Source organism: Pungitius pungitius, chromosome 8, assembly GCF_949316345.1.
Source record: "Pungitius pungitius chromosome 8, fPunPun2.1, whole genome shotgun sequence".
NCBI lineage: Eukaryota > Metazoa > Chordata > Actinopteri > Perciformes > Gasterosteidae > Pungitius > Pungitius pungitius.
In genome coordinates this window covers 18406930-18681280 of record NC_084907.1, presented here as the reverse complement: position 1 = coordinate 18681280, position 274351 = coordinate 18406930, and the positions used below count along the sequence as shown (strand labels likewise).

General features: G+C 44.1%; 16 protein-coding genes across 21 annotated transcripts in view; 9 read left to right on the top strand and 7 right to left on the bottom strand.

Moving 5' to 3' along the window:
- Positions 1–18621, top strand: part of magi1b (membrane associated guanylate kinase, WW and PDZ domain containing 1b) — a 91662-nt gene extending 73041 nt beyond the window's left edge. The window contains exons 13-22 of the mRNA XM_062564148.1: positions 1965–2214; positions 4713–4804; positions 5271–5463; positions 6387–6770; positions 8467–8670; positions 10767–10860; positions 10976–11063; positions 11835–11978; positions 13970–14108; positions 16717–18621. Coding sequence (XP_062420132.1) covers positions 1965–2214; positions 4713–4804; positions 5271–5463; positions 6387–6770; positions 8467–8670; positions 10767–10860; positions 10976–11063; positions 11835–11978; positions 13970–14108; positions 16717–17894 — 2766 coding nt within the window. The 3' untranslated portion in view covers positions 17895–18621. The remainder of the gene's footprint in view (positions 1–1964; positions 2215–4712; positions 4805–5270; positions 5464–6386; positions 6771–8466; positions 8671–10766; positions 10861–10975; positions 11064–11834; positions 11979–13969; positions 14109–16716) is intronic.
- Positions 18622–42503: 23882 nt separating this feature from the next.
- Positions 42504–80736, top strand: LOC119230201 (A disintegrin and metalloproteinase with thrombospondin motifs 9-like). The gene is made up of 40 exons (XM_037491270.2): positions 42504–42840; positions 43120–43541; positions 45034–45196; positions 47008–47291; positions 47892–47975; positions 48102–48226; positions 48454–48494; positions 48605–48710; positions 49794–49940; positions 50548–50689; positions 51185–51289; positions 52017–52162; positions 52500–52681; positions 52821–52957; positions 53887–54004; positions 54206–54301; positions 54895–55061; positions 55237–55366; positions 56732–56858; positions 56967–57177; positions 57296–57460; positions 60586–60747; positions 61902–62018; positions 63478–63567; positions 63648–63815; positions 64707–64955; positions 66732–66893; positions 67214–67390; positions 72767–72937; positions 74704–74880; positions 76446–76616; positions 76809–77003; positions 77274–77403; positions 77640–77734; positions 77935–78029; positions 78192–78325; positions 78678–78769; positions 78975–79079; positions 79754–79862; positions 80133–80736. Exons 1-39 carry the CDS (start codon positions 42744–42746, stop codon positions 79841–79843), a joined length of 5775 nt encoding a protein of 1924 aa, XP_037347167.2. The 5' UTR covers positions 42504–42743; the 3' UTR covers positions 79844–79862; positions 80133–80736.
- A 5451-nt stretch (positions 80737–86187) lies between these two features.
- prickle2b (prickle homolog 2b) lies at positions 86188–154932 on the top strand. 2 transcript variants are annotated; one of them, XM_037491236.2, is made up of 9 exons: positions 86188–86378; positions 86867–86952; positions 143816–143999; positions 146715–146828; positions 147264–147401; positions 148710–148913; positions 149498–149684; positions 150668–151564; positions 151782–154932. In XM_037491236.2, the coding sequence occupies exons 1-9, from the start codon at positions 86337–86339 to the stop codon at positions 152741–152743; spliced, it is 2814 nt and encodes a 937-aa protein (XP_037347133.2). In that variant the 5' UTR covers positions 86188–86336; the 3' UTR covers positions 152744–154932. The 2 variants fall into 2 exon arrangements, with proteins under 2 accessions (XP_037347133.2, XP_037347134.2); XM_037491237.2 differs by lacking the exons at positions 86188–86378; positions 86867–86952 and adding an exon at positions 138184–138726 and having other exon boundaries at positions 151782–154931.
- A 4811-nt stretch (positions 154933–159743) lies between these two features.
- On the bottom strand, positions 159744–165335 carry slc2a9l1 (solute carrier family 2 member 9, like 1). The gene is made up of 12 exons (XM_062564075.1): positions 165312–165335; positions 164587–164682; positions 164293–164453; positions 164091–164215; positions 163886–164015; positions 163453–163601; positions 161808–161995; positions 161607–161717; positions 161122–161223; positions 160455–160530; positions 160231–160358; positions 159744–160116 (listed from the first exon to the last, which is right to left on the bottom strand). The coding sequence occupies exons 1-12, from the start codon at positions 165333–165335 to the stop codon at positions 159931–159933; spliced, it is 1476 nt and encodes a 491-aa protein (XP_062420059.1). The 3' UTR covers positions 159744–159930.
- Positions 165336–166307: 972 nt separating this feature from the next.
- psmd6 (proteasome 26S subunit, non-ATPase 6) lies at positions 166308–170072 on the top strand. The gene is made up of 8 exons (XM_037491260.2): positions 166308–166585; positions 167106–167311; positions 167675–167820; positions 168521–168740; positions 168833–168941; positions 169163–169331; positions 169677–169754; positions 169846–170072. The coding sequence occupies exons 1-8, from the start codon at positions 166441–166443 to the stop codon at positions 169940–169942; spliced, it is 1170 nt and encodes a 389-aa protein (XP_037347157.1). The 5' UTR covers positions 166308–166440; the 3' UTR covers positions 169943–170072.
- A 4858-nt stretch (positions 170073–174930) lies between these two features.
- LOC119230180 (ataxin-7) lies at positions 174931–193900 on the bottom strand. 2 transcript variants are annotated; one of them, XM_037491238.2, is made up of 13 exons: positions 193755–193900; positions 192499–192600; positions 189210–189425; positions 188943–189011; positions 184517–184621; positions 179928–180192; positions 179076–179389; positions 178575–178657; positions 177816–178096; positions 177545–177737; positions 177245–177366; positions 175702–176842; positions 174931–175253 (listed from the first exon to the last, which is right to left on the bottom strand). In XM_037491238.2, the coding sequence occupies exons 3-13, from the start codon at positions 189415–189417 to the stop codon at positions 175236–175238; spliced, it is 2799 nt and encodes a 932-aa protein (XP_037347135.2). In that variant the 5' UTR covers positions 189418–189425; positions 192499–192600; positions 193755–193900; the 3' UTR covers positions 174931–175235. The 2 variants fall into 2 exon arrangements, with proteins under 2 accessions (XP_037347135.2, XP_037347136.2); XM_037491239.2 differs by having other exon boundaries at positions 177545–177734.
- Positions 193901–194991: 1091 nt separating this feature from the next.
- On the top strand, positions 194992–197335 carry thoc7 (THO complex 7). Its single transcript, XM_037491268.2, has 8 exons — positions 194992–195113; positions 195387–195507; positions 195591–195718; positions 195858–195944; positions 196256–196313; positions 196430–196496; positions 196911–196980; positions 197151–197335. Exons 1-8 carry the CDS (start codon positions 195095–195097, stop codon positions 197210–197212), a joined length of 612 nt encoding a protein of 203 aa, XP_037347165.1. The 5' UTR covers positions 194992–195094; the 3' UTR covers positions 197213–197335.
- A 400-nt stretch (positions 197336–197735) lies between these two features.
- On the bottom strand, positions 197736–210675 carry LOC119230184 (interferon-induced GTP-binding protein Mx-like). 3 transcript variants are annotated; one of them, XM_062563806.1, is made up of 12 exons: positions 210401–210670; positions 208975–209112; positions 208716–208870; positions 208431–208569; positions 200043–200241; positions 199857–199935; positions 199651–199773; positions 199416–199557; positions 199186–199344; positions 198957–199033; positions 198635–198880; positions 197736–198532 (listed from the first exon to the last, which is right to left on the bottom strand). In XM_062563806.1, the coding sequence occupies exons 1-12, from the start codon at positions 210588–210590 to the stop codon at positions 198308–198310; spliced, it is 1872 nt and encodes a 623-aa protein (XP_062419790.1). In that variant the 5' UTR covers positions 210591–210670; the 3' UTR covers positions 197736–198307. The 3 variants fall into 3 exon arrangements, with proteins under 3 accessions (XP_062419790.1, XP_062419792.1, XP_062419791.1); XM_062563808.1 differs by lacking the exons at positions 199857–199935; positions 200043–200241 and adding exons at positions 207966–208044; positions 208141–208339 and having other exon boundaries at positions 210401–210669; XM_062563807.1 differs by lacking the exons at positions 197736–198532; positions 198635–198880; positions 198957–199033; ... (3 more) ...; positions 199857–199935; positions 200043–200241 and adding exons at positions 203006–204546; positions 206259–206477; positions 206549–206625; ... (3 more) ...; positions 207966–208044; positions 208141–208339 and having other exon boundaries at positions 210401–210675.
- Positions 210676–211210: 535 nt separating this feature from the next.
- Positions 211211–218046, bottom strand: LOC119230185 (interferon-induced GTP-binding protein Mx-like). The gene is made up of 12 exons (XM_037491247.2): positions 217752–218046; positions 216200–216337; positions 215941–216095; positions 215656–215794; positions 215366–215564; positions 215191–215269; positions 214977–215099; positions 214745–214886; positions 214372–214530; positions 214190–214266; positions 213900–214118; positions 211211–211946 (listed from the first exon to the last, which is right to left on the bottom strand). Exons 1-12 carry the CDS (start codon positions 217936–217938, stop codon positions 211596–211598), a joined length of 1968 nt encoding a protein of 655 aa, XP_037347144.2. The 5' UTR covers positions 217939–218046; the 3' UTR covers positions 211211–211595.
- Positions 218047–219353: 1307 nt separating this feature from the next.
- Positions 219354–237127, bottom strand: synpra (synaptoporin a). Its single transcript, XM_037491265.2, has 6 exons — positions 236908–237127; positions 236732–236797; positions 222147–222271; positions 221615–221813; positions 221184–221375; positions 219354–220783 (listed from the first exon to the last, which is right to left on the bottom strand). Exons 1-6 carry the CDS (start codon positions 236923–236925, stop codon positions 220532–220534), a joined length of 852 nt encoding a protein of 283 aa, XP_037347162.1. The 5' UTR covers positions 236926–237127; the 3' UTR covers positions 219354–220531.
- A 419-nt stretch (positions 237128–237546) lies between these two features.
- On the bottom strand, positions 237547–242470 carry LOC119230196 (oocyte zinc finger protein XlCOF19-like). Of its 2 annotated transcripts, XM_037491264.2 has the most exons (3): positions 242007–242110; positions 241558–241626; positions 237547–239997 (listed from the first exon to the last, which is right to left on the bottom strand). In XM_037491264.2, exons 2-3 carry the CDS (start codon positions 241565–241567, stop codon positions 239222–239224), a joined length of 786 nt encoding a protein of 261 aa, XP_037347161.1. In that variant the 5' UTR covers positions 241568–241626; positions 242007–242110; the 3' UTR covers positions 237547–239221. The 2 variants fall into 2 exon arrangements, with proteins under 2 accessions (XP_037347161.1, XP_037347160.1); XM_037491263.2 differs by lacking the exon at positions 241558–241626 and having other exon boundaries at positions 242007–242470.
- Positions 242471–243132: 662 nt separating this feature from the next.
- Positions 243133–247722, bottom strand: zbtb49 (zinc finger and BTB domain containing 49). Its single transcript, XM_037491242.2, has 8 exons — positions 247637–247722; positions 247064–247263; positions 245808–246937; positions 245625–245671; positions 245465–245538; positions 245073–245155; positions 244772–244933; positions 243133–244372 (listed from the first exon to the last, which is right to left on the bottom strand). Exons 2-8 carry the CDS (start codon positions 247213–247215, stop codon positions 243639–243641), a joined length of 2382 nt encoding a protein of 793 aa, XP_037347139.2. The 5' UTR covers positions 247216–247263; positions 247637–247722; the 3' UTR covers positions 243133–243638.
- A 178-nt stretch (positions 247723–247900) lies between these two features.
- lyar (Ly1 antibody reactive homolog (mouse)) lies at positions 247901–251108 on the top strand. Its single transcript, XM_037491262.2, has 8 exons — positions 247901–248339; positions 248453–248567; positions 248656–248763; positions 249118–249198; positions 249411–249717; positions 249917–249970; positions 250102–250187; positions 250828–251108. Exons 1-8 carry the CDS (start codon positions 248218–248220, stop codon positions 250963–250965), a joined length of 1011 nt encoding a protein of 336 aa, XP_037347159.2. The 5' UTR covers positions 247901–248217; the 3' UTR covers positions 250966–251108.
- A 3006-nt stretch (positions 251109–254114) lies between these two features.
- Positions 254115–256462, top strand: tmem128 (transmembrane protein 128). The gene is made up of 4 exons (XM_037491269.2): positions 254115–254315; positions 255417–255549; positions 255782–255943; positions 256112–256462. The coding sequence occupies exons 1-4, from the start codon at positions 254216–254218 to the stop codon at positions 256209–256211; spliced, it is 495 nt and encodes a 164-aa protein (XP_037347166.2). The 5' UTR covers positions 254115–254215; the 3' UTR covers positions 256212–256462.
- Positions 256463–256485: 23 nt separating this feature from the next.
- On the top strand, positions 256486–265214 carry otop1 (otopetrin 1). Its single transcript, XM_037491250.2, has 6 exons — positions 256486–260140; positions 260291–260427; positions 260708–260766; positions 260911–261041; positions 262334–263241; positions 263683–265214. The coding sequence occupies exons 1-6, from the start codon at positions 259756–259758 to the stop codon at positions 263851–263853; spliced, it is 1791 nt and encodes a 596-aa protein (XP_037347147.1). The 5' UTR covers positions 256486–259755; the 3' UTR covers positions 263854–265214.
- A 1377-nt stretch (positions 265215–266591) lies between these two features.
- On the top strand, positions 266592–268621 carry drd5a (dopamine receptor D5a). Its single transcript, XM_037491258.2, has one exon. The coding sequence runs from the start codon at positions 267221–267223 to the stop codon at positions 268601–268603; it is 1383 nt and encodes a 460-aa protein (XP_037347155.1). The 5' UTR covers positions 266592–267220; the 3' UTR covers positions 268604–268621.
- Positions 268622–274351: the final 5730 nt, after the last annotated feature.

Below are 274351 nucleotides of genomic sequence, written 5' to 3'. Positions count from 1 at the left end.
AGGTTGAGAGCCTGGGTCTTGGTGAGGACCATGTGGAGCTGTCTCCTGTGCGACACCACATGTCTCAGCAGAGGAGACCTACACCCTGAGGACACCTTCCTCATTTGGGACACCACCGTCCCGTGCTTCACCAACTCGGCGAGCAGCGCATCGTCCGGTACGAACGGCGGAACGTTCGACACCGTGACTCTGACCGCCGGCTCGGCGAGAGGCAGCACGGGAACGAGGGTGCCGCGCACCACCACGCCGCTCGCCACCACCTTGCGCGCCTTCTCCACGCTCTCCACGAAGATGACCACCGCGTGGTTCATCCGTGCAGCGGACTTCACGCTACCGTGACCCACCAACCCCCCCCACGGCCAAGCCACAGTCCTCCACGGAACACGCGAAGCACGGCGCGAGCTTCAAGCCGTGCTTCCGCGTTAGCCCCGTGAGGTTCATCTGTGCGTGCAGCACGCCGATCGGCCACAAACACGCACAAATTAAGACAGACAGAAACCAAAATCACACACACACACAACCACACATTTACACTAAAAGATCCGAAATTAAACGAAACAATCAAACAATTCACCTCACGCCACGCTCCGTTCACTCCGCACTCCTTCCACTCAGAGAGAGAGAGAGAGAGAGAGAGAGAGAGAGAGAGAGAGAGAGAGAGAGAGAGAAATACAGTACCAGTCAAAAGTTTGGACACACTTTTTTCATTCAATTGACTTTTGAATGGTATTGTACGTCGATGCGGCTGCATTGGCTGATGGAGGCACTGTTTGTTTGATGAAATGAATGCGACCTCTCGGGAGGAAGGTCTAACTTCAGCACTAAATTTGCCTTCACAACACGACCCGGTTGGGGTTGCACTCGTAATACTAGCGCGGTAAGCATTCCAGCTGGATTCATGGCTCTGACTTAATATTTGCCAAAGCATCAAGCTTCTTTTATGACTAACAGGCGTGATGAATATAAACATGAATTGCAGAGGTGTAGGCAGCTGATTCAGGGAGTAATGAGTCTGAATTTATTGAAAACATGGCTGCACTTTGAAGGCCAAACGCTTTGATATTTTCCAGCAGATGAGGCATTTGCCCCCGCCTTTTCCTGGTGTATTTTCGTCGACCACATCCAAAGAACCGGGAGGTCACATGATGTGAAGAGACTGAACTGCTGTCCTTTTCTCTCATTGTCTTAAAATATCTTCCATTCCCGTCCCCTGCTGTTGTATGTAAGCCTTTTCCTCCGCTGGTTTCCTTCTTCCCTGAATATCGGCTCAGTGTTGAGGACGGGACCCTAAAGAAAGACACTGTGACAAAGGTTTTTTCTCGTACTCGCATCGTAGTTGTGCTCGAGCTCAGGATTGTATGCACTTTACCGAGCTCAAGCACCGCGCTCTTCAAATCCTCAAGCAGGTGCTTAAGTGGCCATGTTATTGAGGGGGCCACTGGCAATTTATGAGGGGTTTTACATTTCTGGCTTAACTAGTAAAATCCTCCCTCCGTTTCAAACCCCAGCAGTGCTTTATTCACTATGAATATCCCTCCCTACGCAGCAGGGAATGCAGCTCCGTTAATACATTGCACTCTGTTAAACAAAAGGAATGGGCGATGCACCCCTTGTAAGTTGAGCTACATTTGTTTCTTTGTTTCAGCAGAATGACTTCATCGTGAGAGACCGTTCAGGTTATGCAAAAGTGACTTGACGCAATACGTTTATTATTTGTCGCGTTGGATATCCCAGCAACACAATGCTCGATGACCCCCCCCCCCCCCTCAGTATTCTCATCTGTTTCCCATTCATCCTTCTTCCGCCAACCATAACATTCCTGCCCTTCCACTGCTGCAACAACTGTATTATTCATGTTCGTCTCCACCAGTCGGTCGCAGCAGCTCAGCCCCTATGCTCACAGGTGTTCTCACACGGCCGAGTTTCCAACTTTCAAATGACTTCTGCTTCTGCTTCTCCAACAGCAATTGTCACGAAAGGACAGTCAGAACAGCTCTCAGCACAGCGTGTCCAGTCACCGGAGCATCCACGCCGACTCGCCCTTGCACTCGTCCCTGGCACCGCCGTCCAGCGAGAGCGTCGCTCCCCCGCCGCCGTCTCAGCCCCTGCCAGGCCTCCCTCCCCAGGACCCCCCGGGGGCTGACGGCACCATCCAAAGAAAACCGGACCCCTTTAAGATCTGGGCCCAGTCTAGGAGCATGTATGAAAGTAGGCGTAAGTATATATTTTTGGTGGCGGATGGATAAGGGCTGCATGGGGCTGTCGACTCAGTGGAGAACCCTGGTGTCTTTAAATGGTACTGGTCTTTTTGGAGCAGGATTTGGGATGGGAGATCATTCTTGTGCATGTAAGTAAGTAACACATATCCACCCTAAAATCACATATAAATGTGGATGAAAATAGCAAGGTAGAATATACAATTCATATTTAAAATATAAAATATAATAAATTGTTGTAATAAAAACAGTAGTGTAAATGTGCTCATGGATTTCATGTCATTTAGCTGCCGCTTTTATTCAAAGCGTCTTACAATAAGTGCATTTCAACCATTAGGGTGCAAACTCAAAAGAACAAGAAACAAATCTGTTCACAGAGAAAGACAGAGTTTGGCTCCTGTCTTATATCCTGTTGCTAATGCAGCCTTTCAGAATCAGCCAAAACACTCATGTCAAATAACAGTGCTGGGTGCAGGAAGTGCAACCTGCAGATGTGGACTCAGTAGAGAAATGTGATGCTTCAGCCTACTGCATTTATCATGAACACTGACGAGACGTCTGTGTGAGATGTGTCCCATATTTTGCTTTAAAACGTAACATGTAGGCATGAGAGTGATATCAATCGTTTCATCTAACTCGCAGCATGAAGAAAGTAAAATATTGCCCCAAAATATTGACTTGATCCTCTTCAAAGCCAAAAAAGTTAGTATTGATTTTGGAGCTGCATCAGAAGGTGTTGTCATTTGTGCAACCGTTTTAAGGTCACTACTGTAGGTGCCACTGTGTTCTAACAGTGGACGCTATTGATCTACTTTCACCCTAGACTTCCCCGATCATTAGCAGCAATAGTGGAGTGAATGCCGTCGGATTGCATACCCTCCTCCTCCTCTTTGTCTAGCCCCGCCAAAGCAAAGGGAGAGTTCCAATTAAAACAACCCTGTGTAATCCATTGTAAATGGATAAACTAAATAAAATAGGAGAGGAAGAGACAAGAATGGGAGTCTGTAGGGCTGCGAACATTTCATCCTGTTCTCAGCCACCACTGGGGAAAAAAAGAGGTGATTTTCATTATTTAAATGCCTGTGATGGAGAATAATGTGGAGTGAAGGGCCCAGCGTGGGTCGCTGGTGCTGACGCTTGTTGGCAAGATGAGAGGACAACTGTGCTAGAATTTAAAATGAAATTTTCTGGCTTGAACACGTTCCCCGTTTAATTTGCTCCCTGTTTGATTTGGCCGCGCGCGTCATTTGCAGTCGTCGCATGTAACTTCCCTCGTTTCATCACAAATTGATGGGTTCCCACCCAGTCGCCTCCCTTATTGAACCATCAATTGACAGGATCACGGTGCAGGTATGCCGTTGGCTCCGCCGCGTGCAGGTGCCGACAGCGGCGGTTGTCCCTCCACTTCCCGGGTCCTCTGCCCCCCCCCCACATCGTGATATAGATTTGAAGAAATGACAGGCGTTCCTGCAAGGACTGTTGACTGAAGGAACAGATTGGGAGCAGCCTGTCGGTGCCTCCTCCTGCGGCCACCCAGCCATCTCTGGCTTCGGGGCCGTGTGTTGGAGCGAAAGGGAAATCTCCCGGGGAGTTTACTTAGAGGTGGCGTGTTTGTCAGCCAGTGCGGCACAGCTGCCACCGCCCAAAATGCACATCCATGAATACGTATGCGGGCCGCCTGCGGCAAAGAAGCTCGTGTGTGCACCAAGTTGAGGCTTGGTGCACACCCACTCCGCTGCTACGTGAGCTGTCAGCCGCGGCCCGTGAAATGGCTCTTTTATAGCACGGCACCTTTCTAGTGGCGGCACTAACCAACGCGCACAGAATCCTTCTCTTGCTGCTGGGAGTGGACTGTGAACAAGCCCTTCCCTGTAATATAGACCATATTCCAGCACGTGTTAGGACCTCCCCTACACTTTCAGGAGTAGAAATGGACTTGCGTGTCACACATCACCTCGTGAAAGAAACGCTTTAGTCCGGTGGAATAGCAATGTCCAGTCTGTGGGAACGTCACTGAAACTGCTGTAACAAGCTCCATCGAAATGAAACTATTTCCGACTTCAGAGTGAAATTCCAGCCTTATCATTTCTAATTATGGGACCAGTGAATGAAGGTGATCTGAATTGTTCTGGCAGTCTGTCTGGCTTCTGATTTTATTTAAGCCTGATACCTATGGTCTTTACCCAAAATAGATCCTCTTTCATCTTTTGATGGATTAGTTGTTTGTTCTTTTCCCAAAGCCTCCAGACAAAGCACTTTCTTGGTGACAAAGCTGGGAAACCGTTGGGAGGCTGAATACTTGCATGTTGACATAAGCAGAGGGGGGGGGGGGGGGGGGTTAGATTCCCTAAACAGCATTGGGTGCACCCGTTGTGGCCATACCGTTGGCTGCAGGTCTACTAAATGACTAAGTGCATGCTCGGACTAAACTCACCTCGTACGGCACTAGAGTTTGATGCAGATATTTTAACGCAATTTCTTCATTTTTTTTTACAGTTCCAGACTTCCAAGAGCAGGACATTTTCCTTTGGAGGAAGGACACCGGATTCGGCTTCAGGATCCTCGGAGGCAACGAGGCAGGAGAGCCGGTGAGTTTCTACAGCTGCCAAGATTCAGCAACGTGCTTGATGGTATGGACATTCACAGCACTTCAGCCTGAACGGAATCTATAGGATTTCCCCCACTTCAGTGTGGGTTTTTTCAATCTATCAGCCTCCAATATCATATCTGTGAGAGCACAGCTTCTGTGAAAAGAAAGCCACCCGTGTTGCACACACACACACACACACACACGCACATTCACACCAAAGCAAGGGGTTATTTTCTTGTTTGCTATCCTGCATCGTGAAAAATAAGTGGTTTACCTTTGCTTATCTATAGTGTGGTTTATATAATAAATATACTGCATGCTGACGTAATACCTGCAGAAAAAGTTTGGACATTGAATGTATGTTAGTCGAGTTTATCTTCATTTAAGCCTCTATTAAAGCATTGTTTGAACTTCTTTGATGTATATCTCACACGTCTCATCCGTGCGCTTTGTTTGCCCTTCAGATCTACATTGGCCACATAGTGAAGTACGGCGCGGCGGACGAGGACGGACGCCTGCGTTCCGGCGATGAGCTGATATGCGTGGACGGCACGCCGGTGGTGGGCAAGTCGCACCAACTGGTGGTGCAGCTGATGCAGCAGGCGGCCAAGCAGGGCCACGTCAACCTCACCGTGAGACGCAAAACCATCTACGCCGGTAAGAGATCCCATGGTTCTCGTGTATATATATATATATATATATATGATATAGGTCAGTAGATTTGACAGATACACAGTGGGTTTCCTCGTAGTCCCTGCAAACATATTTGATCTTTCATCACCAAGGGCCCAATTTAATTTCATCCCAAATCCATCAGTGGCCCCTGGCTATGTGCAGGTTTTGCATCCCCCTGGGAGAGCCTGGGTGCAAAAAGGCTTGGAAGCCCTCGGCCATTACCTTGAGCAAATGCTACAGCGCACCACCCCCCCCCCACACTCCGTCCCTCAGCCCATTACTGTCATTCTACTGCTCTGCCCGGCTCCACCCAGCTCCTGAGCGGGGCGATAAAGAAGGGCCCATAAATATGATGGAGAGGGTGGTCAACCTTCGGCCCGATGACAGGGGACAGACATTAGTGCCTGGCTGCTCCCCGTCTGCCTCGGAGCACGGAGAATATGAGGCGCCTTCGGCGAGCAGCTGTACAGGAAATGAAATGTCCAGATACTACAGTCGGGCCGCGTCTTTACTTAATCTTTTGTTCAAAACAGATCAGAGGAGTGATTGTGGGCAAGCTTCTTTCCCCCAAGATGTCCCTTTATCATATGAGCACAAACTAGCGGTCCGTGTTTATTTACAGTCTTTCGGTTTGTACAGCCGGTGATACACTTTGTAATGTTTTACTAATCTAGTATTATTATGCAGAGGTGTCTTTCTCTGCTTTTATTCGTCCTATTTTTTCCCCTTGAGCTCCTTATGTAACACTGTCAGGCCGTCTTTCGTGTCTCACCTCCCCCTTTGCACAATTTGTTCTTCTTAATTCTTCTCATTATTTTTTTCTATCTCTTGTTCTTCACACCATTTCCTCTCTTGACCTTTACTGCATGATCCTCATCTCTCTCTCCCGTGTCCTCCTCGTCTAGTCAAAGGCGAGGGCGACGTGCCTCCATCGCCGGCGTCCTCCCACCACAGCAGCAACCAGGCGCCCAGCCTGACGGAGGAGATGGGGAAGCGCACCCCACAGGGCAGCCAGAACTCCCTCAATACCGTGAGCTCCGGCAGCGGCTCCACCTCAGGCATCGGCAGCGGGGGAGGGGGAGGGGGCGGCGGCGGCGGGGCGGGCGGCAGCGGGAACGCCGTGGTCGCCTCGGCAGTCGCCACCACCTCCTCTCAGCCCCCCAGCGCCGTCTCCAACGCCCCCTCCGCCCTGCAGCCCTACGACGTGGAGATCCGCCGCGGCGAAAACGAGGGGTTCGGTTTCGTCATCGTCTCCTCGGTGTCGCGCCCCGAAACGGGCACCACCTTCGGTAAGAGACGCCGCGCCTTTCGCTGATTGGACATCGCACATGCAAATACTGCCGAAATCGCTTCCACTCGGTGAAACATGAAACACACATCTCATCACTGGGACCTTTTATCTTCCTGTCTTCTTCGCGGGCTGCCGTTGTATCTTCCATAAAAACCACTCGACACTAAAAAGCCCGACAACCAGCACAGATTTCGGCTATTTACAGTCCCTCCAGATCAATACCAACCCTCTTCAAAGAAGTTATTCCTTCTTCTCATTTTTATCTGAGCTTGTCAAGCAAAGACATTGAAACCCTTTCCCCGCTGCTGCTACACATGCACACACACACACACACACACACACATAAGGCTTTTATAATTGATCACAAGCAAAGTGGGCCTTACATAAGGCATTTGTATTATTCAGCTGAACTTAAATGGCTTCCGCCGAGCAGAAACGCTCTCAAAGCCTAATGACAACGTAAGGAGGATGAGTAGTGTAAGCAGCATATGAAAGGGAAATGGTTGGTCAGGGATTCGAAGCCACATTACATTTTTGAGGTTGTTTTGCAGCATTTTAGCTGTTGGAGGTCTCATTGTATTGTTGACAAACTCCTCCGTTACTGTGTGATCTCACACATCAACAGAAAGCTCTTCAAATTGACTCTACTTTGCTATTCACGAACTAGCAGTCTCCTCTCCGTGCAGTGCACGCTTTCCACTGCCGCCGTGGCTTCCTTCCTACACGACTACGGCATCCCACTTCTCTCAGTGCTCTTATCTCTGTCAGCGTGGGATGACTGAAAAAAGCATGGAAATGGTCAGCTTTCCAGGTTGGCTTTACAAAATGGCAAAGCTTCATTTTCGCAGGCCAGAATGGAGAGCATGAGCTCCATTTAACTTGACCTGACATGTTAAATCGAAAGGAAACCAATTGGCCACATGAAACTAGTTCGTGCATACGGTTGCTATTTTGTTGAGAATTGCTTCAGTACAATTTTTTTCTCCATCTCTCCATCATGTACTTTCCTTTCAATATTTTGCAGCCAGATAAAATGAAAAAGACAGGAGAGTGGTCAGGGTTGGACAGGTTTACAGACGAATAAAAGAGAGGAAAGCGGTTCGAAAGGGAGGGATGAAACACAATGAAAAGCAGATTGGTTTGAGGCAGGAGTGTTTGCACACTCCTCTTCTCTGCAGCGACTGTCGGACTGCAGACACACGGAGGAAGGGTGAGGAGGAGAATCAGAGAGACCTCCGGGTAGTCGGCGAGGTGTCAGCTCTGATGTATGTTTGTCGTCTCCCACTTTCATGCGGGTGCCGGTGTTTTGGGATGCAGACGGCGGAACGCGGCTCTTTCATTATTATCTTTCTGCTGCCTGAGAGACTCGTTCAAACGTAATGGCACCCATTTTAGAAATTCGGTGGCGTAGCGGCCCTACGTGTTATGAGACGCAGAGGTTGCCGCACGACACGTGCTCGGTGTCTTTGCAGAGCACACATTTGTCCCTATTCGGCGACGTTGTTGTTTCTCTGATCAGCTTTTCTGGTACTGGGGCTTGGCTGGCTGTCGGGTGTCTATGAATTAACCCTTAACCTTCTGGTCCTCTTTTTCTACTCCCTTTCCCATTCCTTTCCCTTCTCTCTCCAAACACACACACACACACACACACACGCGCTAAATCGCACTTCACAACGTGTCAATGGTGACCATAGCTGGCAATGCATGTGTGGCCATGCCCCACAAAATAGGGCGCATCATCGAGGGCAGCCCGGCTGACCGCTGCGGGAAGCTGAAGGTCGGCGACCGCATCCTGGCGGTGAACGGCTGCTCCATCACCAACAAGTCCCACTCTGACATCGTCAACCTCATCAAGGAGGCCGGCAACACCGTCACACTGCGCATCATTCCCGGAGACGGTGAGTAAGACCGTTACAGTGTTTCCCCTAGGTTTACAACCGGTCTTACCGGGGGGGGGGGGGTAGTAGTCACTCACTGGTGCTCTCTGCTCCGCTCACACACACACATTTGCGACGTGTGTGTGTCCTCATGGCCAAACGACTGCTGCAGCGGAGTTACTTCAAGAAGTCTCCGGTGTTATTAAGAGCTTGTTCTTTAAGCTTGTCCAAGTAGAAGTGCAGTTTTGTGCAGGTTGCTTTGGTGATGGCCACATTCATAGCAGTCAAATCATACATCAACAATTATTAGCCTATTGCTTAGTCTGAGTGGGTCTGATGAGCCGGACTTCACTTTTCTGAGTGGCTGTGGTCTATACCTGAAGTGTTAAATATAAAGCTTGCACTTCAACTTCACTTCAACAGAAATTGCTACTTTAAATGAAAGATGGGGTGTCTGTGCGTTTGCGTGACGGCTACACAATTTCCCCCGGTGTGCGATTGTGTGTCTCTGAGTGATTTTAAGGAAAAGTTTGGGCCTATTTCATGTTGTACTGCGCAGCGGAGAGCTCACTCTACTTTGGGCCCCCCCCCCCCCGGTATAAATGAATACCACTGTGATACGTTGTTTCCGAGCTTAAGTCGGGCTCAGCTCCCTTTTCCTCTGCGCTCTCCTCTTCCCCCCCTTCTTTTTGTGGCTGATGCTCAATACTGCAATGACAAGGAAAACAGGAACTCTTCCTGCTGCTGCGTGCACACACGCTGCTGATGCTTTCATCAAAGCCGGAGTCTGCGCAGCGCAGAGCACCGAGGCGGCGAGCCAGCACACCTCGATGCTCTGCATTGTGTGCGACGAGGGAGACAGGCAGCCCGAGGTGGTGTGATGTGCCACTTTTAGTTTTCTTCCCCCTTCTGTTCCTGAATCTGTCGTTGCGAAGGAATCTTCTCCTCTTTCTGACTCTGTCCGGTCATGGCCTGTAGACACGGTTGCTGTCGTTTCTGATCGAGGGGCAGCGGGCCGCTTGTGGAACGGTCAGACGGGGAGAATCTGGAGTTTATTTGATTAATTTCCAGATAGACGACAGTTTGGAGGACAGATGAATGGAGACGCAGTAGAATGGAAGAAGTGCAAGTGAGCAGATGGAGGGAGGGGGGGGGGGTGTTTACAGGGACATATTTCAGGCGGTGAAAGTGAAAAATGAGCAGCAGAAAATGCGTGAGATTGCAACACAGTATCCTGTCAATGGCAGAAATCACATCGGATGTATTACCCGCAAGGAAACCACAGCCTGGTACAAAGAATAGTCCGGATCTCTGCAGCTAATGACAAATGTATCGGTGGTGGATTTTTTTTTTTTTTTTTGAATGTCACCTGTTCTGAATTATGCCAAGGCTTAAAGTCATGCATAATTAACTAGGTGGCTGCTTTGAGTGACAGGCGGGTGCCTTACAAGGTCGCTGGTAGTCCGCCTCAACTCCACCGGAGATCCCCCTCATCTCCTACGACTTGGAGGTCCCCCCCCCCCCCCCCAATCGCGTCCAAACAGACGCAGCCTCACCCACGCTGCGGCTTTAATGGTTGACTTTGAACCTTTTGGGTAACAGGCAATCGAACAGTTTAGCCATGAGGCTCTAAGGGGACTGGTTGAGGTGGAGGAGATGAATAGATTAGAGGGGAGATGACCGTGAGAATAATAAGAATTAGGGGATTTGGAAGCGAGTGGAGAGCTGTAATCAAATAAAAGGCACCTGCAGACACAGAAAGATGCAGTTGTTGTGAGAGGACGGTTTCTTCATGGAGCAAGAAGGTTGGTCATTAGGGTTCAGCGTTATTCGGTGATGCCACAAAATGATGTTAAGATAAAAGGCCGAATAACAGGCAGACAGAGGAGGAGTCTAACAAGGCTGGTGCAGTTGGTGCTGGTCCCTGTTGGGCAGCAAACATTTGACTCAATGATTCATTTCAAATTGAAAGGATGATGCATCAAGTAAGACGCTGTATGGGGGGGCAAGCAGATGTCAGTAAACTGTCCTCAGTGGAGCAGGAAGCCTTTTGTACATATGCATGAGGAAGAAGTATGAAATAGAAGCAATAACTGGCCTTTTCCCACCCTCCCCAGAGTCATCAAATGCATCTTTGTTGACCAACGCGGAGAAGATCGCCACTATAACCACCACCCACACATCTCAGCAACAGGCTGCACCTGAGGCCAGGTAAGGGGCATGCTGGGAAATTGAGTGTTAAGAGCAAATGACAGTCCCCCGGTGACAGGAACACATTTGATCCGTGATTGTATTCGACACTGACTGCTTCATCTTTGTGCCTCAGGAACAACACCAAACCAAAGCAGGAATCGTTTGAATTTAAAGCGCCCCAAGCCCCTCCTCCTCAACCCCCGCAACAAGTCTCAGCTCAGGTAAGGAAGGACACTCTGGTCATCCTTCTTTCACTCATGCATTCATTCCCTCCCCCCCACATCAAACAGCCGGCAATCTGCGCTCCATTCCGGCAACTCCCCACCCACATGTGTCTTTTCACGCATCCATCCAGCTGTTCTAGCACCCACTTTCCCCTTCACACATCACCCGATGTATTGTAGCCACCCACCTTCCCACGGCAAAGTGCACTCTTATTTATTTATTATTCCTTTTTCGCCTACCTGCCGGCGTTATCGGACTTTCTGCATTAAGGAGAGCTTGTTTGCTTTCAAAGTAGCCCCTCAGCCCGCTGTGTTCACCGCTGAATTAATCTGGCGGTGTGGAGATGGCTCGCTCCGATAGCATTGATCCCCAGGCAGAAGAGATTAGGAGAGCGTGAAGACGGGAGATGCTGCGTGTCCTTGTGGTGCCCCGGTCCTCCTCTCTACCTCTACCTCTCTCTCTCTCTCTATCACTTGGTCCAGCCAGAGCCCAAAGCATCAATAATTGAGCATCCCTACACCGCCAGAGCATATGCATTCACACACACACAGAAACACAGCCTAGCACAGCTTTTAGATGGTGTGACTTTCCTGAAGGTGGCATTTGTCCCATGCTCTTGAAATAGGCCCACACTGTGCAGGACACTCACACAGATACAATCTGAATCACAAAAACATCTCCCTCTCTTTCCGTGTGTGTGTGTGTGTGTGTGTGTGTGTGTGTGTGTGTGTGTGTGTGTGTGTGTGTGTGTGTGTGGTCTCCATCAGGATGCCGAGTTCTACTCAGTGGACTTGGAGCGAGACAACAAAGGCTTTGGCTTCAGCCTGCGGGGAGGCAGAGAATACAACATGGACCTGTACGTGCTGAGGCTGGCTGAGGAAGGAGCGGCCGTCCGCAACGGAAAGATGAGGGTACGGACAATGTGTCCTCACAGCAGTCGCACACAGAAAACATCCGCCACGCTCTCCCGGATACGAGGCCCCCCGTTCGGTCGTAGAGAAGATGCCGCAGACAGTTTTCTAATGTTTGAGAAAAAGAACACTTGGCCGTGTCGCCAGGGATATGTTCCAGAAGTGTTTAGCGTTTAGGGAAGTCTGATCTCGCTTTTTGGTCAAGTTGGGGGGAGTTGTACAGGCTTGAAATCCAGCAAATCTCGCCCATAGTAGAGTTAAAGCGAGGATATCTCGGCCTCTGCCGCATTGCATTTCTTTTTGTGTGTCTCTGTCGGGGGTGCAACACAAATTGGCTGCTCACATATTGAATTCTGAAACATTTCAAATTGTTTGCCCTTTTCTTGTGTTCCTTGAATATGAGACCTTTAAGTAAAGGTTCGAATGTAATCGAATTAGTCATACTTAAAGTTGTAAGCAATAAAACAAACGTGATTTTTTTTGGATCTACCCAAAAAGGTCGACTGGGTTCCATTGGGATTTGTTGGCTTATGGCAACGGTTTTTGTTGTTTTTACTCTAGAATTTGGAAATAGAATATGCATAGAGAAAGTGTCCCCCAAAAAGCCCTGGTTTCCATCTTTCTAACAATCTAATCTAATCCAGTGGATTTTTAAAAGGTTTATTTAACTTGAGAAGTGGGAGAATTTTTCCCAGCATGTGAAGGAACACTTAATCCTTCGGCTTGTCAGAAAAAACACCAAAGCTGGAGTTATGGGACTTGGACAGCGCTGCGAATTATTAGTTACACAAGAGCACAAGAATTATTACAGTTATCGCATCAGAAAGTGTCTCCAAAGGGATAATTCTTTACTCTCAGGTGCCGTCTCAGCCAGTTGACGGTGTCGATTAGCAAGGGGGGGGGGGGGGGGGGGGGCTGATGACACCACCTCGTAGTCTTTGCAGCCATCACAACGTTATCTATCAATTTATATGTTTTCCATTTTGCATAATGTACCCCCCAATTACCGCAAGCGATGCTTCGCTGAATACAAACCAGGCCGCCGCGGCGGCACACAATTTTGCTATTTCAAAAGACACAAGGCGAGCGTTGCAGAGCTGGGGAGCAGGGGCCCGCACAAACAAACACGCACGTTAGGAGTGATTCATGTTTCCCCATTAGCTCGCGGAGGGCCATTCACGCATGCTGCAGGAGCCGCCATGAAAATGTTCTAGTTAACCTTCACTTTGATTAACTTCGCTCGATTGAATATACAACGGAGGGGTTAATTAAAGAAAAGTGTCGGCAGTTACTGTCGGCGTGTCAGCTGCAGAGGGATTTTTTTTTGGTTTGTGTTCATATGCAGCACTGAGGAAGCGTGTGGATGTTAGCACAGTATTGTGTGCTTTCTATTAGCGGAGATAGAAATAGTTAGCAGCGCTGTAAAAGGGGGCGAGCGGTGTCATCGAGGGATTCATATTAATGCTCTTGAGGGGTGGCGACAAAGAACCTTGGAAGGAGAAAGTCTTTTTTTCCGGCTCCTGCCGCCCCCTCAGACCCCCCCCCCCCCCAATCTGCTCTCTCTCTCGTTTTCCTCACTCAGTGTCGTAGCTGTGGTTTTTCAACGCAATTTGCCCTCTCTGGAAACTGTTGATTTGGAGAGAAAAAAATGTGTAGTTGCTTTTCTTCGATGTGTAACTTCTCCTCATTCTGTCCTCCCTTCCCTTCTCCCCTCTGCCTCCATCGTGTCCCTTTGAACCTTCTTGCCTGTCATCTTTCCTCCTGTGTACGTTCTCCCCCACTGTCGCCTGTTTTCTGCATTCTGCCTTGTCTCCTCTCCTTTTCTCTACATTTGCCTCTCCGCCCCCCCCCCCCCCCCCCCTTCCCCATCTCCTCTGAATTACTTCCTCTCCCCTCCGTCTTCACCTGTCATTTTGTCACTCGGCCTCCCACCTTCCTCTTCCTCCCTCTCCTCCCGCTCCCCCGTTCCTGGTCCTCTTGCTTTTCCGCAGGTTGGCGACGAAATCCTGGAGATCAACGGCGAGAGCACCAAGGGCATGAAGCACGCGCGGGCTATCGAGCTCATCAAGAGCGGAGGCCGCCGCGCCCACCTGGTGCTCAAGAGGGGTGATGGCTCTGTGCCGGAATATGGTGGGTCAATCTACGAAAACATTCCCTTCTCGCCCATCTTCACGCCCTGAGCCCGGGGGACACCCCGTCGAAAGGGGAAAAGAACTCTATTGCTCTCCTAGGACCCTTCACCCGTCCCTGGGACAAACCCACCGGGGAGGGGTAAGCGGTCGGTGTGTCCCGGGTCTCTTTCTGGTGGAGGTCACGACTGGGCTTTTTTCCTTTTTTTTTTGTGGTGGGGGCAGCTGTCGCCCGTCCTGCTGTCTCCTGCTCTCAGTTTCCATGTCATCCCGCTGTCACTTTTCACCTTCTGGCCACTGAGCAACAGCACTCTATGCGGGACTTTACTGAGAGGTGGTGGGTCTGATTTCAGAGCTACACGAAAGGCAGACACTGCTTGCTGGGTTTGAATGACCGGAGAAGTGAAACATCTGTGTTTGTTGTGAATAAGAGGTTAAATGGAGTCCTCATCAAACGCGTATTTAGTGTGGCAACGGAGAACTTGTGTTCCGTTGCACCCATGATGAAATGGGACATCTCACAGCTTTGGTTATGATGTGACACAGACGTATTTATGATATTTATTTAAGGTGAATGTAAGCTACTGAACTCTCAAAGGTTTTAAGGGAGAACTGTATTGAAATGAAAAGGCGTTCGGATGCTTTTTCTTCTTGCTAAGAGGAAAATGTCACAATACTGTGGTTGACAATACTCACTAATCCATGGATTTTATTTGCACCCACCCGGTTGATGTCATTAAAAAGCTGTGATGATAGGAACGCCACCCGTCTCCATTCGAAAACAAAAAGAGTTGCTCCAGTTGTAGAGACTTTTTGTACAGTGATGAAGAGAATAGAGGCATTTTTACAAGTATTTTTGTTCCGTGTACAGAGCCATGATCAAAGCCACGTATTAATGGATCAAAGTTTATTGCTGCATGAACTTGTCAAAAATGTAAATTGGATTCTTTTCTTTTTCCTTCTATTGTCTATTTTCCATAATATTTATGGAGCCATTCTTTTTTTTTTAATCGTATTGACCCGTTCTGATTGATAGTCACGAGTCATCTTAAATGTTTTTTTTTTTTTCTCCTTTTTGTTACTTTTGATTTTCAGTGGAGTCTCGAAAAATTCCTCAATGTCATTTTATTTGCGCCAAGAACGTGCTGTGTTAACCTGCACTAATATGACATCATGTGAACCTGTATATTTTGGATCATTGTTTGTACTTTTCAGTTGGCACAGTCTTGCCAGTATTCCTCTTTAATTTCTGCCGGCAATGTGAAGCTGCTTCATACGCTGTTGTTGTGGGTGTGAGTCTCACTGTCTTTATTGTTTGGGGTTTCTGGTGCTTCTTTGTCCACATGTCCCGGTGTGTGTGTGTGTGTGTGTGTGTCAGAGAGTGTGTGCACGCTCGGTTCCAGGACTTTACTCTGTAACTGATGGGTTCCACTGAAGGGTTTGGGCAATTTCCTGGACTGTCTCTTTATGTCTGAATGACTCAATGATCAAATAAACACTTTTTTTTCATTGAAAATCAACACAATAATTCTCCTTTTCTTCCTTCAAGTTGGTTCAAAGCAATCTAAACCCTGTGCTCTTCTCTTTTCTTCCTCCCGTTTTGCACTGGGCTCTTGTCTTCCTTCAGGGATGGTCGTTCCCCATCTCACTGCATGTATGAGAAATGACAAGATGGGGGAGGCCTCTGTCCTCCAAAATCAGACCACGGTTTGTAACTGTCCTCCCATGTTGTCCGGCTCTCCCTCCCCACCCCCGGCCTTTCTATTTCTCTCTCTCGCTGATCTCTGTGTGGTGTGGCCTCAAACTCACATACACCCATGTGCTACTCCATTCAAACCCATCCGCACTAAATGCATTGTCAGTACCGCCGCTCCTGCAGCTGCTGTTATGGATATTTTATGCAAATGTCAGCACTAGTAGAATTCAACCTCTGGCCGACACGTCCAAGGGTGAAATGCAGCATGTTCATTTTACTCTTCTTTAGAGCATCAAAGCCCAGCTTTTTGTTACTGCTATTGATTTAGCTTTATTCTTGCAGTCCTATGTAGAACCGAGGGCATTACTCACATGTAAAAATGGGTCGAATAACTCTAAATTTCCATTCTTCCCGTCTTGCACACGCTGTTACCGTAACACGGCTGTTATCGTTGGCGGACCTGATCTTGAGCGTTTTTATTTGCTCTAAACATTTGCAAAGTGTCTAAGGCATCGTGGCAGCGCATGAAAGAGCATGGCTAACCAGTACAATCAAGCAGCAACATCAACATACAGCACATTGTGGCTGTAACCGGCCTCCGCTCCAGCCGCCCGACCCGTAGAGGTGACCCCGGTTTGACTGGGGAACAGGTTTGTTGTGGGTAACGAGTTCAAGCACTGGCTGCCCCTCTGTCACTGCCTTGTTATCCTCATGTGTAAAGCATTGTTTTGTTTTTTTTTACCATTGGCTGCCATCTAACAACTGGCCATCGTTGCTGGCATTAACATCCGAGTGGCTCCCATTGGAAATGCTCCAAGCTTCATATCCGAGTGATTCGGCATGGTTGGTTCTAAGGTGTCTGGATGCACGTTTGATCCCCGTGCCCTGGTCTGTATGTCACACTGTGTTACAGACGGCAGCCCCATCGACGCCAGCGCAGCAGACCCAACCGCAGGGCTACAAAACGCTGCGGAAGTGAGCGCACGGCCCCCAACCAACGCGCCGTCGGAGTCGAGCTACCCACCAGAACCCCAAATATCATCCCGGAGCAGGAAGGAGCCGACCGGCTCCGGCGCAGGCAAGCACCACCATTCCAACCACCGGCCCCCCAACAAGAAAACCAGCAAGGGGAGGACGTCCACGGAGAAGGTCTTGAACAAGTTGTCGAGGAAGAAGGACGACAAGGGAGGTGAAGGCCACCGGCAACATTCCAGCGGGAACCACCGCCGCCGCCGCTCGCCCGCCAAGGGGCAGAGCCGCTCGCGCAGCGCCGAGAACACGCTGGACAGCCGCGACGGCGGGCGGCGGCAGGGCCGCTCCCCCGACAGGCGCCGCGGCCAGCCCCCTTCTCCTCAGCGCCGCCACAGGTCGCCCCGCCGCCACAGGTCGCCCCGCCGCTCGCCCCGCCGCCACAGGTCGCCCCACCGCTCGCGGCAACACTCCCCCACCAGACGCCACGCCCACTCCTCGGACCCCTACCGCCGCCACGCCTCCCCGGAGAGACGGGGCCGCAGCAACGAGAAGCCCGCCGCGTCGAAGGAGCTGCCCAGGGATCGCGACGCGAGCTTCAGTCTGGAGGACGGCGTCCTCCGCGAGCCGCCGGCCTCGGAGCGCCCGGACAGGGAGGCCGCGCGGCTGCCGCTGCGCCGGGACGCGCAGCTGTACGGGGAGGACAGTCTGCTGACCACGGCGTCCTCCATGGACAGAGCCTACGGGGGGGACAGCCTGCTGAGGAGCTTGGCGTCCCGCGGCCAGAGAGAGCCCGTCTTGCCCAGGGTGCGCACCCCCGACTCCGACTCGGCCTTCCAGAAGTACAGCTCGCTGCTGAGGGGGCGCTCGCCCGAGAGGCGCTACGCGAGCCGGGACAGCTCTCCCGCGCCGCTGTACCGAGCCCGCAGCCTGGGGCGAGACATCTCCCCGGTCAGGAGCTCCAGGCGGGACGACTCTGAGGACGAAGAGGACGATGACAATTTCGTAGCGGCCAAGGTGAGGGAGTACTACAGCGCGGCGAAGACCAACAGCAGCCGTTACTCCGCCCCGCCGGAGCCCAAGAAGACCTACAAGGACAACCCCAAAGACCTGAGCATCTGAATGGACGGCTGTCAGCCAATCACAGCCACCGCCCACACACACACACCCAGTACTCATTCACGTCACCACTCGGTTCCACGGAGAGATTCACACAATGCGCACACACTACTACACACTATGTACAAATGTTGAGTTACTAACAAGACACTGAATCCCAAATAACTTTTGAATTTTTTTTTTTTTAACTATGTTTTACCCCTTTTTTTTCTTGTTTTTGGTCAAGCATTCTACATTTACAGTAAATCAGACTTTTTCAGAAAATGTAAAACCATAAAAAAACAATGATGTGCCTAACAGTTCCATTAACGAGCAACCTTTTTGTTTTTGGATTTGATAAGTGACGGGCGTTTTGTGCCGCACTGTCAGATGATAAAATGTGTGTACTCTTCCCTGGAGGATGCCATGGAAGTACCACTCACCTGGATCATGTTACCGGTGCTCACTATGATGCTGTGCATGTCTTTACCGGTTTCAATGTCACTCTCTCGCCTTCATTCTCTCTCTCTCTCTCTCTCTCTTTATCTATCGCTCTCTATCTCTCTCACTATCCCCACTGTTTTTTAGACATTTGACCAGACTATAGCACAAGCCTGCATTTGTTTGTATATTTTTGACAGTTTGCAGTAGGTGTACATTCAGAGGTGATCATTTTAAATGAAAGAAGGGAAAATCAAAAGTTAAACTACGATGATGATGTTAAAATAAAATAATATATTCAACAAATGAACATGTTTGGTTTTTTGTCTCCCCACCGCCACGTAAACCATTTCCACATAAGAGAACTGGGCTCTCATTTGGTCAAATAAAAGAGACTGACGTTGTTATCTCAGGCCTCCCAAAAGAGTCTTTGAAAGCAAGGCGCCGGCCTCCTTTCAGCACATCAAAGCCCGGATGGACCGGTCTTGAAAGATGTGCCTCCTCTGCTCGCTTATTTGATCCGTGCCTTTTCTGTGCCCTCTATCTGCCGTTGTCCTCCTCACCTCTTCCTCCTCCTCCTCCTCCTCTGTATCCGCTCTCTTTGCTCAATGATTTTTCATTTAAGAACAGCCAGCGTTGTCCGTCAAAGGGCGCTCTTGATTATTTTGGGGGGGGGGCGGGATTCTATTTTTTCCTTCTGGATGCAACAATGGAGGGGGGGGGGGGGTGAGAGGAGCGGCAGAGAGAACAGAGTGGTCACTCGTGGTGACCTGTGACTGTCAGCTTGGCGTCCCTGCTGCAGAGAAATGGAATGTGTCGTCTGGACGCATTTGATGCTGCGACGGAGAGACGGGGGGGGGGGGGGGGCTGCATTCAATGCACATTTCGGCCTTAACGTGCAGAGAACTGTCACTGAGCTTTCATATCAAGTTGCTACGAGACAGGCTAAGGTATTTAATAGCATGTGTTCAAAAGAATGCATTGGAGATTACCCCACGGACGCAATCTGTGCGGCTCGTGAGAGGAAGCAGAGCTGAAGCCTCACGATCAAACAGTAACACAGCGGCACTTCTTTTTCTTTTTTGGCCCAGTTACTCTGCGATTGAACGGGGCCTCGATGCATTTCACTCACTTTTGATGCGACGATCTCAAAGCGTCGTTACACAACTGTAGTGATGGTTCAGGCGCACTGCATCCAAGCAGCAAACAAAATGCAGGTTGCGCTGAAGTTATTTCATTTGAAATAAAGTCCTACACATCTCTGCTACAAATAGGTCAATGAATAACTTGTGTAACAATGGGGGGGGCTAAAAGGAGATGTCAGTACCCTGCAAACACGTTTCCTTTCCCCCCCCTCACAGCGGAGAGGACGCAGCTCTTAAATAATGGATGTAATCCACTTCCCAGCAGCACCACTCTCTCCTCGCCTCTCTTTAAATCTCTCAGTTCATCTTTATCAGGAGAGACCCCTCTCCTTCTCATCATCAAATGCACGAACAGAGCGCGGCGTTTTTTTTACTGCTTGCACCTCCCTAGATATGATTAACAGCACGTATCTGGTGACAATTCATCATGTCGGTGGCAGCAGGAGGAGGAGGAGGAGGAGGAGGAGGAGACCCTAATGAAAAGTCCAATAACAACATGCCTGCAGCGGCGACGAGCCCCCCCCCCCCGCTCTCCCATCAGCTCGGCTCCAGGTGCTCCCGCTCCGACCTTGGAGACCCTCTGCTCCCGCCGTTGCCATGGAAACAGCGATGCGGGCTCTCCTCCAGCTGGCTGAAGCAGACAAGAGTTGTGCGTAAACAGGGCAGAGGGAGAAAAGTAAATGAAAAGAAAACGCAGGGGTTATTATTGGCTTGTGCGCTCAGGATTTTGAGATTCTGCGTTTTGACATTACTTCTCTCTCCCCCATGAAGCTCCAGCATCCTGTGTGGAAAAAAAAAAAAGCACGTTGTAGTTGCCACTCCTCAATGTGTGAACATCCACGCCGCTGAGGTGAAGCAGCTGCTCTTTGTCCTGATGGTGTATCTGACTCATGCCTACCCGCTAACAGAAATCTGCGTGGTGGATGAAGCGGTTTGTGTATGTATCATGGATCATGGTTGGAGCACTAGCACACAATGGGATACGAAGAGTGTGCGCGTAACGCATCAAACCAGCCCGGTGGGTGGTTTTATTACGCAGAAAGATGGCTGCAGTGCATTGCACTTGTCACACTAATCAATCAGCAGCTGGTACCTACAGACACTGCGGCTCGTAAGGTCAGAGTTGGTCCTTTTTTATTAAACCGTGTCTATATTTTCATGCGTTGGAGGCACACAGGATCCATATGTTGTCCCTGTATAAATACGACAGAAATGTATTTGGACAAATCGAAGATACCAACCAAGACTTTATTGTTGATTGAATCCATTCCACCAGCTTTTAAAACATCAAACGACCTTTTATTAAATAATCATAGCTACATCAGAATACTTTGTAACAAGAAACTCTCTTTGAGAAGACGCTGTGTGGTTCTGTGGATGAGCCCATCGCCTTTGTTCAGACTGAAATACTATGGATAAACTATACTAAACTACGGATGGCTAATGAATGCTGTGTAAATATGTTTCAGGATCCAGAGGATAATTAAAATAACTGTCATGATCCTCATGACAGTTCCAACGCCTTTATATTGATCAGTTCAGAGGCAAGCCGTTACTCCAGAGAAGTCCTTCAGTGGCCGTTTGGGTCACCGCTGGGGGGACTTTTGGCTTGATCCAGAAGGTCCTGAGGGGGCTCCTTACGCATGCATGCGTGTCTGACGAGTAATTAAACAGATCCACACCTGTGCTTTGTGTGGCGAGAAGATTCACGTCTTCTCACCCGGCCTCATGACTAAATCCCTTAAAGCGTTTGACGCACACCGCGCTCCTGATCAAAGGCAAATAACAGCACACCTCTAAGTAAGACCACGTTTTATGTGTCATCCGCTCTTTAAAAATGAGTGGCTCTCTGAAAGCTGCCTCAGACGGAGCCAATAAAATAATGATTCTGACATAACAAATGTTTGCCTAAAATTTCAAACTTGTGTGTGTGGTAATTCAAATAAACGCCTTCGAATCAGTGTTTTAATTCAAACCTTTTCACAAGGAAATCAATAACCTTCATCTTTTAACAATGTTGAGCCTATTCATAAATTAAATGAAATTAAAGGAAGATTTATAGATGTATATGTATAGAGATTTTTTCCATTTGGGTGATGGAATTTGGAACAGAAGATAATTGATCTATTCTTGCTTTAGTTAAATAGTTCTAATAATTATACACTTACATATTTCCAAATATATAGACAACATTCACCCATATATACACTTCTGAATGCACCACCTGCATCACGAAACGTGTGCAGTAGATCGGACGGTGGGCGTGAACATGCTGCTGCTCACACATGTGACCTGCCGGCTGTGGCACCTGGTTGGCTAGTGAGTGATGTGATGTTGGGCTTTTAAAGAAGGCCCCTCCTTGACGTTCAGGTCTTACTGAGTGGGCCGATGCCTCGGTAATTGGTCCTCCGACTGAACAAGCAACTCCGATCGGCCGAAGAAGTAAAGGGAGGCAGAGCTCTCCACTTTGACCCGGCTGCTGCTCGGGACTCCGCTGAAAGAGGGGCCCTCATCCTCCACCTCCCCCCTCTCCCGAATGCACAGTGAATAGGTTGTGAAAGAAGGAAATACCTAAATACAGTCTCATTATTGGTAATTATTGTCACTTTGATGCAGTAAAGAATAGGATCTTCAGAGCCTAACACAGGAATGACTGGGAATAATTAAGTAAAAATAAAATAAAATAAACGTATTTAAAATAAATAGCATTGAAATTTCTCTGAAACCAAACACCTTCAGTGGGTATGTATTTTAATGAGTCATTAGGTGACTTATTACATCTTACAGGCAATTTTACAGGCACTTTAATCCGTCCATCAGAACTTGACTGATTAGCTATTTTAAAATATTTGTCACTTTTATCAGTAGTTGCACTTTAATGACTTGGAGTTGGGTAAGTCATAGGTTTTCATCGCAATTACCTACACCCCATGGCAAGGGGAAATGTTGTCATGGAGTCTATTATAATATTGCCTGACTCATGTAATAAATTGTAATATCCTCCACACGTAATCATTCCCGTTGTTGCATAATTTATTGGGCTGCAATTACATCAAATTCATTTAACGTGCCACACACAAGAAATGAGGCTGTGTGAACAGGCACCTTCCTAAACGTATGTTGTATTTATGTCTGTCTGTGTATATATGTGTGCGTATATATACTGTATATACAGTATAATGTCTAATTAAAGGAAATGTGTTTGTGTCCCACACTGTCATCTTGTGGCCAGTTCGAGACCTCTCATCCCTCACCAGCACCACGATACTGTTTAGCGAAGCTCTGAGAGTCAACAGATCACTTCCTGTCTCGGAACACGCCGTCGCCTCCCGAGCCACATGACTCAAAGCCTCGAGAGGGACCGATCCTCTAAAATTAGAGCAATCTGCAGTTTTTTTTTTTGCCACCACGCTCCATCACAACGCCGCAGCTCTGCTGCCAGTGTGTCACCCGCTCAGTGTGTGAGGCCAAGGACTCGATACGTCACTGTGGGAATCTGTGTTCCCGTTGGAGTGTTTGTCACAGCCAGGGTCAGGAGGAGATGACGCTTAAGTCTAACCAAAGGTTAAGAGCTCCACTCGTTGAGGTTGACTTCAAGCTACTTCAAAAAATGAAAGATGTGCGAGCTTTTTTTTATATACACTTCGGAATATATCGACCAAGCTCTAAACCTCCGAGTGATTTGTCTCGTTGCTCTGAAGACGAGTGGATAACGCTGAACGCTTGAGCTGAGCACGAGTTTTTCCTTTTTTTTCCGCGAAGCTCATTGCTCCTCCAACACGCAAACACAATCCCCTGCTACCCAAGGCCTTAAAGGTGATTTAATGTGTGATGTCAAAAGTCTTCCAGCAAGGACACGGAGAAAAGACGGGAGGCCCTGTGTGGGCCGAGTCGCTGTTTACCGTGACTCACACGTCTCCATGTTCACTGCAAAACGGGCTCACACCTCTATATGCACAATTCATCCATAGAACACGATGGAGTCAAAGGCGGGACAAAAAAAATAGCACGGCAATATTTTCTCCCCCGTTTCACTATTTTCTTTCCTCTTTTTAAACTGGCTTCTCCGTAAAAACCAAACTGAAGGAATGTCGTAAATCACAGTTGATGGCCAAGAGTTGTGTTGAGCCACAGCTTCCCTCAGAGAGCACTTTACAACACAATGACTCCAGAAATAGTCAACAAGGCCATTGTTGAAATAAACAGTCAGTCAAGCGTGTCTTTGGCATGTACAAATGAGCATTATGTCCGCAAACGGAATCGCTTTAGCAAGGCGAGGCGCACACACGCAGTGGATCTCCACCCCGGGGGGGGGGGGGGGGGGGGGGGAATGCACGGCGCTCTACGCAGCATTGCTAATAAGCCTGGAGTCAGCCAGGAAATACACACATTAGATATACATCTGGGTTTTTGACCTCCCCACTAGCCCGTGGCACAAAACGAAGCGGAGACAAAGAAAAGTACATTTGGATCTCCACAAACAGCTGCTTTGCATCGTCAGGGGGGGGGGGGGGGGCCCGAGCTGTGGAGAGCTGGCCTGTGAGCCCGATTGCCCCTTTCTGACGTCCAGTGGCACCAGTTGTAGGGGCCTTCTTCTGCTGTTGCAGCGGGAACAAAAGGCCCGGTCGGGCCCGCTTTGGGTGGAGCGCGCTGGCTGTGAACTCAGCTGCTGGTTTGCAGCGGGAGCGGCTGACTACTGACGCAAAGGTAGTTATCAGAGAAAACCTGGGCTCCACCCCCCCCCCCCCCCCGCTTGGACCGCCGCAGCCGGAAAGGTCGCGTGATGCTCGAGTCATTTGGTATTTTGAGACGGAAACGGTCTCGCCGCCACCACCACCATCTGCAACTCCACCCCAACCAATGAGCGCGCTCTAGTGAACTCGCTCCCCACCGCCGACCCAGCACCAAGTAGCAGAGTCAGCAAGTAGCTGGTGAACATTTTAGCAGCTCAACCTGAGACCAGAAACTAGTGCTGATGATAATAGATAAAAGATAAATAATAAGCAGATAACTGTTTGCTACTTGCATAGCGCGTTCAATGAGTGTGTGATTGTGTGTGTGGGGTTTGGATTGTTGTGGAGTTCTGTCCCCTAGTGGTCCGAAATGATCAATGCAGCGATAACTTGATTTGTTTTATGCTATGGACCAAATGAATGACTTCTGTTTTCCTCTCCACAAAAGAAGCCGATTTGTTTCCCCGGGGGGCGGGGGCAATAGTCTAGAAGGGTTAGAGGTACAACATGAGAACCTCTTCAATCACCGTGATTTTTGGGACAATCCATGAGGATCGATCTCAATGACGAATGTCCACGAATACTTGATGTGGGCTATTTCATTCTGTGTGTTTCCTGCCTCTGTTTACTAATGTTCATCTTGGGCCAAAAGGATTTGAATCGTTGGGTCTGAAGTGTTGAGCCCAGTCGATGGACCTGTGTGTGTGTGTGTGTGTGTGAGTGTGTGTTCCTTCCACAAATTCTTCTCTGCTGCATGTTGCATCCTCTGGGGCTGAGTGTGAGTAAGCACCTTTGTGTCCAGGATCGGATGTCCCACAGAGAAGGGATGAATGAAGATCTTGACAGGGTGTAGGTGACCTCCCACACCCGTACACCCCACACCAGCCTTTTGGGACAATGCAGGGGGGCGGGGGGGGGCGTTGGCCTGGTAATCAACACGACAGAACACGGTGTCATATCCAGTAGCCGGATGGGTTGTGTGGACGTGGACTTCCCCATGAGGTCTGACTGGGCAGAGCATCCTGGAAAGACCTGTGAAACCGTAAGACCGGCAGTGGGAGGGTCTCAGTGGGAGTAATGGGGTAGTTTATATGTCATGGGTCCAAAAATAGAGAGCTTTTAACTTCTGCGTCTCACCATTCTTTCGGAGGCCGACTACACTTTTCTTCTTGTGACGGTGATGCAGGCGGGACGGAGCAGGGCCGCTCCCCGGGTACCGTGACACAGTGTGTAGCAAAAGAAGGTCACAAGGCCGGGCCAAGGGCCCAAACCACACCAGTTCTGTGGGAAAACGACACTGAGCATGCTCCGTGACCCCCCCCCCCACCGCTGACCAGCCTCTCCACGGTCTGCTGGGGATTTCTCCTGGGAGGGAAACTACAAGAAGCTCCACTGCTTCGTGAAAAGTTGCAGGCAAACCACGCTCTTTCATTTGCCTTTTTTTTCTCACACACTATTTCCATGACGACGAATCATACTTTGAGCACCTTTTTGTCCGTTCGTCGAACCCTTCGGGTCTGAATGTACGGACCGTACCGAGAGGAGAAAAACCCAACTGAGAGTCAACCTTGTGTTCTTTTTGCTGCGAATGCTCTGCGGCTATTTGGCTCTCGAGTGCCGTGACGTCTGCTGAATTCAGGAGTTTACAACTGGGCTCAGGTTGTTGTGACTAGAGCAGAGGGGTTTTACATATGAACAGCGGTATTCACGCTTTTTTTCGGGTGATGTTAAACTACGTGATGATGCTACTGTTCATTTCAAGAACCAGGTCGAGTAAGACACTGAGTTTGAAGTATTTCTTTAGTTATTGTGAGGAATTGTGAGCAGACTAAAGTTTTGTATTGAAATTTAAGTAACTTTTTGACATTTTTAACCTGAAGATTACACTTTATATTTAAAAGAAAATCCACTCTTAAGAAATACAAATAAAGGAGGCAGTTAAGGAAACATATATCTATAGAGCAACCCATGCTTGATGGTTTCCTGCAAACACACATTCATCTGTTCTTTGTGTATTCCGGTAAATTACTCTTGAGCCCTTCCCTGGTTGACCCTCCGACCTCTGTCTGGCGGTGATGATGTCAGACGCAGAGGTCACCAGAGGTTATCACAACCAGCACTCAGAGTAGTTTGGGCCTTGAGTGTTTGGACGCTCCCACCAGACTGACAGTGGTCCAATAAGCCACTCCATGCTAAGTCAGCATCCCCCTTCTCTCTCACAATCACACACACACAAACACACACGCACACACACACACACACACACACACAGACCCACGGGATGAAGTCGCTCGTGAGCACTAACAGAGCTCCAGATTTTGGAAAGAACCCCACATCTACATGGCTTTTTCTCATTTGACCTTTGACCTTAATGAGCAACTTTTACATGTAAGTGAGTTAACGGCGTCAACCCGGGGGCCCTGTGATGTTGTGGTAAACCTGTAACAGCGCTTGCCAGGATGAGTGTCGGGTGGTTTCGGATGGTTCAAGCTTCTCAGGGTCATCGGGGTCGTTCACTTTGAAGACCCCTCCCTTTGTGACATTAGTTCCTTTTTTTTCATTAGCTGAAACAATTCTTGTTGTTGAATGCATTTAGTAATCAATGAAACAATACGTTTTTGTGTCCTGAAAAGAGAAGCCACAATCCAATTAAACTTGGCTCATCTGAGCCTTTTAGCCATTCAGGAGAGACACCTCTTAATTAAAAGTGTATTATCTATTTTCCAACTCTACTGAATGTCCAGCAGCAGCTTTTGTGTGTCTGTGTCATGTCATGGGCCGAAGCAGGGCAATAGACGGAATCCCTGAAATGCTGCGCTCATGAGTCCAAATTCCTTCAGGTACATTCTGTCCCATGTCACTAATAAAACCGGAGAGACGACATTCAGCGTTGCAAGACAATATTTCCACTTTCACCATATTTCTATCTCAAACACGTCGGACCGCTCAAACCAAGTCCAAGTCCAGGGTTCTTTCACAAACCTGGCAGGAGAGGAAGGGCAGAGAGAGGAGAGGAAACAGAGAGCATCTCCTCTTCTCCCTTTTATCCGGCTGCCGGCCTGTTAATTAGACGGACGGGTGTTTTGATGAAGGCACATTCCCTGGATGTTCAAGCTATCAGCCTGGTGCAACGGGGCCAGGAGCTCAAGCCGCAGGGGGTGAGTGGGAGGGGTGTGAGTGTGTGTCTGTGATGGTGTGTGTGTGTGTGTGTGCATGCAGGGGGATCTAAAGCCTTGTCAGATGGAATACAGAGACACGGTGAGAAGGGGGGGGGGGGGGGGGGGGGGAGGTGACGTGAGCAGAGTGAGAATTCAGTTTTCAGCAAAGATGCTTCAACATTATCGTTTAGTTGCATGCGCTTTCAAGTGGCTGAAGGAAAAGCGTTGACCTTCTTGCCAAGAGATGGACACCCCTCTCTTTAGAGATGAAGCTTCACACGTTGGCTTAGCTGTTCATCATTGTTTGTTTGATTCATACACGGAGGGTTTACAGAGGGGGGGGGGTAAGTATTGATTCTTTTTTCGGGGTCTGGTCCGGTGACCTTTGAGGAGACACACATTTAAGAAGCTTCCTGTGAACAGCGTCTCCCTGTTGCTCTGTCAGACACCAACTTATCTGTAGACAGCCCTTCCCTCTCTCTCTCCCTCTCTCTCTCTCCCTCTCTCTCTCTCCCTCTCTCTCTCTCTCTCTTTGGGTGGTCTGGTCTTGTCAGTGAAGCCAACCACAGCCAGTAGCAGGCTGACCCAGTAAATCACCAATGGCCCATTACAGGCCATGCTTCTGGTTTCTCATCCTCCGGGTCTGCCCGGCTTCCTTATCAGCCTACGGAGCTTCTCGTCTGCACCTCTGGTCCTCTGCCACGCCACCAGGTCCTCGTTTGGCCTCCCGCCCCCTCGGAGCGGGCGGTTTTCGAGGAATTATGTTTCATCCTTGTGGGTGGACATTTTAATCTGGGAGGAAACAATGTCTCAGAGTGGAGGTTAGATGTTCACATGAGTTTATCTTGGAGTACACAAACTAGGGAAGTTTGAAAACTTGTTTTCTATTAGTCATTTTATAGGATTAGCAGATTTCAAATAATTTGACCGAAGTGGGCCAGCTCGGTGTGTTTGTGCAAAGGGCTGAGGTTTTGCTTTTTTCCTCCCACTCCAAACTGGGTTTAACAGGGGAAGTGTTTAGTGATCCACTTGTCGAGGCTCAGCTCTGAAACTAGGTTTAGAGATGAGAACATGAAAAAAATCCGTATTTTCCCGGCACTCTCTCTCTCTCTGTAGACTGGGACCTGCTGGGGGGCGAAACAAAGGCTTGACTTAGGCCCTCATCTACCCCCTCAGCGGGGGGGGGGGGGGGGGGGCACTGCGGACACTAATTCTCCTCTGTCAACCCCTGTCAACCCCTGCTCATTATACCACTTACTGGGGTAACCTGTGGTGTCCACCTTGGCACAAAAACAATACCTTTGTGGAATGTGAAATCACAACGATGCACTGTGGGAACATCGTTCAGGGGCGAAGAAAAGAGGGAGACTGCATCAGTAATAAGAGCTTGGCGGTGTTTCCCACTTTTTTTGTTGTTGTCGAGGTCCGTATAGAAAAGACGTCGGCGTCTCGGTCTCTCGGTTGAGTTTGGGGGGCCATGTTTTGTGGCTTTTACCTCCCTGCTGCGTTTGCCACACTTTGAAGCTGAGTCTGCGGAATGAGAGATGATCTCTGATCTTTCTCCTCTCTGTTTCTCCTCCTTCCTCCCTGTTCCTCCTGTTCTAACACTCCCCACGAGATGCAGCTGTCCCTGTGAGCACATCCCTCCTCCAGCAGAGCTCTTTGCTCTCCCTCACACTTCCAAGATCTATCCCTCTTCCTTTCCTCCCTTTATCTTCCTGAAAGAACACGTCTCTCCCCCCCCCCCCCTTATTGCTGATTTCTCCGACAAGTTGTCAACGGACGTGGTGAATAAAGTTTCACACACTTTGACATCACAAGACGAACCCCAGGTAGTTACACAGATTTGCCTTCAGATCGTTGATGCACCAAGCTACATGCTTGTTGTGAGAGGTTGAAACTAGGAGTTACGTCATTATCCATGTAACTTATAACAATAAAACAACTCACAAGCAGAGTTTTTAAAGACGGGGGGAGTTAAACTGTTGTCTTTACCAACAGAATTTGAGGATTCAACCAGTTATGAAACTGGAAGCTCGTCACGTTCAAGCAAACTCCAGACTTTTTTTCTGTGGCCACATCCGTATTCATGATGTTCTTAAAAGAGGAGTACATCTACTTTATTGGCTTTCTGTTGCAGTTACACAGACAAGGAGGCCTGAGCTGGCTTTGGTTATTCTTTATTTTTTATAAGGACGTGTGGTGCATGGTCCCCATAATCAGGGATCTCAAATCCTTATCATCTCGCTGTGCAACCTGAGGGAAGGAAACCGTAAATCTCTGTCTGACAATACACACTGAGCCCGGGTTGTGTTAACGTGTGCGTCAGACTGAGTCTTTGTCTAATGAGGATTACCTGCAGGATGCACCCTTATACGCTTGTGAAAAGACACATTCTGCCGGTAAAAAAGGCCTCGAACATAATGCAGCAGTGGCGGGCAAGGCCAGGAAGGAAGAATTAGTAACACATCCTGCAAACCAAAAGCGCCGGGCCCAGGTCGTCACTTCGTGGCACACAACACATCTGTTTGTTCAATCAAGCCTGGGGGAATTTAGCACCGGCACTCACACAGCTTCTTGTGCTTTTCCACACTCTCTGGTCGAGTAATATTTAGGCGTAACAAACGATGATGTAAAATAAAAAAACCTGATTCCCGAGAAGAACAGCAAAGGTGCGTTGACATGAACGCATGGAAGCAGTCGGGATGGGTCGGCGCTTCAGGGCAGTGATCTTTTGGCCTCGTCTTGGATGTTCTCGCTGAGTGCTGCAGACAGATGAGATGAATTGCTGGTTTGCGGTCTCCGGACCGCAGCTCGTCTGGCACAGCTTAAATCCCAGCGTCCCCTCTTCGCTCTCACAGAGAGAGAGAGAGCCACAAACCGTTTGGCTTCCTCCAAACATGAAAGGATCCGCCCGATTAAAACATATTGATTATGAAACTGGATCGCCTCGCGCTGTTGTGTGGGGGGAGTTCGGCATAAACTGTTTCACCCGTCCCCTGAGGACAGCTGTTGGCATCAATAATCATCCTCTGGATAGAACAGGTTGGATTTCTAAGGAAACATTTCTCTGCTTCCAGTTATTTGTAAAACAGTCAAACCTTGAATGGTAAAATCTCTTTTGACGGTTTGTGGTGAAATGTGGTGAAACGCCGACGGCGCGCAGGCTGCTTGGTCCCTGAACTGCGTACGTGTTGGAATTTCTGTTCCAACGTGAAATAAATGCAAAAGTGATTTGCAGCGGGTTTTATAACGACAGAATGGTTGCTCGTACTCATTTCAAGGTCCCAAAGCCATGGAGCTCCACGGAATGTCATGCGTATCACAAACAAACCATCTTGGGTTTCGCTTAAAAAACGGAGCTTGGGATTGAGCCTGAATCACGGGCAGTTTGATTGGTACCAGGCGATAACAAACGGGACTGTCAGAACTCCTTCAACACTTCAGCCTTTCATCTTCCTGTCACTGTGATTGGTGGAGTTTCAACCAGGCCCCTTGTTTTGTAATTCCTGGTCTTCTATTCCTGTGTTCAATGTCAGAATGTAAACTTAAAAAAAAAAAAAGAGTCTAGTAGTGGATTGTAAACGTGTGTAAGAACCCTTGAAGTTTGGGGTAGTTAAGAGCTGATAAATTGGTGAAGATTGATAGTTGATATTTTTATCAATTTATCAGATCACAAGTCCATTGACTGAACATATCAAATGGAGTATTTAGGAAAAGGAGTATTTAGTTTATTACATAACGGTGCAAGGATGCAGTGAAAACACTTATTTCTGGTGCAGAAACAGCAGTATTCTTAGCAACAAAGCCAGAAGTCGTGGGTTTTTTTTTCTGTGAATGCAGGTTTGTTTTCATGTATTCTTTCACTGACCTTTTTATCTTGACCTTAATGTTAAAAATATACAGAGTTGACTTCTGGGAAGCGGCTTGGTTCGAAGCAGATTACACGTCCAACTCTGGGACGTTGCGTGTTGTTTCTCTAACTTGGAGCGTTTTTTTTCCTAAACTATATTTTCTGTGCCATCCGCGCTCTCTCGTGGGCGTTAAAGTGATGACGTACGTGAAAACAAATCTTTGTTTTTTTTCCGCTTTCTCTGACACGAGGCGTATTTCGGCTCGACGTGGAGCCGCAGACTGCCTCATAATAACGTTAACAACCATGGGAACACTCCAACACAGGCTGTTAACATGGGCAGCATGTGTCTCGGTGCTGTCTTAAAATGACTGATCTTTAAACTCCTTGAGGTTTTCGTGATTTCCCCTTTTCCTCCTACCTGCTCACCATTCTTACTTCCCTCCTTCCTGGTAAAACTGATTTATTTTATTTACGTGTGAACAGCAAACCCAAAACGTATGTCACATTAACTATACAGAGCGCCCAAACAGAGGAACACAAGAAGGCAGTTTGCAAAATAAACAGTTTTGGACAAACAAGCAGTGGCGTCATAAATCTTCAATCTTAAAACACATGTAAGAATCTGCAGTAAATACGTAACGTGCAGTCTATTTGGACAGTGAATTCATGTGGTGTGTGTGTGTGTCGGCCAAACGCACGGCTTAATTGCAGATTCTGTTTCCTGCCGGGGCCTCCCCCTGCATGTCAGAGGAGTCACAGCAGAGGAAATGGGAGGAAAACGTGTTTGGGAGAGATTTACACGGAGGCAACGTGTGCAGCTACAGGGCTTTGAAAAAGATCTCAAACATGTAGAGTAGTGACACCGTGAAGACATGGGCCACCAATGTTAACCAAAGTCTCTCCTCGTTAAGCCACGTTTCCTCCCCTGGCTGCTGGGGGGGGGGGGGTTCCATAGTGTCTTGTTTAACTGTGACCCACCATATGGATTTGATTTTTTACACTTGATGAGCTCATTCGCAGCTTTCTACACGCCTCTCCCTGGCAGACCATCTCCCTGATTTGCAAACCTGCCAAATGATATTGTGATTTATGTGTTTATGCTCATTGATGATTCAAAACTCAAATCACACCCAAAGTATTATCTACTGGTACAAAGTGGTTTAGATGGTCACCAGTAACTATTTTATGCCATGTTTTTTTAACACTTCCTATGGTAGTATCTTATCATGTGCCATTTGAAACAGACATTTAACACATTTAATTTGAGGGGTTAGGGTATTGTTGGTTAACTCCTTGTTGCAACACCTTGTCGCTTGCACAGTTTTGTGTGTTTATGGAGATTATTATAAAAAATAAGATAGATTTCATTTTGTGTCTAGAGTTTGCAAACCCTTGAATCTCTGAGAAACTCCTGACACTCAAGAGTAATTTGAAGCACATCTGGACTTCCCTTTGATTAAACTTCCCAAAATGTGACCTGAGCTGGAAACGATTTGCTCACCGGCTGTGTCGTCAGTCCTGCCGAGAGGCGAGAGGGCGGGGGATCATGGTGGGGGGGGGTTTCAGTGGCTGACGATAGAGGACACGGCCACAGTAGTTCCTCCGGTCTCATGATTTTAGTCGAGTAGTAGTATGGTGCACGGTCCTGTTTGAAGATGTAATCTCCAGTTTGGTTCTCATTCAGTGGGCAGGATGGGAGGGTGCCGGGTCCCTGCTCCCCTGGGCTACCACATCCAGCCCATATCAGGGTCAGGCAGCCTCTCTTATAAACACTGATTTAAAAAAAACTAGAAATGGTTGCCCCGGCTTAAAGCTCAAGTGGACAAGAACCTGCAGCATGGCTCTCAGGAAGACGAGTCCAACAACACGCATCTGTCTATCTGAGATAAAATAGTGATTCCCTTCTTCTGTGCCTCTGTCATCTGATATCTAATGGTCTTAAAAACTGCAAAAGGGATTGACGTGTCATGCATTGTTAACATCATCACAGCATGTGGTGCAGCAGTGTGCTTATCTAAGCATTTGAAACAGATGCCACGGGGTCAGAGGCCGCTGCTGAGCAGATTTCAGCATTTTATAATAACCAGATAAAAGGAGGCTGATGTTTTGGTATCTGCAGCCTGCGTGGAAAATACTCGCTGACCGAAACACACAATGACACACATTCATTTATATGTAATTATTGACTTTCAAATTTGCAATGTTAGATCTCGTTACAAAACAAAACCCAAAACCCAATTACAACAACATGATCACAGGATGCTGAATGATCAGAGAAAAACGTTTATTTTTCAATAAATCGGACATTTCTTCTGTAACCACAGTCTAATTAGAGGCAGACTTTGACCATGTGGCTGATCGATGAATCCCTGGTTGGGTTTAAAGCACTCAAAGAGCTTTTCCAGTTGTCAAGCTTTTCGGGAGGAAAAGATTTATTTGAAAGAGCCCTTCGATGAACATTTGTGAAATGTAATTAAAAGCATCATCTGCGTCAATGCCGGCGTCACGACACACAAATGTTGCTCCGTCCTCTCGAGCAAAAAAGGAATCTAAAGGAATGACAACAAGAACTGAAAACCTGTGGATGCGTCCATTGAATCTGATTCACTGACTATGTTTTTATGTCTGAGGGAAGCCCAGCAAGCTGTGTCATCTCAGTGAGGAGGCTAAACTGGCTTTTACCTGCCAGTTTAAATGAAACTGAAGGAATCGTTGGGTTAAAAGCTTTAAGCTACAAAGATGGAAATAATACTAATCAGATTCATCTGCTGCTCGTTTGATGGCCAGGTCCGCTTGTAGGGACCCACGTGGGATGAAGTATGTCTCTCCGAAGCTGCAGTATAGGGAGCGCACTGCTTTGTAAAAATCCATCTTTGTCTATTTAGCTTTGAATGCGAACATCGCAGGCAGCATTATCCATCAGGGATAAATCTACAATGTAATTTATAAGGTCTTTATTGACATTGTTCAGTCAATTGGAGTCTATTCGGACACTAATGCAGAACAGCAGTGTGTCCTCTAGCAGCACCAGCCTCCTTCAGACCGCCTCACAAGCAAGGAATAATTCCTAGAGCTCTCATGATTGTAGATTTTATTAAATCTTTTTTTTTACAAAAGAGGCTTTAAGTTGAGCCAAAACAAGACTAAGTGATGACATGTTTATTTTTTCTGTCATTTTAATATGACAATTGTAGTTATGCTTTATGGAAATACTTCCTGATTTCTACAACGCTGAAGGAAGTTCACTACGGCGTCATTTAAATTGATTGCATTCCCATCATTTGGTGAAGCATGAATAAATTATAATGTTACTGAGAGTGCTGTAAAATACCCTTTGATGCTAATGGTTGACATTATCTATAATTCTTTTGGTCAAAGCAACCCTTTGACATGAACATGCTGTATTTTTACGTTCTCTTTTGATTCAACGCGATTCATCTCGAGCTCAAATGGTTTCAAGTCTACAGTCTTAAAAAGCAATGGCCGTAAGAGGACTGGTGAAGCTGTTGCCTTTCTTCCGAGGCTTTTGCCCAAACCAGCCGCACAGCTGGATGAAACCTATGTACCGCGTGCACTAGTACACGTGCAGGGTAAAGCTGTGCAGTTTGTGGGAGCAGTGTCTGCGTTTCACCATCACAGGTAAAGGATTCCCGCTGGCAGCTCGTGGAGAGAAATGGTGCCGCAAAGGAAATATTTCTGTGTTTTCCGTCTTTCCTCTTCCCCTTTCATCTGCAATCTGAAACTTCCCAGAGCACGCTCGCTATCTCAAGTGAAGATTAGGAGCTCCGATGTGTGCTGCTGTCCTGCAGCTCGCTAGAACCCAGGCAGAGAGAAATCTTGGAGAGAAGGGTCTGCTGTTGAAGTTAAAAAGTCACCGCGTTCCTGCGAAAAACCGCCGCCTCGTCATCCTTATCGATTAAGCGTCGGCGCCATGTCGATACAAAGGACGCGTCTTTCGGTACCGTAGACGGAAAGTTAGAATCAAATAAGCCCAGACGAGTGTTGACCTTCAACGTGCCTTATAGCTTTTGAAAAAATATATATATAAATATATATATGTTTTTCTCAGACATCCAAGAAATGCTAATTGCCATGAGTGGAACCCACAAAAAAGGGATTTTTTTGTGGGTCAGAGTAACTCTGTCCACAACATGAGGACAAAATGAACTCTTTGTTGAGGTCCACACACTATGTGAATGCACTTTATTTGTGTCCTCTTTCCTCGGGGCCATACAGAGAGCCGAGCAGATGGCAGATGGCTTGTTTTAAGGAAACCACGGGCCCAAAAGGGATCCCTCTCTGCTGTGCATTTAGTACACAAACTACAAAGGCAGGCTGCGGTCAGCACACCCTTGTGAAAGGGGGCTAAAATAGTGTCAGCAGGATGTCCATCAGGTCCGCTTCTCTGCTCACTTAAGGGTGTTTGAAGGGTATGCAACATCAAAATGCCTCTCACAGGGTTTCACATGAATATGTGTGTAAATTGGTTTCGTGGCAGAAACGTCGCTCGTGAGATTTCTTTTCCTCTGCGTCATTCCCGGTGTTTTGCCAACAAGTCGCTCCAGCTGTTGCCGTCGAAGCAAAAGTCCAGCTGTGCAGAAATGTATCTTGCCGTTCCTCACAGATTAGAAGCCGGCCCCGTGCTTGGCTGTCTCTCTTGGAGGGGTCCAAACTTTGACTATGCGATGTTACTGTAGTGATATTTTCAGACGAGGTGTGTACGTTTGTTAAAAACTCTTTCACTGACTCATGTCAAAAACAGGATCCGGCTCCGACTACCCAAGCAACCTCACTCACATGCTGTTCACATTTACATTTACACAATAGACATTTTTTTCCACCATTTTGTTTTCACTTAACACTAATTCTCTCACCACTTAATGGAACCTTTTTTGATTTATTTTGTTAAGCCTGTGTCTTTTCATTCTTTCCCACCTAGACAAGCCCAAAAAGGGGACCCAACCGTCTGGATTGGTATCTACTCGAGTAAAAATTGGGGCTCTGACTATAGTTAAGTTACCCTCCAAACATTTGACCAGAGGTGTGGCAGAGAATTGAGTTCCCATGGGAATCTCAAATGAGGTGAGAACAAACTCCAAACCAGGGCGTGATGGCGTGACCTCAGTCGTGGGACGCCAGGGGTTGAACTTGATTGAAACACAACCTCAGGGTGACCCGAGTGGGAGTTAATGTGAAAAACAGGACAGCCGTAGCAGAGTGGTGTGTGTACGTGTGTGTGTGTGTGTGTGTGTGTGTGTGTGTGTGTGTGTGTGTCTCCTCGCAAGAAAAAAGTTTATGCAGAGTAACGTTCCAATGTTATAAAACATCTTATAGTACATATAAATCATAGCTCTGTGTCAATAACTAAAATTTCTCAACCGAACAACCCTTTCTACGGTAACCAATTTCCTTCATAGTGCCCTCATGTTCTGAGCATCTGACTGAGGAATGGAGATGTTATCTAAAGGAATCCTAGCCACCTGACAGGGATATTTCCTGTAGCTCTGAAGCCGTCCGTTAAACACAAACGTACCCAGAAGAGGAGGCACAGAAAGGCCAAATGCCCATTAGTGCGTTGCGCATTCAGTGTTTTCTTTTCATTTTAAAATCGCCAAGAAAACAGGAACGAACAATGGAGAGCCAGGAGTCCAAGTTATGCTACATCAGAATAATCTGGGGGTCAAACGTAACCCAATCAAACCTGTTGCTTTCTCATATGCCGTTGAGAAACAAACATAACTCTGAAAGAGTAAGCTGCTTCCAATATTTTTGGACATGACCTGGATGACCACCCCTAAAGAGTTAAAAATCTATAATGGAAATTAATTTAATACAAAATTTTCTTTTCAAATGCACTAGATTTTATAGACATTCAAATCCTTAAAAACATTCAAATGCATATTTTACCACATTTGTCTTGTTTTCTCAAAAACCAAAAACATCTTCCATAAAGTTTTCTTTTCTGTCAAAAACAAAGAAAATCGACGCGATGGATTTAAAAGGAATCTTTTTAAGCGTATGTGAGCGTGAGTTAGTCTTCAATTTAGATTTGGTTTCTGTTGCATTATACCTCTTCATGGTGTATTGTAGACTTAAGGGGAGACTAATTCCTATGTGTGGACATGTTTCTGCTGGCTGTCAAAGCCCTCACTGTCATTAACTGGTGCCATTGACCCTGTTTGGTTAAAACGAATGATACGATTATTAATTAATTAAACCAGATTCTGGGGAAAATTCCAAATGACACTTTTGTTTTGTGACATACATGTTTTCAATTATTAGGATTGCAAAGCAGTGTAATCACAACATTAGTTTGAATGTTTCAAATCTCAATTATATCAATGCCCCATTTGATGATTAAAGATTTCTGACTGCAGCCAAAGACGCAGGTATAGTCTAATTGTACTTTAAAAACATCTTTATTTTTAATTGCTGGGCTCCTGGTGCAAACTGCTGTGCGCCTGTCAGCTACAGTGAGTTTGCTGGCTCTTCTCGGCCTCAGGCGACCCATTTAAAGAGTGGCCCTGCCAGCGGGACCCGGGCCAGCCTATTCTACAAGCCTTGACAGCCATTAAATAGAGTCCTTGACCGAGAACACTAGACTATATCTAATAGGACAAAGGGGTGGATGGAGCACAGGAGAAACCGTGAGTATATAAGGATGCCAGCTCTATGACTAGAACTGTGGTACAGTGAACACAGTTGTCAGATCGAGTTTCAATCAATAGATCACAACAGGGAAAACAGGCTAAATGGTTTCCCAAAATACTTACAGTATACAGTAAATTGAAGGTATATATTATTTGCCATTTCTATTGACCTACAAAGAGCCAGTGTCCCTTTCAATTGCATGGGAAATGCAATACAATACAAAGTTGTGGGGAGGAAGCCCATTTGCATAACATGTGGATTTTCATATGTGAATAAGCCTACATTATTAACCTAGCCCTCATTGAACAAAGATACTGCGTGTTGTGTTCAAGGCGGAGTCTTTGGATGAACGCATGTTTTGAAGTGGACGTGCTGGGCCCACGGTGCAGAGCGGTGGCATCGAGAGGCCCAGAAAGGAGATCGCCACTATCGTTGAGGTGAGTCAGACTGGGAGGAGAAGGATTGACCCCCTCACACGACAGCCATACCCCAGCACTGCCCTCTGCACTTGAAGCCCATCCATTGCGGCCCCTCCCCTTTTCCAAGTGCACTTAACATCCCCATGTTATGAAAGAATACATGCCTTTACTCAAAGCTTTATTGGAGAGGGTTGGAATCACTTAGCAGACTCTTCTGTAAACAAAGCAGTTTGTGGAATCACTCACAGCTTTTTGGAACTAGTCTTGAGTTTTGGGTGTGCGTGTGTGTATTTAGCATTTATCATGTCACGCTGGTATCCAGGCTACGCTACACTAATGGCTTCTTCCATCTCCGCTCTCTTTAACCTGGTCTCTGATTAATTTGGTCTCTGGCATGAAGTCTATTGTTGCCATTCCACAGAGAGCCAAAGAATCTGGGATGCATTCTGATTTTGGAGGGCCCCGCTGACAGCTGCTGTTCGACTTGGGCAGAGTCCAGGCCCCTATCTCATGGTCCGTGAGAGCTCCTCCGATGGCCCAGTTGCGCTTCAGATGTTGAGCGTTGTTTTCGCTCAGCTCTGACCTCAGCGTTAACTTGACCCTGACCATCCTAAGAGCCCATTCACAGCATGACTGCCCACCCCGTCCAAGCTCTCATCGCCTGCTGTCCGTAACACGTGACCTAGCATGGGGTCTGAACATGTGTGCACATCTGCATGTGTGTCTGTCTGAGCGGCTTTGTCAGCTGCTTGACAACTTCCTAATGGATTCTAATGCCTTTTTCAGCAGACGTCGATGGTCGCCACAGGCTCCATAGGAATGGTGATGCTTTAGTTCTTTACATTTATTGTCATATTTGGTTGTCTCTAGTGTTAGCTAAATATTAGCATTCTAACATTTTGAACCAAGATGTTGAACACCTGCTAAACTCCTGCATGGTAGCACTATCATCATGAGAATGGCAGTAGGCTGATTTATATGGTTAGAAAAATGCCCTTACTTGTCATTGGTCTGTGATTAAAATGCCACTTCTTGTTTCAGCTACGTATCACTTCAACATATAAAATCTGCCTCGGGTAGTGTGCACTGTATAGTCTCCATTCTTTGTTGTACAGCAACACATCTGGCTTCAAGTAGGCTCCTTTTATAAACTTGCTTGTGCACTTTCCAAATCTCCACACATGGATATTACTGCCTCATCACGGAGACAAGTTCACCGGACCGAGACAGGTTGCCAGTTTGAGTGGGGATCGAGGGAGGTACGCAAAGTAAAATGAGATTTTTAAAGCTGCATCTCTTTGAAACCCCAGGCGAGGCTTCTGCTACTCCATTCAAGCTTTCCGCTCCCTGACGGCCCATTATCTGATTCAGAAGGGAAGTGAAGTTTACTCTGCTGCTCTCAATGATGGTGCCTGCGCACAACTCAGGAAGGGTGTCTCTGATGACCTCAGCGACTGCTCCATTGAGAAACATGGGCAAAGGGTCAGTTGACGGAAGATGGTGGCCACATGGTTAGAGGCGGCGTGGAGCGGTCCCCCTGATTAACACGCACTCATGCCACGTGTCGGCGCTGGCCTCGTGGAGTCAGAGTGCGATTGAGATTGAGACTTTAAATAGTAATTCTTATCAAATAAAGGGTCTCAGTAGAACCTACACAGCGACTTGAACATCCCGTTGAAGGATGACCGTCCATCTTGTGGTCGCTGCACATCAAAACACGGCCAAAGGGCAATTTCTCCCGACTGTTTTTACTTATCTATGACCTCTCTGCTGTAAAAATGGTTTTATGGAGAGTTCTGGGAAATGGGACTAATTCTGATTGAAAGGTTGTGTTTAAAGGGATTTGTGACCTACAGCCGCCCATGTTGACTTTTTTTTTTGCTGAACCCCGAGAAAGAATTTCCAAAACGAGGGGAAAACCAGTTCCTGTGCAAAGGTAAGTAGGTGTGGGAGTTACAAGTGATGAAATCATTCTGACGAGGGTGTCGTTGATTGCAACAGCTGACCTCAAATGCGGGCATTTTGTATAACCTTAAGGTAATACCTAATTAGTTCAATCATACTGGGAAATACGTGTAACGGTGCAAATTGCAGGCTGGGCTGGCCTGGGTGGTGGGTTTTGTGACCAGCGGAAGTCATGATTATTGGTGTGAAATTTATAGAAATAATGGTCTCTCTGAAAAGTTATTACGACTCTTTACAACACCACAGCCCTGCCCATTTAATGACTATAATGACAGAGGCAACAAAGCTTTTTGGACGTTTTTTTTTGTTGCAAAGTATCGAGAGGCCACAAGAAATCCTCCCTTTTATATATTTAGATCGAAGGCAATTCAAATGATGTTTTTGTTTGCTGTAAGCGCCTACAAATCCAACTCAGCCTCTCGAAGGTGGTGTTTGTTGATCGTACGCAACAGGTGAGCCATAAAGTGGCATCTGTCAGCATTTATCACCACAGAAGGTCTTGTGAGGAAACATCCTCTGAAGTCATGTGGCTCTGAAGTAGTGGTGGCTTGGAGGCCAACACAGGGCAGGTCAGGACAGAGATGACTAATGCTAATGGCTTCCACGCACTACAAAGTTTGAGTCTTTCCTTTAGCAAGGATTGCGACGTATTTTGAGGCAAATCTTAAAATAATAGTTTTTAAACCCTGTTTTTCTGTAAAATTATGATCTTGATAATAAACAGAACGGTATCGAGCCCTCTTAATGCTGTGTGGTTACCATTAGCAACCTTCTGCCTTCTGGCATTCGTCCAGGTAGAAGCCTACAAAACCCAGCTAAAATGATTTAATCAACTCACCACTCTTCTTTTGTCTTGGTGGTGAGTAGTCAATTGTTTGAAATGCTGCAGGCTGAACTCCATGACTGCAAAGCCTTAAATTAAAAAAAACGTTTAATTATGTCGCATTGAAGAAGGACCTTAAAACTATTGCGATATGGCTTCCGGCCACTAGTGGCGCTACTGGCTGTAATGCTGCTGAACAGCAGTCAATGAGTGACAAAGCCCCAAAAGATGTTTACTGTCAGATAAAGTCATTCTTTTTAAATCTAAACTGAGAGGTATTGACTTTAAACTGTTTCAACTTTTATACTTGAAAACGCTTCATGGATGAAAACTATCCAGTGTATTTTTGTTTAACTTTAAATATAGGACTTATTGTCACAGTAAGTTACCTGTGTGTGTATACAGTATGTGCGATTGTGTGAATATATTAACAATATATAAAATATGATATAAAGCCCTACATTTTTTAATATAATCTCATTTTGATTTCCATAGAGTCTACATTAGACAATTGTTGTTCCAGAGGAAGGGCTCAATAAGGGTAGTTTTATTTAACATTTAAGATCCAATTAAATAAATGTTGGGGGCCACATTTTATTTAGGCTTTCCAATTACAGTGTTTATGAATAGTTTATACTTCATAGTCCGATTTTCAGGGAGAAAACTTAATTGGAATACAGCAATCCTAAACAGTTCAAGTTGTAATTCTAAACGCTGCTGTGAAAAATGCCTATTACTCATGGACAAAACCCCTTTAGGCAAGATATTATTGTTATCCTTGTGCCAAAAATGTCTTTCTGGATGCCGTGGTCCTTGATCCTCCACATAATAAGGGCACCTACAAAGACTTCCATACAGGCTTTAGCAGTGTTCAGGAGACCATAGCTCATAAAACCATTAACATTATCCCTACACAATACCCTTTCCAGCTCCTACTTACGCCCTCTAATCACTACTGTATACGGCTACGCTGCTTGCCAGTTTGCGTTTCGTCCCTCTGTGATCCCATGAACTTCTAAGCATACAACCATTCAGATCATCTCACTTGTTGCCTTAAGGCAGCCATTCCCTATATGGGGCCCACCCCACTGTCACGGTTTAAAACCAGATTAACCAAAAGCCACTGCAAATAGGGGAGTATTTGTATGAAGGTGCACATTCGCAAATACCCCCTCCCTCAAAAAAAAGTTATGTACTTCATCAAGTCAGTTAATTTGGGGCTCTTTTGGTCACTGTGGGCCCCCGAGTAGGGCCCCTCTATAAACGACTCGTGAATAAGCCAAGTCGCCGGTCACATCACAGCATCTGCATGACCCCTTTGGTCAGCACAGCATACAGCATACAACGAGGGGGGAGGGTGGGGGGTGGAGGGGTGGGGGCTTCACTACAGCACCAGTGTACCTTTGCCCGGCTGATCCCGCCCCTAGCTGGAGAGAGAGCTGCTGCACGCAGGCTTGCAGCGGAGCCCATCGCAGCCCACCACCCTTCAGTATGCACGCTCGCCAGGGACCCGCGACCCAGCAGCAGAGTGCTTCCCCGGCCACGGGCCACCTACTGAAGAGTCGGCGGTAATCCAGTTGGATGTGGCAGGCAGACCGGAGGCGGAGAGCCCGGAGTGACTGGAGGAATACAGCGTTACTACAGGAGCACAGGCTGCCGCTCTCCTCTGACCGTGGACAATCATGCGTGTGCTCTTCTGGGGCTGGGGGTTCCTGCTGTTCCCTGATTTGTTGAATGTGGTCGCGTCTACGGGGACGTTGCGCGTGAACGCGAGCGCAGGTAGAGTATACGCCGCCCCGACGAGCCCCGCGTCGCTGCTCCACCGTGGAGTTTATTTTCTAACACCGAGTGCAGAGAATGAATGAGTTTTCTAACTCCACAGGCGGCCACATGACTCGCAGCGCTTTCTGCATAACTGAAGTTCACCGAATGCCTGTCATTTGAATGCAATGATGTCAAAACAGCCTTTTTTTGTAATATAATAACACATCTGGGCTGTCTAATTTATCCTGATGCTTATCCTTACCCCCCCCCCCCTCTTCACCCCCCCCCCCCTAGTAAAACAAGAGATCGGCGCTTACGAGATTGTAACACCGGTGCGAGTGAATGAAGCCGGGGAGAAGTTTCCAACCAGCGCGCACTTTATGAGGAAAAGACGGAGTTTGGACGAGAGCACCGTGAATACTGCGGACCACTGGGCCTCTCCGGCTGTCCACTACAGGATATCTGCTTTCGGAGAGCATTATCACCTCAACCTCACGCTGGATTCGGGATTTATCGCACCTCTCTACACTGTGACAGTACTTGGAGTGGCCCGAGGAGATAACATAACGGATTTTGCGACAGATGGGGAAGAGGAGAACGAGGAGGAGGAGGGGGAGAAAGAGGAGGAGGACACGGAGTTAAGGCACTGCTTCTATAGAGGACTTGTAAATGCACAAGCAGAACACGCAGCAGTCATCAGTTTGTGCTCCGGACTGGTGAGTTTTTACGCACGGTTAGACACGTACGTGCATGGCACGACTTTACGGCCGGGTGCTCTACTTTTCCACCATGGCTGCTCACAGGCAGTTATTGTTATTGCCCACACAAGACTTGCAAAGAAAGTAAACGCAACGTTAGTGCAAACTGTGATCGTGCAAATACAAAACCTAAGGAGCCATGTTGCGATTATCAACAGGTCTGTTTTTAAGAGATAATTCAAAATTGTTCATATCCCAGGAGCAACTAATTATTTTTGTCCGAATTAAATGAAGTCGAAGCAGATTCAACTTCATTTCAAATAAATTGCCTTCAGTCAAGTTTCACGAACACCGTCCTCTGGATCCTCCTCGCCTGGTTTCTGGTCTCCCGGTTGTCGGTGACGTCTTTACGCACGCTAGTAGAGCGGGAGTACGGGTGGTACCGACGTCATCACACATTGGTTCCGCTCCCAGGCATGCGTTTTGGACTGGAGCAAAGGTGCCCTCTGAATTTAAGCATGAAAGCCACAGTGAAGTAAGAGATCTGGCGGAGGTTGCGGTCTATTCCCTCCCGAATGATACATGAAATATTAAAAAAGCTATGAATGCTCAGAGCTTTGGGGACTTGAAGTATTTCGAAGTTTATTTAAGATCCCGGAGGAGACATTTCTAATAATAATACTGATTGTCGACATTTCAGCACATCATAAACTATTGTTTTAGCTGTTTTCTTTGTGGGAACTAGTAGGGAGATTCTCCCTTCCTTTGCCAACTGCCCGGGTCACTCAAAGGGCAGGTCCTACTATAGTAATGGGAATAGTGTCTTGCACAACGGGACATAAGGAAGCGTCTCCTTTGTGCCCTATTGCTCGAGAACAATCCAACTTGATGCATGTTTTTGGACACACCGGAGAAATGTTTTGTCATACATTTCTCAGATTACAAATATGGAATTGTGCAAAGCTTGCATCTTGTGATTCTCCTCGGCTAATGAACAAAATGTGTTTGGGTTGGTGTGTACCTTATGTGGAGCATCACAGACCTCCAAGTTAGGCAGTCACACTAATTGGAAATGAGAAATACATATAACAAAGCTTTCAGCTTGCTTGCCAAGTACATACAATCTCATTACCTGATAGGCATCACATGTCTCACTATTACGCACTCTCTCTTGTTTTGAGACCATTATTACATGCATGCAAATACACTTATTTCACCTTTTTATGAAAGCCCTTGGGTCTCTACATGGCTTACTTTCTCTAATGAATAGTAAATGAGCCCCATTCGGCTGTTGCCTGTCATAAACATTTTGATCAAGTGTAACATTCATTGCATTAAAGTTGTGTGGCAGCTCACTTACAAAAATAACTTTGAACTATATATTCCCCATGGTCCTCTTGGTAGATTCAGCAAGTTCTCCCATGTTTGCATACGTTGTAGCTGTGAAGGAATTAGCAATTTACAGAAAATGGATTGAGCCTAACGGGATGCATTCTTTTCTGCCATGCAGCTTGGCACTTTCAGGTCTCCAGAAGGGGAGTATTTTGTGGAGCCCCTGCACAGCTTTCAAGGAGAACACTATGAAGAGGAACACACGAAGCCTCATATTGTATACAGGAAGCGTGCATCCACGAAACAGACGACTGAGGAGAACTCGGCTTGCGACACTTCAGGTATGGTGTTTCACACGATGCGTAGTGATGCATGCAAGTCACACCGAAAAGAACCTCACAAATTTGCACATTCTAGACCACACAAACAAGTCAACTGCAATGCCTCTAAGCATTGACTTAAAAACACCAATAAAGGGTAATGCACAGCTGCTGAATGTGCCACTTCTTTGGATTCAGACCTCACCACTGAGGTGGCACCAGGCACCAGTGTGCCCTCTTTAGTTTAACACCATAGAACCTGCTTCTTGGCATGGACCTTCCAAGGGCTGTATGCAAAACAGTGTGTGTGGGGTCGGTTCCTGTGCTCCCGAGTGTTTTCACAGGATGCATTTTGATTGCATTGATTTTCATTATGTTTGCACATTATGTGACCTTCTAAAGTGGTTCCCACAAACGTAAACAGACATAATCATTACGTTGCTGATACAGAAACTGACTATGTAACATTACCAGAGATTATTGAGCCATTACAGTTGTAGCATGGTACATGGTACATTGGTATATTAAATAATGGGAAAACTGAATGTGGTTATTGAGGTTGATTTTGAGAGATTAAAAGGAAGAATTTGTCTCTGTTAAGATGTATACTTAATTCTGAAATGCCACAAAATCATAATGCTAATAACAAAAATAATAATGCTATCTATTGTAATATGACAAAGACATATCAATGTGTCATTTGTCATTGGTAGGCTACCAATAGAAGCGTATGATGCGATTGAAGTGAAAGTATGGTGTGAATCTGAGTTGGTGTCGTGTCTTAGCCTGCACAGTGTAGCGCCTACAGCTGCAGCACAGTTGTGAGGAAAAATCCTTTGGAAGTTCACTCTTGTATCATTCTATCTCGGTTTACAGGCTGCACTTCCTGTTGACTCTTGTACTTCCTCTTCCTCTTTGATAAGAAAGTTGGATCGACCCACTGCCTTGAAAATGGCAGTGTAAAGTCATGCCCTTGAAACTGACATAAAATCGAATAAATCCAAAGAGATTTACTCTTTGTGCTCGACATCTTTGTGCAGATGTTTGGTTTTACTATTTATATCAAGGTTTTTGTGTGTGTGTTTTGTGCTTTGTGTTTTTTTTTCCGTTTTTGTCCATTCTGCAATACAATATTGAAGTGACATCACATCCTGGGGGAAGGTTCATTCTTTACAAAGTATCATTATTACCTTTGAAGTTAGGAAAAAGATAACACTCATAACAATCATAAATCATGCATACTGACAGCAAATCCACCAATGATGTGGTCAAGCTGTCCGTTATTTAGGTGTCGGGGAGTTGCTTGTGGTCTAGAAAGGATAATCTGCATGTGAAAACAAAACAACAAAAGGCTGACATTTGTTCGTATACTTGCCGTGACATCATTAAAATGAGTGCTGAGTTATTCAGAGACTTTCCTGCCTGTTGTAGAACTGCCTACTTTTGGTGTTTGCACTCACTACAGTGCTCCATTTCTTAATGACTGGGTGCCAGGTTTACCTAGTCTGAACTCTTTGCCCTCCTCTCTCCCCTCTTCCTCAAAGTGGAGGAAGAGAGGAATAAAAGGCATTCCAGGCGGTGTTCATTTGTCAACCCACTCTTTGAGCAACAATAAACAAAAGAGGCAGCAACAAATTTGAACAATACCCACTTCCAGACAGCCGACCCACCTCATTCATCTCCACCTTTAAAGACATACAGCAATGCGTTATCTTGACCATAAACACGTGGATTCATGCTTTGTTTGTTTTTTTTTCTGGCTGAATGTATTTCCTATTATCATCTTTGTATATTTACACACGTCTCCATCCCTCCCTCCCTTGTCTCCGTAGGACACAAACACAGATATAAGAGACAGAAGCTTAAGAAAAGAGCCGCGGTCGGCGCTGGTATGTTCAGTGACGTGGAGTCACTGAGAGCCCTGCTCGGCCCGGAGAGCGGCGCGGCCAGCGCCGGGCCGTCGAATGACAGCAGCGGGGACTCGGGACCTCACAGGAGATCAAAGCGCTTCCTCTCCTACCCGCGCTTCGTTGAAGTCATGCTGGTGGCCGACAGCAAAATGGTGGAGCATCACGGCGGCAACCTGCAGCACTACATACTCACGTTAATGTCCATAGTAAGTTTTGCCCGTCTCTCCGTGGCTCCATGTGGAGAATGCTTGCATGCTGGAGGTGCGTGGCCCGGGATACGGAAGTTGTTCATGAGGCCAAAAAGTAGCTACATGTGTGCATGAAATGTACGCAGCTGTCAGTCGGCCTTTGGAAGGATAGCCAAAGGATGGCAAAGGGCAGCCTAGGGCAGGGGTAAACACCACTTTCAAACGGTCAAGGGGGAGGAGGGCAGCTTGAGGTAGAGCCTACCTGGCAGCTTCGATGAATGTTAAAAATAAGTTCTAGTATGTCACATAGGCCGCGTACTCTCGGCCCCTTCAAATACTAGTTTCCGCAGGCGTCCGGGGGTCGACGGTCCTCGGGGGGGGGGAGGCTGATTTGACCTCCAGTCTTTATCGTAGGACATTATCAACTTGATTTTCCAATCAACCAAAGGAGGGCAGCCCATGAAAGAGTCAACAGTAAATGAACCGTGTCACATTTCACCTGCGTTGAGTTGATGAAGACATTGGCACAGTGTTAATGCTAATATTCAAAACAGATTGTTTCTTGAAGGATGTTTTAATTTGCCACGATTGAGCTCATGTATTGTTTTCTTTATTCAGGTATCTTCCATCTACAAGGATCCCAGCGTTGGCAATCTGATTAACATTGTGATTGTAAAGTTAGTCATAATAAACCACGAGCCGGTGAGACCGCTAAATTAGTCAACTACTCAATTCTTGAACACTTATGTATAAGTGCACTTATATGTATATGGTGTACTACTTCTCAATGAAATTATACCTCCGATTATTTGTCTTGTATGTTCTCAGGATGGCCCAGTCATTTCATTTAATGCACAGAACACTTTAAAGAACTTCTGCATTTGGCAGCAGAGCCAGAACATCCTGGATGATAACCACCAATCCCATCACGACACCGCTATCCTGATCACCAGGTGCAAGAACGACATCAACGAAATATCCCATGAATGAATGAATATCCCATGAATCCAAAAAAGCAGTGTAACCAGTACGAACCAGCTGCATCAAAACCATAGATCAAATCGGTCCCAGATGGCCGACAAATAGAACTGCTGTTTAAAACCCAACTTAGATCAGGAGGACCGGATCAAGAGTTCTTCTTTTGTGCTGTGTCTTGACCTTGACCCCATTGTCTCGGCAGGGAGGACATCTGCAGAGCCAGGGATAAGTGTGACACCTTAGGTATGTGAATGACATTTCTCTGGGTTTATTTAAACTTGCTCAATCGCAAACCAGCTGACGGTGTTGATAGTGACATGCTCATGATAGAAGAACGCTGTGTTGTTCCTAAGGACTCGCCGAGTTGGGGACGGTGTGTGATCCGTACAGGAGTTGCAGTATCAGCGAGGACAACGGACTCAGCACTGCATTCACCATCGCCCACGAACTTGGCCATGTGTAAGCACAGCGTGTTTTCCCTCATCGTTTACCTCAGCCACTGTCATCCCTCCTAGTTTAGCTTTCAGTGAGACATTGGGAATACTTCAAAAGTATTTCGAGGAATTCACATGCATACCGTACCAGCAGATGGGGATCAAGGAATCTTGCGTGCAGTAAATGCACAACACACCATGTGCACATTCTCTTGAGTTTCTCCACTGTTTTCTGGGGCTTTGGTGTGTTTCTGATTATATATATCCTCGTTTCAGCCGTCCTTTAAAGTCACGAAGCAAATAGGAAAGTGTCAGCAAATTTGATTGTTCCGATTTTAAATCAAAACCTCCCTTCGGCAAACACTTGTGTCCCACGTCGGCCGGATCTGTGGGTCGGGTGTGTGGGGGGGGGGGTGTTAGCCCTTCTACAGCGGAGACTGTTACGGACCTCAACAACCCTCACCGTCTCTAACAAACGCTCCTTCTGGCCACTAAAACAAAAGGCGGGATTGTTCAATCGCGCGTTTATCCGCATCAAGTGGTGACAACATGCTTGTCGACTGCTTAGCCCCGGAGCTCAGTGTTGTTTGGTACCTGTCAGGTGGGGAGCTGAGCAGCTCGGGGGGGGGGGGGGGGGGAGGGGGGGGCTGTGGGCCGTGCGGTGCGGTACCTGTCCGTCACCGACGGGGATCCTATTTGTTCTCCCTGCAGGAGCCTGATTGCCTCTCCTATGCTCACTGTGCTTCTGCCTTTTGTCTATTGCCCAGTGTTCGTATAATTCAGAATTGGGCTTGGTTTGATTCCAAATTCCCCCACAAGCACAAAAAAAAAAAAAATGAAACGGCTTTTCAGCTGCAGCCGTGAAAAGGTTTCCCAAAGTCAATATCAGAAGTGGCAGCGCTACTATATAATCAATGGTGAGATTTAAAAAATGTGTGAGAATAAATGGAGAAAAAAAAAGAAATAGCATTTTGGGCTTTGAATCTCCCTGATTGTAACATGTTATAAGTCCGAGACGGTAGCAATATACAGAGCATCTTCACCATCAAGCTGCATTACATGACACATCATGACACCTGAACATGTGTTTCTGTCCTCTCGCTGCTAGGTTCAACATGCCTCATGACGACAGTAACAAGTGTAAGGAAGACGGTGTCAAGATTCAGCAGCATGTGATGGCTCCCACTCTGAACTACAACACAAACCCCTGGATGTGGTCCAAGTGCAGCAGGAAGTACATCACAGAGTTCCTTGAGTATGTCACACCCGTTTCTTCACGCCGATTACGTCATGTGGACGTTGTTTTAGTCACAACACTCGAAGAGCATGACGTCAAATAATGAAAATAAAGAAATGATCTTTTGCACATTATTCATTTGGAAGAAACAAATAACCAAATACCCTTATGAAGACACTGTATTCATCAAAGGAATCACATAGATTTCAAAATATAAAAACACCCACAACCATGCACAAACAGAGCACAGTGTGTGCACACTGTATGAAGTTATTTCCACTACTGCAAATAAACTGTCATAATATTTCAGTGCAGCCTCTTCTCTCCTAAAGGCTGAGAAACACCAGGGAACTCCTCCTGGATGAACGAGTCACTGGGATTGAATCTGGCAACAATCTGACATCCCTTTTTACCCATAAACCCCTAACAATTCAAAGTTATCTTTGCACCCCCGAATCTTTGGACATATAGCTGACTGAATGTGAACAGAAGCTGGTCGAGACGGCGAGCAGCGTGCAGCGCGGGTTTTCTAAAGGTCCAAATCGACTGGCTGTACTCAGTTTGTTTTCTGTCTGTGTCTCTTTTTTTTCTTCTTTTAAGTCATTTTATTTTTATTTCTTAATAGCACAGGATATGGTGAGTGTCTACTCGACGAGCCCGTTTCTCGGCCGCACAGCCTCTCGCAGCCGCTGCCTGGACAGATTTACGACGTCAATAAACAGTGTGAATTGATATTTGGGCAAGGAACGCAGGTGTGCCCTTATATGGTGAGTGGAGTCGGCTTGCAAATATAAACTGTCATGTTGCGCATGTGGTGTCTCAGAGGGAAGCCTCGGTGTTATGCTCATGTGCTGCTGAACTTAGATCATTTACAGTTGTATTTAACAGCAAAGCGATTCCTTCTTCTTTCCGAGATACAAGCAAACGAAAACCAAATTGTATTTACGTATTCAAAGTGATGTCTCATCACCTACAAATTCTGTTAATGACTCCTTGAAGAAAACGTTTTTTTGAGGAAAGCTGGAATCGGGGCTTGAATTGAATGTGCAACCATCCAAATATTTCCCTCGTTAAGTGCCGCAGAAATGTCTTCGGAACATCTATTCTAGGCTCATGGATTCTGCTCCTCCAAACGGTCGATTGTATCAGCCAACCGGAGTCCATGCATTATTAGAGTTGTGTGCAGCAGGGTTGTTAACAATTAATTCATTCTTAGTGTCTTTTCTTTTACGGTGTGCATGCTGCGTGTGCGTGTTTCTCAGACCCAGTGTCGCAGGTTGTGGTGCACCAGTCCAGAGGGCGCCCAGCGGGGCTGCAGAACCCAGCACATGCCCTGGGCAGACGGCACCGACTGCTCTCCTGGAAAGGTACGTTTTTTACATTATGGTTTAATACACGTGTGGTGTAAAATCTTTCAATGACACGTGTATATTAAAAAAAAAAGGCGTTTTTAACAACATTTAGAAAAGAAAACCAAACATTTAAACACATATGGCAACGCAAGTAATTGAAAATGGCTTCATGTAAGTAGGTGGCATGAAGTAGTAAATGATGGAGCACCGTCTTAGTGGAGCTTTTAATTAGGACATTCTCAGTAACCCCTTGCTTCCTGCCACTAAGCCTGAGGAAAACATGAAAGCACCATGTCCAAAGATGCTCAGATGCACACACACACACACACACACACACACACACACACACACACGTTCTAACCTTATCGGGTTTACAGCAGCCTCTGATCCCATGATATGCTGTAAAACAGACTAAACGCTTTAGCTGGAGTCTGCTTGTTGAACACTGGAAGATTATCGTCCTCTTATAAGATGTAAGATGTATCCTATGTGTGTGACATATTCTTGTCTTCTGTCCAGCCGGATCCGGTTGTAAAATGCCTTTTCCAGTTCTCATTCTTTCCATTGGCTTTACTGTGCAGTTTCTCCCAGATTAGCATCAAAGCACGAGAGAGAAGATAGATGTGTTGCCAGTTCCACGGATGAGATTTCATGTGCTCCCTCTGTCCGACCCTCTTCTATCCTCCGCTCGCCTCATTGATCCGAAAACCTCTTTCTTTTCCCCTTCTTTCTGTCATCGCAGCATTGCAAACACGGCCTGTGTATCGCGAAAGAGCACGACGCCACACCCGTGGAGGGGGCCTGGGGAGTTTGGAGCCCCTTCGGTACCTGTTCTCGGACATGCGGCGGGGGCATCAAGATGGCCGTGCGCGAGTGCAACCGACCCGTGTGAGCAGTCCTTCTCTTTGTAGTCACGCATTGCCTAGTGGACCTTGTCTCCATCTTAGCTGCCAAACCCAGTGTTGCACGGATCAAATCTCCTCAAGGGAATTCTTCCCATAGCTTGTGTTCATCAAGAACACTTCGATCTTATGGCGATTAGAATAAGTTTGAACCTGAAAACAATGCAAAAGGCACGCTGTTAAGTATGTGATGGTGAGCGACGTGTTGAAAAGGAAAAACATTCATGACTCTGTGGGGGAAAAAAAACGCTTTCTACAGCATGAATTTGAAAAACATAAATATTCATAAATAATTAATGCCCCTTCTTTAATTGTCCTTACAGGCCCAGAAATGGAGGGATGTATTGTGTGGGTCGGCGGATGAAGTTTCGTTCGTGTAATTCTGAGCCCTGTTCCAAGCAGAAGAAAGACTTCAGGGAGGAGCAATGTGCGGCTTTCGATGGCAGGCACTTCAACATCAATGGTCTACCTCCTAATGTCCGCTGGGTGCCCAAGTACAGCGGAAGTGAGAACGCACACTTTCTCGGCTGCTTATACCCTCTCTGCTCCTTTTGTCAACACTGTTTCACTTTTGCACTGTAAACCAATAAGGTTTGACATTGAAGTGAATCAAATGGGATCTCTGTCTTGCTCCCTTTTGTCAGTTCTGATGAAGGACCGGTGCAAGTTGTTCTGCAGGGTGGCAGGCAGCACGGCCTACTATCAGCTCAGGGACCGGGTCACTGATGGCACGCCGTGCGGCCCCGATACCAACGACATCTGTGTCCAGGGCCTGTGCAGGGTGAGCTCGCTTATTCACAGTAATATAACACTCGGCCGTGTGGTTCAAATACATGTGAACATCTTAGCGGGGATCATTCTTGTTTACTGTATGGAGTTGGGGGTGTAACCCTTTCCATATTTTTGCAGTAAATATTTTCAAAAAAACGTGTCAGTCCTTTGCCAAACCGCTGTGTTTAATGCCAGCCCCAGACGGATAGAGTTGTCTCTGAAGCTTGATTACTAACAAACAACACACATCAACATGCTTTAGGAACGAAGCACTGGGAGACACTCTGAACCACACACGGTGTTTAGTCAGTTCGGGGTTCAGTAAGTTGGCTTCCTGGCCTTTGCAAGTGGATTTATACGCTTTGGAACTTATGCTAAGCTCTTTATCCTTTTGTACAGAATCCAAAATTGATTTAGCAGAAACCAATGACAGGCAGAGCTCATGCTATTTATAGTGTGGTGTTTGAAAGAAAATGTATTGCAGACAATGTGGCCTCACGAGGGTGAACAGTGAGTGTCCAAACTGGAAAAAGAGCAGTCGAGACCCAGAGTTACGGTGCATGCAACAGAAGGTTTTTGGTTATAAACCGAAGGGGAGAGGGGATGGGGCCACAACCAGCGACACCTGGGGAGGGGGGGGGGGGTGGGAGGAGGGAGTTCCCTATGTGAATCCCATCCAGCCTGCCTGGCTGCACCTAGCCACAGCTCGCCGGCTCTCAAAGTAGAAGAATATTCCTCTGTTGAAGTTTTGCCAACTAATTCCTTAAAGACAAATGTGTCATGATGTGCTGCTTTATCGACCTTCTGATCTTCTCTCCTGCTTCATGACCTTCTTTTCTACCTCTTTTTCCGCTTCCAATGCGTAACATTTACAGTACTCCAGGCGTTATCTCATTTCTTGTATGAAATATCTCTCCTTTCTTCCTTTTCACTGAGCAGCAGGCTGGCTGTGACCACGTACTGAACTCTAAAGCCAGGAGGGACAAATGTGGCGTGTGCGGAGGGGACAACTCCTCCTGCAGACCTGTGGCAGACACCTTCAACATCGTCCACTATGGTGAGCTATAGCCTCTTGTATTACGCTAACCTTTCATCTTCAGCAAGTATAAAAGAACAAGTTTAAAACCCTTGTTATGTTGCTTTAACACATTTGTACGTATGCTTGGATGTCAGTATGAATAGCCACGAGAGTAGGTGTCACTAGACACAGACCTGGAGTGCTGTAATGATCTAAACATAATACTTGTGCTATTTGCAGGCTATAATGAAGTGGTTAGAATACCCAGTGGTGCCACAAATATTGATGTGCGTCAACACAGCTACTCGGGGAAGCCAGAGGACGACAACTACCTCGGTAAGACATCCAGCATTTGATTAAAGAAACTACTTTCTTTGTACTTCCTCCTTTTGCTTAACTATTGTCTCAAGCCCTTTCTCAAGCTATTTTATTTATTTAAGAATTTCGTTGTAAATGTCATGCCTGCTCAGTCACATATGAGCGTATGTCTTGTTGGCAAGAACATGCTAATACTTGAGCTCCGATTGCCCGCTGGTTAGCATTCCATCAAGGTCAATTAAGGTGTGTCCATGTGTATTTATATCCACTTGTGTATGGCACGGTCCTTTTTGCTCGAATGAGCGCAGCTACTCAACTACTCAGTCATATTAGTGCTACGTGTGAAATGATGAGCAAAGGCAGGAAATCAGCTCCATGATTGCATTAGTGTGATGGAGTGCAGCAGAGTGTCTTTTGAACAGAACAGGATGCCCCCTGCATTGGATTATATTATATATATAATTATATTACCTCAATGAGCCACGTGGTTGCTAAGCTGCTGCGTACATTTTTTTTTCTAAAGACATTTTGATTTAGCATAAAATACTGCTCAATCTGGCTTTCAGTCACAGTGGCACCAAGCACTTAAACTGTTTTCTCTCTCTCTGCAGCCATATCAAATAGCCGTGAAGAGTTCCTGCTTAATGGAGATTTTGTGGTCAGTATGTTCAAAAGGGAAATCAAAGTAGGAAGTGTCGTCATTGAATACAGTGGCTCTGACCACATCGTTGAGAGGATCAACTGCACTGACCGCATCGAAGAGGAGATTATTATCCAGGTATATTGTCCTTATTCTTTTAGCTTTGCACACCAGGCAGGCAATGCAGAGCGAAAATGATTTGAAGCAACTTTAATGCTTCTACAGACTTGACCTCCGAATGTATTTCTTGTACTTTGGAAGCTGTGGAAAACTGGCCATGATATACATAATCACGATCCTGCATTTCCCTCAGGTGCTGTCTGTGGGGAACCTTTACAACTCAGATGTCAGGTTCTCCTTTAACGTCCCAATAGAAGACAAACCTCAGCAGTTCTTCTGGGATGTCTATGGGCCCTGGCAGGAGTGCAGCCGCCTGTGCCAAGGTGAGGGGGAGGCAAAAGGCTTTGGCACAGTCAGATGATGGGAGTGGTCAAGGATAAATGGTGTGTTGAGTGTGAAGATGAGATGCAACAAATAGGGGGGGGGGGGGGGGGGCGTGGGAACCACTGAGCCAGAGGCATAGGAGAGATTGTCTGGCTAAACTTGACAGCTTCATGCTAAACATATATAGGTTTGGAGCTATTAATGTTTGACCTCATAGTATACTGTGTCAGATTGCCTTTTTTTGGACATGATGGATATGTCGGAGTGTGTAGGCGTGCAGAAGCGGATAGCAGGTAAACTCGAAAACCTGTTATGTCTTATGACTCAAACACTTTGTCTGAGAATTTTGTCCACTTTTTGACACTGCCTTGCTTGAACGACCAACGGTAAATTCCAAAGAGAAACCCCATCAGGTGGGTCACAGTGGTGGATGAACGGCTGACATGTAATGCCCTCAGCATCTTTCTGATTTATATAGCTTTCCTGGCATCCTGCGGCACACAAAGCTTTCATAGCAAAACGTGGTAACATGAGGTACTGATAGAGAATCTCCTGCAGCATATGAGGTTGAAGTCTCTCGCCCCTGCAGACTGGCTCCTTTTTGATTCAGTGCAGCGATGTCGGCACAAGAGGCGAAGGCGAAGCACGTTGCTGCTTGTAGCCATTGAGACCCTACGATGATCTATATTGCACATTACCTGGTGCGTAGACTCAAACAACTGCAAACATGCAGGATCCTACAGAAGCAGGAAGTAAGGCAGTGGAAGGAAGAGCAGTTTCATGTTGAGGAAGTTATGTTATGAGACCCCAGATTGCATCATCCAGTCCTTCATTTCTGCACAGTCCTCCGTGGCTTTCTGATGAAAGAAGAACACACCAAGGAGGCATAATAAGTTGATTTAAATGCATTATTTACAAACCAAAACATAGTGTTGCCGTGTTGCACATATAGTTAGGTAAAACAATAAAAACACATACTTAATACTTGAATACGTAGTTAGCAACGCACAGAACAAGACAGAATCCAACAAAACGCCCTCTCCACTAGCTTTCATTGCAGCAGAATGGTTCTCCTTCTGTTGGAATTGGAGTACAATTTGAGCCTCCGGAGGGTCCCTGCCTGCCTCCTTCCTGCAGCTGCAGCGGCTCAGGTTTGTTCTCTGTTGCATTTCTCTGGCGATATACCCTCGCTCGAATAAACACAGCTGAACATCGGCGTCAGCTGTAAAAATCAATCCTTCATTCAAAACATCCCATTTAGATTCAAGCTGCCTTGGCTCCAGCTGCATGCCTGGATAGAGGAAGTACTCAAGAACTCTATACATTTTGAATCCACCCAAACGTGCATGATTATTTCTTCATAGGAGAGCGCAAACGGAAGATTCTCTGTAGCAGAGAGTCCGACCGGGTGGTGGTGTCAGACCAGAGATGTCACGGAACAGCTAGGCCTGCTGTCATCACCGAGCCCTGTAACACTGAATGTGAACTAAGGTTTGTATTACCATCCAGCATTCATTTGAACCATTCGATACCTTTCTTGTTCCTTGGTCATTTACAAGTACTGACAAAGATTTTCTCCATCACCCGGCGCCGATGAAGGTGGGACGTGGCTCGTAAGAGTGAGTGCACAGCTCAGTGTGGCCTGGGATACCGTACCCTGGAAATATACTGTGCCAAAATCAGCCGTGCAGATGGCAAAACCCAGAAGGTGGATGACCGCTACTGTAGCAATCAGCACAAACCTGATGACAAGGAAGGTTGCCATGGAGACTGTAACACAGGCGGCTGGGAGTACTCACCTTGGTCAGAGGTAAGACTGCCTTAGGAAGCGAGGGGTTTGTGTGTGTGACCATATTCCAGATGTTTGTCCATTCTTTTTCCTGGGTTGTGTGTTTGCGCAAGCTGAGGTTCAAACGTTTGTGCCGCAGTGTTCCAAGAGCTGCGGCGGGGGCACTCGCCGCCGAGGGGCAGGGTGTCGGAAGGCAGCTGATGCCGGCGGAGATGAGAGCAAATGCAGTCAGAGGGACAAGACAACCATCCAACCCTGCAATGAATTCCTCTGTCCACAATGGAAGACTGGCGACTGGTCTGAGGTCAGTTCCACTCCCATTGTATTCTCTTTGCCCCTAGAGGAAGACCAGTCCAATATGTAATTTAGTAACTGACATACATTGGAAAGAAAAAAACACAATATATGTATCGTGTAAGGGGTCTATGGAGTAGGGTAAAGTCAACGTAAGAGAAACAGAGTAAATACTGGAGTTCTCAGCCAGCAGTGAGCTGGGTCAACTGTAAATTCCCAGTGTTGGTTGTGCCTGTCTCAGCTTTGGGGAGGTACTTCCACCATAGTGAGTGTTGGGAAATAACTGATTGCAGGGTAAGATTGTATTTAACTGCTGTACAGTTGACACATTGTAGAGAAAGGAGCTTGAAATGCTTTGGGTTGCATTCCAGGAGTATTTTAGATCTCCTCCGCGGTGCCAGTAAACACAAAAACCTACATGCAATGTTTACATATGCACTGTACTGAGACATAAATAGACACTCCGGCAGTGTCTTCTGGTCCCTTCCAACTGCGAACAGCTTTGTAATCCGCATATCCTGCATTCGACACCGCCAGCAACTGTGAACTGCTCTCTATGTTATGAAGTGCTTAAATATATGAGGGGCCGTTTAGGACTTAACTACTGAGACACTCTCACACACACTACTGAGACACTCTCACACACACTACTGAGACACTCTCACACACACTATTGAGACACTCTCATACACACTACTGAGACACTCTCATACACACTACTGAGACACTCTCATACACACTATTGAGACACTCTCACACACACTACTGAGACACTCTCATACACACTATTGAGACACTCAGACAGCATCTCACTATACAACATGAGAGCATCTCACTATACAATGTGAGAGAATCTCAGTATACAGTGTGAGAGAATCTCAGTATACAGTGTGAGAGCAACTCAGTATACAGTGTGAGAGAATCTCAGTATACAGTGTGAGAGAATCTCAGTTACACCGGAAGGCATCTCAGTTACACCGGAAGGCATCTCAGTTACACCGGAAGGCGGAAGCAAAGAGCGCTGATTTTGAACAGCGCAATGCGCCAATCATACGCGCCCTTCCTTCATATGCCTTGAAGTCTGCGGTCGCCCGTCCAAGTTTATAAATACTACCATATTTAAGGGACGGAATGTCATTTTAGGACGTTTTCAGGCGAGAAATTAGGTGTTTAAGCAACATTTCTGCGGTCGGTTTGTTAACATTCAGCCATCGTAAAAATATCCATGGAGGACGTCGGAGACGTGAGGCGTAGTTAACGGGACCATCTGATGCCCCCAGCACGGGGCGATCAGCCTCATCTCACGCCGCAGACAGCAGCCTGTTCTCGGCCAGACATCCGTGAAATGCTCCGCTTCGATCCACTTTTCCGTAGCGGTTATATATACGATAGTATAACTAGGATGAGTGTTCATAACCTCTAATCTGAGACTGGTGTTTGTTTAATGGCTATTTTGCGAGCAGAGTTTAAATTCATAACCTTAATAAACTATACGTAAACTAGACTGTATCCATAGTGTGCGCGCTTATTGTACTGTCTATCATTGTGGAATAAAACTAATCGTGTCTTTATTAAAGGTCTTGTGGGGAGACCGTCATGGAAACCGGCAGCAGGGCATCAGCTTCAAAGCGAAGGATAATAATCGATTAAATAATACATTAAAATCCAAATATTAATTAATGAATATTTCTATTGTAAGATCCACTCGTGTCTCCGCTACGGAAAAGTAGATACAATGTAGGGTGACCATATCCATAACACCATAAAAAAGGACAATATTTCGTGAGGCTCTAAATCAGGGGTGTCAAAGTCGTTTCAGGTTAGCGGGGGTGGCGCGGACGTTACGGCCAGAGAGGGGGGGGGGGGGGGGGCGACAGTTTTCACAGCGCAACTCCAGAAAAAAGGAGGACAAATACGCGTCAGGGCATTGCAAATCAGGACGGTCCAACATCCCCCTAGTAGTAGGTGTCAATTTAAGTAGTCAATTTCACAGAAGTCTGGCCGAGAACAGGCTGCTGTCTGCGGCGTGAGATGAGGCTGACCGCCCGGTGCTGGGGGCATCAGGTGGTCCCGTTAACTACGCCTCACGTCTCCGACATCCTCCATGGAATTTTTTACGATGGCTGAATGTTAACAAACCGACCGCCGAAATGTTGCTTAAACACCTAATTTCTCGCCTGAAAACGTCCTAAAATGACATTCCGTCCCTTGATTATGGTAGTATTTATAAATTTGGACGGGCAAGCTCGGACTTCAAGGCATATGAAGGAAGGGCGCGTATGATTGGCGCATTGCGCTGTTCAAAATCAGCGCTCTTTGCTTCCGCCTTCCGGTGTAACTGAGATGCCTTCCGGTGTAACTGAGATTCTCTCACACTGTATACTGAGATGCTCTCACACTGTATACTGAGATGCTCTCACACTGTATACTGAGATGCTCTCACACTGTATACTGAGATTCTCTCACATTGTATAGTGAGATTCTCTCACACTGTATACTGAGATGCTCTCACACTGTATACTGAGATGCTCTCACACTGTATACTGAGATGCTCTCACACTGTATACTGAGATTCTCTCACATTGTATAGTGAGATGCTCTCACACTGTATACTGAGATTCTCTCACATTGTATAGTGAGATGCTCTCATGTTGTATAGTGAGATGCTGTCTGAGTGTCTCAATAGTGTGTATGAGAGTGTCTCAATAGTGTGTATGAGAGTGTCTCAATAGTGTGTGTGAGAGTGTCTCAGTAGTGTGTGTGAGAGTGTCTCAGTAGTGTGTGTGAGAGTGTCTCAGTAGTGTGTGTGAGAGTGTCTCAGTAGTGTGTGTGAGAGTGTCTCAGTAGTGTGTGTGAGTGTGTCTCAGTAGTGTGTGTGAGTGTTGAGTGTCTCAGTAGAGTGTGTGAGAGTGTCTCAGTAGTGTGTGTGAGAGTGTCTCAGTAGTGTGTGTGAGTGTGTCTCAGTAGTGTGTGTGAGTGTTGAGTGTCTCAGTAGAGTGTGTGAGAGTGTCTCAGTAGTGTGTGTGAGAGTGTTCAGTGTCTCAGTAGTGTGTGTGAGAGTGTCTCAGTAGTTAAGTCCTAAACGGCCCCTCATATAAATAGCTGCCTTTACAACCTGAAATATTTTACTTTCAGTGCCTGGTGACATGCGGGAAGGGCTATAAGCACCGTCAGACGTGGTGTCAGTTTGGCGAGGACCGTTTAGACGACCGCTTTTGCGGCTCATCGAAGCCGGGGGCGGCGCAGGCGTGCCAGCAGCAGGAGTGTGCCTCCTGGCAGGTCGGTCCGTGGAGACAGGTGAGTGTTCACAGTGGTGTTACTGTAGTTTCTTCGAGGTCGTCAAAAAATAGTTGTGACCCAAACATGTGTTTTGAGGACAGTTGGTATATGCGGAAGTAAGGGTATAGCTGATGCAGATATCCAAGGATACAAGTACTTAATGTGTGGGATTAGATTATCAATTTATATTCTAGAACAAGCTAAACAGAAGATCGCTCTGTATGGTCCACACGATTGGAGCTTCAACCGGAAGTCTTTAAGTGAAATCAGGTTTTCTTCTCAGAGATTGGCCCACTGCCCTCATCAAAAAGAATAATCGGAATGCGGTACATCTGTGCTCAATGTGTTTTTTACCAAGGCATCGAAGGGACGATCCCAGATATCCTGATCCACAGTTGATATATAGGGAACATTCAAGTTCGAATTAGTTGATTGGCAGCAGCACAGAGTCTCAGTTGACTGTTACTTGACTGGTGAATACATTAAGCTCACCATATAGCACCGTCCCCTCTCTCTCGCCTGCTTAGACACCGAGCAAATCCTGCCAATGTAAATACATAAAAGCTACGGTTGATGTGGGCAGGCGCGTACCTCTACAAAGCATTACATAGTGTTATGCATACAGTATATAATGTCTGTGTTCGCAGGCTCGCTCTCATTTGTGTGTGTGCACATTGAGCTGAACACCCAAAAATGTGAGATATTTCTGTGCCCCCCATCAGAGGATGTGCGCACGTTAAGGTATACTTGAAGTTGTTTAATGGAGCGTTGTCCAATAGTAGTTGAAGGTGCCGCCACACAAGTTTGACCTTGTTTCATTGGAGGCAGTGAGGCAGAAGAGAGAGTGGGGTGGTTCCCTATCGGTCTGCTTACAGTAGGGAAAAGACAAGTGCAATGGATATTAGCAAAGGTTACTTTTGTATTTGATCATTGAAACTTGTATCTGGTTGAAATGTGGATCCAAGGATGTTTGTCTGGGAAGTGGAGGGGTAAAACATTTTTATTTGCTTAGCCTGGTTTGACAGTTTTTATTTGTTAGCGTGTGGGAGTGTTTGGCCCCAGTTGAACTGTCAGATCTTTGTTTGCTTTCCTCGCCTATTTCTCCGTTTTCTCTTTGGCTCGCTGTTGCTAATTTTCCCCGACCACTTATTTTTTTCCCTCTTTGAACCCAGTGCACTACCTCATGTGGGCCAGGCTACCAGATGCGAGCGGTGAAGTGTGTAGTTGCCTCTCATGGTGCCGTCACTGACACTGAATGTAATGCCGCCACCCGACCCACTGACACCCAGGTAAAGAGGCCGTTACCTGCCTTCCTTCTCTTACATCTTTCTTTTACTTCTCTTAAAATGCACACAATCTCTTCATCCGGTCCTCGCGCGGAATTTATTCATACTGTGAGGAGAAAAGGGGATACCCTCGTTCCTGCCCCCTTAAAATACACGCAGACATTTCATTTCCACCTGGTCTCAATAAAGCCGTGTTTTCTGATCTAGTCTAAAGGCATCTAGTCTAATGACGCCTGGTAGAGTACATGTTTGTCTATTTAATTGATTTGAACAAGAACGCGAATCTTGCCAAAGCCTTCACTTGACTTTTTAACTACAGATCTAAATAGTTTGTAATTCATTTAATGGATGTTCTTCAAATAACTAAAATTCAAGCAGACTATGACAAAAATGATGCCCCAGTTTTAAATTTCTCTAATTTTCACTGCCGGTGAAGGTGCTCAGGGTCATTGTTAGAAGACACAGCAAACACCAAAGATACCTCCTTTGAGCTGAATTAGAGTTCTGTTTGGTGCGCCTGGGGCATAAACCAATTTCAGTGGGCTGAGCATGCAGAGCGCACCCCCCCCCGACCACCCCCCCCCCTCCTCATAGTCGACTCTTAATTCCGGTGCCTGGGCCGACAGAGGCAGTGACCCTGAAGCAGTCGCCCAAACTCGTTGTGATTCTAACCATCCAGCCATGAAGTGGGCCACCAGCCGCCAGTCCCACCAGCCACCAAGCAGCGCTTTGAAAACCAAGTGTAGATGGGTGGAGGTCGGTCTGAGCACAAGGAGCTCAGAGTTCGAGGCGGGTGATGCTGTACTCGATGCTTCCGCACAGGTTGGATAAAGGCTGATGTGTGATAGGAAATCATTTATAAAATCCCTAAATATCACACAATGTCCGTTGATCTCTCCAAATCATTGACATGAACGCCGTCATGAGGACTGTTTGCCTACGTCAGGAGGTGCCTTGTGGAATGTGGGGCCTGCTCAGAGCTTATGCGACCTGACTAAGGCTGTCATTCCTAGAGATTTGGGGTCAGAGGGCACCGGAGGGCATGGGGGAAAAAGAGGAAAGGGCCGGAGGTGAGGGACAAGGGGGTGGATTAGGGGTGGAGTTTACAACCACGCCAGCATGGGCATTGGAGCCCTGAATACCACTCCACTATGACCTGTTATGACAGGGATCAGGGCTTTATGCTGAGTGGCTTACTGCCACAATCCATAGTTTTAACTGACGGTGCGGACCCTGATAATCTTGTTTTGGTAAGGTGGGAGGAAAGGGTTGATGGGAAACACAGCTACTCTTAAACGTAGGGGCGAAGGAAGACTTTTCTCTATTGGTGACTGTTTTATCGCATGCCAGACGAGATTTCTCTGATATTCATGGTATTTTGTGGCCGGGGACAGATGTTGTTACAGTATATCCATTTTGTTAATCACCGCATGAATGGGTGTATGTGTTCCTCCTTCCACAGGACTGTGAACTGGCCCAGTGTCCCATAGACCACGCTGCCCCTCCCCACCAGGGCCTCAAAACCCAGTGGAGGTTTGGCTCTTGGACCCAGGTGGGTGGTTTTGTCACATTCTCAACAATGTCAATCGTTGGTTTCCAACTCTTTAAACCTTTCTTTTCCGTCCCCAACAGTGTAGCGCCAGCTGTGGCAAAGGGACGCGAATGCGCTACGTGAGTTGTCGTGACAACCAGGGTGGTGTGGCCGAGGAGTCGGCGTGCGCCCACCTAACGAAACCCCCTGCCAGAGAGGTGTGCTCAGTAGTGGCCTGTGGACAGTGGAAAGTGCTGGAATGGACAGCGGTGAGAAAACCACCTGTGATCACGTATTACGTTGTAACTCTCACAGTATCTCAAAATTACAGTTTAATGTTGCTGCAGCTGAATTAATAAGCTCACCAAATGGACCCGGACACGTAGGCATCTGGAAGGATGTTTTTCTGTTTTGAATATTGTTGTGCTGATAGACGGCGCGTGTGTGCATGCGTGCATGCGTGCAAGAGAGTGAGATCATTTCATTGATGCAAAGGTTTCTGGAGCTGGGGGAACCGAGGGGCTGCAATGAGGGGATCATATCTTGTTTACAGATGTTTTTCATCAGTCAGAGAGAGATGCAGTGGAGCCAGACTGCACGTCTGGTCACCATACACACAGACCCTCATATTTACCACCAGGCCAAAGAGACTCATTGACCCCCCCGAAAAGGAAACAGCTCATCCCCTTGCAAAATAAAGTTTTCTTTCATAGGCCTATCCCAGCCACAATTGTGCTAGATGTAATAACCCATAGTAAAATACCCTCCTTTGTCCTGCAGTGACACTCCAATATAAAATGTTGTTATTGTTCTTTGGGCGTGTAAGAAATACAGCATGTTACCCAACATCTTATATTAGTAGCGCATCGAATGCATCAGCCTCCTGAATGTAAAACCTGATATGGTATCTAAAATTGAGTGAAAACCATAGCATTGTGACGGAGCAGTGTAAACCTCTGAGCAGCGTACGACCAGGCGAGGATTTAAAGCAGACTGCATAAGTATTATAGTCTGTAATCTGTCTGTAATGCTTTTGGGGTTAGGTTCACACCATTTAATAATGTCCATTACCACTACTGCATTTCAATGAGACGCAGATGCATTTAAGTTCTCGACTGATCTCTTTATTTTCCTGTGTGTGTGTGTGTGTGTGTTTTTAGTGCTCAGTTACCTGTGGTCAGGGAAAGACCACACGGCAGGTAGTGTGTATCAACTTCAGTGACCAAGAAGTGAACGCGAGCGAGTGCGACCCAGACGATTGTCCTTCCATAGAGCAGGACTGCGCTATGTCTCAATGCCTGTCCCGCTCCAGTGAATCTCGACCTTACCCGTCCTCACCAAATGGCGGCACCAGGAGCAACCTGCCCCGCAGCCAATCCCACCAATGGCGGACTGGGCCCTGGGGCGCGGTAAGGCATCTCACACACAGCGACGTCGCATCAAAGAGGTCAACAAACCAATCATTTGGAAGGCTGACATCTAAAATTCTGTACTTAAAGTTGTTCAAGCAACCCTGAACCGTGACAATTGAAGTCCAGAGAAGGTTGTATCATGTGAGAAAACGAGACAAAAGACACAATAGTTTGATATTTTGGAAAATGTGCTAATTCCCTTTTTTCTGTTGCCAAGAGTTGGATGAGAAGGTAGATACCGATGTCATGTCTGTACAGTTGATATGATGCTACAGGTAGAACATTAAATAAATGAGATATTGACAATACGATTAATTTGAGCTTTGCAGGTCCATGTCAGTAGATTTTGTCACTTTGGACGTGCTACTGTTGTAATAAGCTAAAAGTTCCTGCTTCCATACAGACCCGAGAGAGGGATAGCTCTTGAACTAGATCACAGAAAGAAGGTTAAGTGTAATAATATTGTCCTTATAATACCATGTACTGTTCTCTTGTGTGAGAATGGATGAATGACCAATGTTTTTTGTTAAGTACATCAATCATCATCATGCAAAGTGGTCTAGTCGTCAGAGGTGTCATCCTCTAGTCACAGTTTCATGATTATACTTCCTGTATGAATCACTGATACCAAACAGTAACAAAAACGTACATATTTAAAATACATGCAACCTTCTTTTCTGAATCTCAACATAATACTAAAAAAATAAAAACATAAAACTCTTTCCAATCCCGGATGAACCCCAAATTACTCCGGAAGCTGTTCTTCTGATGCATGACGGAGTGCCAATGCTTATTGATGATGGGCACCTTGAGGAGTAGCCTCTGCCACGTGTGTGTCCGTTTACCATTGCCAATTTCTAATAAAAGATTATGAACTAATGAATTACTCCCTGCCACGCATTTTGTAACAAAACAAACAAAAGATCATGACATGGGAGTCAGGTCGTCGGGCCCTGCTCTCTCTTTGAGACAAGGCTCGGCCATTGTGATAAAACGCCAGAGGATATGGCGACCTGAGAGCCACAGGCGGCCCACAATGGAAATACTTTGTTGTATTGTTTTTATCACTTTTAGTGATAATCTCTATCCAAAAATACCTTTGACCTTTCGATAATTCTGGGACATTGAAGCTATTTCTGGTGCGTCTTCCTGTCTCCTGAGGATAAAGCCGGTGATGCGTTGATTCATTTTACATTAAATGTTGCTAAAGCCTTTTTCTTTGTGTACCCACAATATAGGCCTCATAGTGCATGAGGATTTATTTCATGTACTTTTGTGTGTGTTTGTACGTCATCAAGTATTGTAGTAATAGGCATGATTTCACCCATTGGACTTATTTACACCTATGTGTGACAACCATCTACAGCGGGTGAAATAAGTTTTAAACACGTCAGCATTTTTCTTAGTAAATATATTTCCAAAGGACCTATTGACATGAAATCTTCACCAGATGTTGGTAACAACCCCAAGTATTGAACACATGAAAAAGGTATGGAAAGCAAGACAACAGCTGAAAACTATCAGTAATTAAAAAGCAATCCAGACCCTTGTCAGTGCAAATTAATATCAGCTGGTTCAGTCCCAACTGATGGCCTGAAAAAAGGTCTCGTTGTACGTTTGTATTACTTTGGTTGTTACCAACATCTGGTGAAAATGTCATGTCAATAGCTCCTTTGAAAATATATTTACTGAGAAAAAGGGTGTTAACGTGTTCAATACTTTTTTCGACCGCTGTATGTGACGGGGTTGCTCTCTCCGCTCTCTGTCCAACAGTGCTCCAGCACGTGTGCAGGAGGTTTCCAGCGGCGCGTAGTAGTGTGCCAGGATGAGAACGGCTACCCTGCCAACAGCTGTGAGGATCGCAGCCGGCCCAATGAGCAGCGCTCCTGTGAGTCAGGGCCGTGTCCGCAATGGATCTACGGCAACTGGGGAGAGGTAAGAGAGACGCTACTTTACTGTTTTTTTGTTTGTTTGTTTTTTTACATCAGGTGAAAGTTTGCCAAGTTTCCTTTACAGATAGTGGTCTAGCCCCCGAGATAAAACCGCAAACTGAGTGTTGTCGATGAACCGGGATGGGGCCCCAGATGTTCATCTGTGTTTGATTCCTTTCATCGCATTGCATTGCAAGACGTTTTTTTAGATGGCTTTTTTTCTTCTTCTTCTTCTTCTTCTTCTTCTTCTTCATCTTCATATTCAAAAACCTTTTCCCCATACCTAGCTGTAACACACAACCTCTCCTCCCGCCTTCCAATCAGTGCACCAAGCCATGTGGAGGCGGGATTAAGACGAGGCTGGTGGTGTGCCAGCGACCAAACGGCGAGCGCTTCAACGATCTGAGCTGCGAGATTCACGACAAGCCACCGGATCGCGAGCAGTGCAACACGCAGCCGTGCCCGTCTAGCCCCGACTGGAGCACAGACCCATGGAGCTCGGTACGCTCGTAAAAAAAAATACTTTTTTACCTTGTTTTTCATCCTCTCGTTGTTGTTTTTTGCCTGTATTCTTACTCTTTAAAAAAAAAAAAAAAAGTCTTGAACAGACTTTGGTGCTTCTGCCCTGGAAGAATTCCACCCCTGCTTCTTCACTTTTGCTTTTAACCTCCTCCACTCACCGCTCCCTCTCTGGTGCCTACAAATTGGTCAACGTTTCCTCAAGACAGTCGGAAAATGAATTTCTGTTGCGCTCAAAGATTCGCTCACTTGCAATATGCCAAAAAGTACTGTCAAAATACTTCGATGACAGCTGTGACCACAAGGATATTTTCATCAGTCCTAGTTACCATCATTTGTTGCTGAGCCTTGTATTACTATATAGAACATTTCAGGTCCACTTTGTTTCACAATCGGAGTAGTTTTGTAAAATATTGTTTTTATAGATAATTTATTAAGATATTTTTTTCCTTTTTTAACTTTTGTATATAACATTAACTTTTAAAGGTGATTTATTTTGTGTCTAAGCTCGTTGTATTCACACATTTAGCCAATCTTTGTTCATATGCAAATACTGATGAATGTTTTTGTATATCAGGAATATACAGTACGTTGCCTTGTTCTTTTATTATCCAAAGAACAGCCCATAATATCCAAATATGTGGTGCTACTCAATGTAGTCTGTGTTCTGGTATGAACTGTAAAAGCACCACCTTACATAGGACTGTATTTGGGCTGTGTACTATATATACATCTTTTGTACTATACATCTTTGAAATGGCTGTTGTATCAAGAATTCAATTTGTCTCAAGGCACATGTGTATTTTTTTTAATTATTTTTTTTAGAGAAGTTACTAATCTTATATAGACACTTTATTTTACAGTTCATGTATTTACCCTACGCTATGAAACAGTGATGTTGCCCCAAAACAACATAAATGCATAAAAATGGTTACTCAAAACTTCCTGAAACGTCCAGTATCAACAGCAGCAGCTGCACACGCACTGTAAAATAAAATGTCTCACTGAGTTTGTGGTAATTAGTACTAATAGCCACTGTATTCCAGTTTGGCAGAGGGTTTTGACCCAGATTTCCTTAGTGTGGCCAAAACAATAGGTTTAAAGCTCTCTGCTTCCAAGGTGCTTGATATGAGTGTATTTATATTATGTTAGTTAATGTTTTCTTTGTACAATAAGTACTTAGAGTTGCTAAAAAAATGCTATGCTCGACAATACCTCATTTGGAACAGAACAGAACTCCACTAGCCATTAAACTAACCTACACTACAGCGGTCCTTTGGCCAAACAAGGGAGATTTAGGATCATCAGAAATGAAGCGTCATATTTTTGGTCGGTTAGGTGTTTATCTCGGCACATTACCTTTTGATGCTGCCGCCTTTTGTCTGTACTTTTTATTTCTTTCCATGAGCAGTTAATGGATTAATTAAAGTGTATCACAGACTTGATGAATTAATGTTGAACTGTTCGAAACGTCAACCCAGCTCAACCTTTTTAAGGGAATGAGTTTTAAAAAATGTTGTACTTTGAACACGTCGTATCTGTGACCACAGGGGAAGTTAATAGTGTGTTGTATCCAGCGCTCTTACTTGGAGCCAACCTAATGTGTCTACCTCAGTCTTTGTTACGATTGCCCCCCTGCCGTATCTTTCTCTCTTTCTTGCACTGGAGGGATTGTGGCTGGCTAAGGTTGTTTGCGACTAGCCAGCGCAGTTGACGTACCCAAACACAGATCCAGGGTGTCTGTCACCTCCCACAGTGTAACACTTAAATACCCAGTTGAGGACAGTGAAGACTGATCCAGAATCTGTGGACAGGGGTACGTTTTTTTTGCCTGCAGCCCACCCAGTTGACTCCTACTGGTCGTAAATGTCTGTACTGACATTACACCTTATTTTAAGGGCCTGTTAACACAGCAGTGAGTACCTTTTTATTTCCTTTACTACACCTATTCCTCTAATGAGAACTATCGCTTATAATTACTCCCATGTGTGTGATTGTAAGGCAGCATCGGTGAAAGTAGAACACAGTGCGAACACAGCACACCCTGTTACTGCTCTCTAGTTTCATTTATTTTCTGCCTTGGTTTGACTCCACGTGCAGACAGCAGTACAGATCACACACCAAACAGGCTCTTGAAATAAGCATATTGTATGTCTCTTATTCACAAATGGCAGTATTAGTTTGTTTCAAGATTTATGTATATTTATGTAATTACATGTATTTATTGTTTACTTCATATAATGTTATGTCAATATTTAATTTTTTTTATGGATTTGTTGAATTTCTGTTCATTTCCAGAAAAGGTTACGATTAAAGTGAAATAGAGGTACTATCCAAGGCTTTTTTCGTTCTTATTATAGGTATTTATTTTGGTCACGCTTTGAAGGGTTTCTAAAAACCCTGTACCGTTACCATGGGTTCAAGGGAGCAAGATGTGACAATAAGAAACAAGTTATGTAGCAGTCTGTCAATCTGCTGGCATTTCTTTTAAAATGACCTTGTAGCAAACTACAAATGTGGGTCAACGGGTCTTCTAACAATAAACTAACTTAAAACTATTTACTCTTCCAACGTCTAAAACTGACCTGCCATAATTCTAATACCACAAGCAAATACGTTTTCTACTTCTATAAGTTCTCAGATTGTGATCTCTTGATTTGCCCTAACATTCTCGTTCACTTGTATCAACATCTTTGTAACAATATATAATACACAATTTATACACAATTTATGCTTTGAACGTGGAACAATTATGTTTTGGGCTCTAACCAAAACCCTTATCAACATTTTTTGTTCCATGCAGTGAGCTCATTGCAAACAATGAAAAGGGAAGTGCATAACGCAGTTGCAATCTACACGGACTGGTTGTCCAAAAACAGAAGAAAAAAAAAACTGAAGCAAGTACCAACCTCGAACAGCATTCATAACGGCAATAGCATTACTGCTTGCATCATCGTAATCCTGCTGGCAAGGCCTACACTCAAGTATTTACCTCAAGATTAACACAAAGACTAACATAATTACAGTGTTTGTGGATACGAAGGTGTCCTATGTTATTCAGTGTTTTATCTTTGACTTCATATAAAACATAAAAAAAGACAGGTTGAGCAGCACCCCCCCCCCCCCCCCCCCCCACCCCCCGTCCATTCAACTGGGTGTTTTTCCTGAATGAAAACGCACAAATCACTGAGCAATATCCATGTTATCCCTAGCGGCCGGGGCCTCTGCTGACCTCCTTTATTGTCCGTGTCAGAAGTTCAAAGCCCTGCCCATCAATGTAAATCGTCTTCCAATGTGTGACAGTGCCGTAGTTTACCTCCCACTGCATTTACCGTGTTCATTCACTCTTAATGCCTAACCCCCGGCCCTTTTTTCCGGGACGCATGGTGACACGTGCTCCGCTGTGAAGTCGCGGCGCCCTTCACCCCTTTAGTCAGGCCCCTCTACTCTGGCCCAAATGCAAGTTGATGACAGAGTACCAACATGGGGGGGGGTGGGAGGGGGGGGAGGGGAGCGACGACAGTGACTCGAATGAGGGGACCCGTCAGCGAGACAATGCAGCGGCGAACTGTTGAGTCATGGGTCGTGTTTGATCTCGGGAGGGGCCCCATCGCGGTTCGTCCCATCAGCACGGACTTCTCGGAAACTGCTTTGATCCCAGGGGGGCGGAAAAATGAAAAGTTGAATAGGATTCCCAAACACTGTGCTAACATTGATAAGTGGTGTATTCAGGGGGCGTTTCATTCCACGTTGTGCTTACCCAAGCTTTGCTTATCTGGATATGCATCTCAGTAGACGGGATTCCAAACATGCATTTCATATCTGTTTCGGAAATCCACCTTCGAACTTTGAAAGGCAGTTGGAACTGGTGGTTGAAACTGCAAATTCCATGCATGGTTTATACGGGTGATGCGGTTATATATCACAGACAGAGATCTCGATTTAACTTGGTTTATTTGATTCATTCCTTTGGCACAAGGACTGGAGGAGGATCAGGGATCAAACTAGAAACCCTGTGATTAATGGAATACCTGCTCTACCTCCTGCAACAAAAAAAAAACTGATGCTAATAAAAATTGTCTTGTTTGATGATGAAGTGGGAAATGCTCATGTATGTGTGAGAGGTGACATTTGCATTGAATTGCTCCCGATAGTTACAGGAACCCAGAGTACGTTTGAGGGCAATGTTGCGTAGGGGAATCATGTACTGAAACACATGGGATTTTAATTGGAACTTTGTTCTGATTCTAAATGAATTCTGAGTGTACGTCCGCAGAATTTCAACATTAAACCTTTGTGAGGCATGATGTTTGAACATTGCAGTCTGGAAGACTGACTTAAATTGCAAATGTCTTCCTTTGATGACTTGAACCTTCACTGGAGACTGGCTTCTCCTCTGACGCTCCCACTTACTGATCCCAGTTCATTTTACGCATTCATTTCAGGCGATACCATCAAAAATATGATCTCTGTCAGGTATAGGAGAGCTGTCAGTAACTTGTTACATCAATCATGAAGTCTTCTGGTGCGCTGTGATTCAACATGGAAAGTGTCCCTCCAAAGATGTAACACAGACGGTCATCATCCAAATACAACAGACACATTGGACTCTTTATTTTTTCACATTCTTTTAATTTCACATTTAATTTGGATGTTAGGGTCGCCCATGTTTAACAATGGGGAATGAGAACGTTAATAACCCCTCCTCTCATGAGCCTTCCTCCTGCCCGAATGAGGTGAGAGGTCGCAGCATGTTCCTGGCTCCTACGGTCCCTCGCTGGTTCAGGACAGCAGCACACGCTGCGCCGCTTACTCATTCAACTCTGAGCCTGTCGCTTCCCATCCATCCTCACATGCAACACCCTCTGGGATCATCCAAGCACGGCCCAGCCCTTCTCGTAACGTGACAGCCTGTGTGTGTGTGTGTGTGTGTGTGTGTGTGTGCGCGCAGGGCTGCTTGTCACACCAGGTTAAACTCCCAGTAATTCTGTAAACCCGGAAGTGAAAGAGACTTCTGCCGGGGTGATGGGCACGCTTTGCCATTGGAGTAGTTAACCACCATATGAACTTGAGTTTAAATACATTTTTATTTTACTTTTTTTTTTTAAAAACAAGTGTTTACTAAATGGGAAAATCACTTTTTGGAAGTTTTTTGATTTACAGGTGTGCCGTCTTGTTTTTACCGTGCAGATTATGATTGATTTATTCAGTCATTTGTCTTATGCATTGAAACTTCACAAAAACATCTGAATTTCCCTGCTTTGACGCGTGCACCTTTTATTTGCAGTTTCTCTTTTAACACAAAATATACCTTTTGATTTCATTTTCACTCGTTTTTTTCCTTTTTCCATCTTGCAGTGCTCTGCCTCCTGTGGAAGAGGGTTCAAGTCGCGCAACGTGGCCTGTGCGACCGGGTCAGGCCGCCTTGTCCCAGAGGAAAACTGCCAGCATCTGTCTCCCAAACCCCACAAGCAGCGGCGCTGCCAAGGGGGGCGATGTCCCAAGTGGAAAACCGGCAACTGGGGAGAGGTTAGGACTCTTTGACGTTTTGCAATACAAAACACTCCTCCACCACTCTGGTTCCCACGCCACCACACATGTAAGCTCTCTCTTTCCACTTTAACGCTTACCAGCTTGCTGCAGATGTGTGAAACATCTGCAGCTAGCCCGACTGTTTTTATGCAGCATGCCAGGCCACTAACTAAGGCAGGGTGCTTTTACACACACCACATAGTGGTTTTTGGCACAGACTTGGGGCAGCTGTTTTGAGGTAGCACATGCTGGGGGACTTCACAGTTTTGAAATTTGAAAGCGGGATGGATGTGCACCCCTCTCCTCCACCTAAGTTGAACTAATGTTAAGTCAAGCAACTCACCCATCTCATTTCTACATTTTCACTTCTTGCCAACCCGTTATCCTCCCTCTACCTGTTATATTTCCCCCTGCTGATCACCTTTCAGATTGCTTCTTTTTCTCTTTTACTTTACGCTCTATCTTGTGCCTCCGCAATGGGGACCACATGTTATTATTTTCCTTGAAAGCCCCACTGAACATGCCAGACACACTCACAATGTGCACCTGGAGTGCTGGACAGACCGTCTGGGGCCTGTCCGCTTTTTCTTCCCCTCTCTAAACAGTATTGCTCCACACAGGCGGCCAGTAAAGCGTGGATAGCTAGGCTGAAGCAGGCAGCGTAGCGGTTCAACTACTGAAACTGCGTGGCAGATAGTACACGAGGAAATGTTTTTTATTGTGTCACATATGAATTGACACGTTGACATGTCTGTATTTCTAGATACTGTAGGTGTATAAACTAAGGAACCTCAGCTTGATCTTTGAGCATACGTTTGTCACTTGTTCCCATGACCTGCAAAAATTGGACCACATTTGATGCTGTTCTCTGTACAAGAAACTCAAACGTTGTGTCAGTCATGCTCTTTGTGATATTGCACCCCCTCAAAAAATACAAGGTATCAGTTTATATCAGCATGCCATTCATTAGCCCCAAAAAAAAAACAACATCACAGTTGAAAGAAGACACAAAATAGTTTGATAAATGCATGAAAACAAAGTATTATGCTGAAAAGGGAAAATGTTGAACTATTCCTGCGACCCGACCCTGGATATGTGGTTGAAGATAATAAAACGTGATTTTATTCTTGTTAATTGGGTCAATGGAATAGAAAACCAAACAGATTTTCCTTCTTGTGTTTTTCTGTAGAAATGCATTATAGCTGAAAACAGAAAACAATCCGCTTTCCAGGTCTGCTCTTGAATACATCTGTAAAAGAAAAGAGGAAGAACATCGGTTACAAACACCTTAAGCAGGAACATGCAGGCGTTGCTGCAGCTATTTAGTCATACTATTATTTCCCTGATAGCTCTGTGCAATGAATTATGTCACTCAAATATGAGATGGAATACCAACGTCGAATTAGAAAAGTAAAGACACATTTACATCTTTAAAACATCCAATTCCATATTTGTCACATTTAGATCGAAGCAAACACAATAATAATACGTTATAATTTATTTCCTTACAAATACCATTGTCAATCTTATCAACATAATACATAACATAATATCCTATTGCTATCTACCAAACGAGAAATAACCTTCCACTAGTGGAACTCACGAGGCTTTACTTGATGGATATCTCGATAATCATAGTATTACAGGAATAGAAGTAGATCATCTGATAATCAGTAAAACAATAAACTCATACTGGGCCGTACAAATTGATAGTTGCTTTATTTAATTATTTATTTCAAAGTACTTATCTGTCGTGCGCGCAGTGTTCGGCATCGTGTGGCGACGGCCTGCAGCGGCGGGAGGTGCTCTGCCCGGCCGGAGGCCGACGGAGCCCGCCAGGGACCGGCTGTTCCCGGCGCTCCCGACCGGCGTCCAGCCGCAGCTGCCGGGTCGCCGAATGCCCCTCTCGGTCCCAGTGGAGGGAAGGAGCCTGGCAGACGGTAAGCTGCACCGCGTCGAGAAAGCAATGGCCAATCTGCGTGCTACGGAAGAAAGTAGTCCCTCCGTCTCCGCCGGGCGGGGATGAATCTGCTCAGTCATGAATAGGGCGTGAGTCGGCTGCTTGAGTCCGGAGGCCACGAGGGAGGAGAGGAGGCGAGGAGGGGAGGAGAGGAGGGGAGGAGAGGAGCTGCTGCTGCATGGCCCCTAAATCTGATGATTTGTTGTTATTTTTTAGGCAGCCCGAGGCTCCTGTGTAAAAGGCTTCATTTCTGACCAAATGCCGATTGGCTAGTTAAAGTATTCCTCGTTTTTAGAGATTATCTAAACATTTAAAAGGTGAATGTAAGTAGGCTACAAGTAAACTCATCACTGTAATCTAAACATGAACTTGCCTCCTACTTGTTAAAGTGAAAATAGATGAAAACACACTCTTTCACACCACTTGCAAAAGACTGAAATAACGTTATTGATTTATAGAGATTGGTCTTTATTTGTTTTTCTGTATTTTTGTTGAATCCATTTTTTTTATAGAACAATCGGACTTTACTCTTGTGTGAAGTGGGCTGTTAAAAAGAAGTGACGTGTCATTCAGCTGTGTAGGGCTTTTTTTGAATATACATTTTCATATACCACTAAGTGTATAATAGTTATAGTTATCGATCTGTTATCTGCACTTAACTCAAAGTTAAAGAGTCTTGCAAGCTACTATGATGGATACTTTTTTCTGGTGTTCAAGTGATGTTGAACGTGGGTCAGTGAGCTGGATGAATAGTGTCCTCGAGAAGGAGAGTCCATTTCATCTGGGGAAGTGTTTGCTCTGTGCCTGGGTGTTCCAATAAGAAGCTGGCTGTGATTACAACAGTTGACAGGCCTCTGATGTTGGATACACCTTTCACACCGTGGAGTCAATCCATGGATTGTTTATAAGAAACATTTATAGTTCACAGTGATGTCACCTTGTGGACCGCAGATTTTTGGCGCCTCGAGATGACCATTATTTGGTTGTTGCAACCTGAAGTGTGAACGACCAGGTGGAATTAAGGGCAACCGAACGATAAATAAGAGAAATCTAGGTAGAAAAGTTAGGATTTACTATCATGAAATTAAATCTCACTGTAAAAGAGCGTAAACGTCTCTACATATATTTCCAGAACTGTTTATATGTTTCCATTGTTTAGAAATCCTTGCATGGTTTATCTTGGAGCTGGTCTAATTTGTGGTCCAGCTGTGATATGAGAGACTGAAATGGAAGGGTCCTGCAGAGGTTTCCTCTATAACACATTGAGATACTGTATTTGTGGCTTTTTTATTTGTCATCTTTTTTGGGGCAGAGGGGGCAATTGCTCACTGCTAGTGAATTTTGGCCTTTGACCCTTCATCAGACGCTATGTTGCCGCGCACTGTGAACTGTTTTGTGAGTTAGAAGTTGTTAAATATCTTCTTCCACAGAGTGCTTTACTCCAAGCAGTTGAACTGTTTCGACGTCTTTACACTGTAGTCCCATGCGGCGAATGCACTGCTTCACCATTGAGCAGGATTTCTGTTTTTCTCGTGGCCGTTATAGTGCAGCAAGTCGTGTGGCGGGGGTCACCGGCGACGGGCCTTGCAGTGTGTCGACCACAACCGGCAGGAGGTCCATGAGATGTACTGCGTGAACCAGATCAGACCTCCGGACCTGGAGAGCTGCAACGCCCGCTCCTGTGAATTGACCTGGATCACTGGGGAATGGACGGAGGTGAGAACCAAAGAGGCACTGACGTGTTCCCGCCACAGCTTAATTGTTTCCTATGCGCGGTAAACACTTTACTCTTTGAAAAGAATAGCCATCTGTAAATCCAGTGGTGCGGAAATGACAGAAAAGCAACCCGTGTTTCCTTGTGTGAAGCACGGTTATAATTTCATGCCGGTGATTGCTCCTCTCCTCCAGTGCTCAGCCAGCTGTGGACAGGGCTACCGCCGGCGTCTGATCTCCTGCAGCGAGGTGCCTGTGGAGAATGACAACTATGAGTATGGCCATCAGTCTTTGTCTAACTGCCAAGGGACCCCACCCGAGAGCTACATGCCTTGTAATTTGGACCCGTGCCCGGCGCCACAGGAGTGGAAGGTTGGAATCTGGGGGCCGGTGAGCGAGTCCATGTTGTCCAGTCATGTATCAGTGTGATGTCATGGCATGTGGTCTGCGTGGTCTAAATGAAAAAAAAAAATCTAAACTTCATAAAGCGGCCATTTATGCATTACGTTTTCTTTCTTATGCATAACTCCAAACGGTTGATTATTGGTATTGACGTGGCAAAGATGTAAATAAACACGTGTTTGTTTGTTCTTTAATACAAACTTTGAAGGTGAAAACCGCTGAAACGACTGTCCTCCACAAGTGTGATTTGGTTCTCAGTGTTCAGTGAGCTGTGGGGACGGAGTGATGGAGAGGACGGTGCAGTGTTGGCAAGCAGATGGTCGGCCAAGCAACAGATGTTCTCAAGACACAATGCCAGAGACCAGAGAAGTCTGCAGAAACCCAAACTGTGAGTACTGCGAGGCTACCTGAACGCACCCATTACCCGGCACGGCTCGTCTTGATCATCTCAGAGATTTGCCCTCATATTCATGGTCCGAGGCGATCAGTGTTAATTAAGAGTTCATTTTGTTTTTTTGCTTGATTGGATTTCATGCTAACTGACTTTGACCTAACTTCCTGTTCTAATTGAATTGCTAGCATAATACACTGTTTGTTTTTTTCTACCTCTTTTGTGTCTCCAAGGTTATTTACCTTCTAGCTGTCAAGAAGTCCAGCGCATGAATGGCCCGCTCCCAGACAACGAACACTTTGTCAATATTCAAGGAAAGCCGCTCAAGGTAAGATTAAATTGACCTCATCATCTGACAAAGGCACAAAGAAGACACCCAGTTTCATGTCTTCTATTCTACTCCCTTTCCTCCGCTCCTCACTGACACGTCTCCCCGTTCCAAATCTGCACTTTCTATTGTTTCTTTAACATCCTTCCACCTCCACCCCTCTCCCTGTCCTCCACCTTCTGCGCACTCTTTCACCTCAGGTCTACTGTGCAGGAATGCAGTCAGAGACTCCACAGGAGTACATCACCTTGACAACGGGAGAAGGGGAGAACTTTTCAGAGATCTTTGGCTTCAGGTAAACAGCCTCCAGGAAAACAACGGGAATGGCCCGTTTCATTATAAACATCCAGCTGACTTCTGGCAGTGTTTCTTTTGCGGTAAATGCAGAAATTCCTCAGCGGTTCCCAAGTTGTGCTGAGGTATTTTGTGTGCGTCTGTGTGTGTGTGTGTTTCCTAGACTCAATGACCCCACCCAGTGTCCAGCCAATGGCTCCAGGAGAGAGGACTGTGACTGTCGGCGAGACTACACCGCCGCCGGCTTCTCCACCTTCGCCAAAGTCCGCCTGGACCTCAGCACGATGCACATCATCAGTGAGAGGCTCACACGCACACACATAAACAGAAAGATACGGCGGCATCCTGTGCCACCGGTAGCTCTGCATTACTCTCAAATAAGAACTTCCTTTACCGTTTAATTATGTCCGTGCTGACAAGGGTTAATGGGCTCAAGATGTCACAATTACAAGGCTTTGGGGGAACTAAATGGGACTGCTCTAAGTGGATGGAATTATACTGATATTGCCATTAGGCTTAGCCCAAAACTACGGCCTGATTTACACCAGTTAAAAAACACCCGTCTTGATGACTGACGTATGTTCTCGTTAGAAAAGTCCAGGTTCGGTATCTGTCGCATCACGCTTGATTGGTTCATCTGGTCACTTAGCTACAGATTGGCGGTTTGCCGTCACGGTCGAGGGAAAGAGCGTCCCTTTCGCTACCGCCGGAGACTGCTACAGCGCCGCACGCTGTCCACAGGTGAGAACAACAACAACAACAACAACAACAGCAGCTGTTGATTAAATGACGCCTGGTGGAACCATGAAACCATGGTCCCCCCCCCCCCCCCCCAGACTGTAGGCTTTGTCACAGTAGGCAGTGTTACCAACAACATACGTGGTGGCTCAGTTCTTTGATTATGGCATAACTATATTTTCGTCCTTCTCTCTGTCTCTTCTTTCAGGGGCGGTTCAGGATCAACCTCTCGGGAACAGGTTTCAAAGTGGCCGAGGACTCTTTGTGGATTTCCCAGGGCAACCATGCAGTGGCCGACATACGGAAATCGCAGGTATTGGCAACATGTTACTTAGAAAATGCTTTGGCCAGCCCCGTTTTAGGCCCCCCCCGCTCACCTCCGCTCCCCCCTCCTAATCCTCTTTTCAGATGAAGCATTGTGATAAGGTGAAAAAAGGAGTCCTTTATACCCACAGTCGGCCAGTTTCCCGTGTGCACTAGAGGCTGTTTGAATAAAGCCAGCTTCTCCGAGCGGGACTTGGAGAGCACTCCAGAGGAGATCCCTCAAACCACCCTTGGCTCGCTGTGGCTTTCATGTCGTGGGATTGAGCTTTCGTCGTCCTCGTCTGCTGCAATTTCCTTTTTGTTTCTAGATGTTTGGACAAACTGTCCATTATTATTATTACAATCATGGGGACAACCTGACTGGTGGGCCTCAGTCTTTGTGTGCCTTTTGAAAAGGGAAAGCCAACTGTAGAGTTACCTCAACGACGCTGCCACATAAAAAGCTTTCAAAGTGATGTTTTGTGTTTTACACTTGACAGTTGATATGAGGAAGGGCTCCAACAAAATATGTCCTCCACACAGGAAAGATAAATGCATGCAAGCTGCCATCCTGAAAGAAATATAATATGTACACTATGTTTTTATTTTGAGTTCATTAACTATGATTATGCTGACAGCAGCGGAATCTCAAAGATGCTGATGCTGTTCCTCTCGTGTTCACAGGGTGGCAGCAGGGTGTCAGGAATGTGCGGAGGCTACTGCGCTAAATGTACGCCGTCCTCTGGCTCCAGTCTGCCTGTAACAGTGGAGTAGATCTGATGCCAGCAAACAGGTGTGGGATGCATTTATAACACGACAACCATGCTCTCCAATTATGCACGGCACAATCTGTAATAATTCATTTTCAGATGAACTAGGCTGAAATCCTATACATGATTAATTCTGTGAATTGTATGCTTAAAAGGGACTGATTGTGTGTAACTTCAGCAAGTTCAATATCTGCTAAATATCAGGTATTTCATATTACAAAACGGTAGTCTTACCTTGTGTTTTTAAGTTAACTGAGTTTTGACGTTGCTTTCATGTGTTTGTTTCTCAACAGCCATTTTCATTCATGCTCGGCATTCGTCTTCATCTCATTGTGTCTAGACGAGCCTCCTCTTCGGTGCTACCAGTCAAACCGGCCGTGGCATCTTTTACTCACATGTGTGTATAATAGTGTAAATGAATCTGTGTAAGTATTGTACATAGCAGGTTAGAAATCTCGTATTTATTGTACTCTCTCCGTATTGTAATATTACTGGTTTTATTGTCAGAGGCAAACACCACGCAGTTGCCATTTATCCAATTTTTTGATAGAACGTACCTTCCATTTTGGATATTTGCCATTTGCAATATGCAGGAGTGACGCTCCACGCTGCCCGTGTTACAGCCATGTGTTTCTTTCTTTAAATCCATCCATTACGTTGATGTATTCCCATAATGGCAATGTCATGATTTTTTTTATACCTCTATCCCTTCAGGCAACATAATATGACACGTTTACAGCATGCACCTTTGAGCAGCTCCTTTAGTTCATTTTCGGACGTTACCAGTAGGTCCAGCGATCCTTCCATTTCAAAGGTGTGGGACACTGTTGCTGTAAAAGAGCTACGTCCACTCACTGGGTTGTTGGACAAAGTGAATTCAGAGCTCGGGAAGAGGTGAGACGTTCAACCAAACACCCCCAGTAGCCTGTAACACAAACACCAGTGGAACACACTCGAGTGTTCCAGGAGCTGTGGAGATTGCGTATTGCTAGACATCAGAGAAAACCAAATTCCTCTCTGTTGGTGCGTGTCTCTCAGGTAGCGTGCAGTGACCAGGGAGAGCCATTAGCCCTGAGCTTTCACGGGGCAGACAGGTTATCTTATCTGGAGGAACTTGAAAGAAAGACTTCACCTCAGGCCAATATAATTCCAGTAGATACTCCAGAGAGGTAATGCACTGGTTTGGCCCTGGAGACGCCTCCCCAACTGCTGAGCCCACAGGCCCCGGCAGCGTGATTTCTGCCCAGATGCTGCCTGTAAACCATCGCCTTTTGGTAACCTCACATTCCGCTCTACGCCTTTGTCTCCTAAGAGTCCATCCATATTGCTATTGTTGCATTCTGACGTGTTGTTTTTGTGACAATATCAGGGTACTTTTTGTGTACATGTATGTTTTTGCATTTCTTTAGCCGCGTTTATTCAGTTTTGTAGGCATTTTTGTTGAATTACAGGATAAATTTAGACCACCAAAACAACACAACACAATATGCTTCCTTTAAACCTCATCCATGTGTATGGTCGATGCGCAGGTAGATGCTTGATGTACAACTGATTAAGAAGCCATAAATTATGCTATTTCAGTGCCTTACTGTACATGATAATGTGCACACTTCAGCCAAAGGGAATCTCAGGGTTAATCTGTCTTGCTAACAAATGATTTGCATAGACACAGGAAACTAAACATTCTGTGATGTTGCTCACGTTTTTTTTTCCATGTCAGAATTGAGTTCAGTCCATAGAGTTCTCAGGTGTCATAAATGAAGGGATTATTTTGATATTTAAGTGTATAACTGTTCTTTGTTTATTATTTGTGTGTTTATCAAGTAAATGAAAATGTATCATTCAAGTTTGACAGTAAAGTTTTATTAGATATGCTTTATTTTAAATGCAAATATTTATTTGACCTTTTCTTTACGTGAACGTTGACCATGAATGACTATGAATTCCCTTTCCATATTGCCATAAACTGAAATGTACGGCAACACATTTCCTTTTTTGTGATTTTATTAGGGTCCTCGCTATGACTACTCGTAGAGGAACCTATTGTATTTCAAAGAATAATTATTATTATTCTCACAAACCGCGGGCCTTTTTGGGGCCTTTATCTTATTCAAAAAGTTATTAAATTTGGCATGTATATCTGGACTGTTAAAAATGTGCTAATTTTTGGGTCTCACGTTTGGGTATAAAGAAATGTCTCTATATTCAATTAAATTCATTTTATTTTGCATAGCCCAAAATTGCAAATTAGTTCCGGCCGGCCCCCTGGAGGGCCCCGGGCGGACCAGGATCGTTGGTCCCCACCCTCCCTCCCCTTGTCTGATTTCCCCAGTTATGCTCCCCTTTTGGACCATCTGGAATACGGTCCTTGAGGGGGGGGGGGGGTTCCGTCACGGTTTGGTTCTTCTTCCTGTTTTATTTTGTAGTTTCATGTCTCTTTTGTCCCTGGGTTAGCTTCACTTCCTGCCTTGTCCTGTGTTTGCCTGATTGTTTCCACCTGTGTCCAATCACCTGCACCTCCCTAGTGTATTTAAGCCCTGTGTGCCTGTTGACATCCATCAAATACAATAATCAACTATAAGAAATAAATAAAATGACTCATATATTCTACACCTGCCTGTCCGCTGCTCACACTGATATTTGGCTTTTACTCCACTACGCACTGTTTTTGAAGCTTTATCCCACAACAGTGGATGTAACGCGTAACAGTTGCATTAATGCTTGGATCGAAAAATTCTTGCTCCATCACGCTGCTGCTTTATTATACGATTACGCACTATCTAACGTGATAAGAGTCAGGCTTGTGACCTGCCAGGTGTGTTCAATGGATCTAATTTACACTATGTCTATATGCATAGCAGTGAAGTATCAGGCCATCTACCAGATGTCAACACTGGTCTTTCCAAATAATTCTAAATAATTGCATAGCAAAAAAACATTTTTCAGAATACAAAACCTTTGGTTTCTGCCTCGCATAAAAACACCCTTCCTCAGTTCTGTAAATGCAGCCATTTTATCTAGTATGGTCTGGTGGGACCAGTAGATTATGGAGTCTAATGTTAGAAAAGGTAGATTTTGATGATGAACAGTTGTTTGGGAGTCACATCACTTTCTCTGGCCTTATTGTCGCTTTATTCTGCAGTTGGGGCGGCAACTTTATCTGTAAAATATTGGTTCCACTGAAAGTGACTTCATAATCATCATTAGGTTGGGAATACAATCCTACCATGGACTCCACGGCACAATGAATATGCATTGAAACTGGTCTGGTAATCTAATTTACACATGCTGACATGCTTATGTCCTACTTCAAGTGAAGGAGCTCAAGTACCTCGGGGTCTTGTTCACGAGTGAATGGAAGATGGAGTGTGAGCGTCGCTGCATCCGCTTGACCGCACCGTGGTGACAAAGAGAGAGAGCTGAGCTGAGCTCTCGATCCACAGGTCCATCTTCACTACCCTCACCTAAGGCCATTTAAGAGGAGTCGTGACCGAAAGAACTAGGTCACGGGTACAAGCGTCCCTAAAAAGTTTGGGGGTCCCCTGCTGGAAGCGCCCTCCACGACCGATAACCTGACCCCGGATAACAGGGTTGAAGATGACATGACACGCTTCCCCAATTTATGATTCATGCTGTTTAGACACGCTCAGATCAGGCTGAGCAGAACAGGAGCCATCACTCAATCTGGTGATTAATAAGAGAAGTAGGCTTGATTAGCGGAGGGCTTGTCAAAACTCAACCTATTCAGAAGTTATTTTTGTGCTTCTCTCACTCTTTCTTGCTCCCACATGAAAGCTTTGAGAAGCTGGATGATTGCAACGTGTCAGCAGGTTTTATATTACGCGAGATATATCTCATAAAGAAACAACATACTTCTTCCAAAGCGCTGTGCATCCCCGCTCATCAATAGCTGCATCACCATTGAAAGTTATGATGACTTCATGCGGAACGCAGGTTTTGACATTACAAAGATTAATGACTTGTAGCTTTAGAGGCTGTATTCCTCCAGGTTTTTTCCGCTGCATATTCGATCAAAACAAAAAGTGGCACCTGTACTTAGTCAAACGTACCATAGCTTGTAGGATGTATTCATGTTTTCCTTTGCGAGGTATAATGGCTTGAAAAGAATTTTTGCGCAGATGCTGACGATGCCTTAGAGGGAGAGTTAGTGCACTTTGTCTACTATGATTAGAATCATCAGTGAGAGTAAAGGAGGAAAGGACATGTCAAATAGCCTTATTTACTTTTGTACACATAAAACAAGTTCAAAATATTTCACAAAAAAAGTACATGGCTCACCAAGTAATTTTAATTCAGTGGAATCCACTCTTAGCCCTTGTTTTTATGGGCCTTATTGTTCTTGTTGGCTTTTATTTCCTCCTCTGCTCCTCTTACAAATATCTGATATTGCAGCTGAATGACAACAGCCCCTGCCATCATTTTAGGTCCAGAGGTGCATATCTGTGAAAAGAGTCTCCCAGTCCTTCCCACAAGGATTAGAGTAGTGACCTAAGCAGCTGGAGACTTCAGGCTGCTCTAGATGTTCCCAAACGTCGTGTCGGCCACCTCGCAAGCAGCCGCCCATTGAAGCCAAATCAGCCCTGACAGACTTCTGCAGGTCTAAAGTTCACAGGCAAGATATTTGAGTTAATGCGAGGTAGAATGCACGGCAACAGAAATCCGAGATTAAGGAGAATGCGGTTTTTCCTCAATGCCGGAAGGGGAAAAAGCGATATCCTGAGGACTGCACAACCAAAAAAGGAGATTTTAAAGACATTGTTGACTCCCTCCACCATCGTTATCATCATCATTCCTCAAGCTAATCTAGGATGGCTTGGATCTGAGGCTCGGAGTTGTACAGTTAGCCTAAGGCCCACATGAACACGCAAACAATGTGGAAACCCAGCGTGAATGTGGAATGGATGCATTTATCTTCTGTTCATTCCTTGACTGCCGATGTCTGACAGACATATTTTCTTACTTTATCCGCCACTGTCTCAGGGTTACTGCTCCGTCAATGACAACCTGCTTCTTCTCTGTCTCAATTCAATTCTGCACAGAAGATAATCAACACTGCAGAACCTGCCACTGTCTTTCTGTTTTTTCCAATGAAAAGAGAGTAGCACTGTCCTTGGGTTTTTGATGTATTTGGCAGATAGAAGCTGATAATACAGTATCCACCTCTCATACCAAAACATCCTCTCTCATATGATGAGAAAGATGAAACATTTTATTCCAAAATATTCCCATTAAAGAAACACATCAATGGGTGGACAATAGTTAGTAGTGTTAAGCATGTTGGTTTGAAAGCAGCTATAATCCTTAATTTGATGTAAACTATGCAAGATGCGACTTGTATGTGAAGCAGTTTCATTTAATGAAACAATAATGTGTCAAGTTGTGTTTTGTTTCTGCTGCGCCTCAATGCTCAGAAATATTTTTTGGATTGTTGGCATGGAGAGACTTTCACATCGCCTCTTAACTTCCTTTAGTCCAGGGTCTATTGTCACTATCTTCAAGCCTTCTTATTTCAAGCTTTCAGTTTACGTGGTTATTTGCTAGAAACCTTTTCTGTATTTGCAGAATAAATACAAGGGATAAAAAAAAACACTTTAACATCTGGGACATCGGAATGTTCTTTCTGCATGTTGTTGACACTCGTGCCTGTGCTCACCTTCATCTACACTGTGAGTATACAGTTGTCTAGACAGAATAAATCAAAACCTCTATCTATCTAACAAGAAACCATCTGGCATGTACCGGTGGTCTGACAGTTGACTATTCAGGAAGTGCACACTACTCATCACCATGAAAGTGTGAAAGTGACTCACTGGTGTTCTTCAACCAAGATGTGCTTAAACCATATTATCATTTCAAGTCAGATTCTGCTCAAGGTTCTGCTCTATTATGCAGCTCTGCCATCCTTTTAAAAGTTTAGGTAGGCCCAATACTGTTGGGTGGATGCCAGGAACAGATTTCAACCTATTTTATTTTATTTTTTGAAAAGAAACAATATGCAATCTAACAGTATTTGTTAGAAGGGAAACAGTGAATAGATGATGCCATTTTCTAACTATTCTAATATTTTGGAGACAAAATAGGCTGTTTGAAATCGTACATAACATATATTTCCTGAAAGATGGTCTGTTATTTTCCTAGAGATCTTCTGGGACTGGACGTCATTACGCACCCACACTGGCATTTACCACCTCCATCAGTTCTTTTTTTTCACAGTTTAATTACAGTGCGTCACTTTTTTTTTTTTTTCAAAAGTAGATTTTCTATTTTTCTATTGGCTGAGTGGAAATAGGTGGAGCTGCAATCCGGAACAGCTCCATTCGGTAATGAAGTAGGTTAATAGCAAAGTATCTGGTACCACTGCGGAGGTGTGTTTTGGAGACGTTCGCGCGGACGGAGAGTTTTGCGCACTGATCCCTGGTCTCCTCCGTTCTCCCCAGTAGCGCACCGTGCCGTCACTGACCTGTGGCCATTCTGTCATGTTCAATCGCAGCTTTAAAACGAGAAGTTCCAGCAGACCGGTAGGTAGGCAGCAAAAACAAAGTTAAAAAGTTTGGTGGTTTTAGAGTGTGCATCAATTTGCTTTAATTCATTGAAAAGAAAAACGGATGCGGCGTATTTTATCTGTTGTTGGTTGTTCGCTACTCGGTCCTGTTGCTAAGCGCATGCGTTCATCTGTTAAACAACAAAATGTCTCCTCTCCATCAACCAGAGATCTCTTTTATTATCTTTTTTATATCGGATGCCATGCCATTAAGGAGCCAGCGTGTTTTGTCGTAGTTAATCCACTTGAAGAACTCCATTCATAACAAAAGTTCTCAAATAATACTCTGACTTGTGATGCTTGTGATCACGTGCAGTATTTTAAGGATACTGCACGTGATGTAACTTCTAGAACGTTGCAGCTGACTGTTTGACATTTTGAGCTACATACAGTGTTTGTTGTCTGAATGGGAGAAAAAAAAGCAACTATGTCACCCGTCACCTCCTGTTCCTGTTTCTCCAAAAGCTGCACCCTGCAGAAGAGCCACAGAGAGGGCAGCCATGCATCACCTGTGGAGAGCAGTGTCCTGGCTTTGCACTGCACGAATGGAGGTAACGGCTTTGCTTCACTACAGATGCGCATTGATCGCAATGATTTCCCCCCTGTACCAAAGGCGGGGGATGCATTCCACATCAAACCACTCTCGCGCAGGGTAAACTGAGATCAATGGATTAGTACGCAAACAGAATTATATTCTGCCCTGAAATAGTGAGCCAACAACCCGTGTTAAAGCCCCCAACAATTTGGCATGTTGAATTCCACCATTCAACATTTGTTTAAACAACAAAAACAACTTTAAGGGTTTGATATTTAAGAAGTAGCATTCGAGAGGATCCTTTCAGATCTCTGGTACTCTAAATTGAATCGGCCCTCCGTACTATTGTGGAGAAACCTTTGTTCTGTCCATGTGTGTTCTAAGGGCAGGAGGTTTGGGTTTAGCGTGTGTGTGTGTGTGTGTGTGTGTGTATCTAATGTGTGCAACTCCGTCCTAGGAATGCAGCGCCACACACTCGCCAAGGAGAGCGCTGGACATTTGTTAGTTCATTGGTATCGGCTGATTCTGATGAACGCCAACACTGGGTAACAAAGTCGCTCTTTGAGCAGCGCTGAATCCATGGAGATGTTCTGAGCTCGCTGTCCCCGCGACGTTTAGGCGGCCAGTGACGATCAGTCTGCAGAAAACCAGCGCGTCACGGAATTTTTAATTCAGTTGTATTTGGATTTACCCTCTCATTTGATAGCGTGCCCGGATTATTCGTATCAACAGTTCTCCTCGTAAATACTGATTTAAATAGCAGTAAAATGTGCAGCATTTTTGATGAAAGAAAGGGCAACGAGGTTGGAGCAGGCTTCCTTTTTATACGTTTATATGAAAGTCCTTCAGGCATTCTCTCTATCTCACTGGAAATCCACAATAGAACAGGAGGATCTGAATCATAAAGACCATCAGTGCTTTCAAGTCAACTGTTACAGGGGCAACAGCTGGCCCAGGAATGCAGCTTTTAATTGCTTGACTTTGCACTCTGACAATAACAAGTTAAGTTTCCCCTCTCCGACCGGCTGGAATAAAACGTTTGTCAGTGGACACGGACTAAATGAGTTTTATAGCTGCAACGAAGCTTTGTTTCTGCGTAGAAGACTTTCCCTGGCTCTTCCCCCGAAGAAAAAAGATGACTGTGTTTTTATGCAAATTTTGCCAGATGTGGTACTGTAGCAATGTGTTTTGGACTGCGGTGGACTTTGAGCGACTCTGAGGTCGGTGCTGTTCGTCTGGTACCATTGGAGTCAAAACATTTGTAAATAGAAGAGGTATTATGTTGAAAATCACTGTGATTTGCTGGGAAAAGCGAGGTCAACAAGGCTCCTCCTCATTGGACAAATCAAACCTATGATTTTTTTTTTTTTAGGCTATATTTAACGTTCTCTATACTTTTAAGAAGTGTCATTTGAAAGGAGTCACTGAAATAGACAATTTACTAAGTATTAAATGGATAAACATTTCTCCTGTTTCTTAATGTAGAAGATGTTCCCACTGAGCCTCCTGGCGGGATTCAGCCTGGTCTTTTATAGTAAGTTGACTGAGGGTGTTGAGGCATTTCCCATTCAGTGTAAAGAGAGGAACCAGTCTACTGTTTGGTTTTTAGAATCTCCCGGGCCGACCAACACACCACCGCCAAGAATTCACTTTAGCTGTCATTTGACCCAAGTAAATGGTAAACACACCAGCCCCGTGACTGCAAACTTAGTGGTACAACATGTACTTTCCAAGGAACACTATGGCAGCGACAAGTGGCATACTTGTGTGACGTGAGTTTTCTGTGGACTTCAAGCCTGGTTTTAAGAATAGACAGAAGCAAATTCTCAGTGGCTTGATCTGGATGGCTCTCAACGTGTGCAGGTGCTGGTTCCCTGACTCCCAGCATCTCCTGAAAGCTCTCTGGATGAGGTTGTGGAAATTGCAAACCCAGGCTGCTCAGCCCAACCTGCTCTGGGTGAAGGAAAAAATAAAAAAAATAAAAGAGGAGCTCCTGTTACCTGGCTGCTTGTGTGTCAGTGGGCCTGTGTAGCTCCGTAAGCTGAGTGCGCTGCTCCTTTTTGAATTATTAATGCGTGCCTTTGGCCTGATGGATTTTCCTTTTTACTAATGAGACTCATTACCAGGCGTATTAGCATGTGCTCTTGAGTGTGAATGCGCTACCTGATCGGGCCGATCATGTGACGTTCCTCTGCATCTCTGCATGAGCCCGGCGCGTTTTAGAGCGGCAACTAATGTCCACTTAAAAGGTTACACTTGACCCGTTGGTAGGGTGGGGTCAGTCCAGACATGAATCAGACTACAAAGGAGGACTCATTCCAATGCGATCTTGCCCTTTGCGATTCCTTCATTTCCACCAACATAAAACTTTATTTAAAGCAGCAGGTTTAGGTCAAGTTGCCAGAGCTGACTGGCGCTGGACAAAGCCTCTCCTTGTATCCAGCAGGGCTTCAGCCCGACGCTTTAGCTGGCTAAAAGCAGCAGTGACAAAGGGGGGGGGGGGGGGGGATAAAAAAAGAGGAGGAGAAAAGATGCTTGCAGTAGGACAAGAGGGACTGATGTTAAGTTTTTTTTACCCAGGCCTGAATGGCTTGCCGACGTCTGTCCCCTCGGTAACCTGGTCCAATCTGCATAACACAAGCCGGCCCCGCTATTCACCGTGTTAACAAGACCGCCATGCAAATAAAACTGTCTCACAGTTATATCAAAGCGCTCTGGCGAAGAAGAAGAAGAAGAAGATTCAGTTAAAGGGTGATGAGTGGGGGGGGGGGGGGGGGCGAAGCCATTGGTGGTTGGAGCCACACATGAGACACTAGTTTGGGTTTTGGCGGTCCGCTCCCATACCCTGTACGGTCTTATTTCCCGCCTACAGGCTGGTTTTGGAAAAAGAAAAAAGCAGCAACAACACCTGCGATGGCACTCGTTTGGGTCAAGAGGCAAATGACGGGGCTTTATCTTGTATAAATGGTCTGTTTTGTCTTTGTCGTCGGGAGGAAATTTATTCTGAAGGGGTTATATTTTGACAGGTCCGCTGGGTCATGTGATGTATGATGTATGTTCACAGATAATCCAAACCCAGAGAGCTGTGAAACCCTGATATAAATCATAGTTTGACCTTTTGGGTTCTCAGACGGTATTGGGCTGAACTTGAAACAGTTTTCATCCCTCTTCTCTGTCTCCCCTTGTCGTCTATCTGCTGCTGTTCCCCCCCCCCCCCCCCCCCCCAGCTTCCTGTTTGCCTTTTCACCTTGTTATTTCATCCTATTGTACCTACACAAAACACAGCATGTAAGTAAATTGTAAAGGCACAGACTCCGACGGACAGCCACAGGAGACGAAGACCGCGTACAACCTGAGGGGCCGCCGATCAGCTGATGAATTCCAGTAAAATACCAGCATCGAAATTCAAGAGCCGACACAAAAACATGCACAAAGGTCAAAGCTAGAGAGGAAACCACAGCTGAATTCCAATAGTATTCCTCAGTTCTCCTCTCCCCAGCTTAGACCTAATGGCGGCCTTAGTGACGATCAGAGGTAAAGACACATTTGTTATTAAAGCGAGCTTTCAGTCCGGAGGCATTTTCTGATTGGTCATTTTGACACATTGTTTTACCTTCACCAGTAGGAGAGTGCACTGATTCCTTAATATGATGTAATACGATTTTCTGAATGTATTTGCAAGCCTGGATGATGTTGATGTTGACGGAACTATAAGGCATAAAAGCGCGTCGTGTCATCTCATCCGGCAGGTGGGCTCCTGACGTGTAACAGGAGATGGGCGAGGTGTTGGGTTGCTCTGAATGGCTATCTGTACCTCCTGTATTGTTAGTATTCAATGAGGCATTTTGACTTAAACCTATTTTATATATCGGCTCTGGTGAAACTAGGAATAACAGTGCTGTTCTGCAGTCGTGCAGAATAATCCCATTTTCTTGATATTTGTCTCGTTAGTATGAGGAATAAACTGTGCTTGTGTTGTCCCTGAACAACAGCGCTACGCCTTTAGAGATGCCAATGTGACGGATGGTTTTCAACCATTCCATCTCAGAAATGTTGACTGTACCCTCACTGCTTTGACTCCTCCTTATTTTATTAAGGCTGATTTAGTCAGGTCAGTGGGTCAGCTCAGTAATTATAGCTCTCATTTACACAATGGCAGCCATGCTTTTTTTTTTCTTTCTCCTATTGTGTTCATTTTTGCCTGTTCTCCAGTATCGTATTTGTATACTTTGTGTTTTAGATGTCTTTTTTGTAGCGATTGGATTTATTAACTAGATAAAAGAGAGAGGACCGGTTATTTTAATGTCCTCTAATCCAACAGCCTTTCTGATCCCCGATTTATAATACTGATATAGTTAATTGAATTTCTTCTCTGGTAGTGAAGCGCACTAAAATGACCAGGAGGAGGCAAACATGTCAAACTTTGGCTCTCTGAAATAGTCACATTAGTTGCTGCCAAGTCCCTCTGTTGCACTACTGATAGGAAATTGACCAGGGATTTAATTAAATTGGATGGGGTTTTAAGGTAATGTCTAAGGGGAATAGTTTATAATGCAAACGAAAATAAATGCCAACTCAGAAAAATTAATAATGATCTGTATTGGCACAAGAAAAGGCCAATCCATCCTTTTATTTAATTCTGTGGTGGCAACAGAGCTGCTGACTTATTTGTGAACAGAATGACACAAAAAACACAAACACCACATTGTACGAGTCCTATTCAGTTAACTCAGTAGCTCTTACAATAATAAAACCCACAATCGGATAGACTCCTTATTTGTACAGAGAACGTTGTTGTACGTTGCTGCATCTAATCAAACCAAACGGACACTTTCATGTGGCCTTAATAGAGCTTTATTGAACGGGACAGCTGTCTAAGTCTCTGTGTTGCTTTATAGAGCGAGTAACTTCACTCTGATCCACAGCTGCATTATCTTCCCTGATTCTCTTATCAAGGTCATCTGAAACAGGTGCTCATGCATTTGGATTAAGACCTGATAGGCATCAGAAAAGCCTGTTTGCGCCCTCGCAGAAGATTGTGTGTGTGCGTGTGTGTGTGTGTGTGTGTGTGCGTGCGCGTGCGCATTATATTTCTGGTCTCACCTATTTAAAACCCTTCAAACTGCTACCCTAAACTGAACTTGTGCATCTGAAAGCATGTATGCAGGTGAATATCAATGGTTAGGGATGTTGGAAACCACAGTGAATCTCTGTTCTGGTGAAATGCCTGTCAGGGGAATGTAGGACTAAACTAATCTTCGTCTGGTTTGAAACACAACGTTCAAGTTTAAAGATTCAAGATAATTATTGTCATCTGTACAATGAAATTCTTATTTTGCTATTCCACATAATTAAAATTAAATGAGTATGTATACACACCCTAAAGAGAAAAATATATGCATGCATAGGCCATAGGTTTTCAAATAAAGTCCACCGTGCACTTTATTGCAACATTATTTGCATGAATGTGTTAAGCTCTGCGGTGAATTAATACACCTTGGATGTAACGGCTAGTTATCATTCTTCTCACGTTAGCGAACCCCTGTTTTCCTCCCTTATCTGTGCGCTACCGATGCTAATTCACTCCGATTTCTGCCCTGGTGCTGATCCGTGCATTAATGAAGGCTTAGCGTGCTAAGCTGCCTTTTGAACTGTCTCCGGAAATAAAGGGAGGCGGATTCACTGCCGTCAAATGCAAAGCAAGTTAGCATTTACTGTGCTCAGGCCTGCGATATCGACCCGCCCACCCCAGTAGAGAGTTCACTCATGTCATGCTGATTGTTTCCGCTTCTCCAGGTACTTTTGACTGGTGAATTGTTTCGGTTTTTTTTACTCCAGCAAACTGGTATCATTGCTCTCTAAAGGTTGTCTTTGTGCTTTGAACAAAAGACATTCTTCCATTGTTCAAAGCATTCATTTACTGTATGTCACTTAAAACGTTTGGGGCAAGCAATAGTAACTCACACTATCACTCTAAACCCTCTGTTTCTCTGATGTGAGTTTGTATTGACGTCCATATTATGTGCGCTCCATCCATGGCCGAAACTAAAAAGTTTCCTTTTTTAATCAGGTGCTTCTCTTTAATTTCCCTTTGTCTGTGTTCATTCATTGGGAATCTGACATATCACAGGCATCCACCTCAGCTCACTAACCCTTCATCCACGCGGACCCCCTCTTCCTCCTCCCTGCATCCATCCAACCATTCACCTTCTCATCTATCCAGTTTTAAAGACTCCCAACCCAGTGCAGCGAGCTCATAAGCAGTGCACCACTTCAAAGACTTCTTTGATTCTCTCCTGCTCCTGCTTTATCCCCCCCAGTTCTCTCTGTCCAGCCACCTGTTCCCATCGGAGGGGGGGGGGGGGGGGGGGAGGGGGGAATCCTTGATCAGAGGTGTACCCGCAGAGTGGTTTGAACATACAGTCCTAGATGGATTTCATGTGTTTGGAAGACCTCCTCAGTGGTGGTGTTTTTGGAAAGAGTGGCCTGTTTAATGTTTAAATGGCAGCCGTTAGAGGTCAGTATTGCACAACAGCCCAGCAGTGCGTTATCCCCGTTGTCGTCCTTGTTCTGTGTGGCTCATGCTTGAACTGGAGCATGTGATTGTCAAAAGTCCAGAAATCAACAGCAACTGCTCGGAGCTACAGGGTGGCAATTCATCAGAGATCATTACTTGGTTTATAAAGACCAACATTGTAAGTTAGACATGCTGACAGTTTCTCTTTGACTTCCCCATTACTTTAATTACTTCTTCTATTTTCATTATAGACCCAAACTCCCAGTGGAACCCAAAGCCTCATTTGTCCAAACTGCAAGAGGGGTTTGATGACTGTGCAGTGTTAAATTATTTGATTGGTTTATTGATTCTGCAGGCCTACTGATTATTGGTTGGGCTAAGTGGCATATTGACCTAAGAACTGAGTGTTGCTGTCTAATATTGAAGGGCCCAGACAACCAGTCCATCAAACAGCACATAGGAGAAACCACAAGGCTTATTTAATATATTGATAAAAGGTCAAATGTGTCAGCCAGGAAACTTTGTGTGTGTGTGTGTGAGTTGAATGTTATTTCTATTTTTCTATTGCTGTAATGCACTTTGTTGACTTTTTTTTAATTCAATTTAACTCTTCAATCTATTCTCGCACGTTGTCTCAGCTTTAAGCCGTGTACCTCCTCCCCCCTGTCTCTGTGATTTGTTGTCATCTGAGGAGTGGGCGAGGTGTCCCCGTGGTTCTTTTCACAGCTCTGCGTGCGTCAAAGCTGTATCCAACAGGCTGGATGAGCCATGACGCTGTCCTTGCTTCTGTTCATCTGCTTCACTGACACTTTTTCTTTAGTTGAGTACTTGGTGTTTTTCTTATTCCTGTGTGTGTGTGTGCGTGCGTGCGTGCGCCAAGCTGTACAGGTATCTATCAACTGATCTAAGTGCAGAGAGAATGGAGGTGGGCAGGAAGGAGATCAAAAAAGGCTCTGAAGCATGGCCAGCTTCCTCTGATGGAGGCTTGAGGTAACCAACTTCCTCACGTAGACATTAGGTCAGCGCACACACAAACCAGAAAGAAAATAGGGAGACCAGTGGGGGGAAGCGTTCATTGGAAACACTTTAGTTTTAAATATTAATAACCAAAGGCTCCGGTTTGGCTCATTCATGGATTTCGTAGTTTAAATGTTTCTACGTCATTATTTGAGTTTTGATCACTGTCATCTTTGAGTTAAAAATATGAGGTAGTAGCATATTGACAGTTTTTTTTGCCACAGGGGTCGGATGTCATCGGCTGTTGAGGGGAAATTGCCATTGAATTAGACAACGTGTTTCGATCGGTGGCCACAAAGTTTGTCATCTCAAATCCTCGGGCCACGGTTTCCTTTTGAGAAATTTTCAGTGAGATATCTTTCAGACTGATGGCCATGAAACAGACACGCATGTTACCCATAGGATGAACTATGGTGGTGTTGAGGTTTGCCATTAACCTCCAACGGTTAAGGACAGGATAGGTTGCATGTTTTCTTAAATTTACTGTGACCATAAAGACATTTTTCATCTCAAGTAAAAAAAAAAAAAAAAACTTACAACGTCCCGATAAGTATCAGCTGTACTTGTTTGGTGCTAGCCGGTTATCATAAGCATTTCGCTCCAACACAGTTTGGACAATTTATAGGTCAAGCTCCACTTCCTGCAACCTCCACTATTTCATTAGTTTTTTTAATTCTTTAAGTATGTGCTATTGCGGTTCGGATAGAAGGACGGATGACATGTGTGCCAGGCTTGAACTCAAACACACAAATGCCATTGTCATGGTGCAGGCTGTAGCTAGTTCAGGCAGGAAGATTTAGAGAACCATGACATGTACTTTTAAGGTCTGTGGTTTGCAAGGAGACAGCGTAGGCACAGACATTGAGTCATTTTGGATTAAGATGGATGGAAATGTGAGCCAGTAATGCAGACACCTGACAAAGTTCTCTCAGCAATCAGAAAGAAGCCATCATCACCCTTATTGCACAAAATCATGTCTCTGTTGCCTCAGCTTTAAAACCACTTAGAGCTCTGCTGTCCTCTCTCTCACACTCCTCTCTGTCTTTCTTTATCGTTCATCTGGCCAAGTTTATTTGTGCAGGTTGTCAAGGCGATGAGTGTTCTGTAAGTTTGCTGCTGCCTTGACAACCGACCAGACAAGTACTGCATTATCAGTGTGACAAAAGGAGCAGGACAAATAAGGATAGACGCGTAGAAGCTGTCGCTCACATGACGTCAGACTTTGCAGAGTGTTTTCTCGCCTTATGGTCGATTTTAATACAAAGCAGCAAAGGGCTGTGTGGGCAAAGTGATACCCAAATGAAATGAAAAGGTTTTTAAAATGGTTTTTGGCTGTGGTTCAATGAAATGGGTTTGTGTTCCACAGCTCAGTTCAAAAGCTTTTTCTGTTGAAAAGTGTCAAATTTAAGGATTCAAAGAATCTGACGGGGACATTGGGATTGACTTAAACTTGTGTAATTAGACAATGATGCATTTTTTAAGTGCTTGAGCTGTGGCTTCCATTTGTAAGGTCTGACAATCTTGTGAAAGCAGAGAGCTGGTTAACTCACCAGCCAGGTATCCTTTCACTGTAAGCCCCTCTCTTGATTTATTTCTCAACCCGATACTCTTGTAGTTATGGCTCAAAGACAAAATGTAATAAAGAGCTCAAATGAGCTTTGACTATGGTTATGATACCCAACACTGGAAATATGTAGTTACATTTGGAAAAAAAACGAAATGTGCACCTGGAAATATAATCAAATTGGCAAGATGTAGTTTCACTTTTCACTTGGTCCAATTTATCAGATGATGATTCACATGAACATTGTCACCGTACAACACAATAATCTCAGTTGCTGATGTAACGTGCAATCACACCGATGCTTCCAAAGCTGTCTCATCAGCCGGTCGGTCACGTGACTGCCTGGGTATCAAGCGGTTTCCCTGGCCAGCCATGACCGTGAATATGACTTTGGTTAAGTGCTGCCTTCCCTGTGAATTCCAGAGGCAGAAAGAAGGCTGAGCTGATCTCCTGAATGTAAAGTCTGTTGTTTGCATGTCAGAGGTCCGCTTCTAACCAGCAAATCCCCTTTTCTCCCATCTAATCCTCGCCTTTGGGGTTTTTCCCGCAGAACAGCGCTCGTCTCGGGTCAACCAGAACGCAGACAGACAGACAGACGGGCGGGATGGTTCCTCGCAGCCTTTTACAAGCACCAAGATGCACAAGTAGTCGTGTTTCCATAAAAGATTGCTTGGCCCGCAGGTGTAGCAGAACTGTGTCTCCAACCCGTCAAGCCGGTGTTACTTCGACATTGGATCATGTCAGAGGATTGATCCTCACACATTCATTTTGGAGGGATTCTGTCATTTGCATTGGGCTCTGTCCATCATGACATAATACAGCAATTATTTGAAATGTTACAAAAAGCACTACATTACCTTTAGCAAATGATAAGTAAAAGTAGCTGTCCTGTGTCTGGTTTTTAAGTTGCGGGCTGTGGATTTCTAAAAGATCACAAAGGGAAATGTTAAATTTTAGCTGAACAAACTAACTCATTCTGAAGGCCTTTAAAATGGCCTGTCCCTTAGCTGGCAACATAGCAGCTACAAATTGTCCATTTCTCAGTTTTTGCGGAAATTCTACCTGGTTTCTATCCCTTAGCGTAGTGTGTCTTGGCTATTGTGCAACATGTGGACGATCCGATCATTAGCATGTTAGCTAGATTTCTAAATTGAGAGAGAGGGAATTCTGACAATTAGCAAATGAGTGCAACTCATTATTATTGGTATTTACATCTGAATAAGAACCGAAGCAACTCAGTTCATCTAAACAGGAGCTATATGAAAAGCAGTAAATTCCAAACACAAATTTGCTTATTTATGCCATATTTGCACATTAGTACAAGGGTTTTCCTGCATTATACTGTTCCTATCATTACTTCTATTGTTTCCCTGCCAAGCATTGTTCTGTGTTCTTGTGCCCCACCTCTTACACCTCTTCTCTCTACCGATGGCATCATCTCCGACACTGAGTCGGCACTTTAGGCCAGTGAAGCTGACTGGACATGCATAGTCAGGGAGGCTTGTGATCTGGACCGTGTGTCTCTAACATTCTTCAACAGTGAGCTTAGCTTTGCCTCGACTCAACCCCCTCTGTAAAACGACGTGGCCTAGGGCGTACACAGTCCACATTACTCACACACACACACACACACACACACTCATCATTTACCCCACAGACCAAATCGCTCATTTGGTGGGGAGATCAAAGACTTCAATATTTATAGGAGGTCTTGGGGTGCAATTTGTTTCCTCGTTTGATTCTGACAAGACCATTCCCTGTCTGCCCTTTTTATTTATCTATGTGCTTATTTATTTATCTCTTTTAAACCGTCTTCCTCATTATAGCCACTTTAAGCGGGAACCTAATAGTCGTATAATGATGGCCGTGCGAGCGCAGTCGGAGTGAAATGTAAATTGTTTGCCTGCAGCTCTGCTGATGAAACGGGAGGAAGGCAGATTGCAGAAGCCGCAGTGGATGGAAAGTCCTGTCTTCCTGTCATGTGGTAACACCGAGATCACACTACCTCGGCTCGTGGCCTCAATATCTTTTAATGGCACACTTTACCATCTGGCCCGCTCCGTAAGAATCTTGGACTTGTTTGTTTGTTTTTCTTCTAATGATTTTAATGGCATTTTCATCTTCAAAGCACTGTTAATAAGCCGGGGGTCTGATCCACATCTGTCAAAACCGTGCGTAATGACGCCCCGAGTCCTTCTTCCTGATGTGGTTTCAAGCCAGTAAAATGGAGCCTCTTGTCATTGATTGACACATGAGAGTAAATGTCTCGTAATGAGGGGGGGGATTGTTGACATTGTGTGTGTTTGTGCGGGGGGATATGGAGACAAAAGGTGTTTTCCCTCACTCTTCTTCTGTCTTAAGTCGATATTGGCGTCCTCACGCCGGTGGCGTACGGAGTGTGTGTTTGTGTGTGTGTGTGTGCGCGTGTGTGTGTGGGAGACATGTGGGAGGTGGCGGGTTTGGGGGGGGAAACGCGTGTGACAGCAGGTGTTAAATGCTGGAGACTCTTTGTGTAACTAATGGATGTGCTGAGGCAGGTGTAGCGACACCGTAGCTCCTTTTGTTTGTGTGTGTGTGTGTTTGTGTACGCTGACACACGCGCCTGCCCGTGCTTGGTGGTTTACGAACAATGGCCTCCGCAAAGTTTAAACCTGTAATATTTAGGAGCTTGACACCTGAGCCAGAAAGCGTGCCTCCGTTTTTTTATTTTCACTTTCAGATGGCGTCCTGCCGAAATAAGCAATCTCATGTTCCAATTTGACGTCAATGCAAGATGGGGAGGATGACATCGGAGCGCCGAGCATGTAGGCGTTGTTTAAATGGTCTTTTGTTAGTCCTGACGTGACACACTGACCTTCTTGTTCTCCACATCGTGACCTCCTGATTATCGTGTCTGAAAAAAAACAAAAAAAACATCTCAATCATGTCTTCTCGGCTCCTCCCCTTCTGTTTGGGTTTTTGTGCGTCGATTGTCATGTGTGTGAACATGCAGACGGGCCTGCAGATTCATTCGGAAGACACGCACAGAGGTCAAATAAAATACTTGTTTAACTTTTCTCGCTAGGTTAGCCGCCTCAGTGTGTGTGTGTGTGTGTGTGTCTATATCTGTTTGTGGATTTCCACTTGTTTCCTGGTGTGTGTTTGTGTGTGCCAGCATGGAATAATCTACTGCTAAGTTTGTTATGTTGTTAATGTGGCAGAGAAGAAGCTGATTTTACTGTCTAAACTCTGAGTGTGTGACAGTTAATCCATATGAAAGAGAGCGATTGCAACAATTTCTATTAAAGATACATTCTTTAGGAATTTAATGTGAAGAATATTCATTTTAAAATGTCAGCATATTGCAGTCATACGTATATTAAATGGATATTCTCAACAAATGTGTTATTGATATAGAGTTTTGCTCCACTGCTCCAGCTTTGACTGAGTTGTCGTCATCCGGCTTCCTTCTGAGCGCCAGTGTGTGTTCTTTGCACAGCGACTTTATTCTGTCTGGTCTGATTAATGATGTGGGACAACGGGAGGGAGAGTGAACGGGTCTGCTTCCCAAACACAATAGACCTACACTGGACTGTCGCTGAGACACACACATACACACACACACACACACACACACACACACTCTCAAGTTATTTGTTCTTGCCTCGGTGTCTGTCCTCTTGAATCTGTGTTTATCCAACAGCCGGAGAGAGAGCTGCAGTCTCGTCCATAAAGGTACAGTGTCTCATTCCCAGAAGTCTCCCTGTAGTGCCCCCCCCCCCCCCCCCCCCCAGAGGGTACAGGCACCGTAATGTCGGTCGGCATCGAGCTTCACAAGTCTCGGTGGAAGTGACGGTGATGATAACTGCTTGACAGCTGACGGAGCATCCAAAGAGTCGCGGTTGGCCCACAGAGAAGAAACATCAATGCCTCGACACGCTCACGTCGCAGGTTCTCACCCACGGTGTTGCTTGGAAGGGTCCCTTTCATAACTTATTTTGACAATCATCCGCTTTATATTTGGCAATACCTTTTTGAGCCATTCATGGGACACTTCTGACCAGCTCCCTTTCCCATAAGGCTTTGAGGGATCAACATGTTGCATGTCATTATTCTGACTCTAGATCATATTTTGTTGCAGTTTAATATAACGTTTATACAAACGACTTTTGGGATTTGTATCCACTGTCTACAATGTGCGGTTGTCATTCAAATGTTTATCTTGTTGATCTTACTGGTTTAGGCATGTGATATAATGTGAAATAAGAAGAGAAACCAGCACCAAGGTCACATTCAGCCTGGTTGTTGGACATTCTCGTCAGCCTCAGCGTTACTTAGGGTTACACAGTCTGATATTAGCCACCGTTAGCATACTAATATGCTAAACTGAGCTGACCATTTTATTACAGCACAGTCTTCCATGTCACCCTTTAAAAGTCCACTTCTAAAACATTGTCACTCGTAAATATTCCTTAGGTTTCATATTGGCGGTTTTTGAATTTGACAATAAAATGCAACCATTTAAGAGACATTAGGGAAAAAAAGCAGTATTATCTTTTTGCTTAATTGCTGAGAGTGTGTGCGTTTGTTTACTAGACTAGAAGTTGAGTCACACCAATCCCCTGTAAGCCATCTGTTGTTTGACCTCCTCCTCTTCGACACACAATCAGCCTCCACAGGTCCTATATGTGTGTGTGTGTGTGTGTGTGTGTCCATGCCCAATGATCTGCTGTGTTTGTTTGTGTCTGCGCACCGTGACTGTCAGTCAGCCCTCCACGGACCAGAGGAGGGAGGGCAGGGGTGTCATTAGCGAAGGCCGAGCATAGCCTCGATTAGGGTTAATAGGGTCATGCTCCTGCCAAATGTGCACATGTGGGACTTATTTTAGTCCAGAGGTTATCCTGGCAGAGGGGGCTGCTGGTTCTGGGGTTCGCCGGCTAAGTGGGCATCCGTGATGATCATATTTCCGAGTGCTTTCATTCGTCGATTCGGGGCGAGTATTGGAGTCATTTGAAATTTAGGGAGCCGAATCTGAAAAAAAAGATATGAAGAAATGAAGAATGAATTGGCACTTGGAGATGAAGTGCTCCTCCGGATTTCACTCAAGTTTACTGAACGAGAAAGTATCAAACTTTTTTTCAAATTTATTTGCAGTTCATATGTTCAATGAGCCTAAAAATGTTTGTATTTCATTGACTTTACCTCGATCAAGACATCTGTCAGTCCCACTGACCCCGCCCTGAAGCATTATGGTCTATTCCACTCTAAATAGGACCATGATTTACCAAATGAACATTGTGCTGTATTGAAGAAGACGTGACACTACTGGTCGAGACCAAAGTAGCAAGGGAGTAGAATTCGGCTTCTTTTTGCATTCAGAGGACTCACCTTCTGCTAGAAGGTGAGTCCTCTGAATCAGTAAACCAGTAGAACCAGTAAAACAAGTATTTAAGAAACTCTCAACCCAGTTAAACGGTAGACTTTACAGCAAAATTTGATGCAGCGCTCTCTAACATCAATTGGACGAATCATGTTGATTGCTACCGAAAGGCTTTCAAGCTGTTCTTTGATTTTATCACTATTTTTAATTAAAGCCAAAATTCATCACTTCATATCAAAATAATCCATTGTTACACTAAAAATAAAATAATATATTTATACTTTGTATTATAAAGTCATATAAATAACCAGGTAAAAAGTAGTCTTTCACTACACTAACTTACATTTCCTTAGCTGTTATTTTTTTCAGAGAACGGGAAGATTTAATTTCTTAAATTTAAAAAAAAAAAAAAATTTACTCCTTTTCTACTTTCTGTGTCTGTGTCTCCACCTACTTTACCTCTGCCCAAGGTCTCAAATTTGTTATTTGTCCTTCCTTTGTGTAGATTGACCTGAATTCCCAACCAGGTCTTCAACAAAATGACCACACCTAAAAAAAGGATCCTACCTTAATATAGGTTACACGAAGCCCATTGTATATTTGGGGTTTTGATTTGTGGTTTGATCTTTGGCCAATAACAGACCAACTGATCACTGAGCACACAACGTGAAACCTTTTTGGAGTTATGAATGTGTTTCAGTACAAGCTTGAATTCAAGCAGTGCCCTGCTCCTGTGGGGGGTGATTAATTGCTACGAGCTATATTAGTCCTGAGCTGGTAACGTTTTTAAATAGTCTTCGGGTCCGTTTACTTATCAGTCCCTTGGCCTAATAAGACCTTTTTTTTTTTTTTGGTGCTCTGCTTTTAAAAGGATTGAGGTAAACGGTCTAAAGGAGATGCTCTTCGTCACAGTGATGAATGCGTTTTCGGACTATTTTTACACCCACTCAGATGCTGTTGGTTTCTTGTTTTCCTCTGTTGCGTCATGGCAGCCTCCTCAACTATCCTCCCCATGATATTTCTGAGCGTCTTGGAGGCGTGAGTCATAATGCGACAGCGGGAAACTCATTACTTTGGGTTGTTGGCTCCTAAAAGGAGAAAGTTTGAAGCAGGACTGCGGCTGTGTGGAGGCTTGTATGAAGTCCTGTGTGTCTGACGGGAACTGTTTGCTGTTCATACCTTCTTCACATCCTATGCATAATATCTATTGCGAATGAGATGATACAGGATGTGTCAATCACTCAAATACATTTAGAGGAAGATAAGGATCGGTTTCAAACAGAGAGGTGAAGTAACGTTAATTTGTCTTTTTTTTTTCAACCCTAAAATGAAGATCCAGCCTGGACCCACCAGCAATACAGTATTGGCAGGAAGGGACAGTCACTCTCTGCATTGTTTAAATCTCAAAGCTGCACCCAAGGCCAGACCTGCTCAGCATACCAGGCTTGTCGTTGATTTTTGTTATTTTACTGGCCATAAATAGCTTTGGATTCTGATTGTGTCTAATTTGTTGTCCCCACGGTACACGGACATAAATAATGATTCACGCTCCATACACACTGACTCACGCGTTGACGTACACGCCGCTAACCCCTAACCCCCACTTGCATTCACTCTCCCGCCTTCCAAACTGCAAACATGAACTGAACTGGAGAATTCGTCTGCCGTTTGGTCGGTAGCTCTGTGCAGTGCGCAGCTCCCTGGGCAATGTCGGTGACTCAGAGTGCCCAAGATGTACGTGCAAAGTCAGGCTTAATGCGGAGGCCCTCCTCTCCGCCAGAGCCATCCAGTCTTTTGGCTTCATTAAGGCGTCACCTCTTATTAAACCATCCCAGAGGAACGCTTGGTTCGTCTGGTGAGAGCACCCCACAGGGGTGGGGCTTTGATGTAGAGGAAACTATGCTTGACGGAAAGAGACCAGGGTGGAGAGGTCACATCATCACCGGCTGAGTTTGAGAAGTTGCAGAGGCAGTGTTTTAGCACTTTGTCTTCTTAAGTTTTCCAAAAGGACAGAAAGAGAGGAAGATGGGGATGAGAAAATGGGGCGTGTGTGTGTACTTGGATTCCAGGGGCTGCACAAAGATTTCACATTGATTTACATCTTCCTACCTTTGAAGTGCAAAAGACAACCTTGTTTTAATTTCAGCTAATGAGTGCTGAATTTTAGAAAGGGATATTTTTTGTTGGGCTTAAGGTGATGACATTTTTTCAGGTGAGAAATTGCAATGCAAGTGGATAATGGATGATGTCATTTGGAAAAAATGAAACCAGCTGACCGCAGTGTTTGCTCTCCATGAGCTATTTACAAAGCTGCTGAGGACGACTTTTAATGAAGAAGAAAGAAGTAAGAGAAGGGGCAGGATTTACTCTGTTTCTACAGTTTTCATCTTGTATCTGAATCAGTTTTCTAAAGTTAAAATGTCCCGTTTGAAAAAATGTCTTTGTGCATGTCGTCTAACTGACGAGGATTGTTGGGGATCTTCTGCTGAATGCAAACATTGTTCATGTTATTAGATCCACATGTGCTTTTCTGCAATAACACATTAAAGTGCCATGGAAACGGCTTGTGACCAATATGTGTTGGTTTCAGCTTCTGAAATAAGAATATCCTTCTGCTTCATTTCATGACATTAAAGAATTTTTTTTTGCCGATCGATTTGAGTTGAAAAATTCTTAAGGAATAGATAAATGGATAACAAACTAATTTGCATGCCTCATACAATTACCACACTCGCATCTTCTCTGTTCTAATACCCAGCTTTCTCCTGAGATTTAATCAAGCATCTCATTTTCTGCAAGTTAATTTTCTGCCCTAAATCAAGCAGTTCATTTAAGACTACGCACATTTCCACAGAAAAAATAAACTACAACGTTTTCTTTGTGTTTGTGGTATTCCAGACTAAAACCCTCTGCTCATGTGGCTGGATGCAGCGCTCTCTTTTTTGATCCGTCACCGATGTGTTTTATTACATACAATCTAACAAAAACAAATGACAAATGTTATTTCCATCGGCAGATTTTCATCTTTTCCATTGTTTTGACGTTTCCCAGTCTTTCTGGTTTAATAAAATGCCCCGTCCAATATGCAGCTGACACAAAGCAATGTACTGCATGGCAGCGCTCCAAATTACTGTTGGGTCTTTCAGGCCATTTGTATTTTCTCTGTGTCCGAGCTCGGCCCCTAGTTGACAGCTTCCTCTAATGAGATTTTTCTCTCCCCCCCCCCCCCCCCCCCCCCCCCCGCCCCCCCTCTCTGTCTCGCTTCACGGCGCCACAGGGGAATCTTTTAAGGGAGAGATAGAATCCCTGAACCACAAAGAAGAAAGCCGGGACACCGGGTAGGACGCCGGGCATGGAGAAGGACAGTCAGGAAGGAAGGGGAGAAGGGGGAGGCTGAAAGAGGGATGGGGGAGACAGAAAGGGAGAAATTCGTCGTTGTCGTACAGTGACCGACGCCCAACTCTCTGCCTGAGTAGTTATTCAGTCAAAGTGCAGATGTTCATTTCAGATTTGAATATCAACCCTAACCAATACACTTTACGACAAGAGCCAACAGATCAGCCACATTTCACAGTTTTTTGGGGTGACGGGTTCAATGTATCATGACAATGCGTAATTGAAGTACTTTATTTCAGCACTTTGTAATTATCTTAATATGTCATGTACGGTGCTTTTCCCCCGTGTCGGTGGTCCAGGTCCAGAACTAATTAGATGTGATCCATTCATCCATAATATCTAGATCCGGTGTACAGCTTTACATTTAGATTTTCTCAACCTGTTCGGAGGGCTTGAGCCAATCACAGCAGGCTTTAGGTGAACATCAACAACAAACCAACACATTGACACTCATGGAGCAAGACAGAAGCCTTAAATCTACGGTACTATTTTGATGGATAGTGACTGAGCAAACTTAGAAGGTTGTTTCAACTCATTTCACAGAAAATAATGTATTATGCTTGTAAATTACAGCTCTCTGCTGTTTTAGTTAACCTACTGTATTAATTGTTGATTGACATACAAAGGATGAATATTGGAGTTTATGTGAGTTATTTTTAAATATTATTCGAGGCTGCACGATTGTTGGTTGGTGTTATTTACACATTTAGCTTCCCCAGAAAGTGCACCTTAATGACTTTTGTGATCCCAGACTTCTTCAGGTTGTGCTACTTTGGTTATGACCGAAATACCTGCAAAACCTACAGTGTTGTTTGTACTTTGTGTTTTGTAGTTTTATTCATCAAATGTTAGCTAAATGCTAATGTTGCAAACTCCATCATGAACATCATTAGCCTTTTCCTCAGCGTGCTACCATTGTCGTTCGGATCATGACAGCATGCTAAAACCCTCATTTATATGCCAGGGGGACGGGTTCTTAGCCTCACGGAGCAGAAAGAATAACTGTTGACTTACAGTTGTATTTCTTCTCTGTGAACAGCTTCGGTGCATCTTTATTTTACCATATTGCGTGAACACACATTCGGACCACTTCATGCAATTTTAACCCTCCAATTACCCAGAATGCATTTTAACGCCAGATGTATAGGGGTCATTTATTGGTTGGTTTACCTGGCTCCATCTATCTAACCACCATCTAGCCATGCAGCCAGACAACCCCCTTCCGCCATTGTGACTGATGACTTCTTCTCAGCGCCAACAAATCATAATGAGCCCATCAACAACCTTTTCTGACGCCTATTTGCCCAAAAAGCAAAAGCACAATTGGCGGACTTAATGGAAAAGTGGGTAAATTCACTGCAAATGACTTTCTTTATTGTTTGCGGGAGAGAATCTGGACACAGTGGGAGGGAGGTGGTGGTGTGAAAAGTCAGGTTGGTACGAAAAGGTATATACAGGTAACAGAGGGGTCGCAGAATGGTGGAAGGGTAGCCCCATCCTCGCCATTGTTACAATTCTACTGTGCTTATGTGTGCGCTTGCAGTGCAGCATGGGGGGTCTGACTCTTAGCCCGCTTCCCTACAAAAGCCTCCCGGATCCTTCCTTTGTTCTTCCTCTTTTCCTCCACTCTTCCTTTACTCTCTCTCGCAGCGTGTCCTACTCAGAGAGGGAGAGGATGATGTATGACATCTGTTTGACTGGAATTGGATGGTGGACATCCCTAGTGGCCCAGGGAAACGCATTTCTGGTATTTTTTCCGCCATGCGTAATTCATCTGGATTTGAGGGATGGGTTTGTAGAAAGGGAGGAAAGATGAGGTTTGTATTAGCAAATAGAAAAAAGATAACTTAAAATCACAAAAGAACATCCAAAGGGAAACGTACTTGTTTACAGCTGTAATGGCTCCCTGAGCTATCAGCAATTATAGAGAGAAGGAGGAACAGAGAAATGTGGAAAGAGACTGTGAGCGAAACCACCTAATGAGAAATGGAGGGAAAGTGAGGCTATAAAGACGGAGCAAGACCAACATCAAGCCTGTTTAAACTGACAGGCTGCTGCCAGAGAGCTTATTGCCTTGTTTCCATCTAAGTGATAGTCTGAAACTCTTGTCTTCCTTCAATATCCACTTTGACTGTTTCCTGTCAAAATGTAGGTTACACCCACTGATAGTAGAGGAATTGGGCACTTTGGCAGCTTTCTGTTAAAGCCACCAAAGAGAAAGCATTTCCTTTATTGACCCCTTTTACTTGGCTTCTGTTGAATGCTAAGTCAGAATACAGAGGATGATCTGACCATATGGCTTGAAAGACTTATTGATGGGACAAGTGGCCTGGCTTCCTCACAGCGGGGCCGATATACAACATCTGGGTTAACTGGAACAGGATTTTGCACATAAGAGGAATTCAAGGGAGACGAACATCGGCTGCTGCCAAGAGACATTTTCTCAGTTTTTACTGCGTATTGATGTGCTTCACCTTTCCTTTCTGAAGGAAAGGGGGCTTTATGTAGTGACGTTGAAACAAACAAACAAACACGACAAGAGCAACAAGAAAAGAGCTCAGTCAGATGGTCGTGCAAGTCGTTAATAAGATGTGGTTTCTTGCCCTTCTGACTTCTTGTTATTGCCACATTCCCAGATCGCACCGATAATGTTATGGGCATAGGAACGATTTAGAAAAAAAAGGATGAATAGAGACAAAGGAAAAGAAAAAAGAATGTGTGTGTGTGTGAATTGTCGTCCAGTTAACCCATCCGGTGAGCTTAATCTAAAATGTGTCATCCATCTACTGGGTTCTGATGGAGACAAGTTATGAGTCTGGACCACTGCTGTTTCTGTGCAGTCCCCGAAATGATGGACTGATGGTTAGTGGGTGTTATCTCATTTTCCATTTAATAGCCCCAACTTAAATCCATCCCTGCCCCCCCCCCCCCCCCCCCCCCTCCCCCCCAATGCTCATCCTTAAACATGTCTGCATTATGCATGGCCCAGAAAGGATCATACCAGATATGAAATATGCATGAGTCCTGGTGCTTGAGCTCCCCAACTCCTCATTCTCCACCCCCAAAGGAAGGGATCATTTTGTGTTGTCTGATATTGTTACGGGCTTCAATCAATGCTCTCTCTGTGTGTGTGTGTGTGTGTGTGTGTGACTTTCCGGGTGTTTGTGTATAGTATTTTTTTCAGATGGCATCTGCAATGGAGGTAATCGAGCGACCAGTACAGGATGAAAAGAGTGGACAGGAACGGGTTTCAGACTCAAATACTGGTGCACGAAGTTGGAAGAAAGAGGGTCGGTGGGAAGACAAAAGATGACAGATCATGAAACAGAAGGAGACTCTTGTGGGACTGTCAATAAAAGCAATATCCACTGATTGATTGTGTCATTGTGTCCCACGGAGCGGATCCATGGAGACCGTGTGTGTGTGTGTGTGTGTGTGTGTGGAGTGAAGGGACGGGCGGGGGGGGGCTCGGGGCCTCAGCTGTTATCAGGGGATCACAAGCCTGTTTTGGGAACACTCCAGAAATCCCATATTGTGAAGCCACACTCACCACAAAGGTTGAGCCTCTATTTTTGTGGGAATTTCTTTTGCTCCTCCACCCTGTTCTCAACATGCGATTGTATTTGTCAGGGAGAGCGATGGCTTTTGATGAGACTGGAGCAGAGCATTTCTTGTGTGTGTGTGTGTGTGTATGCTGAGAGTTTAGGGTTGTTATGCTTGGAAACTGTTATTGAGGGAGGTTTCCTCTAGTTTCCCCCCCCCACTTCTGAGTTGTGAGGACTCGTCGTTCGGGTTTGCATGGCGAGAGGCTTTCAGCCACAGTTCATCACTGTGGTGGTAATGATTAACATCTCCCCCACGCAGACCCACAGCTGTACACACTAACACACACACACACACCCTGATTTCCATAGAAAAGAGTAAAAAAAATGTGTGGTTAGGTCATGAATTACAGCTTCGGATGTTTGAGTCACTGAGGTATTCTACAGAAGGTGGTGACTATCCGTGCGCGCACACACAAATATGACCCCACACACGGATAATCAAAAACAGGTCGGGGTTCACTCTGGTCGTGGCCTAATAAGACATGGCAGTGTTTGTGTGTGTGTGTGTGTGTGTGCATCCGATTTCATCCCACCTTATGTGTCTGTGTGGAGATGGCGTGTTCGATTCCCAGCATGCAAACCCTTGGATGGACGGTCTGCCATCACAGCCAGCGCTGGATTACTCCGCTAGTGTGTGCACGTGAAGGTGTGTGTGAGTGTCTGGGAGACTGTGGCCTTCCCGTCAATGGTTGTTAATCTAATGACTGGAATCCGATTCAACAGGCAATTTAAATTTGAGAAAAAAAATGTATTTACCTTCTAACTTTGCAGCAAATTAATCTTTAACATCACATTTGACTGTTTATGCAGGTTGGCCATTTAGCTTCTATTTTACCCACACAATACAAAATGATAACACACTTTGACATTTCTTAGTATTGGTAAGTATAGTCATTATAATTTCATCTTTGTTGTGGTGCTTTTGTTTTGAATGCAGTGTATTTTAGAATTTATGCCCATCACCTCCTGGAAAGTGCTGTATGAAATAACACGTTAAGCTTAAATGTCCTCTTTATGTCTACAGAGCTCTTTATACTCCCCTCTTACACCTCCCATCATTCATTCTCATTCAAAAGAAAAGATGCTACAGTTATTTTAACAGATCTTTTGTATATATTTCCTATGTGCCGTCTTCCTGTTTGCTTTGACCAACAGCTCTGGTATCCACTCTGCGGGGTGTATTAGCCAGTGTGTACTCTTTAGCAGCTGGACCGGACGGCTAATGATGACACAGTGACTAACTGGGGAGACTATGAAAGTAAGTGTGGGAGTGCGTTTGAATGTGCTGTGAATTGTGTGTGTGTGTCCACTGAAGCTGAAAAGCTTTAAGATGTATTATGGGAGTGAAGGAGGAGCAGATTAAAAGATGAGAGAGGAGAAGGTTTCACAAAAGAGGCAGAGGAAACAAAAACGCTTATGAACTTAATGGCTAGATTTTCCATTGTGTGGAGCTCACTCCCCTTATTTTGGAGTTGTTTGTTTGTGTGTGTGTGTGTGTCCACACAGGCTTTTGTGGTGCAAGTGGAACAGCTGGGCTGTTGTGAAATCCAAGCTCTCCTTTAAGGAGAAGTATTTTCTCTCAGGAGCTCACGAGGACGCTGTTAACCCCGGCGGGACATCATGTGGGTCTGTGTGCGTTTAAAGGAAAAGGAGGGATTGGCTATTGAGTTATTGTCAAAGTGACAGACAGCGTGTCTTCTATTTTCTGCCCAAACTCCTCTCCTTCCTTTTTGTTTCCTCGCTTTTCCGTTCCTTTCTCCTCCCCCCCTCCCATTCCTCTTCTCGGCCCACGAGGAGCTCGAACAGATCGGAAACAGCTGTGAAAATTATTCTGTCTAACAAGGGCCAATCTTGGCTCCTCACTTAGTTGCGGTGTGATGCCTCAGACTTTGTTTTTTACAAAGAGAGAAAAGCACATTGCCTCAAAAATCCCCTCAAAGCTAGCAATGTTTCTTTTAACCCTGGTCTCGTTTGTTTGTGTGTGTGTGTGTGTGTGTGTGCTCTCTGCAGGGTTACCAATATGCAATGGATACCACAGTGTCTGCCAAAAGGCTGAGTGCCAGGCCAGGGAGAAGAGAAGAGCGGGTGCAGCTATCCTCTCTTCATCCCTCTCTATTTTAGTCTCTTGACTTTGCTCCTGGCCACACTGTCCATTTATTCTCTTTTCTCCTTCTTCATCACTCTTTTTTTTTTTTTAAATAAATTCTCCTTTAAATACGCGCACAATAAGTCCAGTTTCCCTCTTTCCTTTGTATTCCCCTCCATCTTTCTCTCTCTTTCTACATTGCTCTTGGCTGGAGCTCAGCTCGTGGTCTTCGGACTCACTGCTCCTCTCATCACACACACACACCGCACCGTCTGAGAGAGAGAGAGAAGCAAAGCCGAGCCAGTGAAACCACGAGATGATGTGTTCACTGCTGGGCTGTGTGGACGTACCAGGTCGCCAGACCAATTCCAGCCCTTTTTGTGGCTACATGTGATAAGAGAGGGCTTGAGGAGCGTCTCCATGGCATCACTGATTTCAGAAAGATATTATATTTCACAAGGAATTCTTTTCTTCTTTCAAGAATACATCTTAATCAAAGGTTTTCTGAAGGAGAATGTTTCGATGCATATTTCATGTTTATGCTGATCATTCCTCCTGTCTATGTTCTGCCCATTTCCAACACAATTGACTAAAATAACTAACTGCATCTCTCTTGTGCAGCTTCTTACTTTCTGTGAACGTCTCGCTCTGTGTTGCTCTCTATGAAAACCAAAGCAACCTTGTTTGGCAAAGGTAAGCATGGCCACTGATGATTATAGTACCGCTTTTCTTTAGATTTCCTTAAATCTTTGTATCCGTGACCTAAGCAGCATCTGGCTGTTCAGCTATATTCTTATATTCTGTGTAGAGGCCTGGAATCGGTTCTGTTTCAGTAAAAATACAATAGAAAACATTCATTCTTTAAGCTTTCCAGTATTCACTCCCCACCAACTCAACCATACATGTGCAATACCCGAGTCTTATAAATCAAATAAGGAATAACAATTTAACATTGGATCACCTCCCATCGCATATGATGTCACAGAAATGGGTCATTGTGGGATTTCCTCCTACTTCAAATTGATATGACATAAAATACAGAATAAGCTGCTACTTTGCTCTAGACCTCTTTCTCTGAAAAATCATCTTGTATTCATGCAGCGGTTTCTCTCTGCGAGCCTCTGGCCCTTCTCTTCCCTCTCTCTGTGGGACCGTAGGATTGATTGATACCTTCATTTGTTCCCGAAAGGAAGAGGGGGATAAGTACATGACTTATCCTCTGTGTCTGAATAAAGGGGAGAGGGGGAGTTTTTTTTTTTTTTTTTCTCCTTTTCTTTCCATCCTTTTTCCTGGACGCACCTCTGGCCCTCTTCACGCACATTTTGTTTTCAGCGGTGATAAATGATCAGATTTTTTTTTTTTTTGAAAAGCATTTAGTAGGTCGTTGGGAAAGTGAGGTACTGGGACGCTTTTTGTCACGAGAGAGCTCTTGCATGCCGTCAGGCGGCGCCTGGTTGTTTCTGCTATTTTCCTCCAGTGCAAATGGTACCAATTTTGCTTGGCACAGCAGTGGGATTCGTAGCATATTTTGGGCATGACGGTGAGCTTTTGTGCCAGCTTTGATTGACGTGGACCACAGCAGTTCAGTTTCCATAGAAGCAGCAACATAACACGAGGCTTTTTTTTGCCTGTAATTGCTGTAATCTTCATAAATCTTGTGCATCGGTGTTGTCTTTAAGGCTGGTGAATGGGATAGCGTGAGCGTGCTTAGCGTCTGTCTGTCTTCCCATGTCACTGTCTTTACTTGTGTGTCTGTGCTTGTGAAATGTAAATGTTATGTGAATACCTGCAAATCTTCAGCGGGAACCTGCACAGGCCTTTGTTGTGAGGTGCAGACAGGAACCGCACTCTCTTGTCTGCGGCGCTGCTTGTTCTCCAGAAAGCCCTCTAGATCTACAGCTGTGAGTCTGGCTATCCACGCACCCCCTTGGAACAGTAGGGGCACAGTGTGAGCGCCACGGGAGACGTGATGACGTCCTGCCCACATCATGGTTGCCGGAGGTGCCAGAAACCTCAGACTGGGCGGAGAGAGATCCCCATTTCCTGTGTTCACGCTCTCCCTCGCCATTTCTCTGCATGTCATTATTTGACATATGACTGTGGGGCAGAGATGGCGTTGAACCTCCCTTCAGAGTCGGACATTTTTGGCTAGGGTTAGTTTTACGATTTGTCACCCAGATGTCCGTTACAAGCTGCTTACTGAACGGACATCGGTAGTTGACTCCTGAGAGGATTGTGCACTAACGTGCCCTCATTTTAATTGTATTGTAATGGATGGAATCACATTTCTTTTAGTCCACCCAGACCAGAAGTCATACATGTTCAAAGCAGAACTTGAATGTTGAACTTATAATGTAAAGCAAGTGGTTTTTGAGTTAGTTAGGTGTTTTAGTCACATGTTTGCTCCGTAGTTCGCTGGGCCCTGATTCACGAATAGTCTCTGCCTCATGATGCGAGTGCACAAAAACCAGTCAGACCATTAAAGGGTCGGGTGCACGTTGACAGGCAGTGGGAGGGGCTAATGTTGTGGACTGTTTGCCCTCTCGGCGACCGGCTTGGTGGTCACCCCTGATTAGGTTCGTCTTTTGAAAAAGGGCCTCGCTCTCGGCCTTTTTAATTACAGCCGCCGCTTTCGACCCCGCTGACCATCTGCAAGCAGAACCTCTCTCTTCTCCATTTCATCACCTCAGCTCAAGTCATCTGCTCTTTTTTTTTTTTTTTTTCCCTCTCCCCTTTCTCTCATGCGCTCTCTATCGCTCCAGAAGGGAAGAAAACAGAATTTTTCAATTAGGGGGAGCCGTTGAAAGTGTTTGCTTCAGGCTGCAGCACTGCTTCTGCTCTCTGCCCCCTCTGAGATCTTCCTGTCAGTTAGTGCGTTCCCCCCCCCCCCCCCCGTCCGTCCGTCCGTCCGTCTCATTCCCAGCACAGCCAGGGGGGGAAGCGGGAAGCGGTGAGTAACTTTTGAAACGTTTTGATCTCCTTCATTCAGCGGCTGATTTGTTCGCTGCCGGCTTCTGGGGCCGCTGATTGGACAAAGGTTGTCTTTGGCAGGGAGTCAAGACATCTCCCCCGAGTTGTGTCAATTCTGCATTTTGACTCATTCAGGATAGCTGAGGGGCCTCAGTGACTGGTTAGTTTTCTTAAGGACACTGCTGACTTATCTTGACTATTATTAGGAATGTTTTTATTTTGGGAGGGCATGCACGCCGTGACTTTTTGGGCAATCAAACGTGTGTGTGTGTGTGTGTGGGGGGGGGGGGGGGGGGGGGTGCGTGTGTTTGTTTGTTTTATGTCTGGCTTAATCCATCTATTCTAAGGCTGAGATTCATTTAATAAAGTTAAGTTGCAACTGCGTAGAAGGGCCACTTGATTTTTGTCGTTCTGTTCCCCAGGGCACTGCTTTCTCTTTTAACACAGTTGTCAGGAGTAGGTGGCGTTGGCTTCAGACAAGGGGGGGGGAAGTGTGTCAAGGAAGAAAGGAAGGGAAGATAAATGGCTAAAGGTGTAGTGATGGATTGAGTCAAAGCAAGAAGGGAATAGGAAAGCAAGTGAACAACAGAAGGCCCCTGAGAGCCAGTGCTTTGTCAGCTCAGCTGTTGTGATTTCGGCAGGCTGACAGCACAAAAATTTCACAGCTGTGCGACATGCCTTGCCCTTTTTATTTTTAACCCGGACGCTTATATCGGGCGGTGTGCAGACTATTGTCTCCTTGCATGTGTCCCGTTGTCGCTATCAGTGCGCGTCTGTATGTGTCGGCGCTCCCTCCCATCATGCTGATACGTGAACAGTTTACACGTGTGAGCTCCAGCATGGGCCCGACGGTCTTTATTGACCGTGTGTCCGTAAATTGCCCGAGTGCATTCCACACAGACATGCTGCCAGCTCTGTTGATGGCGCCCTTGTGTGAGCTGCTGGTAAAAGACTAACAAGGGGAGGAAAAAAAGAAAAGAAAAGAGAACACAGAGGCCTGCAGCTTCTCTGTACCTGGGCTCCGAGCAGCCACCCAAAAGTGACGACACCCACAAAAAACGGCCTCCGCATTGAGTGATTTAGGAGCGACGTCATCGCGCTCATGGGTGGAATTACAAGATAAAAATGGATTTGTTAACAGTTGTGGAATGAACTGCTCTCTCATCCTCGGACCACTTCCTGTCGGCCTTCGACACAAACATCCATCACTTCAAAGTTTCCCCGGATTAAAGAAAATCTGCTGAGCTCACCGAAGCAGCAGGATGAGGAAGGTTTCATGGTCAGAAGGGGGGGCGGGGTGGGGAGAAACAGAGGGATGAATGAATTAGCTACGGCAAGTGGATCTTTAGTTTGCTCCTCAGGCGGTGAGTGTAGCAATTGATTTGGGAAGCCAGCGGTGGCCTCACCCACCCCCCCCCCATCCTTCCTCCTGCTGCCAGACCTGCCGCCTGCATTTGTATGCTGTCAACCAATCGATGTCATGGCGCTGGCTGGCTCGCAGTGGGGCATTGACTTTGAGCTGCATCGATCAGTTCCATTGATTTGAATCCTACTTATGTTTCATCATTTAAATCTAAGGCTGTAATCGTGCCACTTAGTTACAGGCTCTGAGTCATCTTTACTATTACCATTTAAAAGTTGTGGTCGTTTATTCAATCATACGTCTTCTGTTCTTCGGAGTCTAGGATCTGTTTTTGTGCAGATTTGTGTTCATGTTGGAGCTGTGAATTTCACCTCCCATAATGTTCTTCAGATATTCAGAGGAAGACATCATCTCCTGGCAATGCCGCGTCATTTCCGCCATGATGCAACGATCATTTTATGTAGCAAGTCTAAAACTCAAAGGCTGTACTCGTTCTGATGAGCCGCAGGAAGAAATAGACTGGTTAAGCAGCTGTTTAGGTCTATGGGATCAACTGCTGAACTGGAGTCGATCATTCATGCGTTCATCTCGTCATGCATTGATTACTGTCATTGGCTTTTCTCATCACTTAGTGTAGCTGCTCTGAAGCGTTTGCAGGTCATTCAAAACGCTGCAGCCAGATTACTCACCAGGACTAACGGTTGGCCTCACACCACCCCCCCCCGTACTCTCCACCACCGGCTGCCCTGTAGCTGTTAGGATACACTTCAAAATGCTCACCCTGACGTAGAGAGCACTCCAGGGCTCCTGCATATGTAACTGATCTACTTCACCCCTACCAACCCTCTCTCTAGCACTCTCAGGTCTATCCCGTCTGTCCCCCGCATCACGTGGTGATGGATCTTTAGCAGTGGCTCTAAACGGTGGACTGCTCCTCCTGTACGGCCTGGCAGGTTCTGTGGGCTTTCATCCCGTCACGCATCAGCCCAGAGCGCACTTCTTCAGACCGGCCTTTGGTCAACACCCATGTCCTATTCCTCCCTCACATTGGTTTTATTGAACCTATGCTCATATTGTGTTTCTCTTTATTCCCTGTAAAGCACTTGGTGATCTTGGTCTGTGAAAAGGATATATTTTTCTTATTTATTCGTCCAGAAGGGGACAATTTTAATTTTACCAATTTGAATTCCATTACATTTATTGAGATATTTCACTCAAAGCCAGCAACTTATTGAGAAACTAGCTTAAAGGTTGAGGGATGAACGGGGGCAAGTTATGACAAAGTCAATGATACATGAATTTTCACAAAACGTTTTAGTTGTACATGAAAAGTGGAGAATCCAGAAACTCTGCAAGACTCATTCTCTTTTTGATCATAAATGTCTGTACGCAATTGAACAGAAATCCATCTAATAGATTTTCCCATCTGGACCAAAGTGCTAGCCCAACAACCTTCAGACAAAACGGTCGTCATCTACAGAGACCTAGCATGGTTACAAATTAAATTCATATTTTAAAGCTTGAGTCCCAAGAGCAATTTATTTGTAATGTGACTACAGACGAGATTGTTCTCATTGTGACATTCCACGGAAATCATGGCACATGGTTTTGGAGAGAAGTGACAGAAAACATTAGTCCCCTTACGTAGTTTTTCTGCTTCTATTCCTTAATCTTCAGTCTCTTGATCTCCATGTGGTGCCAGGCAGAGTCGGTCCTGGGACATTTAGCCAAACCCTGACACAACAGAATAAAACTTGAATGAAATAGCAGATTAAGTGAGTAATGTGTCACAGTTGAGACAGAAGTGGGCTTACTGAAACACAAGCTTATTCAGTCTCACTGAAGTCATTGAATGACATCTGAAGGTCTTTGCAAAATTAAAATAAATGCATATGCACTGGCCTAATTTTAATCACACAACAGAGTGCGTAGTCTCTTGGCCATTTTCATCACACTTGCTTTCCTTGGATGGGATACACGCACACTCACATAGATAGAGCACTGGAGAGGAGCAGGGGCAAATACGTCGTGCAGTCAGTAGAAAGCAGCCTGCCACTCAACTCGGCCCAGGCTCGGCTGCTGATAAGGTCGACCACGGGGGAGACGTCTGCGCTCGGGCCCTGTCCGTCAAGCACAAGAGCCTGCTTCCCTCCCCTCTTCACAAGAGAGTGATGGGAGTGATTAGGGGGCGAGGAGTGTGAGAGGAAGATGGAGAGGCAGAGAGACAGATATAGAGTGGCTTGGGAATAAGAGGATTGGGGCAAATTAATAGAGAGAACGAGAGTGGAGGAGGGTCAAAGAGAAGTAAATGGACCGGGGGACGAAATCTATGACACCGTAAAAGATTTGGAAAATGGGGTCAAAGGGGAAAAAAACTGTAATGGGGGAGGTAATGGCAAACTATCCTTACTAACAATCCTTTCTGTAGCAGCACGTCATGTCATGCAAGCCAGAAAAGATTCCATCTCAACCGCAACTTCACACTGTTCCCTGCTTCTTGCTTGTTTACTGCCTAAAATTATCATTAGGTTACAGGGTTTAAGTCGATTACCATAAACATCTAATGGAAATCAGCACACGGTCATGCCGAGACCTGGATGCCACAATAGAGCTTTGTTCAAGGTTCACAAATAGAACCATTTTTTGGGGGGGAAACAATTCAAAAAATGTATTAAAATAAGTCCTCACAGCAGCAGTTTTTAAGGAATGTGTCTATTCTGGAGGTTAATGGATGAAGAATCCGAGACCTCTGTATCCTCCAGTTGAACTGTATCCACTGTCTGAACATTCCTACCGATAAGGAAAGAAATGCCCTTTTTTTGCCTTTCGCCGCATGTTCAACAGCGGATGGAGCTGACTCATAAGTGTCCTCAGTAACACATACACAAAGAGATTAATCTGTTCAGACTCGCCTCCTCTTTTTTCCTTCCCTTTTTCTCTCCCCCACGTCGAGCAGTCAGTGATCAAAGAGGCCCCAGATGTTGTTCCTCACCTATCTCCTTTCACCATCTCCTGACATTGTTGTTGAAAGTGGCCTGAGTCGCGTTCACCCGGCTCGAGGGCTGCCTCCGGTCCTGTAGTTTTCATTACTCGTGAGGAGACGGATTGGAGTTTCATGGTGATGTTGGGCGGCCTTACATCTCTCGGAAGAGTTAATAATAAAAAAAAAAAACGAGCCACACGGCTGAGCCGCGTTCTACGGCATCGAGCAGATTTCTCCGTCATGCCGGGTCAAGGAGGCCGAGGCCCTGACGCAACAGCCGCCCCGTCTGTGGAAAAGTTTCAGGGCGGAACATTTGGCAGTGGAAATTTCTTTTTATTTTGATCGGTCGGCTCCGTGTACCACACAAAACGCAGCTGTTTTTGGCTCTCGGGGCGAGCAGCGGAAGTGCCAGCTCTCACAGAGTTCATTAAAGTCCTCACGGTGGAAAATTATCAAATGAATCGCAGGGCGGGCAATGCTTTTCATGCTCGCAGCAGAGGTTAATTCCATTTCCTCCACCTCTGCCAAATCACAGAGGTTTTCGACTTGCATTTACTGTGTGCGGTTATCACCTGGCTGTGTGAGGACAGCTTCTGCTTTTCTGACCCAGTGAGCTCAGAGTCATGTGTCCCATGCCCTCCGCTCGGGTCACGCTGAGCTAGTCCCAGAGGTATGGCCGCTATGTTGCACAATTATAAAGAGTGGAGAGGGCTGTGGGCGAGTGCTTTGTGGACTCTTGACTGTCAACTCGATTAGTGTCAAGAGATGGAGAGAGCAGGAAAGGTGGAGACACGCGTCAGTTAATCGTCACAGAGAGAGCTGCTTTGTCTGCCTTTGAATACTTTGATTTTATTTGTGATACGAGCACACTTAAATATCTGAAATATGACCAAAATTCAAGCAGTTTGGCACTTTTTATGGCCATAACGTGGGCACGTAGGCTGGCATTGGCGGTTAGCCGATGGGCTGCCTGGAAATGTTTCCGTCTCCATGGCGACGTGCGGAGAATCCAGACTCGTCCCTGCTCTTTTTATCCTTGTTTATAATGCCAAGTTGCCATAAATACAGGACCTCAGAGAGCACTTATGGTAATACCCCCGGTTTGTGGGGCAACAAAAGCTTTAATTAGGCTGAATGCCAACCATATGGGACAGCAGGTAGGCTCCCCACTCATGTGGTCCAAACACACACACACACCGCACAGATTTAGGAAGGGTTAGGAAAAGTAGGGGAGAGCGGGGCATGTTGTCTCACGGGTAAGTTGTCACACTCGTCATAACTCCAACACTAGAGGGGCTATCTCAAAAATCAAATAGCCACTTTGTGTGACTTCTTCTTCTATAGTCAACTTCTAGTTCACATGTGGTCACGGTCACTCTAATCTGAGATTAGCACAATTTTCTTATTTTTCTGCTTAAAAGTAAAAAAATTGCACTTTACATTTTATGCAATACAACATTGTTGTATATGAATGTTAAAAATAATGATTTTGCACAAAATATAGGAGACATTTTCGAGTCTTTTGATACCTTAGCTAAAGTAGTATGTTAAGCTAACCTTGAGATGTAGCCAACATTAACACACATGTCAGTTTGGGGCAAGTTGTCTCACTGACTTTGGGGCAAGTCGTCACATGTGACAATTTGCCCCTGTACAAATAAACACATTGAACATTCTCAAAAATATGAGACTAAATATGATATTAGGCTAATTTATTTGTAATTGCTATAATGTTTTTGAAGGAAGGAAGTAAGGAGCAAAGGAACCTAACCCTAAGCCAGCAAAGGAAGAAAACGACGCAAATCAGCAATTCTTACTGACACGCCAGTGAAGCAGCAACTAGAAATAGAAAAGAATAAGGATCAATCTCTCAAAAAGCAGTTCCAAAAGAAAGGGAAGCAACAGGGGCAGTCAAAATCTGGACCTACAAAGAACAAGGCAGATAAAAAAAAGAAAAAACCAAGAGTCATCATAAGATGACGAAGAGTGCTTCTGCCTCATCTGTGTTGAGCCATTTTCTAACAGTCGTCCAAAGGAGACCTGGGTGAAATGTGTTAAATGCAACAATTGGGCCCATGCTGATTGTACCTCCGGCCATAGTTTATGTTTCTAGTTCTGGTTTGAAATAAAATAAAATAAAAAAAATCTATATTCACAATTAAGTAGTTGTGCTCATTTTTAGATAATCTATTGTGACAACATACCCCCCCGATGGGGCAAGTTGTCTCAAGTGCACTCTCTCTATTCTACAGTATACAACTCTATAATCAGATAAGATATGAAAATGTTATGAATACAACATATGTGCCCAAGACTTCCTTCTTTCATTTGGTATGACATTTATACCATTGTGTTGTATGGTGCTCAGTAAATGTTAGACAGTGTGAAAAGTGTGACAACATGCCCCGCTCTCCCCTACTATAAAGGACCATGCACCTCCTCTTTATGCTTTTTATGCCATGGAAAAGATTGAAGCCCTGCGTGATGATAGTTTAAAGGCAAATAAATAAAGCTTGAGCGTACAGACAGGAAGTCTTTGCTCTTGTAGGCCTACTGGTAGCCTACTTGCGCTTGTTTGGAAACCCCTCCGTGTGCGCCCAATCTTCATCAGATTCATCAACTCATCGTCCCATCAGCAAACCGCACCCCCCCAGTTTCTGGACTCCACAAGGAAAAAGTATCTGTCTGCTGCTCAAGGTCATTGATTACAAATCTCCCTGTAGAGTCCAAGCGCCAAAACAAACATCATTATCATTACTAATCAATAAACAATTCGGTTTCCTTTATCCGACTTATCTTTCCTAATTAAACCATTTAAAAGAGTAGTTCTACATTTTGGGTCAGATGGATTGTCAATAGACAATTTAGCTTGTCCTAGCACGATTTACACAAATGTAAAAACAATTTGTCCATCCGCAGTGCTTTTTTTTTTCTTCTGTAAAATCATGACTCTGGAAAGTTTCTGTTCCCGTTTGTAAAGAGCTAGTAAATAGTAATAGCATCGCTATCTTTTTTTGGTGTTTTGTTTGTGGTTGCCGTGGTTACATTAAACGCTGTGGTTGCCCAAGTCATCATCGGTAGCGAGGGCCCTGCACAGAGACAACTTTCTGTCCCGAAGTGCCTTCGAGGGACTGTCAGACAGGACAATAATATAGATCAGCGGTTCTCCAATTCTCTGGATAATAAGGTGCATCCCGTTATAGGACACTGGGTGCTATTCCAGCAGACCGAGCCGCAAATCAGCTCTAAGGACGAGGAGAAGGAGGAATAACAGGAACAGAAAAGATGAGCCGAGATTATGCGAAGGAGAGAAAAGGGATTGGGGAAGTTCATGAGAGAGAGGCATGGAAGATTACAGAGAGTTAATTAAAAATGAGGACACAGGGTGAGGCTTACAAGAGATAAGTAAAGTGAGCGTGAGGAACTGGTAGAGGGTAAAACATCGGACCAAAGGAAGGAAGAGTACAGAGGAACGGTGCGCCAAGGGGAGGGATATGAGGTGAACGAGGGAGAGGAGATGCTGAGCGCAGGAATCGTGAAGATGTGGAGCAGGACGAGGTTAGAGGGAGACAGGGGGCGGGGCCACTGTGCCAGGCTGTCCCAGGGGTGATGGATGAGGCCATAATGGAGTATCTGGGCTCCTCCGCCTCTGGCTGGAGAATAACTGCAGCCTTGGTAGGACTGCAAGACCTGCTCAATCATGCAAAAACAAAAACACACACACACCAATTTTTGCGTGATCTGTACACACAACAGAGTCTGTGACATGCTCCTGCGTCGTAAATGACATACACGGACATTTGACAGATGATCGGTCTCTTCCTATCACCAACTGCAATCCCCGTCATACAAACTATGCACACACACTAAGACATTCTATCATTAACACATTCTCAGCTTTGTTCAGTATATGTCTCTCCACCCAGAACCGGCTCGGCAGGACTGCTGGTTTTGTTAAAATAAGCTTTTGTTCAATGTGCTGGGGCACACAAATACACAGACACATACAGCGAGTAACTGATGTCAAATTAGTGATATGTTGCAGTGTGCAGACATGTATTGAGTCAAGATATTACATCTTTAATTTTTAATATGCCTTCAGAGTGTGTGTGTGTGTGTGTGTGTGTGACTTCCTTAATGAAAGTATTTAGGTGAAACAATTAGCAAAAAACTCGAGTAAAATCCACGGCCCCTTGGCTTTTAACTTGTATTACAAGTATTACAGCCACACAACTCTGCAGGTGAGTTTCTGTTTTCAACAAAGGGCAGATGCTGTGTCTCGGCATGTACTTTGCTCGCCCCCATGGTTGCGCAACACCTGCATGTAGACAAATGCAATTATGCCATACAGCTCTCTGTAGAAAGCATCTTCTGTTGATGCCACATGGTTTTCTTCTGAAACAACGAACACGTCTCTGGGTTGAGATTTCTTTACGAGTTCTCCGAACCACGCACCGACACTGAAAAGATTCAGATGCTCTTTTGAGCCAGCGTTTGGGACGACTAAATTGGTATCTGCTGCGGAAAGTGGATTTCTGCTTTCGTTTTCATTGATGGTGTTACAGAGGGAAGCTTTGAATCGCACTGGCTGTACAGTATGGGCTGAACTGTGCTGACACGCAGTTTTTCTCTCCTTCGTCCCAAAAGAATGGAGCTGGCAGACAGAAGGAGAACTGTGATGAAAAGTAGGACAACAGCGATTGTTCTATTTTTCCTCTTGTTTTTGTGTGCCTATACATGTTAATTTATCTTAAATGTGCATATATCATAACCGGGCGACCGTGGTGCATAGAGCTAACAGGGTGCGCCGGGTTGATGGTTTGAATCCAGGCTTACTTTTGATAAGTTAATAGACTAAACGACTTGAGGGATCAGTTCTCTCTTTCCACATTCAACAGACAAATTATAATTTTGCCTGCAGTTGTTGGTCTGCCCACGAATGGAAGTCCAACATGTACTCTCCTCTTAGCTTGGATTCGCTCTCCACACATTCTTTAGGAGATTTCTTGGCTCCTCCCACAGCTTGTTAGCTGGTTCGTCATTGCCTGCTGTCTGGTGCTGGGCATTGCAGGCTTATCGTGTTCAGGGTGGTGGAACTAACTTTAGTGAGTGTGCTTTGGCTTAGTTTCATCCAGCCCTATTTCATGCAAACCAGCCTACATAATGTTTTCTGTAACTCGTTTCTCCCCCACTGCTGCAAGCTGTTCTTTTTTCCTGCCACATACTAACTTACTGATTTTTTGCCCCTTCTTTCTACCTGCTACCTTGACATATTTGGCCGCTAATGGTGTAGAAATTGATTCCCGCCCGTCTGTGATCAGCGTCTCCTTCCGCTCTGTTTCGCCAGTTCTATTTAGAAAGGAATGCTGCAAAGCAACACACACGCATAAACTGACTGAAAGACGCTTGCGTTTGCAGATGTTTAAAGAGTAATATTGCCACTGTCCCTGTGACATTTGAAAATAATTAATTTTTAATATGATTATTTTACCCTGTGACCATTGTGAGCAGAATTTGACCACTAATCTCTGGTTGTGATTTAGATAATTTACATACTACTGCAACACTATCACACTTTTCCATTTCCTTAAGCAGCTTCCATCCCTCCATTAGAAAATTCCAGTCTGGGTCACAAATGGCAAAATCTGAGAAATCAGTCTGGAAGCCTGCTTATTAATAAGTGAATAGTGCTGCCACTGTTGTTTTGGAGGACAGACATTTCCAATGTGTGCGTGTGTGCTCGGGTTGTGTGTGTGTGTGTGTGTGTGTGTGTGTGTGTAACCCCAGTGGAGCGTGTAACATTAATGAGAGGGCCGGAGACAGGCCTTATCACCAGCTTCCCAGTCCTGGCCAGACCTTAATTAGCTCATAAATGCTTAGTGCAGACCTCGCTGCTGTATTGCAAGGCCAAGCAAAGTGACACACACACACACACACCTACACACACTCTGGTAGACAATGCACACAGGAATGCTTAGACACAAAGGTGAAGCAAACTGAAATATTTGCCAGATGTGAAATGTAATATTTTGTTCACTCCCAAACAAAATGTGCCATATGGTGGCATTTGATCTTCCTCCATTGATTGTGTGTTTGTCTTCACATACTTACTTATTTTTGAATGTTCTCCATGTTTGCGGACTAGAAAACATGTTGCAGCTATTTAGTGCTGGTATTGGGTGTGTACATGTTGTTTCATTTGTTTGTTGGTGAAGGCCCTGCTGCATTTGCACCCTGTGGTCGAGCACAGCACAGACCGTAAACCCCTCGCCGATGGATTGTTCGCCTTATCATTATGTCTCAGAAGGAAGTTTTCACTCGTTGGAAAAACAGTAATTTTCCAACCACCCTGAATGTTCCCACAGTCTCTAATAAGAGCCCAAACTGCAGATAAGATGGCCCCAGACCTTGGTCTTCATACGACCACCACCGTGTCACAAAACCAATGCATTTTTCTAATAAAAGTCTTCAGTGTGTCCCTTTTCTCTTTCTATTGCTACTTTCTCACGGTTGCAAAGTCCTTTCATAGTTGTACCTCTGTTGCACACAAACACACATACACACACGCGCAGGCACAAGTGCTGGTGACTTCGAGGTGTAAAAGCGGCCACTGCCTTTAACCCCCTGCCCCCCACCCAGGAGTCAGAAAGTGCTCCACTGTTTGCTTCAGGTCAATGTTAGTTAGTGGAGAAAGCAGTTTTTCCCCCTCCTCCTATGCCCAACCACCCATTCACCCATCTATCCATTCACCCATCTATTCTATCCATCCACCCATCCACCCATCCACCCATCCATCCATCTATCCATCTATCCATCCACCCATCCATCCATCCATCCAAGCCATTGCCTTTTCCGGACCAAGAGGAGACCATAACCGTGAAGGAACTCGCTGGCAGAAAGTCAACTGTGTCTGGCTGCATCTGCATCATTAAACAGCACATAAAGTCAGAGGTCTTTTGGGGGGATTGGGAGGGAGGCGGGGGGGGGATCCTTTAGAAGTTTGACGGTGACCTCCAACTTGTTGCTTTCTCACACCCCCTCTTTCCTTTGTATTCAGACACACACTTCCGCTACTTCCCACTGCCGCAAAACACCCCAGACGGAGACACTTCCTGGATACACTTTGTGTTTCTGGTTAGAAAAGATTTGACTAATAGCTGTTGTGTTTTTGAGTGTTTAACTTAAACAAAATTCATACTTTGCAGGCTGTTGTTCTGCCGCAGGCAATTGGGGCATCATGGAGATGTTTTAAAAGAATATATCCCTTGTGGCCCCAGCTCTGATGTAATGGGAGCAGACTGCACACCCCCCCCCCCCTTTCCCTGTCACTCCCCATGTGCTGCATGTGGCTGAATTTCCACTTCTCGAAGCATTCGGAGATAATAGGAAACCGATTCAGGCGATTAATAATCCATTTGAGCGAGTTAGATGCTCCGGTATCTGGCACACCAAGTGAACTCTGAGTTCCCCCTGGTCCTCATTGAATCCGTCACCGTCTGTCCCAAGTCATCGGAGGAACGTTGGAGTGGGCTGCAGAGTCAAATCAATGTTGTCAGGAGCAAACGCTGGTTAAGACCCCCTGCAATATTCCAAATGAACAAATATGTAACGTTTAGGGTACAAGGTGATGAATCGTAAGTACACGCTGTCGCTGCACTCACTGGAGCAGCTTTAGTGACACAAAAGCTTCTTCCATTTCTCAGCACCTACTTCTTCCCCTCCCTCATTCCTATTTGTGTATATACATGTGCTTATCAGTGTTTGTGTGTGTCTGTGGGTATGTGTGCTGCTGCGTGGTAGTTGGGTGGTCTTGGCTAATGAAAGATGCTGAGATGGAGCGTAGGGAAAGTTAATTCAGTCATCTCCTTTATTTGGCCCGACTATCCTCTATCTCTCTCTCCCTCTGGAACGTGCACCTGCAGGCGTTTATTGCATTCATCGCCCCTCCAAGGATCCTATTTAGTCCAAATCTGCCACATTCCACATTAAACACAGATGCAACCCCCAGGATTCTTTTCCATTTTAGATCAGGCAGCCGACAGTCTGCTGTGAGGAACACATCTTTCACTGCTACTTTCTTCTGTGCCACCTTTTTTTTCCCCTTCATAATAACAGTTGAATTGCATACTTCCCATACCATGTTTTCTGATGCCAGATGCAATGTCTATATGACACATGAGCAGCCACCTGCTTCCTCACTTAATTGTTCACAATCTGTGCAGTTTATTTCTGTCTTTCTGGGGGGGGGTTTTATATTCAGGCTTGTTGCTGATGTTTTTTCAGCAAAGCACTGGCACAGAAAGACACATTTAGTAAGGTTTGTTGGTTAGAGCCACATGCACACGTGTTACTGTAACTTCCCTCTCTACCTCACCAGCAGTATCAGTGCGTGGTTGAGCAGGAGAGACTGGCGGTGGAGATGCTCCCCTGTGATTCTTGTGACGTAAAGCATCTTCAGAAAATGGGTCGCATTTATTCCAATGAAGACCGCGTCGAGCCCGTTCCCTCTCATCTTCATGATGTAATCTCTTTACCGTGACTATGCTTGTGTTTCCTGTTACACAACGTTGCCCAGATGCGATGGGCTCTTTCTCATTATTTAACGCTTGAGAATGTGATTTGAAGCTATTGATTTTGGAGGTGAAAGAGCTTAAGGGCAGAACATGTTATATCTCAGATTAATGAGTGAAATCCAGCTGCAGTAATTTAGGTTAGGTTCTACATCAATGTCCGCATGATCCCTTGTATTCTCTTCTACGGCTTACATAAATCCAAACCCTTCTATCTGGAAAATTGAATGAATAGCTTCTACGTATTTAGAGAGAACAACTGCTTCATATTTACGTCCAATTCCCATTCCTCTCGGATGTGTTGGAGGGTTAGAAAATGCGCGCAGTGCAGTGCACACCCCCGTTTACAGGTTGTGTGTCTGACCTCTGAGGTTTGGCTGAGCAGTAGACATGGTGGGGCTCTAAGTGGCTGCAGGCAGACCAGATGTGGCTTTCTAACCCCACTGAAAAGTGGCTCGCTTGGCCAGCAACCTCACCGCCACTCGGCCGCCTAGCGTGCTGCCCAGAAAGCCAGTGGACGCGGTAGCGAGCCACCAGTAGGGTACTTACGCTGAACGCAGGCTGGCTGAGGTTTGCTCTGAGGTTTAGATGAGGACTGGGCAAGCCATATTTAAGCTTCATGTTAACTATGGGTCTAATAAAGCCATGTCTTTACGTCCGTGTTGGTTTGTGTGATGCCCATTAGGATTTAATGTGGCTTCGGGTCAGTGGTAGACCCGAACAGTCTTCATAAATTCTCACTGTTTTTGCTTATTATTAACGGTGTAAAATTGCAATGAACGCAGTAATGTTTCGCCAGGAAATAATAACTTTTCTTTCAGTCCGGTACAATAATAAATAAATCAACAATATTAAACTGATACAGTTTTAGCTACCGACTGAGTTCTTAGATTCAAATCTCATCTCATCTATTTGTTTATTGCTTTCTTGATCTATCATGGATGAAAAGAAAAATGGCGTCTTATTCACGGCATTCACACTACTCTGCATTTTTTCAACAAGAATAACGGAACATTATTTTGTTAAATGGAAATTTGATTCATTCATTTACCTTTTTCCCCCTGTCGTAATATGTCGTAATATACCTTAGTGTATCCCGCTAGTCATCAACCATCTTTCAGCATCCTCCTCAAGGAGAAGGAGGTCAGCAGGATAACAGGATAGCCGGGACCCCTCAAGTTGATGATCAGAGCTTGCACGCAGACACAGGATCTTAAAAGTTTGCCCAGCCTGCCGAGCACGAAGGTGACAAATTTCACCCCTCTGCTCTAAAAGAGTCATTTTCAGCCGGGGATCCTGGAAGTGTGAAGAGCATTAGGGCGGAAGAACCGCTTTGGATTGTTGTTGTTTTTTTTTGCTTAGTATTTTTATCTGACGTTGTTGCTCAAACCTCTGTTTCCTTTTATCCAGCTTGTCGGGACGCCTCACCTCCTCCACACCCGTCAGCCACTCAGTGCCAGCTACCCTCAGAAAAACATTGCTTACAGTACTGAGGTCTCAACAGAACCAACCAACGGGAATAAACTCCCATCATTAACAGATTACAGACTCAAGCGTGGCTTCTTTTCCACAAAAATGTAATGTGTCCCAGATGCGAGGAGGTCATGTGTTCTTCAGGCTCTGGTTTTTGCACCCTGAGATCTCTGCTGTGTCATCAAAAATGTGGCTTTCATATCCCCCTTCCCAACACATGAGACATTCTTAGGACATGTTGTTTATGTCTGTGCAACCATTTATTTTCCAATCAACATTGGCTGAAGCTTGTGATTATTCCTGCCTTAACCTGCTGACTCATCCCGAGCAAGCATCACATGTTTTTGTTTTGAGAAAAATAAGAGGCTGTTCAAAAAGGATTTGTTGAAGTACTCGGTTGATTATTATTTGTAATCAATAGAGTTCACGATACATGGTTAGATATGTGGCCTTTGGAGGATCAGGTGGACAAGCAGCGTCCGCCACGGCAGTCAATGCAAAATAGTTCATGATCAATATATTGTTTCAAGCGTTCTGTTTTAAGGGACTATGCTTTGAGGCTAGAAGCTGCTATTAGTCATGTATTGACTGCAGGCTCAGGGGGATGGGGATGGGGAAGGGATGGCCACACCAGAGAATGCCATAGTTCTGCAAGTAGTCCTAGCAAGTACTGTCGATGACAAGCTACCTGCTAGCATGCTAGCCAGCCAGGAATACGATGTACTCTATTTGTTGTCTGGTATTTTAATTGAATGATTGAATGTTGTATCACAATAACATTTAATAATCACCTCCAATGTACATTTTTTTTTGTGAAGAAGGTCACTCTCTAGCATGTTATGTTAAATACGAGGGGATGTCACAATAGTTAACTTACTTATTCTGTTTTGCACTGAATCCACTGCATGCAGCAATTCCATTAAAATTGCAACAAAAAAAATCTGAAAGGACTACTTTGTAGTGTGTTGAAATTCGACCCATTTATTGTCTTATGATATCGCAGCGGCCTCGTTTGAGATTCCCTATGGGTCCCTATCGATGATTCACTGCGTAAACAGAATCCTCCACATATGCCATCGGATGGATCATACGATGGGAGGTGAACCAGCAATTAGACAAATCCATAGGTCAAATCTAGAGAGTGCATAAATGTTCTGGCATGTAGCTTGGCTCCAAATGGATGGGCTTGGCGCCCGCTATGGTTCCCTCACCTGCCTATCACCCATTGATGTCACTTTTATTATCTGTTTTTATGACCTCCCTCTCCTCTGTCTTTCACTCTTCGCTAACCTCTGGGTGTGCTGCGGGGAAAGAATAGCAGGCTGAGTGTGATTCATTCTGACGCCAGCATCAGTCTTGTGGCCGCCACAGTCTTGGCCGTGCAGATGCACACAAGCTGTGACGCACACGCAGAGCAGCCTCTTCCGTCCAGAGTCTCCTCCTCCGGTGAGTCCGCCGTGCCCAGGATTCCAGAGAGGCGCTACAGCCGTTAGACATGGACAATATCAACATTCCCTTTTCACAGAGTGGCATGTCACTCTCTGTTGTGCTACCAACAACGGATGGGTTTGCATACATTTTAGAATAAAGAGCTTAAGAAGCTTAGAAAATATATATATAATGATACAATGGTTTGCATGTTTTTGTGTGTCGCATATGTGCTTTTTTGGCACATACTGTACATGCCCTGTGCGTGACTTGGCGGTATCATCTATTTGCGCTCATGTTTCTGCCAGGTCAAAGTGTGTCTTTATGTGGAGACATGTGCAGCCCAGCAACAAAGGCGAGAAGAATAATGTACTATTATTAGTTGTTCCACACGCCAGTTCCAAGGTTTTTCTTTCTTTCATATGAGCATATGTGAATATTCTAAAGGGAACTGATGTGGAAGGTCACTAATTCGTCTTTTAACTCGAACCAGGCTTTTGTTGCTACTTCTCCGTTAGTGCTCTACATGCTCATGCCTCCCTTATGTTTCAAATCTGAATAAAAGTGACGATGCATCATATTTCCTGTCAGTTTGCCAGCTTAATCATGAGAAGGAATTCTTTGTTTATGGCCGACAACGCATTTCCGTGCTGCTAGTTCAGAGCCACTTGCACATATAGCTAGTCCCTCTTTGTGTGCACATGTTGACACATTTTGTGCATGCAATGTGTTCTTATTCGATGTGTTACGCTTAGTGTGTGTCTTCGCTCTCGTTTTCTTAATACTTGGCTGCTTACTTCACTTTCCTCGTCACTTCAGTCCAGTCAGCTCATTTTTGAACAGTGGCTTCATTGATGCTTCGGTCGTCTATCGTTTGCTCTTGCCTTGGACAGTTTTAACCAATCCCACACTAACCTTACTGTTTCCTGGTTTGTATTTGTGTGTGCGCGTGCGCGTGTGTGTGTGTGTGTGTGCGTGCAAACACAAAACAATTGTCTGGTTTTGATACGATCGTGTGCATGAACACATGTGGATGTGTGAGAACCAGGCTGTGATGTCATATGTGGGTCAGCAGAGGGACATTATTGTGTCTGGAGCTCCACGGGGGGTGTTAGAGGCCTGTTTTGCTAAATCCTTGTGCCTGCGTGGTGCAGCACAGAGGCCCGCCTGTGGCCCGCACAACCCGAGGAGGGCCAGGAGCCCGCGGGGCGAATAAATACGCCGTGAAGAGCGTGTTAGTAGAGGTGTGAAAGAAAATCGGGGGGCGAGACACTAGGTTTTGTGTGGAGCCTTTTCCTCCCCCTCGCAGCACACATGCTCTCTTTTTCTCTGTCACACACACACACACACACACACACACACGGGCTCACACGTTTCCTTTCACACACACCTCAAATGGAGGTTCACAGTTCAAATAAACAGCGGCTCAAGCAGCGGGCCGGGTTCTGGTGTAAACAGCGGCGAGGCCGGGGTGATTCAGTTTTGCTCGGGCCCGTTGCTCTCTTTCACTGCTTCCTAACCAGCCGTGCTTTAAATGGGGAGTGAAGTGGGTGTAAAACGACTTCCGGATGGGTAAGGACTTCGATGCAACCAACTCGTGAAGACGTTTTGCTCGGTCCGGGCATTCAAAAGAACACGGGAAGTTTTAAAAGACACGGGAAGTGGTGGACTGATGTCTGCCTTTGCTCACACCGAATGTTTGACCTCAGTTTGATGGAAGTTGGATTATCTGCGTGTGCGGATTGCTCAATGTGACTCATCACTCCTGCTTGTCTGTCCTTGTGCGTCAGTGTTTTCTGCCTACAGTCTCAGAGCAGAAATCCGTCAATAAAACCCCCGGCTCACCGTCTCTCTCTAAGGCCTGTGATGAAACACACTGCTGGTCTGTCAAGTCCTAGAAATGGCAATTTCTCCTCCAATCCATAATCTCCAAAGGCTTTCAAGATCGTGTAGGGAGAAGGCTTTGGTGACCTTATTGACATGGACGTGTGTGTGTGTGTGTTTGTGTGTGTGTGTGTGATCCCCTTTTGTAAGGTAAACAGTGTAACAAGATGAAATAGCTGGAAAATTGAATTACCTAAACCTAACCTTGAGATGAAACACCGCTTGTGAATCAAAAGTGAGCTTTGAAGGATGTCTTTTGGCTTCCCAGGTAGGTTCTCTGTGGTTCTATTAGCTAAGTTAGTTTGAATCCGATTGAGTTTAATCTTCTTATTTATTCTTTTGGATTAATCTGTTCATTATGGACATGATCTCATCCACACATTGTTTTTTTCTTGTACAACTAATTTACTTCCTTTCACCTTTCCCCTGCTGTACATAAACACAATCGCTGCATGGGATACATACATCTATACAAACAATCAAAGGAGCAAATTAAATTCTCCCACCTGCCCTTTTACACAAAGCATTGAGTATTTTTGGATATTAATGTCTCTGAAAATGTTCTTCTGTGAGGACGGAGTAAAAAAAACAGTAAATCACCAATTTTATTTACTTAATGAACTTGAGACTCTGAATTACAGTTTTGTAATTGAAGCAATGCAGCTTTACATTAATACAATAAAATATTTTAACAGTTTGGTTTGTTTCATTTTTCCTAAATTTGAAGTGGAATCGCTCAGTTGGGTCATTTTCCTCTGTTCTAGATCTGATGAAGTTGATAGTAATTTGGGGAGTTGCAAGATGTTTGCCTAACTGTGTGCAAGTAATGACATAATTCTTTATTTTCTCTACTTAAATAAAGCTTTTCTAATTTTGTTTAACAATGTATGTATTAATGTACAGATAAATACTTATACATACCATGTACTGAGTGGTTGTTGCTCCAAAAAAATCATCTTATTTGAGTTGGATTCCCACTGATATCAGTACCAGGGTTTCTCTCTTTTATTGTTAATGAAAATACTTAAAGTTAAATGTTAACTCCGCTTGTTGCTTGTTTACTTAATATTTATTTTTTAACTGCAGGAACGTCACAGGTGCATACATTGTTTTTTAATATTTCCAAGTGATATTTCCAATTTCAAAAAAGCCTTGTAAGAATATGCCTGTGTATGTGGTCATTGATTGGACCGTATTTGTGTGCACATTCATGTGAAGTAAAGTTTCCCTTCAAGTTTCAGTCACTAATTAAATGCTCTTTGTGGAAAGGCTAAAAATCCTTTGAACAATGTAAGTGCACCACAAACAAGTTGCCTCTTGTCGTCAGTAGGAACAGTATAAATAGACCATTATTATGACTTTGTTGCTATTATCTATTTTACCTAGCGACACAAAAACAGATGTACTGTGTATACATTGATTGACTTGAATTTCAGGGTTTATTCAACCAGAGCTCAGGAGAACATGAGTTTAAACCGACCCGTGGGCATAAAATACCTTTTTCAAATCGAAACTGTTTAGATCACAAGGACAATAAGTGTTTCCAATCTCGACATTCCTCACCTTCTATTTCCCTTTTTTATCCGATGTACTTCTGCTCATACGTGACAGAATCTTTTTTTTAAATTTTGTTTAGATTTTTCATTTATTTTGACCGCAGGTTATCTCTTAGTTTTCAATTCCTGGAAGTACCAATAACTTACTGCTTGAAGCATCAGGCATGCTCCAGAGGCGTACCAGCTAAATACACATTAAACAGGTTTCTTTTGTTTCACTTTGTTCCCCCCCCCCAACGATATGTTGGTTTTGCCTGGTTTCTTTACAAAGAACAGCGTGCATCAACCCTCAAACTCCACATGAATGCTGTTCCGTTGGCTTTCTTCATGCAACCCTCTGAAAATAAGTGGCAAGATCACATATCGAGACTGCGGCTGCCAAACCGCAATTCTGGTCCCGCTAATGAGTACGCTAATGTTCATTATTTATGGTGGAACATCTGGTCAGTTGGCATTAGATTGTAGGCACGGGGCTACAAGGGGATTTATTACAGAGAGAGAACCGGAGAATGGAAGTCAGAAGGTTTAGTTGGTGGAGCAAACGTAGTGAATGAAACAAAAACTTAATGGAGGGGGTGTCGCAGGGGGGGGCAAATATATCCGTATCAACACCCACACCCCTCATCTGGGTCAGGATGACATGGTGGGGAAGAGGAGCTTCAGTGCAGGCTGAGTGGGAGAGTTGAGTCAGATGAATGTGCTCCAGGGTGTTGAATGTGGGAGGTTCGGAGGTGGGTTGTTCATTCATGGAGCCGTAAGATCACGCTGCATCAGAGCTGTCGCTTTATGAGTTGCTGCGAGGGGAATGAGAGATTTTGGTTACTTACTTGTTATTACTTTGCAACAAGGAGATAACTTTTCAGCAGAGGGTTGAGCAGAGCTAGATCTCGTCTTTTTGAAACGTCTTTGTATTTCTAGGAATAATAATGTCGAAACTGTTTCTCGATCCCCTTTTTTATTTACAAATCCGCTCGTGACCTACTTACGTCTTGAATCAGAATCCACATGTGCAGTACGGCTGAGGAAAGCTCATTGACAAACCGTAGAAATGGCCCTGGAGAGTGCTGTCTACAGGGCCGACGGATGGAGGCCTCGGAGTGTGTTTTCCTGTGCTGACGGGCCCTTGTCCTTGTGTAAGTAGGCCAGAATGGGGGGCAAAAAATAATTCCAGTCCCCTTGAGGAGTCAATCCACAAGGTCACCTCCCTGCCCCCCCGGCCCTTTGAGCGTGGAACCAAGTGTCCATGCGCTTTCTTTCTTCCCCCTTTTTCTCTCCCTCTCCTTCTCGCTGTCTCTCTCTCTACTTTCCCCTCTGTGGCTTGATGGCTTACCCAGACCTCTGCACCAGCAAGTACTTTGCAGCAAGAGTTGAGTTTGTGTGCTAACGAACCCCTGAGCTAATTTCAGCCAAGCTGGCAACACTCCTCATTTCCTTTCCATTTCCCTCCCTTTGGACAAATGCAATTTCACCCTTCAACCCGCACAGAATTAATCCAGTTAATGTTCGACGGGGGGGGTGAACGATGACCACTTATCTGCTCGGAACATGGGTTCGAAAAGAGGCTCTCGGGTAGAGGTTTCTCCTGTGAAACCCCCACTGTCACCCCCACTGTGTCACACTAAACTTGCTTTCTGGTCAGAGCATTTTGGGCCAAAGTACTGCAAGTCCATGATAGAGGGGAGGTCAGTGTGTCTCCAAAATGCTCTCACTCAATGGCTTTGAAACCCAGCGAACCTTTTCTACCAACTGGCAGCTGCTTCCTCTTCCTTGTAACTAGATGCAATGTGTTAACATGAATCATTACACCCTTAATGTAGCGGAAGGGCTTTTATCCAACAGCAGGTCTATAGCAAACAAACTAACCAGGATCAGCCGCGCTGGTTGACGACGTCCTCCGCATTATCTCTCCGATAGGCCATTGAATGAGTTTGAAACTCAGGGGGCTTGGTGTCCGAGTAGAGAAGCCAGCAATTAAAGATTAACTCCATTATGCTGCAGGTTTTCTTTTAGGCTGTGTTATGCTGGAAACAAACCCCAGAGAAACACGACCAAGACCACATGTGAAGGAAATGTGTTGAAAGCCACTCCAAACAGCCATGCTCAAATGCCGGCTGAAAATTGTCTCCTAAAGAGACAAGCGAGACTCTGTGAATGCAAATCATGCTTATTTTAACCGCTCTGCACACCTGGCCAACTGCTGCATAAAAATGAAGACGTTTTCTGAATCGTTGGTTACAGAAAGTAACACACAGTGTGGGATAAGGCCCTGCAGGACATTCTGCTTCGTTGTTCTGGTCCTCAATCATCTCCACACCGATAATGTCTTTACCATTTAGTTTTTCTTTTTCCACCCTTCTTATTGCTAAAGATATGTCTCAGCCCAGTCTGTTTGCAGAGTTACAGAGTTCAGTAGCCAGTTGGGGGATCTATGCTTAATATTTACACATTTGCTTAAGAAGCCCTCTGCCGATCTGGGATAGAAAAGCTATATGGAAGGCGTAGCTGGCTCCCTCTCCCCCTTCTGCATGTCTGAGCTGTCAGCTGTTGGGGTGAGTCCCAGCTGCCTTGTGTGTTGACTCTAGAGTGATAGTCATCAGCATTTGCCACATGAAAGGAGAGGGGACTGGTGTTCCTAAAAAAGCAGATGAGAAGGCCATGTTGGGATATTGGCTACATTTCAAATCACGATAACGGCATTGATTTCCCAGGTGTGTTTCCCTGACCATATCATCCATCCAACCATCCTTCACACAGGGTCGCAGGGAGGGGGCAGCCCGACACCCTGGTAACACAGAGACAAACAATCATACACACTCAAATCCGCACACCCAAGGGCAATTTAGAGCTACCAATCAACCTATTTCCCAGCGCATGCCTTTGGAGGAAGCCACGCAGGCACGGGGGGGGAGAACATGCAGACTCCACTCAGAAAGGCCATTGGCGGGAGTTGAACCCAGAACCTTCTTGCTGTGAGGCGACGGTGCTAAACACCACACTGCCGTGCCATCGGACTATATCATGCACTATATAATTCTTTTCCTTCCCTGGTAAGATGTGAATAATGTTCTTGTATGATCCCTCGAGGCACCACAACTTTCTTGCATAATTAAAACAGGGCTCCAACCCCTTGGGGTAACATGTATTTGCAAAAACGCTGTTCTTGTTCTTTAATACAGAGACAAAAACCTCAATATGCTCACGCATGCTTCTGGAAGGGAGTAAACCTGTTTGGCTCACTGTCTAAAATTACCAAGCAGCATGTCTCAATGCATGCCAGGAGTTTGTGCAGGCAATGCTATCCGCGGTATGTCCCCTGCCCTGGCCTCTATGCTTTTATTCAGTCCACTCGTGGCATTTAAAACGTCTCGCTGCAGGTCGAGGAACAGTTTATTGGGGAAAACAGAAGGGCGTATTCGGGGTGAATGGCTGGCCCCAAAACCATGTTGACCCGCTCTGGGGCCGCTCCAAGCAGAGGACACTGTCACTAAAGAGCTCTTTGTGAATTCTTGTGGATAAGTCGTTAGCACAGCTTGAGTTGTAATTGATATTCTTTTGTTTGTAAAAAGGGCCGCAATTATATGTTCTTATGGTTGCCCTGCCGCATGTTAGAAGAGACTCGGGGAGAGAAGGAAAGATTTCTTTGAAAAGAAAAGCCGAGCTTCTATTCTAACTGAGAGAAGCCAAAGGAACAGTTCCTGAAAGGAGAAGAGACTGCAGCACTGTCCTGAAAAATGGAAGATGTTTACAGCTGCTGGCTGTTTACACCAGAAGCCACATCATTTTAACTTATGCATCTTTTCACACGTTACTTCAAAAGCAAGCTTTTGGAATATTCCTATTTGCATTTATTTTTGGCCAATCAGGTGCAGCAGGGCTTTAATTACTCTCTTATCTGCTTCCATCAATCCTCAAGTTGTATTTTGAAATCTTCCACAAATCCGTTCAGCTTTGATTGCCCTTAAAAGTTGGCTGGTTTTCTGTTTTCTTGACACATTTCGTATAACCTCAAACATACAAACAGCGGTGAGCAGTGGGATGTTGTTTAACTCTTATACCGCTCATTGTTGGGAAAAGAGACGAGCAATGGCATTACAGAGCTGATTGTTATGTGAGTGCTTGAGATATTGAGAGACAGATGGTGTCAATCTGTTAGGGAACTGTTGTGAAGTTTATGTTGTTGCGAATAAGCAGAGCTAACTGACTCCAAGTGGTGATGATATGAACCAGTCCCACTTTATTTTCCTTGTAACTGGTATCCTATATGTCAATTATATTTTGATAATATCAGTGTTGGAAGTGTACGTTTTTATTCATAAAATAGCTCCTGCTCCAGAGTAGACTAGAGCATTCCCTACTAATGGCATAACAAATAATATGTAATGAATGCATACATGGCTATAAATTAAATTCTAACTAATCTTAGTCTACTGTGCCCTGTTCGTAAACCTTTGCCAAAAATGAAGCCTTTATTAATGATTTACCCCATAGGTGCACTACAAAAAGTTTCATGTTCCTGCTATATTGACTTCACAATTGGTTTTGATTCAGTGGCTTTGCATTGGACGGTGAAGCCTTTGTCCTTTCTCCAGCTAATGTCCGCTTGTTATGTTAAACAGCACTGTTTTGTTTACTGGGGATCACCTCCCCATTTCCCCATGCAGGTCAGCGCCCTGCAGCTCCACTCCCCCCCCCCCCCCCCCCCCCCCCCCCCCCCCCTCCTTCTTCTCTCTTCTCGTCCCGGGCCAGTTGTTTCGGAGAAGTGGTTTCATTCACATGCAAATAACCCCCAGAACACCAGTTATTCACGCGACTAATTATACCAATGTTGGGACGCTGACTTGCTGACATGCACGGAGAAAGGTCTGTGCATGTGTGTGTGTGTGTGTGTGTCAAGTCAACCAGATTGGCCCGTAAAACCGGAAGTTAGAGACTCCGACTTGAAAAAAAGGCTTCGAAATATAGCTATTGGTTTTTACTCTCTACATGCATTAAGAAGAGATTTCAGAAAGGTCAAATAATTAAAACATTTTTTATTTAAACTAGATTATCTAATAATCATTAGGCTTTCATTGTTTGGTAAGATATTCAATATAAACTATAAATGATTTGGTTGAAAATAATCACAGTGAAAAAAGGTAGTATTACTAGCGGATTTATCTATGGATTGTGTAGCTATGAAAGTGAATGTATTTACCTCTGACGCCGTAGTTTACTATAAATTGGCTAGATTCAAGATTTCTACTATACCTCAACAGAGTGGGCTTTGTTGACACTGGGCTATTTCCTCTGAAACATTCTTAAATGTGTTAGAGGAATTAATAAAACTTTAAAAGCCATATGTGATTAAACTAGCATTGCATCACATTTTGTGTGGAAGTAAAGCCTACAAATATAATTAACTCCCCCAATGCCTAAATCGAGTAGATTAAATCATATTATTTAATAAAGTCACATAAACCTCGACCCGTTTGGAAAAAAAATGGTACCTTTACTGTGGAAGATACAAACCGGAAGTGACCATGTGGTATATACGCACTTGACACGGCGCTACTCAATGAAACGGACCGCAGCGAGTGGAGTTGCTCCAGAGCTCCGTGCTTTTACGCAGCAGAAGTCCGCGCGGATTCCCACTGGCGGCCGACAGCAGAAACTCTGCTCCCAAAGGGACCTTTGCGTCCTGCTCGTTTTGGATTGTCAAATAGTTCTGCGGAGCGTGCGCTCTTGTTTGGATCTTTGAATGGGAATCTGATTTTGCGCACTTTCGCTTGGCTCCTCGACTCCGAATTGTGTTCGCGGAGCACACGGGGTTGACAAAAGACTTTTACGCGGAGTGGGTACGTGTAGCAGAGGGGTGCAGACACCACACAGCGGGGGGAGAGTGGAGTGTTTTCGTGGCAAAGGCAGCGGCGCTGGAGTTGTTTGACGAATTCCGCAATGAGGAAGACGCATTTTAAAACCACCACCACAACCAGCACCGAGGTCAGGGCCATGGCTCACCCGCGCCGCAGTTTGTAAGAAGGTAAGCGACTGATTATTGATCGTGTTTATTTTGGATTTGGAGCCGTTTTCTTTGGGGGGGCTTTTCAGCGCAACGGGCAATCCGCGATAGGACAGTAAACGCGTAATGGGAATGATGATTGCTATCTTTGAAGTAGGCAATCTATAATCTATTGAATCGAGTTCCTTTCTCACCTTTCCCTTTTAATCCTTTTAATAGTCACAGGACTAAATTTTAGTCCTGTGCAAGACAGCTTGTTCGATTTAAAGTCAGTGGACCATTCAAGAAGATGCGCCTTTTTTTCCCTGTTGGTCACTTTGCTTATTTATGACGTAAACGCGGAATGTTTATAGCCCTCTAAATGCAGAGTTGTCGGACTCGCACTGTAGCGTTGTCTCTATAGACGTCTCACCGGTTTATATCCCCCCACCCCACCCCCTGCAGCGCTATGGTCAAGCTACCGTCCTCTGTGCAGCAATCAAGTCTTTGTTGTTTCAACTTTGTGCCATATGTATTACAGCTTGTGTGGTAAATAAAGGGAAAAAATAACAAGCAGCTGTAAAGTGTTGAATGTTCTCCTCCATATCAACGTGTGAATATGTTGTAATTATTTGAGTCTTTAATATTTTACTGCAGCTGGAAACAAGTGGCATTATTGCAGCTCGGTGGCTGTTATATTCAGGAGAGCGTTTTGAGACTCACTGCAGGCTAATTGACCCATTTAGGTGGCTAGTTTTTTAGCAGTGTAAAGGGCTACTGAATTAGCACATGAATGGACTGACAGGGGGATAATGAATAATGTGGCTCCAGCAGCTGGCTGCAGTATCATTGGTCTGCTTGGTTCAGCCCAAACACCAAGGTGACAGGAGCCAGAAACGCAACATATTTCCATCCTCAACAACTGCTTTTGGAGAAGGAAATAAAATCAGTACTGCTTTTGTATCTGCTTTTTCCCACTGAAAAGAAAGAGAAAAGTAATTATATTCCAGTTAAAGAAGGATTGGTGGATTTTTCTCTCCTAAATGATCTCATAAGCCCGTAGACCAATGCCTGTTGAACACATTTGCCCATGGTTTGAAGTTTGTACCGAGGTTGTCTTGGAAGTCAGGACTCCCCCTTTCCCCATCCAAAGTGGTGTCATTTAATAAAACAAGTCAACACTGAATGAATAAGTAATATGATCCATGCAGGCCTGAGTGTGTGGCTGCAGCCGACAACTTCTCGTATTCTCCATTCACAATGTTCCAATGTTTTTTGGTTTGCAAGGATTGTGGCATCGAAAAAACATCAAAACATTTAGATTACCTTTTGTCCATACCGGATAATACAAAATATTAGTGTTAGTGTTCAAAAACTTCATCTCGCACAGAACTTGGTTGCAACTTGTACTTTCATGAACTTTGGGAAAACATTTCTTTTAAAGTGGAGGAAATTGAAGCAGCGGAGCGCAAGATAACCCTACTTTTTATTGTCCAATCTCATGTTCTTATATTTTCCATAAAGTAACTCAATGGCATCTATGATTAGACCATTCAGTTGATTTTGCAGGCTTTATGTTGAAAAATACAATTTTAATCACAGTAGAGAATCATCTCCAATAGTTTTACGGTAGTTTGAAAAAGAGGATATAATTAGTAGTGACAGGTGGATGAAGGCCATATTTCTGTCCTCGTCAACATGCTGCATCTGGTCCCTACTAATTGGCCGCTAATGGTAAATGTCTTTGTTGGTTCTGATTCTTGTCGGGAACACCTCCAGTCATGTTCAACTGTGATTGGCTCCTAATTGCTCTGAAGTCAGCAGGCAGCGCTCTGAAGGTACCAAGAATTTATTTGCTCGGATCTTTTTAATTTGTCCAAACGAGGAAAACCGTTCAAGGCCTGGATTTTTCCATCCGCGTTAAATCGCTGAGCAGAAATGTTGTATTCAACAATAGGCCATTGACGATAACAAAGAGTGGGTCCTCCTCTTTGCCCACCTCTTCTAGAGTAAACAAAGGTCGAGGAAGATGGGACTTGTCGGCAGCCTGCACCCAGCTGTTCCCTCCTCTGTGCTTTCCTCTCTCGTCACCCCAACCTTTTGGTTTTTGCGCAGACCGGCCATTTATAGATAGGATTTGAATCTTGCCATCTAGAGTGATTCCATGGAAAAGCTGCAGCGGTTTTGGAATGAGAGTGAAATGAGACTTCGGCTTTAAACCCCGGCAAGGCTATACTTTGTCCGCTGGCACTTGGATGCTGCTGAAAGATCAGATGGTTTTCTACATTTTAGGTTGACTGTAGTCTCCTAACCTTAAACCCGGGATTATGGTTACAGCCCTCAACCCCACTTGGGTGCCTTTCAAAGCTAATTTTGAGTCAACTTTAGCTTTGCAAGGCACTGAAGCACATTTCAATTTGATATGCGTTTTTTTAAGCCAAATTGGAGGCCATGCTTGCTGAAGATCTTGCAGCAGCAATCTAAAGAGCAAAGTGTTAGAAGGGCCGATCAGACTCCAGTTACATATTAAAACCAACCATTACCTGGGTTCCAAGGCTAACCTAGAGGAGCAAGGCGATGATAATTAACCCCAAACGGTGAATCATTGTCCAGTGACATCATGGTCACAGGGATCTCAATCCAACAACAATACCCCCCAGGTCTTGAACAAACCTCACAATCCCACTGACCAATTTAGTCACGTTTGGATAAAGAACGAGCCTTTTAACTTCCTACCATGCAGTCATTTATGAGATGACAGTGATGCACCTGACTTGTATTACAAAAGTCCCCAAATCTCTTGTAATTGAAAATCACGTAGATTACAAGGGGAAGCTCAGGGATTAGGTTTCAGTGGAGGGGAAATCCCAGGCATGTGCATGAAGCGTGTTGTAAATCATGAGGGTAGAAGGGGAGGGAAGGAGCAACAGGCCCCTGTAGGCCAACGGTATCTCTGCCAGCGCGGGTGGAAGGGAGGGCGGGGGGGTAGGATCAGTGTTTTCGAGTTGAATCACTTTAGGAAGGTCTTCATCCGACATCTGGACTAAGCCAGTGGGTCAGGGAGGTGAGTTTCGGGCCTTTGTCGCAAACTTGTCTGCCTCCAAATTGAACTCTACGGAGACTATAGGCAGGGGGCGGGTCAGGGTAACGTGTTCTCTGTAGGAATGTAGTGTGAAATGCTTTCCTTCAGCTCTGGCTATTTGTATAATCTTATCACCAAGAGTCCCTCCTCAACCCAAGGCATAAATAGCTGCCAACCACCTGGAAGCATGTCAGAAGACTAGAAGAGGCGTTCATACAAGTTTAATCCTTTTTGCCTCCACCTTTCGGTGTCTTTGTCTTTCACTTCCAATCATGCTCACTGGAAGTGTTTGCTCTTGTGGATGTGTGTCAGCCAGTTAATTATCCTTACATTAGTAATGGTGGTGAAGGTGCTGGGTTGTAAGGAGGCAAGCTGCGTCGCCCCCCGGATATAGCATCATGCCCCCCGGGACGGCGATTTGCCAAACAACCTTCTTCCAGCCGGCCGGTTTGACAGCTGCTTGATGAGTTCGTCTGCCTGCGCTGCATCGCCGCTCTGGTTATCACGACCATTAATATTCATGACATTGATATCCGGTCACTTTCTGAGGCTTTGTGCTTGCCCTTCGACAATGACCGAAGAGGCCTTCCTCTCTGCCCGAGGGCGGCATTGAGGACTGGGGGTGACAGTAATAGGCTGTCAGTCTACTCATGGATGGCAATCCATTTTTAAGGCTTTCATGGCCAGTTCTGAAATGTCAATGGGATGTTTTACATGGAGAGCCATGTGTTTCCATTGTTCATTCTATCCATCAGTGCTAAACCAAATATATTGAAGTGCTGTGTTAAACAAGGCTAAACCCTGGGACAAAAAGTGCTTCTTTGAACAACTGAGAAGGTGGGACTTTGCCAGCTCTCCACTTGGTACTGTCTGCACTTTGCAAGAAACAGATCCTCAACCAATCGAGCTGTCAGTGTCCTGAGTGTCCTTAAGCTCCTCCAAAAGGCTGTCTCGCAGGCGCTCGTCTGGAAAGGTAATGGGATTGTCTCACAGATTTGGTTGCCTAAGGGCAGCAAGGGTTAGTGGGATGCAACCTTATGGTCACCAGTTTCCCTCTTCATGCAGAGGGTTATAGCTGTCAAGGGGATCTTTATGTATTCAGTGTCTCCAAGTGCAAACCTAGTGAAGGTGACCTTAATTTCTAATTTTAACCAATGCGCTCCGGTGCTTAACCCACATCCTTCCCTGCTTTTTGTGATGTGTCCAACAAGCTCTGTGTTCCTCTCCAGCGAGTCATTTCTGTCTGTTAATCCCAATATTTTGTTAGACAACACAGTGAAATAGTTGTTTGAGAAATATTGCAGCACTCTTTATTACTCTCTGGACACCACTGGAGATGACGGCTAATTTCTGTGGCAAACATTCCCCACTATAGTTCCTGCAAAAAACTTCCCAATGGATGGATACTTTAAATCTTAAAGCTGGGTTGGTGTTCACCACTGATGAGGGTGGAGCTCTCGCTTAGCTACCACCTGCTGTTGTTTCTGGCTAAGCTAGTGCACAGTGTGTTAATACAGTGCTGCTTCCCATAACTGTTGGTATCTATATTCTGCTAATTTTGTATTCTCCTGTTTGTAATGGTATATTTGTTCCGGGAACCCTAGGGGATTGTTGAGTCGCAGTGGGAAGCCTTGACCTTTTTTGAACTGTGTGGAGTTCGAATCCTTTACCGGTAGACGGTCAGCCATTCTGTTCTGTTCTGAACAAAAGTAGAGAATGAGGTCATTTTTTGAGGGTTGATCATGTTGAAAAGATTTTCCTCTTTCCAGGTAGTCTGAGGTTAGCCCATGAATGTATTTTTGGTGATTAATGGCAGTCTTATGAGGCCCAAAAGCAACTGCTGGATGACATCTTGTTTCTGTTGAAATTCTACCTCCCCAAATTTATTTCAGTTTACACAGTTCCCTTTTGAACGGAGTGTTTGCATTACCCCTGGTGGGGGGGTTTTCCTGAGGTGAAATCAATGTTGCTCTCATTTTTAATATGTTGTAAATGTAGTCTACTTACAACGTTGGCTTGACTCCTCTTTTCTCTGTTTGTCTACAATAGGAAGATCTGTGTGCACTGCAAGTGTCGCCGTGAGGAGCATGCTGTGACAGCCATGCCTGTAGAGATGGAGAAGACGGTCACCAAGCTGATGTACGACTTCCAGAGGAACTCCACCTCAGACGACGACTCAGGCTGCGCCCTGGAGGAGTACGCCTGGGTACCACCAGGACTCAAACCTGAACAGGTATCAGCAGTGTACACTTTTTTTGTCAAATTACCAATTGGCAGGCACGACTGATGTCTAAGTCACACATGCATTACATTTTGAAGTTGTGTCTGACGTAGTTGTTCAGTAGTTCACTTTAAGACGCACCTCACCATGTGATAGCTCACCAGTTTTTTTGCAGCTTCAGCAGTCAGATTAATCTCCAATTAATTCTGCCCCGAAACATGTTAAGAGGTTTCACTGGTGTTACTGTGACAACACTATCCTAGTGTTTAAATGGTAAAGAAAATCCTCTTTTACAAAACGTATACATTACACTGTGTGTGTGTGTGTGTGCGCGCTCGTAGGAGGGTCCCAGTTTTATTGGACAATAGAAGTGTTTATGGAAGCTGGTTTCATTTGTTGGTGAGTGGAATGTAATGAACTGTTCAATACAGTGTTGGCACAGCTTCCTTTTCTTACCTCCAAGGACCGAGCGCAGCCATTTTTCATTCCCCTCCGGGGTCACATATCTTACCCTGAAGTCAATTAGGTTCTCATATCGTGGTGATGAGACCTCAGGTCGAGCCATAATGGAAACTGGACTGTGCAGGTTCCCGGGAGCACAATAGTGAATAACCTTGGAAATAAAGAAATGGAGACCATTAAGATAGTTTTCAACAGCCTCGAAGAAAATTGTCCATAGCTATCATATTTTCTATTGTCCCAACCCGACGTCCAGGTCATTTAAGCTGTGGATTTGTTGTTTGACATTTTGCGGAGGAGCGGAAGTACGCCTGATGTGGCGCTTTTCAACACCCGGCCTAAGACACAGTCAGATGGTAAACGCAAAGCTAATCTGCAGGATCTAAACGGTGGGTTTAGGTTTCCCTGCAGGGAGCCTGAGCTGCGTACGAGTCCCCTATTCCGCCAGCGCTGGTGTAAAGTTGCCACTCTGAAATGAGACATTTCACAAAAAAGGGCTGCTATATTCTGGTGGGCCGTGGAAATGACGGAAACACAGACATTGTTTCACCGAGCACATTCATTACTTAGTGTGTTGGAGATGTTATTAAGAGTGGTGAGGAGGGCCTGCCAACATTCTCTCTCCCACTGTCCCCTCTTGCCCTCTTCTCCATCCTTCTCAAATAAAATTCTACGATGTTGCCAAGTTACAACTTGTCAAGTCCAAGAATGTTACTCCGCATTGGCCTCTCTGTTTTCTTTTTTTCCCCCATGTTGCAAGGACTGCAGTCTAATGTGCAGCCTCTGCTCAGCATGTACCAAGATCTGATTTTTATTTCCATTCGAACATGGAGTCTGTTTCTTTTTCTCTCACATGGGGCCTACTTGATCAGAAATTCAGCTCAAGGTTATTCATGCAACCATTCTGAGAGGGACCAACAACTCTGATCTGGATATAATCAACTTTCAAACAACAAAGAGCCAGTCTGAAAAGTACCCACGGCTGGCATGAGTCCAGAAGATAGACCTGAGCAGCTCGGCTGTGGACGTTCAGTATATTCAGCAAAGCTTTTATTCTGTGCATTTTTAACCAATCTCAGCCCTTCTAACTTTAAAAAGCATTGAATCCACTTTCTCAACTTGACCGACTGCAGTGTCCATCTGTGGGAAGGACAGAGAATGAAAACATCAGCTCATTTGTCCATGAAAACATCATCCCTTACATCACGTTTGGCTGTAACTACCAGAGTTTCCTCAACAACACGACATCTACGTCCAGTAACCGCTGTGAAGTGGCTTGAGGAGAGTATGTTAAGGGCTGGTTCCTGGTGGGGTATTTTCCTCTGGCCGTCTGGCCATTAACTCCAATAGAAACCAGCTGTGTGAAGCGATCACTCTTGTCACTCAGTTAGAAAGTCCTGTGCTTCAGCTTTTAAAAACACTCCTTTCAGTTCAGTTCGAAAAAATCTGCCCTGTCTTTAGTTCTGTCTGCTTTCGATTACAGTTATTATCACAAGCTGCTTCTCCTGGCTCGCGCTGTGTGTGTGTGTGTGTGTGTGTGTGTGTCTGTGTGTGTGTGTGTGTGTGTTTAGATATCCTTGGAGCAATGTACTTTTCACCTCCAGATTGTATCCTGCTGTCGTTTTGTTATTTATCATTAGCTGTGTGTGTGTGTGTGTGTAATCTCAGGTCTCTACGTATCAACCTGTTTTGTGTGACCGATCTGTGTTATGTGAAGTTCATTCTTCTACTCTTCATCCATCTAACATTTCCATCTTGTTGTATTTCCATCAGGTCACCACTCATTTTCCCTTTTTCTTTCTTTAATCTGTGATCTCAAATCTCTATTTAAACCGCAGGGGCTTTCGTGGTTTGCTCCTCCTCCAATCACATTCATAAATGACACAGCATGACCTCTGTTCTACCCCGGCACCCTGTTACAGTGTAATAAAGGGAAGACTGCCATAAATAACACAGACGACACTCATTGTCTGCCGGTGTAATGTAAAGAACGTGCAAAGCAATTTTGAATGGCCAGATTAGCATATATGCACTACTAAATGTATCCATGTTAAACATAATGCTGACCTTTCGTCAGTGCAAAGATGGAGATGGGATTTTGTGTGTGTGTGTGTGTGTTCTAGGTCAAGACGTTTTGTGTACGTCATAGACAAAACAAAAAAATGACTGAATCAGAAATAGCAATCGAGAGCTTAATTGTCCGGTTCACATGTTGCAGGTATGTTGCTGATCCCCATCGCTCTCATCCTCTCTCTGTCTCTTGCTCAGGTTCATCAGTACTACAGCTCCCTGCCGGAGGACAAGGTGCCCTACGTGAACAGCCCAGGAGAGAAATACCGCATCAAACAGCTGCTCTATCAGCTCCCGCCCCACGACAATGAGGTGAGAGACCAAACTGACCCCTTCCCCACTACCTCATCACCCCCAGGCCATCCATCCCTCCCTCCCCACCCTCCTCTGTGGAGATACAGAGATAAGAGAAGGGAGGCGACAGACACAGAAAGAAGGAGGAGCCAGCTTCGGGGTGGGCGAATAAATCATTATAATGTTGAGATTAGTGAGGTTTCCATAACACTTATACTGTGGACACTCTTCTACACCAGCCTGATTATAATAACATAAAATGTATGAAATAATTGTCCTGGAAATAGGCAGTACCATTGACTTGAAATAAGTGCTGCCTTTTTGGCAGCAATATCAAAGTTTGATGAATCTATATTGATTTTAAAAAGCACAGGCAATTATCAAAACACGTTTGTCTGTGTCACACCTATCAAATGTATGTTGATGTGTGTGTGTGTGTGTGTGTGTGTGTAGGTACGCTATTGTAACGGTCTGGACAACGAGGAGAAGCGAGAACTGAAGCTCTTCAGTAACCAACGGAAACGGGAGAACCTGGGCCGCGGCAACGTGCGCCCGTTCCCCGTGACGATGACGGGGGCAATCTGTGAACAGGTAGCTGGAACGAAGTACCAACAAGAAATATGAATGTGACGGCCGTTTCTCCAGCAGTCGAGAGACACGGCGTAATCAATGAACGGCCAGCGTATCACTTTGACATTTTATTTTTGCACCGCGTCCCGGGGACAAGAGTGGATTATTAATGGGACAAGCTCAAAGGTGTGTCGTGTGGCCGACGGAATGGAAGCAATGAATCATGTGACGGCTGAAAAGCCGGCTGGCATTTCTGGTCTTGTCATGATGTGTGAGAAATGCTTTGTGTGGACATATAAAGGGCAGGGATGCAACTGCCGTGTGCTTTCATGCCCGTGTTGTGACCATGTCATGTGTCTCTTAATCCCAGTATTAGTGTGACTCACATGCAACTTCAGAGAACTAAGTTACAGTTCAAACTGCTCTAAATCCTCCTCACACACGTCATCGTAATACACGCAGTCCTATCTGCATTTATCCTTTTAGTGATCCAATGGGACTAAAGAGTGCAATGGAGTGTTTTTGTTAACAACAATCATAATACAGCATCCACTAGCCATTTGTTAGTGCGTGCACAGCAGGCTCAAGCCAATCGTAGCCACTCTTTGTTGTGTTGGTGCCTCGGGTGTGTAGCTGCTTCATAGCTTGTGTTTCTCATTTACTCGTGCGAGCAGGCAGACACACACACGCACGCACACGAGTGAGCAGATTGTCGGGAGAGTGTGTATTGATTGAATTTCCCACCCCCCCCCCCCCATCCCCCCCTATGGCCTCCTTGCAGGCTCTGTGCCAGTTAGATAACCCGATTGTAACTTTCGCTCCGTCCCCCATCTTCGCACCCTTCTGAGTCCGCCTGACCTTCCCCTCCCTGTCTCCTTAGCTCACCCTCTCGTTTGGCCTTCTGGCTCCTCTACCTTTACACCTCCACGCCAATCTTGCTCTCCGTTTTATCCTCCCGTATATCACTCCATTTTTATTCTCCTCTTTGCCCCCACCGTCGTCCTTCAGCAACCGTTCAACTTCCTCTCTGTAAACACACCCGTGTGCTCTCGGGCTTGTCCAGCGTTTGTGCAAAGTCGTCTTGTCCAATCCAATTTCTGGTAGTTTTGATCCACCACCAGACCTCTGGATGCTGAAGTGTACAGATAGTTTGATTTGAAAGTTTAACTAAAAATACTAAAAAATGGTGCCAAAGCTATAGAATTGGAACTCTGTATTAGCCACTACTATAGAAGAGTTAGTATTTATACTGGAAAAAATAATAAAACACTCACACATCGCAACCATTAACTTAAAGCTGCTTCTTCTTGTTACTCCACCTCTCCTTAGTGCGGAGGCCAGATCAATGGTGGCGACATTGCCGTGTTTGCGTCACGGGCAGGTCACAGCGTGTGTTGGCATCCAGCCTGCTTCGTGTGCAGTATGTGCAACGAGCTCCTGGTGGACCTCATCTACTTCCACCAGGACGGCAAGATCTACTGCGGCCGGCACCACGCCGAGAGGCTGAAGCCGCGCTGCACCGCCTGCGATGAGGTAAATGCTCAGCACACACACACACACACGCATAGACACGTCCGCGCATGGATGATCATGTGTTAACGGACACACAAATCCGTTACTTGAACATACTGGGCCAATAATGTGGGACAGTGTCGGTAGAGCTATTTATCAAATGTTATTACGTGCCACTCTAGCTTATATGAGGCCAAACCCCTGTCATGTGATGCTCAGAGGGTTCCCAAAACACACTTTAGTGTTTAACACATGCGAGGGTTTTTCCCGATCTAATGGGGTCAGTTCTCATTTTCCTGATCTCTCAACCATTAGCGCTGTCTTTCACTCTGCAAATGGGGACATGGACGCTGTTAGTACTTTAAAAGCACTCTAGTGTTTTAACTGCAGCGTAATTAAAAGTATATGCACCATGTAGATTTGGCTTTGATTTAAGTCCTCACACATTAGCCTCTTCAAGTAGGTGATACAGAGGATGATTTAGCACATAGAAAAGGGGAGGGAGGACGAGCCAAGCTTTTGTCCTGTCATTTAGCGAGCCGTACTAACCCCATTGGGGTTTTGCCTCCGAGGACCTGTGATGAACGATCGTTCTTATTCCTCAGATCATCCTTGCGGATGAGTGCACGGAGGCAGAGGGGCGTCACTGGCACATGAAGCACTTCTGTTGTTTCGAGTGCGAGACGGTGCTGGGGGGTCAGCGCTACATCATGAAGGAGGGACGGCCCTACTGCTGCTCCTGCTTCGAGTCTCTCTACGCCGAGTACTGCGACTCCTGCGGGGAACATATTGGTATGTCGCCAGCATCTATCACTGTTAATACATTCTGCGTTAATCACCAACGTGTCACGCAAAGGAACGGACACAGGAGAAATGACATGTAGATACGTGTCTACACGGAACAATTAAGTGGATCATTCATTGGTTTGTATTTTTATTACTTCATTTTTAAAGAGATCAGAAAAGAGGCCAGAGTGGAATGTAAACTATCTGTTTAAGCAGTTTAACGCCGAATGATGTCATGTGCGGGCATACGAGGCAGGGTCACATTACACAGGAGCACGGAGATCTCAGCTTACAAAGCACGGAAATATGTACAGTCCGTACCGCGCAGCGTGAATCCACCCTGACGACATGGCTCGACTGTATCAAGTGACTTTTCACTCTCCAGTCACTTAAATACAAATCAAAATATCACAGAACCTTTTAGTGTGAGAGGCAAATCCACAAAGAGGAGAAACTTGGGGTTTTTTTCAGAGAGAAACCTTCTTCTTGGCCCACTTCCACCTCCTGTTAAACCTCTGCGTGTGCGTTTCCCCAGACAGGATGCCCAAGTGTGATTTTGGCACATACCTCTCAACAAATTTGCTCTGTAATTATTTGTTGGACAGGATATAGAAAAGTATTTGGCTTAAAAACCCAACTAAATATAAATTGAAACCATCAGAAAGCATGCTGTAACCAGATGGCAGCTATTAGCAAATAGCTGGTTTTCTTTCTGCCTGCAACAACTGCAGGCATAATCAAGATGCAGTGTGTTTACACAATGCTGGGAAAGCTCTATAACAAGTTCACCCCCAGGAAGATAAGTTACTGCCTTCAGCTCTATTTTCCCTCTCAACAAGTAACTCGTAAACTGCCCCTTTTTTTCACATAAAACAACATCTTAAATAACAAATGTAAAGCTCTATGATATGAACTGCATTTATATTTCATATATATAATTGAGTCTCGTAATCTTATTTTACATAAACCCATCTGTGTCTATCCTGTAGGCATTGACCAAGGCCAGATGACCTACGATGGGCAGCACTGGCACGCCACAGAGGGCTGCTTTTGCTGCGCCCGCTGTAAATCCTCTCTGCTCGGTCGGCCCTTCCTGCCCAAGCAGGGGCAGATCTTCTGCTCGCGCTCCTGCAGTCTGGGGGAGGAGCCCAATGGCTCGGACTCCTCGGATTCAGCCTTCCAGAGCGCTCGGTCCACCAAGGAGTCCAAGCGCAGCTCCAAGGCAGGGAAGAGTGGCGGCGGCGGCGGAGGAGGTGGGCTGCAGACTGAGAGGTTCTCTGGGGAGGTGGACCCACTGTCTTTACAGATGGATCTTCTGAGTCTCTCCAGCCAAACGCCCAGTTTGACGCGTGAGCCCCCTGCCTGGCAGCGCCAAGAGCGAGCAAGGGACGGCTATAATTATGAGTCCCAATCAGACCCAACTGCCCACGCCACCCCTCTTCAGCTCCTGAGCCAGTGCAATGTCAGGACTGCCTATAACCCCGCCTGCTCGGCCCAGACAAATCATCTGCAGGATCACAGGATCAAGGAGGATGGGGGTTTGAAGAGGCCACCCGTCTCGGCCATGAAGGGCCAGTCTTTGAATGAGATGTGGTTCCAGCAGCAAGCTCCGGAAGAGTACTATCCCCCGAAACTGAGGACCCAAAAGAGCTTCACGGAGGTGTCCCAATGTTCTCAGCACCGCAACGGGTTCTCTTCTGACAAGCGCTCAATCAGTTTGCACGGCTTTCAGAGGGACAGGGAAAGAGAGCCGGGGCCTCCAGCGGCGACCCAGGTGGCAAGAAGCAGGAACCCCATCAATGCACTTAACTTCACAGAGCAACTGACCCCTCTGGAGCAGACTCCAAGAGGATCCATGGAGTCCCTGGCCCTGTCCAATGCAACAGGTGGGTACAATAGTAGCCATCAGACCTCTGTATGCCCTGGTTTTTGGTTCGTTACATGAGAGGTTGTGTATGAGTGGTGTGAGTAATGTTGGTGGTGTACATCATAACGTGTGCTCAAATGTAATCTGAACTTCACCTTGACCAAAGTGTAAAATGATATGGGATTCCATTGAATGAACAGGCTTCTGACACCAAATCCAACTCTGTTTGCCTGCAGGTAACTCAGCAGATGGAGCAGGGAAGCGGCAGGAGCACCTTTCTCGTTTCTCCATGCCGGACCTGAGCAAAGACTCTGGAATGAACGTGTCAGAGAAAAGCAACATGGGCACCCTAAACTCCTCAGTTCAGTTTCAAAGCTCTGAGTCTATTCACAGCCTCACTGCCAGTCAACCCTACATGGAAATTAATCCTCCCAGGTCCTCCCAGTACCAGGTGCAGTACTGCGACCGCCCTGGTGTGGGCGCTGGAATAGGTGTGACCAAGTTACCACCCGGCTTCACTTTTCAGGAGGAGGATAGGGTGAGTTTGGTGAGCAGCGCCAACGCTGCCCGCCTACCCCCCATCAGTGAGCGCAGGGTGGGTGGTGTCGTTAGCGGAGGAGGTGGAAGGGGAGCAAGCATTCGGATCGATGCTCAAGAAAATACTGCCCAGAGGCGCCGGCACCATCACCACCACCGCTCCCGGAGGTCCCGGAGATCCCGCTCGGAGAACGCTCTCAACTTGGTGGCAGAACGGAGGGCGAGACCTCAAGAAAGAGCGCAGTTCCGCGTGCGCGAGGATTACGATCGTTTCCCGCCACCAAGGAGCGTCAGGGACCAGTATGGTGGGGGAGGAGGGGGAGGGGGAGGGGGGAGATACCAGCCCCAACCCTTCAGGCAGTGCCCCAGAACCACTTCAGACCTGACTCTTCAGAACCCCGGGGCCAGCCACCGCACTGGGTTGAACCAGTACTCCTGGGACGATTACGATGACGATGACTGGTGCTCAACTTGCTCTTCATCCTCCGAGTCAGAGGATGAAGGTTACTTCTTGGGTGAGCCGATTCCCCGACCCGTCCAGCTGCGCTACCTCAGCAACCAGGAGCTCGTCCATAAGTACAACGGGATTGGAGGAGCCAACCACAGCGGGCAATTGCACACCCGCAAACGCAGAAAGAGCAAGAACTGCATTATCTCCTAACATCCTGTCCTCTGGTCGAGGAAATGACTCTTTGTTCAGACTGTGAACTCTTAACATCTCCCATCTGGAACGAAAAAGTCAATCCCACAGTCCATTTATTCAGCGTTGTTGAGTTATTAATATCAAGTAATGAAAGTCCGTGATGAATTACAGTTGGTTAACAGTGAAAAAGCAAAAGCGTTTGCATGTTTGTTCTTTTTAATGTTTCGGGAATATCTCTTGAGTGTTAAGGCTAACGGTTCCATGCGCAGTTCTGTCAAGTCACAACATTTATCAGAAGCCAATGTGCAATTGTTTTTTTAACTTCACTTACATGCAGCAGACAAGTGTGCAAGGTACAGGTCTGTTTGGTACAGCTTAGCTTTTTCACACATGTGATTTAGATATAGAATATACTGTGCTATTGTATTCAGTTCATAGTATGTACATAGATAAATGAATTAATAATTTCACTTAAGTTAAGGGAGTCCATGTACATATGGTTGTAAATGAGGCCTCACATATTTTTATATTTTGTATGGATAGAATCATTTATGTAATAAATATCTATAATGTAGATATAGAATATGTCAAAACCAACGTATGCATGTTTTATTTGGCTGACTTGGTCCTACATTTGGAATAAAGGAGTATTTCAGTGAGTGATTTGATTGACAGCTTGTGTTTCTCTCCAGAGAATTACAACACGCGTGTCTGGTGTTCACAAGAGTGCGTAACAGTCACCTTCTCCATCTGTTTAATGCATAAATGAATGACAATGTGGTGAAGAGGTGGATAAGGATCATCCCCCTCCACTGGGTTGTTCTACTTGCATGGTAATGGGTGCCGTCACATTCGAACAAACAGCGCTCCATTGTCCCAGAAACAGATGCCACAAAAGTTCTGGTTTATTGCATCAGCATATGCAAGTTGGAAACTGCTGACAAAGGTCCAGGGATTTATTTATTGAAATCTGGTCATGACTTGTGTGCGAGGCATGCTAATGCAATAGCCATGGCAGTACCACATTAGTTCATGTTGAAAGATATCAACTATTGGATGGATTGTCATGTCTATCTGGATCCTATTCCTTCTATTGTAGCGCCATTACGTCATTGGGTAATCCAAACTATATTCAAGCCACCGCATCCGCTTTACTTTAAAAGTGAGAAAAAAAGATTTTGATGTAGAATATGGTTATACCTAATTAATTATGTTAGTACTGTCATTGTGAGCACGCTCGGTAGTCAATCTTATAATTAGTTAGCCCCTGACGTGGTTGTAAACTCATGACATGTCATCCTCTCCCGTTGAACTATTGGCAAATACAGTATAACAGGTGGAATCTTGTAAGAGTTAAGCAATGTCCTGCTGTAATTAGGATTGCCACTGATGTCCATGTTGTCCCAGGATTACTGTTGCTGTTGCCCCCATAATCCAAACAAACAAACACACACACACACACACACGTTTAGAACAATCTGTGTGAACGCCAGCCGCTTGATTAAAGGGGTTCAAGCACTAATGCTGTTGACATGATTGGCACATTAGTCTGTTTACTTCACCTAACCTCAACCTCCAAGGCGTTTGACCCAGTTTTCATGTTTACTCGGATAACTCCCAGACGGGGAGGTAAAGAGTCCTCATTTAGTCAGCCTTGATACGACAACCAGCTGCACTCGCATGTGAGATGCATTATATCGAACGGTCGATGGCCCCGTGCATATATGTGGACTTTGCTTTTAGCAAGTTTTCAAACTACAGCTGCAGACTGTTACTCACATGAGCTACCAAGTATCACTGCAATCACTTTCTGCAGACATGCAATAAAACACACGCAAAGTTTGGACTTCATTAATGTGGATATTATTGCCCTTGAGCTCACATCATCGTTAACTTACCCCATACTATGGTTTCCTCATTGGTCCCTTTCCAGGTCTTTACCCAAGCATGTGGTGTTTCCATGTGTTTAATTAAAAGCAAATGAAGGCCCAACGGTAAGGGGTGCCGCAGATTGCAGCCATATGCTTCCCGGGCTGTGTCATATTCAAGGTAGCGGGTGGTGGTGGCGAGATAATCCTGTTGCATTGACGCTTCTAGTTGTGACACGCGTACTGTCAACCAAGCTGTAAAAAGGGAATTACATCCATGAGCTCTGAAAGGTCCAAAGAGGTGAGCGTGAGGCGGTTTTTATCAATGATAAAAAAACATGGTTCTCTCCAATAAATATAACCAACTGTTTGATGAGGTGTCCCGCCTAGTCCTTATTCGATGAACGAGTAACACAATGGTGATGTTTGGAGTCCTTTACTTTATCCACATTGCTCTGTCTATAGACAGTGTTGTGTTTATCATCAAGTACAATGTTCAGGATGAGACACTGCCCTCAGGACGTACAGGACCTGGGACAACATTTTAAAAAGTTTTTTTTTTTTACTGCTTTTTCTTTTAACACGTAATGAAGCTAGGTCTAAAATGCAGTCTTACTTACAGAATAAAACAACAGTTGCATGGAAACACAGCTGTAGTTTACCTTGTACAAGTCAATTGAATTGTTGTTTTCATAGTTTTTTTTGTAGTTTTCAGTCGCAAAAGAAAATGTTTTTTCAAACAAGATAATGTTCTGCATCCAGTAGAGTAGTGTTTATCTTAGTTTTTTTATTTTACCTTGTTGTCATTACTTATATGAGCTTTGTAACGTCACTACCCTGTACTGCATGGGGTTGGGTAAAGCAGTTGAGGAAGCATACTTTACTTTTGTACATTTTTTTTCCCTCCCATGTTAATCGTCCATTGAATCACATTGAATAAGCACTCCGGTTTATTAAGGCCGGACAGAGTATGCAGTGTCTGCAGAACAGACAGCCATCCTTTCATTAACCCCGAGGTATGTGTCTGCACTGGATAAACAACAAGCAAATCAGGTGAGGCAGTGGAAATGGACAGAGGTCCTCTTTACGGTTCAGACAAACCTTGTTCACTGGTGCTAAAATGGCTATACACAACAATCTACCTATATATCTGCTCACCAAGCATGCTTCTAGATTGTGTGAGGTCGCTATATTGTTTAAGAAGACTGTGTTAGCCATGGAAAAAGAATCATATATTTACTATATGATTATGAGTCTCTATTACGGTACTATAGTTATAGAAATCCTAATTGGAAAATATAGATACAAGCTTTCATCTGTAGACCAACCAGTAGTACTGTCTGTACATCAAAATCCAATTCAGTCAGAATGTGTAGCAGTTTAATTAACAGCCACACATGTTAGGTGCCTGTGTGTCTCTGCGTAAGTCTGTGTGTGTTACGGCCCAGATGCACAGCCGTCATGAGTTAAAGCCGTTTGAGTTGTTTTAGGAGACTCTAAAAGCCATCATTACAGGTCCTTAAGAGCAGATCGGCTGCAAATTACAGCTGCGCTCTGAGCAAACTAAAATAGTCTGATTCAATTATTTACAAATGAAGAATGCCAATGTGGTGTTAACGCACACACACACACACACACACGCACACATACAATGGGGTGGTGAATAAGAGACGCGTGACAGGACTGACTGAGGCCTTCGCAGCAGTCTTCCCTCCTTCTGCCTCATCATGTGTGTTCAATTACTGTGGCAAGAATGCTCCAGAACAGTCAGTTCATCCCAAAATAAAGATATTACAGTGTACTGCTAATTAAATCTTTTTTTAGAATTCATTATAATTGTTAGGGAGCCTTTTTCGCTTCCCTTTGGTGTAAAATCCCCATATTCTGACACTATAGGAATACGCCGTGGAGATTCACTGCTGCTTTTGCAGACCTGCACAGCAGAACCAAAGTGTAATCATCTCCCGTCAGTTTACAGTTTTGTACATTCAAGCAGCTCCTAACTGTCTGCAAAAAGAAATGTTAGTTAAGCACTCAAGCACTATGTGGCTAGTAGACCTTGACTAAACCTGCTAATCTCGCAATAAACGCTCACACGCTTAAGCGTGACCTTTGCCCTCCCACTGGCCTCAACTGTGTTGCGTCACTCGGCTTCACCCTTCAGAGAAAGCGTGTTTCAATAGACTTGACTTGAAGTTTTTTTAAAAGGCAATTAAATACTGTAAATAAGAATTAGTAAACACACTCCGTACCATTAATTAGAGCTCACACTACGTATGTATGTCTGTAGGGCCTCATTAGGCCTGATTGATGTCTTCCAGCCACGCTGAGAGGAATAGTAACAATTCATTTCCAGTGTTTGTTCAGCCTGACACATTGCACGGCGAAATGCTGCCAGGTTTGGGTTAATCCCTGGCTCCAACGGCCCGAGGGGCACCTCGCCATAAGTGGAGACTGGCATGCTGGGTATCCAAAATGTTGCATTGCCAAAAGGGCTCCGTCTGGTTCATGATATCAGCCTGCTTCACCCCTCCTCTCTGTGACTCATTAACAAGCTCAGGATCCAGTAGGGGTCCCATCTGTGTGCCACCTGTACAGAATCACCACCGATTACAACATTTAATGCAGGAAACCATTCCCATTTGTTCCTAAGTTTCCTTCAATAATATGAACTAAATATCTATTCCTTTAATTGTCTTTTCTTCCTTATCTTCCTCTTCCCTCACCTCTCTCTGCGTGTATGACGGATGACGGATGGACCAATCTGCCAGCCAGCTGTAAATGAGGCAAGTTCTGTGATTTCAACTTTACCGGTACACAAATCATTCAAATGATGGCAAACTGGCATTTTTTGTGACCTTTGCTGTTTTTTTCTGTGTCTTAAGGTAAATTCTAGATTTAGGTTTTAATATTTCCGGATTTAGGAAAGTTTTCACTTGCAGAGATTTAAAATGTGGACAAAAAGTTGTCCTTCTCTGAAGCAACTGAATGGCATCACTGTGACCAACTAATTCCTTCGACATCTGCTACTCATCCTCTTCCACTTAGGCAAAGTAGATAATCATCAGACACAATGGACGATTTAATCAGGTGGATTTTTGTGCAACCGGTGCACTAACGGGCATAGTTTCATTCTATAATCATATTCTCATGCTGTACATAGAGCAGCATGTGTAAGGCTATTTACTGGAAAATGGCACCGTTTTGTTGCATAACCAGAGATCATACAATTAGACCAATGAACAAACCCAAGGCTTAAGAAACAATGACTCATTCAATCTGTAATATATCCAACTCTGTTCACTCCTCTCTTATTTGCAGTGTTGCTAGTGATGCAAGGCAAAAAAACTAAATGATCATGCCCCTAATTTTACTTTGCTTTGCTATGCATGGGTTCACCACTGGAGGAGGACATTACTTTCTTTTGCAGTTTCTGTGAAAGATAGAAAAGGCCTGAGAAATACCAACAGAGACTTTAAAGATGATGCTTTTAAAGATCATTGATAGAGCCGTGTCAATGGTCTCTTTTTTATTAATCCTTTACATACATCATTTCAAATGGCATAAAGACAATAACAAATGTTAAATGTTTTTTTAAAAAGAGAGGCATCTGCAAAGAACCTGATAAAATGTTATGTGAAGATAATAACAATAGTTTTCCTTAAAAATATACAACTTAGGCTACGAAGTTAGTTGAAAATGTGCCAAATGTTACAATAGTACCAGTAAATGCACTTTCCATCAGCTGCATGGAGGTAGCCTTAATTCCTGCAGTGGTTCAACATCTCCACCTGCTGGTGTAATGGAGACATTGCAGCTGTGGAGTAGTTCCACTGAGACCCAGACACAACAGGTACATTTAGCGCTACATTTAACTGAGGTTGATGTTTCTCAAGATTGTGGATTATAGATATATGTGATCGTCCTGGACATTTTTTTAAATCAACCATAAACCCTTCATATTTGATTTGCTCATCATCTGTGCATTTTGCAACCACAAAAAATACAAAACGGATACAGGGACAAAACGGGTCGCTTACGGTTGTTTCTCGAGTTAGTCCTCCAGATATTTATCCCACAAGCAAGAAAAGACCTTCAAGGACTCGTAAAACAAAGGCTGATGTTGAAAAAGAATGGCTCAAAGAAGAAACTGTGCAGGATGCAAAGCTGGCATAATGCTGTACATTAGCACAATGCATACTTAAGCCAGCAAGAATATAACTTGTAGCATAACACCTCCTCTTCCTTCAAAGATGAAAAAGAGCCAAAACACATACTTTGCTCTTTGCTACCACAATATATTCACGTGTACACATATAACGTTCTACACTTGTTGCGAAATTACAATCATTTAAACTTCAGTGTGAGCATGAGAGGAATAACAATAAGGTCACCAACACAATGCCTCCGGAATACCACCTCCACTTTGAGCTCAAATTGCCCTGCAAAAGATGAAAATAAATAAAACACTTTGTGAGTCATTTTCTGTTGACTTAATTCCCTGCTAAGGTCCGAGAACAGAAGGCAGAACAAAAAAGTCCAAAGGGAACAGGGGATGATTTATTGCTGGAGACCAGGAGGAAAGAAACTTCTGACCTCCTATTGACAAGCCCTTTGCAGCTGCGGGTGCCGTTTTGATCAGGTGTGGGTAGCCCACACAACAGCAGGATTTGCACTTATCTAAAGCTGGTTTGCTCTCATTCTGCAAGTTTAAATTAAACATTACGGAAATATCAAGATTCAGCATAATTTGCTTGAACTCAGCTTAAGGGAAAGCTTTTTCATCTGTACTCAAATGCAAAATGACTTTACATTCCCTCAATGACTCATTGGAGAAATACTTGTCAGGAAAGAAGAAAAAAACATCTCTGATGGTCTTCAGCAGCTTGTTTCAATAATCTTTCAATACTGCCATGTAAGGATGTCTTTCATATATTAAAATCCAAACGAGCAGCTGAGGTTGTTCGGAATCAGTTCATTTGTCAAGCAAGTAAATGTAGCCTTTGGTTATTCCATGGAAGTTGGTTGCTGTTTTATTATTTTGTGTATTGAGTCAAAATTGCAAAATGTGTGCATTTTCTCTTTACACAATAAACAGTCATACTGAGTATCATGACATGCAGGAAGAAAGAAATCTCAATACTTTGGCATTAGGGTTTACTGTTGAATGAATAAAACGTGCTGTGTTACAGGTTTGTCTCAGTGATTTAGCTGCAGTGCGACAGGGATTTCCTTTCATTTATTTACTGATTAAAATACTCAACAACCATGAACAGTTTCCTTTTGGTCACACACAGCCACACTTTGAGATAACAGTCGACTGTATCTGCCCTGCGTTTACAACTTAGTCTCCAATCGCTTTTCCTCTGAGAAGGATTTCCCACAGAGGGTGATGGCTTTGAAGTCAGCACAGATCTCCAGCATTGTCTTTCCTTTTGTCTCAGGCAGGAGGAAGAAGGTATAAAGACAACCCAGCAGGCACACACAGGTGAACAGCACAAAGCAGTATGAGTCCAGGGCATCCTGGGAAAGACAAATCACAACATGAAGAATCAGAAAGAACCTCGTGTTTGAATGTTTCGTGGAGGTGCTGAGGGTTTTTGTTTTGTCGGTCGGTGCAATGTTTGTTGTACTCACAATAAGGAATGGAAATAATAGGCCCAGTACAGCGTAGAGCAACCAGCGTAGCATCCCCAATAGTACAAATGCAGCCAGTCGGTCGGACTGGATGAAGATCTCACTGTGGAGAGTGTTTGAGGCTCCCCCTGGGTGAACCAGAGACACAACTCAGGGCATGCGCTTCATTATCCCTGCACACAAACATCTTTTCTCTGTGAACCAAACTGCTGTGAGACACATACCAGGTCCTCCGCAAAAGGAGATGATGAAGAGGAAGATCAAACTCGTGGAGATATATGGAATCCAGTAGCTGGGATCCTGCATGAAGAAGAATGTGTATTGTGCAAATATCTCTGAATACCTCTCATTTCAGGGTATAAGTGAAAAGGTCGTCTCTAGGTGCAGATAGTTTTACCTGCAGACATTTTTAAGTAACAGTCTTCTGAGATCCGAGAAATATTAGAGGTAAACTTTGATTTAATTTGTTGTATTATAAGGACTATGTCCGTGGTGTGCTGCTTCCATTATTATTATGGACCAGGTCAATTATGCTACAAAGAATATTCATTCAATGACGTCAGTATTAAAAACTGTTTTCCGTTGAGGCAGGAATCTCAAAGCCTTAAAATCTGCATATCTTGACATTAAAAGAGAAAAATGTTGTATACAGCACAATGTCTTCTTTCTTCTCTGATGTTAATAGTTATGTTGTTGATATCACCATCATCAGAAAATACTATATTACAAAAAAAAATACAATTAATTGGATAATGTGTCAAATATTAACAGACGGAGCACGTGATAAAATGTCCCTGTGGAATGATACAATAAACTACCTGTGAGATACGACAAAACATCTGGGGCCTGCAGGATGGTGGGGTGAAGAACATTGGAAATCCTTTAACCTACCTTCAAATTGAGCATGACAGTGAACAACAGCAAGCTGGCGGACATGAGGCCGTAGCCCCCCCAGAACAAAGGCCTCCTCCCACTCTTCTCAATCAGCAGCCCCTGGGAGAGGGGAAGGTACGAGTAAGATGTTACGTCCTTGTGCTGGACACAATGTCAACCAACTTTGATGCCTCTGATTTGTATGTTTACACTCAGGATCCACAGTTTATACATCTATGTGCTAATCATTTAATCACAGTCAGCTATCTCACGTCACTTTGTAAATGTGGAATATGTTCATTGATTATGTTTGCTAGGTTGTCTCCAATCAAAGGTGGATCCGCTGTTGACTGAGACACTACAGGAGCTTGTTGGGATGGACGTTTTTGAAATGCTGTATGAACAGCAGCAGTGACAACATGTACAGTATATACATATATATATATATATATGACAGGTATGTAGGTAGGTAGATAGATAGAAACGCGCAGGGAGTCACTCACACAGAAGATGGAGGGGATGATTTGAGATATTCCAAGACCAAGAGTCACATAACGGATCTTGTCAGTTGGTATTCCGGCCTTCTTGAAGATGTCAAAAGAGAAGATATTGATCTGGGAAATACAGAAGCATTGATTTGATTCTGAGAAGTTGCAACCTTCATTCTTTGAGCAAGCAAAAATGAATCAAAGTCCCATCCTCACTGCGGTAATTCCTGAAAGCTGGTTGACGCAGTAGACGACGGACATGGTGAGAAGCTGCCATCGGACACTGGAGTCCCTCAGGAGCTGCAGAGTGCTTTTTTGAGGGGCCGCCTCAATGGCAGCCTGTTCAATCAACATCTCGTCCATCTCCTGTTTGTAGTCACCTTCGCCCCACAAACTCTGGAGAGCTGGGATGCAGAGACAGGGGACACAGAAGCGGAGAAATGTGCTCTTCAGCTCACATAAATACACACAGCTGTATGGTTTCATGCACTGAGTAGTAAAAAAGTTAGTGTTACATGGCTTTCAATAAGTGCATTTCTGTATAAGGATGCAAACCCAGAAGAACAAGAAACAAGGACGTGTCATTTCATCTGATAAGCCGATTGACATGTTGCTGTAGACCCAAGTACAATTAAAGTGCTACAATTCTTTTGTGCAGCTTGGCAGATTCAGAGCAGAGTGTGCGGGTTGGGATGTAGGGTTTGACCATGTCCTGGATGTAGACTGGACACGATCCATTCACAGCATGGTACACAAGTACCAATGTTTTGAAACTGGATGCGGGCAGCCGGTGGTAACGAGTGAAGAGAGCGGAGGAGTGGAGTAGTGTGGGAGAATTTAGGAAGTTTAAAGACGAGTCGAGCTTTTGCATTCTGGATGAGCTGCAGAGGTCGAATGGCGGCAGCAGGGACACCTCCCGGAGAGAGTCACAATAGTCAAGGCGGGAGATGACAAGAGCCTGAATCAGTACCTGCGTCGCCTTCTGAGTGAGAAGGGGTCGTATTCTCCTAATGTTGTAGAGCGTGCACCTACAGGATGGTGTTGTTGTCGCTGTGATGTTGGGAGTCAGGGAGAGTTGGCTGTCAAGTGTCCCACCGAGGTTCCTAGCAGTCAAAGTGGGCGTTAACCCAGAGTTGCCAAAGTTAACAGTCAGGTCCTGGGTAGGAGAGTCTTTTCCCAGAAAGAGAAGTAGTTCAGTCTTGTCAGCGGTTGATTTTCAGATGGTGAGCGGACATCCATTGAGAGCTCCGTGCTGCCACCTGAGTGTCTGAGTGAGGGGAGAGAATTAGAGAATTGGTTGGGTGTCATCGGCATGGCTGTGGTAGGAGAAGCCATGCAAGCAAATGACTGGGCCGAGAGAGTTGGTGTAGAGAGGGAAGAGGAGGGGACCCAGGACGTAACCTTGAGGAACTCCAGTAGTAAGAGGATAAGGTTCCGAAATAGATCCTCTCCAAGTTACCCGGTAGGTGCGGCCGTCAAGGAAGGATGAGAGAAGTGAGAGAGCAGAGCCTGTGACAGAAAGTTCCTGGAGGGAGGAAATAAGGATATTGTGGTTTACTGTGTCAAATGCTGCAGAAAGGTCCAGGAGGATGAGGACGGAGGAGAGAGAGGCGGCTCTAGCAGTGTGGAGTTGCTCTGAGACACAGAGGAGAGCAGTCTCTGTGGAATGGCCCGCCTTGAAGCCTGACTGGTGGGGGTCAAAGAGGTTTTTACGGTGGAGATAGAGGAGGAGAGTTTGTTAAAGATAGCACGTTCAAGAGTTTTGGATAGAAAGAGAAAAAGAGAGACCGGCCTGTAGTGTTTTCTTCAGATTATTATATTTTTGGTTAGTTACTGTGGGATTGTGGATAAACATACAAACCTTTTTTGCAAGCCTTTTCGTAACCTTTCTCTATGAATAAGTATCTGGGAGCCTCCGGGAGAAAAGGCAACACTATAACCTGAACCAATGAGAAAAGTGCAGGGACCGAGAGGACGATGTTCCACAGCTCCTGGCGACCAAGAAGCTCACTGAAAAAAACAAAAGATTAGATTATGTTGCATTTATTTACACTTCAACATATTACTGAAGATCTTTTCAGCACAGCTGTCAAAACATCTCTTGTTTGTCTGACTCTTCAAAATCATCAAAATCTTCTTTACATTATAATGAATAGGCGATGTGGCTTTTCAAAGGATTCTCCTCATGAAGATGTTTTTAATGCTTTGCACAGGCAATATGCATAGATCTCCTTTGTTCTCCAAATCAATCAAAACTTGACTTCTCCTAAACGTATTGACAAAGAAGTTCATACCTAAGTCCAAAGAACTGCCCCAACACTTTCCCGAGTGACAAAAAGATGGCTGAGGTCAGAGTCACAGTCCCTCTTATCTTCCTTGGGGAGATCTCAGCCAGGTACATTACATGGGAGCTCATCCCTAAACCTGTAGGTCAGGAGAGGGTGTAAATCAGAGGCACAAATCATGATGTACTCTGTAAAACATGTCCTGGTGACTCACCTGAGGAGAAGCCACATAGAGTCCTTGCCACGATAATCATTTCATATGATTTGGCACCTTTACTTGTCAGCATGATGCCGCCTGCAACTATGGCAATGGAACTGGTGCAGATCATCGCCTTCTTTCTGATGGAGGAACACATCACTGCAAGTCTGTTTAAGGCAACAAGACTAAATACTGCTGTTGCATCTCTTTTTTTCACCTTCCCAGTGTGCCGGTGATCCATTTGACACTGAAAGCACCAAAGAGTCCCCCGACAGCATACATGGAGACAATGAGGGACCAGATGATCGTGATCGTCCGTGGGGGTGGAGACTCTTCGTATCTGTGGAACCAGCTGCTGTTGATGAAGCTCTGAATGTACTGCAGAGAAAAAGTACATCTTGTAGCTTGATCAAAAACGGAGCGCTCTTTTTTTACTTTTTACTTTCAAACACACAATCAGCCACCACCGGTAACTGCAGGTGGAAAACAAAATGAAGGAAAAGCATCTCACCGGTGATGGAGAACTCAATTCAGTACTGTGGTAGCCACTTTGAAAGCTTCCTCCAATTCCCAAAACAATGATGAGGAGCAGAGCGTTGCCACGGATCTACAAAGCAGAAGGAATCAGTACACAGACGGGTGTGATGGGAGTCACTTCAGCAGCCTGTTTGTAACTGTATGAGCTTCTTATCGTGTTACTTTAAAACATCACTCTTTTAGAGAATTCCACTTCCCACTTGAGTCCTGATTCCTGTATATATATATATATATATATATATATATCCTGTTTATGGATAAGGATATTGTTTCTGAAGTGTAACGCTGACTTGTATATCACCCCAAAACAGTAAATTGTTATTTTGCTTAGCTCCAAATGTGTTGAGTAACCCTGTAGTTTTTTTGTAATGAATGATGAAAAAGAACAATTCAGAAACTGACACATCAATGACTCAGCTAAAACTGGTTTGGAACCGTCAATGAACTCACACAAACCTAAAAACAACCTGCGTGCCTGAAATAACATTTTTTAATATCTGTTTCCAGCATTAATAAAAGTTATAAGGGCTGAAGCATGGTGTTACTACACACACACATATATATATACTTGTATGCTATATACATAGCAGGTGTTAAATCTTGACATACAACAACAATGACATTACTTACTACTTATTACATTCTTATGAATATTTATATTTTTGTATAAACGATTCCGTAGAATTTGGTAAAACCTACCAGCTGTTGCAGCAACGTTTCCATTCCGTCTGCACTGCCGTGGTCCTTAAAGTACCAACTGACTGTACCCTTTTAAGTGTGGTTTAGGCTGGTTATCATTAACTTTTCAGAGTCAATTTTCTGTGACTCGAAATAAAGGCACAGGCAGTCACGTTGCACATCAGCAGTAATTTGCTTGTGTGAGAAACTCCTCTCAATAGTGTGAAATGTCATTTAACCATCAGCAACTATCAGGTTGGTAACAGGTCAAATGTCTAACTCAGAGCTTTGGCACATGCAATGTTTTACCAAATTGAATATATGACGTCTTCCAGAGCACATGGTGTATCAGTTAACATACCTCTTAAGTGATTTAATTTATTGCGCGTTGTTTTCAAAGCCAGCAGCCTGGTATAGAGGCCTGCATGTGACGGGCCTGTGCCCACACTCATGTCCAGCTGAGAGCAGTAAATGATTTGACACAATTTGACACTGAAAGCACCAAAGAGTCCCCCGACAGCATACATGGAGACAATGAGGGACCAGATGATCGTGATCGTCCGTGGGGGGGGGGGAGACTCTTTGTATCTGTGGAACCAGCTGCTGTTGATGAAGCTCTGAATGTACTGCAGAGAAAAGGTACATTTTGTAGCTTGAACAAAAAAGGAACGCTCTTTTTCACTTTTTACTTTCAAACACACAATCAGCCGCCACCGGTAACTGCAGGTGGAAAACAAAATGAAGGAAAAGCATCTCACCGGTGATGGAGAACTCAATTCAGTACTGTGGTAGCCACTTTGATGATAAGGATATTGTTTCTGAAGTGTAACGCTGACTTGTATATCCCCCCAAAACAGTAAATTGCTTTTTTGCTTAGCTCTAAATATGTTGAGTAACCCTGTTAAAATGTTGACAACAACAACGACATTTCTTACTCATGTCCAGCAGGGGGCAGTAAATGATAGCTTTGTTGTTAAATGTCATTCTCCGCTCTTTCCGTCCCTCGTTGACTGAACTTCCGGCGGAAACAACTCGGTCCAGTGTTTTCCGTAGTCATCGTTAACTCAGGCTAGTCGGTAACCGCGAGCACTCTTGTCTGCACAAAGAAAGCCTTCCGTTCGTGTCTTTGTATCTATTTTTTGAACTAAAAATGCCACTAGAAAACCTGGAGGAGGAGGGTCTGCCCAAGAACCCCGATCTGAGGATAGCACAGCTCAAGTTTCTGCTCACCATGGACGGTCACCGACAGGATGCCAAAGTGAAGACCGAGCTCATGGACGCTATCAAGGCTAACAGTGAGTTAGCACTTCACCGCATTATGCGACGCGTAACGCTTGCTTCAGTCGCTTGCTCACTTTAAACAACGATGCTGAATTAAAAAACGCTTTCACTTCGGGTTTTTGCGGGGTTGTGCTTTGTTTCGTAGAAGCTGTCCCATTCCGTAGATGTAAAACATGTATCTGAACTTAATTAGCTCACCAGCTAACGCTTTTAGCGGACGTCGGCTAGCGTTAGCCGTCAAGCAATCTGACGACGGGCTGTTTGTTGAGCTCTGCGCCCCAACTCCTTAGACATTTTATTTAATTAAATCAAATGATGTGTAATCTGTTGAGTCGTCAACATCGGTTAACGGTGCATGATATGAGACGGACTGTTTACTGTCCACTATTTAGTTAACGTGTTAAATCCGTGTTGTGGTAACATCCAACAACCTCACTTAGTGGTTAATATGAGCTGTAACGTAACGCTGTATGACGTTTTTTAAGCGGTTATAGTCCACAGGTTAAACCTGGGGTTTTGTTTGTTTTTCTCCAGATATGGCACCCTACTATGAAGGTCTGTGTAAGGATCTGAAGTGGCAGCTGGACGGGGATCTGCAGAGTAAAATGAAAAAGGCCAACGAAGAGGAGCTGAAGCGTCTGGATGATGTGCTGGAGGATGCAGAGAAGAGCCTGGGAGAGAGTGAGATACGAGACGCCATGATGGCCAAGGCTGAATATCTGATCAGAATTGGAGACAAGGTAACTTCCCCCTCAGTAGACTCAAAACACAGTTTGACAGTTATGTTGTGTGTTTGTTTTGTTGTGTTTTTTATTCACTGTTACTTTGTGACCAATGACACCAGGTCAGATATCATTGTGTAATGGAAGTTACGACCAAAGTTGGCCTGTGTGTTTTGATTTCTGAGCATCGAACGTTAGGCAACAAGTTGGCAAAGGGAACAACAGGTTTGATCAAATTAGAGTTTCTGAACATTAGGTACGATTAGGCATCACTCTAAAATGGTCTTTAACTTTGGTATATTTTCTGTCATCTTTGGTAAGATGGTTTTACATGAAGTGTTCCATGCCTTTTCATACCTTTTTTGAATTGTGTGTCCACAGGAGGGTGCCCTAACAGCCTTCAGAAAGACCTATGACAAGACGGTGGCTTTGGGACACAGACTAGACATCGTATTCTACCTGCTGAGGATTGGACTTTTCTACATGGACAGCGACCTCATCACACGCAACTCGGAAAAAGCCAAGAGGCAAAGGCTCTGATATTTTCAGACGTGTATATATATATATATATTAATGCTGTCAGTTAAACGGGCTGTTAACGACGTTAACTCAAACCCATTTCAATGACGTCATTTTTTTTTATAGAGAAACGTTTTCTTGGGGGGGGGGGGGGGGGGGTTGGACGACTCTTGTCTGAAAATGTCAACATGCTTGTCTGTTTGAGTAGCTGCTGAAAGCAAAGAAGTAGTAGCTTACTTTTTATTGGTAACCTAACTGTTACGGTTCATTGTTTCTGAAATAAGAGGCCTGACTGCTTTGCTTTTTCACAGCAAACTTGAAAAAAGAAAATATTAAGCTGTTTAACTGCACCAGAGGCAGAGTCTGTTCATCTGAAATGTGCACTTTATAATTCTATACCGCACGGTTTGGCAATAATGTTTTTCAGTAAAATAAAACATTTGCATAAATCAAGGCAATCCACCATGTTGATAAGAGCATTAAAATAAAAAGAAAATACATAAAAAAATAAAGGGACATTTACAATAGATACAAATGGGCGATTAATTTTGAGTTAACTGACATAAATGCGATTTATCCTGATTAAATATTTTAATCATTTTACAGCACTAATATATATATATATACACGCACATTACATCTCCACCACCAGCTTCTGTCATTGTTTAAGTGCTCATCTCTTTCTCTCTGCACCTGTTTTCTATACAGCCTTATTGAGGAGGGGGGCGACTGGGACAGGAGGAATCGTCTGAAGGTCTACCAGGGACTGTACTGTGTGGCCATCAGGGACTTCAAGCAAGCTGCTGAGCTCTTCCTCGACACGGTCTCCACCTTCACCTCCTACGAGCTCATGGACTACAAGACATTCGTCACCTACACTGTTTATGTGTGCATGATTGCCCTCAAAAGGCCGGACCTCCGTGAGAAGGTAGGAGACGGGGTTATGGTGCTGGCGTTAACTGTCTCCAGACACGTGGTTAGATTGGCATTATGGCTGCAATGAAATGTCTTCCTCTTCAGGTAATAAAGGGAGCAGAGATTTTGGAGGTGCTGCACAGTCTACCTACCGTTCGCCAGTATCTCTTCTCCCTCTACGAGTGCCGTTACTCTGTCTTCTTCCAATCTCTGGGTGAGGAAGCATTTTCTTTTTCCCTAAGAAACTAATGCATTAGCTAGTCACATGCTGGTCATTTAGCTTTTATTTCCTGTCTTCTTTAATTTTTTCCAATATTTAATTCCTGTCACAATTGCACTTTAGTCACAAGCATTATGTGTATCTGGCATTTCGCTGTATTTTCCCTTTGGTCACTTTGACTTTTGAATAAAAACCTTGTTCTCTCTGTGCCACAGCCACGGTGGAACAGGAGATGAAGAAGGACTGGCTCTTTGCGCCACACTACCGTTACTATGTGAGGGAGATGAGGATCCAAGCCTACAGCCAGCTGCTAGAGTCCTACCGCTCCCTCACCCTGGGCTACATGGCCGAGGCCTTCGGTGTCAGCACAGAGTTCATTGACCAGTAAGTGCCTTTAAACCATGTTCCTACGCCTCATCCATGGGAGAAATTATTTATGAATGTCTTATTTTACCCACAATTGCATAATTTGTCCCAAATTTGTATATATATATATATCGGCATAGACTTAATTCCAAATTTGACATTTGTGATCAGATGGGGCAGATTAGATGTGTCTACACTTGACAGTGAGACACCTGCTTTTGATCAAATATGCACACATGCTGTCCACATTTCCCTGAGATCGGATTTGAGCTCAGCTTTTTGTACCTTATCAGATGCCAATGCAATGTCCAAACTTTCATTCTTTTTTTTTTATATTTTGCTAAATTTCCTCCTCTTCCTCAGGGAACTCTCCCGATTCATAGCTGCTGGACGTCTCCACTGCAAGATTGATAAAGTGAACGAGATTGTGGAAACTAATAGGTATTGTTGCCATTCTCTGAACCAAAGTACTTTCAAAAATGCTTCTATTTACACACAGAACTCCAAAACATGTTTTGTTCCTTCTTTTCAGACCTGACAGCAAAAACTGGCAGTACCAAGAAACCATCAAGAAGGGCGACTTGCTGCTGAACAGAGTCCAGAAGTTGTCGAGGGTCATCAACATGTAACCACGGTTGTCATATTTTTATGCAACTGGGACTTGCATCATTGTTCTTGGTAAACCCAAAGCAGTTATTAGTCTGACAAAGTGACTCTTATATTGTGTATATAATAAAATTTGTTTAACTGTTGACATTATATTTCTCTAGGCTTTTTTCTTTCATCTTTGTTTTTCCTCGTGCACATACTTCTTATTGTTTGTCTATACAAGCCGTCCCGTCTTTGGGAACGTGGGTCCTGAGAAACGCCTGAATTTCTTCCAATTTGGAACAAATGGAAAAACTGCTTTTGGTCACAAGTGACTTTACACCTGCCTCATTCCTGTGAATGAAGTTCCTGCAGAAAAAAGGGACCTTTTCAGTTAAATAAAGAATGTAATCCAATCTGAACGCGATATCTTGGCTATGCCTAAAGGAAGTTTCCTCACATTGGGCAGAAGGGAGTGCCCACAAAAGCCCGGAAAACGCATTTTTGCAAAATGATTTATGGTCAGTGTTGAACTTGGCGCTTTTTTTTTTTTAACACTAATGCTGTGATGTACTAACGTGCAGCCTCTCTGCTCTCTGGTCACGACGAACCGTAGTCAGACACCACCTGCGTCTCGCTGCAGACCCGCTCCTTGTCCCCAGAGGCTATTCCGCTGGCCAAACAGTGGCCAAAGGGTTCAGCTTGTACTACGTACGATGCCTTGACGTTTTGTCACGCTGTGAAGCTTCTTCGTTCACTTTGGCCTCACAAGTGGCCGGAAAGTGTTTAAAAGTGAGATTGGGAAGAGAGAAGAAACGGAAAAACATTTGTGTCGAGTCTCGGCCAATCAGCGTTAAGATCTCTCCAGCGTCTTCATTTCCTCTCCAACTTTTCACAATTTCACTCCTAATTGAAGTTTAGTCGACTTTAGTCGATTCTTTTATTATTAGCGTACGTGTTTTGGAGCAAACCTCTGATAATCAGATCAGTTTATATTTTTGGTCCGGCCGTGGTTATAAAAGCTGGGGGGTGATCAAAGGGGTGGGGGTCAAACACCGTTTGCCACAAAGGGAAGTTTGTATAAGAAAATCAAACTGTACCCACCCTAATTCATATGATTTATTCTACACGTTCGTCACACATTTCATTGCAAACTGAAGGGTGCCTTTATAATAATTTTAAGAAAAACAAGACTTTTTTTGTTACTATTATTTTAGGAAATCTAATGTATTATCTACTTACCTGCAAATATACTATGACTTAAATTCTGACAAATTATATATAACTATGCTAAACTTTTCCTCATTTTTTTAAAGACATTTTATAAAATGCTATTCCAATATATTTTCATGGCAGTCAACTGCTTTTTTTCACGTAATCTACCCTAACTTTGTAGGGCATACACATCATTTATTTCATTCATTAGTGTTCTCTACTATGTTTTAAAAAAACTTTTTCAACACAATACTTCTCATATTCTTTTTTCAACAATACACTATATGTTTTAGAAAAACTGCCATTTTTTAGTGACATTTTACTCTTAATACTGATAATAACTTACCGGAATGTATGGATTCTCTATATTGAAATTAACTTTTTACATGTATATTTTTTCAATTGTTTTTATAATATGACCTTTTCGGAAAATGTTCATTGCGCATACTGTGATGTAACCTTTTAGGACATTTAATAATATCATGGCGTGTTAGATTAAGATTTTTATATTTTACTGTGCTGTCAAAAAAAAAAAAAAAACTGTCTAGTCTAACAAAAATAAATAACAAAGTCCTAGAATATATTAATGTCATTATGAAGTAAAAATGTCAGTAATTTTATACCAAGCAATGAATTGGCCATGACCTTTTTCATGACATACTCTGGCAAATAATACATTACTTGAGAACTATTTTATGTCATTTAACTGAAACTTCTATTCTTGAACAAAGTAACAGCTAGAAAGCCTTCAGGGTATTTCATCACTTTGTGCCAGAACATCAGCTTGGGCTTAAGGATCAATTATCAACAAGTCATCGGTCACTGGAACCCTTTTCAACATGTTTTTGAACATAACTGAGAATTCACATAATTAATGCGTTTTCAAAAAGCATAAAGCAACGATGTTCTGTACAGACACGGAGGATGTAAACCGCGATGAGTCGGTAATTCTAATTTATTTAGGAATGAGGCAGACACGTCATTTCATATAAATAGCAGTATAAATTATTTTATTTACAGAAACTTGTTACAAAACAAATATACTATACAATCTTTTTTCTTTAAATATTAATTCTAACCAATGTGTTGTTCATGAATTACATAGCAGCCAATACACAAGTCCAGCTGAAAATGATTTTGATAATGTATACAAAAAAAAGAAAATCTATACACGCTTTTACATAGTATGAATGGTGGATTTATTGTTTCCTCCCAAACACGAGCTGTATTCTCTCTCACATTCACATTCCAAGTCTATGGCGCTATTAAAAAAAAAAAGAAACACCCTCACGAGGTTTCCATCTCCCGGAAACAATGTCAAAATCAGTCAGTCAGTGGAGTTTGAGGGTAAACAAAACACTTGATTGAAGGTTTTTTTTTTTTTTTTAGGTAAAAATCGCAGTAAACCAGAGAGGACTTAAGCCGCGCATAATGAGGCTATCGAAATCCCCACGTCTTGTCTGGAAAAGTTTTGACCCTTTTCCCATCAACCCCCCCCCCCCCCCCCCCACAAAAAAACCCATTAACAACACAACACTTGCGTGTTTCATACTGGGCGGCTGACAATCTCCGGTTTTTACCATATTTAGGGTTCATAGGCAGATTTAAAAGCAAATGCCTAAATGCTTCCAACATTCAAGTAAGGTAAAACAACCCAAAGCAAACTGTCATCAAAACAGTCAGGGTGAAACAAATTCAGGCACTTTCTTAATTTCATATTTAGTTTTAAAAGCTGCAAACTATTTCTTTAAAAGCTGTGATTGAAATGACCGTCGGACTGTTTGTTTGTTCCCCTTCCTTGAATGAGTCCTCCCAGCCTTCAACGCAAGCATTTCCATCGTGAAATGTGTTTAAGGTCTACAGAGTGTTCCACTGAAAGGTAAATGGAAACTGGCTGGACAGCTTCAAGCCCGCATCGCGTTTCAAAATCACAGGCTTAGTTGGGTCATACACTAACTTTTTTGATTTAGAGGCAACGCAAAATATCTTGTGAAAGCACATGTGATTGACACCTTGAGAAGTAAATGAAGGTATCCTGTCATACAGACACATGGCAACACGTCAGCTTGGATACTCTCAGTACATGATTCATGAGATGCTTCAGCTTCTACATATAGGCATATTGCATTCTACAGACTTGGCAGTGAACCACTTCAAATAATCAAGTTCTTTGACTTGTTTTACTAAATAAATATTTTTTTCTTTTATTATTATTAAAAAAAAAAAAAATGTACCAAAAATTCCGCGTGTACAAAAAAAAGCCTGTGCAAAAATACATATTTCAATATGTACTATTTAACAAAATATTTATTCTCCAATAGGGATACTCCAATACTTGCTTGATACATTAGGCTACAAAAAAAAATGTCTTCTACTTTTCCACAATGACATCACTGGAGGTTACATGGACAGGTGTCGCCAAAAGTGTTCATGTCGGGTGAAGCCATCTCCATGAATCTCGCACCATTAAAACCCACTCAGCCACCAAAAATAAGCAAACGTCCAGGACAAGTATTGCCTGATTTAAGACTCCATTTTGACAAAGGAATAGAGTGTAATGCCTGGTTGTCCGTTCTGCCTGCGACAAATCTTTTCTCAACAGACACCGCCGTGGCGTCGCGGCGAGGCGTTGAAACTGTAACACCCAGCGCCTGGGTGGTGGTTACACACGGGCGGGGTAATCAAACCCACAGAAGACAGGCGACGTGCATAAAGTTTGCTCCAGTTAAGACGTACCATACCTGATTTCCTACGTAGGAAAAGTAACATTACAGTTCACACATCTGCCCCCAACAGCTGTGGATTCCATGCAGCTGGATGGGTAAAAGTAAGTAAGTTATGGCAATAACATTAAGGTTTGCACAGATCTTCTTCATGTCCGCACACACACAGGCAACGCACCATGAATGCTTTATGAGCAAGACTGCCCACCTCTCTGTTTAGGAAAAAAAAGAAAAAAAGAAAAGAAGCAGTTGGCAAAGCTGTTAGCGGCTTTTGGCTAGCTTTGTGACGAGGAAGCAGTGCCGATGGAGAAAGTAGTTCTTTAGTTGTGTTCACAGTCGGGGGGGGGGTAGGTCTACTGCGGCCATCCTTTTGAACACGGAAAAGCTTCCCGAAAATTTGACTGTCCTCAAGATGAAGTCATCTCTCTGACAAAAGATTCAATCCAACGGGCACATGGGGCGTCCTTTTCACATTTGAAAGCACAGCTGTCTTTACCACATCCACAAAGACTCTTTGTAGTTCAGTGTAAAAAGCTCATAAGAAATCATAAAAAGGTAACACTTGCATAATTATTCTGGGTAATAAAAGAATTGACCAGATCGTCCCTACGGGCTCCTCTCAGGCTGCTGGCGTGTAACTCGAAGCTACTCAAACATGTCGCCAAAGAGCCAAACTAATGACAAGTGAAACAACAAGGTGATTGTATGTTGTTTAAGGTTTTGCAAGTAACACTTTGCTGCTCTTCCTCCTCCTGCTGCTGCTGCTGCTGCTGCTGCTCTCGTTCCAAGGCTTCTGAGATCAGGCGCTGGGGGTGTAATTAAGTCGGAAATTCCAGTAGTCCAGCGGAATCGGACATGAGAATAATTCTCTCACAGGCACGCGCGCATTCGCACACTCACTTACTAACAGACACGGAAGAGATGGGCTTGTTGTCTCCCTGTGTGCTCAGTGTCATGGCAGCTTGTCTCAGCAGCCCTTAACCTGAAGCCAATCAGCAGTTCAATAGGCCGCTGCGATTGTTTGTCCTACTTCAAGACAGGAAGACCTCTCAGAAGACTGGGACAACACATGCGTGGTGGGGGCGGGCGGGGGGGGGGGGGGGGTCCTTGGCTTCGCTCATCAGACCCCTGGCGCGCCATGCTATGCATACAGTGCCATTGCACCCCTCCTCCAAACACACACACACACACACACACACACACACAGCTTTGGGAGAAATAGTAAGGACCACATTGACTTCACTGGGCAGTCCGGATCATCTCCACCCTGAGGATTGTGGGAAGCTGAGAGTAATGTGGGTTTGATTTTAGAAGGCCTTGTGAAGTCCAGAGCAGCGTGCGGACTGCTTCGGACCGCTCCCCGTCCGCCGGCCCCATGCACAGCTGCACACCACTGTCAGGGACGAGCCTTTGGCTGAGGGGGGGGGAAAGGGAGAAAAAAAAAAAAAAGATAAATCAATATCGGCTGCTTTTTTTTTTACATACATTTTAATCTTTGCTTCTTGTTATACGCACATTATTTAGTTTTTCAAGTAACTGTAAAGATGACTTTCCATTTGTTGTTGGTGTTTGTGGGATAAACGTCACAGTGCAACAGACAAAGACACTTTAGTTTAGGGCTGTCCAAAATATTTACAATGTTTACATTGTAGACAAATCCTAATGGTTTGAATGCTGAAGTGGATGCGGGTTTGTCTCTCAGAATATGGAAAAACTCAAGAAAAATCTTTTCAGACAGCCCGAAGGAAGAAATGCTGGATGAGAGTTTGCGTCTTGGGCCCTGATCAGGGGGTGTGTAATTATACTTAAACTTAAAATGATCAAAACTTCATCAAGCAAAGTTGAGACACAAAAACACCCACCTGATGTAAATGGGAGTTGTTTGGCAACCCTGGCGTCCCTGGTATACTTCGCCCATGCTTCCCATGGATGTTGTTAATGGCCGGTGACTTGGCCACTTTGGGTCTACCGGGTCCAGGTCCCACTCCTCCCGCCCCACCACTATTAATCCCGCTGGAGGCGGGAGAGCTCTTGCGCTTCTTTCCCTCCAGACGCCCATCTGCGGAGTGGTGGCTGAAGTTGGTGTGGTGGTCCGACGAGGACAGGGACTGGTGGTGGACAAAGGGTCCCAGGGAAAGGGTGGAGTCACTGCTGTTCATCACTACGCTCATGCGCTTGATGGATTCTGCAGGGCTGCCCGAGGGAGGACCCCGCGCTGGAGGCCCCGAGGAGCCGCCCGCTGAACCTCCAGTGGGCTCGGCCTTGAGGCTGAGCGAGTTAGTCCGCACAGTGGGGCCACAGTTCAGCCCCACGCTGTGGACTCCGCTGTGGGAGGAAGATAATGAGGATGACGATGAAGGACCTAATGAGCCATGGTGGTAGGTGCTCCCTGAGCTGCCAACATTCGCACAGTTCTTCTTGAAAGAGGAGGAGGAAGAGAAGATGGTGTTAGAAGAGGAGGATTCAGAGGGGCCGTGGGACGAAGACAGAATAGAGTTGTTCTTCCTCTTCTTCCCCGAGCTGAAGCTTGTGTTGCTACTGTTACTGCCGGCTCCACTGCTGCCCCCACCAATGGAGTTGGGGATGAAGGGTGTAGAGGAGCCAGAGGAGATCTCCTTGGGCCTGTAGGACGACGACTTGGTAGTGCTGCTGGAGGAACGGGACTTCAGCGCCCGGCCTGAGGCTAGGGAGGGAGCTGAAGAGGAAGAGGAGGCGGACAAGGGGGCGGAAGGCATCTGCGGCGACGAAGACACTTGTCGGGCCTGCGTAATGCCGTAGGCCGGGTGCTCAGCCCCGCCCTGCGGAGAGCTGCGGGCATTTAACGTGGTCCCATATGAAAGCACGGGCTTGCCCTCGTACGATTGGCTATAAGGAGTTTGGAGCAAGGTGGCAGGGGGGCCCAGGAAGCCTGAAGAAGGGGTGCTACCGTGGGAATTTGTGCTTGTCCTGTGGGAAGGTGCAACGGAGGAGGACGAGGAGTTCTCCAAGGCCAAGGGGATTTTCCTGCAACAAAGAACACTATTTGTCATTCGGTACAGAATTTGACCCCTGTGGCAGGAGGCTGCGGTCCATCAGGACCACGACCACCTGGCACAAAAACAGCTGTTGGCCTCATCAACGAAGCCCAGGTCCCCCGCTGACTCCGTCTCCCCCATCCTGCACTCCAAGGACGGTTTTTGCAGACTTTCTCTGCTCTTTATTTCATATTTAATATCCAATACACAATATTCTAGTTTTTTGTACGTGTGGACATTTTTGTCTATTTATGTTTATCGTTTGCAATAGAAAGTGTGTGAAATATACTCGGCAATAAATGGTTATGATTCTGAATAAGTCAAGAATGCAGACAGTAAAAGACAAGCAGGCTTTTTAAATGCTGTAGAACTTCAATCTGGACCAACTTACTTCCACATCTGAGAGTTGACGTGTTTATCCGTCATTGTGGTTAGGGCACATCGCACTTTGTCCCATCGCCTGTCGAAGGAGTAGCAACCTCTCCCAAAAAGTCGACTTCTAAATGAACAGTACTGGGAACGGAGAGTGGGGAAACAACCATTACTACATTGTAAATCACAAAAATCAGATGCCACATTTCGGTAAAATCTGACACAAATACGTGATTATGTGTTAAGAATCTACATTCCTCCTTTACAAATAGGTTGTGGCATGGCTAATCAGAGAACGGTCATGGTAGGGTGCACTTACAGCTGCCGGCCGAGGGTGATAACCTGAATAGTGACAGTCCAGTTTGTCAGAGCTGTCCTCCCGCTCCTCGTTCTCTCCCTCATCACTGGAGGGTCGGGAGAACCCATCGGGGGTGGTATGTGCGTGGTGCGGTGACTCGTGGACTACTGCAGGATCTCCGGGGGTACCACCTCCGTGACTGCTGGTTACTCTGCTGGACAGATAGTGAGGCCGATTATTTTCAACTGATCTGAGAGAACCATCCAAAATCCAGATGTGCTGCAGGACATACCGTGGAAGACCAGGGGTGAGAAATTTGGACTTGCAGAGCGGCAAAGGCTTAGTGGCGTCTGGGGCAGGGCCGTTGCCATGAACGACCTTTTGGGCGTCATGGGCAGCGGTGGGGTGGGAGGAGGGGTGTGGGTCCCTGAGAGAGGTGTTTTGCTGGGAATGGGGTTGGTGGAGGGCTCTCTCCTTCTCCCGCTCCCTTGTTCTGTTCTTGTGCTCTGCCAGCAACGTGTCAAAGCGCTTCCTCCGCCCTGGCACCGCCCTCCGCTGGCTTAAGGAATGTGTCTGGTTGGACATAAGAAAGGTCAAAGGTTAGAGCTATTGTTTGGGAGGTGTGTCTGTTTGGGTTCAGTCCAATGATTGGGTTTTTTTGGGTGGGAGGGGTTTACACCAATGTATAGAGAACAACGCATCTGCCTTTAAAAAAACAGATACATTGTTATGTGTGTGGACATACATTTATTACAAATTCCATATAAAAAGCCAACACTAACCATGTAGAAGTCCAATAATTACTAAAATACAACTGCCAAACTATAGCACTGGCTGACATGTTTTCTTCATTACCCTACAGTGAACAGTGAGTTTGAAGTGTAGCGAAACGCAGGTTTGATCGAGCCCCAGTGCTAAATGATTAAAGACTGCAATATTGATAAGCCTCAGCGTTACTGGTCATTTTTTGAGTAGTACTTTGTATCCGTCTGGCAGAGCTCCCCTGACTGTAGAAGAAAGACTTTGCTTTGACGAAGCAGAGACTGCTTACCTTGCATGTTAGGGATCTTGTGCATGGTTTCCGAGCTGTCATATCCAACACGCCACAGTGCATATCTGCATTGAACTCACGTTCTAAAGGCCCGGCAGAGGGGTGAGAGAAGAGAAAATTGTTACTTCTATACAAATTGACTGTTCTAATAACTTAACTTATTTGGAAGTTGTGTTAGGTAAAAAATTCATCTTAAACGAGTCATGGTCTTTCAAGGTAATGCTTCAAAATGTTTGAACTGGTATATTTGAAAGTAAAAAAAAAAAAAACTACTACTCATCTACTCTAGATGTTTATTGGGTTCTTTTGTGATCAACAAAATTGATTACGGACATAAGATCTTGTGCAATATCAAGGATCTAATATAATATTAATACCACTTTATAGAACAAAAATACTGTATGTCATAAACAGTATTCATGAATCAGACATAACAATAGTTATATTGAAAGCACATAAATAATGGAATATCAGTTTTACTTAATTTACCCTGCAACTTACCTGTTAATTTCTTGTTTAGGTGGCGTCTGCTACTGGCACTGCTGTCCTGCTTCTTGTCTGAGAGGAGGCCCTTGCCGTTGGCAATCGGACCCGGGGCCAGTAATGGAGGCTTTGGTATGGAGGGACAGTTAAGGCCTGGTTTAAGGGCTGAGGATGGGGAGGGGGTGATGGTGGTAGTGTTGGAGCTCACAGTGGTGCTAGAGGAGGATGTAGAGGGGGATGAGTTGGTGGCTGGTGCAGATGGTGCCTGCACCAGCTTAGCTGACGAGTCCACCCTTAGATGCATCTTGTCCACCTTGACAGCCGGAGTAAGGCTGGAAGAGAAGGTTACAGAGATGAAGAGTGCAGCAAGCAGGAAGCTGAGAGTTAGAAACATGGAGGCAGTGAGAAATGCATGGAAAGAGACTGATGTGTACGTATGTAGAGGGCTGGGAGGACAAAAACAAAAATCTATATGATCAGTTATCAAAGACTCGGATCAGTTATCAAAGACTCGGGTAGTGGTAGTAAAAAAGAAAAAATTAAATATATGACGGATTCCAGACCAAATAAGAGATTTTGATAATAATGCCAACATACTGCTTTTTTCATTTTGACTGCAGCCTGTTAAATAAGAAGTAACATTGAACCTTATCAAAGACTATGACACAAATGATAAAGAGAGGCACTTCCTAATGCACACATTTATCTTTGGCTGAGTGTAAATGTACAAACAGATGGTTTATTAACCAGGCAACAATCAACAATGTTCTTTCTCCAAAAAAGAATCAAATTAATCATTGAAATAGTCTTGGTGTATACCCTGCAAATTGCACACACTCGGTAATACACTCCACTCCAAATGTTACTTACATCTTGTCCGGCTGGGGTGTCCTGAAGGGTGCAAAGGGGATTCTTCGCTGAAAGCCTGGCAGCTTATCTTTGGCTGGTTTGGGGAGATGGGGATTGGAGGAGGAGGATGCTGAAGATCCAGCGGTGGAAGGTCGGCTAAGGACGCCTCCGCTTGACAGTCCAGCTACAGGCCCAGGACCGAGCCCGCTGCCTGTGGCTCTGTTCCTGCCCGGCACGGGGAAGGGGGAGGTGGAGACCGGCTTGATGGCCGAACTGTGTCTTCTCTCTGGGGCGACAGTGCAAAAAAGGTTGGCATTAAAACATAATATTTATAGCAATTATATGATAAGAGTTATGCGTCACAAGAACAGAATAATGTGACTGTGTAGACGTGGCAATAATTGGGCCATAAGCCAGGAAACAAGGAGCATGTTACCTCGACCGGCAGCATTTGTAATTCATGCCAACTTGGGTAGGAAATTAAGTTCTTGACCTGTTGGATGTTTCTATTTCAGACTCGGCTTCTAACAACCTCTACTGCGCAAACTGATAAAAGGCAGTGTGGCAGCAGAAAAGGTTAGAGTGATACTGAGACATGGATAAAAAGACAAAAATAGATTACTAAGTGCTTGCATCCAAAACTAAATATATTCTCTCTTAAACAACTGAAGTACACTATTGTTTCCAAAAACGATTGAATGTTGGTGTGTTGCAAGTGCACCCACAATAATCAGGGTTTGGGTTTTCAAAGGAGGCTCTCGCTATTTTTAGTAACTGCATATAACAATGAAATCGCACACTAAAAATAACTTCATTGACATTGTCACTACGGCACCACAACAGAAACACAGAGACTAGACTTATTTTACTGTCAAACTGAAACAACCAAATAAAAATGCACGGAATATTTTAATATTCAGAAGTTACTGTTACCACTTGTATCGAGTATTAAATCTTGGCCAGGCAGCGGCTCCCTAACAGACTAACGGCCTCCCTGGGGTCCTCCAGACAGACACACACTCCCGCCGCTCTGACCATAAGTGGAGAGAGTGAGACCGGCAGAGATGGGGAAAAGAGCACGACATGTCATACTCTGGAGACCATGGCGACCAGAGGAGGAAACAAACATTCCAACATGCATGGCAAGTTAATGCCCAAATGCTTAGTTAGTCTAAAACGGACGTTTGGATTAAATGCTGACTGCACAAGTAGACGTGCTCGACGTCAGGATGACCCAGCAATCCTGTCCTTTATACCGATGCCTCGCATCATACGCCTGCATCCACGTTTGTCTTTTTAGGCGACATACACTACTACGTTCCCGTTCCAAAACGCATATCCTGTGCTACGTTTGCACTCTTTTAACGCCACACTACTAGTTTAGGAGCACTGACAGGGGAGGAGTTTAGAAAAGCTACCGAAAATTTCAAAAGTCTGGAAGGCCCCGTTTTTTGGGGTCAGCATTTTATAAAAACGTAGTTTGGGGTTCTTTACCCGGTAGTAACACATTCCACCGCAGAGCCACTTTCTAAGCAATGTTTGCTTTGTTAGAAACAGTATACAAGGTGAACTAAGAGCAACAAATTGTTGTTTCCTCCAGCGTTGGCCAAACTTAATCTTGCTCAGTCCACACACACACACACACACACACGTCACCTGAAGAGATGACAAGAAAAAGGCGACTGAAGGTTAACATGAACCTGATCTTGTCGAGAGAAAAGCAAAATTGCAAACATACAGCGAACGAAAGAGGACGAACAGGCTTACATGGAAATAATCGGTGTCAGCGTGGAGCTAAAGTGTGGTGAGTTGTGGCCTGGTTAGTTAAGCTTTTTACTGGCCATGAAGGGGACCGGGCTTCTTCGCAGGTTATCTTTCGAACAAGCTTGTTGCAGAAACACTATGAGCGATGCTTGCACACATGCACGGGCACAGAGCTGCCACTCCCCGCAGCCACCGAAACACACACCTTCAAACCGCATCGCCAATTTCCCTTTTTCAGGCAGGAAAAAAAATGCCCCGAAGAATTTCCTGTCCTTATCTAAGGGCCTGTCTCTACACACTGAGCAGCCTCTCTTTCACTCCCTCCTTGCCCTGCTGTCTTGTCCCAGTTATTGTCAACAGCGCACAAACGCACACGGGGAACCTGAAGCGTGACACTCGCATGTCCAACCTGCTATGTTCCGGATTTAAAAGACGGCGCTCACACAGCGGCATATTGTTAAACCAGCGAAAGGGTTTAAGGTTGGAAAACCGCTCCCGAGGGACGAATAAGGAAAAGAGCAACAGAGTAAAAGAGTAAGTAACAATGTGTAGAAATAACAACAACAGCAGACACGGGAGTGGGAGGAGCCATTGGGCTCCGTGCTTAGGGGTATCCCTGGCTGTTGTCATGTCACGGCCGTTGAGCTGGCCTCTGGTTAACAATAAATCAGCTCATCTCGTCAAAATAACAAAAACATTGAGGTTAGTTTAGATGCTCGTCTAAGCTGGCGGTGCACGATCCCATTGTATCCGTATGCTCATCGGCAATGTGTGTGAGCAGCGCTGTAAGGAGACGAGTCTTTGTTCCTCTGGTTCATAACTCAATGGGTAAAACCGCAGCGGAGCTTTGAGGTTCTCGTTCTGCGGTGAGCGTCCCGTCCCCCCTGCTGGGATCAGCCTCAGCAGAGAGGCACAAACACCTAGCGGGAGACAGATGGGCTCAAAGACGCATGCTAAAAATCATATTGACACCATCTCAATGATGCAGAGATCAGGGCCCTTCGCCCCGTGTTGACGCCACACAAGGTCTTCCTATAATGACATTGGAGTGAGGAGTACGGGAGGAAAACCCCAGCAGTCCTACTCTGTATGGTCATGTATAGCAGCATACCTTTATACTAAGACCGTTCCTGCATGGGGCTGAAAAAATAAGTCACTTGAAAGAAAATGACTAATCAATTATTATAGTAATTGTTAAAGTAATCCATCAAACAAAAAGACAAACCAAAATAGATTCAGATTCTGGCCTGGCAATTTTTCAAGATTGACTTCCCTTCTCCCTTCTCGTATAACAAAACGTGACAAACTGATCAGCCTTTTCTACTATTTGATGAAATTGGGGATGCATCTGAAATGAAAAGTCACATTATTTCTAGAATGAAAATAGTCATTAGTTCCAGCTCTATTGCGACGGTTGTGGCAAATCCTACTTGAATAGAAATGAATGGAGATCCCATCCGTTGCTCATTTAGAAGCTTGTATAATTAACAGTGCTGGTTGTATACATGACAGTTCAGTACGGGCTGATTGCTTGGCCTTTAACAATGCTGCTGGCAGCTTTTCTCGCAACCCCCCTAAGCTCAAACAAAAACAAGGTTCTCGGCAGTACATCTGCCCGGCTACTGTTTACTAAAACCATCCAGCAACATTGAATTGAAAGCTCCACCTCAAACGATTGTGCTGGTGATGCCTGTTTCCCTTTTCACTTGGAGTGGTGGTTGGATGCAGCACGGTGCAGTATTAGAGAACGGATAAAAAGTCAAGCAAGACAACCTTTGTTGCAATGTTTGTTGAGATATGCAAATTACATTCCCACATACAAACACGGATACCCTGCTGTAAAGTTAGATGCGTTGAATGTTCGACTAGTTTTCATTCAGAAATCAAGACTGTACTGTAATAGTCGTAAGCAAAAGTCTGGCTTATAGGCAGGTTTGTATCGGTCCATAATGTTCAGCCGAGTTAGAGCACAGGTCCAATGGGAGCTGTGTACCTTTACGCCCCCCTCGTACAGGAACGATACCCAACAAACATTTGGGACAAAAAAAGGCCCAACATTTAAAAAGAGAATGTCATTAGATGTGTGAGTCAGAAGATACTGACGGGACAGAAGGCTGGCCCTAATAAACCATCAGATTTCTCATATGAACAGGCTTTAACAAATCATGTCTTTCTAAATTGTCTCATTGCAGAGAATAATATGCGTTCTAACGTCGAAACAAAAAGCTTTACATGGCAGGACATGGTAGATGCCACTCTCACATTTTCAGCGTTTCAGGAAAATGAGCTTGCGACTGAACAGACAGCTTATTTATTGCATCTGTTTGTGAACTTGCCGTTAACACTGAAGTTTAAAGAGATCCACAGTGATGCAGTCACGCTATTTACAGATCTATAATTCATCACTTTAACACTCTCTTTATCCCAAGATCCAGCGTAACACACACAATTAACGGAAGTTGAAATCTAATGCGAGCTGCACATGTTTTAAATAAGTACATTACGGCAAAGACTGGGACAGCCGCATCAAATATTAACTGGGGAATTGTAAACATACACAACCTAGACAGTGAGTTAAATAAATAAATCCAAGTCTGTGGCGTTCGATCTCGGGTTACTGTGCGGAGAAGGAAAAGGCCGAGGGAGAAACGATACCACCGAGTGTGTCGGTGTGTGAAATATCACCACCAGCCTTAAAAGTGGCTCCTACAGAGGAAGACTACAGTCTATATTTGCTTTACACCTTCACTGATCTACTGCCTCTACCGTCCACATTCACTCGCTCTGTATTGATGCATATATTGTATGGATGCATATATTCATGCATGCATGCGCATGACCCTTACCATGGTGTGCTTGGAAGGCCTGGGGCTTGACCACCTGGCCGCAGTGGTTGCACATCACCAGGTAAAAGTCGTCCTGTGCGGGGCATTGGCCGAATATGGGCATGTCTGTACACATGGGAAGAAAACGGACAGGAGACGAGTCAAGGAGAGGCAAATAAATTTGACCTACATTCACAGTTGGCAACAGACATTGTTGAAACATCCATAATTTGTTGTCATAACAGTGTAAAAGCTCAAGATACGGTGACTTCAGTTTAGTCGAATAACATCAAGAAGGAAACTTAGTGACGTCCCAGATATAATACATGTACACATAATTGGTTGCACAACAAACATAAAAACATATCTAAATAATTAAAGTGGTCACTCGATGCAAACTGCTGCACTCAGTCTGCACACGTTCTTAACAATAAGATATTTAACGTAATTACGTGAGGAAAAAAAAAAAAAAAAGTAATAATCATTAGCATTACTCCTACGATCACAAGAGAGACATGTCGGTTTACATCAACGGCTGTCAAGTTGTGCAAGTTCCATTTCACGATGAGAAATATCCCCCTGCGTGCACAACCATGAAACAAAAGCACAAGCAGCATGACTTCCAAGGTATGGCTTGCATCTCAGGCCTCACACCTCGCCAGCCACTCTACGCCAAACGGAGGGAGGTTGCCACCCCTCACCAGAATGTGATTAAAATGTAGCCTGACGCACAGGACCAGAAACCACCTAATTGAGGAGGCTAATTAAGAGATTAGCCTGAGGTGTTCTGATGAGACGAGCAGAAGACCGGAGGCGAAGAAGAAGTGAAGCCGCCCCCGTTCAATATGTACTCCACCAGGGCTGTCAAGGGTTCTCCAAACATCAGTAGGAGTCTAGAAGAGATGAGGGCCACTAAGCAAAGCCCTTAAAAAGGGGGGGGGGGGCAACCTGGCAGTATACCCTCTTATTGAGGTCCGTGGCATTCTCGTGTGGATGAATTGACAAGCCTGATGCTACTTGATGCATGTCAATTGTCTGAAGCCACTCTGCAAAGTGCCTCCTTCATCAGCCGTGGAGCAAAAAGACTTCACGGAGGGCTGGTGTCGGCCAAGGAACAAAGGCAAGCGTCTTCACCTAACGGACAAAGACATTTAATGATATAGAGCTCGAGTTAGAGAGCCACTGCTGATGTGCACACGCCAGGGTTGGAATACTATTCAAAGTGAAGAAGTGTGACGCGGAGGGCAGGACTCACTGGTTAACCCTTGCGTAAGCCCTCAAAGCAGAAGTTGGAAGCTGGCATGAGTTCTGTGTAACTTTTTGGTCGTACATGTCCGTATTAATCTAACCCTCTGAATGAGTCATTCGCCAAAATGCAAGTTGGAATGAGAGCGCACGCATACTTGCTCAATCACTACCCTTCCATGTATTCTCCATCAGAGCTCAGTTTAAAACCTCTTTTGGATCTTGTTGAAACCGACCAAGAACTGTGGCGTGCGGGAGGCTGACCGCATTTCCTTGCTGGATCAATAGCAGGATCAAACAGAACTCGTTCCCAAACTGCTGCCGTTGTTTACTTGCAGCGTTCTCCAAACAGGTCGGTTGACTATAAAAAGCAGGCCGGTTGTATCGCCTCCCCCACTCTGCATTCAACGCACCTACTGAACTGTACCGTTGCAACGGCCTTACTTAAAAAGTGGTCCAACGCCACGGTGTCTGCCCAATTCTCAATCTCCATTTTCTTCTCTGTAAGTAAGAAATGAAAAGGAGAGAGAGAGAGAGAGAGGGAAGTCACCGTGAAGGAGACAAAACGGCCAAACAAAGCCAAAATAAAGGAGCGTGGAGAAAGAAACACAGAGAGAATCAGAGCAGAGAAGCAGGCCGAGGTGTTAGGAAGACAAAGCGAGAGTGAGCCAAAGGGGGAGAATGAGAGCCAGTGAGCAGGAGACAGAGGAAGAGAATGAGGGTCCAGTTAATCTCAGCATCCTCCTCCGTGGCAGTGATGAATGATCAAGGTGGAATAGCAGCAGCTCTGGCTGCCTCAGAGCTGAACACGCACTGGCTGAATCTGACCCGTGGCGGACACTGGCACTACATTTCCCAGCTTCCCTGACTGTGACGGCGCCACTGTAAAACATGTACATGTTCTAAAAAAAAAAAAGAAAAATTGAAGGAGACGATGAGTGGATTCGGTCATTCATTTCCATACATTTGTTGTTTTACGATGTGTTAATCATCCGTGTGTTAGAATGGCGGTTGCACCGCGGGAGGAATCTGGTGGTGAGTCATGGCGGAGAGGTGTAGTCATCCAATTGTAATACCCCAACCAAACACACACACACACCCACAGCCAGCCTCATTAAATAACATTGGATGAATCAAGAGCAGGGTGTTTTAATCAGCCCTCATGAAATAAGGTGCTGTGACATGACAGAAACATGTTTCAAGCCACTTGCACATCAAAATGATCTCAAAGTGTCCCATTTGATCACAACATAAAGTCTGATTTTCGGCCGTACCGTTCGTTAGTGGCCCGCGTTCGAGGTGGGCAGTATCTGGCCCGAACTGGAGTTTGACACCCCTGCTCTAGAACATGTGTCATTGACATTGTTCACTCATCATGTCATTGTTCAATGTTGACCAAGGCAAAAACAAGTGGCCTGTCAATCAGTCTGCAGTTAACCCGCTCCTAATACCACAACACATGGACAGAACAAAAAAGGAAATCTAGACACGCTGACGACTTAATTATGCGCCAAAAATTTGATATGAAATGAGGTGTGGCGTCCTTCTTAGTGGTCATTGCTCATTGAGATAACACTTCAGACAAAGGCCCGGTTCTGTACATTATTAGAGAGGATCAATGTTTCCTTATAATTTGATGTGCACATCAGTGTCCAAAAGTGTTTTATACAAGGAGTCAAAAAACTGTCAAATTAAGTAATAATTAATCACACACAGTAATCACTTTGCTGTTGGCTGTAGAATTGAATGGTGTTGAATGCCATTTTTTGCTGAATGGAAAACAGAGGACAAATTTTGTCCTATTTTCACTCTACACTTGGTTCTGAAATACGGCTCAGAGAAAAAGATGCATGTTAATCGTGGTGTAAGGGTAGCAGCTATGACCGTCCACTAACAACAAGGTCACATTTGATATGCTGTGTGTCCTTGAGCAATAGGTAAAAATCCCTTCCACAAAGTGATTTGAAGTAGATGTGGAAGACAATACGCCACATTAGCAAAGCATGAAACGTTTCATTAAACTTTACTGATCTAGGTTTCAAGCTACAATCCCTGTAGTACAATTGTTTGTTCCTCATTCAGAAATTAAATGAAGCAAAACTCATTTTATCAACTTGCTCATCCTAATGTCAGTCTGAGGGCTTGAAAAACCTGTAAAATACAGCATTTTTCCTGGTTGATTATTAAAACAACACGCCCCTTTAATGTTGTAGTAATTTACTTTTGTAGTTCTAAATCCTGGCCTGACAACAGGATTAAAAAAAACAGGTAATACTAAACTGCTTTGAAAAACCCATGAGCCAGATAATGATTTGTGATATTGTGGGTTTTATCATCCTTGTCAAACGTTGGCTTTTTTTTTTCTTAATTCTGCCACGACTGTCTCTTGTCTCCAATACTGTAACTTAACTGTGTAGTGTGAGCTAAAGAGAAAAACCATGGCACAACCTTAGATTATAGTTACAGGCAGGGACATAACAATATTATTTAGATTTTGAAGCAGTCTGGTAGTTGCTTCATTTATCCACAATGATGGCAGACCTTCAAAAGTTTACACATATCCGGTCTGAATACATTTAGAAAGTTACATGAAAATGCTGGAAGTGAGCCAAAAGAAATTAGACAAGTGATCTTAAATTGAGCCTTTAGTTCAGATTGTGAAATGGGAGCAAGCCCTATCTTAACTTCATACCATGCAAATACAGCCATGGATAAGAGCAAACATTTTAACAAAACATTTCCATCGAGGGTTCTCGATTTGAGAAACCATACGAGTTATACTATCGTTTATAACTTCCAAAATGTGACCGCCTTGAACTTCTTAATAACGCATGAGTATTGAGTAACGTTATTTGTGGAATGCTGATGATTTCTTATCTAAAATGGCAGTAAAGTGGGTAAACAGAGTCTATTAAATGCATTCTATATGAATTTACTATCACTATGTTTGTGCCTATAAGTATAACTTGTTAACCGTTAAGTTGTTGAAGGGTCAGATACAAATGTTAACTACCACACGACTAATAAGGGACACGTTCCACTTATTGTATCCGGTTGTCGAGTCAATTCTTGATGCGCACGATTTACAGTAGGTGAGCAGCACACTGGCCGAACGACGCGAGTTAAGTGTTTGAATCCATGTGCATGTGTGCAAACCTCCAGAACCCAAATACACCTTTGGCCCTAGAGGGAAAAAACTCACCTTCTCTGCACAAACGCATGGCTTCACGATTTTTCCCGAAGTCTTTCAAACTTTCCTCCGATTCGCCACCTGAAAACGAGGCGATCACACACAGACAAATAAATAGTTGCACTTGCTTGCCTGTTCGTGCCGTTGCTACCAGTGGCGTTTCTCCGTATTCCACCAAAAACTGCTTGCAATCGGCCAAAAAAAAAAAAAAAAAAGGACTGGCAACTGTCGCGCTCTACCTCGCTTCCTCGCGCAGATTCTGGACGCAGCGGAACTCACCGTCGTTGCCGTTGAGTTTGGCGGCGTCGACCCAGTTGCTCCAAGGCTGTCCCAGCATAATTTCTGGACTAGGCAAGGATCTCCGCTCCGCAACAGTCGCCATTGCTGTGGAGCCTTCTCCCCGCTGGATCTGCTGCTGCTGCTTCAGCTGCTGCCTGGCCGCTCGGCGCAGCTCCCCCCTGACGTCATCCTCGGCCCTTTCCGACATTCTTTCCGCTACAATGTAACAACACGAGAGTCAGCATTGGTAGCGCTCGGGATAGGAGGACTTCTTCACTGATTGACACGGGCATACGCGTGTTGTTTCACCGCACCCGCCCCTCGGAAAATAAGAAATTATAATGACAAAGAAAAGATCCCATGTGTGTGAACACTACAACCCATGGCACACAATATACTGGTTTATCTTAAGGGCTGTTTTGGTTTGCGCTAAATTCATTTCACATGCAATTGTGTTGTTCAACTATTTCGCGTGGGAGTTAAAGCTAGACCTCAGATTATTAAATACGACATGCACATAATAAGGGAGAGATACACATCAACATGTAGTACACGGTAGTAGGACATATATAACAGAAAGAAGTATAATACAGTATACACTGCCCTTTGTATACAACTGATATGAATATGATTGGTGGTACATCACTGTATGTCTGTTTACAGTCTAAACTTAATTTCTCATTATCACATACACTTCTTCTTTCTGTTGAGAAAGAATAGAATTTAGAAATCAAAAACAATAGGCATTGACAATGCACAACCAAACGGAAATATTTCAATTATTTTATCATCACACTGGTGGACAAAGGTGTACAACAACTCTGTTAAGATGTGATGTTCAATAGATAATGTACCGTCTGTGTAAAACTATACATCTTCTGTATATGCTAACAATGATGTAAGCCTCCACACACAAGAATATAGTCAAAACCCATTTGCAGATAGGTTGATCAAATATTCACGAACGATTGCTCAGTAAATGTTATTTTGTAATTGAAATCAAATCCAACTCAAACTATGTAGTTACAATGTGTCTATGAAAGTGTAGGGTTGAACAGATTCCTCGATGATAAACTTTAAAGAAGTGTATAGTAAGAGTTAACCAAAGCAAAGTAGTCTTGACGTTCCAAAATTAAATGTTAATGAAGCAAAAACACAACAGAAACAAAAGCTGACAAGCAAGAAAACACTAAATGGAGGCACTTTTTCCACATTTAGCATAGAGACTTACACAAAATAATAATACTTATAATAATAAAGTTACTTGACTTACAAAAGGCAGACATTTTTACAGTCTTCATCAGGTGCTGCCCTTCCCATTATTATATGAATTACATTACGGTTGTTTCTATTCAACTATTTCTCTAAAAATCATGATCTGATCATCTTGGAGGCAGAATTCCACCTGGTGGAACATGTTAAACTAGTGACTCTTCCTGCTTTCCTCGTGCACTTTGCTCTCAACTCTCCATCATTTAATGGCTGTGTTTGAAGTTCCAACAATCTCCCCACATTTAGCCAGGACGTATTCAAACCACGGTCTTTTAGGGACACAGTGTTGGTCCTCTGCAGATTGTGTGCTGCACAGGGTAATATTAGATGTTGAGATAGAAGTAGCCTAGCAGCAAGCTTAGCATAGCGATGCTTCTGTTTGACACGTGGAGGAATTCCAGCCTTTCAATTCCGCGGTCAACTTCCGGGACCGGAAGTAAAACGTACGTGGAAGGATGCTGGCTTAACTAGTTCAAAATGAGACCAGATGCTGTAGGATTTCCTGGTATTTTTGGCATACTATATCTTTTTCTGGGATATTAAATAACATTGTAGTATAGGGATTTGAATATATTCATATTATATTTGTCTATGCAGTTTGAACATTTTGAAAGCCTATGGACATACATTACAAGGGCGTGTTGGTCTGTCTGGAAAACCCCCAAAATATAAACCCAGTCGGTATGTTTTGACATCTTCTTATTTACATTTCCGGAGTACACAGGGATGTGTATTGCTGCCTTTCACTGGTTGAAAACAACCGCATTTGGTCTTTTTGAAACGGAAAAGATGAACATATTTATTTGTGTGTCGCAAGGAATAAAGATCCAATCACAAGTGGTCATTCAAAAACTTATGCAGGGAGGAGAACGGACGGGTGAGAGCTATCCACTTAAGATTGGATCACCCAAGACACATGTTAATGACAGCTGTGAACAGGGCTTTTGACATCACTCAAACGTTTCTGAAGAGATGGATCAACAATTCAGAAAAATCGGACAATGCATTGCATGTAGAGTTGAACCCGCATTACATTAAATTCAGGTTACCTGGTTCGTGAATTACATTTCACTGTGCTGGTTTAACAGTGATATGGATATATAAAACAACTAGATGCGCAGGCCTAACAAGCATGACGCTAGGGGCTTTTGCTATAGTTTGAGTGACAACACACTAAAATATAGATTCAAACTACTAAAATGTTATAAGGCTTACATTGTGTTTGCAAACAGTGTCAACAGATGTTACTCTAAAGGGCTCTACTGTATATAAACAGTGTTATATACAACTGTGCAACATCGCAAGTAGATTTCCCACAATTATAAAAAGAAAACACATTAATAGTTTTTTGAGAAGCATGCATTAAACATATTTATTTGCTGTATCGTGAAATGTATCCATTCAGACATGAACATTGGACCAACACGTGAAATATTTACATCTTAGCACTAGTCCATCTCCATGAGTAGCAGTGATTATATAAGTGGTTAGGGCCAGAAATGCCTGTTTGTTAAAAAAAAAGCATTGCAAATTCAAAATCTTCTAAATTTATAAAGAGATTTATATTTTAAAATAATGTTAACGATCTTTAATCAGCGGCTCCTGCCTCGCAATGATAAAAGAATACTAATGAATATTTCATTAAAGTAGAAATCTCATCTTCAAATCTATCATATTCATGTCAGGACAGATGCATTTGACCTGATACATTTACTTACTTGAAAAATAAAGTAATATAATAAAAGAGCAACAGAGAGGTCTTTTCCTTTTGCTAAATACAAACAACCGTTTCAAGGGTAGAACACTGATTTCATCGCGTTGATTATTTCGTTTTGAACTCAGTTTCTGATAAACACAAAAAAGCCAACAATATTTGTGTTGTGTGTCTTTAATATTTTTAACCTAAAGAAAATGTAAATGAAGTGGGTTTTCTGGAAATCAATACTATAAAATAGTTTAACTCACAATTGTATTTTTACAATAGTATGTAGGGGCACAAGTAGCTGTGATATCTTACCTTGGCGAAATAAGAAAAAAAGGAAGTTAATTTAAACTCAATCAACCGATCCTCATCAGTTTTTGTGATCGTTGGCCGCCACACACACACTGGGGTGGAAGTCTGGAGGCCGACAGAGAAACAGACACAAGTATTGAGAGACGACAAGTCAGTATTGGATACTATGAGTGATTCAGCGCAGTTAGAATTATAATGAAGGTAAAGTCGTCCTCCCAGGCATTTTATAACTAACTTAGTAAACTAATCTATCAGACACATGCCCTAACCAACTTCTCCAGCCCCACAGTTGTCCGTTAAACAAAAAAATTGATTCTGATTGTTAAAGTTGTCTTAACTCATTCATAATAATTATGTATTTACAGAAGTAGAAAAAGACTTGCTAAAGCAAAATATAAAGCGATAACCGGTGTGTATGAATTACATCTGCTTACTTCCCATTTGCATGGCACAAAAGCTACTGATGAAAACAACGGCTGAGTTGATTCCTGATGTCCTTATCCTCCGTTATAAACCTTGATTGATGTGGTTGAAAAGTAATGTACACTATTAAAGTAAACCAACATGGATATGCTTACCCCCAAAACGTATATTTTTGAGTATGACAAAACTACAACATAATATCCCTGTTATTGCTATTTAATTCCAGAGTCAACCCAAGATCAGGAGCCATCCCTTACACATCTCTACGTACACTGGCTGTTACCATAGCATCACTGTGAATGTATTATACACGAATATTGTTCTTCTAAATAGCTTTCTACATTGGTACATCAAAATATCAGGCATTTGGGCAACAAAAATAACGTTTATCAAAGGCCGTGATAGACAATAGAACATTATGTACTAAGTTGTTCAGTGGGTGAGAACATGTCCTTGTGGTTGACAACTGTACTAGCTAGCTGACATTAGCTACCAGAGACCAAGAGCAGCTTTACTGGCGAGCCCTGCTCCCTCACTAACGTTATATCAACATTTCTGTCAATACATAGAAAAGAGAAGGTAAACGTTAGTCGGTAATTCGACACGCGAAAAGAGACACGCGGTCTGTTATGAGTTATGTCATGAAAACAAGCTCCATCCAGTGAGGGTCTGTGGCTGGTACAAACGTTACCAAGGAGCCGTGGTGGCTACATTAGCCTGCTAGCTGAAGCCTGTAGCCTGCCATGACTAGCGTTAGCGAGGAAGCTGGCAGAAGCCTGACAGCACAGCAGAAGTCATTAGCAGTCGTCACGGACCGACAACAAGTTCACTCTTACCAAGGTTCTAGATGCTGTAGACGTAAACGTGACACCAGGCAGACGTGTATCAACTGGATAAACAGGTAGAAGGAGACAGAAGACGGTGGGAAAGAGCGAAAGCAGTGCTCAGCCTCTGTGGAGGTCTTCACCTGGTGCTTCCATGTCTGTTTACCAGACTGCATTCTGGGACAGGGACGTCACTGCGCCTGCACGGTCAGCACGCACGCACGCACACTTCTCCACCATCAAAGGGTTTCATTTTTGAATTTCTAATGGGACATAACGCCATTAAGGACCTAAGGTCAATATAATGTCATGTAGGTCACTACACAGAGGAAAGTCAGTGAAAATGTTCCTCAAGAGTTTTTAAATTGCTGTGATATCAAGTCAGAATCACCTTTATTGTATGTTTACGCATACATGGAATTTGACTCTGGTATGGTTTCAAAATACATACACAATATATTCAATAAAAAGAAAGAAATGATGAAAGGTTTAACAACTATGCAATATACAGTTTATTAACACGTGTATTTATGTAACCTTACAACACTGTATATGGGTTGAAAGTGCAGATAATTAATTGATTAATTGTTCATCAGAGAGATGGCCAGTGGAAATAAGTTCTTTCTGTGTCTGGTGGTTTTGGTGTGCATTGCTCTTTAGTGCCTGTCCAGGGAGAGTTGGAAAAGTTTATGTGCGGGGTATCCGATCCTTCTTTATGTTTTGTTTTATTTTGAGAAGAACTTACACTTTCAGCCGAGTATAGCCAGTCAACATATCTGAAGAAGTTAATTATTTTGCCGTGCCTCAAATATCACCTAATTTGACTGTCAAATACTTCTGCAGTCAAGTAGTTTATTGTATACTCAAAAACTTGAATAATTGTGGGTATAACTTCTCTGGAACACAACATAATATTAGTAAATGTTCTCATTGTGTCATCAACGTCACACATTTAATGTCCGTTTTTCATCATCTAGGCGAGGCAAAGTTGTGCTTCACGCTTTCAAATACATATTTTGTTTTGTTCTGGGAAAGAGTGTTACATACTATGATAACAAATACTGATTCTTTTGCCGAATTTCCCTTTGACCCTCTTCAACCAAATGATCGACCATAGTTGCCACAACAAAAACTAAGAAGAATACGTTTTTTTTGCATTTTTAGTGGTCTAAAATCTGGTTACCCGAAATCTACTAAAAGAGTTTTCGTTGTACCATCACAATGACAATAAAACCCCCCTTTAATCTCTTTTTGAACTCTCCTGTGGCCAATCACTGCTATCTCAGCACGGAGGCGGGCTGATCTTCTTTGTTCACTTCCTGTTTTTCAATAAAGTTTTAGTAGCAACAGCTATGGGTGCTGTTACAGATGGTAAGTGAAGCTTTAATATTTCGATTTCAGCTCCCGGGTGAAAGCCACGAGTAGAAGTCTGTACCGACGACCTTTAGTGCCCCTATGTACTCAAAAGATCCGATTTTGGCCGTAGACGCAGCTTCCTTAATCGAGCAAAATATATAGCAGCGACGTTAGCTAACAGTTAGCCTAGCTAACAGTTAGCCAAGCAAACAGTTAGCCCAGTGTCTCTTGATATGTACCGGGAGCATCTGTAAGGTTGTTTGATTTCTGCACTCGCCAATATTGCAGATGAGGTTATTCGTAAACGTCTTCTCATCGACGGGGACGGAGCTGGAGATGATCGCCGGATCAACGTGCTGTTAAAGAGTTTCACCAAATGGTGCAACTCTCCTGGGACTCCGGATGAAGGGTAAGTCAAGGGAGATCTGCGGACCACATGCCTTCACTTTGTCCCCAAGAATTTAATAGGAGTCCGTTTGTAATTCTGTTCAGGTTCACGCAGTACCAGAGGATGATGGGCATCCTGGCCCAGTGTGAGTTCTCCATGGGGAAGACGTTGATGGTTTACGACATGAATCTTCGCGAAATGGAGAATTATGAGAAAATCTACACTAATATAGGTAGACAATGACTTTTTTGACCCCATTCTTAATTAAGTTTCTTAAAAATTGAATTTTTGTGTATAACGTACGGAAGCTCCTGTATTTCATTATTACTACCTTTTACCATAACCATATCAACACCATGTCTACGTTGTAGAACAAAACATCACATCTGCGCACGACAAGATAGCAGAATGCAAAAAAGAAATCCAGAGGGCAAAGAGAATACGGAAAAACCGACAAGGTATGAATGTTTTCAGTGTCCCGTATTGGTTTAGGCATAAATACAGGCGCAAACCACTTGGGTTGTTGTCTGTATACTGAAAAAGATCAAAACCAATCTTGGAGGTGGGTCCCACAATGTTGATGTAAAACCCACAAACATTGAAACGTTTAACATACTATTCTGAAGACTGTCCTGCATTTTCTTGTCATACACTCAAAATGTACATCGATTTTTAGAAAAATTTGTGGCACTACAGGCTGTCAGCAATAATATATGAATATTTACCTCTGCTTCTCTAACAATCTTACATTTTTCCCTTGTTTTTCCAGAGTACGATGCTTTAGCTAAGGTTATCCAGCAACACCCAGACCGACACGAGACACTAAAGTGAGTCACCATCTCACATTCATGTTATTGTCGAGTTATTTTGCTTTCAGTAGTAGAGCACTCATGGCTTTCATGGTATCCGATAATGTCTTTAATGTTGGTTTGATAATTTACAGGCAGTTGGAGGCGCTTGATAAAGAACTCCAGCAATTGTCTCACATCAAGGAGAACGTAGATGCAAAGGTATGGACATTCATCATGTCTTCTGTTCCAGCGTTTAAAAGCCTGTAATACTGGGTGTATGATTGGAAATACCGTAGTTAATCATATTATGTATGCACACGCTCTGGATTCTTAGACTTTTACATATGTGGTCTATGGTGTGGAACATGATATAAAATACAATGCCAGTAAGAGCGCTGTAATGTAATGTAATATCTCTGAAAAGGAAATCTTGGTTTATCAAACCTAAAGTTTAGAACTTCACGCTACCAGTCCCAGCTTGGTACAGCGGTCTATTCGTACGGTATTTTACTTGTGATTTTGTATGTATTTTTTTCTATTTAATGAGTCTGAAATAAAAGTGATTATTCTAACCTATAATGTCCTTGGTTATTAAGGATATTTCCATTTTTCTCTAACTTTCCGCACACACAGCTGGAGTTGAGGAAGAAGCAGTTTCATGTGCTTCTCAGTACCATACAGGAACTACAGCAGACACTTGAGAGTGAGTAAACACATAGTTGGGCGCCTGTACTTCCAATTGTTTGTGCTTTTCATATTGTCATGGTCTTCATTCGCAATAGCTGTTGATCTGTACATTTAAAATTAAAAAAAACATGTTGATCTGTTTATATTCCGCCCGGTTTACGAAAGGTTATTTTTTTCTTTTCTTAGATGATGAGAAATCGGACAATGACGAGATCATGCAGGGGAGCCCAGCACAGAATGGTGAATGAACTTGGAGATCCTGACCAACCCCCTGAATTAAACCCCTTTTGAAGTATTTTTTTTTTTGAATCTGCTTTGTATGTATTTTTGAATAAAGTAGACATGTCGAGTCCACATTTCATATTCAAGTATTTACCAAAATTGTGTCTTTTCTGACGCATGCCTGTCCCTCGATGGAAAATGGTCTTTACTTAGCAATTTCCTCGCCGTCCGACTGCTGAAAGCGATTTAACACATTGTAATTGACCCATTCAAACCAAAAATATGTCATCTTTACAGGGAGATCTTTGTTTGACAAGAAGTCGGGACTGACTAAGCTTTTTATTTACATCACTGATGCAGCGACTTCGTTGCTGGAGGTGGAGGACCACCTGCTTATTGATAACTTGGTTAGGCTGTTCTAGATTTCTAGAATTATTAGGGATTACATTGCCTCTGGTGCTTTGTTGTGAAACAAATGTGCCTCTTGGCCACTAGGTGGTACAGTTTCATGCAAATCTGTGTGAAGTTTGCCACATCAAAACAAAGTCATTACCAGGCACTAAGTATTTTATTTTGTCATGCAAAATATTTAATCAGATCCCATTAAGCATCTTCAAATTAATAGAATATTGAATATTTTAGTATCCCTTTTTGAATTACAGAAGGAGTACATTATACAGTACAGTAAAACAACCCCACAATGACAGATGTAAGAAAATGTGTACATTCTACACTGGGTAGTATAAAAAAATTGGACAGCAATACTTCATTATTGATGTATTTGACAAATAAAAGCGGGATCGCAGACGTATGCTGAAGGGCTTTGGCCCTACATGCACAGTTCATGTTGGTTTAGGAGCCCACTAAGGCCATAGTCTTAGCCTAAAATACACATCTGTTCAGCTAACCCGTAAGGACTCATTTATTGTAATGCCAAGATATAAAAAAAAGAAAGTACAATGGATTAACTAATTGTGCAACTGAATATTTTCAATAAACATTGTTTATGGTCCGTAGTATACCTCTAGACTTTGACACGAGCAAACCAGAAGAAAAAATATGACATGAATTTTATGATCCCCCAACACTGCAGCTCAAACTGTGCCTATGCCTGAGCTCTACTAGAACTCCACCAGGAACTTGCGGGCCTTGGTGAGGCGCTTAAGGCGACTCTGTAAATTAGCCCTCTTGGTGCCTACGTCAAAATCCTCCCTCAGCAAGAAGTCAAAACTCTCCTTGTCTTGAAGCATCAGCAGCATTTCCTTCTGCAGCTGGACAGCAGACTCCTGCAACATCTGGTAGCGGATGACCAGCGGGATCTGGTCAGCCAGGCGCTGGGCGGCGATCTGAAAGAGGAAAAAGAAACAAAACTCAAGCGGCAGCCGAACAAGGCTCTTAATGTTTCTGTCATTGTTTTTTCAGGAGTCATTGGTCTACATTGAACGTACTTTGTAATATGATTGAAGGTGCAGCATCAGCTCCTGGATTGTCGCATGATTGTCCATGCTATATACAATACTTCTGTCTTCATAGTTTCGTTCTTCTTCTTCGTCAACCTCTTCCTTCTTCCTGTCACTCAAACTGTTGCTGTATGTCCGGTCCTGAGAGTAAACAAGCAGCTCCATCTTGAACTGAGTTCTCAACGTTGATTCAGCAGTGGACTCTTTCTCTTGCTTGATGGCTTCGATCTTCGTCTAGAAAATAAGATTCTGGTTACTCTGAACAACAAACAAGAACAATGCTTATTAATCTTGCAGACACTCATAGTACCTTGGCAGTTTTAATGAGGTTAGGAAATCCAATGAAGCTACTCTGGGCCAGCTGAATGAAAGCCTTTCTAACAGCATCTGGAGGAAATGGGAGATACAAGAAGATGAAGCAGATCGATCTCCACGAGCACCTCACTGGTAGCAGGAAAGTACCAAGAGAAAACTTGAATACTAACGAAAAAACACAATACTGGACAAATCTGTCATATATTCAGTCATACTATTCTCACCGCTTATATCCTTGAGCTTCTTGACAGCTGGTTCTTCCAGCTGTTTGATTTGCTCCTTGACCATAACCTCAAAGGTCTTGTAGTTGATGAAGCCAGGCAGTTCTCTTCCACGGTACTTCTCCTCATATCCGCACACCTCTTTCTCAATCCTCTTGTTAACTGTAACACACCGGAAATGTTTCAGAGTCCTGCTGGTGGAAATCCGTCGATCAGACCGAACCGATACGTACACTTATCTCCTGAGTGGTCCAGGTGGGCATTCCACTTCCCAAACTCTTCTCGGAGTGTAGAAAAGACATTGAGCTTGTCTCCACACTTGAGCTCCTCTCCTGTAGTGAGGCTGATGACATCCTGTGTGAATTCGGTCACTTTCTGCAGCCCAAACATGATCAAACAAATTAATACATGGTGGTAAGCATTTGTCTTTGTAGCCAGGTGAAAGTTATGAAGAATTAGGGAGCTCACATCCATGAGGAAGAAAAGTCTTTCAGCTGCATCAGTTGGGGGTCCGACGCCGTATCTCTCCATATCTCTTTGAGTCTCTGCTAGTTTCTCCTCTATCTGCTCTTCCAGCCGTGGCAGAGTTATCTGCAAAATGAAAAATGGGTAAACAAATGTAACAACCACAGCCTGCAAGGTAATGTATAGCACACTGAATTTTAAGTACTAACCTCAATGTGATGCACTAGCTCAAGTGTGAGTTTCTCAGCAAGTTTAGGAATACCAGCATGGCCATCATTGTACAGAGTGCTTGAGCAAGAAGAAAAAGCGTATTATATATTTTATGTGTAATGCAAATCCCAGAACTAATAATTCACCATTAAAAAAGGGGGTTAACCAAAAAAGAAGTAACTTACTCAAAATGCACATGTTCTTGGAAGAAGACCTTTTCTCTCTCTGTGGCTTCAGTAAGAGTCACCCTGTCAGTGATCTCCTTCTGACCCCTGCACCTGACGATCATGTAGCCCTTCTTCAGGTGGATGATCTCATTACAGACAACATCAACCACTGTCTCCTCTGCGCCTTTGTCCACCAGGTCGGGTTTGGTCAAGATACCTGAGAGACAGAAGCTCAATGTTTCCCGACATCCACAGAAGTATGATACACCAAAAATGTAAATCACGCAATCTGGATATCGTGATTACATTACATTACATTACATGTCATTTAGCTGCAGGGCCGGCGCTAGCCATTTGGGTGCCCTAAGCGCAAATGCTTGGTGGTGCCCCCCCCAACCAACGAACCAACCAACCACCACCACCATTCAGAATGTCTTAGTTAGGTTCTCTTTATTCCCCAAATAACTTCTAAACATAAATAATTTACATAAACAAACATGAAAAGAAATAAATTATATAAAAGATAAAATTATAAATTATAAATACCAAATACCACCACAATTACTAAAAACACAGATTTGGAAGTGAACATTGTAAATGCAGAAAGTATTCAAGTATATAACCGTGTAAGTAATAATGTGCACATTTCTTCAGTAAATAATATACATAAGTGCAAATAATAATAATAAAGTGCAAACTGCACAGTAGAATTTACTTTACCATCTCTATAAAAGAGACCATTCTGCTATCCGATAGAACAATATTACAAACATTTTCACTACCATCAGTTGTCAAAGGCCCTACAGAGGCACACGCCTGCATTTCCTAGCTGCAAAATCAGCTCTCAGGTCATATGACAGTTTCTGAGCCACGTCCCCATTGATGCTGATGACAGCCAGACCACTTAAACGTTCCTGCCCCATTGATGAGCGCAGGTACGTTTTGATTAGTTTGAGCTTTGAAAAGCTTCGTTCAGCAGAGGCAACTGTGACAGGGAGAGTCAGTGCAATACGAAGAGCAATCCACAGATTGGGATATACCTCTTGAAGCTGATTGTTATGCAAAAACGTAAACGATAACATGAAAAACAAATGATAACAGAAACGGTAACAGAAACTTCGGGCGGCCCGCGGACGAGTACCGAATACGACCCACGGCGGTCCGTGCGGACATTATGAGCGCGAGTACATGTGGGCAGCCGGCCGCCCGGTGACCGCTAGCGAGACAAAGTTCGGGGACCCCTGATTTAAAACATTGTCTTAGCTGAGAGCGACGCGCGAGCATCATCCCGCTGTCTCTTTTTTCCGCCCCTGACTCTTGACGCCTTTTCGAAGCCGTTTCAAAGCAGTCTGCCACATTTGAGATTTGAGGCATAATCGAACAAACCACTGGGAGGTGGGGGGGGGGGGCGCACAGGAGGTTCCCTTTTTCTAGACTAATTTGGTCTAGGCCTATTACTTTTGTATTGATTTTGCATATTAACATGCTTTAGAAATATTGTATTTGTTATTTATACTAGTAGCCTACTGTGATGATTTTTCACGTCCCAGATTTTTTGGTGCCCCCCCAGGCACTTGGTGCCCTACGCGCAGCGCGTGATGTGCGTGTGCGGAGCGCCGGCACTGTTTAGCTGACGCTTTTATCCAAAGGGACTTACAATAAGTGCATTTCCACATAGAGATACAGACTCAGAAGAACAAGTAACAAGAAAGCAATTTTCATCAAATAAGCAGTTTCAAAACATGTTATAGAAAAGTGCCATTATGAGTACAATTTAAGGTTTGTTAGTGTTTTAGTCTTTTAACTCACCACTCCCTCTTGGCAGAGCCACCCCCGACAGCGCCTCCAACACGGAGCTCTTCCCCGAGCTCTGGTCTCCGATCACGGCGATAGCAGGCAGCGCCAAGTCCTTCTCTACTCCCAGAGAGCGAAGAGAGTCGATGAGGTCGATGCAGGGACGCACCTTCTCCTCGTACTGTTGGTTCAGAGTGTTCATGATGGTGACTGCGTGAATCCCGGCGGGAAAATGTGTGGAACGAGGTACAAGTTGATCGGATGCCCGAAACGTCAATGCGACAGAAGGATGCAGCAGAGGACGGAAATGAAAGTTAAACTAGGTTTCGTTTCCTTAGCTTTCAGTTGTGTTACCTGGAGACCTGGATATAATTGGTGTTACCTGTGAAACGAGAATAATAGGCGAAAATATTTAAACAACAAAGCAAAGCGTCAACAACTGCAGAACAGTCAAATATTGCATCACGTTGTCGGGTAATCGTCGTTTGAATGAAGCACGAAGAGATTTACAAATGTAAATTCATTAAAAAGTCCTGCTGGTCTAATATGTGGCCCTGTTAACTCAAGATCATAAACAAGATCCGATTTCACTGTTGGTGGTGTTTGGTGAAAGCTGTTGTGCTGGTATATGATGTGCAACGAAACGCATCGTTTTCCCTAAAACTGTAGCTGACTTCCATCTCTTTCCGTCATTCAGGTTGTTGGTCACACCTGAGCAGGAAATAAAGAATCAGCACCTCAACAGGGATCCCCTAGGTTTTTTCTAATTCAACTATTTCCACACATACTGACTTTACTGATTGCGGATAGGGTTATCACGATACCAAAATGATGACTTCAATCAGGGCCGGGTCTAAGCAGGGGCAAGGGGGGGCCTGGCCCCCCTCAAATAAATGTTGTGCCCCCTCAAACTAAATCAATCGATTAGACATGGTAAATGGTGCTCGAGCACAATACCCCCTCAAGATTTGTGGCTGCCCCCTCATACATGCCTGTCTAGACCCAGCCCTGACTTCTATACTATACCTGCCAAAATACTACAATACCCGATACTTTCGATACGATACCACAAATAAGATACTGGAATATTTATCTATGATAGTAATAAATAAATCTGTAAAGTTCAAAGTAAATTACAGGCAGCTGTGGTTGTCAGAAAATACAGTACACAATTGTTTGGAATGGATTTTAACTTCTGCTTTTACTCAATCACAAAGGAAATATAAAATAAAGTCATTTGCAAATTAAGATACAGTCCTCCTGAAGAAACAGCATGTGTCCCTAAAGGTTGATCAAGAGTAACGAATCACTGCGTTCAGACTTGACTGAAGAGGTCACACAACCCGGTGTGTGGATAATTTTCAGGATCAAAATCTAAATGTCCCTTCCTTTATTTTTTCCCATATCTTTTGTTAATTTTAATTAAAAATTTAATTAATTTTAATTTTCTTATGTACATGGAAAAGTGGATGGGCTTGCTTAATGCAAATGTTTTATTTTACTGAAAAACAACATTACCAAACAGTGCGGTACAAAATAAAATAATAAAGTGCAGATTTCAGGTAAACAAGGACACAGCCTAGTGCAGTTAAACAGCAGTCATCCATCCGCCCCCCTAAGAAAACGCCAATTTCACAATAAAAAAATTGACGTTGTTAAAATGGGTTTGCATTAACGTTGTTAATAATGCTTTTAACCGACATATATATATATATGTAGTACAGTTAATCTGCACAAACAAACCCGGATAAACCTTTGTAGTTTGAGAGCTACAACTTACATTGAATGCCATGTCTTCTGTAACACACTGACAAATACAATATGCTTTGAGCATCAGCATGTTGGTTCAATTTTTCTGTTTCTTGTTATGATGACTGGGCTTAAACTGTATTTTGAAAGTAACGTGCGGTTTCAATAAGATTTCTACTTTATTTATTGTACTAAAAACATAACTTGTTCATTTGGATAACAATGTAAAACCCAATGTAACAAATAATAAACCTCTCCACAACCATGAATGTATGTGCCGAGCTGAAAAATAAAATCATACGTTTATGCCAAAACTGCCTCTCAAACTACCAGCTATGTGCAAGCCTTTGGTAGGGGATTGCAGCACTATTTATAATAAATAAAAAAGGAATATTACAAAATAGAAAAGGAATTGAGTTAATACACTAATACACAGAATTTAGGTAAACCTTTTGAGTGTGGATGTTGGATGCTGAAAATAGAAACATTATGTTTTTATTTTCTCATTTCCATTAGAAAGTCCGTTCCAAAAATCTTGCTTTATTTTAGTCTTTGATCTGTGTATACTTTGTTGAAATGTAAATACAGATCTAAATTGTCAATTAACCATTTAGCTGTCAGAATTTTGTGCATTTTTGCTCTTCGCAGCAGTTGCCATCACGGCGGTGGATGTGGGGGGTACTGGGTGGGTTGTTGTGTAGCTTCCCTGCTTGGGACCAAACCTACGCCCTTGGTTGAAGTTGGATGTGTTCAGACTAAAGTCAGTTAACAGAATTCGTGCCGCTGACAATCGCTCTATGCAATTCTGATGGCGGATTCTTTCTGTTTTTATGCCACAGTCCTCATGAAGGAACAGCTCTGTGTTCTCCTTGTTTTGCAGCATTTGCAGCATCTCCCTCTGCAGCTGGACGGCAGACTCCTGCATCACCTGGTAGCGGATGATCAGCGGGATCTGGTCAGCCAGCCGCTGACCAGCAATCTGTGGTGAAGGAAGGTAAAAGTCGGGGTGTCATGCGTATGTGTATCCGTCAAAATAACAAAATGATTTGTAGTTGGTTGAGACCATTAGTGTATGTGGTTTGTATTGGAAGTTGTAAGAAATAATCTACTCTGCTTATTTATATGCAATTATTCTCTACTGACATTCCTAGCCCTTATTGTTATAGGAGCTCAGTCAACTCTGTTGAGCTACTGAGGTGTCTCTACCTCCAGGATGACCTGGGTGACGCGTCGTTGATGAGATCTCTGCATGTTGCTGTCTGTTTTGCATCGTTGTGCGTGAAAGCATCAGATAAAAGTCCACTGGTATATGGTTGAAAGTCAGATCATTCCATTTTTACAACAGTTCGTAGTGGATTCCAACATCCGGTTTAGCGGTCAAAAAACATTTGCCCTTCCGGGGTCAAACACCTGACAAACACTGTGAATACACAACCTAAATACAGTGCCAATTAGTGCTTAGTGGACTGCCACCCAAGGTACACAACGGGGAACACAGTTACGACGTTACACTCATATTTGGCTCCTACACTTATGGTAAATTAATATTCGTAGCTGCCAATTTGTTTTATTTTAGCCATGTACTTAACCTAGTCTTTTAATAAAATTTGTTTGAACGTAGTGTGGCATCACAAGGGGACACGTGGTGGAAGGCTGCTACATTTCCAAACAGGATCGGTTTCCCCACCCCAAAATGCCGGCTGCCGCACTACAGCCCCCAGAAGGCCTCAGGGAACACCCAGCTGTAGGTGTTTAAGCCATTTAATTACGGCAGGATTTAAAAGCCAGAGCACCTGGCTGACAAAGGGGGATAATGAAAGAAGAGCAATGCGCTGGATGGGCAAAAATATGGGGCGCCTTTTGTAAAATGTCGCAAGTTCTAAAATCCTGCCCAGTTTTGGTACATTTAGCATTATCATATGAAAAAAAGCAGGACAATATTCATATGTTACCTTTTCTAAGTAATATATAAATGTTAAATGTAAATGTAAAGGTTAAATGTTATATATACATGTAAAATGTAACTGTAAATGTTAAATCCAAATCTAAATGTTAAATCTAAATGTAAATGTTAAATGTTGAGTCGAACAAAATTACAACTTTTATGGTAATTCATGCACCAAGCCAAGATGGCAAGTCCGAATGAAGTAGCTCTCGTCATAGAGAAGGGGTATCAACTAAATTCAGTTAGTTACAGTCCACTTTGATGTCACGCGGGCCGGACCAGTGAAACCATTGGGCATTTTTTTTCATATAATAATGCTAAATGTACCAAAACTGTGCAGGATTTTAAAACGTGCGACATTTTACAAACTGCGCCCCATACAAAAACAGTGCATTGGAGCACCCCGTGAGCCTTGAAGAAGGAAAATTGCGAAAGATCGGTAAGGAGGGAGGACTCCCTTGATCCCTCAGTAATGGGGACACTTTTTGTTTTTGAATTAAACCTGACAACGACTGTCGGTGACGTTATTTTTGCACTGCACCAACCTAGATTTCCATAGGGACCCCCCCACCCCCGCCGTGACGCTACAGTAGCTTTCAAAACAAGAAAAAGGTAAATTGTTAGTTTGATCTGCACATCCTTTTACTGATGTTTTGGGGGTTTTTTTAACATATTTTTCACTGTAAATATAATGTGTGATGTATTGAATAACGTCAAGTTCAGCATGTACTGTAGACCGCACTTACTTTGTAGTAAGACTGCAGGTGTTTAATCATCTCTCTCAGGGTGGCCCCACTGTCATTGCTGAATTTCAAACAAAGCTTATCTTCATCCCTCTTGCGCTTCACCAGCTTCTTGCTGTATCTGTTGTCCTGAGTGTAGACAATCATTTCCATCTTAAACTGAGTCTTCAGCATGGACTCTGCTGCAGTCGCCTTCTCCTTTGTGATGGTGTTGATCTTCACCTACAGGACATTCAAATGATCAATAAATATCCACAATGTTCAGTCACTCATATGGGAAATGGAAAGTATACCTGAGCAATTTTGATGAGATTAGGAAATCCAACAAGGCTGCTCTGTGCCAACTCAAACAGCTCTTTCATCACAAGGTCTAAAAAAGAAAGCACCATTTAGGCAATGCAAGATGTAAAAATAACTTTAAGGTGTTAAACATATTTCTGCCTTGCAATCATCGTAGCATCATAATATGACATGCCTGTCACTTCCTTGAGCTTCAGCACAGCCGGAACTTCCAGCTTTTTAATCTGCTCCTTGACCATGTCCTCAAAGGTCTTGTAGTTTATGAAACCCGGTAGTTCTCTCCCACGGTACCTCTTTTCGTACTGATTCACTTCTTTCTTAATCTTCTGGTTAACTGCAAAAGGGGGGATTTGGGACACAAAAAGTAGAACCAAAGAAGGTTGACACAGAGCTGTCAGTAATCGATACGACAGTCTGGGGAAATCTTTCATACTGTAGAGGCCCTAACGCATTTCCTTGGATGTGTTTTAAGCAACTATACGGGGAACAAGTTCAGACGTGTGTTCTGCCACAAATAAATTACTTTCCAGCGCGCTGAGTGTCTTCAAGTCATCTTTAATGTGTGCTCTGCATACAATGTCCAATGTCCATTTACTTGATTGTATTACATGGTTTGGTTAAAAGGACCACACAGTGTAAGACACCACCTCAATGCACTACACACGACACACAGTCAAAAACTGTTTGCTTCCCATCCACACCTGTGCTCATTAGCAGTCACCCACTTAAATGTGTTGTCATGTTACTGTGCCACCCTGTGGTCCAATGCAAGAACAGCACGTCCTAATTCACCCAGTGTTTCCCTCTAAATAAACAAAAGCCCCAAAACCTGCATTATGGCTCCAACACATACTGAAAAGGCAAATGACAAAAAAAATTACATTTTAGGTTAATATTTTGTAATATAGTAGCCTAGTATAGTAGCATATCCGCTACATAATGACCAAGTTGTTGATGTACTTACATATTCTTCCAAATTTTACTATAGTATTTTTCCAACCCGCAAACTGTCTTCGGAGTGTGGCAAAGATATTGAGTGGTTCTCCAAATTGGATTTCTTCCCCGGTGCTGAAGCTGATAGCATCCTTTGTAAACGCTGCCACTCTCTAAACAAAACCGGGTGAGATTCAGAAGTGTGCGATTTAAATCCAATGAAGGAGGTGCAGTGTTTTCTAAGTGACAGCAAGACAACTCACGTCAATGAGAAAACCGAGTTTCTCAGCTGCATCGAGTGGGGGTCCGCTGCCACATTTATCAAGCTTTTCCTGGGTCTCTGTTAGTTTCATCTCTATCTGCTTTTCCAGGTGAGGTAGAGTTCTCTGCAAATCACACATGTCAAACTGTTGAAACCTGAAATGGGTAAAGCAATTAAGAGCAAACCACTATGTCGAGGGACTGAGAAGTGTTCACTTGGATATGATGCACAAGCTCAAGGGTGAGTTTTTCTGCCAGTTTAGGAACCGTTGCATGGCCTTCATCGTAGAGAACCCTATAGAAAAAAATAAAACATTAATGAGTAGAAAGGTAAAAAACAGTGAAACTGAAAATCATTCGTTGCATATCTACACAGAGTTAATGAACTAACTTGAAAAGGGCATGATCCTGGAAGAAGGCTTTTTCTCTCTTTATAGCATCAGTAAGAGTCACCCTGTCAGTGATCTCCTTCTGACCCCTGCACCTGACGATCATGTAGCCCTTCTTCAGATGGATGACAAAATTACGGACAACATCAACCACTGTCTCCTCTGTGCCTTTGTCCACCAGGTCAGGCTTGGTCAAGATACCTGAGAGAGAGAAGGGCAAACGGACAGTGAACAATCTAATAGTCAAGTAACTTGTCCAAGTGGTTCCTTTTGTAGAATCATCCCCATTTACCCAAAGTCCTGTCTCCAGAAGGATCCACCTCCCGTGCCATCTTCAAAGCCTCTGTGGTTGCTATGTCCACGTTGGATGGAACAACCACCAAGCTGATGGTCTCTTGTTTTGTTATAAACTTCTGGATCAGTCTCTTTATCTGAAAGTATTTATTGCCATGGTTATATAGTTATAAATCACAGAACTAGCAAATCCCTACCACAAATCACACTGTCATTATGTTTTAACTTTCTATCAAATCAATTGCTCTTATGAAATTGTTTTGGTGACACTGAACAAGAATACCTGGTCTCCAATGTTCTCAGGCTGTCCCTTTACAGCCACCCTGGTGATGCCGGGCAGGTCAATGAGGGTCAGGTCAGGAACATCAGGAGAGGCGATCTCTAGACTGATGAGGTCATCACTGATCCCAACCCCGACCCCTGCCAATGTTTTCTGAGCTAGAGAGAGAAGACATGGTGGAAGTGTTGATCGCTCAAACCTAAAAAATCCGGAGCCTCACAATACTTTTGATACTGACATTATAGAAATGTGTATAATGTACCTTCTCGAATCATTTTTTCCACATCTGCTGGGTCTTTTATAACTTCTTCATGGCCCTTGTAGCTAATCTTCCCGTACCACGCTTCTCCTTCTCTCTTTCTCTTCATCTTCAGCTCGAGAGGACATCTCGTCACAATGCCTTAATTAATGAAGAGTGAAGGATGATCAGTGGAAATAGCAAATACAGCGTGCCTGGTGAAATTATGTAACTGAAGTCTGCTCTCTATAAATTATCACATCTTCATGACATACATGCTATTGAGGGCAATTTGAACATTTTGTTGACCAAAATGGAAAAAGCGACATTTCTGTAATAATGTTCAAAACAAGTGCCACGCTATGAATGCCTTTGTCATCACCTGCACCTCCCTTGTGTATTTAAGCCCTGTGAGTCCCTTGTCTGATGTCTGAGTACCCTGTTACGTGTCCCGTTAAGTTCCCCATGCAAGTCTTTTGTTGGGTTTCAAGTGCAGGTCCCTGTTTTTGTCTTTATTGTTTCCTCCTCCGTCTTGCCCTTTTTTGGTTGGAGTGTTTTTGAGTTTTTGCCTTTTATTTTGAATACTCGTGTCTGTGTCCTCCCTTCGTGTCCAAGACCCACCCGTGTGACAGCCTTCATGTCAGCCATTGAGGAGGCACTCAGATGCAGCTAGGACGGGCCAATGACTGCATGGCACTCCATCTCTAAATGTGGGAAATCCCTTTGATGTGGTTGGGGGAACATTTGATAAATGTTGGTTCTTGTAGAGTTTACTGAGTGTGGGTATGCCCCTGCTCTCTATAGTTTATAACATATAGTCATATTATAGCTTTATAAAGCTTATTTCGGTGTGTGGAATTCTTGCTTCCTTCATTTTTTGCTTTAAAGTTTCCTTGAACCAGCTCAACCACCATTTAGATTAAAGACATTCCATCTCCCAGTTCATAATGGAGACATGCTCACTGTTCTTTCTTTATTACATCACTTTCAGCTGGGTGTGGTTCTTAGCCTAAAAACAACGACTAAAACGTTCAATATATCTGAAACTTGGTGCTTAAAGAAAGTTCTTTATTTTTCCTTTAATCGACACATGGCACAAAGCTAAATTATCCATGCTTTATTTAATAAAAGGGTTTATTAAGATCAGCGATGATGGATCCAGGCCAAGCAATAGGTTCAGTTGTACTTTTCTCCAAAAGAAGAGAAATGCAAGTACTAGTTAATAGATTTTCAGTGATTACATTACATTACATTACATGTCATTTAGCTGACGCTTTTATCCAAAGGGACTTACAATAAGTGCATTTCCACATAGAGATACAGAGAGTCAGAAGAACAAGTAACAAGAAAGCACAATTTTCATCAAATAAGCAGTTTCAAAACACGTTATAGAAAAGTGCCATTATGAGTACAATTTAAGGTTTGTTAGTGTTTTAGTCTTTTAACTCACCACTCCCTCTTGGCAGAGCCACCCCCGACAGCGCCTCCAACACGGAGCTCTTCCCCGAGCTCTGGTCTCCGATCACGGCGATAGCAGGCAGCGCCAAGTCCTTCTCTACTCCCAGAGAGCGAAGAGAGTCGATGAGGTCGATGCAGGGACGCACCTTCTCCTCGTACTGTTGGTTCAGAGTGTTCATCATGGTGACTGCGTGAATCCCGGCGGGAAAATGTGTGGAACGAGGTACAAGTTGATCGGATGCCCGAAACGTCAATGCGACAGAAGGATGCAGCAGAGGACGGAAATGAAACTAGGTTTCGTTTCTTAGCTTTCAGTTGTGTTACCTATGACACGAGAATAAACACTAGGGGAAAATATTTAAACAACAAAGCAAAGCGTCAACAACTGCTTCATTGTATTGAAGCGGATGCAGACAGTTAAATATTGCATCACGTTGTCGGGTAATCGTCGTTTGAATGAAGCACATTTAGCAGCTTTAACCCAACAGCACCTGAAAGCACTAATGTTGTACATTTCGAGGTACTTGTTTTTCACTTGAGTTCTTCCATTTAATGCTACATTCTACTTCTGGTGATTTTCCAGTGCTACTTCCGGTCCTGACCTTGAGATGTAGACAGCTTTAATGTGATGTGGTGCTGCATGAGGGCAAGAACATGGCACACCAAACACTCTGATGTGGGCCTTAGCACAGTTAATCTGCACAAACTAACCCCAATAAAAAGTGAGAACTACAACTTCTATTTTAATGCATGTGTTCTGTAACACACTGACACATTCATTAATGACAAAAGGACATGTGTTTTTTTTCTTCTTCTTTATTATTCTACTGCAAGATAACAACACATTGATTAACAATGTAAAACCCAATGTAACAAATAATAGCTATGTGCAAGCCTTTGCTGAGGGATTGCAGCAATCTTGCTGCAAAATAAAACAAGGAATACTACAGAATATAAAAGGAAAAAAGTTATTACACAGAATTTAGGTAAACCTTTTGAGTGTCGATGTTGGATGTTGAAAACCAAAATATTGTTTTATGTTTTTTCTCATTTCCATTAGAAAGTCTGTTCCAAAATCATGCTATATTTTAGTTTTTGATCTGTGTATACTCTGTTGAAATGTAAATACAGATCTAAAGTATTAGGTTAAATAACCCTTTGGCTGTCAGAATTTAGTGTTAGTATTTTTATCTTTTGCGTTTTGCAGCAGTTGCCATCACGGCGGTGGATGTGGGGGGTACTGGGTGGGTTGTTGTGTAGCTTCCCTGCTTGGGACCAAACCTACGCCCTTGGTTGAAGTTGGATGTGTTCAGACTAAAGTCAGTTAACAGAATTCGTGCCGCTGACAATCGCTCTATGCAATTCTGATGGCGGATTCTTTCTGTTTTTATGCCACAGTCCTCATGAAGGAACAGCTCTGTGTTCTCCTTGTTTTGCAGCATTTGCAGCATCTCCCTCTGCAGCTGGACGGCAGACTCCTGCATCACCTGGTAGCGGATGATCAGCGGGATCTGGTCAGCCAGCCGCTGACCAGCAATCTGTGGTGAAGGAAGGTAAAAGTCGGGGTGTCATGCGTATGTGTATCCGTCAATATAACAAAATGACTTGTAGTTGGTTGAGACCATTAGTGTATGTGGTTTGTATTGGAAGTTTTTTAGAAATAATCGACTCTGCTTATACAGCGGGTGAAATAATTATTGAACACGTCACCATTTTCTCAGTGAATATATTTCCAAAGGAGCTATTGACATGAAGTTTTCACCAGATGTTGGTAACAACCCAAGTAATACATACATACATGTGAAATGACACGGGGAAAAAGTATTGAACACATGAAGAAAGGGAGGTGCAAAAAGGTATGGAAAGCAAGACAACAGCTGAAAACTATCAGTAATGAAAAAGCAATCTAGACCCTTGTCAGTGCAAATTAATATCAGCTGGTTCAGTCCCAACTGATGGCCTGGAAAAAGGTCTCATTGCCCAAGTGTCCCACAAGACACATCCCATGATGGCTAAAAGCAAAGAGTTGTCTCAAGACCTTTGCAACCTAATTGTTGCAAAACACATTGATGGCCTTGGTTATAGGTGCATTTCTATGCTTCTGAATGATCCAGTGAGCACTGTTGGGGCCATAATACGGAAGTGGAAAGACAATCATTTCACCATAAATTTGTTTCGACCAGGTGCTCCTCGCAAGATTTCTGACAGTAGTGAAAAGAATAATCACAAGAGTTGTCCAAGAGCCAAGGACCACTTGTGGAGAGCTTCAAAAAGACCTGCAATTAGCAGGTACTGTTGTCTCAAAGAAAACAATAAGTAATGACTCCACCACCATGGCCTGTGTGCGCGCTCACCACGCAAGACTCTGTTGATGGGAAAGAAGCATGTTGAAACTCGTTTAAAATTTGCTGCACAACATTTGGAAAAGCCAGTGAAATACTGGGAGAATGTAGCGTGGTCAGACGAGAGCCACATTGAACTGTTTGGATGCCATAATACACACCATGTTTGGAGGAGAAATGGCACTGCACATCACCCTAAAAACACCACACCAACAGTGAAGATTGGAGGTGGGAACATCATGGTGTGGAGGCTGCTTTTCAGCAAATGGTTCTGGCAAACTTCACATTATTGAAGGAAGGATGAACCTTCCCACCAGGATGATGAAGATGAAACGAGGGTGGACATTTCAGCAAAACAATGATTTGTTTTGCTGAAAACAAATCATTTCCCCCCCACAGCCAAGGAAACTCAACTGGTTTCAAAGAAAGAAAATAAAGCTGCTAGAATGGCCCAGCCAATCACCTGACTTAAATCCCATTGAAAATCTATGGAAAGAACTGAAGGTCAAGGTTCATAGTAGAGGCCCACGGAACTTTCAAGATTTGAAGACTGTTTGTGTGGAAGAATGAGCCAAAATCCCACCGGAGCAAAGCATGCGACTAGTTTCTCAAGACAGGAGGCGTCTTGAAGCTGTCATTACCAACAAAGGCTTTTGTACAAAGTATTGAATAAATATCAGTAAGCGTGTTCAATACTTTTCCCTGTGTCAATTTACATATTACACATAACTTTATTTCTGAACTTTTGTTTTGTTTTCTTTGTATGTATGTATGTATTACTTGGGTTGTTAGCAACATCTGGTGAAAACTTCATGTCAATAGCTCCTTTGGAAATATATTTACTGAGAAAAATGGTGACATGTTCAATACTTATTTCACCCGCTGCATATATCCATTTGTTCTCTACTGACATTCATAGCCCTTATATTAAATGGATATTCTTACCTGCCAATTTGTTTTATTTTAGGCATGTACTAAACTTAGTCTTTTAATAAAATGTATTTAAACATAAATTTCCAAACAATTATATCGGTGAAAGGAGGTGCAGATCAAACTAAATGTGCTTTCTTTACGACCTTTTTGAGGTAAATGTAATGTGTGATGTATTAAATATTATGAAGTACAGCATGTACTGTAGACCACACTTACTTTGTAGTAAGACTGCAGGTGTTTAATCATCTCTCTCAGGGTGGCCCCACTGTCATTGCTGAATTTCAAACACAGCATATCTTCATCCCTCTTGCGCTTCACCAGCTTCTTGCTGTATCTGTTGTCCTGAGTGTAGACAATCATTTCCATCTTAAACTGAGTCTTCAGCATGGACTCTGCTGCAGTCGCCTTCTCCTTTGTGATGGTGTTTATCTTCACCTACAGGACATTCAAATGATCAATAAATATCCACAATGTTCAGTCACTCATATGGGAAATGGAAAGTATACCTGAGCAATTTTGATGAGATTAGGAAATCCAACAAGGCTGCTCTGTGCCAACTCAAACAGCTCTTTCATCACAAGGTCTAAAAAAGAAAGTACAACTCAGGCAATGCAAGATGTAAAAAGAACTTTAAGGTGTTAAACATATTTCTGCCTTGCAATCATCGTAGCATCATAATATGACATGCCTGTCACTTCCTTGAGCTTCAGCACAGCCGGAACTTCCAGCTTTTTAATCTGCTCCTTGACCATGTCCTCAAAGGTCTTGTAGTTTATGAAACCCGGTAGTTCTCTCCCACGGTACCTCTTTTCGTACTGATTCACTTCTTTCTCAATCTTCTGGTTAACTGCGAAAGGGGGGATTTGGGACACAAAAAGTAGAACCAAAGAAGGTTGACACAGAGCTGTCAGTAATCGATACGACAGTCTGGGGAAATCTTTCATACTTACAAGGGAAATGAGAAAAAACTGTATTTACATTTTAGGTTAATATTTTGTAATATAGTAGCCTAGTATAGTAGCATATCCGCTACATAATGACCATGTTGTTGATGCACTTACATATTATTCCAGAATTCTCTATGTTATTTTTCCAACCCGTAAACTGTTCTCGGAGTGTGGCAAAGATATTGAGTTGGCCTCCAAATTGGATTTCTTCCCCGGTGCTGAAGCTGATAGCATCCTTTGTAAACGCTGCCACTCTCTAAACAAAACCGGGTGAGATTCAGAAGAGTGCGATTTAAATCCAATGAAGGAGGTGCAGTGTTTTCTAAGTGACAGCAAGACAACTCACGTCAATGAGAAAACCGAGTTTCTCAGCTGCATCGAGTGGGGGTCCGCTGCCACATTTATCAAGCTTTTCCTGGGTCTCCGTTAGTTTAATCTCTATCTGATTTTCCAGGTGAGGTAGAGTTCTCTGCAAATCACACATGTCAAACTGTTGAAACCTGAAATGGGTAAAGCAATTAAGAGCAAACCACTATGTCGAGGCACTGAGAAGTGTTCACTTGGATATGATGCACAAGCTCAAGGGTGAGTTTTTCTGCCAGTTTAGGAACCGTTGCATGGCCTTCATCGTAGAGAACCCTATAGAAAAAAATAAAACATTAATGAGTAGAAAGGTAAAAAACAGTGAAACTGAAAATCATTCGTTGCATATCTACACAGAGTTAATGAACTAACTTGAAAAGGGCATGATCCTGGAAGAAGGCCTTTTCTCTCTTTATAGCATCAGTAAGAGTCACCCTGTCAGTGATCTCCTTCTGACCCCTGCACCTGACGATCATGTAGCCCTTCTTCAGATGGATGACAAAATTACGGACAACATCAACCACTGTCTCCTCTGTGCCTTTGTCCACCAGGTCAGGCTTGGTCAAGATACCTGAGAGAGAGAAGGGCAAACGGACAGTGAACAATCTAATAGTCAAGTAACTTGTCCAAGTGGTTCCTTTTGTAGAATCATCCCCATTTACCCAAAGTCCTGTCTCCAGAAGGATCCACCTCCCGTGCCATCTTCAAAGCCTCTGTGGTTGCTATGTCCACGTTGGATGGAACAACCACCAAGCTGATGGTCTCTTGTTTTGTTATAAACTTCTGGATCAGTCTCTTTATCTGAAAGTATTTATTGCCATGGTTATATAGTTATAAATCACAGAACTAGCAAATCCCTACCACAAATCACACTGTCATTATGTTTTAACTTTCTATCAAATCAATTGCTCTTATGAAATTGTTTTGGTGACACTGAACAAGAATACCTGGTCTCCAATGTTCTCAGGCTGTCCCTTTACAGCCACCCTGGTGATGCCGGGCAGGTCAATGAGGGTCAGGTCAGGAACATCAGGAGAGGCGATCTCTAGACTAATGAGGTCATCACTGATCCCAACCCCGACCCCTGCCAATGTTTTCTGAGCTAGAGAGAGAAGACATGGTGGAAGTGTTGATCGCTCAAACCTAAAAAATCCGGAGCCTCACAATACTTTTGATACTGACATTATAGAAATGTGTATAATGTACCTTCTCGAATCATTTTCTCCACATCTGCAGGGTCTTTTATAACTTCTTCATGGCCCTTGTAGCTAATCTTCCCGTACCACGCTTCTCCTTCTCTCTTTCTCTTCATCTTCAGCTCGAGAGGACATCTCGTCACAATGCCTTAATTAATGAAGAGTGAATGATGATCAGTGGAAATAGCAAATACAGCGTGCCTGGTGAAATTATGTAACTGAAGTCTGCTCTCTACAAATTATCACATCTTCATGACATTCATGCTATTGAGGGCAATTTGAACATTTTGTTGACCAAAGTGGAAAAAGCGACATTTCTGTAATAATGTTCAAAACAAGTGCCACGCTATGAATGCCTTTGTCACGGTTTGGCTCTGCTTCCTGTTTTATTTTGTAGTTTCATGTCTCTTGTGTTCCTGGTTAACTTCACTTCCGGCCTTGTCCTGTCTTCCCCTGTGATTGTCTGCTGTGTCAATGATCGTTTCCACCTGTGTTCAATCACCTGCACCTCCCTTGTGTATTTAAGCCCTGTGAGTCCCTTGTCTGATGTCTGAGTACCCCGTTATGTGTCCCGTCAAGTTCCCCATGCAAGTCGTTTGTTGGTTTTCAAGTGCAGGTCCCTGTTTTTGTTTTTATTGTTTCCTCCTTCGTCTTGCCCTTTTTTGGTTGGAGTGTTTTTGAGTTTTTGCCTTTTATTTTGAATACTCCGCATCTGTGTCCTCCCTTCGTGTCCAAGACCCACCCGTGTGACAGCCTTCATGTCAGCCATTGAGGAGGCACTCAGATGCAGCTAGGACGGGCCAATGACTGCATGGCACTCCATCTCTAAATGTGGGAAATCCCTTTGATGTGGTTGGGGGAACATTTGATAAATGTTGGTTCTTGTAGCGTTTACTGAGTGTGGGTATGCCCCTGCTCTCTATAGTTTATAACATATAGTTATATTATAGCTTTATAAAGCTTATTTCGGTGTGTGGAATTCTTGCTTCCTTCATTTTTTGCTTTAAATTTGCCTTGAACCAGCTCAACCACCATTTTAATAAAGACATTCCATCTCCCAGTTCATAATGGAGACATGCTCACTGTTCTTTCTTTATTACATCACTTTCAGCTGGGTGTGGTTCTTAGCCTAAAAACAACGACTAAAACGTTCAATATATCTGAAACTTGGTGCTTAAAGAAAGTTCTTTATTTTTCCTTTAATCGACACATGGCACAAAGCTAAATTATCCATGCTTTATTTAATAAAAGGGTTTGTTAAGATCAGCGATGATGGATCCAGGCCAAGCAATAGGTTCAGTTGTACTTTTCTCCAAAAGAAGAGAAATGCAAGTAGTTAATAGATTTTCAGTGATTACATTACATTACATGTCATTTAGCTGACGCTTTTATCCAAAGGGACTTACAATAAGTTCATTTCCACATAGAGATACAGAGAGTTAGAAGAACAAGTAACAAGAAAGCACAATTTTCATCAAATAAGCAGTTTCAAAACACGTTATAGAAAAGTGCCATTATGAGTACAATTTAAGGTTTGTTAGTGTTTTAGTCTTTTAACTCACCACTCCCTCTTGGCAGAGCCACCCCCGACAGCGCCTCCAACACGGAGCTCTTCCCCGAGCTCTGGTCTCCGATCACGGCGATAGCAGGCAGCGCCAAGTCCTTCTCTACTCCCAGAGAGCGAAGAGAGTCGATGAGGTCGATGCAGGGACGCACCTTCTCCTCGTACTGTTGGTTCAGAGTGTTCATGATGGTGACTGCGTGAATCCCGGCGGGAAAATGTGTGGAACGAGGTACAAGTTGATCGGATGCCCGAAACGTCAATGCGACAGAAGGATGCAGCAGAGGACGGAAATGAAACTAGGTTTCGTTTCCTTAGCTTTCAGTTGTGTTACCTATGAAACTGGATACATGGATATAATTTGTGTTACCCGTGAAACGAGAATAGGCGAAAATATTTAAACAACAAAGCAAAGCTTCAACAACTGCAGAACAGTCAAATATTGCATCACCTTGTCAGGTAATCGTCGTTTGAATGAAGCACGAAGAGATTTACAAATGTAAATTCATTAAAAAGTCCTGCTGGTCTAATATGTGGCCCTGTTAACTCAAGATCATAAACAAGATCCGATTTCACTGTTGGTGGTGTTTGGTGAAAGCTGTTGTGCTGGTATATGATGTGCAACGAAACGCATCGTTTTCCCTAAAACTGTAGCTGACTTCCATCTCTTTCCGTCATTCAGGTTGTTGGTCACACCTGAGCAGGAAATAAAGAATCAGCACCTCAACAGGGATCCCCTAGGTTTTTTCTAATTCAACTATTTCCACACATACTGACTTTACTGATTGCGGATAGGGTTACCAAAATGATGACTTCAATCAGGGCCGGGTCTAGGCAGGGGCAAAGGGGGGCCTGGCCCCCTCAAATAAATGTTGTGCAGGGGAGGTGCAGGTGATGGGACACCGGTGGAAACAATCATGGACATGGCAGACAATCACAGGGATGACAGGACAAGGCAGGAAGTGAAGTTAACCCAGGGACACAAGAGGCATGAAACTACAAAATAAAACGGTGAACCCAAAAGTACGGGTTTAGCAACTCAATCAAACACATATTCAGGCTGGACCTCTGCCTTGTACAGCTTATACTATATTTTGTAGGCCTCCTCTATGAGTCAAGAATTTAAAATAATAATGGTACATATTAGAATTTAATTTTTTAATGTGCTTTAGTGATGGATTTGGGAGCTCATAATGGGGCAAAGTTGGATATTGCAATTCTTGTTTGAACATGGGACGCAGATGTTGGGAGAGCTCAGGCGGTCTGCTGTTGCCGCCTGCTGGTCTTTCCGGAGGTTGCACAATGTGCTGTGTTTCATTTCAGGTTGCTGCAATATGTAAGTATGTTAATAAAGAGGACTGGGTCAGATTGCTCTGAAATACAGTCAGCTTCTGAATAAAAATGACACAGCAATTTGTGAAATTAGAACCGTCTACGTGTTAATAAGTCACGCTGTCAGTTATTGTATTCGGGGGCTGTCTTGACTTTAGAGAACCTGCACGGTTTAAATGCACTGACACCACAAGATGGCATCAATATCCCAGGTTGTTTTTCGCGGTTCGATTTATAGTCTATAACAAATCAACCGAAGAAATCTGAGCAGTCACATGCAGATCAGGTTGTGCATCGGCCAATTTATTAACAAGAAAGCCTGTAAAATATCCACAATAATGAAGTGACTAAAAGTGTAATTAACAGGACCTGTACACGTTTATCATGGATGTCAAACCGTCATACACACGAGGTTGTCCTGTGTGCTTTGTTACACTGATGCAAGTCGCATGCCAGGGAGGTCAAGAAACAAGGTTGCACAAGTCATGTACATGTAAACAAGCAACCACTGGGTTTATCCAGCCAGTATTAATATTCAGGAATTTCACAGATTCATTCATTTTTTTACAAAACGGAAGTGATTTAAAAGCTCATTATAAATGATGTCACCATTCACCATACATAAACACTGTGCTACTGGTGCAGTGTGAATTGATACTCTGGACATGCTTTAGAGAGGTGTAACATATATAACAATTATTAAAATGAAATGATATATAAGTAAAAAGGAATGGAAAGAAACGGTTAGATACCGTACCTTTCTTTGGTCTTGAACAAACTGGTATAGTGCATTTTGCAAAATACAGTTTTTGCTTTAAATATTTCAAATTTCTGACCCAGTCAATGTCAGACATGGGTTGAATTTGTCATATTTGTCAAAACAAATATAACTCATACTTTTCACAAAATCTAATTCAAAATCAGAATTAGAATTACTCGTTAACAAAATAGAGTTGGAGTTAAATAATGATATATTGTATATGTACTAGTCAGTAGAGTCAGAGTTCTGTAACCAGAGATTAGAACATAAACTAGTTACAGAGAGCATATTAGAACAGTACAACACAACATCATGCACTTATTTGACACCGTTTTTTGAATTTGAAGCGTTATGAGATCACAAAGCATTTCTTTTCTTCCACAACAGTCAAAACAGTAAATGGCAATAACCACGTACAAAGAAAAATACCATCACTTTTAAGTCAATCAAACAACAACAAATACAACATTCAGCAAAGAACAAACCTGATATAGAAGGAGCAAAAGGTTAAAACAAAAAATGTTGTACAATACCCAACACTACCTGTACCTACAAAAGGATGTCCTTTGACACCTTTGATGCCTTTTTATACGACTGTTTTTACCGTTTTTAACAAACTTTCTCTTATCGCTGCCCAATGGCTCTGGTTTAACATCTAGTCGTGCCACTGTTACAAATCCAAAAGGTGTCTACATTTGATTAGAGTAGGAGGTGGGTCCCCCCACTTGGCTGTACTCGGTCGGCTGGCTGAGGTTTCCCTGGGTGTTGTAGCCCGCTGACTGATCAAAGCTCCCCTGGTTGTAGGGCTGCTGGTTAAATGTGCCGGACTGTTTCTCAGATCCTCCGCCTGCTAAACTCGAAGCCCCCTTGTGCCAAACGGTCTCCTTAAACACAAACCAGATGTTCCCAGCCCATAGAACAAAGTTGAGAAAACCAAAAACCTAAAGAGAAAGAGAATGAAACAAAGCCATATTGTGTAAATTACAAACCCCTGGCAGTAATGCACATGCAAATGCATGTATTTGAATACATCGAATATTTCCTTTTTTAAAATCCAAATAAATCTCTAGATCTTCTCAACACCTGACAAGCCAACTGCCGCCAATTGTTCCCACACAATTTCCACGCTATTTCAACTATGTTCAGCTCTTAGTGTTCATCAGCACAAGCTGCTTTCGTTGCTTACGCCTCAGCTTACACTTCAAGTGGCATTTTTGTCTCCTCTTCTTTCAGGATTTCCACATCATCTCAACTCACTTCTTTCTCTTCACCTGAATTTTCCACTCTTTTCAGTATAACGGATTTTTCAACCCAGTTGTTTTGGGACTCCTGTGAACTTACCACTGAGGTGTTGAGTCCGGACCAGCGCGGTTCAAGAACAGAGCCGCACTTGTTGGTCTGGACTTTGCATGCAGAGATGAGGAGCAGCACCTCGTCTGGATCGGTGGCAATTTTCACATCGGACAGAGCCTTTCCCCAAGCAGAGGAACCGACGAGCCACACGAAGGAGAACACCACGGTCACTATAAAGTCCTGATGGCGCGGGGGAGAGGAGAGGAAGGATGTGAAAAGAATGAAGCTCCAGAAACAACAACAATACTTTTGGTACTTTGCTCTGTCAAGCTATGTCTAGTATCATGATTCCTTTGGTAGATTCACTGTAATAATAATGGAAACAGAGGAATATAGGTAAGAATTTAAGGGCATGATTATGTCGAGTAAGCCCCCACTGACGACTGAAAGGGTCTTCAGTCGGAGTCCACTGCACTCACAATGAGCGGTCCGCGGCTGTTTTCACGGTACTTGTTCTGAAAGAAGACGTAGACAATGGTGGCCATGAGGGAATACAGGAAGGCGAAGACCGCAATGGTGACAAAGAACTCTGCAGAGGATGAATAGTCTCCAATGAGGAACACGCGCTCCTCCCTAATGCCCTCACACACGGGCGCTTCGAAGGACACCTGATGCAACCTGATACACAAAAAAAGGAAGTACAAGGATCAAACCAGATTAAAAATAGTTTTAGTTGTATCTGCTGCAGCAACCTATATATGTTTTTAATCACTAAAAACACCTACATTATGTTACAGGGACCTGCAGATACTAGACCACGGTGGGTTTTTTCGATGGCTAACAATTAAATTGACTACTGACTACTTGAAACTGACAAACGTTGACAGATAACAAGCATTAAAGTTCCATTGTAACTGGCTTCATCACGCATCAGAGTAAGCAAAGATTCATATTCTTGCCAATTAAAGTCTGGGCCAAGGAATGAAGACCCTGAAGCCCCCACGTACTCACCTGAAAGGATAAGCAAAGTCGATGCCAATGCTGAGGTTGCTTCTTGCCTTCTCCATGCAGTCGACACTGACCCGCAGCTGCCCCGAGTAGCCCCCACATGTTGCAAAGGCAAAAATGGCAAAGACCTGCACATAGAAAGAAAAAAAAATTCAGATGCCGATAGTATGCTTTAAGGCAGTGGTTCTCAACTGGTTTGGCTCCGGGACCCACCATGGACCCCTTAATGACAAGCCGCGACCCAAATCGAGGAACAACTTCTCAAATTCATTCAAAATCAATCATTTTATATTCAGGATGTTTAATTATCCTAAAAACCCAATGTCTCCCCCATATGAGAATGGTTTGACCCAACCTGGTACACGCTGCTGAAAACATGGACGGACGAGCCGGCAAAAAAAAATGAAACTCCGCTGCATTAAAAAAGTCCCTTCAAAATAAAAAATAAAAATTTCAATTTCAATTTTTCCCATGCAAAGGCCTGCGACCCACTAAAAACGGGACCCACCAGTTGGGAATCACTGCTTTAAGGTAAAGAACGGTATTCTTAATTATATCTATAATTGTAACAACAGGTCAGTATCACCTCTCTACTTCAACAAAGCTTAATGCAAGCTGGATCTTTCAGAATCAGGAAAGGGTTTTTAGTTATAGACCGATTCTTATTTTCTTTAGTCACTGATCCCGAGGTTTTTAGGTCACCAAACAATATTGTGCTGCTATAAACATGTATGAACCTAACATATTGGTCTATTATTTGTCACACATCAAGAAAAACTTTATAGATTGTTTGATGCACTGTCAATCAGGACAGGGTTTCCCTAACGAGCCAATCAATCGTCTCCAAACACTGTAAATGTATTGGTTTTTAAACCAATTTTCAACCACAAACATTAATATAATTGCGCAGACTTTCATTAAATCGTTGCTGACTCTGTTTGCTGTTTGGAGATATGGACAGGTTGTGATTGTAAGAACCTGCCTTGTGAAAAAAAGCTCCCTGTTGCTACTGGAAACAATCTTTATGTAAATTTGGGGACACAAAAAAAATCATCTGCAAACCGTATAGAGAAAAAAGCCTTTTTTTTGGCAAATAATCATTCCCTTTGGACTTCAAAGACAACGAGAATCTGACCTCTGAACACAGTCACCATAAAAGAAAATCTAAGAATAAAGTATGTTACCAAATTAAAATATGACTGTTAGAATAAATGCAATCCGATCTGTCCGACAAGGATGAAGGTTATTACAATTAAAGAAAACAAAACCTCCCAGTTTAGCTTGCATGATGTATTATTTTCGATCAAAGCTTGATTTATAATGCTAATATACCGCTCTGTTGAAACAAAGATCAGGGAGAATCGTCACATATTGAAATACTACCCGCTGTATTTATTGAAAAGCTATATCTACAGCTACAAGAGAGAAAAATACACTAGAACTTACTTTAAACGATACAAACACATAGATTGAGGTTGTTAAGATCTAATGCAGTTGTGTTACGCTGCAGGGCTCCCACAAGCACTCTGACACTCTGAAGCACAAGCAGGAAGAGGCTGCCTGAGGAAACCAAGGAAACGTAGTGTGGTGCATTCATGTTTACTACGACACATTGACCTCTTTATTCCTCTACAACTTCACAGTGTTCACAAATCAACGTTTCCTTCTTAAATGTGTCTGAAGTTTAATTAAATGTCTGTTTTCTCAAGTTGAACCTGAAGGAAATTAAAGCTGCAATTATCAATTAGACTCTGGCTCCATATTTTACATAGAATGATTTGACCAACACATATGTTTACTTGTTTATCTCTCTGTAAGCATTCCTCTTCTGCTGATTCTACATCTATTCAATGTGAGTCTCCTTGTTGAAACAACATGATTGATTAAGCATTTTTTTCAGCTCTATTAAACATGGCTTAGATACCTGATGAACAGGAAGTGTTGAGAGGATCAATTAATGACACTTCATACAAATGGCAAAGCATAAACTTATGTAAACTAAAATTAGACAGCCTGTACAGATGGTGAATGATTAGAAATGAATAAACATTGCTGCTTTTATGGGTAGAAATTAGCATTATTATTATTATTATGCAATAAATGAGAGTACAAAGCAGTGTGTAAAACAAGCTTTTGTCACAGTTACTAAGGTTGTTCTATGTATCTAAGCACTTTTTTTCCAAACACTGGTTGAGAAAATGCCTTTCATTAATTTTCTTTCTTCCTACACGTCGCGTCCATGAACTCTGCTGTGATGCAATTAAAGCTTCTGCCTCTGTGGAAGACTCCCACAATACTGTGGCCTGAAAAGAACCGTGGACCTTGCCAGCCTCGTTTGACAAGGGATGGCGGTAATTAGCTCTTCTCTCACCACTTTGCTCTGTACACGATGAGTAGTTTTAATGTCATTTAGTCGTGTATGTGATTAAATGGTAAAACTGGCACCAAAGGCACAAAGCAATACATTTCCTGCTGGTTACAACCTCAGTCTGCTTCGTGAAGAAAACACATTTTTTGACTTACTCCTTTGGTTGGTCCATGGTTGGGGTTATTTGAGTTATGGCTAAAATAACATCTAAAAAAACATCTCCATACAGGTAAAGTGGTAAAGGTAAAGTGGCCAATGTATATTTCAACACGTTTTACGGTAGAAATAATAAAGACTACATAAGATGTAGTCAAGATCAAACCAACGAAGGAGCCAATGGAGTGATGGGAACACAACAGCTGACAGTTTGGTGTCTTATGAGTTTAAACCGAAGGACTGGAACCGCACACACAACCTCTGCCCTTAATATGCTCTCCCTCGGCCCAGTTTTCCGTGTAAAGCTCCTCTAGCCTCAAGACGTCTCACCACCATGATCACCATAATCAGACCTGACGCCTAGTTAGCCTGAGCCCCCCCCCCCCCCCCCATGCAGGCAGCTGGACGTGCAGCTTGCCAGCAGCAGTCGGGGAAGAGATATCGCTCGAGTTTGAATACCCCTCGGCCTCCAGAGGTCGCTTTTTAATAAACATCAGCATCATTAGATTATTTGGCCACACTTCCCACTCACAGCCTGGCGGCAGCTTGGGGCGGGTGATGGGAGTACGCGGCGGAGATTGAGTGCATGCTTGTCTCAAGCATGTGTTTGCACTCACAACATATAAATGAGAACAGTGTGGACTAAATATTTGAGGGATATAGGTGAGGGTATTGGCTGATATCAACATACAAACAAATAAGATGTCACCTTAGAGTATCAGTAATTAACAGTCTGGTTACTGACGTATTTGACAGACTGGGGGTGGATTCTCAAAAAACAACATTACAGAGGTGATTTTAATTCGCTTATATTTTTAGTGTTTACTAAACAAGATATTTGTTTCACTGTTAAGTGCCATATGCAGAATGCTGAAAGGACGGATTGTTATCCAAACAAACAAATGGTGGAAGAAGTGAGAGCTAGAGAATAAATACTCACTCCTAATTACCCCCCCCCCCTCCCCCCTCCCCCCGATAAACATCTCTCTCTCTCTCTGTGTGTCCATACTCTCCTGCAGCTGCCTTCGCTCCCTGTACTTTTCAGCTCGGATTCAGCCCCTCTCATTTCAGGCTGGGGCTTTTGAGCAGGAGAGCGTGGCATTGGGAAAGGAGGGTGGGTGATAAGCCCTGCGCCCCTGTGTGATTATCTGCCTCTTCCAGCTGGGCTCCTCAGGGAACAAGAGAGAGAGAGAGAGAGAGAGAGAGAGAGAGAGAAAGGGAGAGAGTGAGAGAGAAAGAAGCCAGGGCACTGGAATGAATACAGTCTGCAATGCAAACAAAGCTCTCAACAGCCCCATTTGCCCTCTTCTCCACTGACCTACATCACATCTGAAGAGCATTATTTGCTTTTCTCCTCAAACCATAGCGAGGGTACATTTCTTTTTCAATCAAAGGTAAAACGAACTAACAGCTTGTGATATAATCTTCATATTTCGGTTAGTTGATGTGGATAAGAGTGCAATGAATCTATGCGAAACCTAAATGTAGCCCACGTTGGGGATGGAGGCTCAAACGAAGACGCGAGCAAACGCTGTGGAAGAGCGAAAGGCTGGCGGAGGATTATGAAACTGATGCACAGGCTCCGGGGCTTAAATATCAGAACTACAGTGTCCAATAGAAATAGCTCTTCATTGTGGAAAACAGGACGGCAAATAGGGTGTAGTTAAAAAAGATTAGCCGGCCAGAGAAGCAACGTGGCTGGTAAAGTGGGCAGAAAGACAGAGAGCATTTAAGGAATGGCATCATGGCACGTCAAGAACATTTGACTGTAAGATAGATCGTATAAAAAGGGATGACGAGAGAGGGGGCTGCTTGACGAGAGGACGTGATGAGAGCGGCAGAGGAAGCGAGAGGTGAGAGGTGAGGATCAGGTGGAGTGGCAGACGAGCTAAACGGTGTATTAGCTGATGAGCCCCCCCCCCCCCCCCCCCCTCGAACATTTTCAAAAGCCAGAGGAAGGTTTCACACAGACACGCACACACCGTCCGCCTGCTCCATTCAAGTCGATGGGAACGGTTGCGTTTGTCAAGTGGAGAAAAACGCATCAAATGTTCAGTCCCTCTCCCTGTCTGACTGGACTGATCCAGATTTGTGTCATATGCTGCTGTGCATGTTCAACCATGCCTGTGTCGTGTTTTTGTATGCTTGTGTATTCATGGAACGTTTACATTCACTATATGTCCATGCCTGTGTGTGCATGGCTGCATATCATCCCTGTGCGTGTGTGTGTTGCTCAGTGTCTAAGGGCCAAGATGTATGCATGCAATGTGATTGTATGTGAATGTAGAGTAAAAATATCTCACTCTCTCCACTCAGGCAGAACCATTAGACACAGTCCGGACAAGCTCTCTCTCACACACACACACACACACACACACACAGACAGACAGACACGGAGTCTTGCTTGCTTTCACTGCTGCAGTCCACCAGTGTGTACATGAGCAATTTCACGCCATCTAGTTGAGTACAAAACAAAAGGACAAATGCAGATTAGAAGCACAGTGGGGCGAGCAGACAGATGCTCAGTGGAATTAACCTTTGGCTTCACTTTGATGAACAACTTGTATCACCCTAACCAAAATACTGTTGTCGAGCTGTGGACGACTTAAACACCTTTTAAACATTTTTGTGAATCAAAATGGAGCAATGAAAGAAAAATGTCCATCCATACTCCAGACAAAAGGTTTTCCCCACCTCATCGAGGAAGAGGTGCTCAGATGATATTGATCTCGAAAACCCCAACGACTTCACTGAGCCTGGGTGTGGAAGCTGTCTGATCTTTGCTTCAGCAGCAGCACCACAGAACAACATCAGCAGCACGTTCAGCAGCGGCTAATCCCTTCCTGCGCGGGGGGGGGCAGCTTTGTGCCCTGCACAGCCCAGATTCATCTCTCCCACAGCAAGCTCGACTGACCTCAAGCAGGCAGAAAATCTCCATTTCTTTTTGTAACAGTACCCCTTCGCGGAGCTCCTCTTCCCATTTTTCATGGCTACTTGGTCAGGATTGGAGCTCAGCCCCATCGCCCTGCAGAGGAAGCCACTGCACTTATTAAGCTGGGGGCACCCAAAGGAAATATAATACAACCACACTCTCTCTGTGTGTGTGTGTGTTTGTGTGTGTGTGTGTGTGTGTGTGTGTGTGTGTGTGTGTGCGTGCGTGCATGGTGCTGGTTTCATGTACTGTATGTGAGGAGGAATGTCTTCACACAAATCTCAAGCTGATCTAAATTCATTTGAAATATCACTCTCTTTAACTGTTGAAATTGGCACTATACTTGCCAGCTGGTTTCTTGTCATTTGGTGATGCTTGGCAATTTTTTTGCCAACAAAATGGCTGTTTTAAAAGCTAAAACAAAGTGAAAGATGCTAAAAGGGTTCAAAGAGCCGGAGGGAATGAGACAGCATCTTTTCACATTAGCCTTAATGTAATACTTTGATGCATTATTAATATACCATTTTTAATTAGTGCATCTTAAAAATAATCTCTATTCACCATCAAGTTAATATACAATAAGTGACACGTGTATCATGGGCCCGTCAATGGGTTTAATGTTGTTAAGGATAAAGGCTGAAAACTGGACTGAGCATAGTGTTTCCTCCTCAAGGAAACATCTTGAGGATCAACTATACTTCTTATGCTATTGTGATATAATAAGGATGTAAGAGTTATTTAATTAGCAATGTATATATTGGATAAAAAAAACATGCAACAAGGGTTTTGTTGAAAGGGGAGTTCTCAAGTTCTTTGTGTAAATGTTACACAAATCCTGTGGAAATAAACTACAGATTTAAAACTATAAAGATAAATATGAACAAAGATTAACCAAAAAAAACCATCAAATTATAGGGTGAAGAGAAACCATCAGCCACAAGTTTCAGAACAATTTGGAGAAAAATATTAAATGTTTAATATTTAATTCAGCCCCAAACACAATAGACACGAAGACACAAATCTTTAAGTCACACCAAACGGTACCACAGTGAGAAGTTTTTAGAAGAATTGGGATTTTATTCCTCGGCCTCACGTCCCCTCGTCAAAGGGAATCGAGGGAGTTCAGTTCCGAAAAACAGATCTTTGACCTGACAAGTCTCTTGTGATGTCTGTCAGCAGCTGTCTGCTCTCCTTCTATTCCCCAGTTGTCCTTCGATGTTAGTGTGTTAGCGAGTGTGCACGTGCAAGTGTGTGTGCAGTGCTTATGCTCCTGCACAAAGTGAAAATTGTGCAGCAATCTGTCAAAAACTATAACTGTGGTGGCGGGCGTGGTTTCGGCTCGGCTGCAGAGGGAGAGAGAGGGGGAGTGGCTCGGGGAACAGTGCCAGGTGGAAACACTTGGCAACCAGCTGGGGGGAATTAACGGGTCTCCTCTCGCCCCTATAAACAGTGAGGCGAGCGAGGAGGGAGGGAGGAGACGGACCGACCGACCGAGCGAACGAATTAATTGATGAATTGTGCGAATAAAAAGCATTTTGTGAAACCCACCACCCTGCGGTCCTGTGCCGTGTCTTCAACCCCACGCACCCACACCGTACAGTGGCGCCCAACTAGGTATGGAACCCGGCGATCAGCAGGCGGAGGGGATGGCGCAGCCGGCGATCGCGCTCGGGCGGATGCTGGGAGAGATCGCCGCGATGCAGCGGGAGCAGGCCGAGGTCAACCGGCACTTTCTGGGGGCGCTCCAAGCCCAGTCGGATCGGCAGACCCGGGTGTTGGAGCAGCTGGTGGCCCGGCCAGCCGCGGCAGCACCGGTACCGGGTCCCCCGGCGTACGCGGGGGTGGTGCTGCATAAAATGACGCCGGCGGACGAGGTACAGTCGTACCTGGAAATGTTCGAGGCGATGGCGGAGGCATGCGGGTGGCCGGCGGACGAACGGGCAATCCGCCTGCTGCCACTACTGACCGGAGAGGCGCAGACAGCTGCCCTGGGTCTGCCGCCCGGGGCAAGACAGGACTACGCCGGGGTAAAGAGGGCCATCATGGACCGGCTGGGGCTCTCCCCCGAGGACCACAGGCGGCGTTTCCGGGAGGCGAGGCTGGGTCCGGAGGACCGTCCGTTCGCCTTTGCTCAGCGGCTACGGGACGCGGCCAACAGGTGGCTGCAGCCGGAGGGCGCGGGTGGCGCACCGGCGGTGGTGGAGAAGGTGGTGACGGAGCAGTTTCTGCGGGGGCTCCCGCCGCGGACCTCGTCGTGGGTCCAGTACCACCGTCCGGCGACGTTGGAGGCCGCGGTCACCCTGGCAGAGGATCACCTGGCGGTCCACCCCGGCGGACGGGGCGACGCCGGGCGCCCGCCCGCGCCGCCGCAGCCGGTCCCCACGCCGCGAAGGAGGACCCAGCAGCCGGCGGCAGGGTGGCCCTTGCCGACGCCGCGGTCACCAGCTCGTACCAGGGGGGCCGACCACGCAGCACCGACCGGGGCCGGCACTCTTCCTGACCCACTCGGAGGTTCTCAAACGCCAGGGCAGGAGTGCTGGAAGTGTGGGCAGCCCGGCCATCTGCGGAGGGAGTGCCCGCTGATGGAGGTGGGGCAGGTGATCCGGGTTGCCGGCGCTCCATCACCCTCCCCCGGCCCGGGAGCGACGTACCGCGTTCCGGTAAGAATCCAGGGGGGTACACGCCAGGCGATGGTGGATTCGGGCTGTTCGCAGTCCATGATACACCAGAGCCTGGTTCGGCCAGGGGCATTGGTAGAAGCGTCGCGGGTGAAAATAAGGTGTGTGCACGGGGACATTCACGAGTATCCCATAGTGTCCGTCGAACTTCGGTTCAGGGGAAAAAAATATAGAATAAAGGTCGCGGTTAGCTCCCACCTGACGCACCCCGTAATTTTGGGAACGGATTGGGAGGGATTTAACACGCTAATGGGGCAGGCTGCGGGGGTGCGTTCACGACCGACAGGGACATGCGGTATGTGTGCGGTGCTCAGCGGTGACGCGAGGTCGTCCGACGCCGCCGGGGAAGAGGGGGAACCGGCGGAGCCTCCCGAGGAGACCCCGGCGGTTCCCGAGTTCCGCTCCATGGAAGATTTTCCACTCGAGCAGTCTCGTGACGATACTCTACGCTCAGCCTACGACCAAGTGATAAGAATTGATGGTCATTTGGTGCGCCCTGACGCAGCACAGTCGTACCCGCACTTCTCATTGATTAGGGACAGACTGTATAGAGTGAGTCGTGACACTCGAACAGGGCAGGAAAACACCCAGTTGTTAGTACCGAAAAGCCGCCGGGAAATGGTTTTCCAGGCGGCTCACTATAATCCGATGGCGGGTCACATGGGATACGGGAAAACACTAGACCGGATAATGGCCCGATTTTATTGGCCAGGCATCCGGGCGGACGCGCGCCGCTGGTGTGCGTCCTGCCCGGAGTGTCAATTGGTTAATTCACCAGCCATACCACGTGCCCCGCTGCGGCCGCTACCGTTGGTGGAGGTTCCGTTCGAGCGCATCGGCATGGACCTCATCGGGCCATTTCACCGGAGCGCACGCGGATACCGCTTTGTGTTAGTCCTCATGGATTACGCAACCCGGTATCCGGAGGCAGTGCCATTGCGCAATATCTCTGCAAAGAGCGTCGCGCAGGCTCTGTTTCAGGTCATCTCCCGGGTTGGAATCCCGAAAGAGATTCTAACAGACCAGGGCACCTCGTTCATGTCGCGCACACTGGGAGAACTTTACGGGTTACTGGGCATTAAGTCCGTCCGCACGAGTGTGTACCACCCCCAGACCGACGGGTTGGTAGAGCGGATGAATAGGACGCTGAAGTCCATGATTCGTAAATTTATTAGCGACGATGAACGTAATTGGGACAAATGGCTTGACCCTCTGTTGTTTGCAGTCCGGGAGGTCCCCCAGGCCTCCACGGGATTTTCTCCCTTTGAGCTTCTGTTTGGCAGGTCACCAAGAGGGGTGCTGGACCTTATTAAAGAAAGCTGGGAGGAAGGTCCGAGCCCCGGAAAGAACGAGATCCAGTACGTCCTGGACCTGCGAGCAAAGCTCCACACACTGGGGAGGATGTCACGGGAGAATTTGCTCCAGGCCCAGGAACGACAACAACGGCTGTACAACAGAGGGGCCAAGCTGCGAGAATTCACACCGGGAGAAAAGGTACTTGTATTACTTCCCTCTTCCAACTCAAAACTCCTGGCTAAGTGGCAAGGGCCCTTCGAGGTCACACGCCGGGTGGGGGATGTTGATTATGAGGTGGTGCGGTCTGACAGGGGCGGGGCTACACAAATATACCACCTCAACCTCCTGAAACCCTGGAGGGAGGCGGAGTCTGTTTCTCTGATTTCCACAGTATCGGAAAGTGAGGACCTGGGGCCGGAGGTGCCAAAAGCGGCTAATCCCACCCCGCTCCCGTGTGAGGGTCATCTCTCTGAGGACCAGAGAGCGGACATTGCCCAGTTGCAGAAGCGGTTTGCTGATGTGTTCTCCCCCCGGCCAGGCCGCACCGACCTGATAATGCACCGAATCGAGACACCCCCGGGGGTGACGGTGAGGTCACGACCCTACAGACTACCCGAACACAAAAGAAAAGTGGTTCGGGAGGAATTAGCGGCTATGTTGGAGATGGGGGTAATAGAAGAGTCCAACAGCGCCTGGTGCAGCCCCATCGTTCTGGTGGCCAAGAAGGATGGGACTGTGCGGTTCTGCGTGGACTACCGCAAGGTAAACGACGTGTCACGATTCGACGCCTACCCAATGCCCCGGGTCGACGAACTCCTGGACCGGCTGGGCACTGCACGTTTTTTTACGACCCTGGATTTAACTAAGGGCTACTGGCAGATTCCCCTGTCTTCAGAGTCCAGAGAGAAAACGGCTTTCTCCACTCCGTATGGTTTGTACCAATTCACCATGCTTCCCTTCGGCTTGTTCGGTGCCCCGGCCACGTTCCAGCGCCTCATGGACCGGGTGCTGCGTCCGCATGCCTCATATGCGGCCGCGTACCTGGACGATGTAATCATCCACAGCACCACCTGGGCGGAGCATGTGCGGCGGGTGGACGCGGTGCTGGAGTCGCTGAGGCGGGCCGGGCTCACCGCCAACCCGGGGAAGTGTGCAGTTGGACGGAGGGAGGTACGGTATCTGGGGTACCACTTGGGGGGTGGGCAGGTGCGTCCTCAGGTGGACAAGACGGCAGCTATTGCAGCCTGCCCGCGCCCTAAGACAAAAAAAGAGGTGAGGCGGTTTTTGGGGCTGGCGGGTTACTACAGACGGTTCATCGCCGGCTTTGCGGACCTCACCAGCCCCTTGACCGACCTGACCCGGAAAGGTGCGTCAGATCCGGTCCAGTGGTCGGAGCAGTGCCAGCGGGCGTTTGAGAAGGTAAAACAGACTCTCTGTGGGGAGCCACTCCTCCACACACCTAACTTTTCTCTCCCGTTTGTTCTGCAGACCGACGCGTCGGACAGAGGGCTGGGGGCCGTTTTGTCCCAGGAGGTGGAGGGGGTCGACCGCCCCGTTGTCTACATCAGCCGGAAGCTATCGGAGAGGGAGGCCAGGTACAGCACGGTGGAAAAGGAGTGCCTGGCCATCCGGTGGGCGGTGGGCTCCCTGCGCTACTACCTCCTGGGACGCTCATTCACCCTCTGTTCGGACCACGCCCCGCTCCAATGGCTCCACCGCATGAAGGATACTAACGCCCGGATCACTCGGTGGTATCTGGCCATGCAGCCTTTTAACTTCAAGGTGGTCCATAGGCCGGGGACGCAGATGGTCGTGGCGGACTTCCTCTCCCGCCCTCTCGAGGGAGGGGGGGGGGAGTAAGCTAGGCCGGACGGCTCCCCGGCCTAAGTCGGGCGGTGGGGGTATGTGGTGGCGGGCGTGGTTTCGGCTCGGCTGCAGAGGGAGAGAGAGGGGGAGTGGCTCGGGGAACAGTGCCAGGTGGAAACACTTGGCAACCAGCTGGGGGGAATTAACGGGTCTCCTCTCGCCCCTATAAACAGTGAGGCGAGCGAGGAGGGAGGGAGGAGACGGACCGACCGACCGAGCGAACGAATTAATTGATGAATTGTGCGAATAAAAAGCATTTTGTGAAACCCACCACCCTGCGGTCCTGTGCCGTGTCTTCAACCCCACGCACCCACACCGTACAATAACATATTACCAAGATGATTGGCCAATGAAGTAGCATCACAGAATGTGACGGAAAGGAAGACAAAGAGTGTGAGAAAGAACAAAGACAACGTTGCCATCCCTGTTAAATAAATTGGTTTATTGTGTGGTGTATTTTATTCAGGCGAGGCTTTGCTGTATTCGTAGGGTCCATTTTACTCAAGTTCCCAATGAATATAAATAATGTTCATTGGGTGTTTGGAGATAAGGGTTGTGCACCCAATATGTATTCATTTACAATACAAAACATATCTACATTAATCAGAGTAAGAATTATATTCCATTCCATTTTAGGTCAAACCTAATAATAGGTAGCACACATCTAGCTTGACTCCGAGAGCATTTACAAAAGGATGTGTTGTTTTGGTCTGTAATACATATGTAGCATGCAAACTAGCATGTCCCAGTGTGACTCTTTTATTCCCAGGTTACATTTGAAAGTAAAACTTGAAAGCAACACAATATACATTACAATAATACAGCAATATTTATATAAAATATCAGAAAATGTTGAGAATTACCATTACAGTGCCCCAAGGCCGGAAATAATCAAACCCCACAAAAGTTTTTTTGTCACTTAACTAATCAACTACAACTGATTGGCCATTGGTAATAAATACAACTATGAAGTCTAATGTAAGGCCAACAGAACTGCATTGTGCCACGTTCATTACACTCATTCGTTTTTCTTAAACCCAATTGAGCTGTTTTAAGGCTCTTGAACACCAGCCGACACGTTTAATGTGTTCAGAGAGGAATTTGTTTTTCATGCTTCCCCGTACTCCTTTAATTCGTAATTATATTATGAATATAATGAAATGAACTCTGTTTTTTTATACAAAGTTCTGCTCCTCTATTTCCGTGTGTTCCACGGAGCATCAGTCACTGGTTGTGTAAATAGCCATAATCACTTGGTAAACAATGTGCTACTGCTGGGCCTAAGCAATACCCCTGTTAAAAGTAATCTATGTTGCACAACTTGATCTTGAACAGACACACAAACATACACACACCTAAACTGCACTTTCTCTAAGGCAAAGTTCACTGGTGTGCAGTAAACTACTGAGGATGACATCATAGCACAGTGGGTCATTCCTGAGATTTGGACGACCCCCGTTCTCATAAATTACCCTCATGATGGACTCATCCTTTGTGAATCATCACTCACTGTTTTGCTGTAGTAAGTAAGTCAGTTGAGACCATGTGAGATGATACAACAGCCCCGATGATGCATCAGGGCATAAAAGGGCCTTTACAGTATATCATTTGCATCATGTGCTCACTCAGCTGGACAATTTTCTTCCCTTTCTTCTTCCTTCCCTCACACACACACACACACACCAACATGCTCACACATACAGTGAAGAGTTTGGGCACATCTCAAAGGACAGCTTCTGCATGAGTTGCTTGATGGTGGAGATTGGGGAGCCTTACAGCTGTTTGGAGCGGAATGTGCCGGTCAGTGGTGGGCTGCCAAACACACCAAGGGAGAGCATGCACACACACACACACACACACACAGCCGTAAAACCTTCTAGAATCTCTTGCGGACATCGATGATTATCAATTTGCCTTCTCCTTGTGCACACTCAGTACTGACCGAGGATGCAGGGAACCTACTACACCGGTGCAACGATCTGGAATGGTGTTAACGTAACCTTTAAACAAGCTACTGTTCTCCCACATGTCGAGTCAGCCGTAGGGGGTTCATTATCATAAGCAGGGTAAATGTCAATGGCTGCCTTGACTACAGCCATTAATACCTGAGGGCATGTGAACAAACTAAACAAAAATATGTATTTTCCTACTGTTGTCATATGTGGAAAAGACATTTCAAAATGTATATCAACTACATCATAAACACAGGAAATAAAGGGGTATTTCTTCTTTTACTTTTGGTCATCGGGGAATTTTATATACACATTTTCTTTATGAGCCCACCAGCTTTATGAAAAATCACTGTTATAATAATGCTGTCATGATTAGATTTGTGTGAAAATGATCAGGGGATCCTGCATCAAAACAGATGTTACAAGACACACACATACACAACTCCTCTCTCTCTCTCTCACACACACACACACGCACACACACAGAGTGCTTAATCTTAATCATACACACCCTGCTTTGGATCTTCTTTTGCACGGGTCCACAAATATCACATGAATAAAAAGGGGGACACACTGAGACCTTAGTGATAGACATCTGCTTTATCTCAGCTAAAGTGTCAAGTGTCTGATGAAAGTGACTCAACCACTTTGCACAATCTGTCTTCAATATATTTTTATTCCCTGCTGCTTGAGGATTCTCTGCACAGTTGATGGCATTAATTAAAGTGGGACACACACATCATTTCCTCATGGCTATAGCCATTTCTCTAAACTCACATCAAAGAAAGTCACTTATCGCTTTTTTTGCCTTAGGCTGCTGTTCACTCTACAATAAGCACGAGAGACTATATATATGGTACCCTGACAGAAGTAGGCAGGAAGGATTGATTCAGTCAGAGCTAGGACACCCTTAGACGTCGTCAATTACTGTTATATAATTTCACTTGGAGTAAAATGGGGCATTTTTTTGTGGACTGGCGCAAAACGCACAGTGTTGGCACAACGCATCCAAAATACGCATAGCCCAAATGAAAAGCTACACAGCGGTTTCCCCTGGCGTGTAGTCATCACGCAGCTGTGACTCATTACATGAACTTGAGTTATTTAGTTACGCTGAAAAATACAAAAAAAACACCGTAGGCACCAAAAGCACACATGTGGTGAAGTTAAAGTTGTAACAGAGGGAAGCTGGACGGTAACGAGTCAAAACCAGTTGCTTTGGGATTAATAATCACCGCATGCAGACTCTCGTTCTGCAGTTAATTAGACAATACGCCGGTGTATTTACATTGCATAATTAAGTTAGTGCATGCAAAGCACAGTCAAAATGGTCAACTCACCCATTCCAAAACACGGATAAATCCCAGGGGTAATTTTAGCACTTGAAACGTTCCCACAGATGCAAGCTGCAGGAGGAGACAGAGGATAAAAACACTGGCAATTAATGACAGATATGGACAATTTAGCAAATAACCACACATCTCTGAGTCCGATTGATCTTTGTAACGATTCTCACCTGGTCGGCGGTGTCCATTTCAACAGCGCGATACTTACTTCCTTTCTTACTTTTTTGATTCAATGCAAACGATCTCAAACCGCAAGCCAAGACCCGATTGATGTTATGTTGCGCATAGTAGTGAGGGGCTCGGGGCTCTCGGCTCAGGTTCCGACTGAAACCGGAGGAACCCGAGTCCTCTTAGTTAGGGACGCCTTCATTTTCTGTGAGCGGAACAATGTATTATTTTATCAGCCCAGTTAATACAGGCTGTTACAAATGCATTTAACAAAATGACATGAAATCTGATTTAACATCAGATTCGATCTGATATATATATACATCCCAATATATCCCATCTTAACACAATACAACAATTGTAACGTTAAAAGCTTTTTAGTGTAATTCCGGACTTGATTGTTCAATATTCAAGATATTTATTGTCATGAGTACAGTTTAACAGGTTACTCTGTACAATGAAATTCTTAATTTGCTATGCCCTCCTTTCACATAGCTACAAATGTAAAAAAGAAAGAATAAAAAGAAATAAATATACACATATCAAGGAGCACAATGTATAAATATGTGCATAAGTGCCCCATGGTTGTTGCCATGAAGTCACAGTGGTCATGATGTTGTTGCCATGATGGGAGTAATTCAATCATCATATTGCTGAAAAAACTCTTGTGATATATGATTAATTGACTTGATGTCTACTATCTCGTTGTCTTACTGTCCAGCACGAACTGCCATCTCAAATTCCTTGTTCCTAATTCCTGATTCCTGGTTTTAGGCTTTAGTCAGATGATAGCTGCTGGAATGCTGCCCCCTATAGTTGTACAGACGACTGGGTTAATCAGGATGGGTAACATGTATAGAGGTCTATGGCTTGATATTTTTTAAAGTTAAGCCAAAATAATTGTATTTAGCTAAATTGATTACCCATAGTGACGTGTAATTAGACACAAAGAGTTTCACAGTTACCTGAGAACATTTCAAATGGCTTAGATGGGGTTCAGATTTACGCAAATTGCTTTTTTAAAAGATTCTGCCCCAAATCATTTTTTTTGTATCAGCTTATGTCTCCAAAACACCACATTTGGACAGCATCAACACAACAGCAGGCATTGGGCTGTTTGGCAATGTTAATTCTGTTAGTAAGTAATTAAAGTAAAGTAATTAAACTGCAGACCCACAGACATTTTTTTTTATCAGAGTCCACAATATTTTCAAAGTCAAACCCTTTGATTGTTGATGGGTAGGAAAATGTGAAATGTATCTGTACTGATATGATTCATGTATAAATATCTGCTCTGAAAGTCAGTCATTTCCAATAAAAGAGTAGTTATGTGCTAAAACAGACTGGCTTTTTGTGTTGCCTTGTTTTGGTGTTCTGTTTTCTATTGTATTGTGTGGTTGTTGGTTATTTGACCTGTTGGCACCAATGACGAGCTTTAACGATAAGTCAATAGATAGTCTCCTCGCTGATGGCCTGTCTGTCATATAGAAGCATTGGTACTGACACCGTTCTTAATTAGTTATTTTCCACACCAATTGCGTATCTCTAATTACTCGTATACAGCTTCATTACACACATGAGCTACGTGCAAAAGAAAGAAAAAGCCGACAGTGATGCATTTTCCCATATAGTGTCACGCCTTTTTTTTGCTTTATATTTTTGTGTTTACATATGGTGTTTTACAACATGTTCAAAATATGACTAATCTTTGGCAAAAATAAATACTATGTACAATGTATATACAGTATAAAGAAATAAAACACCTTTACAGTACAACATAAGTACTAGTTGTATGTTATTAATACAATTTACAAAGATGTTTAAAGTAGATTCAATTAAAAGGACCACAGCCATTTGTTATATATTTGTAAAGTAAATTAGTTTCTTTCATGTTGCAGGATGAAAATCTAGTGGTCATATTCATAACCGACACGGGTTATAAGCACAGAGGGAATGGAATGAAACGAAATGTCGGTCACGTCTAAACTATCCCAAACTTTGGGCGCACTTCCCAGGCGAGTGTAAACATTGCATGGCGGCAATACGTTTGTATTTCATACATTGTCACAACTATCCCATTGAAACAAAATGATCCAATCCTTGATGGTATTTTATTCAAGCAAAGTAAGATTATTTATGTTAGACGACATTTAAGCATTTAAGCACTTTGGCTTTCTGTGGATAAAAAGGAACGCGGCGTAAATGTCATTAGAATATTCAGCAACATTTTGAAAAACATTTTGGTACCAAAACTGGCGCTAGCATCAAAACTTTTAAAAAGACACCAAGCTTCCTTCCCCATTCTGCTCTGAAGTTCTAGGCAAGACTTTGACTGGTGGACAATTTCACTCCGTGAACCCTTCGCATGTGCCTCTTCATCAGCAGCCTCTCAGTAAATAACTCCTCACAATCCCCGCATTTGTACGGCCTCTCCTCTTTGTGTTTGGCTAAGACGTGTTTCCTCAAAGTTGAACCTCTGTTGAAAGACTTGCCGCAGATGTGGCAGCTGAAAGGCTTCTCTCCCGTGTGAGTTCTTATGTGTTCCGTCATGTGTCCCTTCAGCTTGAAACACTTGCCACAGAAATGGCAGCTGTAGGGTCTCTCTCCTGTGTGGACCCTCATGTGGTTCTGCAGATTGCTCTGACAGGGGATGTGCTTGCCGCATATGTGACAGTCAAAGTTTCCTTTGCCGTCATGTGACTTGCTCTCGTGCGTCTTGAGGTGCCATGTAAGCACTGACTTTTTGGTGAATATGTAGTTGCACACGTGGCACCGGTACAAGGTGGTACTGGTCTTCTCTTGAGAATCCTCCGCGGGGGTTCGCTCTGGCTCTCTGCCTTCCTCCGCTGCTCTACAGTCTTCCAACTGCTGCACTGTTTTGATGAGTTCTTTCGTCAAGGCATCCCCGTCGTCGCTGTCCTCCGCCGCCGGTTGCTCCTCTGTCCCATTGATCCAGAGTTCCTCCTTCGGCTCCTCGTGCTCCTCTGGCTCCTGGGAGGGTCCCGGCTGGTCCTGGCACGCACTCGGGCTCCACTCCTGCAGTTTAGGGGCCGTCTCCTCCACCGAAATCGGCGCAGTCGGCTGTTCGCCATCTGCAAAGAGGGTGATAGAAGTGCATTACTCACAGTGCACAGGACACCCCCCCCTCGTGTGTGATTGTTGCAGTACAACACTGCTCAAACATTACTATTACTAAGAAATGCATAAGTGTGTGGCTTGGTGACCACCTTCTAATAGGCACAATGAATCTTTCCTGAGTCTCAGAGACCATAAATTTACTTTGGTTGAAGGCAAATCTTCATCAACTCATCATCGATTGCGTTGTTTTTTTTTTGTGAGTGTTTTCTTGTCTCCAAACAGCCAAACCAACAACTGCACGGATATAACTTGTAGTTAGCTAGAATCATACACAGTGTACTTGCATCTGTTTCACCTTCTCGGGTCTTTTCATTGTCCTTCTGTGGTCAGAGTCTTCTATGTTGAATGAATCAATCAACTTGTCGTACAGTTTAGTGCAATTCAAACGAGAATGTTCTTTTAACACAAATGTTATTGGGACAAGAACAGGTCACGTTTTGTCTTTTAACATAAGTGAGCCAATAAGAAATGAATATTGTTCCTCTTTGTCAAAAAATGGTTTCTACATTATCCGCAATACAAATCAACCCCGTCACATTTGGGTCAAGCATTCTGTGCGTCAGTACGGTAAAACTTGCCGACCTGTAAACAGACTTCAGGGGTTTCCCTTTAAAGTCAAGAGATGGTGTGTCTGTAACGCTGCTGTTTGCAAGACGTGCAGGTGTCTCCAGAGACAAAGGATTGACTGGCTCCTTGTTGGCTTATCTGGGAATACATTGCTTCTTTATCTGCTGCACCTGACCACAAACCCTGCACCCTTTATTCTGCCGTTGGAATAATCCAAATTAAATTCGGTGTCATTTCAAAACACCTAAGATGAAGTTTCATATTGTTGAACATTATAAACGCTGTAGTCTGAATCATGTTCATCTGCGTTGTATTATGGTATGTGACCCTCCAAGCAGCTCCACCAACCAGCATCCAGTAAGCCATGGATATCAGGTGTTTTTGAATGGACCATTGAGTGTTCCCACCCCCACAGGTGCCCGCAATAGGCCTCAAATACCAAGTAAGACAGAAGAAGATCAATTCTTGTTCCAAACGTTGTTTTGGTTCTAATAAAACGTACATTTTTTCAGGAATTGTAATTATCCTCACGCACTTAAAAGAAGAAAAAAAAACACTTAAAGAACAAGTCAATTCTAAATGTGAAAAAACCCCTTCTGTATAAACTATTCATACAGACATATAGATAGTTATAGACTACACATGGCTTCCTTTTACTTATGTGTTCAGTGTAACTGACAGGCTGTTTAACTGGTGTTCTCAGCCCCACAACTCCTAAATTCAAAATATGTTTTCAGGCAGTGACGGGACAGGCAGTGATGCAAAAAGCACATGGAGAGGAGAAACAGATGGAGGATCTGAATTAGAATCTGAAGCAGAGGGAGATACAGAGAAGAATCTGAGACACGGTGACCTGCACCACCTACATTTTTGTGAGGCCTACCTTTACGTACAGGTTTCTTACAATGTAATAAACTACAAACATGTATAAATTGCCATTGATTTACCTGATAACATAATGGAATATAGCCAGGACAAAGTCGCGAGACTTTGAGTTTCTTCTCAATAAACTATAACTGTTGGATAGAAAAAGTGTCAAATTAAAAGTGGATATATTAGAATTGGCTACTGCTAGGTAGATCAAACTTATGCCCAAAACATCGCACTATCTTCTAAACACATATCGAATAATATATATGTTCTAAAAGTTGTAGCTGTACTTTGATAATTACATCATCACGGCTAAAACGGTTTTATTTTGAAAACATGACGGGAAACGTTCGCTCTCCGTTTTTACAGGTAACGCTGTAGCTAAGAACCCGTCACATTAGCTAACACGGTTTGCCAACGTAACTGGAAAAAAAAAACCCAGCCCTTAACCTGACTTAGTGCGATCTGATGCCATTAAGACCATTACGAGCCCTGAAAGGTCCGCTGCCCGAGGGGGGGGACCCACCTGCCCTGCGCAGCCTGATCTCGGGTTTGTACACCAAGTCCAGCAGCCGCTGCAACCGCTGGTTCTCCAGCTTCGTTTGGTACACCTCCTCCTGGTAGTCTACGATGGTCTTCTCAACGAATCCGTAGATGTCCCCCGCTGCCGCGGTCAACCTCTCCGTGAGGAAGACGTTGAAGGACTGAAGCGTGGAGATGGCCATCCTGCAGCCTCGGTTTAGCTCCCTTGTTTGCGAGAGATGTGCCGTGCAGTGTGTCGTGTCCAGTGATACGGTGAACAAGTGAGGGGGTTATAGCGCCATCTACTGTACCGATTGGTAGTGCAACACAAGTCCGAAGACTGCATTGCCACATTCACACATGTCGTAACCAGTCACATTACATTTTACCCCAAAACATTTGGGAGTTCACATTCATCCTTTCTGGCACTCATACATGTGAACTTTTAAGCTCGTGCAGGAATGTCAGGGTAAACCAGCCTAAAATTTATATAGGGTTTTCAGACGTTGTGTGTCAATGACTATATAGATTAAAAATATCTGAGTACTATATAATACTAGAAAATGCATTTCCTGCTGAAAATGTAGGCTGGAATGCATGAAGCTGAAATTAATTTCAGAAAGTTGCTTAAAATACAGAAATGAATAAAGCTTAAATTATTTGTAAACATTTATAAAAACAATAGAAATAGGAAAAGCTGAAAATAATCTAAAAATAACTAAAAATACAGAAATGAGAAAAGCTGAAATGAACTTGAAATAATTGAGAAAAAAAACAGAAATGGGAGAAGCTTATATGAATTTGAAAAAATACAGAAATAAAAGCTGAAATTAATTTAAACATTGCTGAAAGAAATAGAAAGCTGGAAATTAAAAAACGTATTTTTGTAGTAATATAAGATCTAGTACTAGTTATAGTTGTAATTGTGGTACTAGCAGTAGAAGAAGATTTTGTGTGATAAGCTTAAATAGCAGTTTTCATGTTCATGGTATAAATATGTCAAATTTTGCATTGCACATGAAAGAAATATGGAGCCGGTGATTTTGGTTTGATTACGAGAAATGTAAAAATAGTTTGATTTGCTAATCAAGGTTTTGCCATTGAGGTCTCATACATGAACATGGCCAGTGTTAACATTAAATATTATGTAGATATTTTATTTTGATATGAATATAATACAACCACATTTGACAGTGACAGTGATTTTTACATTTTAAAGTGCAGTGCAATATATACAAAGTGAAAGAGGGTTATGAACACTTAACGAGATGCATACTGCGATGTTTAAGGTTTAGACCTGGAACCACATTGAAATATAGAAGGCCAAATACTGCTGTATCTATAATTAAGGGAAACCTGCATTGCACACCTGCATTGAGCTCACAGGACCAGAAAAAGAAACATTGGAATTTTAGGGCAATTCTTTTTTTTGTATTTCTTTCAGTTAAGAAAAAACTCGGAAGCTGTTTGATTTATAAATAAATCACATTACTTTGGATTGGCTTTATCATAAGATACATGAGAGCTACTTTTTGTGTGTTACATGTCAGTATAACCAACCAAGAGCCAGGGGATGTGAAGTGCAGAACCTCTGAACTGGCTCTGCTGTGCGTAATATCTAATATCTCACAACACTTTACGGTTCCATGTCATTATCATTCTGCAGCGTTTTCATTGCCAGGCCCCACAGAGTCACACTGGAGATAAACTGGCCTTCAGTGGACCTGTAGGAGCCACTATTGGGCCTGCTGGAAGAAGTGAGAGAGCTGCTGTGATTGTCTGTGGGAGGGAGGTAGGCCCTGCCCACCCCACCTCTGCCCATCTCCACAGACATATTCGCATTCTCCACATACGGACCGTACACAACCTCCTGAGACAAGTGTGGTTTGGCGAGTTTCATGTGGTCTGTGGCTGTCGCGGCTGCACCTCTTTCCTGGTGGTTGGAGGAAAGAAGGTGCTGGGGTACCAGGGAGCGCAGCTCTGGAAGGCGTGTGGGGGTGGAAGCCGGGCCGAGTGGCATCCTGGGAGGTGGACTCTCGATATGTGGTGGCGAAGTAGTAGTGTGTGGGGGTTTCACCAAACCCGCAGGGGGCATCATGCTGGGGAAGTGCTGATCAGTGGTCGCTGCAGGAGGTTTACTGAGGCCGACGGGTTTGGGGAACGCGGCCACTCCATCTGAGCTGCTAGGAGGGTCGGGGTTGTCTGTAACGGGGCTGTCAGCTGGAGCCCCTTTGCAGTGCATGTTGCTGTGCCTCCGCAACATGGCAGAGCGGGTGAAGCTCTTTCCGCAGGCGTTGCAGACGTAGGGTTTCTCCCCAGTGTGGGACCGTATGTGACGCTGCAGGTCCCCGGAGCCAATAAAGCATTTGCCTAAAACAATAACACATTTTGAGTGTGCAGACAGTAGCTAGTTTATACTGAATTACATAATTAATCGTTTGACTCAGATTGACCTCTACTAGGGGGTGCAGAGCAATATGACGAGTCTAGCGTTTTTTTGGTCTTTTGAGAAATCAACATTATTATTTAGCAAGGCCCTATGTGATGTCATCAAAATGCCTGTAATGTCCAACAGATGGCCCAGAACCAGAAGTAATGGGGAGGAGGACATTTAGAAGGTCCGAAGCTGGAATTCTGAAATGCTACGTATATTTGCTTAAAACATAACATTATTGAAATAGCTTCAGATTTATTTTCAGTTAACTGACTAATTGTTTCAGCCCCAGAATCCAGAAAATAGTTCTACGGTGTAAATACACTGCTCCTTACCACATGTGGCACAGCTGTGTGGTTTTTCCCCAATGTGACGGGCCTTGTGCTTCAGAAGCTTTCTGTGTGTGTTGAAGGATTTTCCGCACTGGTCACACGTGAAGGTCTTGTCTGTGGTGTGAGTCCTCTTGTGCTCCTTGAGGTTGCTCAAGTTGTTGAAGCCTGAAATACAAGACAAACGGTGACAAAAAGAAATTAATCACCAGGCCACGCAAAATATATCACAGTCCCCCAACTGGTGCTGTGAACTAAGCAAAGGAAATAATTAACATAATTGCTTCTGTTTAGAGCAGTCATCTACCTCGACCACATATATCACACAGATGTGGCTTCTCTCCCGTGTGGACCACTTTGTGACGATGGACATCCCCTGATGCGGTGAAGCTGAAAAACACAGAGGAATATTACATTTATGGATTATTACATACTATAAAATAGGGTTGGATCATACAGGGAAAACATCATATGGCTACGGCCAAAACTCTAATCTATTCCATTTGGTTGTTTAGTATAGTAAAGCCACACATTTTTTAATTTCTAAATGATTGCCTTATCATTATCAGTATCCTCAAACTCATGCCAAGCTTTTGTAAACTAGTAATAAGTAATTAGTAATAACTAAAAGAAGACACGTAAGCATACTTGAATGACCAAAACATAAACAAGGAAATTGCACACATGGAAGGTACATACCTTTTACCACATAACTCACAAATATACGGTTTCTCTCCTGAATGTCTCCGCAAATGTGTCTGTAAATTTCCAGCCTGTAAATTAGTTGGATATGTCAACAAAAAAAAAACTCGCATCTCAGAATACCTGTGGCCAATCAAAATAATACACCAGACCGTACCTGTGAGAAGTATCTCCCACAAACATTACACTGAAAGGGCTTCTCACCTGCAGAAACCAGAAATAGAGGTTTATATATTATTATTATTACGATTATGATATTATTACCAAAAAGTAAGTTATTACAGGAACATGATCATTATAAACCATGTGTGGTTATGACGCAAATTTAAACAGTTAATACCGGTATGTGAGCGCTTGTGCAGCTCCAGATTGCTGGGGTGTTTGAAGATCTTCCCACACACCTCACAGCAATACTGCTTGTTAAGTATTTGCTGCTGTGTCTCTGGCACAGTTTTCAGATTTTGGTCTTCTTGGTTCTCAGGCGGGGGACTGGGAGGTTGCACATCTGTTGCCGTCTCCGTAACCGGCTCCCTGTCTGAGTTAAGTTCCTCAATAGGAGCCTCTGAAACTTCCGTTCGGACAACTGACTCTTCTTGATGACTCTCTTTGGGAGAACTGAGGACGGGTTCACTCACTGCTTCAGCAAACATCTCCTCCAATGCCTTCTGAGATCGGAGGTAGTTGTACTTCTTCAGATACACGGCTTTCTTTGGCCGCACTGGCTTGTTGAGCATGGAGTCTGCAGAGTTAGCAGTGGGGGTGTTCAAATTATCTGAGGGTGTTAAAGAAGAGACATGGTTCTTTTGGACTGCCACAGACGTGCAGGGAGGATTGGGCTGAACGGTGTTTCCTGAGCATACGGGAGTGTTGCTGGCCCCCTGGCTAACCCCGAGCGGACACTGCTGATCTTCCGTTAGCACCAAAGGGCACGGGCCTTGATTTAAGGCAGCGTTATTAGTCTGAAGTGCACTTTGTTTAAAGTACTGCTTACTATAGAAGTTCCGCAGCTTGTAGCCATGGACAAGTTGTTTTTCTGCAGGTGCCTGCAGATGCCTGCTTGCTGTGTCACAGTTTGAACTGCTGTTAGGCACAGAAACAGGCAACCTTTTGTTTTGGTCCATGTCACCATTGAAGCCAGGCCTAGAGGTTTCAGAGGGACACTGCAGGTCAACATCATGAGGAAGATTGCTCCCCAAGAGGCAGTCATGCTCAGAACTCAGCATGCCTGGAAGAGAAAATGATGTGATTTCCACTGGTGGAGGACATGGCTTGAGGAAAGTGTTGCACATGCTTTGAACATTTGGAACGTGCAAACACTGAGCAATGGTCAGGAGCGCTTGCACATTGTCTTGGTTGATGTCAAGGTGGGAGGTGTACATGTAGTCCAATATTTGGCCGATGCCACTGACATCCTGGATGACCAAGTTAAAAACCTCATTCTTCTGACTGGGGGAATTCTGGAATAATGACCTGGAAAGATCAAAACAACACTTTTAACGTTATTAACAACAATATATGATTACTTAGCTAAGTGATGAGGATGAAAACATGCCACAGATTCCCTGAGATGTCCTTTGATTATTAATAAAATTTCACCTGAAATAGGAGCTGAAAGCAGCCAGAACATTTTTGTGGGCTTTGAAGCAGACACCTTTGACCACCAGCATGCAGTCACAGAGCAGACCCTGGATCCTCTGCTCTTGGAGCTGCTGCAGGAGGTAGGAGCTGTGGCTGGACAGGGTGTCCATGGTCAATCGTCTGCTGAACCGCCCAGGTCCAACTTCCCCATCAAAACACTGTGGGGACACACGAACCAACAAAAACAAATCTCTTGGTAAATAAATACACATCCTTATCTTGTTAATTTGTCCTTTAAGTGGCACTTAATGAATAGTGATACAGGTGCAGTGTCTTTATATTTGAAATTGTAACAATCATATGGATAAATGAACAATTCTAATCCGTCGGTACTACAAGACCACCCATGCAAAAATTTGGACAAAAACGGCTAAAAAGCTAATTGCAATGCTAGGCTAACCAACCACAGATATGAACATTGTGAATCGGTGCGGCATCAAGTCCTTTAAGAAGTATATTTCCAAACAGGAATGGAAGTCTTAAAGGTTGCTGACTCAGTAAAATTGGACATAAATATGAATCCAAACCTACATCGAAGAAGTCAACCTCTTATGTGGATGATGGGTCACTTTATTGAGCGCAAAGACGTCACTTCCTCTCGGTACAACCTGTATTTCACGTCGCCTAAACAAGAACCAGATAAAATGAAGAGTTCGTTTGAGACGTTCGGGCTATAGCGTAATATATTGACACGTATCAGAATGATTTAACCAACTCGTAAACCAGCTGCCATTTAGCTCTGGAATAGAGAATCGCGCTTTGTACAGTTTAAATTTCACGTTGGTCAGAACATCTCTCATTTTGCGTTTCACACGGAAGACTAATATTGTTGCGCACGGCCATGGTGTGGTCACGTGTGTTTTGAAAACTTCTCATGAATGAAACAGACCGCGCAGTTTGCCTCATTCAAATCGCAGCTCACGTCGTCTAACGTTATAACGTTTAGCGTTTAACGAGCTTCTTAACCGTTATTTATCTAAAGAAGTACCACTTTTGAAGGAGGATTGTACCGTCTTTGTTTTAACGCATTTACTTACTACTATCTCTGATAGCAGATTAGGTCGAGTCCAAACGTATCGATACGGTGTAGTCAAGCAAAACGTGTCGTTAAAATGGTGTTTTTCACCTGCAACAGCTGTGGAGAATCCCTCAAAAAAGCCCAAGTTGAAAAACACGTGGGCATGTGCCGGGGATGCCAGGTCCTTTCCTGCATCGACTGTGGAAAAGATTTCTGGTAATGTCCGGGTGTCCACGGTCCTCTTCATTTTCGAATAGTTGTTGTAGTAGTAATCGTTATTCACCTCATCTCAGTGTGGGCAATGATGTTTTTCTGTGCGTGTTAAACAGCGGTGATGACTACAAGAACCACACTAGATGTATCAGTGAAAACCAGAAGTACGGAGGCAAAGGCTTCGAGGGCAAGGCCAACAAAGGAGATGTGAAACAGCAGCAGTGGATCCAGGTAAAATGGAGAGAAACTGTCACTGTTTACTATCGTTATATCTGTTTCTTGTTTTTTTGCTTCTAACTTGATGAATCTCCTCCTGAAGAGAGTCCATGACGCCATGAACAAACCTGGAGTCAGTACGAAGCTAAAGGGCATACTCCAACAAATCAGTTCATATGATAATGTCCCAAGAAAGAAGGCAAAGTTTCAGGTTGGTGTTTTATTACGATTCAAGATATTTAATTTTCATGTATACAGTTCAGTGTTAAGTCAGTCTGTGCCATGAAGTTCTTACGTTGCAATGTCCTCCTTCCACATAATTACAATAACACGCTAAAAAAGAAAGTTATGTAAAAAAGTACATGTGCATATGGCTGAAGTGCACCATGTGTTTGTTGCAAATCTTGCACGTAGATTGGTGACATGAAGTCAAGGCAGCAGTATGTCATAAATCATTATGTGTATAGTGGGGCTGTTTTCAGTGGGAGGGGGCGGTGGCTTGTGAGGGAGCTGTTTACTTTGCCGAGAAGCTTTCTTGTCTCATCATTGTTTGTCTTTTTTTCAGAATTGGATGAAAAGCTGTATTAAAATAGCGAACACCAGTCTTCATGATGAGGTGTGGGACATCCTCACTGCAGCTGACATTGTAAGTTACTTGGTTGTTGCTATTCCTTGATCATGGGTCATTTTCTTACAGCATAGGTCGGCATAAATCTATATATGATCTAGCGGCTCGATTATAATGTGTTTTTTTTCTCTTTCATCTGGTTGTAATATATTTATTCAAGGAAAGGAGGGAAAAAAAGTTCCCTATGTCTTCAATATTCTAACCGACTCATTACTCCCCTTATTTGACAGTCTCCTGAGGCCCCCCAAGAGACTAAAGCAGCTGAAGAGACAGTGTCTGAAGTCAGAGAGGATTCTAATGGAAAGGAAAAACAGAACGGCCATCAAGACGGCGGGAAGAAGAAACTGAACAAACGTGAGCGCAAAGAGGCACGTCAACAGAAGAATGGGAAGGTGGTGAAAGGTGCCGATAAGACGGTTGCAGAGGAGCAAGGAGAAGGCAAAAAGAAAAAGGACAGGAAGAGAAAGCACAGCTCTGATGAAGATGAAGAGCCGAATGGTGCCGATAATGAGACATCCAGCAAGAAGTCAAAGACAAGTAAAGATTTTTATGCTGTTCATAAAGTATTATATTATATGAGGGTATTTATCTTTTAATGAATCATGATACTTTACTGATATATTATGTATTTGTATTGGAGTGTCCCTGTGTTTAAAAATATACTTGTAGATTTACATCTTTTTGCAAGAACATATATTTTAATGATATTATCATGTTTATTTTTGTTCTCTTTCAGGTGACGTAGAGGCTGCTGACACTTCAGAGACTGAGGATCAAAAAGTTCCCAAAGGTAAAGTGGTTACCGCCATGAATTTAGCTAAAAAATGGAAAATGATGTAAAATGGAAATGGCCAGCAGGGTTCAGTGTTGCTTAGTTACCGGCGTATTGGTAGCTAATGTATGACTCTGATTAACTTGCAGGAAAATTCAACTGGAAGGGAAATATCAAAGCTGTACTCAGAGAATCAGCTGACCAGGAACTGCCAGTAAAGAAACTTAAGAAGAAGGTGAGTCATGAAGCGTTTAGATGACTCTGGACATGAGTCTTTTGCCTTTTTTTCATGTAATTAATAGTTGTGTGTTTTTTACACAAATAGAAAGTAGTGAAACCAACACTGTCCCTATCTACGCAATTTAATTTGACTTCAGTTATACATTCTTTGAAATTATGCAGAAATTGAAGGACTGTACTGTGTATAATTGCCATACTTTAGTTTAAGTTCTAATTGGGCTACAGCCCAGAAGCGGTATAATGCTGTGGACAAGTAACAAGTTGTGCTAAGCTACAGCATGGAGTGATTTTAATTGCATTTCTTAATTTTTAATAGCCCTCAATATAAACTGTAGACTATAAATGCGACCTGTGAAAGTCATTTTACATTTTTGAATTATGGAAGGCACGTTTTTAGATAATTTAAATATCTGTTTTTAAATCTATTCATGAGGAAATGTCATCAATGTTGGCCAAATTGGACATTGTAAAATAAACCGACTAACAATATCGGTGGTAAGTAAATTTGAAAACCCTTTACGTGTTTGATCTGTTATTGTTATCACAATAAGTGATTTTACTATATTTGAAAACCAGAGACCTTCTTTAGTATATAATATGATGTTTAAAGCCCCCCCCCCACCCCTCTTTTACAGATTGTGGCAGCATACTACTCTTTTGCTGGTGACGGGAATTTTAAAAAAGAGGAGGAGGTGCTCGCACTTTTCAACAAGAAGATCAACAACAATCCAAAATTCAGAGTCTTAAAAGACCGAGTTAGACTTGTAAAGTAGACCTGTAATCATCTCCCACCCGTCTGGCACAAAATGTATGTTAGATTTTCTAAAATTTAAATGCCATTCTTGTCTTCGATCTTCGCTTGGATGTTTTTGTACAGATTACCAAATTTTGAGGATTAAATCATTTTATAACACAACGACCTGTCCTGTTCGGTATCTTTACTGATTGCATTGATCTCGTAAGCACGAGGAAGACTGTTACAAATCACCCTACAACGTGTCAGTGTTTTATGCATGAAATAATTATAATAGACGGCTGCTCTGTTGCACATTCCAAGTCCACAGTAAGGCTGCTAAATGGCATCTTATCTGTGGGATTGGATGTTGGAGAGGGGGAAGGGAAATAAGAGAGGTGCCCCTGAGGTGAATTTGACTCTCACACGGGACGAAGCTAATGCACATTCCTCGGCACCCCGAACGGGGTTCACTTGGCCAGGTACACAGAAGCTCCATAGAAGCAAGACGCTTGGTGTCAGCGTCGGGTGAAGTTTTAATGCTGTCTGACTCTCACACACACACACACACACACACGCTTGTGCACGATCATGGAAATCTGCCCAGCCTTATGAAGCCCTGTTAATCCCAGCAGGTTTAACACTGATGCTCATTCATCAAACTACTTGTAATTGTATATTGTATACTTTGGGTATTAGTCAAGCTGGTTCAAGTTTGCTTGTATTAAAATAGTGGGGTTTTCTTGTTTTAATGCAGACCTCACAGGATACTCCAGAACAACTGAAACTGAAACAAATCTGTCTTTGCTTTTGCAAACAGATCGGAGATCAACTTTTTACTTTTGCCATTTGATCTTGCAGGATTAACTGTGGCTGAGGATTAACTTTTTATTGGAAAGTTTCCACACTAAACGTTGTTCTAACATATTTATAACAAACTGAACCATGTAATTTCCATTTCCGCCCGTGGTTATTGATGTGAGAAAGCCATTACCAAAAGAATAAATAGAAAAGAATAATAAATACTGCTGTCTTCACTGATAAAATAGTTGCTCCATTCATATCCAAACGTTTTACCGCTAACCTTGGTTTGAGTACTTCATGATCATTCTCTTGTTTGAGACATATTTAATCTTTAGTAGTCATAACGTAATTAAGTTAAAAATTAATATAAAAATATTTGCAGGAGCTATTCCATGTTGATGTCCTTGTACAAGACAAGTAACCCCAAATTGTGTGTGTGTCCTGTCATCAGTGTATGTGGGTGTGAATGGATGGATGTTGACATGTAAGTGGTCAGACTAAAAAAGGCTGGACATATAATTAGTCAGTCTTGTATATGTGTCTTTATAATTTTCCTATTATTCTCCCATGTGTGAACTGTTTGGCAAACGGTCAAACTAAACCGTTTCTTAGAAAGCACTGCACAGCTGAGAGTCCGCTTAGTGTTGAACATGGCCATGTGTTTTTTTTTTTTTTTTGCACCAGCATACGACCAAAATTTGAGATAATACACAGTGGTGCATCTGCACAGGGATAAAATAATGCTCACATACCTTTTTTGAAAGCAAAACTTAACATTGTTATCCTAAGTGATGACTTCATGCGAGACAGTTCAATTTACAACAGTGCTATAAACAAGGGTTGGTTATTATTAATTACGCCGTATAGTGTATATCTGACGTTACAACAGGTGCAAAAAAAATAAATCGAGGATTCAGGATTGACTGCAGGACTTTCTAAATCTGTTTCAGATTAACCTAAAATACAGCCATTGGAATGTGGCTTATGACCGCTTCGGATTAAGTGGTGGTTGCAAGTTGTATTAACCTTTTTCTTCACTGCACATGCCGGCTCTGCCAGGTCAAAATAGGACAACAGTATCAGCAGTGTCAGATTCTTGCCTATGCTATGTAAAGGTATACATTCAAGATAAACCTTGATAAGCCAGCTACTATGCATTTTTTTCATGGGATGAGAACAACTGTGTCCTGTTAGACATTTTAATTGAATATCCCAAGTTAACCCTTTGAGGGTATCTGGGTTTGTGTTAAGATGGGCAGTGTGTAAACAGTTCTTAATTAAAGAAGTGTTCTGTAGTAGGCAACAGATATTACATGTAACATTTATTCACTGTGCGCATTCCGTAAATGTAGAGATTATTGTATGCATCACAAGTCCAAAAACGTTACATTTATGAGTTTGCTATTAAATAACCTACTTCTCTGCAAAGTTTGGCATTTATACAAGTAAATGGAGGGGAAAACTAAACATTGTTTTCTACACTCAAAAGGGACTTTGTTGTCTGAAAAAGTGAAAACTCAACACAAAGCTCAAAAAAATTATAATACAGTAATTACAAATATATCAAAGAATGAAATACACGTTAAATATGGATAGAATATGTTTCTATAGCATATATTTCCTAAGAAATTTAATTACTTTTGGCGTGGGCGTGACCATGGTTTAGACATTGGGGGGGTCCAAATGAATACCCTTTCCCATCATTTGTTTTAATGCCAGTATTGGGGCAGGTGTGGTAACGGTGATCCAGCGTGTTCTCCTCTCTGGTTGGGCATTTTTAGAAACTGTTTGTACTTAAGAAGCTCATGGCTGAAGTTTCCTTTGTTAAATTCCCCAAGGACAATAACCCAGGAGTCCGGGTTGGTCCGCTCCACACGCCTGGTCGAGTGTCGGCTGTGCCTCGTGCGCGTTGCCCCCCGGCGGCATGTAAACACCGACCAGGATGAATGACGCGAACTCACGCGGGGAGTAAAAGGGTTTATAGTTAATGATAAACGATTCCACATCAGGAGAACAGCGTTGTTGGATCATTGTTATGGCGTTGCACCAACTGGTGTTTTTTGGAGTAGAAGCAGATTCCTCCACCCTTCGTCTTGCCGGAGAGCTCCGTGTCGCGGTCCGCTCTGAGGAGCTTGAAGCCCGCCAGCTGGCGCGCGGAGTCCGGTATCGATATAGGGTTCATAAGGAGAAAATACATACATATTTTCTGCTGTATTTTGGGGGGGGGGGGGGGGGGTACAGATTGGTAATTAGAGACACGACCCCCCCCTCCCAATGGATGCGTGGTTACGCCTATGACTTTTGGTTTGTTCAACTGATTGCCTTCGTATTGGTTTCCTTCAGCTACGCCCTGACATCAGTTAAACTACAGCTGTCGTTGTCAAGTGCGTCATATAAAAGCGACCGTGTCTAACCGGAAGTGCCTTTGACTCACTAGTCAGCCTTCAATGCTAGTAACGTTTTAAGTTAAAGATATTGTCCACACAATGCTTAATGACAATGAGTTTGCCACGTTGCGGAATAGATTTAAGAGGGATGCGGAGTTTCTTATGCAAACAACGAGAAATGGTGACGAAGATGAAAAGAGTAAGCCCTAGAAAGATTGTTTTGTACATCACTGTTTGCTAACTTGCTACATAACGTTAGCTGCGGGTTGAGCACTAACACACTCACTGTAACGTTAGCCTGTCAAATAAGCATTTAGGCGTCCTGCTAACTTGATCATTTAACCATACAATTAGAAAATTAGCTCAATTGTATGCTTACATCTATTGAATGGTCATTTTTTTGCGTTGGATCAGTTGCTAGACAATCAGATTGCCATTTTTTCTTTCACAAAACTAATTCGATACATAGCAGAAAGATGTATATTACAGGTTGAATGTGGACAGACTAAAGGCCTTCTCTGGCAGAAATACAGCAATTTCTGATTGTTTGGACTATGAGCAGCAAATGCTGTGATATCACTCGAACACTGTCTCGTTGACTAAGAGCTGTAATATAAGTAATAGGATAAATGTTTCCAATAGTTAACCATTTATGACTGATGGTTTTTATGGCAAGACAACTTGGTATGGTGTTATCCTTTTTACAAGATGGACCCGAAGGAAGAACCTGTGTTTGTCAACTACTTGTTGAGGGCACGGAGTTCATTGTGAACTGTGCACGGAGCAGACGTGCATGCACAAGCAGTTCAGCAGCCAACAATGGGCTCTGATGCGTTAAATCAACTAGTAAATTATAGGGATTAATACCTCTCTGAGAAGTAAGATTATCTGAAAGATGGCAATCAGTTTCACCTTAAAAGCTCTTTAATCCTGCAAGATGGCGACAACAGAGTGGACTCTTGTGGCCAGACAAAGCTCATATTCAATGGTTGATTCTGTACCATACTGTAACACTATCGTGTCGTGCAGTAGGTTAGTGTTGAACAATACTGACATTTAATTGTTGTAAAGTCCTTTCAGACAATAGTTACACTTTACTGGCCAATTCTTGGTAAAGAATTATGTGTAATTTATTAGGAATCAAGTTGTTCTTTTAATTGGTAATCAAGTTGTTCTATCAATAGGTCTATTAATAGAACAACTTGATTCCTAATAAATAACACATAATTCTTTCCCATGAAATCAAGAATGCTTTTAGGAACTTAGGAATTGAAGCTCTTTATTTTCTATTGCCCTTCAGGTCAAGAGGAAAAAGATGGCAAACCTCTCCCTCGCATCAACAGACACTCCGTTTTCTGGATTTTGGCATCTGTAGGTGTGACCTACTACGTGGACTTCTTCCACAACATCATAGAGAGTGATGATATCAAAAGGTGATTGAGTCAAGAAAAATGTTTTTTCATATATTTGCTATGAACTACCTCTACATATCATTATAGATAACAAGAAAATGTCAATAGTGTCACTGGTACCTGGTATTAAGGAAACCCACTGGAGTCTGACACTTGTGGCGTTAATTCCATCTGTGTTTTAAAAAGAGTCAACGCGTTATCACCTTCCGTTCTTAAACGAGTCTTCCTCTTTTCAACCATCTGTGGTTTTTAGTTGGTGGTTCAATGTGGGTCTTGCACTCCTCGGAATCTGCTTGTCTCTGGCCATGTTTTGCATTGTATACCTGGAGTGGTTCAAAGGGATCCGGCACTATGACCAAGAATACCCTGCCATTCCTCCCATCACCACTGCAGCCTTTATCGCAGCATCTTGCAGGTATAACCACAAATACGTTCTATTTATATGTGATTAGAGCTGTTGGCTTACTGAACATACGTTGCCCAAATAGTAACATGAAATGATGAATTTAAAAAATCTAAACTGATAATCATTTATATTTTTCATATTTATATTCATTTTAAGTATATTGTACTTTCTTTGCAGCCTGAACATGGCCCTTTGGCCATTGTGGTCCTTCTTCACTCCGCTCATCCTCTTCACACAGTTCATGGGTGTGGTCATGTTCATCTCTTTGCTTGGATAAATGTGACAGGTGTATATGTTTGAAGTGAAATATTGTGTCATTGAACATTACATATTTAATCTGGACTTTACATAATCTTGTTATGCACAATGTTAAGTTTTCTTCTGGTAGTTTTTCTCTATTTCTAACACATCTCAAGGATTACAACTGAGTCAGCAATCTTCCTCTTACTGACAGATCATTTCTTCCAAGAATATAAATTATTCCAGCACAGAAATTAAACGCATGCATAATGCTATGCGGCTCAATTTGCTTTTACACCTGTAGCTAATTGATCTGGACTTCTCTGCTGAAATATCAAAGCTGCTGTTGGTCCGTATTGATGCTTTTTACTGGGCAGGTCTGCATGGTAGGTTCACTGTGGTCTCAGTGAGCTAAGAGTCAGATCTCAGTTTATGATCTATCACTGATGTGTTTTCCCAAAGAAACAATGGTGTCAAGACAACGCAGTGCATTGTGTTGAGTATTTGGCAAACAGCACTTTAACTGATTTTTTTTTCACACCAGAAATTTGCCCTGTTGTAGTAGAAAAGGTGTTTCTGAATAATAGATGTGACTGATAACACTATTGATGACATGGCTCTGTTTAAGTGTTTCAGGAAGCTCTGACATTGAGCCACCCTTTACAACACCTGGGGGCCAAATTCACAAAGAATGTGAGAACTTTGCCTAAACATTTCTAGCAAGGATTCTTAGCTTAGGAGTTACTTAGAAAACCTCTCGGAGCCACTCTGAGCGTGGAAAGGGAACCAAACGTTAACGTATTGAGGAGGTGTGGTTTACCCTGTTGTTATAGGACGCATTATTTAGTGCGATTGGTTGATCCCAAAGACACACTGTACTCTGTGACCATGAGTATTTTGGACAGTGAATCGAATTCTCTTTATTCTATGATATATTCTTATATAATAACTAAATCTATTCGATTGTAACAGAAGAAAATAGCTTGGGTTATATCAGTTTCTCTGTCAGCGGTTCAATTCAACATACAACTCGATAAACCAGTAAACATCGTTGCATTTTCCAGTTGCCAAAGATCTCTGATTCCTTTTAACTTTGTCTGTTTTAACATATCAACCTAAAACAATATATTGTGATTCATTAACTCACTTTCAGGATATTTGTCTTTCCATCATTTCCTAAGTTTAAGAAATCTTTATATAAACTACATAAAGGTTTATGAATACGGCCCCAGGATCCTGACACTGAAGCAGAATAATGGCTTCCTTTGTTATATTGTGTTCTTTTCTTTTACTACTGTAACCCTTTTAAAAGGGGCTGTGAATATGTGTTGGAAATGCGTTCAACCAACTTCTAAAGAAACCAGAATTTAAATTGCTTTATTTTTTTATATTTTTTTTACAAACCTTTGTCTTAAACTATGTTGACTGCACTTATTCTTTTAAAATGATTTTTTTTGTAAGGTTTTCTAACTTCTTGCCACAATTTGTATCTTTGCTTGAAGCACAACCTGGAACAAATCAATTAAAAAAAAAACAACACTTATTTTCTCCTGTTTGTTGATGATGTTTAAAATTCCGCTCAGTTGTGGATGAGGTATCCAGATATTGACTTAGTCATACACGTAAATATACTTTATACGTTGTATTTAATGGCTTTTTCAGAGTTTTATTTTGTTATAGATGTTTACAACTAAATTAATTTAGAATATTTCAATATTCATAAAAGATGACTACTGCACAATGACACATACAAGTACAACACAATCTATCTTCAGCTAGTAAAAACGTGTTCTTAAAACAAAAAACGCTTTTTTACATTTGTCCAATCTGCTCTTCGATTGAACAAGGTGTTATTATGGGGTGTTGGAGTGCAAACAGTGAGGAGATTATTTAAACCCGTCCAGATTAAATCAAGAATGTTCCGATTTGGTCATCCGCGCATCAAGTCCCCTGATAGATCTCAGTCTTCTTCATTATCGCTCTGATTCTCAGTGATTAAATCGATACTCCGACATGGGCTGATAGGCTAATATGCCATCGGGGGGGAAACGCTCAATCATCTCCGCAACCCACGTGACTCCGCTACAGTGTCCCTCGCGACGCGTCAACGAGCCTCTTTTCTAGTTAGCGAGTCGAGACGAGCGCGAAAGGTTGAATTTTCCCAATTCAACGGCTCCAAAACACATTTCAAGCCTATCGACAATGCAACATGTCCCCTGATGGATAATAAACATAATTTATACTACGTTGTGTTTTAAAGATGTTGTTCAAAACGTACATGGGAAAGCGCTTAAATTGAAATAATGGTGTTGCATCGTTTTTTGAAGCTTTATTTACTTATTTATAGGTTTTGTGTTACATAACACATATTACAAACATTTGTTCTGTTACTTAAGATAAATTATAAACAGACATTACGATTATGCAAACCTTTATTTTGGAAATATTGAATCAGCATTGCTGCTGTTCACGTTTACATTTGAACCAGTTACCGTTTACTTTTTGCCCCAATTGACAGCCAAATAGAAATTTCCTCACAATAGTTTAACCTATCAAAAGTTGGATATTGTGAAGCCACTTTATCCATTTAACTAACTGGGTTTGACGTACGTTTGTTTTTCAAAAAAGGTAACTATTCTTAAGACCCTGATTACCATTCCATCCTAACTTCACACCAATCACCTCTTAATCTGTGCGAGCAGTCCTTGTGTTGTTACGCTGATTGAAAGCATCCGCCCCCATTATTGAACTGGATTTGGGTCACATCCATAAGAGCCGTCCGCGCTGTTGGGCTCAGTGTTCTCCCGTGACCTCCGCTCACAAGAAGCCCTTGTTGAATTCGAACATTGAAATCTGACCCTGACTGCTTCCACCTCGGGAGCAACTTTTTTAAATCACCACACCTCTGCCACCAGTGGACATGGGGACTTGAGGAGATGCCACTCGGACTTGTCGGGACAGGTCACTTTCCACCGCCTGTAAACATCACATGTTTGTGATATGACATCCTCCCGTTTATCTCATCCAGGCCCCTGTGCTTAACACCCGATATCCACCCTGAGAGGACCTCATCAGCCTTTGGGAGGACTCCCTGCCAGATGCCCCGCAGAGGTGGATTTGGCCGAAGCTCGTTTTTTTTTTCATCTGTTGTTGTGGATTGTTGAGGATTTCCGTGCTTAGTGTTTTTTTTTTCGGCAGTGAATGGTTGGCAGTGCAAGCTCAGTGATTCCCTTGAAACCTATGGGAGTTTCAAGTGGACACGGGTCTGGGATCACTAAAGAGTGAAACGCAATCTGCCGTTTTCTCAGCGAGCCGCTTACGAGACCAGAAAATTTCAGTTTCATGGTTACAAGATGACAATGGCATCTATCAAGTCCATCCTCGGTGAGGCTGGACATTGAAACTGTGCATGACCACTGAGCCGGACCTTGAATATTGAATTAGCATGATTGGCACGGTACCTAGTCGCTTGAATCCCCACCTCGAAGCCAAAGGTTAGGCACCCGGCGTGCCCCAAAGCGCTCTTATAGCGCGCGTCTTTGGCTCCTCTTCTCCTCCCTCCGCGGTGCGATTCTTTCTGCATGTCTCCCACCATGGTGGAGCACAGCGGCCTGGATATCATGTGTCTGAACAAGTACTGTCACAGTTCCTCCTCGTCGTCCAGTTCCGAGCAAGACAAGAAGGTTTTCACCAAACTAAGACTCAGCCTGTCAGGGGATTACCCGAGGAAGAACGCCGAGATCCTCAGCGGTCAGTACGGCACCAACGTGCTGCTGATCGGGGCGGCGTTGATGCTGGCCATCGCGCACCACGGCCCCTCCGTCAAGGAAGAGCACCTGCTGTCCTTTGTCACCTGCCTCATGCTCCTGCAGCTGATCTGGATGATGTGGTACATCCTGGTGCGGGACAGACAGAAGAACACGCGCACCGAGAAAGACGTCCACGCCACCACATGCTGGATAAGAGGTGAGTTTGAGAGATCAGCTGCGCGCAAAACTGATTTTTAAAAACTTTTTTTAACTGAGATTTATGTTTTATAGTAAAAAAAAAAAGAACTCGCTATCTGTAAAGTCAACGTGGAGCAGTGATAAGTTGTTGTTGTTGTTGTTGTTCTAGGTGGTTTGACTCTGCTTGCGCTCCTTTCACTGATAATGGACGCGTTCCGAATCGGGTACTACGTTGGGTATCAGTCCTGTGTGTCGGCGGTGCTCGGGGTGTTTCCTGTCATCCATGCAACTCACACCATAGCACAGGTAAGTTTACAACCCGACTTTAATTTTAATAAAGTCATAGTTCTACCGGGGCGTTTTTTTTCTTGTTCTGTGCACCACTCAGCTGAATAATGTGCTCTTTGTTGTTGAGGCGGCCACAGAGTTACAATATAATCCTGTCATTGTGCACCTGACAAAATGCTTCCGATGAAAGGATTTAAGTGATTCTCAAGTTTGATTGTGCTGTCTGTGAAGTTTTATTAGGTTATACTTTTGATAAGGTTTCTTTCATCATAACAATATCTCTTGCCGTTTTGTTTAGGTGCACTTTCTCTGGTTTCACATCAAGGATGTCATCAAGAGCTTTGAAACATTTGAGAGGTATGATACATATGTGCCTAATCAAAGCTGGGTGTCAAAAAGCTTGTTTTGATGTCCCAATCACAACTTATTATATCATTACAGCGCAGTGTGCTGTTAGTTAGCTGCTCATCACTCTTGCTTTCAACTGCTCTTCTCCAACAGATTTGGTGTCATCCATGCGGTCTTTACCAACCTCCTCCTCTGGTGCAACGGTGTCATGTCAGAAGCGGAGCACTTCTTAAACAACCATAAGAGAAGACTCTCGGCCCTGGGCTACGGAAACCTCACTATAGGTAAGGGCCAAGGGGTCGATTGCTGGCTTGTACCGAGAAGACAAGTACAATAGTCCACTTGAGAGCTCACTTCAATGGATGAAAGGAGAAAAAAAGGAAGGACGGGAGGGTTTTTAGCTCTGCAGCCCAGTGGGTCTTGTTTGTGTCGAACGTCTCTCTATTAGGTTTCAGGAGACACACAGTGTTGCTAGTCCTGAGGCCCCCACCCCGGGCCCTTTCGCCACACTTCAGCCACCACCACCACCCTCCTTGGCAACCCCCCGCTTGACCTCGCAGACGGCTTTGTCCCCAGGCTGCTGCCTCCCAAGGGTGCTGCAATTACAGTAACTGATACATCTAAGCTCATGGTTGGGGGGGTTCAACTGCTCCTCCTCATATCCGGCTGACTGTGAGGATGGCTGCACCCTGACCGTTGTTCATTTTTTAATTAAAGGCTGCAGTGCCATAGTGGTGGTCTTTGGGGGGGCGGGGGGGGAGTGGGGCACATCGTAAGGTTTTTGTGGAGATGATATCTAGAGGGCATCAGCATTACCATGGCGTGTGGTGGTGGTCTCGAGATGGAGAAAAATAACCTTCTTTGTCATGCTCAGGCATTAAGCATTAAATAAAGAAGTATTCAGCCATGAAGCAAGTTATTCGGTTGGTATGAGTGTAGGGCAGTGGCCAACAGTAAAGTAAAAAAAAACAGTGTATTCATGCAGTACTTCTGCCACACGGTTCATTGTGTTAATTATTTCAGATTACCATCTGATCTTTTCTCTCTTTGGGATTTACTGCTAATTTCCTAATTGCCTTTTATCAGGGAATGATTTGGGAAAAGAAGGGGGGGGGGAAAAGTGGTCACGACTAGTAGATATACAGCACTGACAAGTAGACACAAGCCAAACGGTTGGGAAACACGTCCTTGGTGAATAGATGTGAGGGCTTCGTCTCTAAGCCACTTCATGTACAAATAAGATAGCACCAGAAAAAAAGCCTGTCAGCAAACCTAATCTGCATTTCAAAATGGTTCTCTTCAAACATTGAAGATAGGATTGGATTAGTATATCGGTTAGTTGTAACACTTCTGTCCAAAGGCTTTCAAAGCATTCATATCTAAAAGAATGTGTTAAATTGAATTACTTCAATCAAATTCCATTCAGAGGTAAGTTTCATGTGTTATTTGTTTTCCTTTGTTGAGCGGTGACAAGTCTTTGTGTCTTCATAGATGGATCTAGTTTTGTTGTGTCAGGGAAGCATAACGAATATACGTATTTCTCACGAACGTGCATGTGTTTTTACTTGTGTTGCAGTGCACTCAGAGCCCCACTGTAACTGCACCACTAGCACTTGCTCCATGTTCTCCAGCAGCCTCTTCTATCTCTATCCCTTCAACGTCGAATACCACATCTTTGTCTCTGCCATGCTCTTTGTCATGTGGAAGAACATCGGAAGGACCATGGACCTTTCATCAAACCAAAAGAGGCTGGCTACCAAAACCCAGGGCCTGACCGTAGGCCCCATTCTGGGTTTACTTGCACTGGCCAGCACTATTGGGATCCTGGTGGTCTACATCACCCACGTAGAAGAATCCCTCCAAACTCGCCAGTCAGCCATTTCCATGTTCTACATTTATGGCATTGTCATGCTGGTGTCCATGTGCTCTGCCGGCGCTTTGGGCCTTCTCATATACCGAGCGGACCACGTGCCGCTGGACACGTCTAAGAACCCGTCCAGACAGCTGGACACGGAGCTGCTGTTCGGTTCCTCTATTGGATCTTGGCTCATGTCGTGGTGCAGCATAGTGGCCGTGTTAGGCACCAACAGCAATCCTCCTTACCGCTGGACAAACCTCATCTACTCTCTGCTCATTGTGCTGGAGAAGTACATCCAGAACATCTTTGTCGTAGAGTCCCTGTATCGCCAGCAAGAAGACGGACAAAGCGAGGACCCGGAGTTACCGGTGGCTCCAGAAATCTTCTCGGTGACTTCCTCTTTGGCCCCGCCGTACGATGGCATCATCAACAGGGCCTACGACAAGCCAGACCGGACCTGTGTCACCATGGAGAACGACCAGGAAGAAAGCGGACAGGTGTACAGATGTCCAAGGAAACCTTCTGGGGTGTCGCTGCCTGTTGGAAGCAAAGTGAAGGAGCCCACGAACATCAAGAGGCAAATCCTGAAAAACATTGCGGTCTTCCTGATAATGTGCAACATTTCGGTAGGCATTGGTACCTTTACACTTGATAACTGAATGTACGCAAATACTAGCAATGTACTAGCTGAACTATTATATAATATGAATGACCGAAGTGAATTCAATGTTGTGTTTTGGTAACACTAACTTTGACAATGTGTAGAGTCATGGCAATGCTTGTAGTGATGCACACCACCAACTTACCTCCTGGCTAAGGAGTTAGGAACTAGGAGGTAAACAAACATTCAGCAGCTAAAAGTATATTATAGTATAAGTGTCTAGCGAGACCAGAGCTGAGCTATGGAAGATGGGAGAAGGACTTGCCAGAAACTCAACTTCTTACATATTTAAAATCGGGATACACCAATCTCAGGTTGACGCTGACTCAAGTACCTGGATTGGGATTGGCAGAGACCTTCACTCACTACACCTTCCTAGTGTAACTTCTTTCTTTCTTTCTTTCAGCTGTGGATCCTTCCTGCCTTCGGCTGCCGCCCGCAGTACGACAACGGGTTAGAACAAGAGACATTTGGTTTCAGTGTATGGACCACAGTTCTCAATTTTGCCATTCCTTTGAACCTTTTCTATCGCATGCACTCAGTTGCCTCCCTGTTTGAGGTATTCCGCCGGGTCTGACAGTAAAAGGGCAGATGACTGACAATGGCAGATAACATGCACAAGAACGGCGGTCCCCCGGCGTCTCCCGAGAGCGTCTCGCAGCCGCTCAGGAGGAAGTCCGGGTCAGGCTCCGAGAGACTTAAAAACAAGCTGCAGAGACGAACAAAGCGATGAGCCCTCAGTGTGGGGATAACTGAGTGAACCTATTAGCCTACATTCCACGAGGAATTATCTTTTATTATTAGAGAATTATTAAAAATCATGATGAATGGGGCCGTTGGTTTAAAAAACTGCAAAAGGGCCTTTTTAACTTTTTTTTTTTGTAGTCACATCTAAGTTGAGTTTTCTCACAGGTTTAGCATGCTATACGTACATGCTGAATATGACACGCACATTTTGTACTGTTTCCGTAGCTGAAAGTGTATAAAAAACTACTCACTAAATACTACAGCTAAGCTACTAAAACACTCTCATGGTTCTCAACCATCTAATAGTACGATTTTCAACGGAGCCACAAGTGCACTGGTGCACAACTTGACTCATATTTTCTTTGCATGTAAAATGTTCACACGGAATATGGATATGGTTCTCATTTAATTAGCTTAGTGGTAGAAGTCGATCGGAATAGTATGCAACACTTGAGCAACAACAATAGTGCCAATCTTAGCACTATATTTTAAATAATATTTTTGGGTTGGACTATAGTTCTCAGCCTCACTGTCATTAAAAGTTTGTCGATGTCCTTTTGCATGATGACTCTTGTTTTGGTCGAGTTGAATGGTAAGTTGTGTTCAAAACTATTACTTGCACTGTTTTGATTATACTGGAGTATCCACATTATTATTATATTATATAATATTGAAAAGTGCACACTTACATGACAAATCTACCAACCAAAAATGTTCCTTTTCATATAACGACAGCAATGAGTTGATGAATGCGTAATATGAAAAGTGTTCAAATCAGGTGCATCTGTATTGTTTAAGGTCTGGATCTTGTATCAGAATAGTTGCAGAATTATTATACCAATATTAAGTAAATGTTTTTACTTTTTAGACCAGACCACAGATTCTAAGTTTACACCTGAAAGATCAGCATTAAAAACTCCTGTCTGTAATATCATTTTTCTTTTTGACATATGGATATACTGTATACGTGTACTGTATGATTTTTTATCAAATCAATGTATAATTTCATTCAGTTCTCAACATGGTGCTATTTGCTTTATGTGTTTTCACTATGTGCCAATTTGTGGGAAAATCCTACAATACTATCATCTTTGTAAATACTGACATGCTAATCAAAGTCAAGTTTAAAATTCCAATGAAATGGTGCTCTTAAATAATGATGTGTACATGGAGTGATGGATCTATATTCTTTTCTCGGTGAAATAAAGAAAATGTTTCTTATTTTTCGTGCAAGTTATGTCACACCTTTTTTCCTTCACACCGAAGAAGTATTTGCTGACTACTGTTACGTTGTCACTGAAAATCAGAATTTATGCTTTATCTGCAGTACATATTCAAACCACATGACGGCGACAAACGCCTACATTTCGACAGTTAAAAAGCCCACGTAGTCTTTGGGGAGCAAAAGTTTGTCATTTTTGGAATCACATCTTAATTAACGACCGATGTTTACAACCCTAGTAATGAAGGCAAGAGGAAAACAAATATAACGAACAATAATTTATTTTGTATTGCTCGGGGATTTTTTTTTATTTTTATCAAAGGCCATACTCTTATGGTCGTTGGATAGAAAAATAGGTATCACACAATTGATCTTTCAACGAAAACATCTGACGTGATCTTTGTATGCAAAGAATTTATTGTTGTGTCGGGTAAAAGTTTACCCCTGGCATCCCGATAATTTAGGTAACTCCAAAGAATCTGTCGTCGGGCGTTGGGAGATTATTTTTGACGTAGTGTCACAGCGATTTGACAGGCAGGCGGAAACATCTAAAAATACCCGTGACGTTTCAAAGCCGGAGACGACGCTGCTGCTGCTGCACAGACACGTTGTCCAAGCGCGGCGCTCCGAGCTCCTCGACGCGGCTCCTGAGAGTGTGAATGTTTAGGGTTACTCCGAGAAGTGAGCTATATGACCTCCACTCGGCCGACGTCAGCGGGTAAACAACCGCAGGTATTCAGTGATAAAAATAGATTGATTTAACCATGATGGATAGATAGTTTGGTAGAGGGAGAGAGAGAGAGAGAGAGAGAGAGAGAAAGAGAGAGAGAGAGAGAGAGAGAGAGAGAGAGAGAGAGAGAGAGAGAGAGATACCTACCACATATACATATATACATGTATATATATATATATACACAATGTGGGATAAAGTGTATAGACAGTGACTCATCCAGCCCTGATGTCACAAGGACAGATACGGGAGATCATTACAGCCCACTGCAGCAAGACTTTGAAATAAATCACCTCAAACGAGGCAATCGCACAACTGTAAAACCGTTAAATTGTTGTTTCTTTGGTTAACTCTTTGCACTGGATCGTCTAGTAGCTTTTGTACAAGTCAAAAGAGGATCGTGGTCAGCACCTCTTTTGCTTGTATGCAAGAATGGTCAACAGGTTGAGTCGTGATATACTGCGGTTTCCCCTGTATCATTCATCCATAGATACACGAGACATACTCAGCCAGTCAGCACCACGGACAGCTCCGGCAGTGCCTTCACACTGCGTTTGTCTCAATGGTCCCCTTATTATAAAGTGTGTAGATGGGAGTTTGCAACCACATACATTGAATTGAATGGGCATGGGAGCCTTTTCAGTTCGGTCTATGCGTTTAACACATACTTTATTGTCGCACGAAAAAACTCACGTTTTACTTTTATGGCATTATGAACAATACGCCGAAGAGGAAAACGATCCACAAGTGAAAGGTGTCGACTGATTTGAAGTTTCTATTAACGCTCGTTAGAGTCCCTAAAGAAAATCAGGGCTCCCTCACACCCGTTTTTCTAACGCATTGCGATTTTGTTCGCATGTAACACCACCCACAAAGGAGGCGTGATGTGTGCGCGCCCAGCTCGAATGGGCACAGGGTGCGTTGGGCTGCAGGGGCTGCGCAGCCACGCCGAGCTCAGGATACCTTTTACCAAGAGATCCGCAGCCAGGTCAGACGACCGGACCGACAAGGCTCCCATCCAACATGCTCGCGCCACTGCGTAGTGCGCTTCAGCTCCTCGGCGCACCTGGCACGTCGCTCGGCACAGTTTTAAGGCGATCAATTCCCTCTTTCCTTCTGTTTTGCACTTCACATCAGGCTGGCAGCCGAGAAGGTCAATGGGGAGAATATGGTGAATGGCCGATAACTGCGTCCGTGTGCGCGCACGGAGCAATGGGCTGCAGATTTACTTGAAGAAGCACTCACATGGAGAAGCCAGAGAAGTATCTCTCGTCGTTGCAAGGGGTGGACTATGTGCCGGCACCCCTGGGCGAGATTATGTGGAACAGCACCGAAACGGAGGCAACAAAGGACGGTGGGAAGGATGTGCTTGTGCGTACGCTGACGGGCTGTCTGCTGTCGCTGCTCATCCTCTGGACCCTGCTTGGGAACATCATGGTCTGCTCCGCGGTTCTGCGCTTTCGGCACCTGCGGACCAAAGTGACCAACATTTTCATCGTCTCTCTGGCTCTGTCGGATTTATTCGTGGCTATCCTGGTGATGCCATGGAAAGCTGTGGCAGAAGTGGCGGGGTACTGGCCATTTGGCACGTTCTGTAACGTCTGGGTAGCTTTCGACATCATGTGCTCCACCGCCTCCATCCTCAACCTCTGCATCATCAGCGTCGATAGATACTGGGCCATCTGCAGCCCCTTCCGCTACGAGAGAAAAATGACCCAGCGAGTGGCCTTTGTTATGATAAGCGTAACCTGGACGTTGTCTGTGCTCATTTCATTCATACCAGTCCAGCTAAACTGGCATAAAGCCAGCGGCGAAGACTCGTCTGGGACGCACAACTCTTCCGCGAGTCCGCAGATAGACGAGAACTGTGACTCCAGCCTGAGCAGAGAGTATGCTATATCTTCCTCTCTGATAAGTTTCTATATTCCCGTAGCAATTATGATTGTGACGTACACCAGAATATACCGGATTGCACAGATACAAATAAGAAGAATAGCGTCCTTGGAGAGAGCTGCAGAGCACGCGCAAAGTTGCAGGACGAACAGAATAGAGTGCCAACACCACAACACGTTGAAAACCTCGATTAAACGGGAAACCAAAGTGTTCAAAACCCTGTCGGTGATTATGGGTGTCTTTGTGTGTTGCTGGTTACCTTTCTTCATCCTAAACTGTATGGTGCCGTTCTGTGACAGACCGGCCACTGACCGGGACGCGGGTCTGCCCTGCGTCAGCGAGACGACTTTCGACGTCTTCGTGTGGTTCGGCTGGACCAACTCCTCCCTGAACCCCATCATTTACGCCTTCAACGCCGAGTTCAGAAAGGCCTTTGCCAGCCTGTTGGGCTGCCGCAATTTCTGCTCCAACACACCAGTGGAAACTGTTAACATCAGCAACGAGCTGGTGTCATACAATCAAGACACCCAAATCCACAAGGAAATCGCGAACGCGTATGTGAACATGATCCCGAACGTGGTTGAATGTATTGAGCACGAAGACACTTTTGACAGGATTTCACAGTTTTCTCACAACCACGAAAACGCCACCGACTCCATTTGTGACTTAGAGGACTGCGAGGCCGATATAAGTCTCGACGCGATGTCACCGTTCACGCCCAATGGATTACGCTGACTCCAATGCCCCCCACCCCCGCCCTCGCCCCCTGCGTATTTGGATGTATTGACGATAATGCCATCGCTCATTCTCCTATTTCGTCCCAGAAGCTGCCCAACACAACCCCCCCCCCCCCCTCACCACCCCGCGCAGCTTAGGGTCTACTGAGCCGATCAGCGGCCATTGCAGCTGATGAGGGATCAAGTGACTTGCTCATGGACACTAGTGCAGAGCGCACGTGTCTCAGAGACCACCCTGCCCCCGCATTGCGTCATGTATGACATGTGATGTTGTTGTCCTGTTCTGAAAAAAAAAGTGGTGTTTCGGTATTTATTTACAAGTGAAGTCTGTGTTCATTTGTTCAAAGATTTGGTGTCTTCTAAGCTGTTGTTTACCGGAAGGTTTTACTCGGAGTGTCCTCGTCTCATGTCCATCCACTTGGAAGGAAAAAAAATGTTTGTAAAAATTCACTTAAGGAATAATAATCGAAACCTTTTGCTGCTTAAAAACCTAGTATGTCCAGTGCCCGCCTTTCCACTAAGTAAGAAAACTGATGGAAGCCTTACAGACCAGATAGTTGTACTCAAATGCAGTCATTTCATCGCCTTATCTTGTTTGGAAAGGAGCTTAGAGACGTGAAAGGAATGTGTCGTATGACGTTACATGAAGCCAAAATGCAGTATTAAAGTTTTTACCCACTGCACCCACTCCAGCACCGGCCTCAACATACTCTCTCTGCACCGTGACGGTTCTGCAGCTGGCCCAATAGCTGCAGTCTTTGATGGAGCAATTGTAAAAGGTCCAAACCCTAATAATATAAACATGCAAAAGTAAGCCTGTTTACACCGGAGTCACTAATCCAAATCAAAGACTTTTGACTGGAACCAGGGTTTTTTTCTTACAGTCATAACCGTGACTCTTTTCTGTGACCTTTGGTTTGTCATTGAGCTCCAAACTCCTGGATGCTTCTGCTTTGTCAACCACAGTCAGCTCTCGCCGACCTAGCAATAGAGAAGAAAACAGACTGTCCTGAATGGACAAAGATTTGAAGCTGTGAATCAATAACATCAACACAAAAAGGCTAGAGCGGCTCATCATTTAGAGCAATTGTTGCTATAGAAAGCCATCACTTACACACACACACAACACAAACACTCACACTCACACACACACACACACACACATACGCACAAGGCTACTGGGCCAACAACACTGGATGTCATATATCACCTCTCCAAAACCTCTCTATCTTTGTACTGTACAAATGAGCTGATCTGAATGTATGCTACTGTCCTTTAACAGTGAAGTGTGTCATCATTTGTCTAATAAAATGCCATCATGCTGAGGGAAACAGAGGGCTCGGCTATGTTCCTGCAGGTGACATTACAGTTTACGGGCTTTCACGGGGACAAACCTTTCAAGGTTGGTTGATTTTCACCCTTAATCTAACTTCTAACATCGTTGCTCAGCAGTGATGTTATTGGCATTCACACACATCCCCCCCCCCCCCCCCCCCCCCCTGTGACCCTGTTGTGCGTTGTGTGTGCTGTTGCTCCTCCGGGACACCGGCAGAAGGGTCACCGGAAGGAAGCAGCAGTGTTCTTCACGGTGGGCTCTCTCGTTCACAGCCGTGGGCACTATGGAGACACTTTGGAACAATATAAGTGCCGTCGTCCACTCAGAAACCATCAGTTAAATATGATCAGTGATCACTTGTTAAACTGCCGACAGCATCAGTCAACGTGACAAGGGCCCGTCGTCAGTTGATTTGACTCTCCTGGTACACATGGTTGGTCCGTGGTCCCTTTGGTTCTTTATTCCTACATACCCACCGTACGGCCTCTTTTTTTAATTCAAAATGACAAAAGTTACCGTAAAATATTAAAATTGCCATAGGTTTGATTAATTATGGCATTTTAAAGTAAATCTTTGGTTTTACCAACTCGTCACATATATCAAGCTAGTTTGTGGACGTAAATACTGATACATTTTAGATTAAAAATAAATAAATACATTTTAATCTAAAATGAAATGCAGTGAATCAAAATCAAGATGAAATATTGTAGGCCACAGAAATGGATTATACATAATTTACTTTTGACATCTGCACAGGGGGACGATTGAAGGCTCCCCCAGGAAATAATGCCTCATAATATCTCATAATAGTCACATTCATGTCCTGCAATTTTTCTGAATAGTTTCTTTGCACTTCAAGGCATGCTTGACACCACTGATGATATAACTCAGGCATTTCTATTCAGTGTTGAAAATGAATATAGATGTACACACGTGTTGTAACTCTAAATTAATTGTCTGTTACCTTGAAAAGTGTCTCTGTGAAAACCAGAATTTCCAGAAATCTATCATCACATTATTATCAATAAAAAGAGAATTCCCACAGCTGCCACTTCAGTAGGACTTGAAAACAACAATACAAAGCCTGTGTTATGCTGCAATTGTTCACCTCCTTCCTTCCATGTTTCTGATCCGTGTTTGACCAAAAAGATCAAAGATGGACGGAAGAATTCGTAGACCAGGCTGTACTTCACACCTGAAAAATAAGTGATATTCCAGCAACAAGTCACTGAACAGAAATGAAACTCAAGGCAGGAGATGACCCTGGGGCGTACATTGGACCAAACCGAATAAATGGGTGGATGCACTTTGGCCTGTGTGGAGAGTTTAATCAAAAGTAAGCATTTCAAATGTAGCACCGGAACCTCTTCAAACTGCTAATCTAATTCAACCTAAACTTGAGTCCTGATGCTAAATATTATTTTGTTTGAAACACGCATGCACTAAGAACTTTTCAGAGCATTCAGTGGCTAAATGAAAACAAAATAAGAAATAATTTAGCATTTAAAGGGAACGAGGTGTTTACTTGTCTTCTGTGTTTTCTCCTTGCCGCGTTGAATGGATATGAAAGGTGGTTTGACCTCGATATTCAGTCGTGACAGGAGGGCTGCAGAGGACGTGGAGGCAGGCTTAGGGGGGGTTACACCATCCGTCAGGACACATTCATCAGAATCCCTGCACACGCGCACACACACGCACGCACACACGCGCGCACACACACACATTTGAAACCCGTAGATGCATTACTGTTAAAAGAAATTTGCTCAGACCCTTTCTTTCCTCTATCAAACAAATACAAATACTCACACGCAGTTGTGTTGTAATGACTCATTTTATTAAATAATATCCATTCCCGTAGACTATTACCCTCACTGTAACCCTGACGTAACCCCTTTGCCCCTCGGTTGCAAGTTTCAAAGGGAACACGTTTTTAATGTTTGAAAATATCGACAACTTAATATGTGCGTCACATCATATTACGCCACTGCCCAGCCCCTTTCCCTGCATAATCTGCAGCCCTCCCCCCCCCCCGCCCACACACACACACACACACACTTTGTTTAACTACAAGTGGATAAATCCAAATAAATGTCATAGTTTGTCTCTGCATGGTTGTGCTTTCACTGATGCTGGATTACCTGTATGCTTGATATGAGGTTGTGAAATGAGCAACAACAATATCCAGAACGAGCATTTTCTGATCTATTGAGCTGGAGATGAGCAATTTCTCAACTTCAATAAACAATAAACAGGAGAGACTCTCGAGGAGGAAAGCTCAGGGACGTCAACTCTCCTGTTGCACGTTTGTTGCTGAATAGGAAGCAGGCTGCACCAGACAGAGGGCTGCGTGGTTCTGTGTTTAATGGAGCTCAGTGTAAGCCTACACACGTGCGAGTGGATTTCTTTCTATGAGCTGTGATATCAGATGGATATTCCAGCTTTTCCAGATTCACCATCGTATGGTAAAATGGTAAAATTAAACACTTGCAGACACACTGCTATTTATTACTTCTTTGTCTGGATACAGTTCAAAAACAGATGTATCTAATAAGAAAAGTTTTGCCTCTGTTTATCTCCGTTTCTTTAATTGCAGCAAAGGGATTTTGTCCGTTCTGCAGACAGAAAACACTCTGTTTCATTCATGTGCTCTGACCACGTCAGAGACAACAAGTTTGACTCGATTCTCGACTATTAACCATTAGCCCACAGCCAATAAAAATATTTATTGTGATCATCAATTTTTTTTAAAGTCATACATGGTATATATTTACATTGGCACACACAATTAAGTGATTGGAAGTTATAAGATTATGGTTTTAGTGATAATCCTTGCAATTTGTAGTTTGCAATTGTTCGTGGTTGTTGAAGCGTCTTAGAACTGTCAACACGTTAAACAGGTAACACTTGTAACACTTTCTAATATCTATTTATGGAGCGGTGATAACTCTTCCTTTCAAAACATGGGTTTATATAAATTTCTCAAACAAAACCTACATTTTACAAGATTCCATTTGAACACAATTCTTTTTTTTTTTACAAAAGAGCATGAACGCACCAGAATGTAACAAAATGAAACCTCTGTACCAGTAAAGCTCTGGTTCAGTACAGTTCAGTACATTTTTCCAACATCCCTAACGGTATTATTAATAGTTTACTAGTTAGTAATACAATGCTATATCTGTTTTCTAGTTTAAGCTAAATCCATCCTTATCCTCACCTAAAGATTATATTCCTCAAATGCAGTGTTTTATGTCAAATCAATCTCCCTCTGAGGATAATAAGTCCCCCCCCCGCCCCCAATGTGACTGTGTAAACAGATGAATGTCGTCCACTCAGACAAAAAGACATTTGTGTTTGTTTTACTATTTATTCTAAATTCTTCCCACCCTTACCTCTTCTGTACCATCAAATGGTTTCAATCATCTAAGTAAATTCCTAAAGGCTTCCCCCTTTGAGGGTGAACACAGTGAGGGACACTGCTGTGAGCTCATACCAGCTGCATCAACACTGAGTAGATGAACTCCTAATTGCTATACAATCAACTAGTCTATAACTGGCTGGAAGTAGCTTTGCCAATGCTGCTGTCTTGCCACCACCACTCACCTGAACTCCCTACACTCTATACATTGTTTTCATTTTAATGATTGCATGTTTTATTCTCTTGATAATAGATACCCGTTGGAGTGTGGCTCGGTGTTTTGACCCGCATCACTAAAGAAGATAATTCATTTAGATCACGAAGCTTTGAAGATCAAACGCTTTGCTTTGAAACTCCTTCTCTCGCCTCTGTGCGTCATCCCCTTTGCTTCCTCTTTCTCTGACACTTTCTGCACAGTCCTAAATAGAAAAGCACATTTCTTTGAGGGAGTTAAATAAGACAGGTTCTTACATTTTCTTTAATTTTCACATCAAGTATAAAGTTCATAATATCATTATTTAAAAATTAAAATTATAGTGATTTTTTAAATGCACATTATAAAGACAAAATCTAAATAAAAAAAAAACATGGCACTTCAGCAGACCTCAGCGTTTCTCTTTCTGAATTTATGTCCATATCTTTCTTGCTTTTGTTTCTCGACAAGCTTAAATATTTGTGGCTAAATATTTAACAATAGATAATAGTCTTCTACTGAATCTTCTACTGACATTGGTATTTGAGGGTCTTGATTCATTGGGTGCATCGGATCAAAAGTATGTTTGAAGGTCACCACTTTAGATAACACTGAATTTCATCATCATTGTTCCATAATTAGCAGATATAATCTTTTTCACATGTGATATGGGGTAGTGGGATCATTTTCATAAAATCACGTGATGCTCAGCAGAAGATAATGTGATACCAAATCATAGCCACTTAATGTATTGAAGTTACGTTCACAAGAACGTTTGTTCCCTAAAATGTCATATTTT

What these genes read in the sequence shown, in the direction of transcription:
- slc2a9l1 (XM_062564075.1), bottom strand. Translation starts at nt 165,335, where the DNA reads ATGGAAACGTTGCTGCAACAGCTG. An exon ending in AAACGTTGCTGCAACAGCTG is followed by an intron (nt 164,683 to 165,311) that starts GTAGGTTTTACC and finishes TCTGCTTTGTAG; the next exon opens with ATCCGTGGCAACGCTCTGCT. An exon ending in CTGTCATGCTCAATTTGAAG is followed by an intron (nt 160,531 to 161,121) that starts GTAGGTTAAAGG and finishes TTCTTCATGCAG; the next exon opens with GATCCCAGCTACTGGATTCC.
- lyar (XM_037491262.2), top strand. Translation starts at nt 248,218, where the DNA reads ATGGTGTTTTTCACCTGCAACAGCTGTGGAGAATCCCTCAAAAAAGCC. An exon ending in AACAGCAGCAGTGGATCCAG is followed by an intron (nt 248,568 to 248,655) that starts GTAAAATGGAGA and finishes CTCCTCCTGAAG; the next exon opens with AGAGTCCATGACGCCATGAA. An exon ending in GAAAGAAGGCAAAGTTTCAG is followed by an intron (nt 248,764 to 249,117) that starts GTTGGTGTTTTA and finishes TCTTTTTTTCAG; the next exon opens with AATTGGATGAAAAGCTGTAT.
- prickle2b (XM_037491236.2), top strand. Translation starts at nt 86,337, where the DNA reads ATGTTCAATCGCAGCTTTAAAACGAGAAGTTCCAGCAGACCG. An exon ending in GCTGCACCGCCTGCGATGAG is followed by an intron (nt 148,914 to 149,497) that starts GTAAATGCTCAG and finishes CTTATTCCTCAG; the next exon opens with ATCATCCTTGCGGATGAGTG. An exon ending in CTCCTGCGGGGAACATATTG is followed by an intron (nt 149,685 to 150,667) that starts GTATGTCGCCAG and finishes TCTATCCTGTAG; the next exon opens with GCATTGACCAAGGCCAGATG.
- tmem128 (XM_037491269.2), top strand. Translation starts at nt 254,216, where the DNA reads ATGCTTAATGACAATGAGTTTGCCACGTTGCGGAATAGATTTAAGAGG. An exon ending in GAGAGTGATGATATCAAAAG is followed by an intron (nt 255,550 to 255,781) that starts GTGATTGAGTCA and finishes TGTGGTTTTTAG; the next exon opens with TTGGTGGTTCAATGTGGGTC. An exon ending in TTTATCGCAGCATCTTGCAG is followed by an intron (nt 255,944 to 256,111) that starts GTATAACCACAA and finishes CTTTCTTTGCAG; the next exon opens with CCTGAACATGGCCCTTTGGC.
- LOC119230184 (XM_062563807.1), bottom strand. Translation starts at nt 210,590, where the DNA reads ATGATGAACACTCTGAACCAACAGTACGAGGAGAAGGTGCGTCCCTGC. An exon ending in CTGAGAACATTGGAGACCAG is followed by an intron (nt 208,570 to 208,715) that starts GTATTCTTGTTC and finishes AAATACTTTCAG; the next exon opens with ATAAAGAGACTGATCCAGAA. An exon ending in ATCTCATCAAAATTGCTCAG is followed by an intron (nt 206,478 to 206,548) that starts GTATACTTTCCA and finishes AATGTCCTGTAG; the next exon opens with GTGAAGATCAACACCATCAC.
- otop1 (XM_037491250.2), top strand. Translation starts at nt 259,756, where the DNA reads ATGTCTCCCACCATGGTGGAGCACAGCGGCCTGGATATCATGTGTCTG. An exon ending in CAACTCACACCATAGCACAG is followed by an intron (nt 260,428 to 260,707) that starts GTAAGTTTACAA and finishes CGTTTTGTTTAG; the next exon opens with GTGCACTTTCTCTGGTTTCA. An exon ending in TGATAATGTGCAACATTTCG is followed by an intron (nt 263,242 to 263,682) that starts GTAGGCATTGGT and finishes TCTTTCTTTCAG; the next exon opens with CTGTGGATCCTTCCTGCCTT.
- thoc7 (XM_037491268.2), top strand. An exon ending in CCTGGGACTCCGGATGAAGG is followed by an intron (nt 195,508 to 195,590) that starts GTAAGTCAAGGG and finishes AATTCTGTTCAG; the next exon opens with GTTCACGCAGTACCAGAGGA. An exon ending in GACCGACACGAGACACTAAA is followed by an intron (nt 196,314 to 196,429) that starts GTGAGTCACCAT and finishes GATAATTTACAG; the next exon opens with GCAGTTGGAGGCGCTTGATA.
- psmd6 (XM_037491260.2), top strand. Translation starts at nt 166,441, where the DNA reads ATGCCACTAGAAAACCTGGAGGAGGAGGGTCTGCCCAAGAACCCCGAT. An exon ending in TGATCAGAATTGGAGACAAG is followed by an intron (nt 167,312 to 167,674) that starts GTAACTTCCCCC and finishes GTGTGTCCACAG; the next exon opens with GAGGGTGCCCTAACAGCCTT. An exon ending in GGCCGGACCTCCGTGAGAAG is followed by an intron (nt 168,741 to 168,832) that starts GTAGGAGACGGG and finishes CTTCCTCTTCAG; the next exon opens with GTAATAAAGGGAGCAGAGAT.
- synpra (XM_037491265.2), bottom strand. An exon ending in TTATCCGTGTTTTGGAATGG is followed by an intron (nt 222,272 to 236,731) that starts GTGAGTTGACCA and finishes TTCTATGTGCAG; the next exon opens with GTCTTTGCCATTTTTGCCTT. An exon ending in GACTTTGCTTATCCTTTCAG is followed by an intron (nt 221,814 to 222,146) that starts GTGAGTACGTGG and finishes TTTGTGTATCAG; the next exon opens with GTTGCATCAGGTGTCCTTCG.
- LOC119230201 (XM_037491270.2), top strand. Translation starts at nt 42,744, where the DNA reads ATGCGTGTGCTCTTCTGGGGCTGGGGGTTCCTGCTGTTCCCTGATTTG. An exon ending in TCATAATAAACCACGAGCCG is followed by an intron (nt 47,976 to 48,101) that starts GTGAGACCGCTA and finishes GTATGTTCTCAG; the next exon opens with GATGGCCCAGTCATTTCATT. An exon ending in CTTCAACATCGTCCACTATG is followed by an intron (nt 54,005 to 54,205) that starts GTGAGCTATAGC and finishes TGCTATTTGCAG; the next exon opens with GCTATAATGAAGTGGTTAGA.
- LOC119230180 (XM_037491238.2), bottom strand. Translation starts at nt 189,417, where the DNA reads ATGTCGGAAAGGGCCGAGGATGACGTCAGGGGGGAGCTGCGCCGAGCG. An exon ending in CCTAAACAAGAAATTAACAG is followed by an intron (nt 178,658 to 179,075) that starts GTAAGTTGCAGG and finishes CCGGGCCTTTAG; the next exon opens with AACGTGAGTTCAATGCAGAT. An exon ending in ATCACCCTCGGCCGGCAGCT is followed by an intron (nt 177,367 to 177,544) that starts GTAAGTGCACCC and finishes CTCCGTTCCCAG; the next exon opens with TACTGTTCATTTAGAAGTCG.
- drd5a (XM_037491258.2), top strand. Translation starts at nt 267,221, where the DNA reads ATGGAGAAGCCAGAGAAGTATCTCTCGTCGTTGCAAGGGGTGGACTAT.
- LOC119230185 (XM_037491247.2), bottom strand. Translation starts at nt 217,938, where the DNA reads ATGAACACTCTGAACCAACAGTACGAGGAGAAGGTGCGTCCCTGCATC. An exon ending in TTCTGGAGACAGGACTTTGG is followed by an intron (nt 215,565 to 215,655) that starts GTAAATGGGGAT and finishes TCTCTCTCTCAG; the next exon opens with GTATCTTGACCAAGCCTGAC. An exon ending in ATCTCATCAAAATTGCTCAG is followed by an intron (nt 214,119 to 214,189) that starts GTATACTTTCCA and finishes AATGTCCTGTAG; the next exon opens with GTGAAGATAAACACCATCAC.
- zbtb49 (XM_037491242.2), bottom strand. Translation starts at nt 247,215, where the DNA reads ATGGACACCCTGTCCAGCCACAGCTCCTACCTCCTGCAGCAGCTCCAA. An exon ending in GCACAAGCGCTCACATACCG is followed by an intron (nt 245,672 to 245,807) that starts GTATTAACTGTT and finishes TGGTTTCTGCAG; the next exon opens with GTGAGAAGCCCTTTCAGTGT. An exon ending in TGTGAGTTATGTGGTAAAAG is followed by an intron (nt 245,156 to 245,464) that starts GTATGTACCTTC and finishes TGTGTTTTTCAG; the next exon opens with CTTCACCGCATCAGGGGATG.
- LOC119230196 (XM_037491263.2), bottom strand. Translation starts at nt 242,205, where the DNA reads ATGGCCATCTCCACGCTTCAGTCCTTCAACGTCTTCCTCACGGAGAGG. An exon ending in GATCAGGCTGCGCAGGGCAG is followed by an intron (nt 239,998 to 242,006) that starts GTGGGTCCCCCC and finishes CCCTCTTTGCAG; the next exon opens with ATGGCGAACAGCCGACTGCG.